Here is a 238174-nt window from a genome sequence, read left to right on the forward strand (position 1 = left end):
GATCTTCCAAATAAAAGGGGCTTCTTACCAGAACTAGTGCAAGATCTTCTATATGTCCCTTTACACTACTGTGCATTAGAATCAATATGGTTAATTAACCAGTCTTAAAATACAGCTAAAAATTCAAGCGTTGCCTTACCCTAAATAAGTCTTTGGTTTGTACCTTAACAAATTTTAAACCAATATGTTGCCCCGCGTGAGAACAATTACAGACACAGACATGCCAAAGATACAACATGTGCCTCAAATAGAGTATTAGGGCCATGTTATAAGAAGAATCTAAAGCTTCAGTGCCTGGTGTTAGAAGATATACCATCATATTCTAGCGAGAGAGATTAACTTTGACTATCCAAAAATAGCTTCTGTGGCTGTGTAAAGTGAGTTTTGGCTTTGGAGAATCTGGATTAGTGTTTCACAGGAAGGAGACATAGTCTAACAAAGACTCTCCCCTTAATCACTTCCCAGGGAACAGTGGTCTGAAGACCAGCCAAATGAACTGCTGACCAGGCTGCGCAACACAGGTTGGACAGTTTTGACTTTACACAGCTTTGCCCCCCATTTCTGCTGTATATGGTCCATAACACATGAGCTGCAAATCAATAAATGACCCTCATATGAGGTAGCAAGCTTTGGACACCGTAACAAATGAGCATCCAGAGGTACTTCCCTGACAGCCCTATATAGTGATTAATATTCAAAACATTTACCATAGTTCTTTAAACTTGTCCATTATGTAATTGCTATCTTTCTTACCTTTATCTTGTTTCCCTCAATCCCAGCTGTAGAATGTCAGTGATAGCCTGACAAGCATAAAACTACCCTGTCTAGAACTATTCAAGTACAAATAGTTTTTAAATTAGAGGTTTCTGAGTAGAAGCCGTATTAAAAAAGAAAAGGAGTACTTGTGGCACCTTAGAGACTAACCAATTTATTTGAGCATAAGCTTTTGTGAGCTACAGCTCACTTCATCGGATGCATCCGATGAAGTGAGCTCTAGCTCACGAAAGCATGCATCCGATGAAGTGAGGTCTAGCTCACGAAAGCTTATGCTCAAATGAATTGGTTAGTCTCTAAGGTGCCACTAGTACTCCTTTTCTTTTTTTAAATTAGAGTTTTTCTCTGTCACTTGAAAGCTTGGTTAACAAAAGTACTATTGCCCACTTTGTAACTGGAGCAGCTAGTCGAAGTTCAGGGTCCTGGGGATATTCCAGCTGGGAGTAGAAATGGATGACTTTGTCTTTTTTTGGTGGTTGTTTGATGCAATCTTGTTTATGTACAAGGATTTTGTACAACATTCAGGCACTGTAAAGAGACAAAGTTTACACTAAAATCCCTGATCAGAATAGCAGGAAAATGGGGCACCTATTGAAAAAGCAATGTTACAATTAAAAAAAAAAAAAAACACCTGGGAAAAGAGAGACTGTAACTATATATCATGAAATCCTGCCCCGATGATTATAGACTTAGAATGTGAGTCTGCTACACCATACAATACAAGATTAATAAGATGAAGATGTGGATAGAGAGCTGTAAGAAGCAGGAGGTCCCTGGGTGGGAAAAAATGGAAGGGAGAAGAGAAAGGTACAGGAAGCACGTTGGTGTCTCTGGCAGGTTCTGGAAAAGGGTGACATAAACACACGACTGTTCTAATCTGGGTTGAAAAGTCCGTGATGTTGTGCATAGGTTTGCCCAAATGAAAATTGCATTAGTAAAACATGATAGATGGCGAGCAGGTTTGGGCCCTTAAGTAGGTCTGTGGTGGGTTGTGCTGAGAGCAATAATATTTGTGGCTTTAGAAATCTAAAATGTATATCCTGCTTTGAGACAAATATCTCCAAAGATCTGTATGAAAAATGTGTATTGTTATGAACTGGGTTCAATCTTGTTAGGGGTTGAGTTAAAACCTCATTAAAACTGATCTGTGAACATGCCTTTTACTTAAATGATTGTAAAAGACAGTGAAGGGGCCATACCTAAAAGAAGGCCTAATGGAGTCTGCCCAGAAACTAGCACCATAGAATATCAGGGTTGGAAGGGACCCCAGGAGGCCATCTAGTCCAACCCCCTGCTCAAAGCAGGACCAAATCCCCAATATTTGCCCCAGATCCCTAAATGGCCCCCTCAAGGATTCAACTCACAACCCTAGATTTAGTAGGCCAATGCTCAAACCACTGAGCTATCTATCTCATCCTCCATGTACAGAGAGGATTTCACTGGGTATTCTGACGGGGGCAGGGGGGTGGTGTGTGTGTCTCAGATAAGCAAGCGTGAAGACTTAGAAACAGACAGAACACATAAAGACTCAGAGACAAAAAGCAAGAAAGCCAAGCAGCAGCCTGGCTGTGAGCACAGTATAGGACTCTGAAAAAAGCTAGAGAGGTGTGTTTGGGGTTTTTTGGGGGGGGGCTCTGGTGTTGGCTAATGAGACTTGGGGCTGCAAGCTAAGAAACTATTCTTTTGTTTTTGGTTCCTCCCATGTTTGGAGAATCAGGACTTTGTACATTCCTTGTACATAAACAAGATTGCATCAAACAACCACCAAAAAAAGACAAAGTCATCCATTTCTACTCCCAGCTGGAATATCCCCAGGACTCTGAACTTCGAATCCAGTTACAAAGTGGGCAATAGTACTTTTGTTAACCAAGCTTTCAAGTGACAGAGAAAAACTCTAATTTAAAAAAAGAAAAGGAGTACTAGTGGCACCTTAGAGACTAACCAATTCATTTGAGCATAAGCTTTCGTGAGCTAGACCTCACTTCGTCGGATGCAAGCTTTCGTGAGCTAGACCTCACTTCGTCGGATGCATCCGACGAAGTGAGCTGTAGCTCACGAAAGCTTATGCTCAAATAAATTTGTTAGTCTCTAAGGTGCCACAAGTACTCCTTTTCTTTTTGCGAATACAGACTCACATTCTAAGTCTATAATCAACAGGGGTGGGATTTCATGATATATAGTTACAGTCTCTCTTTTCCCAGGTGTTGTTTTTTTTAATTGTAACATTGCTTTCTCAATAGGTGCCCCATTTTCCTGCTATTCTGACCAGGGATTTTAGTGTAAACTTTGTCTCTTTACAGTGCCTGAATGTTACACACTACAAACTCCCAAAGGATGTGATCAACTGTTTCTTTGATTTTACATGTTTCACACAGCCCATCTTGGTGTTTATTAATTAAGGTCAAATTATTCTTTAATCCACAGTGTCCAGTGAGTATTTGGAATAGAGCTATCTCACTTTTTTCCTCAGGTTCTTGCAGCATGTCAGCATTTTCAATTCAAGAGCATACTTCATATACTCTTCTCCCCTTGTTTCTTCTGTCCATATTTCCTGCCACTCCTCTCCTGGTTCATTTTAAACTCCTGTTTACTTATAGGGATTGTTGTTGTTGTTTTTTTTGGTTTTTTTTCATTTTTTTTGCAGCATATTTTGCTGCTTTGTCTTGTCTTCATTTCTTGCTATCCCAACATGACTGGGATTTATGCTATTTCAATGTTTGTTCTCATCTGTGCCAATTCTGTTAAGAAATTTTAATTAATTATATAATTCTGCCATCTGAATTCTCAGTTTGGATTTCCGGTAGTGCCGATAGTGAATTTGACAAGAGGACAATGGAGGTACGTCACACATTCCATGTAATGCCAACATTAGCCCTGCTAGTTCGGCCATCATAAGGCTATAAAATTTGATAGTCGAATGGATTTCTTTATTCCGCAGAATGCTGTCCCCACAATCTCGGTTTTTTAATCTTTAGACTCCTCCATAAAGATTTAGCAATGTTTTCTCCATTTATCACATATATATTGATTTAATACATTTAGCTCTCCTTTTCCTCTTTTAACTATGTTGTAAAGTTCCACATTTATATAGGGGGGAGTATTTTTTTTTTCACCCATAATGCTTTTTTTCCATGACTATATATGCTAATTTCTTTTAGGTCTCTCTTTTCTCTTAATTCCTTTGTCCATATTTTAATCCTATTCACATGAGGCATTCCGGGGTTTTCCTACCCACTAAATCCCCAGCATTCTTCATATATTTTAGCGTTTCCATCTTCTCTATTTCCTCTGACTCTTGCCAAAAGGTTAAGTCCAATAATTTCTTTCTTGACACTACAGCATTTCAGCAGCAGCAATCTGTGTTAAACACAAAGGGGTTGCAATAAAGGCACCATATATAATGCCTGAACTTGGATTGAGTCCTACACCCATCTGACCCATGTCCTGGCTTTTATGATCAGCTAAGGTCACGTGATTAGGCACAGGTGAGGCAGGGCTCAATTTCCCTTATAAGAAAAACCCCTCAGTGACAGAGGTTGGTAGAGGGTTGTGAATAAGAGAGGTGTTTCAGTTGTCACTTATGATGGAAAAGCTTTCTCAAAGAGAGAGGCTTTGCAACATTTTCTAAAGATGGTCAGACTCTGAATTTACCTAATCTTCTCTGGAAGTGCATTCCATAGTATCCGAGAATGGCTTTGTCCTTAGCTCTCACATGCTTTGTGTATGATCTGCATTGTCCTAGAAGAGCATAGTTGTCTTCAATGTAGCTGGGGTTTGATCCATTAATTGCTTTGAAAGTCAATGGAATAATGACAATTTATGCCAGCTGAGGATCCTCCCCTAAATACCTGGGGCTCTCAGCCTCATAAAAATGGTTGTTCCATATCAAATTTCCATCCTGGTTTTGTCCAAGTTTCAAATAAGGCAGAAGAGTGGATACGCTTTCCAGTCATTCCCTGGCATGGTAGAGTTCTTGTGACAAAAATGACTTGGATGACCACAATTACTTTTTATATGTTTGATAGTGCCTTCAAGTTGTATCTGCCAACTAATTAGCAAGTAACTATGGGAGGAAGGGGGTTAGTCATTTTCACATGCATTAGTACATGCAGAAGGAGAGTGTAGATGCTTAGCTCTATCTATTGAGAAAAGCCTCCTCACTTCCCTTGGGTATCCAAGGGCAGACCTAGCTGAAGACTTAAAGGCACTATTGTCTTATTTAGTTCATGGAGGCAATAGTTACCCTTGAGGACCCAGCCAACCCCTTGCTCCCATGGCTCATGAAGCCATACACAGGCAGCCTGGACAGTAGTAAGGAGCAGTTCAACTATAGGCTGGGCAAGTGCAGAATGGTGGTAGAATGTGCCTTTGAACGTTTAAAAGCTCGCTGGTGCTGTTTGACTAGGTCAGACCTCAGCACAACCAACATTCCCATTGTTGCTGCTGCTGCTGTGTGCTCCATAATATCTGTGAGAGTAAGGGGGAGATGTTTGATGGGGTGGGAGGTTGAGGCAAATCGCCTGGTATCCAAATCTGAGCAGCCAGACATCAGGGTGATTAGAAGAGCACAGCAAGGTGCACTGTGCATCAGAGAGGCTTTGAAAACCAGTTTCGTGACTGGCCAGGCTTCGGTGTGACAGTTGTGTGTGTTTCTCCTTGATGCAAACTCGCCCCCTTTGTTGATTTTAATTCCCTCTAAGCCAACCACCCTCTCCCCTTCTAAATAAAGTAACTATTGTTTTGAAACCATGCATTCTTTCTCTCAATTAAAAAAAAAATAAAAAGAGATAGCGGACAAGGTAGCCCGGGTGGGGTGGGGGAGAAGGGAAGGACAAGACCCCATTGTTTATTGTAGCCACACTAAAAATCAAACTGTTTGAATGACAGCCTTCTGTTGCTTAGGACATCCTCTGGAGTGGTTGGGTGCCCGGAGCATCCCCCACCCCCGCGTTCTTGGGCGTCTGGGCGAGTAGGCGGTTATACAGTGGATGCAGCGGGGGGGAGGGGTCTGTGCTCTTGTTGGCTTTCCTGCAGCTCCAACAGCTGCTTCATCATGTCTGTTTGCTCCCCCATTAGCCTCAGCATCATGTCCTGCCTCCACTCTTCGTGCTCACTTAATTCTTTCCTGGCATCTGCCACTGAATGCCTCCATGCATTAAGCTGTGCCCTATTAGTGCAGGAGGACTGCATGAGCTCAGAAAACATGTTAGTGTGAGTGCATTTTTTTTTTTGCCTTCTAATCTGCGATAACCTCAGGGACGGAGATGATAGGGGTAGCATAGAAACATTTGCACCTGTTTGCACCCGAGGTGGGGGGGGGAGATAAAAAGGGAGAGTAAAACTGGGTTGGCTTCTTCTGCCTTCATAACATGTGGGAATGTTTTCAAACTGCAGCACCCCCCTTTCCCCGAACAAGCAATGGGCTGGGTTTCACATTTAAAAGGAGGGGCTACAGTATTGGGGTAGATGTGCAGCACACACCTACCCCCAGGGCTGGCTCCAGGCACCAGCTTTCCAAGCAGGTGCTTGGGGCAGCAATCAGAACGGGGCGGCCTTCCGTGTCCCCCCGCAGCAGCAATTCGGTGGCAGCTCCGCCACTCTTCCCGCTGCAGCGGCTTCTGTGTGGCAGCTCCGCTGCTCTTCCGGGGGCGGCGGCAATTTGGCGGCGACTGCTTGGGGTGGCAAAATTGGTAGAGCTGCCCCTACCTACCCCCCCCCCGCCACATGGCTATTCTCTGGGATGATCCCTGTTAGACAAGCACAAACATGAACGAGGTCCTTTTCAAACATGAAATGAGGTCATGACCAGCATGAACGGGGTCCTTTTACTGTTCCCTTACAAAAATTCCCCTCTTTCAACCAGGTGACCATGAACACTACTGGTTTTAAACCCTGTACTGTAGTTACAAATGTGCACTCAACAGAGGTGCCTTCTCTGGCTTCAGAGTCGGGGATCCCGCCTTGGGAGGGTATTGGCTCCAGGGCGATGAAAAGGTTCTGGCTGCCAGGGAGAACGGATTCATCCCTTGCCTGCTGCGCATTCTCCTCCTCCTCCTCCTCCGCAAAATCCTCCTCCCTGTTGCATGAGACTCCCCCCTTACAGGTGTCCACAGACAATGGTGGGATGGTGGTAGGGTTCCCCCCCCCCCCCGAATGCCATGCAGCTGATCATAGAAGCGACACGTATGGGGCTTTGACCCGGAGCAACCATTTGCCTCCTTTGTCTTTTGGTAGGCTTGCCTGAGCTCCTTCACTTTCACGCAGCACTGCTGTGTATCCCTGTTGTAGCCTCTCTCCACCATGCCCTGTGAGATTTTGGCAAATATATTAGCATTTCTTCCTTTGGATCAGAGTTCTGCCTGCACGGATTCTTCTCCCCATACAGCAATCAGATCCAGTGTCTCCCTTCTCGTCCATGCTGGAGCTCGTTTGCGATTCTGGGACTGCATGGTCACCTGTGCTGCTGAGCTTATCACGCTGACCAAACAGGAAATGAAATTCAAAAGTTCCTGAGGCTTTTCCTGTGTACCTGGCTAGTGCATCGGAGTGGAAAGTGCTGTCCAGAGCGGTCACAATGGAGCACTCTGGGATAGCTCCCGGAGGCCAATTCCGTCGATTTGCGTCCACCCTACCCCAAATTTGACCCAGCAAGGTCGATTTTAGCGCTACTCTCCTCGTTAGGGAGAAGTACAGAAAATGATTTTAAGAGCCGTTTTGGTTGACAAAACGGGGTTGGTTGTGTGGACGCGGTCATTTTGAATTTGACCTAACTCTGTAGTGTAGACCAGGCCTTGGAGGCAATTAAGGCAACTTCATAGATGATCTCATTCAATAATGAGATGTTGACTCCCACCTCCAATCAGCCAATGATGGTCGCCTCCATCGACCACTTGTCTGAAAATTTAACAAGTATCTTTGTGCTTTTTCCCGTGCTTGAGAAGAGCTCCATAAACAAAACTAATGTATTTTCTTCCTTCAAATCGCTCATTAAAAAAACTCCTTCTCTATTATGCCTACAAAAAATTTGATAATAGTTATTCTGCTGGTGTGCAGAGATCTCAGACTACCATGCTGACCAAGATTGTCTCATTGCTCCTTCCTTCATCTGCCTGTGTCCATCTGTTTTCTTTTGTCTTATACTTGGATTGTAAGCTCTTTATTGTCTTTTTGACCAGTGTTTTGTACAGGGGCTAGCACAATGAGGATCTGGTCCATGACTGGGCACTGTAGTAATACAAGCATAACTAATAATAATAATAATCAGTTTCTTCCAGGTGTCCTAACTCACCCATTGTCTGCCAGTCCTGCTCACTTTGTGGACTCTGCCTGCAGGCTCTAGGCCTCCTAGAGAAACAAGGTTTGTGGAAGATTTGTGTGGCTACAGCTTGGGTCTCCCCAAGAAGAACTCAAAGAGTGAATGATGACAAATAGACCTGAAAAGAGAATGGTCAGTTCAGACCTCAAATGGATGTCTCTTCTGTCTTCAACAGACTGTGCCTTGACCCTGGAGATAATGAGGGGATAAATCCTTTATCCCCTTCTTTCTTTCCTTTTTTTTTTTTTTTTTGGTCATCCTTTCCCACTTCACAGTTTAATGACTAGTTAGTTAAAGAAGGGGAGGGAGAGAGAGAGAGAGAGAGAGAGAGAGGCCTCTTTTCACTAGACTGCTAGCAGTGTTTAAAAAAAGAAAAGGAGTACTTGTGGCACCTTGGAGACTAACAAATTTATTTGAGCATAAGCATCCGATGAAGTGAGCTGTAGCTCACGAAAGCTTATGCTCAAATAAATTTGCTAGTCTCTAAGGTGCCACAAGTACTCCTTTTCTTTTTGCGAATACAGACAACACGGCTGCTACTCTGAAACCTAGCAGTGTTTAAGTATATTATTTAGATGTTCCCAGCTCTCACATAGTACAAGAGGATGGCTCTGCAGAATTCTATGAGACTTGCCTCCTCTTATTAAGATCCAGTTCATGGTTGAATGGCAAAGGGATTTAAGTCAAATTAGATATAAGGTACTGGAAAGGATTATGATGAAGGGTAGGAAGTGTCTATTTATCTAATAAGGATTTATGCAAAGCTCATCACTGTGGTATCTCACTATCTCGTTTCCATTTCATTGTCCTTTGAGAAACCTCACTACAAAACAGTTAATGGGAACGTATGACATGCACTCAGGCTGAAGCATGCAAATCCCAATATTTCTCATTTAGAGTGGAGAAAGTGCACGCAGAGGGTGGACTCTCCTCCATTCCTTCTGGACCTGTCCCCAAATTGTTGACTTTATTGTTTGTTTATTGGAATTTTACTGGGTGCTGAGATGCTAATGAACTTTGCAAAGGGTTCCTTTTTCTAAGCTCTTGTCAGATGAGCATACCTTCATTCTGAGGAGATAAGGTGGCAGGGCCCACTGCCTAGGGGTGTTCCCTTCTTCTGCAACCCAGCTTTTCTTCCTAGCCTTCTAGTCCGGCTAGGATCCCAGAGTTTATTCTCCCCCGCCCCCACCCCCAGGCTTACTTCTCACTTCCTTTCTATTCCCAAAGAGTCACTATAGATGCTCTTTCTGCTACAAACTTCTTCTCCCCATACTAATCAGCCTGCTCCTGCCAGAGCTGGGCTTTATGGTCAGTTAAGCCTGACTCCCTTTCCAGGTGCAGCATGGTATCTTTAAATGGCCTCTCAGGTCCACATTAGCACATTGGGTACACACGCCATCATGGGTGATAAGTGAAAAGTAGCATTAGCAATTGGTTAGTGTGTAGCTAGGGGACTGCATCTCTCTTCTGGCTGGCACTTTGTAACAACAATCAACATAACAAATAGAAGAGCTTTAGAGGTGGTCAGAAAGAAAATAGTCATCCTTGCCCTTTTGAACATGTATACCTCCACCCCAGGCTGTAGCGTGGGGCCAGAGCATCTCCAGTCTTGGGGCCACAGTGGAGGGCGGGGCAGAAAGGAGCAAAAGGGGTTGCAGTGCTGCAGTGTGGGGAATGGGGGCAGGCCCCAGGGAAGGGGCAGAAAGGGGTGGGTCTGTGAGTGGGGCTGCAGGTGGAAGGGGTGGAGCTTCAGGCAAAAGGGCCCCCCCTGCCCCTACTTGTTCTGGTCTAAGACACGAGGAAACCTTAATCTCCTCTGGCAGAGAACTAGAGACCGGTTCTAAATTGAGGAATTGAGATGGTTTCATTTGCTCAATTTTTAACTAAAGATTTAATTTACTTTTGCTACCCCATAATAAACATGCACCACAAAGGAGTGCTAGTAAGAAAATATTATTTAGACTTTATTTCTGTCCCAGTAACATGACATGACACAGGATAAAAAAAGGCTAGCATCCCTGTGCATCAAAGGGAACCCCGAGGCAGACTCATGACTTGTCACAATCTTGTTCAAATAGCAAGGCATTCTGAGACTGTGTTTTAGAAGGACTCATGAGATGTATAGGCTGGAGAGTAATGCTTGCTGGGAAAGTGGACAGCTATAAAAGAGCTCCTCCATTTTTTCAGTATAAGAGAGAAGCTAGACCTGGTGTGGGTTTCTACACAGAAAAAGAAAGATGTGAGTACAGCAGTGGTAGTTGAGGCATCTCTCCAGGATGGGCCCTAGAAGGAGTCTGAGCTGTGACTAAAAAGTGTTGAAGCACAGAAGAAAGAGAAATCCCAAGCAGGGGAGTTCGTTCATTTTTGGTGTGTTTAAGGGGTTTTGTTTGAAGATTTATTCCCCCCCCCCCGTTGAAGAAGTGGCCCTATGCATTGAAACAGAGATTACATATCCTAGAGTGAAGAACTGCTACCTTCCAGGGCCCCAGCAGGGTTAGCACTTCTGGTAGACCAATGGAGGAAGTTCCCGCTGTAGCCAGCAGGGGAGCTTGTCATAAACTGGCAGAGAGCCTAGGACCAGGTAGCTGAGGATCTAGACCAGTATTATTTGGTGGGAACCCTATACGTTTGTCACTTACTTTCTGTACAGCAGCTACAGAGTTGAATTGAATCCTCAGAAGAAATTCAAGGTAAAGAAGGAACATGACCAAGAAGTGGCTTGTTTCCCTGGGCTCTGTGCCAGGGAGGCTGTTTGTTTTGGACCTTTGTTACTCTGAAATGGGTATAATTCAGTTTGGCTAGAGGTCTAAACTACCATTACCAGAAAGGCAAACTGAGGGGCAGCACCACCATCACAGGAGGAGGCAGAAGATCTGAGACACTTGGCAAGGGTCAGCATCCATTACCCAAGAGGTTATTGTTCCAACTGAGAGCCTTTGAATTTTCCACAGCAACCTAGTAGTACTTCTAATTGCTGAGATGGGAGAAGCTGGCGCGGGGCAATGTAGTTACTCCTAGGCTCAAGTCCACTATTCACCAAGGGGTTTGAAATCTTTCTATCAACTATTATGAAAAATCTAGTCCAGAAAGGTAGTTATGTCAAATTCTTATCCTGCCTGCTTACATGAGATCCCTATATGAAATAATGACAGGTTTCAGAGTAGCAACCGTGTTAGTCTGTATCCACAAAAAGAACAGGAGTACCTTTGGCACCTTGGAGACTAACAAATTTATTACAGCATAGCCCATTAAAGCTTATACTCTAATAAATTTGTTAGTCTCTAAGGTGCCACAAGTACTCCTGTTCTTTTTTTATATGAAATAAGTTAGTGATCTCTACCTTGTTCCTAATGGGCACACATCAAGAGATGACACACATCCCTGTCACAACTGGTACTAATTTGGCAATATCTGTAGACAGGACAAATATGGAAACCTCTTACACACCACCATTATTATTTGTATTACAGTAGTGCCTACATTGTACTAGGCACTGTAAACACAGTGCAAGAGTCCCAGTCAGGAAGAGCTTACAATCTAAATTGACAAGATGGACAAAAAGAGGGAGAGAAACAAAGGCACAGAGGTGTAGACTTGCCCAAGGTCACACCGCTGGTCAGTGGTAGAGCTGGAAATAGAACCACAGTCTCTTGAGTCCCAGTACAATGCCCTAGACCTGTGCTTCTCAAGCTATCTGATGTGGGGGACTGGCAATTTTTTTTCCCCAATGTGCATGCAGACTGGCAGCCAATGGCTCGCGGACTGGCACCAGTCCGCGGACCACCACTTTGAGTAGCTCTGTTCTAGACCACACTTTCTCTCATACTACACTCTGATGCCTAGATGGTTTCTTCAGGTCAAAACTGATGCATATTGTCTCAGTAAGGGTGTCAAGGTTCCTTCCCCACTCTGAACTCTAGGTCTAGATGTGGGGACCTGCATGAAAACCTCCTACGCTTACTTTTACTAGCTTAGGTTAAAACTTCCCCAAGGTACAAATTATTTTACCCTTTGCCCTTGGATTTCCACTGCCACCACCAAACTTTATCTGGGTTCCTGAAAAAATGGAGTTTGGACACGTCTTTCCCCCCAAAATCCTCCCAACCCTTGCACCCCACTTCCTGGGGAAGGTTTGGTAAAAATCCTCACCAATTTGCATAGGTGAGCACAGACCCAAACCCTTGGATCTTAGAACAATGAAAAAGCATTCAGTTTCCTTACAAGAAGACTTTTAATAGAAGTAAAAAAAAAAAAATCACCTCTGTAAAATCAGGATGGTGAATACCTTACAGGGTAATTAGATTCAAAACATAGAGAATCCCTCTAGGCAAAACCTTAAGTTACAAAAAAGACACACAGACAGGAATATTCATTCTATTCAGCACAGCTATTTTCTCAGCCATTTAAAGAAATCAGAATCTAACACATACCTAGCTAGATTACTTACTAAATTCTAAGACTCCATTCCTGTTCTGTCTCCAGCAAAAGCATCACACAGACAGACACAGACCCTTTTGTTTTTCTCCCTCCTCCCAGCTTTTGAAAGTATCTTGTCTCCTCATTGGTCATTTTGGTCAGGTGCCAGCGAGGTTACCTTTAGCTTCTTAACCCTTTACAGGTGAGAGGATTTTTCCTCTGGCCAGGAGGGATTTTAAAGGGGTTTACCTTTCCCTTTATATTTATGACAAAGGGGAACCTGGCACAGCTATGATCCATGTTGCAATTGTTCTGATCTACAGTAGATTCTGTTTTAAGTGGCTGTCAGTCTGGGTCCTTTCAACACCACCACATTCACTTACTAAAAAAAGAAAAGCAAATACAAACTATATATATATTAGTGTATATCTTTCACTTCGTAGTATATTGTTTCTTGTTCTAACCATTATTTGCTTAATAACTCTCTTTTCTTTAGCATCTCAGGTTGTATGTTGGCTAATTTTAGTCTCCTTTTTTCACTGTTACATATCTTTACTTCTTTCCAGGATTTTTTTGGTTTAATGATTCTCCATCCCATGTAGTAATTCTATTTCTTCATAAGTAGAAAGCAGGCTAGATGGGCTTCAAATTATCCTCTTCTAAACTAACTGCAATGCACCTATAATTTACAATAGAAACAAAAGGTTTAGTATACCAAAGGTCATGGTAATTGAAGCTGATTCCATTAGACAGTGTGGGTATGTAATTGTTCCCAGTGTAAAAATCCATGTGTAAATCATAGGGCTAGAAAAGACCACAAGGGTCATCTAGCCTAACCTGACGATAATGCATTTATAAAACTGGGCCACAGGAAATAATCACTTTTCCATTAATTGTGGGTCACCTGCTAATATTAGCTTAATTGGGGTCATAAACTGACACTGCCAATAAATAAATGTCATGTGCTTTTATTAAACCAACTCATTAAGGGCCAGACTCAGTGCCCCTTACTCACTTAGTAGAAACTTTATACCATGGGTGTCCTGCAAGGAAGGGTGGAGAAATCTGGTTCCATTTGGCTTGCATCTTTTTTCCCCCTAAGAGTAAAATACTTTGGAATTAAGAAATGTAGGGTCATGTGCTCATTGAAGATTCAGATGAATGAAAATAAAGCTACTGTTATGATGACATATCATAGTTATATGAATTCAAATGGGTATGCTTGTTTTATCTTTGGGGGAGCTGGGGGTGGCAAATGCACCTCCATATTGACACCCTGCACACTAATGTAATTATCTTTGTACAAAATATGCCTTGTGAGGTATCATTTGAAAACTAAACTCACTGGTCAATAATATGGTGAAATCTGTGTAGCATGAACGTAAGCTGAAATGACTGAAGTACGTTTACCAAAGAAGTCTGGGGAGAGGGTAAACCTGTTTCTCAAAGACAAAGGAAAAGCTAACACCTCTAGCCAGGTGTCAAAGTTGATTGGCAATTGACTGGTCAAGTGGCTGAACTTTGAAATGTACCTGCTCCCTTCCATTGCCAATCTCCATTTTAGCAAACAACAACACGGAACCTCTTTCACCATGGGACTCCATGTCTCCATCCTCACAGCTGGAAGGAACTTTATCTAAGGGGAACCCTCAGGAAAATGCATTTCAAAGGATGACTGGACCTTAAAAGTGATGGGCAAAACACACCCCAGATATTCTCTCTCTCACCTAAGACAATGGAAGCAGCCATTTTACTTTGGGAGAGAGCCTGACATGAGAAGCTGTCAACCATGTTGCTGAGAACATATGGTAAGGATTTTACCTTGAACCAAGTCTAGTTTAAGTCAAGTCTTAAAACACTTTTTTAATACTTATCTTCATTTCTCTTGTGACCGTTCTGACTTGTACTCACTTAAAATCTTTTAAATTTAATAAACTTGTTTTTATCCTTTAATCAAAACCAATCCAGTGCTGTGTTTAAACTGAATTGTTTGGTAACTCCAATTAAAGAATAAGCCTGGGGAAATTCTGCAGGACTGCGTGCCCATTGAGAAAACACCCCTCCCCTATAGAACACCTGTGGTTCCCTGCAGAAAATGGCAGGGAAGCCATGCAGGGGTGGTGATGGGGGGAGGGGATGACTGTGTGCTGTTTTGGGGGGATTGGCCCCCCAATCAGAGGGAAGGCATCGGGGGGCATAGAGGGTTACCTGCCACTGCCCCTCCTCATTTCTGCAAGTGCAGAGCTGCCCCACTGTAGGAGGCTGCATCTGGGCTCCAGCTGACTCTGCAGCTGAACGCCACCTCCTAGGTCCTAGTGCTAGTCGGGCTCGCCTTCTGTGTGCTGGAATCTGGGGTGAAAGTAATAATAATTTCTTACTGGTACACAGGGGCAGGGCTCTGGCCCCCAGAAAGGGCGGGACTGAGGGATCCGCCTCCCGCAGCCAGCCCATCCACGCTGTCTGGCCCCCACCACCTGAGGCTCTGGCCCCTGCCGTGGTAATGGCAGCGGTAGCCAGGAACCCTGGGCCCTTTTAAATCGCCGGCCCAGGGGGCAGCTTCACTTTTGCCGCCCCCGCCCCCCCCCCCACTCGCTGTCAGCAGCCCAGGGGGACTAAAGGGGCAATGACTTTAAAGCGCCGTGGCAGCACTTTAATGTTGCTGCCCCTTTCCCCCCCCCCCCCCGCCCCGCATCGGTGGCCCTGCCGGTACAGACTCTACCGGCAGGGCCACCAGCAGGGAAGGCAAAAGGGCTGCCGCAGCAATGCTTTAAGGTGGGCTGCTTGCGGGCCACTACCGGCTTCTCAGCGGTATGCCATACCGGCTCACTTTCACCCCTGGCTGGAATCCTCCCTGTTTTCTGTGCAACAGTGAGTGCCCGTGGTGGGGCTGGGTAAGGGGGGGCGGGGAACGAGGGAAGGGGGTGTGAGGTGGTGGGGGAGAAGAGGCAGTGGGAGGGGAACAGGGGATGGAATAGGACAGGGGATGGGGCATGGGGAAGAAAAGGGGATAGGGCAGTCAGGGGGTGGAAACAGGAGCCCAACATGGGGCATCCCCTGGGCAGCAGCTGGGGCTTTCCTCACTCTGTGAAGCCCCTATACCTGGACCCCCTGATGAGCTGCCCACACACACACCCAGACTCCCACCCCACTTAGCTCCAACCAGCTGTACTTTAGTCTCCCCACCCCATCAAGCCCCAATCCCCCAGCACCCAGATTCTCCTCCCCCGCCCCCCCCCCCACACACACCCTGCCAAGCTCCATCACCCTACACCTGGACCTCCCACACCCAATCTCCCCCCCCCCGCTGAGCCCTATTGCCCCACAACTGTATCCCCCACTGAGGCCCCCAGCTCCCTACACCCACACCCACACCAGCTGAGCCCCAACTACCTCAATACTCTGCAGAGTCCCATTGCCCTTGCACCCAGAACCCCTCTGTGCATCCAGATCTCCCACTGAGCCGCCTGTAACCAAATTGCCTAGCACAGAAACCTCTCACCCCACACCAAGCCCCTCCACACTTGGATCCTGCTGGGCTGAGCCTGCCCACCCACACCTCGTGCGCCTGGCCTGGCACAGAGAAGCAGGGCCTCAGGGTGCTTCTGGGGCAGGCCTGGCCCTTGCACTGTATAAGGGCTAGGTGCAGTCTCACTGCCATGTCCCTGTACTAGGGGAGGTGGGTGTTTCAGGGTGTACCTCAGTGCAGCCAGGGGCCTGTGCTCCCTACTGCCATTCTGAAGCCACATTTATTTGAGAAATAAAATTTGCAAAATATTAAAATATTGTGTGAATAATTTTTTTTGGTGTAGAAGTTTTAATTTTTTGGCACAGAATTCCCTTTGGAATAAAAGTAGCAAATTTTTGTACATGGACCCCTTTGAAGGGCAAAGGACCTATAAATGCTGAACTGTCCAGGAGAGCTCTCGACAGAACAGAACACATATTTTGGGGGGAAATCCAGGACTGGGAGTGTGTTGGGGTCACCCTGCAAGTGGTAACCAGGGATAGTGGAAGCCAGAGTGTGACTGGAGAGTTGGTGGCAGGCTGCAGCCATACACAGACACTTAGGGTCTGACCTGCTTGCTGTTTGTGAGCGGCACAGGTTGGGAGCCGCAGCAGCAAAGCATTATGAGGCACACAAGATTTCAGGCCAGGTGATTCTTGAACAAGATTGTTGCCAATGATAAAAGTCAGTCTGAAAGGTCCTTTGTTGCACTGGAGTACTAAAAGCAGCCATGCCTAGGCTGAAGCATAAAGAAAACATTCTAAAGAAAAGACTGTTTAGTTTCTTCATGCATAAAATGAAGTTTTCAATCTGTGTTCCAAAAACTCTGAATCCCCTGTAGCAAAATGAATTTTTCACTGTTTAAAAAATAAGAGATTGTTATAGGAAATCAGACTGGAGAGTGGAGTTGGGGGTGCCAGAAAATGCTAGAATACACATTGTAGTTCCCCCTCCGATGAAAGGCGAACTGTCGAAGTACAAAGTGCTGTATGAAGATGAGCAAGTATTTCTCTCTCCTCGTGGCAGAAGGAGGAGGGTGGCAGAGAGTTTAAGGACAAAAGCTTCAAACTTCAGTGCCTAATATGATATACATTGATATTTAGATGTCTAAGTACTTATATAGCTCCCATCACTGTTGTATCCGAGGGCTGCATTAATCTCTGGGATGGAGTTACAGCAGGGATTAATTTGGCTGTGAGCTTAAATAGCATGATATCAGAGTTGGTGCTCTCACCAAGAAACTGTCAGTTCTCAGCCCCTCAGAAAACCAAGCCACTTATTTAGCTATTTACATTTCAATACCCAGCTTGCCATCTGCCTTCTGAGCCACCTGACCCCAGTGGCTCCATTTTTTCTCTCCCTTTCTCCTGGCTCTGCACTGATTCTCTCACTTGCTGTGTTTGTCACCTTTCACTGGCACTCTCAAATCTCTCCATTTCAGTTTCCCCTTTCTGATTGTCACACTTTCTCCTCTTTCCCTATCACTCATCCCTTCAGTGACTGTCAGTCTTGGAACCCTGGACGACTTTGCTACTCTCTCTACCCTTTTTTTTTCTTCTTTTTTTAAATCTTCAGGCCCTCTACCATCTCTAATAGTTACTACTCTCAGCTCTATCTATTTCTTCTACACTTGCCTACTTTGTTCTCTATCATTCTGCCAGCTGTATATGTTCAGACTTGGTTCTCCCTTTATCTATTTATGTCCACTCCTGCTCTCACTCTGCTATTTGGGGAGGAAGTCCCATGACCTTGCCATTTCCACCAAGTCCTTTTTCTCTTCCTTCAGTTCTGTTCTTATGGCTAACCAGTCTCATTTCTTCTCCCTCCATCCCACACCTTTAATCCTTGGCTACTGTCTGTTGCCTTTGACTTTCTAGGCAAATTCATAAGAGGTGACATTGTCAGGATCAGAGGAGCTCTCTCACCCCCCTTCCCCTCTCCTTGAATTTTTTTTTTTTATTTCCCGTAACACTTATGTTGAACTCTGTTCATCAGGTTTCTATCCGTCTTCAGCTCCTTGACTTGGCCCCATTTTCTACTGCTTCCTTACCTCTGTTCTCCATTAATCCTCTTTTCTCTTAGGAATCACGCTCCTCCAACTGCTTTCCTTCTGCCTTCAGACAATGTTTCCCCTAGCCTAAAGAAGTCCTTCCCTGACCTCTATGCCCTCTCTATCACCACCTCTATCTTCTTCTTCTTGTATACTCTGCCCTTCACTGGAACTGCCCTCGGAATCATCAGTTAGCTCTTCCTTACCACCACATCTAAGGGTCACTTCCTCATACCTCCTTCTTGCCTTTGACATAGTTGAAGAGTCACTATTAATCTTCCATCAGTGTGCCCTTTCATGGCTCATTCTGCCTTGCTAGTTGCTCTCAGGGCTACCTTCCACTGATCCCTTTCTTCCTCTCTGATCCATAGGGCTCTTATCCTTCTGCCAACTCATTGTCTCTCATGACCTTAACCAGCCCCATAATTTCTTACTACCTTTTCATTATTATTTTATTTAATACTTGTTAAAGATACTTGTCTAACTTAGCACCTAAAGGACCAATATTTAAGAGTCAAGCCAACATCTTGAATTCTAAACCTCTTACACTCTATTTCTTCTGTATTCCGCCTGCCATGGTCGTCTTCTATGTGTTGTGTTCTGTCTGATTTACATGATAACCACATTGGAAAAGGGACCCTGTAAGTCTCCATGCACAAACGTGGTGCTATACTAATAACTAACCCTCTAAAACATAACAAGGTAAATGAAAAAGGAAGGTGATCAATTCAGAGTCAGCAGATTCTGAAAAGAGGGCAAAAATCAATATAGTATAGAATCTACAGTAGGACTCATTAAAATGACTTAAATACTTGGAAAAAATTCAGACAAGGCAAGATAAAAGACTATGCTTTAGCTACCATTATTTTGGATTTTTTTTTATGTAATAGTTTATGGAAAAATATTTAGCAAGACCATCCTCTAAGATAACACTCTCCATTACCAGCATTTCAAGTGGCTCAGAGTGGAGTTTGTCCACTGTCTTGTAGCATAGTGTATCTCGGTCTTTAAGAGAGAATTCTAGTTAACTAGAAATGAAGAGGTTCAGGAAGGGCTGGGGGAAAACAGAGTTTGTCCAGGGTCCCAAAGGGGTCATGCTGAGATTTCTCAATTAGGGCAAATTGCAGAGAATGGGGCAGACAATCCCCCAAAACTGGTGGTTATTCTAATACTTAGATCCACCAAGCTAGCAACAAAACAGTTTCTATAATACCTTATTGGTTACCCAGAAGCCAAAAAACACAGTTACCTTAAAGCAACCAAGCCTTTGGCCTTCCACCCAGACAGTCAAGTCAAATATGATGAGGATTACTGAAAATCTTATACATCAGATGAAAAGTTCTACTAATCCCAAAGGATTGGGCACATTACCTCCAGGTCTATGAATATTTCAGATCTTACTCAAATACATACTTACAGCCAGTTCCTATTAACTACACTAAAATTTATTAAATAAGAGTATTGGTTAAAAGATTATGCATACAGGTATAAATAGAGTTCTTAGGTCAGTTTCATAGTAGAGATGGTGAGCTGTAGATTTGCGAAGAGTTCTTTCAGAATCAGGCTATAACTTCAGTCCAATGTTCCACATCCAGGTGATCCAAAAATGGGACTGGAGACCTCAGTCTTTCAACTTACACTTTGCCTGATGAAGTGTAAGGAGTTCTGAAATGAAAGGTTCAGGCCCCAGGAGTGTTTTAGTTTTCTGGCAGGCTATGAGAGTCTCTTGACAGCAGGTGTTCTTTGGGTGAAGTGTAGTTGCTTTGAAATGGAATTACCGATTTCCTATGTATACACAGGTTAGTTGCATTCATCAGCATGAGATAATTATCCATTAAGCAATTCATAGACTATATACTACAAACGTCTAAGAGAAATATAGGCAATGACATTATTACACCCAAGTTTCATCTAAATGTTAATATTCCCTTTTGATCTCTGAATTAATAGACATAGAAACAGACAGGAACCATCTGTTTACATGGTTAATAACAAGATATAAGTAAACACATACAATTAGTATGATCTCTAATTCTCTAACAATACAGGTTTGCATTTCAAAGCTCTAGTCCATTTAACATGGCTATGTTAACTATTGATAAGGAATACTCCTAATTACCACGTATATACTTTTCTAACATGTCTTTAAAGGTTGAATGTGGGTGAATTAGCTTGCTAGTTGTGTAACCCTTTCTGACCCTATGCCACACAGAGTTTTCTTTGAGGGTGTATTTTTGCAGTGCTGTAACGGTCCACTCAGTCGGTTCCTGTTAAACTCATCATTAGCAATAAAAGGTGATACTGCTTTATAATGCTTTAGAAGTGACTACTCTAATTGTGGCACATTTCAGTTCAGCGAGGAGGGCACAGGGAAGCCCTCTAAATATTGTTGGTTTCTGTCATGCTTTTCCATAGACAAGAAATGCTGATCTAGATGACTAATTACTTCTCATGACTGTGCAGGGGACTATAAGGCAGGTCGTCGCTACCAATATTAAAGCGCGGCTCTGCCAGCACTTTAACATGGCTGTGTAGTCGCGGCATCAGTGCTGGGAGAGCTCTCCCAGTGCTGTTAAAAAAAAAAAAAAAAACACACCACCACCCAAAGAGGGGAGTAGCGACCAGCACTGGTGCACCGTCTACATGGTCACTTTACAGCACCGAAACTTGCGTTGTTCGGGGGGGGGGTGTTTTTTCACACCCCTGAGCGAGAAAATTTCAGCGCTGTAAAGTGGCACTGTAGACAAGGCCTTAGATAAAAAACAACGCAAACGTAGAGATCAGCGATGTCATATCAACCCACAGATTCTTAAAGAAGGTACTTCCTTTCCTACTCAACCCACCCTTGCAGCCCCAAGTAATCATTACCCATTTTCCCCACTGTATACTCTGAAACATGTTTTATATGATTTCTCTTGCCTGCCATCCAGACATTTTTGAGCCTGCAGTTCCCCAAAGGAACTAGTTCAAACTCATTTCATCAGGCTTCAGCAAGAATATAAAGAATTTTGTGTTGATGAAGACTGCATACTACATAATGCAATAAAAGTCACAACCAGTCTAAATCATAACCAGATAAAACGTATTCCCAATGCGAGGCTAGCATTTCTTATGGTGACCATAATTAAAGGTAGATTTTAAATGTGTTGGTTTTCAAATGTAACCAAATATGCCAATGAATTTCAAAAAGTATTTGAAGACTACTGGATTTCCAGTTGTACCTTGTGAAATAATTATTTAAGGGTGTGTGACCCAAGAACCTCTTAATGCCAATTGACAAGGAGCCCAGAGGGCCCCTCTAGGGATTACTGGGATATCGTGGGTCTGGTATTTGTTGGTGAACTGAAATGTAGAGTGTCATGTGAGCTAGTAATGGGGTTCACTACTGACTCCTAGGATACCTCCTCATGAGTCATCTGGGATTAGCTGGCCACTGGTTGTCTTTCTGGAGTCACTTATCCTGTTGTTTCAATCTCACCTTCTAGGACTCTGGATAGTCATCTTTTGTGACTTGGCTACTCCCTCTTTTTGATTTGGCCCTCCAGCCAGGTCACTATAGTCCTCCCCTTCTGGGGTCTGTCAGAGTCCCTCTGAACAAGCTGTCCCCCTTCCACTCCAGGCAGTCCTCCAATCTATGTCCAAGGCTGTACCACTGTTCCAGTGGCTGGTAGGGGAATCCGGTCCCACCCTCTACACCGGGTTCCACTGCAGGAACCCTAGGCTCTGCAGCTATGGTCTACTCATTCCCTACTCCTGAGAGAATTCTGTACCCAAAAACAAAAACCTGCATACAATTTTAAAATTCTGCATATTTTATTTGTCAATAAATGTGGAGGCTCCAGCATAACAGTGGGAAGCACAGGTCACTGGGTGCACAGAGGTGGGAGATCACCCTGCAGACCTTCCCCATCCCCAAATACAGTGCAAGGGCCAGGCCTGCCCCAGAAACACCTCAAGCCCTGCCCCTTCACGCCAGGTGCGCCAAGACAAATGAGAGACAGAGAGGGACAGAGTTTCGCATGCACACGCAGACCTGGCCCCCAAGGCCAGGTGTGGGACAAATAGGCTCAGGCCAACAGAATCCAAGTGTGGAGAGAGAGGGTTCTGTGTGGGGTGCCAGGGGAATTGGACTCTGCAGAGGGGGCCATATGAAGGTCATCAGGGCTCAGTGGGGTGGGGGGGTGTCTCAGTGCAGGGGGGATGGGTCTTATCAGGGTAGGGGTTCAAATGCAGGTGGTCTGGATACAGGGATGGGGCTTTGGATTCAGGGGGTGAGGCTTTTTGAGGTGGGGGTTCAGGTGCAGGGGGTGGTCTAGGTATGGGGGCATCCAGTTGCATGGGGGGTGGCCAGATGGAGCAGCAGCTTCACGTACAGTGACTTCACACAGCTAGGGAGTGATGAAGGCTGGAAGCAGGGGAGATGCACAGTCATAGGGGTGGGTCTGACATGGCCCCAACCGCTCTTTGCGGGGGAAGAGGAAGTCCTGTTCTCCCGCATTCCCAGCCCAGCCAGGACTAGCAGCTGAGCCCCACACAGCATAGGAACCACTGCCTGGGGCATCTCCAGTTCCACCCCGCCACGATTTACCCCTTTGTCAGCTGCTCTGGGTGCCCAAAAGGACACACCCACACCGCTGGGGAGGGAGCACACAACTGCTGTTGCAGCTTCCCTTTGATTACCCATCAGAAGTCATTTTTCTTCAGGGAAACAAAGAAATCTGTAGGGGATATGAGTTCTGCACACCCCCAGTGGCGCAGAATTCCCCCAAGAGTAATTTCCAGACTGTTTGCTGCTTCCCTGGAGTCATACTACTCCCTCTTTCTAGTCTCTGGCACCTCTGAGATTAACACCCATCTGAGTTTCCTCCACTCCTTGTGGCTTCTTCTTCTACTAGCTTCTCTCCAGACCTTGTAACCTCCAGCACACCTTCCTCTGGTCAGGAAGTAACTGCAGATAACTTCCTCTTTCAGCCTTCTTTTGTTCTCAGCTTCTTAGTCTTATCGAAGCCCTTCCTGTTCCTGTCCAGGTGAACCTCATCCTTAATTAAGCATTATTGATCCCCGGCTCCCCTCCAGGTGCAGCCTGTGCAGTTAATTGGCTCATGTAATCTCCCTTAGCCCATTCAAGACTGATGTGGGGTGAACACCCCATCACAGAGGTCTCTAATAAAAAGCCTGTCACACTGGTCATTAATATCATTGGGAAACACATGTATGGATGTTGTGTAAGGAATTATGGATATACATTGAAAATTATGTTGTTAAGGCCTGCATCTAGGGACTAGTAATCAGGAAAGGTGAAAAAACAGGTTATTTCAGGCAAGAAATCTTTATCTGTTTATTTACATGTAAATTAAGTACTGCATGATTCACATCAGGCCTCAAATCACCAGTATGAACTGAATGCTAAAGAAGAATTGTGAAAATTTCAGAGAGAGGAAAGTACCAGGAAGAATTAAAGGTGGGTGGGAAGGGACATATACAATATCTCGTGTTGCACATCAAAGGTTTGTTTTGGTATATTTGGTGGGCAAAAAGGATATCCTGGCATCCTTCTCCCATGAAGTAAAAGGACAGTGAGTTTGCTTCATGAAAGAGAAGTTTCAGCCAGACATGGCTGAAAACACTGGAGAGAAATTTGGGTGAGATAAGTTTATTTAGACAGGAGGATAACTTGCTAGTTTTATATGTAACTGTGACGATATGAGGCCCTCAGTGCCAACTGACAAAGGGGTCCCTGTCACATAAAAGCAACTCTCATCAGGCCTGACAAACTCACTACACCTAACACTTTGCTGTCATAGTATTTAGCTATAAAGAATGTCGTGTAAGGTATCAGAAAAAAGCTTATATCATACTGGGATCATAAGCATTGCAAGATGCATGTGCAGGTGTCATACATACAACTTCCTGCATGTACTAAAAATATGTTTAAACCATGGACCAGGCAGGGTTGATAAATAAGTTTGTTCTAGACAAAGGAATGTTGATTTACCTGTTTGCATGGGTCTCTGAAGTAAATCGAGCATTGTAAAAGCCAAAACACAATGGAAGCCCCACACTCATATTAAATCAACAGGAAAACAGGTTGATGGGAGATGTGAAATCAGCATGGAAGACCAAAGCCACAGGAGGCTGTCTTGTCTCTGGTGTCAAAACAATGAGTTTTGGAGAAATATAAGGTGAAGCAAAAAAGGCATTTTGTTATCCATGTATTTACTGATGAGACCTCAGTAGAGGGGAGGGATCATGAAAATCTGGATCCTGATTTGACTGAAAATCAGAGGCGGTACAGAAAAACTTTGAGAATGAGAAAAGTGCTTTTGCCAAAGGACTGTAGCTTGCTAAAGTGCTGTTTAGTCTTAGAAACATGTTATACTTTTGTTTTATTTGTAACCACTTTTGTTTCCACTGTCCTTACTCAATACTCACTTGAACATGTGAATCTGTTCTTTAGTAAAACTTACTCTTTACTATAAAGTCATCTCACTGCTGTGATGTTAAGTAAAGTGTGCCTTCTCAGTTGAATCAAGTAAGCCCGTATGTACGCTCTTTTGAGGAAGTAGAATTGATCATTACTGTGAGCTTCCAGTGACAGGGGCTGGATACTCCAAGGAAACAGTTTTCCAGGGGGATTGGGAAATGAAGTGCACCACATGTTACCTGAAAAGCAATGGCTGGTAGAGTCCTGAGAAGTTTGTATGGGGTGACTAATAGCCTGGAGTCACAGGGAGCTGTCACCCATTTAGCATCAGCAAGTCTCTCTGTCACTGAGGCCAGGTGACTTACGTTCTCAGAGTGCCCAGAACTATGTCTTGCTATTCTTACTATCACTTGAATCTCATTTATTTGTTAATATATTTATAGTCAAAACAATAAGTTTATCTCAGTGCTGTGTGTTACGCAAAGTGCTGGTCCTGAGTTGACTATACTGGGCTGGATTAAGGTTATGAGGGGTCTAAGGCTAATGGGAGGGAAGGGCCTAAATATGAATTACATATTGCAAAAGAAAATTATGAAGTTAGCAGACATTTATCTACATACATATTTACATATTTATGTAAATTTAACAAGTTTATTCTACTCTCACTACACTCAATTCTTCAAACAATTTTTCCCCCCTAGCTTTAGCTGTACCAAAGTCATGAATTATATCATCATAATTCAAAGATCTGATGATTTCATTCTCAGTGCTCAAGAGGGACAAAGCACTAAGATGCTCTTGAATCATGGTGGATTGGAAGACATTTTTTACCCTTGTTAGAAGAGAGAAGAAACGTTGTCCACTACAGTTAGTGATCATTAGTGATAAATACAGCCATAATGTAGTTTCAACATTTGGGAAACATTCTATCACATTGGATTCAGTGATAACTTGGTACATCCAAATAGTTTTGCTTTCATCATCTTTTCTCTGTGATGTGAATTCAATAAATTGAAGAAATTCTTTAGTAAAATCTAGTAGGAGACTGTCTGGGTGCTTCTGACCCAGGTGTTTGATACCTTTACTGACTTGGGAACTTGAAATGTTAGGCGAAAAATTTGTCAATACACTAAAGGTTTTGTCAATATTTTTATAAGCCTTGATCTGATGGTCTAATGGACTCTTCAGTTTAATGATTGTGATGAAGGTATTAACTCTGAAGGCCTCCTTGTCACTGAATGAGTGGGCAGTTGCATTGTAACATGTCTTCTGTCTTTTGCGACACATCTGGTGCTGAGTCGACGGACACTGAAAAATATCCCACATCTTTGATCTCATCTACAGTGGCCAATAGCAAAAACTTTGCCAGTAGTGCAATGAATTTGTCACAAATAGTCTTTGATACATATGATTTATGGCCTTTTCTATGATTTGCCTGTTCCTTGATGTGCTGAGCTAAGAAAGGGGCGAACTTAGCGATTAACTCCAGAACACCAACATAATTGCCATTGTGTTTCGATCCAACAGTCTCATCTGAGCCACGGAATGGCAGACCATGCTCAGCAAGAAAAACAATGGTTTCAACTACGCATCTGAGAACGTTCTTCCAATAAGCAGGAGGTTCCAAAAAGTGGTTTTCAATTTGGGTGTCAATTCTGCAACTAACTTTCTTTCGGGCATGGTAGCTGCTAACTGACAATGTAGGCTGCTCACTCATTGCATGATTGGTAATGTACGCAGTATTCTTCCAATCACTGAAGCCTTCGCAGAACATTCCCCACCCACTTTTTGGTATCAGAAAACAGGCGGCAATAAAAACAGTATGCTTTCTTCTTAGAAGGGAATAGATGAGCCATTCTTGCTTGCCAATCTGTGTATTAGGCTTCACATATTCAAACATTGATTTGGTCAGAGAACAATTCTGATTGGTATTCATTTTGTCAATGAAAAGTCAGCATCTATGTCAAGGTTCCTCCCCCACTCTGAACTCTAGGGTACAGATGTGGGGACCTGCATGAAAAACCTCCTACGCTTATCTTTACCAGCTTAGGTCAAAACTTCCCCAAGGTACAAAATATTACACCCGTTGTCCTTGGACTGGCCGCTACCACCACCAAACTAATACTGGTTACTGGGGAAGAGCTGTTTGGACGCGTCCTTCCCCCCAAAATACTTCCCAAAACCTTGCACCCCACTTCCTGGACAAGGTTTGGTAAAAAGCCTCACCAATTTGCCTAGGTGACTACAGACCCAGAACCTTGGATCTTAAGAACAATGAACAATCCTCCCAACACTTGCACCCCCCCTTTCCTGGGAAATGTTGGAATAAAAGCCTCACCAATTTGCATAGGTGACCACAGACCCAAACCCTTGGATCTGAGAACAATGAAAAAGCATTCAGTTTTTTACAAGAAGACTTTTAATAAAAAATAGAAGTAAATAGAAATAAAGAAATCCCCCCTGTAAAATCAGGATGGTAGATATCTTACAGGGTAATTAGATTCAAAAACATAGAGAACCTCCCTAGGCAAAACCTTAAGTTACAAAAAAGATACACAGACAGAAATAGTTATTCTATTCAGCACAATTCTTTTCTCAGCCATTTAAAGAAATCATAATCTAACACATACCTAGCTAGATTACTTACTAAAAGTTCTAAGACTCCATTCCTGTTCTGTCCCTGGCAAGAGCAGCATACAGAGAGACCCAGACCCTTTGTTTCTCTCCCTCCTCCCAGCTTTTGAAAGTCTCTTGTCTCCTCATTGGTCATTTTGGTCAGGTGCCAGCGAGGTTACCTTTAGCTTCTTAACCCTTTACAGGTGAGAGGAGCTTTCCCCTGGCCAGGAGGGATTTCAAAGGGGTTTACCCTTCCCTTTATATTTATGACAATCTAGATTCTGGCATTTCTGTGGGCCTTTCTCAGTCCAGTATACAAGGAGACTTAAGAAGTCATATCCCACTCGCCTGGATCGTTGGAGAAGGATATTTTTGGATTACTGTCATTGGGAAAGTCTTCAGAGGAGTGGGGTGAGACTGCAGCTAGAGAAGTCACAGGAGGCTGCTCCTTTTCATCAGGCGCAGGCGCAGCAGGTTCACTTGGGTTCATATTTGCCCGGACTTCCTCACCACCAGACATAGTAGGAGGAAAAAATGTTAGGAGAGAAGGAGTACCTTTCAGAACTACATCTTATTTTTGCCGTCTTTCTTTGGCCTCCTTCATTTCTGCCATCCTCCTTTCTTCGACACGGTTTCTATTGTCCAGGGTAGGCCTACTATGTACAAAGTTCAATATTGCTTGGGCCCACAAACACTTACTTAGCCCAGAAAGACAAAATCACAACCACCATAAATTGAATTCACAATCCCCTTTCTTCTCCACACTGTCCCCTAGCCCCATTTCCCCCACCCCCGTATCTTCCCCCGTCCTATATCACCCCTCTTCCTTCCCCCTGAAGAGAGCAAGGCTTAAACACAATTGTCAGCGTGCACACAGTGTGGCTGTAGAGCTGTAATCTGCCTCTTGCATGGCTGTTTAGTCCAAGCTATAATTTAGAGACCCTCTGTGTGGGGACTCTGGCTACGACAGGTGGCTTTTGGTTAGTGTGGGAGTTAAAGAGCCTGGGGTCTCTACACTGTCCTGTCTGTAGTCGTCAGCCTCAAAAAATAAATACATTTCCTCTGTATTCATTATAACTAGGTCTTGTCGTTTCTTTTCCAGGATGGGGGATGCTATGTTGTCCTTCTCTTAGGCCTCCTTCCTCCTAGGTAGTGGACTGCTCATCTCTTTGAGGATGAACACTGCAACATTCACCATTCTGCTCACCTCTTTCAGCCTTGTGATTCACCCTCAGCTCTTCACATGGCACGGTGCAAAGCCAAGCCCTGTAGGTGTTTCCCCCAAGCTATGGACTCTACACCGCATACCCTATCTCACTGACTGCAGTCTGGGAGGCAGCCAGCTTTTAATATGCAAAAGAAAACCACTCAGGTGTAAAATCCACTGAAGTGGAGGAAGTAGTAGTGGGAAAATTACATTGGGTGGCATTGTATTTTAGGCTGTCTTGCTCTGACAGCTGCCTCCCAGTGTTGCACCTTCTGAGGACAATGAATTACTGTTTTCACATTGAACCCAAATATTATTTGTGGGATGATACCCAGTTTATGTAGTTAATCTCCAGTGATTCACCATATCAGGCCATTCTGTCACCAAGCTCTTCCACAATTAGAATCATAGAATAGAATCATAGGATTGGAAGGGACCTCGAGAGGCAGGATCTCATGGCAGGACTATGTATTATCTATTCTAGAATGTTCGATCAGCAGCTTTGACATGAGGTTTAAGCATGAGTTCTACGTGCAACAGCCCTCTACGGTTTGTATTTGTTTGTTTTAAGCTTTCTGTAAGAAAAATGTAACTGCTAGAAGTGACGCAGATCTTTAGATGATTGCCCAGTCATAATATTTTGCACTTCTGTACTATGTTAGCTCTTCAAAATCACTGTACAAACTTAATTTAAAGGCCTTTCAGCTTTTAAATGACTAGGAGTTGACAAAACAGAGCTATTCCCTGTTGTGTTCTCTGCCTCCCTGAACAAAAAGACTTCACTGAAAATCAGCATCTTAAAAGAACCATTAAGGATCTTTCAAAAGAACAGTCCAACCAAGACTGCTGTAGTTGCATCAGGTCTGGGGTTTGTTTAAGGCTGGTGTAGAATGAAGGGAAAGCTTCCTGTTTCATTTGCATGTATAAATCAAGCAGACTTGCTTATTTTTTTTCCTTAAAGTGCTCAGAGTTTAGGGGAGGAAAGTGAAAGATTTTGCTTATACCAAGTGTGAAAAAGCAGAAGGGACTAAAATCTATTCTTGTGCAAAAATCTGTTGTCCCTGAAGTCAATAAGGCTACAGAGGTGTAACTGTCTGCAGGAATTGGCCTGTGTTCTCATTCCCTTCCCAAATCACTCACCTTCCATGCTTGCCCAACATTTTTCACTTGGGAAGGAAGTTAGTTTGAGTTGAGGCAGAAAAATGAGGACTAACTTCAGGTTTATTTAGCTTTAAGTTTTTGGAATGAAACTCAAAAGAAACCAAATGTGAGGTACTTTTATGATGGATTGAACAGCTAGAGAACTAGCAAATGGACAGAACCTACCTTTAGCCTATTCAGCCAATCTTTCTATCATAGCCTGCTAAGAAGTGGATTTAAAATCCTGGAGGGAGAGGGGAGGGAAACACCTAAAACATTGTGTGTTGAGCTTCCTCTGAAATGTTCGTAACTCTGAACAAAACATTATGGTGGTTCTTTCAAAAGTTTACAGTTGGACATTGACTTAATACAGCTTTGAGACTTTACTAAAAAAAAATAAAGGGAAAACAGCATTTTTCTTCTGCATAGTAGTTTACATTTAACACAGTACTGGACTGTATTAGCTTTTTTTAGTCTCTGCTGCTGCCTGATTATGTACTTCCGGTTCCAAATGAGGTGTGTGGTTGACTGGTCAGTTTTTAACTCTGGTGTTCATAACTCTGAGGCTCTGCTGTACTTTAAAACAGAATTGTGACACTGTATTAGAAGGTGAGAACTCAAATTGACTTTCCAATTCCAGGTTGGGTTTCGGTGCTTGGTGGGTAAAAAGAACATCTTTGTACTTGTAAACTGAGCCTATTTGGTTGAGAAATCACTGAGTGACAAACATTAAACTCTATCATGCGGTTTATGCTTGACCTTTAAGTGATTGATAAGGCCTTGAATTTCACCCTAGTAATATAACAATTGCCCTATAAAATATTCAAAATAAATCAATTCAAACACCATTTAATTGCATATCTACAGCCAAGTCAATTATATCAAACTATATATCTTTCTCACTTGGGCATCAAACCAGCAAAGTGCTTACAATCCTCAATTGCTACCGAAGTTGAAGGTGCTGAACACCTTATAGGACTGAGCCTTAACATCCCACCGATAGCATAACTGAATTATGGGTAGCATTTCTAATTCTGAAATAACTAAGGGTAGAAAATAGTCTGTTGTGCCAAGTCCAGTCCAAAAGTTGGAGAGAAATGCTGACACATTAGACTAAAACTGAATGAATGCATATTATACATGTTCAGCATGCAACAATAAATCTTACAAGAAAAATTCCATTTTGCTTTTTTCCATTATTTATACACAACCAATGCCTACACACTGTCTCTAGGCACCCTGACAACAATTAAATTTACAATCCATATTAAGATCCATTCAGCAGCATAACACAATAAGTTAATATACTAGCCAGTACCCCACTTCATCTAAACTCCACACTATCAGCCCTACCCAAAAGCCCTATCAAACAGCCTATTGAATGTCCTTACAATCAACAAACTTAAGCTATTTTGGATCTATAAGTCTATGTTTTTAGTAGTACAGTTGGTCATATGAGACTGTTAAAATCCTAAAGATTTTTATAAAATTCAAACCATTTACAGAAAAGTAACTCTGAAATTAAATATACACTTATTTGTGAGTATTGAATCAGATCAAGCCAGACAGTATCTTTTTTCTGGTATAGAACTTGATTATTCATTTGTATTCCATTAGGCCCCAATTAATACTGGGATTCCCACTGTGCTAGGGACTGCATGCGCACACATACATGCATGTGCATGCATAAGATGGTCCTGCCTTGAAGAATTTTCAGTCTTAATAGATAGACAAAGGGTATTGACATTCAATTGTGATGGCTTGAAAATGTCATGTTAGTTCCATGATTTGTTTGTTCTAAACTTTTGGGGGTACACTTTCATTTATTTTACTTTATCTATTATAAGACAGGAATGGGGCAAAGAGGGAAGGCAGGAAAGGATTAGCTAAAAGGGCAGACAAAAGAAAAGGAGAGGGACCATTAAAGAGAGAGCAGTGATGGGAATGGGGAGGGAAGGATGGAAAGGAGCATGGAGGATAGCTAGAGTGAATTTAGGCACCTACAGGGTTAAGCGGCAGCTGAGGTGGGGGTTTTGTGGATTGCGGTGGCACCTAACATGGGTCATGGGTGCCTAAGTACCTTTGTGGATTGCACTCTTAGTCTCTGGTCCTCAATTTCCCATCTGTAAAAAGAAGATAAATATGTTAAAGACTGTGAGGTTCTCAGCTACTATAATAATGAAGGCTATATACGTACCTGAGATAGAACATGCCAATATTTTGAGCACCTAATTATCCACTTTCTCAAATTAGGAACAATACAAGTATAACTTAGAGAAGAATCAGAACCTGATTTTTAAACTTGTAAAGAAGACTACTTGTTCTTCCTTACAATAAATAAGAGTATGTGCATCTGCTCTAGGGTGGGTGTGATTTCTCAGAGGGGGAAAGCACATGCACATATAGGGGAGTGCACGAAGATGAGTTGCAGCAAATTAACCTAAAAAAAGAGTTTCTATACCGATTGGTATAATTTTCTTGTGTAGACAAGGCCAGAAAAGATGGCAGCAGTGTGGAGTGTAGCCTCAGACCTAGATCGAATTGGAAGATCTGAACTCCTACCCCACAGCTATTGGAGCATACCCGTGGAATACCTGCCTCTGCATAAGTTGTTCATCTTTCCCCATCCCCATCAATGTGTCTATGTCTTCACAGCAAACAAAGTGTGTTTCTTACTTTGAGATCCTGATGTCAAAAACACTGATTTTTTGTAGTGAAGACAAAAATTATGAGTGCTCTAGACCCATGCTGCTATTGATCCTTTAGCCTGCAGCAATATACCTTCTCTCCAAGAGAGTAGAATGCATGGTTCAGCTTCATACTACATAGATCACCATTGAATTATGATTGAATTTCCTTCCCAAATTGTGTGGATTTTGTAGAGGAGCTGCTGATCCACAGTTCTATTTCTCTTCTCATCCACCCCTTCAAAGCCAGCCAGACCCTCAAATCCCAGAGACTTCCCTCCAAATACATATTGTTTATTTCCAGGGTGTCACATGACTCAGCAAAAGAAGAGAGAGAGACTGTGGAGAGCAGCGGAAGTCAAGACCTTTACATAAACTATTCCCAATGGACCATTTGGTTAGCCCCTGTGATTCTCCACATGCAGAATCTCTATTGATTTCAGAGGGAATTCAGTTCACACAACAACTACAAAACTGCAACACTGAGTGATTTTCAAAGTTTTCTTGGTTTTTGTTTTGTTTTTAAATGTCAGAGGGCTTTGGTGTACACCCTTTATGAAAAAGATGATGAAAGTTGACTTATGTGAGCTGCTTCTGTATGTAAACACGAATGTAATGATTGATTAATTATCACTGCAAACTCAGAAATCGTATTTGCTTTGGGAAAGATCTCTGCTGTTCCAGATGGCCACAGCAGATGCAGAAGACATGGGCTTAAGTGTGGTGCTGAGTCACATCATAGATCCCTGAATGCCAGCTGGCAAGCACGTTACAGGAATGTCCTGATTCTGATATGTACATTCTGGTTCACCAAAGATTGTCAAGTGAGGTCTTAAATGAAAGCCAGGATCCTACTGGTCATGAATATCATTGTAAAATGTAGTTACAGATATTATACAAGGAGTTTTGTATATTTACTGGAAATATATGTTTTAAAGTCTGTAGAAAGGTAGAATTGACACAGGTTTAGAAATGTTTATTCACCTGTCTGTCAAGATGTAAATCAAGCATTGTAAGCTAACACAATGGATACTATTTACATACAAAGTCAACAGAGATGTGACATCAACAATGAAACAACACACAGGAAAAATAAGCCACAGGTAGTTATCCTGATTGAGTACAGACAATGAGCTCTAGGGATATCAGCAGAAGGCAAAGACAACACCCCTTGATCCTGCATGTAGGAGGCAGTGAATTTACATTCATGAAATTAAGATTGCAAACATCCTTGGTTGGAAACACTGTAGAAGACAGTGGATGTGAGAACCTCCTTAACCTGTTTAGGCTCTAGAAAGCACATTATGGATTTTGTTTTATATGTAACCATTTATTTCTAATATTCTTATTCACTATCACTTGAATCTTAGATATGTTTATAGTGAAAACAATAATATGTTTATTATCAAAGTGTTGTGATATTAACCAAGGTGTTGGTCCTGGAATCATACAAGCTGGTGTGCACATTGCTCCTTTGGGGAGAGCAGACCTGGTATTTCTGTGAGAGTTCCATGAATAAGGAGCTGAACACTACAGGGGAATGTTTCAAAGGAGCTTGTGAACTAGGGTGCACATATTGCTAATCTGCAAGGCAAAGTAAGGGCTAGTGTTGCCCAGAGGAGAGTGCTTGGGTGACTAACAGGCTGGTGGTGTCAGGAAGCTGACACCCAGATAAGCACAAATCTCCCTCATACTGGAGACAGGGGGTAACAAGGTGACTCACAGCCCTGAGTACCCCAAGGACCATCAGAGTAGTGTATAGAAAGGTTTTGACTTATGTTGCCCTCCACTATCTTTCTCTCTTCTTTTTTTGCTACAGTATGCAGAAGACATGGTTTTCAGCGTGATACTGAGCCACAGCATAGTCAGTTCACTGCACCTCTCATTGTGGTCATAAATTGATTGTAGGTACCTTAGCAAAAATATGCCTTGCAGACATTTCTCCTACATCCTTGGAAGTTGAAAGACTAGTTAGGAATCTGTCTCTTGTTAAAGTTGATAACGCATCAGTATATTGAGGAAGTTCTCATATGAAGAGTTTGGGTTCCAGAAAGGACTATGCCTTGTTGGTCAACCCATAGAATAGCACAGGTTTTGGCCTCAGAGGAAGCTACTTGCATGGTTCTGTCCCCTGACAAGAGGAAGAGCAATTTACTGTGAAGAGAAGTATTGACTTAAAAACGGGGCTGGAGGGGATAAAAAGAGGACTTGCTAACTTTCTTATGAGAGGTAAAAAATGTGAGACTAGTGAGAGGATTATTTAAAAAACTTCCACATTTGTTAGAGTCCTTTTAAAACCTTATTTTAAAATGTACAGATTAGTGTATGCATATTGAAACCAATCCCCTCTAACTGTACAATAAAAACCGTATAAACTACTTTTCTGTAGCAGATCTCCTTCAACTGAGAGGACAGGAAAGGTCCTATCTGAAAGGCTGTGCTTATCCTGCAGCATCTCCCCAGCTCTCCAAAACTTCTTCATGGAAAAGAAGAAGACTGTTGTCTTCCCTCTGCCAAAGGAGAACAACCAAAGGCAGCCTTCTCTGCTCTCTAAGCAGCATCTTCACAGCAGAAACCTTTGATTATTTCAATAAATTTCCTAGAGACAAGAGCCCAGAGCCCCTAACCAGATTAAAAGGAAGGAAAACTCTTTATGACACCTTTGACCTCTCTAGGTCTTAGTGTGTATCAAATTTACAACTGAATAACACCTACACCACACAGGAGTCATGGGAGGCTAATAAGCCCTTTGAGTTCTTTGAAAAACAAGTGCTACTCAAATGCAAAGTATCATACTGTTTCGATGTGACCTTACACTCAAACCATTGGTGAGCAACCACAAGTCTGTTAAACCAAACGTATTGCCGGCAGAGTATGCAGTCAGTTTACCACATGCTGTTGTTAAAGTCATAATTTCCCTTCAAGGCCCAGTCTACGCTCACTTAGATTGACTCAGCTATGTTGCTCAGGGCTGTGAAAAATTTTGTGCAATGTAGTTAAATAGACCTAATCTCTGATGTAGACACAGCTAGGTCAGTGGAATAATTCTGCTCTCCACCAAACTACCACGTCTCAAAGAAGCGGATTAACTACGTCGACAGAAACCCCCTTCCCTCACTATAGGAAGGGTCTGTGCTACAGCGTCACAGCTGCAGCGCCGGAGCTGTGCTGCTATAGCAACTGTAATGTAGACATACTTTGAGAGTCTGGAAAACCAGAAACATCCCTTAATTTCCTGAGCCAAGAGTTCACTCCCTTTGGTGACAGGGAGCGTGTGCACGTGTTGTGTGTGCATGCCAAGAAACCCTGGCCCAGCCCAGTAATTCTGTTACAATGTTATACAGAGTTATTAGTAATATGCTACTTATGAAAAATCAAATCCAAAATTATATATTCAACAATGAAAGCAAAAGACACTCACAAATTAAAGACATTTATACTTCCCTCATAGATTTCCACTGCAATTTCAACAGCCACCCCCCATCCAATAAACTCTCTAGAAGAGGGATTGGCAACCTTTGGCACGCGGCCCATCAGGGAAAGCCGCTGACAGGCCGGGCCAGTTTGTTTACCTGCAGCGTCCGCAGGTTCGGCTGATTGCAGCTCCCGTTGGCTGTGGTTCGCCGTTCCTGGCCAATGGGGGCTGCGGGAAGCGCGGACGCTGCAGGTAAACAAACCGGCCCGGCCCGCCAGCGGCTTTCCCTGACGGGCCGCATGCCAAAGGTTGCCGATCCCTGCTTTAGAACATTCCCATATTAGTGTCAGCTTCCTGGACACCATGATCGGCTTCAACAATGGAACCCTACCCAACAACTGAAAAACAAGAAACCCATGGCTAATCACATCTACCATCACAGATCCAAAAACCACTCCAACAGATTTCTTGACGTGTTTATCTATAGCCAGGCACACAGAATATGCTCAGAGAAGAAAGTCTGGGACATACACCTTAAAACACTTAAAACCGCCTTCAACAAACAAGGACGCTCCAGAGAAGTAGATCCCAGCATGGAATGGGTCACCCATATACACCGAGAACCTGCTTCAAAACAGAAATAAAGCCCCATCCCACGCCCATCACTAGCTGTCACATATCACCCCACACTGGAACCCCTATGGAGTATCAAACAACTTCAACCCATATTCGATGGGACCACATCCTGAAAAAAATCTTTCCTGAACCCCCTCATCTGGCATTCAAACAACCATCCAATCTCTCCAAGCTCATCATCAGAAGCAAGTTCCCCACAGACCAGGACACACCAACTCAAAGCAGCACCAGATCCTGCCAGAACAGATGCAAAACCTGTACATATATCTCTGCTAAAATGATCAATACCCTGTCACAACACAACTATCGAGATTCATTGGTGTACACATGTGGTGTACGTCATCCAGAGCACTAAATATCCCAATAACCACCATGAGGGTGCAACAAGACAATCACTACGTTCTCAAAAGAACTCTTACAGTACAATGATAAAGGACAAAAACACCATTTCACCTATGGGTGAACACTTTCACAAAACTATCATGTTATATCTGACTTCACAGTCCTTATCATCAAAGGAAACCTGCATACCACTGTCAAAAGACAAGTCTGGGAGTTTAAATTCATAACTTAGCCTGAGTTTTTAGTGTCTAGCAAACAGACACACACTGGATTTATGGCTTATTGCAACAATCTGTAACTCACTTAACTCCTTCCTCCACCCTTTTTTCCTACCCTCTTTTCCCCCTATGAATGGAGTGTTAATAAACCACTTCACCTTGAATGGTCCTTTGCTTAGCGTAAGAAATTAACACATTTTTCAATGTTCCATCTTGTATTTAGCTATGACACTCTGAGAACATTTCTTAGACCTGAAAAAGAGCTCTGTAAGCTTGAATGTTTGTCTCTTGACAACAGAAGCTGGTCCAAATAAAAAAAAATTTTACCTCACCCACTTTGTCTCTCTAATATCCTGGGACTGTCTACAGGATACATGGCTACAACACTGCATGCAGGTATTTACTTGTCATTTGCTAACAATATACGACTTAGACACAATTATAGGGTAGGCTTTTTCTTCCCGTAAAAGATAACTTTCTGACAAGATGATTTATAATGCACAGCTGTATTTTGCATCTACAGTAATTGTATCTAACTGCAAACAAAATCATCTTTTTAATGTGTTTCAAGGTAGATAGCCAAAAAACTTGCATTCCCAATCCTGATTCCACTGATTTCAACAGGGTTTGGACTGGGCTCATTATGTTGATATCAATCAGTAGTGACCATTTCATTCAGAGCAGATCTTCTGAACATAAACCTTTGACATTATAAAAGCTTTATCCTGTAAAGTGCTGAAAACTGCCTAGGAAGTTCTGGATATGTTCAACTCCCATTGAAATTAATGGGCACTGAGAGGGCTTGGCAACTTACAGAATCAGCCTCCAAGACTCAAGATAATGTCCAGAAAGATAAATCTTTAAAACAGGTAATATGCAACATAGAGCAATACTCAGTTAATTGTATGCAGTATACCCACTTAACAAAAACCACTAGTAGCATGAGTATATAATTCTATTGGATATAGTTAAGGATACGATTTAGTCATGGATTCCATTACTCTACCGGACCTCCGGGACTCCAGCTTCAGCTATGTGCCCCCTCTGTCCCCTGCAACTTCAGCCTATGGCTTGGGCTGGGGCCAGGGCTGGAGCCAGGGCTGTACCCCCCCCCCCCATTCTGTCTCCTGTGGCTGCTGCCAGAGCCTGGGCTATGCACCCCCCAGCCCCCATGGCTTCGGCCAGTGCCGGAGCTGGGGCTGTGCCTACCTCTGTGGCTTTGGCGGTAGCCGCTGCTGTGTGCCCCCACCCCATGGCTTTGGACAGGGCTGAAACCGGGGATGTGCACCTCCCCCATGGCAGTGGGCTTGGGGCTATCAATCCTTCCCCCCCATGGGGCCCCAGCCCTCTCTCCCCACATTTATTTTTCGTAAAATTCATGGACAAGTCCCGGCTCCCATGATTTTTGTATATTGCCTGTGACCTGCTTGTGACTTTTACTAAAAAAAAATGACAAAATCTTAACCTTACATATAGTCAATGATCACAGGTCTGTGCCAAAGATCCTAGAAGTTCTCAATACTCACTTGAGACCACAGCCCAAAGGAGGGGCTTGTCTACAGCTAGAGCTGCAATGATTTAATTAAGGGCTTCTCAATGTAAGAATGTCACACTGGATGACTTAAACCAATTTAGTTAAACAGGTGCTGTCTGGTTTAATTTAAATTGATTATGAATAGATTTAAGCTAAATTCCAATAAGCCAAACTTAAATAGATGCAGGGTTTGGAAAGTATCATGTAGACAGTCTCAAAAGTGTTATATTTCCTTCCACTCTGAGCAATGTAATCATGGCTACAGAAAGACTTTAAATACTGAAATAGTCCCCTACCATCCTATTTACTCAAATTCAGACTGCAACAGTTGTGAGGAAAACAACTCTGTTAGTAAGTGCAAGTACAAAAGCATTAAGCCTTGCAGTTCTTTTGATTTCTTATGAAGCTGCCTGCATAAAGGAGTCTGGCATGTACTGTGAAATCAGGCCCTTTCTATAAATGACCACTTGTGGCTAAATTTGTTTGTGACCCAACCAAGTTAAAACAGTTTGGCCAGATGGAGGGGGCTAGAGCCAAGGCACATTACGGCTAAAAACCTGCGTTGGTTCATTTTTCATAACTCTAATCAGGTCTGCTAAGAGTCATGCATCCAGCAGTCCTGACACACACTGCTACAGCTCAGCTGAGATGTCACATCCAGCTGTGATACAGGAGGGTTGCAGGTGTTTGGCTGCTACTGGCCACGGAAGCACCTGCTGAGCAAGCAGCCAAGCACCTCCCCTCTCTGCTCAACTTCCTAGATCAGAACCCAAAAACAGCCGCTGGAAGGAGGTGGCAGCCAGAGGAGAAGGTGGCAAAGGCAGGGACAGCAGCACAAGGGGAATAGTGACGAGTATCATACTTGCCCTAAACTCCCTCCACCCTGCAACCAGCTAAAGCAAGCTGCTCCTAGGTACCCAACCAGCACCTTTTACTCCCAGGAGTCCACCCCCAAGGAGCCCTAGCATCTCCTCCTGCTTCCTCCCTTCCCACCCCTTGAGGAGACTCTGACCCCCCAGAATCCTCTACTCTGAGGAGCCTCCTGGCCTCCAGCAGCTCCTGCACTCACTGCCTCCCCCACAGCACCCACCCACTCCCCAGGAGTTCCCTGCATCCCAGGACTCCGTACCTCCCATTAGCCCTCGAATCCCAGGCAGCAGCAACAGCCACAGTGGAGACCCACCCAATACCTACACAGACACTGAAGCACCTACCCCAGCCACAGACGCCTAGTTTTGTGCAGCTTCGTGTCCTACCCTGGCCACTGCTTGGGGCGAGGTGTGTGGACGATAACTCATTTATGGTTATACGCAAATTACCTCATTGTGTATTTTGTGGAAAATGTTCCACTTGAAGCGGAACACAACTTGACAGCTATGCCCAACGCTATTTTCAACACCAAATTGACATCCAAGACCACAATCCTGCAATGAACTCTGCACATCTGGACTCTTGTGCAGAGTCCCGCTGACTTAAACATGGCTCTGCACAGACACAGGGATCACCCTGCTCAGAGTTCTCTGCAGGACTGTGGCCCAAGAGGGCTGTGATCTCTCTGCAAGAGCAAAGCTCTAGGAGACAAGTGCAAGTCTTTCCAATAACAAAATGAGGGGCACTGAGGCTGAGCAGCCCTGCTCTTATTAGTTTCCTGGCAGAAACAGCCACCATGAAAGACAAATGTCCACAGTTGTTCGCACTAGCCTGGCCAGCCATAGCAGGGCCGGTGTCTCCTTTCCTAGGCATAAAAACCAGCAAATGTGCTGAAATAATTCTTTCAGTCTGTGGTGCACTGTACCCAAAGTAACACCCTGGAACCCCCTTATTCATCACTTGTATATGGTTGTGATATTTCATACGAGGCATGTCTTGTAAGGTACCATATGGAAGGTCATGATCTGTTGAAACTCATTGTTCTGTCAAAATATGTACATCATTAAAGTGTATGAAGTTATAAGATTTTGCTATATGGTTGTTATTGAAATATGTTGAGAGTCTCTGGGAGGTGCCCACTGCTGGCTCTCCAGTGGCAACAGAGGAGGTGACCCACACCCAGGTAGGTGTTAAATGACCATTGACCAGTAAGGGAATTGTAAACAAGAAATTTACAATTCAATAAGAGACAGTTGTGCAAGCAACACAGTGGAGATTGCTCAACTCTGTTACTCAGCAAGGACTACCAAGCCATGTCTGGGCCAGTATCTTTCCTGGGACATGAACTGAGAGTATAAAATAAGGGACAGTGGCATCTTGAGACCACCTCTCTCCACCTATGCTGAAGGCAACAAGGATGTTGGGAAGACAAAGACTTTGAACTGAGGAGACTGGTCCCAGCCTGAGACAGAAATTCAGCCTCTGTATTAAGAACTGCAACCTTCCTGCAACATCCAGTAGGGTGAGCAAAGATTGCTTGATACCAATCTTGCTTAGTCTGATGAAGTTCAGGATTTAGACTGTGATTTTACTTTTTATTTATTATGTAACTATCTCTGACCTTTACCCCTACCACTTAGTCTTTCTATAGCCAATTCCCCAGTGGCAAGTGGTGGGGGAGCTAGGGCCACCCACAACTCCAAGTCCCCGGTCAGGGACCCTGTGGATCACAGTCTCCTGCTCCACCTCAAATTCCTCTCACTGCTGCTATGTCTCCCTGGGACATCTCCCCATGGCCCTAGCACCTTCTTCACTGTTCCTCAGGGCATGCAACTACCCAGTCCCAGCAGTCAGCCAGGAGCTCCTCGTGTTCTTCAGTTTCTGCCAGCAGTTGCTCTCTCCAAGGTGCTACAGGTCCCTCAGCCTGCTAGAGAGACAGTCTTTGCTCCTTGAGCTGCAAGCAGTGACTGACTGCTACTGGCCCTGCAGCTCCTTTTATATGGGCTTGCTTGGCCCTGATTGGCTGTTCCTCACAGCCCCTCTCTATTGGCTGCACAACCTCCCTAGGCTGCTTTTAACCCCGTCTCTGCCAATGTGGGGCAGATACCCCATCACACTCTCATTCCAGCCTCAGCTGCTTATGCAGCATGTCTGTTCTGCCACTGATCATTGTTTTTAGGAAGATATCACAACTTAAAGCTGACATTTGGAGTAATTGTTTCACTCCCATTGGCAGAAAACACCCAAATGTAGTCCCCAGACCCTGTCAGGTTTAAACAGACATACACACACACGTTAATTAGATGCACACACCAAGGAAATCATAGAATCATAGAATATCAGGGTTGGAAGGGACCCCAGAAGGTCATCTAGTCCAACCCCCTGCTCGAAGCAGGACCAATTCCCAGTTAAATCATCCCAGCCAGGGCTTTGTCAAGCCTGACCTTAAAAACCTCTAAGGAAGGAGATTCTACCACCTCCCTAGGTAACGCATTCCAGTGTTTCACCACCCTCTTAGTGAAAAAGCTTTTCCTAATATCCAATCTAAACCTCCTCCACTGCAACTTGAGACCATTACTCCTCATTCTGTCATCTGCTACCATTGAGAACAGTCTAGAGCCATCCTCTTTGGAACCCCCTTTCAGGTAGTTCAAAGCAGCTATCAAATCCCCCCTCATTCTTCTCTTCTGCAGGCTAAACAATCCCAGCTCCCTCAGCCTCTCCTCATAAGTCATGTGTTCCAGTCCCCTAATCATTTTTGTTGCCCTTCGCTGGACTCTCTCCAATTTATCCACATCCTTCTTGAAGTGTGGGGCCCAAAACTGGACACAGTACTCCAGATGAGGCCTCACCAATGTCGAATAGAGGGGAACGATCACGTCCCTCGATCTGCTCGCTATGCCCCTACTTATACATCCCAAAATGCCATTGGCCTTCTTGGCAACAAGGGCACACTGCTGACTCATATCCAGCTTCTCGTCCACTGTCACCCCTAGGTCCTTTTCCGCAGAACTGCTGCCTAGCCATTCGGTCCCCAGTCTGTAGCTGTGCATTGGGTTCTTCTGTCCTAAGTGCAGGACCCTGCACTTATCCTTATTGAACCTTATTTAAAAATGTATGTCATTAAATTCTACAAATAGCCACAGCATAAAAAAATAGATGGGCTAGGCTGCATACCAAAACTGTCCATGCTTGTGGGTAGAATCTTCACAGATTTAATGGAGATAAGAATTCCTTTTTAATTTGTTTTTTCTCTGATCATCAACTGCCATGGCAAATCTCTCTGACACCCGCTCACACAGTTTCTGCACCAGTTTAAACAGCAGGCATCTCCTCAGATTTCACTGAAATTAGCCTATCTGTGCCACTGGCCAATCAGAGAAATGATCACCAATTTAAAAGCAGGCACCAGTAGCCATAGGCTTGGAAATAAATGTAATCTTGCAAAGTGGGTAAATACTGACTAGTGAATGGTTGGAGCAGTGGACCATTCTGGTGCTGGCATCGTGTTTTCAGTCTTCCTGTAATAAAAGAGTTGCATCATAGCACATGTTTCAATCAATAAAATGAACATGTACAAATATAGGCTCTGTAATTTTTTTTTTTTTTTTGCTTTGATTGCCGTACTGGATGCTCATTTACCTGCATAGCTGCCTGACATTTGGAGGCAGAATGGAAAATGGTCTTGAAAATGTTATATTAAAGGTTTATTTTATAATTTCAAGGCCACAGAATACAGTAATGCATATTTTTGAGAGAACTGTTCCACACTAACTTTTTTAAAAAACCTCTTCCTTTTCCTAACACTTCCCGCCCCCACCCCCCCGCAACAAGAAAATAAAATAAAAAGGAAGATGTAGCGTGACATTGTGCTCAGGACACCCAGAATTGTGAGCCACTTACCCCTCTGCCTCAGTAAGAGTAAGTGTTGCTTCTGCTAAGCTGTGTCAGCTCCTTGTCACACCAGCCTGTCTGTCTTGCCACTAAACTCTTCAGGGCTCTGCCAGTGCATTATGTTTGCTGCCTCCAAAGAGGCTGAACACACACCAGCCTGTTAGGTTAGCTGAGGATTCACCCTCCACGATCAATACACAGTGCCGGGATGGTTTTGTAATAAAACCAGAATGAATTTATTAATAAAGAGCAGAGATTTACGTGATATGAAACAAGAATCAATGAGACAGGTCTGGTTGCAAACAAAACAAAACCCATTTTTTAATGACTAAAACTTAATTTTAGGAAGTTACAGTCTTTGTCTCAGCAGGTTTCTTACTTTCATCAAGTTTTTAGCAGCTCTTTCCTTTCTGGCCAAGAGGATCCAGCATTCCTAGGCTCAGAGGGTTCCTGAAGCAGGCCCCAGAGCAGGCTTTGGGACAGGAGCAGCATCAGCACATCCTGGGGCCATACTCAGAGGAGCTGTTTGATGTCCCCCGGAGGAACAGCCCACTGCAGAGCCTGCAGCAGTCACAGATCGGGCAGAAGCTGCCCCTGAGTCCAGTACTTTCGAGCTCCATAAGTTTATTATACAGCAATGAGGGATTTCTGCTCTATGAACCAATGCAAAAGTTACTAGCTGCCCCAGCTAGCAACCTGTATCAGCTAATGGTGGATTGTATGCCAGCAACGTGGCTCACCCCTTCTCATCCCCCACCACATGTAGTTCAAAATGGCAACTGGGAAATGTAAACAGTAAAACTGCCTTGAAAGTTTTTTTTTTTTTAATTTGAGAAGACAGATTTTTGCTGGGGCCATTCCTGTTTCTTTAAAATAACAACCTTACACTGCCATACCTGTGAGTACACTTCTCTGCAACCACTCAGCTGTGTAATGAGCCACCTGGAACTGTGGTGGGAGGAGCTAGAAATGTTCTCCATCTATAGCTCAGGCCATTTCAGTTACAAGTAGTCTATGCAGTTTGAGATTTTGTCCAGAAATGTGGCAGTGAAGGATGGGGATTAGGAGAAGGCTGTGGAGTTGTGTGTGTTTGCATGCAGCCATGACAGGGTGAGCCATGTGGAAATGAACACAGCATCCTGTTGATTCCCCTCATGGATTATGACCCAATCTTAGGTCCTGAAAGCTGCAACTCTAGATCAATAGTCACGTTGCGGGGAAGGGCGTATTTTCCAGAGCCACCTCGATAGCTGACCAGCCAGATGTGCTTTTTTGGTCACTTTGATTTGAATACTTTGATTGCATAAACTGGAAGATTTCCCACTAGCAGCTTGGAACAACATCTCCTTTGCCAGTCGGGCACCACAAAGACTGATATGTCCTTTGAAACATGGAGGGTCTGAAATGATAGAAAAAGCTTTTATAGCATGACCACTGATGGCACACACACACCCAAACCCAAATAGTTCTGCAATTTTTAGGGGGAAAAAACAACTTTGAATTTTTAACTTACCATTGTCTCTGCACTTCCTTTGCTGTGTTTAACAAGGCTGTATCTGTGATCTGAAGCCTCCTTCTCACACTATATTGAAGTTCAGGTAGGAAAAGAAACATTTTATGTCCTTGAATTGCCTCAAGAATTTTTTCTGTGTTCCTCCACTGAGCTCTTTGAGGCAATAACCCTCTGTGTCTTGTCCTGTTCCAGGCTGCACAACCTCTATGGGCTGCAGTACCTTCACAACTCGCCCACACTGCAGCACAAGCCTGGCTCACCATACCTTCACAGGCAGTTCCAAGAGCAAGTGTTTCCATGATGAACACTTCAACATGATGGTTGAAGTTCTGGACAGGGCCAACGAGCAGGTCCAGTAGCAAAGACAGAGGGACTTGTGGCTAGAGGAAAGGTATGACAAGAGGCAAGATTCAGGCTGCACAGCTCGAGGATAGGGTTTCAGTGCAGGTGTAGGCACTTGCTTTGCAGTTCCTGGAACAGGAATGGAGGCTAAGGGAGGAGGACAGAGCTCAGCAGAGAGAACTGTTTGAGTGTCTGATATCAATAATGGCTCCTGCTTCATCACTCACATCACGGCCTGAGTCCCTTGTTGTGATGCAGTCCAGAGACAGCTTGGAAAACTCAGTGGCTGGGTAGCCCATGCAATTGACCCCCCTGAGCAACAAGGCAGAGCAACTTTGCCCAAGGGAAACTTCCATATTGACCCACTCCCCTGTGGATGCCTCAATCCCCTTCACTGGTAACAAGTGCACAGTAAATAGGGAAAGGAGAACAGGGGGTCAGGGACATACAACAGGAGGGGGGTTCTGTCTTGTAAATGGTTTCACTGTTTGCACTTGTTCACGCACTTTGTTTTGTGTATGTTTGTTTTGTTAAGATTCTGCTGCTATGGTGTGTTGGTGTGGCAATGGCTGGTCTGCCTGGCAATGGGTTGAATGTTGTATTTTTCTAATACATGTTTGTAAATAAAACTTTTTATTTTATCAAGAAAGTTTATTGTTATCACTGTATCACATCATACAATATGCATTTAAAATAATTAAAGGTAAATACATGATCAGGGACAATTAGGAATTAGTATGCAAACACTATTCCTCAATACAGTTGTGTACATCAATCCATACTTCAATCACTTCTTACAATCAATCACCCCCACCCCCATTGATAAATGGTCACATTATTCATAAGTACATTGTATGGCAATCAATCCCCAAGCGCAGAAACCATACACTATGAGCCCAATCCCCCCCGAGCACATTCATAATGGTACTATTCCTTTCTTCTCTGGGGTCATGCAAGTCCATAATTTGGCAGACAGAGCAACCCTGACTTCTGCTGCCCAGGTGCATCCAGGTCCAGCAGTGGTAGGTCCACAGAATGGCTGAGCGTACCTCTTCAGTGGGCCCACCCTGTCATAGGTCCATTCAGGGGGAAATGGCTCACCGCTGGCTTCACAAAGGTTGTGAAGAGCACAGCAAGCCACAGTACTGCAATCAGCACTGATGACACTGGCATGCAAACGAGTCTGTAAACATCTCCAGTGGGATTTCAATCTGCCAAAAGCACATATAGCAACCATTCTACACCTGCTGAGAGTGTAATTGAACCGGTATGGTTCCATAAGCTAAGGCAAAAGTGGGTATACAGGGTACCCCCGAATAATGGTGGGGACAGTAACTCTATTTATTATGTCATTTGACAGGAACAGTGTCCAGCCTCTCCATGATTACAGACTCCCAACTGGTGAAAAACACTGGCACCATTTACTTTCCCAGTGTAACCCACATTAGCATTTATAAATCAATCTCTGTGGTCCATTAGGGCCTGCACTACAATAGAGTAGTACCCTTTGGTTTATGTACTCATGTGCTCCTTGAGGAGGACAAACTATGGGCATGAGTCCCATCAATGGCCCCAGGAAAGTTTGGAAACCCCATTCTTTCAAAGACAGCAGTTACTTCAGGGAAGTCTTTTATGCCTGCCACCTTGGGATAAATCACACACCTGATTGCCTCACAAACCTCTACCTCCACTTTATCCACAGTCAACTTTTCAACACAGAACTGGTTTGCAACAGGCCTGCAGCAGTCTGGGGTAGCCAGTTTCCAGACAGTTATAGCAACCTGCTTCTGGATCAGGATGGCTGCCCTCATGTGTGTATCTTCATGATAAAGGGTCCAAGCAGGTTGCTCACAAAGCTCCAGAAATTTAGCCTTCTTCATGCAAAAGTTCTGGACTCATTGCTCATCCCAGGTCTGCAGGACAACGTGATCCCACCAGTCTATGCTTGTGACCCTGTTCCGGAACTGCCAGTCTATGTAGGGGATATCAGCGGCTATATTGAGTGTCATGAGCAGCATCAGCTAGTCAGTCTGCCATGGCTATGTCCTCCTCCTCCTCCTGTTCCTTCATAAGCTCTGTCAGGGACGTTTGGTGGTTCAGAAAACACCACCAAAATGTCCACTAATGCCTCATGGAAGCTCTGCCCATTTCCTGACACAGAAGTGAAAGTACAAGCAGGATAACTTCTTCAAAAGACTCCTCCATGTTGGTGACTCAAGTACCTGGGAGCACACAGACCAAAATGACTGCTTGGCCAGGATGGGCAGGGATAGTGTCCCTAGCCTCTGTTTGCCAGAAGGTAGGAATGGGCAACAGGGAATGGATCACTTGATTACTTGCCTCTGTTCATTCCCTCTGGGGAACCTGGCATTGGCCACTTTTGGAAGACAGGATTCTGGGCTAGATGGACCTTTGGTCTGATCCACTATGGTTGTTCTTATGTTCCTGGCAGGATGTGTTGGTGGACTGTTCAAACTTCCTGTAATATGCAGGATGGACAGTCAAGTTTTCCCACAGTGCACCATGGTTAAAGGGCTAGAGCAGCCACATCTCAGGACGCCATGAGGGAGTCTGGGATATGGTCGGTTTGCTTCAGGTCTGTGTGCTGCAGTGTGGATACCAAAGCCCCAGGTTCAAGCCTGGGTTAGAAAATTCTTAACATATGATTAACAATCAGAGTAGATGCTCAAACCTTTGGGTTCTCTAGCTGACTTGAGTTCCACTAACCTTGGGCTTATATTGGAGTGTAGACATGGGTGCCAAAATGGCTTTTTGCTTCTACTTATATTTCCCAAAACTCATTGTTTTGTCCCCAGAGTCAGGATGACCTCCTGCTGTTCTTCCCTTCCTGTTGATTTCTCATCCCCCTGCTGTGGAAGTATAACATTGTAGAAGTATAACATTGTATAAGTATAACATTGTATAAGGGGATATGCTGGATACATTGTATATGAGAGGACATGCCAAAACATGTTACAAAGTATCTGAGGGAGCACACGTAGGGACAGTTAGCTTTTGAATGGAGAAGCAATTAAGATAGAGCCAGCACGTCTAAGAAGCAGGCATCAGAATGGAAGGTGTGAAGGGCAATTAGTTAAGTTAACTGGAAGCTGTTAAAGGAGATTGTTAAGGGTGGCAGGTAATTGAAGATACGTGACTGGTCTCAGGGATCTCGAAGGGTGGTGACTAAAATCTTTTTCTTCTTTTGTCTGTAACTTCTCTGTAACTTGTTCTCCAAAAAACTGTATAAATTAAAAGACACAAGCCCCACTCGGGGGGCTCACTTCTAAATGTATTAGCAGAGCAGCTTTGCTAATAAAACAGAGTGGTCTGATAAATTGTGAGTCTGAGTCAAACTTTGACACTGCTGTTTCGTAAATAAATGAGGTTGCCATTGTTTTGATTCCATAATGCTTAGTTTACATTGGAGAGAGGTAGGTAGCTACCTTCCCTGCTCTCTGGGAGAAAACCTGTTTCTCCCTTTGTTTGGTCACAGACTTTAAAGCATAATATCAGTGAGTGTCCATAATTCCTCATGTAGTGTTAATACATACATTTCAAAGTTATATTAATCACCATAGTACCATTAGCTTTCATAAAAGACCTGACTCAATACTTTTTTATAATATAGTAATATTGTTTATAGTCAGTTGATTCAATTGATTTTTTTCTTTGGGATTCAGACTCCCTGTTCTCCCCCAGACAGTGCTGTTCCACACTAGCTTTTTAAAAATCTCTTCCTTTTTCCAGCCTTAACAAAACAATAAAATACAAAGGAAGATGCCTGGAAAATGAAAGAATGCTCTGATTTCCATTGTAGGAGCAACATCAATCTTTCACTGGATCATAAAAACACAACCTCACAACTGCACTCTGAAGAGGCAGTCACCAGCAGAAAGGCTCTACAACTGTGTAAAGCCAATGCTGGCCAATAAATAGAAGAGAGAGGTGGCATTCATGACCCATGGTGAGGGAGAGGGAGTGCAAACTGGAAATGGAGAACAAGGACCTCACTGGGCTCATTCAGCACTGCATTTTACTTTAGCTTTGCTGCCAGCATGAAGACAGCTACAGCATCAGGCCTTTGCCACCCACCTCTCGAGCAGAACTCTACCTATCACACATTTACAGGGTTAGTTCAATCTGAGGTCCCCTATGAGCACACTTGATTGGGGCATCTTCCCAAGTAGTCATTCATTTGGTCACCACACACCCAATGTTGTTAAATCTGCATGATGTATGTATAAAATTGCACACAAAACTACATTAAAAGAACACTATTAAGGTTGCAAAGTTAAGCACTCACAAGGTAGGAAATGCCAAAATTAAAGCTGCCTGTGCAACCTTAATTTGGCTCACTGGGGATACGGATTATGATACCATCTTTAATTACGTGATCATATTCTATTTTTTATTTAAAAAAAAAAAAGCCTGCCTCATTCAGTGCACAGGATATACGGTGCTCATTTAATGACCAACTATGAAACATTTTGTTTTCCTCTCAGTGATCAATGTATGGCACCATGCCTCATTTACTATACACTATTCAAACATTGCTATGAATTATTTCATTTCCTCATGGGCTTTTCTATGGTGCTTATCATCACTATAGTATTTGAGTGTTTCAGAAACATTAATTTATCTTCACAAGACACCTGTGAAGTGAGGGGGATGGTATTATTCTCCATTTTATGGATGAAGAAGTGAGGCACAGAGCGATTAAGGTAAAAAACATCCACTAGTTTTGGGTACCAAATTCAGATGTCTAGGGGATCTGATTTTTCAGAACACTTAACATTATAGATCACTTTACATGTATTCAAGCACAGCTCCCAATGACTTCAGTTGCAGCTGTGAGTGCTCAGCATTTCTGCAAATCAGGCCCCACAGTCTCAAGTTGGGCACCCAAAAAATGAGAAACACACAATTAATGGTCACCTTTGAAAAGCTTGGTTTAAGTAACTTGCTTATCTTCCTACAAGAACTCAGTGTCAGAGACAAGGACAGAATCCAGTTCTCCAGGATAGCATTCATCTACCTTACCCATGTCCTTTCTTTTCCTGCAATCACCACCTCATTCACAATAAACCTTCCAATTTCTGTAATAAATGAGATACAGGTCCTAAAGACAACAGTCTCCTTCACTACATTTCCTAACTTGTGAATGCTTGACCTTACATATTGTAAAATATTTTAATATAGTTTTGTGTGTAATTTCCTGTTTTTTCTTAAAAGAAAGCAACCTGAGCACCCCCCCTCGCACGAAATTCCATCCTGTGGCACCATATTGGTACCCACATGGGTCATTAGCACTGGTGGAACTTTTAGATCCATTGCACAGTCCCCTGACACTTGAGATACCAGAATAACTGGCACAAGAGTATTTTATCATCCTTTATGTTATTGTGGACCAGTACTAGAAGAGGATCAAACACATACTTTAGAAAAACAGTTTTATTTATTTATTTAGGAAGTTTTAACAAGTTTACAAATCCTTATCATGTAAACATCAGAAACAAAAGAACCATTACAACAGCTGACTTTTGTTTAAAGAGACTTATACTGTAATATTGTCATCAGATCTTTCTATTTAGCAGGCTGTTACTATATTACAGAATGAACATCATTACAGCGCCTATAGTATGTAATTTCTAGTGATTTTATTAAGTTGAGTGAAATCTCAATATACACATATTTAACAGACCAGGTATGTCTATTAAATGTTAATATTGGGAAAAAATGGACAGGTATGCTGGGTTATTTTGCAAGTGAATGTACTTTGAGTACTTTATAAAAGGTAACATAATATCTAAACATCTATCTATCCTCTGTCTGTTTTGCTGGGTACATAATTGGTGTATTATTTTTCTATTAACCACAACCTTCCATATTTTTTGAACCATTCCTCAATGGTTGGGCTGTTTTTCTTTTTCCAGTGAGAGGCTACCATTAGCTGAGCAGGTACAGGCAGATAAGAGACTAATTCTTAATTTCCTTTTGTGTGATCATTTCTGCAAGGAAGCCCCGGGTGGATTACCAGGGGTAATAAATATCCAATTAAATATTTGTGATATTTGGTTACAGATTGCATCCCAATACTCTTTAATGAGTGTACACATCCACTCTATATGCATAAAAATCCCCTCTTTCACCATCATTTCTCCAATATTTATCCCTATTCAGTCTATCTATATATTTTTAACCTCACTGGAGTGAGGTGCCATTGAAACAGTATCTTAAAGAAATTTTCCTTTTTTGTGCTAAAGGCTGAGATTGCTGGTACTCTGTTCCAGATCAAACAACATTTCTCTGGGGTAATTTGTCTATCCACATCCCTTTTCCAGCATGCAATATATGGACACTTTTTCATTAGGAAAGCTGTCTCCAAAAATTGATATAAATTTGTTAAAATTGTTATTTGTTTATTTTCTAATTGACCAGACACCATTGCTTCTGTTAAATTTAGCTTTCTGTATAAAACAGTGTGAACCCGAGTGCCTGGAGGGGCCACGCTGAGAATGCTTACTCAGGGCAAACTGCAAGGAATAAGGCAGACAATCCCCCAAACTGGTGGTTTGTTCTATAATTAGATTCACCAAGCCAGGAGCCAAACAGATTCTGTAATATCGCACTGGTTATCAAGAAGCCACAATACAGACCCCTTTAAGCAATCCAGCCTTTGGCTCCCACCCAGACAGCCAAGTCTAAAATAGTGAAAGATTACTGAAAACTTTATTTGCCATACTTAAAGTTCTACCCATTCCAAAGGACCAGACACATTGCCCACCAGGTCAATGAATATTTCAGATCTCACCCAAATACATGCTTACAGCTAATCCTTATTAACTAAATCTAAGATTTATTAATAAAAAAGAAAGTTATATATAGTTAAGAGATCAATATACATAAAAATGTGTGTAAAGTCCTTTGGTCAGTTTCATTGCAGAGATGGTGAGGCTGCTGATTTGTAAAAGTCTTTCTGGAACCAATTTAAAAGGTTATAGTACAGTATCCAGGTACAGAGTTGGTTCAAATCCTTCCATGAAAATACCAGGGTGAATCCAGAGTAAACCTGGAGACCTAAGTCTTAGGGCTTAGAATTTCCCTGTCAAAATTTAAGCAGATCTGAGATAAAAAAAGATCAGGCCTGAAGCTTTCTTTATAGTTCTCTAGCAGGCTGATAGCCTCTTGACAGCAATTGTCACAGCAGGGCCTTCCTCGAATGAAGAATAGGTAATGTATATTGCTGCTTTGAATAATATTCTGTCTCCTATGCAAACACAGATAACTAGTTGTATTAATTAACATAGGGCAATTAACAATTCAAACTATCAAGGCAGTTTATTATGACTTAGACAATTAAATTGAAGATGTAAATAACATGATTAATTCCTACAGTATCTTTGAGTCAATAGAATACAGTAATGAATCATTAAAAGACAGGAATAGGATTTTAGCATCTACAAGTGAATTAGATCACACTGTTAAACTTCTAACAAGATATAGGCAAACACAGTTGAATACTGACCAGTCTGTCAGTGTCACAAATTCCCAAATTTTGAAGCTCTCTAGTTTCTGGATTATTTGCAAGGGAGAAACCCACACTTTTGCCAGTGGGTTTCACAAATATTTCACAGAGGAATAGTGAGACTCAGAAATCTTGGGTTCCTGCCCAGGTTCCATAGGAGAATGTTCTTTAGCAAGCACCGACTCTTCTGCTTCTTTCCCTGTCCCTTGACACCCTTCTGTGTCATCCACTGGTCTCTCACTGGCCAGTGCCTGTCTCTTCCCCTCCAGCACCTCAGGTCTTTTTCCTAGTCCTATTTTCCTTGCCTATCCAGTCTCAGTTGCCACTTCTTGGGCTTCTCATACCAGTCCCAGTCTTCTTGCCTAGCCGGTCTTAGTCTCCTTCTCTGGGCTCACTATCTGAGTCCCAATCTCCCTCAGATCACTGTGTGTCTCCCCCTCTTCTAACCACTCCCCATCTCCTTGCCCACCAAGCCCCAGTTTCTCCCCCTCCCAGTTCCTCATCTGATCTGTCTGTCCCCTCCCATCAAACTTTCCCAGTCATTCTCACAAGGTTCCTCATCCAATCTCAGTCACTCCCACACACCTTCCATGCCTCTTTGTTCCAGTCTCTTTTCCTAGCCAGTGCCAGTTCTTCCTCTGCAACCCAGCTCCTTGTCAGAACTTTCTTTCCTCCCCTTTCCCTTCGTTTCTCCCCAGGACCTAGTCAGATTCCTTCTTCAGTCAGTCCCAGTGTCCACAAACTCCTCCTCTGATCTCAGTGAGCTCAGCATTCCCCACCCTCAGCCAACTGGCTTCCAGTCCCCCACCCCATTTCCCTTATGGGCTTCCAGTCCCCTCACCCAACCAGTCCCCAAACTTCCCTTCTCCCCCAACCAGTTCCAGCCTCCCTTCCCATTGGCTCCCAGTCAGTCTCCCACTCCACTTCCCAGTCACAGTTTATCTTCCTCCAGTCCCAAGTCTCACCAGAATCCTTATCCCAATCTACTCCTTTCCCTCCCCACAGCCTGGCTTTTGTCCCCTCTGCATTCAAATCAGATAGCTTCCTCTTTCCAGTGTCCTGGCTGCCAGCAATGGGGTGACTGAGAGCACAAGAGAGACAAGATCTTTGCTCTTAGTTCTGGTGCCTAGCACCACCGCATTCTGGAGCGGCTATTATAGGGAAAGTCGTTCTGAGGCCCTGTAGAAGGCTCTGTCGCTCTACAGGGATGGTGCATGTGCAGTCTGGTCAGCACTAGGAGCTGTGAGAGGCTCAGACATGTTCAGCGAGGATGGTATATTTGGAAATAGAAAAGGAGGACTTGTGGCACCTTAGAGACTAACAAGTACTCCTGTTCTTTTTGAGGATACAGACTAACATGGCTGCTACTCTGAAACCTGTCATATTTGGAAATGTTAGCTGTTAATCTGTAACAAGTCTCTACTAAGCATGTGAAAACTGAGCTTAGAAAGGCTTATAACGTGTCCAAATTTAGGTGGATTTTCAGCAGGATAGCAAAATGCACATCCCCGACACAACGGTTACCCACTGCCAAATTTCAAGAACCTGTTCCAAAGCACAAGGGTTCTAGAACTTTTCAAAGAAAAAGTCTCAAGTATTCTTAACATGGGCAAAACAACATATTTTTTCCTAGTCTCATTTTCAGAAATGGCTGAAATTTTCAACAACAAAAAGAAAAAGAAAGAAAGAAAGAAAAAGAAAAAATCAGCCTGAGGCAGACATCTACCATGGAAAATTTAAGCCCAAACAATTAAATGTTGGTGCTGCCAGCCCCTCCCATAATAAATAACATATATTACTATTGCTAATAAAAATATACAAAATCCCAAGAATTGTACCAAACCAGAATATTTTTAGGCTGGGGGGCTGTGGGGAATGACACTGAGGTTTCCTGTCAAAGGATCTCCCGTTCTTTGCAAACAACTCTCACCTCAGACCTGACAAACTCACTACACCAAACACAAGCCTTGCAGGAGATTTATAAAGAGTAGCATGTGAGGTATCCACAAAAAGTTTGTAACTTATCAAGATTCATAATCATGGTGAGATGTATGTACAGGTAATATTTAAGGAATAATGTAACTATATTGAAAGTATGCTTTAGAGTCTTGGACTAAAAGTTAGTCACCAGTGGACAATATGTCTTGGTGATGGACCATTCACAGAGGAGGGAATTGTAACCCCTATCTGTTTAGCAAGTGATGTAATGCAAGGCTCAATTGTCTAGCCTTGCTGCTTCCCAAGACTATCAACAGAAAACCACCATAGACAACTATAAACAATCAAAACCACTTGGAGGTAAACAAAGAAACACTACAACAGACAGAGGTTTGCCCTGTCTGTGAATAAAGACAAAACATGGTTTCAGTATAACAGATTCTTTAGATTCTTTGACTGAAGAGAGAGACATTCTCATGAAAAACTGGATCCTTGTTCCTGTGAAGCCAGCCAGCTCAGCAATAGACTGCACTTTAGATAGAAAAGGTAACCATCAATAACTGTAGACATAAGTTTGCATTTTGTTATTTATTTTGTATAGTAACCATTTGTTTCTGTCACTACCTCTTGTTTCTAGTTAACTCTCCAATCTTTCTTAAATAAATCTACTTTTGTTTAATTATAAGTGCTCACAAGTGATGTGTGATATACAAGAGCAGTGGTTTAAGGTAAAACTAGTAAACTTGGGCACACTGCTCCTTTGGGACAGAGGATCTGAGATTTCTGTGAGTAGTCAGTGTCAGGGGCTGGATATCACAGAGGAACGATTCAAAGGGACTTGGGGACTGTGATGTCCCTATTGTTAACCTGCAAGGCAAAGACAAGGCTGGCATAGACCAGAGAAGAGTGCTTGGGAGGTTGCTGGTGTTAGGGAACTGACACCCAACTAGGCACAGGCAAGACTCCTGCACACTAGAGGCAAGATGTAGCAAGGAGAATTCACAGCCCTGGATGCCCTGAGAACCATCACAGGAGGCAGTAAGAGACAGGCAAATTGGGGATTGGGGAGGATGCTGAAAGAGAAGAAATCTGGTATAATGAGGATGGGAAGGCTGAGAGGAGACGTGTATGAACATGAAATATCAGATAGCATGAAGCTATGGGGACAAAGGAAGTACCTGGATGGTTGCAGCACTGGGGAAATGGAGGAAATTCTGATAAAAGCTTGAGTAGCCAGTGGGAGAGGGACATGAAGGTAGCCATGATTGGTGGCAGAAACAGCCCCCAGAAGATGGATGGTGTCCTGAAAGAAACTTTACTTAGGCCAGGAGTCTGGGAAATTCAGTCCACAGGAGTCTCTAGAAAACCTGGCAGTTTCTTATTCACAGTTTCAAGGGCAAGTGGCATGTGTAACAATATGTAATACTCCATAGTTAGAGGTACCATTAGAAGATAGAAAATGAAATTATTTATCAGATGTTCCACTTTTATTTTACCAAAGTGACAAAGGCTCCCATAAACTTCACTAGAAAAATGTCATATTTAAATGGGTTGAAGCAGTCTCATTAACTCTGCAGCATTTGGTGTTGAAAGGAGCAGAACAGAGAGGAACTATATGTTATGTTTTAAGCAGAACATGCAACTTCACAAGCTAAAAGTGCTTCTGTATTTATTTTTCCAAAATGTCAAACCTGCCAATTCTTTTTCACAAGCCGTAACAACTCATTGATTTTAGTGAAAATATTATGTTCTGGGAAAATGCATAAACTGAGTAATCCACACAGAAACTGGTAGAATTCACAAAGGCTCTCAGGAATGAAACCCTGTGAATGAGCATTGTGGATCAAAGCTGGGGAATGGAACTTGCAAGTGGAAGGAATGCTCAGCGACATCAGGGAGAATGACTGTGCAACATGTTGTCACCCCTCTGCCATGTGGTTGTAATGTCGAGACCTTAGAGCGTTCAGTTTGTTGTCGGAAGAGAAATCAGTGATACAGAGTCTGGGTATTTTCTTAGTATAACTTGTTTTACTAACACTGTATACACCAGTCCTTCAACAGAGGTGGTCACAAGTGCCACACAGGCAAATCCCTCTTTCAAAAATCTCAGCCCAAATCCCAGTGCCCAATTCCCAGGAAGCAAGTCTACTCCTGGTGTTGACTCTAGATAGAGAGAATAAGGTGCAGAGCAAACTCTCTTGCTGTTTACTGCAGCTTCTAGAAAGAACCTGCACCCCACAACTAACAAAATATGGCATTTCTTCAAAGACTATATGTTGCTCACACCCTAAGGGTATGTCTACACTACGAAATTAGGTCGAATTTATAGAACTCAGTTTTGTAGAAAGTGGTTTTATACAGTTGATTGTGTGTGTGTCCCCCACACAAGTGCTCTAAGTGCATGTAGTCAGCGGAGTGTGTCCTCAGTACCGAGGCAACCGTCGACTTCCGGAGCGTTGCACCGTGGGTGACTATCCCACAGTTCCTGCAGTCTCCGCCGCCCATCTGAATTCTGGGTAGAAATCCCAGTACCTGATGGGGCTAAAACATTGTCGCGGGTGGTTCTGGGTACATGTCGTCAGGCCTCCGTTTCCTCCCTCCCTCCGTGAAAGGGGCAGACAATCGTTTTGCGCCTTTTTTCTTGAGTTATCTGTGCAGACGCCATACCACGGCAAGCATGGAGCCCGCTCAGCAAACCGTCACCATATGTCTCCTGGGTGCTGGCAGACGTGGTACTGCATTGCTACACAGCAGCAGTTTATTGCCTTTTGGCAGCAGACAGTGCAGTATGACTGGTAGCCATCATCGACGTAGTCCTGGGTGCTCTTTTAATCGGGCGCCTGGGCAACCATGGGAGTGACTCAGCCAGGTCATTTCCCTTTTAAGTTTCATCTCGTGGCGATTCAGTCCTACCGGCAGTGCACTGTCTTTTAACCTCCAGCCAGCAGAAGATGATGGCTAGTCGTCATACTGCACCGTCTTCTGCCGAGCCCCAGGAAATGATGACGACTAGCGGTCGTACTGCACAGTCTGCTGCCAGCAAGATGTATAAAGATAGATGAAGTGGCTCAAAACAAGAAATAGACCAGATTTGTTTTGTATTCATTTTCTCCTCCTTCCCTCTGTGAAATCAATGGCCTTCCAAACCCAGTTTTGAGTTCTATCCTTGAGGTTCTGAGTTCTATCCTTGAGGGAGCCATTCAGTTTCTCGCAAAGCCACCCCCTTTGTTGATTTTAATTCCCTGTAAGCCAACCCTGTAAGCCATGTCGTCAGTTGCCCCTCCCTCCATCAGGGCAACGGCAGACAATCGTTCCGCGCCTTTTTTCTGTGCAGATGCCATACTACGGCAAGCATGGAGACCGCTCAGATCACTTTGGCAATTAGGAGCACATTAAACACCACGCACATTATCCAGCTGTATATGCAGCACTAGAACCTGGCAAAGCAAAACCGGGCGAGTAGGCGATGTCAGCGCGGTGACAAGAGTGATGAGGACATGGACAGAGACTTCTCTCCAAGCAGGGGCCCTGGCAATGTGGGCATCATGGTGCTAATGGGCCAGGTTCATGCGGTGGAACGCCGATTGTGGGCTCGGGAAACAAGCACAGACTGGTGGGACCGCATAGTGTTGCAGGTCTGGGACGATTCCCAGTGGTTGCGAAAGTTTCGCATGTGTAAGGGCACTTTTATGGAACTTTGTGACTTGCTTTCCCCTGCCCTGAGGCGCAAGAATACCAAGATGAGAGCAGCCCTCACAGTTGAGAAGTGAATGGTGATAGCCCTATGGAAGCTTGCAACGCCAGACAGCTACCGGTCAGTCAGGAATCAATTTGGAGTGGGCATATCTACTGTGGGGGCTGCTGTGATGCAAGTAGCCCACGCAATCAAAGATCTGCTGATATCAAGGGTAGTGACCCTGGGAAATGTGCAGGTCATAGTGGATGGCTTTGCTGCAATGGGATTCCCTAACTGTGGTGGGGCCATAGATGGAACCCATATCCCTATCTTGGCACCGGAGCACCAAGCTGGCGAGTACATAAACCGCAAGGGGTACTTTTCAATAGTGCTCCAAGCACTGGTGGATCACAAGGGACGTTTCACCAACATCAACGTGGGATGGCTGGGAAAGGTACATGACGCTCGCATCTTCAGGAACTCTGGTCTGTTTCAAAAGCTGCAGGAAGGGACTTCATTCCCAGACCAGAAAATAACCGATGGGGATGTTGAAATGCCTATAGTTATCCTTGGGGATCCAGCCTACCCCTTAATGCCATGGCTCATGAAGCCATACACAGGCAGCCTGGACAGTAGGTCAGGAGCTGTTCAACTACAGGCTGAGCAAGTGCAGAATGGTGGTAGAATGTGCATTTGGATGTTTAAAAGTGTGCTGGTGCAGTTCACTGACTCGGTTAGACCTCAGCGAAACCAATATTCTCCCTGTTATTACTGCTTGCTGTGCGCTCCATAATATCTGAGAGTAAGGGGGAGACGTTTATGGCGGGGTGGGAGGTTGAGGCAAATCGCCTGGCTGCTGGTTGCGCAGAGCAGACACCAGGGCGGTTAGAAGAGCACAGGAGGGCGCAGTGCACATCAGAGAAGCTTTGAAAACCAGTTTCATGACTGGACAGGCTACGGTGTGAAAGTTCTGCTTGTTTCTCCATGATGAAACCCACCGCCCCTTGGTTCACTCTGCTTCCCTGTAAGCTAACCACCCTCCCCTCCTCCCTTCGATCACCTCTGTCAGAGGCAATAAAGTCATTGTTGCTTCACATTCATGCATTCTTTATTCATTCATCACACAAATAGGGGGATAACTACCAAGGTAGCCCCGGGAGGGGTGGTGGAGGAGAGAAGCACCAGGAGGGGTGGTGGAGGAGGGAAGGACAAGGCCACACAGCACTTTAAAAGTTTAAAACTTTAAAACTTATTGAATGCCAGTCTTCTGTTGCTTGGGCAATCCTCTGGGGTGGAGTGGCCGGAGGCCGCCCCACCGCGTTCTTGGGCGTCTGGGTGAGGAGGCTATGGAACTTGGGGAGGAGGGCGGTTGGTTACACAGGGGCTGTAGCGGCGGTCTGTGCTCCTGCTGCCTTTCCTGCAGCTCAACCATACGCTGGAGCATATTGGTTTGATCCTCCAGCAGCCTCAGCATTGAATCCTGCCTCCTCTCATCACGCTGCCACCACACTTGAGCTTCAGCCCTCTCTTCAGCCCGCCACTTACTCTCTTCAGCCCGCCACCTCTGCTCCCGGTCATATTGTGCTTTCCTGCACTCTGACATTGTCTGCCTCCACGCAGTCGTCTGTGCTATGTCAGTGTGGGAGGACACCATGAGCTCAGAGACTATTTCATCACGAGTGCGTTTTTTTCGCCTTCTAATCTTCACTAGCCTCTGGGAAGGAGAAGATCCTGTGATCATTGAAACACATGCAGCTGGTGGAGAAAAAAAAGAGGGAGGGGTATTTAAAAAGACACATTTTCTAGAACAATGGCTACACTCTTTCACGGTAAATCTTGCTGTTAACATTACATAAATAGCACATGTGCTTTCATTCCAAGGTCGCATTTTGCCTTCCCCCACCATGTGACTAGCCCCTCACCCCCCCATCCATCTCCATTGAAGGAGTCAAACAACACAGCTGGGGTCGTGGTGGCTGAAGCCCCTAAAATGGCATGCAGCTCACCATAGAAGCGGCATGTCTGGGGCTCTGACCCGGAGCAACCATTCGCCTCTCTGGTTTTCTGGTAGGCTTGCCTCAGCTCCTTAAGTTTCATGTGGCATTGCTTTGGGTCCCTGTTATGGCCTCTGTCCTTCATGCCCTGGGAGATTTTGACAAAGGTTTTGGCATTTCGAAAACTGGAATGGAGTTGGACTAGATAACCTCCTGAGGTCCCTTCCAACTCTGATATTCTATGATTCTGACAGCACGGATTCCTCTCCCCATACAGCAATCAGATCCCGTACCTCCCGTTCGGTCCATGCTGGAGCTCTTTTGTGATTCTGGGACTCCATCATGGTCACCTCTGCTGATGAGCTCTGCATGGTCACCTCTGCTGATAAGCTCTGGCCGGCGTGGCAAGCTGCAGGTGACCATGCAAACAGGAAATTGAAATTCAAAAGTTCGCGGGCCTTTTCCTGTCTACCTGGCCAGTGCATTTAAGTTGAGAGTGCTGTCCAGAGCGGTCAGAATAGAGCACTCTTGGATAGCTCCCAGAGGCCAATACCATCTAATTGCGTCTACAGTACCCCAAATTTGACCCAGCAAGGCCAATTTAAGCGCTAATCCACTTGTCAGAGGTGGATTAAGGAAATCGATTTTAAGAGCCCTTTAAGTCGAAAAAAAGGGCTTCATCGTGTGGACGGGTGCAGGTTTACATCGATTTAACGCTGCTAAATTCGATCTAAACTCCTAGTGTAGACCAAGGCTAAGAAAAGCAACTTGTAAGACTAAGTGTAATAGCACTATTTGATTACTTTTATGTTGAGCTCTAAGAATGGAACCCCAGCCACAAGAAAAGCAGGAATCCATGATGGCAGCTGAGTGAGCAAAATGTTTGAAGGTCTGAGAATGGTACAGTATGTTGTGTAACTATACAGCACAGGCTGAGATTATGTAACAGAACTTTGTGATCAGCATGTAGTACATAGACAAAAGGAATTAAAAGCTATACATTGTAAGTACAGCAACCCCTTACTGGAACCTCATGACTGCAATGTATGTATAGAGACCTGGGAATAGAATTCTGACTAGACGGCATGTTCAGAGACTCAAGAATTAAATCCCATACATGGGTGGGCCACTGGAGATTCAGTAAAGGAACTCCACATGTGAGATCTGAGACTAGAACCTTATGAGCAGGGCAAGTATGCCAAAACTACCAATGGAACCCTATACACACCATGCACATGGGCCCAGGAATGGGACTCTGCAAAAAAGCAACCTGTTCTGAGACCCACTTTTTCACTCTAATTTGAACTGTGGTAGTGGCACATAATAAGAGCTATGAATGGTATGCTGTGAGCAGGTCAGTTAGGTCAAGACTGAGAAAAAGAACTTGGAAGTAGGTGATGCATTCAGAGACCTCGGCATGCAACACTGTCACCATGCAACATGTGATGAGAGTTGAGAGCAGCTCATGCACAGAACAGACCAGGTATTGGAATTAGAACACTGGAATGTGTGGGCTGGGTCAAGACCTGGAAATCTGGAAGTGAATAATATGCTGAGACCCAGAAATGACAACCTGGTCAAGACCTGGGAATAGAACCTTGTGTGTAGCACAAGCCAAGACACAAGATTGGAGCCTTGCAAGTGATTGGCACACTTAGAGACCCAGGAGTGCAAGTGGGTTGAACATACTGAGTGGTGAAGTCAGATCAAACCAAAAAATGGAAGCCTGAGTGTGCAGAAAATACTGAGATCTGGAAATGGAGCCCTGACAGAAACCTGGACATGAACTGTTGAGACAAGGAGGTACCTGCAAACTCTTGGAGAACAGGTTGTTGTGATGTCAGGCACATTCAGAGAGAGGAGTGGATCTCTATGCAAGACATGTTTTGGCCCTGTGGGATAGGACTTTCTGCGACCTGATCAGACAGAACCCTGTGCCCCTAGAACACCTTCTTACCCTGGGGGACAGAACATGGGATTGCCTTGCTTAGTTTCTGATGGCCGCTCACTGCTGGGGGCACCAGCAGAGACCTTGGGCTGGGTGACAAAACCGTGTGATGTAATTACTGGTGTTGTGTAGAGTAGACTATGGGATGGAGGGAGGCACAGCCCGGAGAGAGGGAGGAACTGCCTGGGGGAAGCCTGTAACATGGGGGGTTGGGTGGTCTCTGTCGGAAGGCAAGGGCTGGGAAATGGAAGAAGGTTTCAGCCCCTAGGGAAGGCGGGAAAGCGAACCCAGCGCCGGCCACCCCTTCTGGAGGCAGGGGGAGGAGCCCTGCGTGCGGCACAGCCCGAGCAGGGGCGGAGCATAGCTGAACCCGTCTGGGTGGGCTGGGAGCGCCTCAGCCCCTGGATGGCTCGGCCTCGGTCCCGGTTTCAGGCTGGGAGCCTGCCAAGGAGGGGAGGTGTCAGACCTGGCCGGGGGCCGGGGCCGGGCCGGGGCCGGGGCCAGGGCCAGGCTGAGGCGGGGCGGGGCGGGCGGGAAGCGCCCTGTGCGGACCGGTTCCAGCCCCGAGGCTGGGGGGCGGGTCGCCCCCCGGACAAGCCGAGTCCCCCCGGACAAGCCGAGTCCCCCCGGGCTCGCGTGGGAGCCCGCCTGGGGAAGTGACTCGCGCTTGGGCTTCAACCTGCCGCGCCCCCTGGTGCAGCCAGGGCGGGCCGGGCCGGGCAGGTGCACGCCTGCCGCGGCGTGACCCAGCGTTGGAGCGGTAACGGGCTGCTGCGTCCCTGCCCAGCCATCCAGCCACCGCCGCTCCGCCACCGGCTGGGAGCGTGAGCGCCGCTTCCCTCCCCCGCCGCCAGCCCCGCTCCGCCGCCGCCCCACAGCGCCTTAGGAAGCCAAGCACCACCCGCTGCCCCCCCCAGCTCCGCCCGCCCGCCCGCGTAGCCCAGCGACCATGGCGCCCGGGAGGTAAGCGAGCTCCAGGCACTGCTCCTTCGCCGTCCGTGCCGCGCCGGGTCCCGGCCGCTGCCAGCGCCGCAGCTGGCACCTGCCCGGCACCTTGCCCGCGGAGTCCGCGCGCCCTGCGCAGATGCGGGGAGGGGGAGGGGGGGTTTGTGGGGCGCCTTCGCTTCCCCTCCAGGGAAAGTTGCTTCCCGCCGCCCGAGCGCCCCTTTATTTCTCCCCAGTGTTGCCATTGAGATGCTGCTGCCGTGCCGAGTGTACTTCCGGGTTCACACCTTCCTCCCCCCCACCCCCCCTCTGCCGCCCTTCTCCGAGGGCTGCGGTTACCCTGGAGAAGATCAGACGCCTCGGAGCCCAGCGGCCAAGTTGCTGCTTCCCCTGGGGGGGAGGGAGGGGGGAGAGTGCCTTGCATGTGATTATTACAAATAAAACAATAATTAAAAAAGGGATCGAGGGACAAGAGCCGAGCGTCCCTGGCATGTCACCCCGGGGTGCGCGAGGAGAGCGCCAGCGCTCGCATGGTGCATCTGCAAAGCGATGGGCAGCTCCAGGTGCGAGCACAAAGGGATTGTATTAACTTGCGCCGGTCAAGGTACAGGTTGGGATGCCCGCAGGTGAAACTGCGCCCGTTCGACGCCAGGGGGCGTCCCGTGCTCTTGGGATCCCTCCACTCCCTGCCCTTGCCCTCTGGTAGCAAAGAGATCTTTGTATTTGTAACCTACCAAGGAAACAATCTTGTACTGTCAGTGTGTGTGTGTGTGCGCGTGTGTGTGTGCGCGCGGGGGGGGGGGAAGTTTGTGGGGGGAGGGAAAGATGCAGAGGCACAAACACAAATTAGGACTCTGGAGGAGCGAAGGAGAACGATCCTGGAGCTTGAGCTGTTGCAAAAAGGAAAGAGAAGGAGGAAAGTAGATGGACAACTACATTGTGTTTGCCAATCGGTGCGTCAGCTTTAAAGTGACTAGAGAGCAGAGGATGCAGCTGTCTTGTACGGATTTGTGCCCCAAAGGACTGTTTTTTAATTGCACCTTGGTAACTATTCCTGCCCTTTAGTGCTTTTTTTGGTGGGGGCGTGGCGGGCGGGGATGTTACTATTTGATCTCATACATAATTCCGTGTCCTCTCTACGGGGGTTTTAAATGTAAGTAATGGTAAGGCCGCCATTTTGAATTGTTTCATGCAACAGAACGAAATCTTAGGTCGATCTCTGTGTTTCCTTGCATTTTCCCCTCAGTGTTTTTTATAAATTGCTCCTAGTGGTACTGTGTATAGTTGGGGTCATTTTATAGTAAACTTAAAAAAAAAGTAGCACTGTGCTATTCTCCTGTGAAGTTGTCCTGTTGATGGCATGTAATGTAAGGGAAAACAAATAAATGTCTTTAAACTTTGTAGTTTCTGTTTTCTGGTTTCAAACACTGATAGAAATCTGGCTGTGTCAATTTGATTTATGAGTATAGACTAGAATGGCTGGCTTCAGAACTAGTTTCAGAAGTATATATTTCTCTTTTAGCAATGTAAAATTGAATTCAATCCTGGTCCAGGAAATATTTTGTATTTAATTTCTTGTTTTGAGTTATATTTTTATTAACATTTTAATTAAGCACATGTTATTTTAGTCATCTGATTTAACAGGAAATCAGTCAATTCAAACCCTGTGTGTATATGCATAAAAGATCAGAAAATATAACTTACACACTTAATGTTGCTATTTAGCCAAGCTCTTTTAAAAGCGTAACACCAGTATATTTTAAATAGTGTAAATTCTAAAGTAAGTTTTAGAGGCAGAGAGGTTTAACACTTGTTTGAGTTACCTATTTTAATTTGTTAACATCACCTAGAAAAGATGCTAGGCATTTAATTGTTCATCACTTTTCCCTGAGTGTACTTACTTGATATCTACTTAGTCTCATATTGTAGTACAAATGAATGAAATAGTAATACAGGTTATCAACTTTTGCTAAAGGATTTAGGCATGTTACTTATGTAACCAGCATTACATTTAAAAAGCCATTAACTAATATTCTAGTTATAGTCTGTTTTGGAACTTCACATTTTATGTGCATACGCTGTCTAACTACATCTACAGCAAAGTATGTGTTGTCATCAGTATTAGCTACTGTTAAGAAAATAAGAATTGTAGCTATAGTTTTATAATGGTCTAAATTGTTTTCAACATTTTAATTTAATGAAGCATCCATCAAATTTATATTAAATTACAGTAACAACCATTTAGAGTTAGATTGATACTGGATTGTACAGTAAACCATATAGGAAACAGACATTTCATTTTTAAAGGTGTAAAGATGGTACCTTATTTGTTGGAGGGGAAATATTCTGCCATTTACTTTTTTGAAAATTATTCACAGGATATGCAGTTAAACTGTAGTCTTCTGAAAGAATGATACTGTACAGCAAGAAAGATCACTAAAATATGGAATAAATATATAACCTCAAATTTATTAATAAGTATACCAAGAAGTCAAGTTTTCTTTGTTCTCATGAAACAATGAGACACAAAATAGCAAAGTAATGGTTACTTATAAGCAGACTGTTTAGTACATATTTAAAAACACCTGAGGTAGAAAATACAAGATTGCGTGAAGAAATGAGCTATCACACTTATATGTATATAAAATGAATGCTGCAAGGGATACAATTTGAAAAAAAAATCTTACCAGAAATCAATAGTAAAGTCAATGTAGGAGACACATTAGCTGATATGTATTAGAAACTTGAGGAGACAGGAGAGGAAAAATGAAAATTTCATATGTCTAGGCCCAAATCTTCATTGCTAGGATGCAGTGATAAGTCACAAGCAGTGTTTCAGATCACATTCTCCAAGCAGAAGGATGACTTAATAAGTCTTAGGCAGTTAAAGGTTTTGTTCTTCCTTTTTTCATTTTGAAGTAGCTTTTTGTTTGCATCATAGTTAAACAATGTGATAATGTGATCTTGGGGAGGGGGAGAGAAAGACCTACCAGATGATTCTCCTATTACAATATGTCTGGACAGAAGGTAGGTTCTAAAGGAACCATTTTTCCTCCAGAATGAGCCTAAAAACAATACATTGTGAGGCATAACTGCTAACTTGTTAATCAGAATAATAAGATTCCAGTTATCAAGTATAACTAAAATTCACATTATTTATAGCTGGCAGATGTACTTTATAAAGCCAGCTGTATTTTGAAAATATGAGGGTACATGCCTTTATGGAGTAGCTCCTCCTATGACATGATACTGTATGATGTCGCTGACCGGAGTGCTGAATCAAGACAGCCATGTTGATCACTACTAAATCCAACTGAAAAACACATCCTGAAGTTCTGTGGAGGTTCAAATACAAGAATAACTATAGTAAGTTTTGTCTTTATTATCTTATTTTTGCATCATTCATTCACTAAATGTAGTAGGCAGATAGATGCTGTCTCAAGGAAGCTTTTTCCAGTGAATTGTATTAGTTTGGTATTGAATGAGTATAGGAAAATCAATTAGATCAATACTATGGCACTCTCTTGTTTTGAAAATGGTCCTTTACCACCATAAAGACATTTTAAACCTTCTTACATAAAAATGAAGCCTAATTTTTAAAAAATACAAATTTTTGAGTCAAACAAATTTTAGACCTAAGTTTGCTATTAGCCATTTTTAAACACAGTTTCAGATTGTGAAAGGGTATTTTGAGAGCTAATATCAAAGCATGTGATCAGTGACTAAAAAAAATCAATGATGATATGGACAAAGTTCATGTAATTGCGTATACGCATTAACAACAAAAGATATGAGCATGAGGCTTTTGTTAAAGAGTTAAAATTTGGAGGAGCCAAGCAGACTATAGGAGAATCTTCTCTAAATTTGTTTTGTGTTCCAATATCTCTGGTAGGAAAAGCTCTTTCTTACATAAAGCATTTTGTGGACTAGTTCATGGTGTGTGTTATTTCAAAAACAGTTGTATAATAAAAAAGCAAAATAATTTTAATTTGCTACTCTTTTTGATACATAAGTGGTAAAAATTTTAACACAGGACTTTGACATACTGCTTCTAAAAATAGAATGACTTGATATGCAGGATCCTCAAATTAAAGGTCAAAGGTGACAAACCAGGACAAAGGTCATGCAGCTCATTTTCAAGCAATCAGTTTCTAGTTTTTTCATGGCTGAACAAAAGCTTAATTATACAGAGGGAAAAAAAGAGGCCTGTAATGTTAACTGATCAGTTTTCACAAAGAAATGGAGATTTACACAATTTCCCAAATAATGTACATTCTCAACTATGATTCTTAATACTGAATTTATGCTGACTTTTATAGAAATATGTATATACATGTTTAGGTTTAAACACTAAAATGTCTTCCTTAATTTAGTATTTTACCATCTCTAAATGGTCTAGATGCTAGTACTATGTACAACTGGGAATTTGTAGGATGGAATGCAGTCATTTTTCTAATACTATATGGTAAAGTTCTTAGATATATATCTAATGTTTGCTTTAAACAAAATTCTAAAATTGAAGACCATGTATTCTGACAGTGGTGTATGTGTAGATGCACACTAGGTTAAAAATAATCCCCCTCCCCTCCAAAAATGTATCCAGAATAAATAGCTCTCTATCTCAATAGCTAGTTGCTAGCAAAGAAACAGCTTCTAAAACTGTCAATTTTATTTTGTTGGAATAAACCTTGTTATTTTATTACATATAGTGTTGTGTTCTGCTACCCCACTACCTTTCAGAAAGGTGTGAGGGTTTTATTTTTAACTACAAACACATTTTAAAATGCCCTTATTTCTCTGTGTAGGTATGCATGCTATTTAGGCCAGTTATTTTTAATAATTTAACCCTGTTCAATGTATCTTACATCTATCTATCATCACTACCTATGTTACTGACAGTACTTCAATGCATAAAAGGTTTTTCAGTCTGGCCACAACATACACATGTAGATTGTTAAACTAGTGTAGAAAATATTCGCACACTGAGCATTATTTTGTAACTCAATACTGAGACTGATTTGTTTAGTAATATTTTAGATGTTCTACCACTATTGTACATACTTCATAATAAATTCTTGCATGTGCAATCATTTTGTAAGAAAAAATAAAATTCAAGATAAATGACAATTTCTAATCTCCAAGAATTTAGTATCAGTGATACTGTTCTGTAGTCTCATTTTAAATTAATAAACAATTTCAACTAAAACAAACAAGATCTACCATTGCATTATTTTGTTCAATAACTTATTTTAAACAATGACTCAGCAGGAATGTTTATTATATGGAACTATTTTCTTTTACAATTAGGAAAATTTCACATACCCTGAACTGTTTATGCTGCATTACTCAAACTTATGTGAAAAGAAAATTTCAATATTAGATTGACATTAGTGTTGTAAGCACTGTCTTTTGACAAACACACATTTTACTTTTAATATGTTTTCTTTAGCTTGGTTGCTTTATTCCTGGTAAATTCCTAATATTCACACCAAAAAGAAGACCTATAAAGGAGCTGAATTTAAGCTTGTGAATCTGTTAGACTCCGAAATGATAATTCACTAATTATAATTACAGAAAAAAATTGTTGTTTTACAGGTAAATGGCCTGTATAAAGGTATAACAAAAGTAGTGTGGGGCACAAAGGATGTAACAGAGATGAAATGTTAACTCCATGAAGAGTAAATATTAATTTGAAGTACAACAAATGACCTTAGAAATGCTTCGGTAGCATCTACAACCAGTCATGCTGAAGCTTTTACAGAAGTATATGAATTTTTTTAAACATATAGAATATTTTTTAAGTAAAATTTTAAAAAGTAGTGCAATACATAAAGTAGTTTTAACATGGTTAAGTTCTAATTGGCAAAAAATGCTTTTATTACCTGACTGCAAATTATGCATTATGCAGTTTACAGTTTCATTTTATTTATAAATCCAAATTCTGATTTTGGCTTAATTAATTCCACTTAAATTGAGGCTCTGTTGAGTTTAGGGAAAGGTTACAAACACAGATTTAGAATTATTTTCTGTGTGATGTTCATACCTCATTTGTACTGTAGAGGACATATCAAATGTAATGTCATTATGCGGAATGGAAGAATTGTACATATATTTTTATAAGTTAAAGCTGAATAATTTTAATTTACAATATTGCCATAACAGCTCTTATTTGATACACATCTTTCCAACATTTATTAAACATTATTTCATTCGTGAGCAAATATTATTCTTAAAAATGGCTTCAAAATGAATATGAACCACAAGTTTAAGATACATTTACATTTGTTTAACTTTTTAATAACTTGAATACAAATTAAACCAATGATCATAAGTAGGCTTTTCAGAATTAGATTTTTTTTTATAACTGACGGATAATATTTATTTTTAACCTTTTTTTTCCCCAGTTGTTATCTATTTAAGTTGTCATAGTTGCAGGAAACTATAGGGGTGTCAGAGAATTAATAATAGTAGATGGTGAGATTTAAAAAGTAAAAGCTGTATAACTGATTAAATCAAATTCTGATAAGTTCTCAAGAAGCATTTTTCTTTCTCTGCCTATCTTTAAATTTTGATTGTCAGTAGAAATATTTTTTCATTGGTTTGTGTGTGTGTATGGTGAAATCACTGTTGACATTTGACAATAAAAATCTAATCCTTCAAAGCCTATAAACTATGCAAAATATCTAATAAATTTGGATTTGTTTTTATTTGTCTCAGTCACGTGGGTACTCAAGTTATTGTGAACAAAAGAACAATACTAGCAACTTCTGGAGATAATCACTTTGAAAGCTAAATGAAGTAAATTGGTAGTAAATGAAGCCCAGTAAATGAAGGCTATTTAACTTCATTTGCTTAAGAAAATGCAAATTGCTCCAAATTTGGACAAATTAGCTTTAAATTACTATTTTACATGCTAGCTGTAAATTTGAATAAAATGCTGAAAATATGACAAGTAAAAAGAGACTAAATAGTTGCTTTTCAAAATATTTTATGTTTAGACATATTTTTGTACCCTTGAAAAGTAAAATTGGTTACAATCATATGAAAATATAGTCACTATTCTATATTATGGAATTTTTTTAGATATACAGAACATTTTCTATTTAAGGTATTTTTTCAAATTCTTCTAAATACAGAACATATAAAATAGATAATATGGATTAAGAACAATTAATCTCACTAAAAGGGAATGAGAAATGACTTTATCCAATTGTATTTCTTGATTATACAATTATTGTCATTTTACTACTAAATAAAAATGTAACTTTAGTGCATATGATTAAAGTTTTAGCCTTGTTGATCTTGGGGTCAAAGCACATCATTTAAAAGAAACTAAAAATTAAATTGAATGGTGGTATTTCACTTTTAAGAGTCAAATGTTGGTTCTGTTGGAGTCAGTGGCAGACTCCACACCATCGAGGTCAATGGAGCTAGTTATTCCCAATTTACATTGCTTTACTAGAACAGTCCAGAGTCTTGACATCAATGGGTGCAGATTTTGTTCTTATGTGCTCCTGTTCCAACTGAACTCAAATGGGAGTCTAGTAACTGATTGAGTGGGAGCAGAACTGGGCCCTCTGGTTATCAGAAATGCCTACATTATTGTGTACCAAATAGTCCACCTTACTCCTTTCATATGTCAGCAAAACATAGCTAGAGAATATCACCAAGTTATTTATATTGTTAACCACAAAGGGTAATCAATTTAACACATAACAAAAGATTCAAAGGTTCAGATCAGCAAAGAAAGATTAAACCTCTATTTGCTGATCATTAAAAAACAAAACAGAACCAAGTCAGTTTGAAGGATTTTTACTAAAAAAGTGTGTCAAGGTGAATTCTTGAATTTAGAAGATAATTGAAAGGAGTTACTTTTCCCATACCTGCTTTATCACTTCACTTCCTAAAAATGTTTATTGCAATGCTCACAGTATTGGGATGGGAAGAAAATTGTGAACAAAATTACACAATGTATGTAATTACACAAGAAAATGAAATCTAGTTATATAATTTCAGAAGAGAATAATTCACAGGAATTATGTTGTATCTTTAGCAAATTATACAATATTGAATAGGTAAGCCACTGGTTTGAGGATGTGGATCAGTTCCAGTGTTTTTCTATGTGTTTTATTTCCAAACTTTGAGGTGTTTTGAATTTTACAGAATGCAATTCAATTTCTTTGGGATATTATAAATTGATTTCTGTACCTTACTTAATGAAATATTAAAAGAAAGTAAGGGATACAATACCAGATACCTTTTAAAAAAAAACACATTTTAATTAAGTGTAGACCCATCACTTAGGATTTTGTTTTAAAACTATTGATATTTCTAAAAATTCAAAAACATTTTAGCATTGTTAAGTGTCAGGTAATTTGTTTGATTTAGCACTCCTCCGCAGCATTTGCAACTAAGATAGTGCAGCATGGTGCTAGTGCATTCAATCAGAAGTTGAAGTGACTATAAACAGAAATAAACTGATTAGTCTGTGTTACTGTCCAGCAGCTGAATCAAGTGCAAAAGGTAAAGCATACACTATATAATATATAAATATATTTTTTTTAATTCACAGTTTTTAAACAAATTCGTTAATGTTACCATAAGGTCTTTATTTTTTTTTTAAGAGTACCTGGCATTTTCTCTTAAAAATAAACAGCCTGTAGTATTTAGGTGTTCACAATTTATCTAATTCAGTTTCTGACAGGTACACCTGAAATCCTTAAAAAAAAATCCATCCTAGATAAGAGTTGCAAATAGAAAATAAAGGAATGTTGTATCTTTTTCTGCCCCATATGAAATTTGCTCACTAGTTAGTAGTAACTTTTTATTATTGTATATTTTACTTTTGTGTTCTGATGCATTTTGTAACTGTTTTAAACAATATTAATAAAATATTGAGTCCACTCTTGCTCACAGTAAAATCAATGTCCAAATTTTGATGGATTTCAGTGGAGCAGGAGCAGGATCATTGTTTTAAAATTTTTGTTCTAGCTAATCTCTGAAATAGAGCAAACAATTTTCTAGGTAAACAGGCAAACTATAAATACCTGATTTTCTAACCCTATTACTATACATTCAATTTTCATATGGCAGTAAAATTGTTTAAATTAACACTCTGCATTATGTGAAATCCAAAACACTGTATAATTTTGCTGGTCACTAAGAATTTGGGGGAAAAATGAATGATTGGAGGCATACTATTGCCTTTCACTGTCCAATATGAATGAACTGCCAAAGATAAACAGTAAGTGGCAGAAAAAAAACCCTCAAATTATTTTATGTGTTATCTGTAACAAAGGTAAAGATTATTTCATAGGTATAATTTATAACTTTAACTTTCACTCTCCTTGAGTAGGTTTTATTTCCTGTTCTGTGATGATTGCATGGTATCTTCAAATATCACTTTATTCCTACAACTAGTTTCCACTCAGACATGTTAGGATTAAATGCCTATAGACATTTAATCAGGCTTTTAAAGCAAAGAACAATTTCTCTCCAAAACCCTCTTACTAGGCTTGATTATTATATAATCCTTGATTAGCATTTATTAAATATTAGCAATTATGAAGCCTATTTAAATATGAATTTCAATTTCAGCACTAGCAGATCCCAATTTGCTTGAAATATTTATACCGAAGTAGTGTAGGAAAATACTAACCTATCACTGTTACTATTAGTTGCTTTAGGGACCAAGCCTGCTCCCATTTAAATCAGTGACTAAATTCCTATTGGCTTCAGTATGATGCAGTAGAATATATGACGACTAGTTTTTTGTTTATACAGTTTTAAGAATTAATTTAATAGAATTAAGATGTTCAGACTTTTGAAGTTATTTTTATAAGCTAGCATTTCTTACAATTATATGTCAAGACTTCTATAGCCTATTAAGAAACAATTAACACCAAGTCTTTTAGAACAGTTACATCCCATTTACTTTCTGTATAATAATCTATTCTGATGCTTATGATATCCACATATTTATATACATGTTTACAAATACATTGAAGTGACAAAAACAAGGTTTTTTTTTAACCCTATCCAATTTTCAGAGTACCAAACTCGGTAGTTACTGCAATTCTTAATATATTTCTTTTCCAAAGTATTTTGAATTCTCCCATAAACTAAAGCACATCACTTGTCAAAGCCAGGAAAGGATCTCTTACTCTATGTTTGCATATTTCATTATGCTGCATAAATAATGTAGCTAAATCCGAGAGACAAAAGCCACACAGCTGCAGGTTGGCAGAAGAGACAAGTAAAAACAGGGATTGGGCTGTAATAGTTGAAGGTGTAAAAGGAAGGATAGGTTTAATATTAAATTTATAAACTGCTCTACTGGAAAACAAAACTTGATATAGATGATCACAAAAAAACAACAACAACAAAAAACGGAGACCAGTGGCTGGTGTTATTTCACTGCAAGGGAAACCAAGCTGGCTATCACCTTTTCTAGTTGCTGATGCTGTATAGAAGTGGGGTTAACTAGAGGATAAGAAGTTAATATACAGAAATTTGATTCTCACTTGTCTTTGGCTGTTCACACAGTGAGAGAAGGAAGGTGGAGATTCCACATTTGTAGGAAAAGGCTAGAACCAACAGTCAGGACATGATCTCCAATTGCAAAAAATCTCAATTTTCTTTAAAGGAAGAAGAGATTTAGATTCACATCCAAATAGAACATGAAGTGGTTTATTTGCTTTGGATGGGTCTTACTTAAGGTAGAGTGTATAAAAATCAGGTAGAGGGAGACAAAAAGGACATAGGCTGGTAGCAGGTGAGTTTGTGTATGTTCAAATCTATTAATCTTCCTTGCTCTAAATAATCTGCACAGCCTGAGCAACAAGATTACTCTAAACAGAGTCAGTGGCTTTCCTTGAGTGTCTCTCACTATCTACTGTACTATGTTACTGCATGGCATTTTTGCTGTCATTATTATGCTATGAAATCAGATAGATCCTGCTTAATTGGAAGTGGACCAGAAATACATCTAGCACCAACAAAGCCATATTGTGTGTTGGTCTCTGATCAAATATTTTTGTTAATTTATTGAGACTTTGTAAGTATTGGTTTAAAATGCAAATGATTGTCTGGGATTTTACTAGTATTAAAGGGAAGGCATTTTCCTACTGATTCTCTTAGGTTGTTACTATGACCTATAATGTTTAGTACAATTTGACCAAAAATTTATTCCAAGATACTTCCTTTGAAATATATGTAAAGACACAAATTGATTGAATTTTTTTAAATGATTTAAGGTGTACAATTTAAGCATGGCAAAGCCAACAACCACTAGTACTTGAGTTACCTATTGCGATGAAATATTGATAAGTGAAAACAACACCTTGCAGTATCCAGCAAATCTGTGTATTTGTCTACTTCCTCATTAACTTGTATAAAAAGATTATTAATGGGGCAATGCCTTTAAAGAATGGAGAAGCCCCCCCCCCCTTTTTTTTTTGTAACAGGCTGATTGTTACCTCTTGGTTATCTAATTGTGGTTCTGATGAGCTAGGTAAGTCGCAAACAGTTAAAAAGTTTACAGGTCACTTCACAGAGTCAAAGCCCTGGCATTTTATGGCCTTCTAATGAGCCGTTAAACTGGAGAAGGGGTAATTAAATACTGTGCTCTAGTACAATTTGCCGGCTAGTACTGACTTCAGCTCTCTGATTTTAGGTTCCTTAGAAGACGATGAGGTCATTCAAGAAGGTCTCCTCGGGACCAGGTCAGTCTTTTTTTTTTTTATAAAGTCTTACATGGCTGACTTTTCATATATGATTGGGGAATTGGTATTTGATAACTACTTTATGCCTCCCACTGTCACAACAGAATATACTGTAATGAAGCTAATATCTGTCTGGAAAAGTGCGATTGGACTCGAAGAAAGAATTTCATTCAGTTTTCTCCAAGGTTTAACTTTGGAATTCTTGATTGGTCTAACGGTTTGTAAATGGATTTTTTTTTTTTCTGGGCTGGGGGCAAAAAGACAGTATAGAATGTTTATTCCCAGGTGTCATCTTGTGAGCCTAAATAATGGATTTAAAGACATCTTGAAATACATTACAGAATTACTCTTAGAAGAAATATGGTGTGTCACAGCCATCTCTAACAGGTCGAGTTATTAATGATAAAAACGCAATAGTTTTTAAGTACTGCATAACAAACATATCAACAAGTAAAAGGTCAGTGCCCATCTTTTAGCGATATTAAATTGATTTTTAATGCAGCAGCAATGTAAACATGTTATCCCGCACAGTCCTCACATTTATAGACAATTCCTACCTACATCTATTTTTGAGGCAGTACTATACGTTGCCAAACCCTGCTTTTGGCATATGAAACTGGAGAAGAACAAAAAAAAGCCTCAGAGTTCACTGATCTTGGTCAGGTTTCATTAGGCAGTATCCATTGATTTTATTCCCTGGAAGCTGCGCTAACAAATCCTGTATTTCACTTTGCAAATGGTCACCTGGGAAAACTCATTGCCCAACTACTCTCCCTACAGCAACACCCGCTGTTCCCATTTTGTTTCCCCATTTGTCCACTGCCTGGCTCCTTAGAACATGTACTACAATAGCCGCGTCAGGAGAAGGGGTGACCATATTCTGTTGCTTACCTTGGTTTCAAGAGTTTGCATAGTTGTACGTAGCCTGCGTCCAGCCCTGCTTAGGCTCTGTAGCGTTGTTGGGTGCTCTCCTGTTGCCCACTGAAGTTTAGTGTTTTTGGCTCTGTTCCGAAGTTGCTACTTTTTTGTTAGGCGCATGCCTGTTAGGGATCGGTAAGGTGCTCCTGACGTCACTCAGACTAGCAAATAAAAGGGGCCGGGGGTCCTCTGGTGCGAGCCTTTATCCTCCTCCCTGGGGCACTGAACACATACCGCTGAGTGAGGCTTATGCAGCGCCGCGGCACAATGGTCTGGGAATTCCGTGCATGCTTAATCACGAGCTACATCTTGTGCTTAAGGCAATGGCTTTGGTCAGCTATAGCCGTTCAGAATAGTCAGTGGGCAACAAGCGTCCATAGCATCCAGCTTTTCTGTACAATAGAGAGCTGCATATGTATTTATATGCACCACATAATACAAACCCACCTTCAGATTATACCTCCATCTAGGGCCCGATCCTGCTGCCTTTGGGAGTGTTGCTGTTGACTGCAGATGGGAGCTGGGTTTGTCCCCTAATCTCTGTAGCAATATATTGTAGTATGCGCACGTGCTGTTACTAAAATGGGTAACGGAGACTGGTGTGTCTACCTGCCAGTGGGCGGGACAGCCTTAAACACACACAGTCCCGCGCTCTCGCTCCCTCCCTCTCAACCCAATGTTTACTGCCATTGCTATGAAACTTGAAAAAGCAATAGGAGCTTTGAGAAGCAGCTGCAATCTTTAATTTCTAGGCTTCTCTTCCTTTCCTTCTTTCCCGAAATGAAATGTAGGGAAGCATATACAATGTCTCCTTATGTGCCATCTATTTTGAGTATTTTTGACAGTGAAATGCAAGTGGTCTTACAAAAGCGGGACTCTTACAAAAGCGGGGCTTGTTTTCCAAATATAACCACGTTTTCCGCAAGTTACTGATGTGGCGCCTCCTTAAATCTAACCATGGAAGCAGTCCTTATGAGTCCTTGCAAATCCACAGCTGAAAAACTGCTAATGTACATGAGGCCACAGCCTGCAGTGAGCTCTGGAAGGGCTCTCAGTGTTCTAATGCCCTTGGATTACATCTAGGATTAGAGCAGTTTCTGGTATTTTAATAATGCCTCTCCAAACCATCAGAATTACAGGCAAAAATGCAGAGTGCATTGTTAGCTATTTCAGAATGTTTACAGTATCACTTTTGATATCAACATTCATTTTATTTTTTTACTATCAAATATTTCAAATCACCAATTTTAAACCTTCCTCCCCCAAACTCTGGTTATTAATTAAAATAACACCACCTATGGACGAAAAAAATAAAACACAGGCTTTAAGATATGGAATATTTTAGTCAGGAATGAGGAGAAAATCGTGGTTCATAAATATTTGTTAACATATTAAAAGTTCAGATTTAAAATAAACTTTAGGTATATTCCAATCATTCAGCTACCTTCTTGAGATGTGACACATCCTTTAAAAACATTAATTCATCATCAAGTTTTTATATACGTCACTATTTTCCACTGCAGTGTGACGTCAACTTTCTATAACAACTTGTACAAAATACAAATGGCAGAAAAAACTATCAATTTTTATGATTAAGTATTTAATAACTTTTGGAAAACAATGGAAATATTTAACGGTCCGTTAAACTAATCGATAATTAACAATAAAATAATTAAAAACGTGTAAATAGCGACGGTATTGGCATAAAATGTTAGTCACTTACACTTGTATACATCTATGAATATTATGTTTGAATTTTTCGTAGTTTATAATTATGGAGAGAACGATTCAATCGTAACGAGGTTTATTTATTTTAAAATTTAAATTAAGTCTAAGAAGCATCTTCGGTTAAGAAGTATAAACTTACACACACACAAAAAGAAAAGGAGGACTTGTGGCACCTTAGAGACTAACAAATTTATTTGAGCATAACCTCACGAAAGTTTATGCTCAAATACATTTGTTAGTCTCTGAGGTGCCACAAGTCCTCCTTTTCTTTTTGCGAATACAGACTAACAGGGCTGTTACTCGGAAACTTTACACACACACATACACACACCCCTGAAGTTATCTACAGGTGTTAACTTTTATAGTCGGGATATCGGAATCTTCGAAAGGGGTAAGGAAATCACCGTAAACAACAGTGAAATGGGGAAAGGAAGAAAGATTCCCCCCTTTTTAAAAAAAGTGTTTTATTCATTGGAACCGCTATAGCTGATTTAGGGCGTTGTTAAATTTCCTCTCGCTGTTTTTCTACACACAGCCCACGTTTCCTGACATGAGGGCAGCTAAGGAGGAGTCTTCAAAGCTAAAGGAACAAGTAAAATTGACAGAGCTACCTAGATCCAACAGGACAGGCAGTCTTTGCAACAAAGACAGCTAGCCAGCTCGAAGTGGTCGTTGTATTGCAGGTCAATAATGGAAAGTGGTTGCGGTGGAGGGATTATATAGGTAATAATTGGGATCTTCACACAATGAAGATTTGAATATGAAAAGCAGCCATACCAACCTCTCTTGTATTTCAAATTAATGCATGGAATGCATTAATGATCCCAGAAAACTCTCCCGGAAAAACTAACGCTGAGGGTTAAAAAAAAAAAAAAGAAATGCGTGTGAGAAAGGAGATCATTGCCCTGGCCCTGTTTCTAATGAACGCTGGGGTGCCGAGGAAACCCCTGCCCAGGCTGCAGCGGAGAAGGAACCAGAGGACAATTTTGGCGCCTGCGCTGCAGGTGAGACCATGGGCTCGAAGAGCCTTTGCACCCGCTGATATTTTCTCTCACGCCGTGATCTTACCCCCTTGCAACTCCTCTGGCGAAACCGTTCGACATGACACGACACCCGGTATACTACAGCCCCGACCGGGCAGTCTGACTGTGAAGAGAAACGCGGGGCGGGGCGGGGCGGGGCGGGGAGGGAGGGAGGGAGAAGGCGTTATTTCCCCGACACACAGACTCTGGGTTCCTAACGCGAGGGCTCAGGAGGAATCTCCAAAACTAAAGAACCAGGAGGACTTGTGGCACCTTAGAGACTAACCCATTTGTTTCAGCGTAAGCTTTCGTGGGTTACAGCTCACTTCATCGGATGCATCAAAGCTCACGCTCAAATAAATGGGTTAGTCTCTGAGGTGCCACAAGTCCTCCTGTTCTTTTTGCGGATACAGACTAACACGGCTGCTACTCTGAAACCATCTCTAAGGTTGGCAGCGTTACCTAGAGCCACTGGGACAGACCCGATCTTCCTAGCAGGGAGCAGGTTCTGTGAGTGGGGAATTCGCCATCCCAGGAGAGCTTTTTCCTCAAACATGCAACTTCCCGGGGGCATCCCTGCCGGTAACAACCTGGAGAGGACGGGCTCTCCCTGAAGCCGAAGGGGCTGGACTGGGCGGCCCCCCAGCGCCAATGAGAAAGCCACCGTGAACCACCCCATGACAGGTCCACTCCGCTTAGCGCGGCTCGGGCGGGACCTTGCGGATCCCCCTCACGTGGGGAGGGGCCGAAAGTTGGCTGGCTGGGTGGAAGCAGACCCGGGTTGGCTAGAACCAGGAGGTGCCCGAAAGGCGGGAGTCCACCGGCTCTCACGTGGGGCCAGGCTTGGAGGGCGCCGTCGCGTCTGGTCCCTGCCAAGCGGGTGAGTTCCGAGGCAAAGCCAGGAGCGCCCCTCAGCCAGGTCCTGGAACCGGGCTCCACGTGGGGGAGGAGAGATGGGTGGGTGACTTGACCTGACCAGCCCCAGTGGCGCTGCCCCTCCCCCTCGTTTTCGGAAGAACCGCAGCAGCGGCGGATCTGGTTTTAATAGAGACCATCGCACCAAGCACCAGGCACTTCTGATCTGCACGAAAAGAAAGGGACACCAAGCGCGGCGCGCGCGGGCTCCCTCTTCCCCCGCAGCCACACCGGCACGGTTGAGTGAAATGGGCCGTCGGGGGAGGGGAACCTGGGGCTTCCAGCTCTGAGTGATGATAATAGTTCAAACAGAGAAGCCCCCACCCCCTTTTCGATGCGGTTATCACAGGGCAATGGCAGAGGCGCGCGCTCCTGCTTTTCTTGATTAGCGACCTGAGCAAAACTACAAAGTGTTTTCAAAACATGGTAAATCGAAGTTATCCTAAGAGCTCAGTTTTCACAGTGTTAAACATGAGTTTTGATCCAAATACATGGAGGTGGGAGGAGTGGGAAAGGGTATTAAAAGAAATCGGAAATGAGAAAAAAATTAAAACCAGAGAAGTTTTAGAAACATGACAAATTAGAAAACAGGCACCCAGAGCTCTGGCCGTTTTGATGCCAAAGGAGTCCTGGGACAGCTTCATGAATACGTTTCTTTCTCCGCGTAATTATCTCAACGAAAAAGCACGTTTTCTGTGGGGAGAGCAAGTCGATGTTAAAGACAGCGGCATCTTTCTAACGCCTGAAATATGACCATGATCCTGGAATTCCCCCGACCTGGGTCTGCTTAAAAAAAGTGGGTGTTTGTGGCCGATTGTTTGTGAATGAATTTTGGAAGGTTTTTGAGAGTTCCCAGCTGGCAACAGCTCTCTACCTTCCACAAAACTTGAAAGGCTGATGTCCTTTGCAGGAAATGAATGAGTCGATAACATCTGACACCAGTGACCAGTCCGGTGACCCCAACCTTAATTCCAGTAATACTGGAGGCCTGGAAATCTCAGTAAAGACCACTTGCAAATCTCCCCCCTCCCCAACACGAGTAATTTACACAATCAGCATTTATTTTGTAATGTAGGAAATCCTTTCAACTAGCTCTTATACTTGCATTCAGCTTTCTTTTGCTGTTTTCACACTCCTCCCTTTACTCTGATAAAAAGCATAATACTGTATTGCTTTAAAAATATCAAACTATCTGGAAACAAAGGACAGTTTCTCCATAAAAAAACAACGACCTGGGTCAACTTATTTGCGTCCAGTATCGGTAAACCCAAGAGCCTAGTCTCCATTGCATTTTTCAGCCAAATGCAGATAGAGGAGACCAATCTGAGAAAAATACAGACTCTTATAACAGATACTATTTTAAAAAATCATATATATATAGATGCCTCCTGGTTTTGGTAGACATATCAAATAGTTGATAGATATTTTCATATATACACTACATTCATTTTCAATCTTTTTGCAGAAAAACGCTTTAAATATTTGTTCTCTCCAGCTGCCCTGCTTTTATATTTCCATTGATTATATCAGAATTGAAATTATATATAGTAGTTCATATATATATAGATATAGATATAGGAAATATTTAGTTTTTAATCTTTCATGTAGATAAAGTGAGTTGAATACTGATTTAACTTAGTAAAATAATTGCATTTATTAGGAAGTGGAAACGAAAAAAGGAATGGTTTATTGCACAAATGTGTAAAGGCAGGTCAGTGTAGGAAGTCGACCTCCACTGTTGAAATAACCTATAGGAAATTTACGGTTGAAGACTGCAAAGGAATTTCAGGATTTAGAGCTTCTGCTCCACTTGCCAGATTGCTTGTATTTTTACACTCTTGCCCACCCCCTTCTCTTTTTACCAAACGTTCAACTGGGCACCTTGTTATTTCAAACAGAAATTAAAGACAAAGGAAAGCGATTTATACACTTTCCTGAAAAGCAACAAAAAGAGTAAACAGGCCTATCAGAGCAAAGGGGGTTTGCTTAATTGGGCAGACTAAAACAGCAAGTGCTTTGAAATTTTATAAAATACAGTTGTACAAGATCTGGGCGGATCACAGTTTGTTGTTTTGGCTTTTTATTTATTTATGTTTGTGTGGATGGGACAGGAGGGGTAATGCCAGAAAATAATCAAAAAATAATTTAACCCAGTGTCCTCAGATTTTAACAAGGTATAAACTACCTTTTAAATGTTACAGGGGCAGAAGTGTCACCAAATTTTAGTTTATGATTGTGTAGTGCCTGTGAATAGGATGTTTACTGACAAGAAAAAATGGGCAATGTGATTTTATATTTTTTATGCCTACCCAAACATATACTGTATATTTAGCCATGTTCTTCCCCAGGAAGAAAAGGAAGGAAATAGGCATTTTTGATAAGTATTTTTTCTTAACATATTAAAACCTATTATTTGAAATACGTGGGTCGCGAACTACAGTAGTAGAAATAACACATTGTTCTTTCCTACTTGTATACCTGAGAGAGGTCCAATGCCAAGGGAATTCGTGAAGGAACACGTGAAAGCTGTATCAAGCCAGTTAGATTTTTTTTTTCTTTTATGTGCTTGATTCTCCCACCCACTAGTAGTGGAGATTTAAAAGTGCAGTCTCCAGGCCAGCATTATTCCTCTTCTCTTTGTCTTCTTCCCTCTGTTTTTTTTTTTTTTGTCTTCCTCCTGCCTAGCAAATTCTCCTGTTCTCTTTCAGCCTTTCCTCCTCCTCCATCATGCTCCTGGAGAACAATCGCTGCTGATTGAGGTTCACTCTAATGCTAGGCTTGAAAACTGGGCTCTTATTTAGGAAGTCATTAATCACATCTCCTCCCCCGGAAAGAGATGGCGGAGAAACCTGTGAAGTGCAATCCCTCGCCCCGTCCCCCTCCAAAAATGTTTTGAAACGCTAAACCTCAACACATTCTGAACCATATTAAGGTGATATCGCGTTTCCGGTACGCGTTTCTTTTGAATATGAAATAGTCATGTGAAACAAAGGGAGGAACACTAGCGATTCTCTGTGTATATGTTGAGCCCAAGTGTGCATATGTTTCTGCGTACAGTACATATAAAGTTTTCCTGGCAACCTAAGTAGGTTAAAATAAGGTGATCAGCGAGTTAAATTCCCTGAAGCAGTCGAATTTTGGCTCACGTGTCTACAAGAAAATAAATACAAGGTTAAAAGGCAAAAATACAGTTATAATTCAAAGGTGTTTAAATGCCACTTTTATTAAGGAAGTAGCAACACTTGCAAATATGTACATTTTTTTGTACACACGGCAATGTGTGTAATACATAGTATATGTGATTCTGTATACATATTTGTGTGTCTATTCACATAATATATCTCCTCCCTATGACAGAGTATATATATATATATATATATATATATATATATATAAAATCTCAGTTGTATGTCTAGGGGTTGGATGTAACTCCATATGTAGCTATACGTGTATCTCTACACATATGTGTAAATACACACGCGCACAGAAACCCCCAAAATACGTCATCTCGATTTCCCGTGGAGTGTGCAAAGTAGCTGTAAGACAAGTTCGTATTTGAATTTTCTTGTTCATTCATAAATTATTTTGGTGTGTCAGCCTAAATTGAAATGGCGATTGGCTACTTCAGACTCTTGCCAACCCCTTAAGGATCTGATGTGAAATTAGTCGCAAGAAAGCATGTAATTGACAAAGTCACGTGTGCGTAGGGGGCCAGAAACTGAGGGAGAGACAAGGGGAAAAATCAAAAGAGGGAAAGCACATTAGACCATGCGAGCTAAATTTGTGATCGTTCAAAATCAGGATGTTAGATTGATGCAGAAGACCACTTCGATCCAAAGGGAAAGTTTTCATCTCACGAGTTTGGAGCAGAGGGCCCGTGGGGCAACATGGCCGAAGGTTAATTTTCTTATTCTATTGTTTTTCTATTATTTTTTTCTCTCTCTCTCTTCCCCTCCCCCTCCTCCTCTTTATTAACCCCACTAGGCACCATTCTTTTTTTTTTTTTTTTAATCGGATCGCGCAGAGGGGCTTTCTACAAACCTATTGTTACGGATTTCCAAAAATGTTCCGTACCGCCCACACCGATTCACACAACTTGAAAAGCTTTCATGGGGCTATTGTTTGAATTGTTCCTGTACGATTAAACACAGTTTCAGTGGAGGGATGCGAAAACGTTTGTACACCTGTCCCCCCAACTTTAACTGAAAGTGATTTCAAGGGGGGGGAGGTGGATGCACGTTGGAAAATAGTACTGGATCCGCCGCTGTATGTGCAATAACACGTTGTTGTGCAATCTGCCCCTTTTTTGCTCATTCCCTCTCCACCCCCACCCGCGCTTTGCAAGAAGAGAATAATTTAGCTGAGCATTTCTGTTGGAAAATGGGATCGGTCCTAAACCAGCAATATTCAAGTAAAGTATCGCGTTCTGCGGTGTAGTATGGCTGAAAGTCGGCGTAAAATGGAAAAATACACGTATATACAGAAACGTGGGCTGTTCCGGGCGACAGAGAGCGAGCATATGTTGGGTTTCCTCTCTGTTACCCTGGCTGCTTTTTGGGTTGTGTGCTTTTTTTAAATGGTTTTCTGTGCAGGGAAAGAAAACGGGTTGATTTTGTAATGTGCGGGTGTGTGGGGGTGGTTGTTTTTCTCCCCTCTGAGCAATCCCTTTGTACAAGGCAAAGGACGTTTACCAGAATTTAACTCTTTGCTTTGCATCGTGTGTGTGTGTGTGTGTGTTTTTTTCCCCCTCCTCAGCAGGGGCGAGTAAAGGTGGAGACGAGCCCGGGAAGTTGCCAGAGCAGGAAGAGGAGGAATCTCAGGTTTTGCATGGAACAGGCCATTGCAAGTGGTTCAATGTGCGAATGGGATTCGGGTTCATCTCCATGATCAACCGGGAAGGAAACCCTTTGGAGTCTCCAGTTGATGTTTTTGTACACCAAGTAAGACCAACTTTTGTCTCCCATCTTCTCCCCCCACCCCACCCCCCATCCCCTTTTTTTTTGGGTTGAGTTCAATGGTGATCGAGTTACACTGGAAGGGAAACAATCAATCTATCGTTCTAGATATTTAAATGCATCTGTATATATGTAATAAAAACTGCTCTAAGAAGGGGTTCTATCTACATCAGCCCATTAAAACTCAAATAAGATCAGCATCCATAGTTGGTGGATTGTGCAAAAGGATATTTTATCTCTTCACAATGCAGGGCTGGGGTACAAACTTTTCTTTTTGAATTCTTTTTTTTTAAATAATCTCATATCCTGTTTTTGATAAGGTTTAAACTTTTCAGCTATGTCATCTGCTCAGGAGCAGATAGGTCCTTCCGTGCAAAGGTGATTAAAAAATATACACAGAAAAGGAGAAATAAATATATTCATCAATTAGGTCTGTTGTGAACAAATATTTTTTGTAACACTCTTCTTGTAGAATTAGACATTTTTTAAAAGTAGTTCATCCCAGATTAGTTGGTGAGAAGTAAATGTAATTAATAGGTTTATTTTGCAATGATACAGACATGAAAACATCCCTCTGATAATACATGACTCATCAAACTCTGTGTGTATGTGTGTGTGTGTGTGTTTGTGTTTGTTTGTTTGTTTGTTTTAAAAATCTCTTTTGGAAAACATATCTAGTAGTAAATAAGACTAAGGACATTGTCTCTTTAAAGACACTGAACATAAAGATGTGTCCATTGTTTATATTTTTAACATGTCTAACTGGTATCTAGAGCCTTATTTTGTACATGGAAACTCTAAGACAAATGTCTTCATTTGAAAAAGTTTCAGCTGCAAGAAACGTTAATCAGGAAGTTTAGAAAACTTCTTCCAAGGTTATTGATGTGATTTGTGAGAAACCAGTGTACCTAGATCTCCCACATGCTTGTATTAGTCCCAAATTGCAAGAATGACATTTTGAATTTCATCACCCTTCTGAGTTGATCAGAGAAAAAGAGAACAATATCTGCAAAGTAAAGAGACTGTTTCAGGCTGGGTTATGGCCATGTCAGGAAAGCTAAAGGCATCTTAACTTTTCACGTTGTTGTCCATTTCCTATGACGTTTACAATGATTTGGGGGAGGTTTTGTTACGTGATATTCTATCTTGATGGTCTAGTTTTATTCCATATATTATTGTACGTTTGGGCTCATTTTCACCATTCACGTTTAAGGAATATATACTTAGGATGAAGCTGATAGGAGATAACTGAAACAAGAAACAATGCTTGCTGGTGTGTTGCTTTGCTTTGTGGTGGTGTTTGGGTAGATTTTTGACCTTTTTGTGATATGTCCACCCCTGCCTCCAGGGTCTACTCATCCATATTGTCTGTTTGTATGTGGAATTAAGTATAACTGTGAAATGAAATAGAGCTTTTATTTTTAATGTAAAAGGAATACTTTGTTTTTACATTCTTACACTTCCTGCTTCGCACTGTCAGGCATGGATGAAGCAGCTCCTTTCCTGCTGCTTTTCATGAGACTGAATTACTGAAATCATTGTCAAATCTGATTGCTATCAGTTTCCTTGCCTTTTTTCCCCTCTGAACTGTCTTTAGGTCATTAATTGCTCTTTGTGATTACATAAATGTATTTTAAAGATGAAAGAAAGAAAAAAAGTTCTCTTTGTCTAATACCCTGGCATATTTTGTTCTCCTTGCTCCTCTAATATTAAAAAAACAAGTGTTTAAAGGATAGCAAATTGATTAATAAAATAAAATATTTGAAAACAATATTCTTAGAACTGTGTAACTGCAGAAAATGTTAAGTGATCATATTATGTGTAGGACTTTGCTATTGATACACACTTTAAAGTAAGTCATGTGTAATTTACTTACACAATAGAAAATATTCATAGAAAGTCAAAAGATAATCAAATAAAATTGTAGGAAATGTTGAAGCCAGTTTGTATTTTGTGTCACATAGAAGATGGGGACATTTAATAAGCCAATAAGTGAGTTATGCAGGAGGAAATCATTTCAAGCATAAATGTTTGGAGATACTGAACTAATCTACATGTCATAAATATTTGTATGGATTTACAGATTTCTGCTAGTACACAATACCATAAAAGATAGTATAGCTAATTGGTTTAAACTGTGAACCTCATTAATAATTTTGGATTTTTCTCAAATGTATGTCTTAATGCACTAATTTATCAGTGGTTCATAATTAATTGCTCTCATTACACCAAAGAAAGTATTTTAATATATCCCACTTTGTTTTTTCTTGGTGAAATATTCATTAAATGCAGGGCTTATGGTGACATTAGTCTCTTCTCTTTCCCAAAGCTTTAATATAATGGGGGGGATTATAAGAGGAGCAACGCCTAACTCGGGTTGAGTTTGAATTTCACATACTTCATTATTACAGAATAATTGTGCTACTTGGCTAGCTGATTTGAAGGTGACAGTAGCCACTGGTGGATAGATAGCCACAACAACATAAGGCCCTTTTAAAATCTGAAATGTTATACAAAGAAGAGATTGCATGCTGTTAAAATAGAGTCTGGTATCTGTACGTTCAATGGGCCCCATCCTCCAAAGCTGTACTCGTGCAATTAGGTCTTAATCATTTGACTATTGAAGTCAGAAATATTGTTCATGTGAGAAAGGGTTTGCAGTCATATTATGAATTTGTCAGGATAAATATTGCTGTATACTATTTTAGAACTATTGTGTCTTCTACTACAGCACATACTTATGTACAGGGCTTGTCATACATACAACTAGACTTTTTAGATACTATGTATCAGAGAATCCTACAAATTAAGAATAGGAAAAACCCACATAATTTAGTACCTATACAGGATTGCTTATGCAGGATTGTTCCCTACAAATACACTTCTAGTGTTTTGTCTAGCCGAGCTTTAAATATTCCCAATGATAGGATTTTCCATCCCCTTCACTTGAGAAATTTTTCAAAGCCTAAGAGATTTTGCTGTCAGGAAGACTTTCCTGATATTCAGTCCAAATTCCCTTTAATGATTTCATCCTATTATACCCACTTCTATTTACTTGTAGCACTGTAAATAATTTATCTCCCTCTGTGGTGTTTACACCCCTCAATTATGTGTGCACTATAATCATGTTTTCCCTTTGTCATTGGTTAACTAAGCTGTGCATATTTAGGTCTTTTTTAGAGCCCATACTTCTTTAAGTCAATGGAAGTTCTGTGCATGGAACAGCTGCAGTATTGAGCCTTTAACTCTTCTTTTTAAGTTATTCCCTTCAGCACTCTGATTTTGATTGATCTTCTCTGAACTACCTTCGGCTTGTCATTATCTTTCTGGTAATGAGGTACTCAGAGCCAAACACATTATTTCAGATGGAAACATACCAGAGGTCTCTCTATATTTATATATTATAATTAAAGTAGAGTACATTTGTAAACATTTACACTCAAGTCCTTTTCAGATTTGGTTTGCATATGCCTGTCCATGTATTCAGCATCTTCATGTTGATCTTTTGTTTGAGCTATTCATTATTTCCAGAAGGAAGTTATAGAATAGTTAACCTGTTTGTTTCTGAATCACTCTTTACTCAAATTGCATTAATGGGACTATCATTTATTTTTATAAGAGTAAATATAATGGGCCAAATTCTGCATAGTGTAACTATGTTGACTTCAACAGAGTTGTACCATACTGGATTTGGCTCAGTATTGTTGTTCTTCACACCTTAAATTCCACATTAGCTGCTTTATAATAGATCCTGTCTTTAGTGGGAGATGCGTGTATTTATCAGAGGGCAGAGCTGGGCCTAATGAGTGTGCAATGATAGAAACTTCTTGTGATTCTGCATAAGTTTAAGTACAGCAGTTTAAAAGGTCTACAGTTCTGTAAACTAAAACGGATTATATGTGAGGTTTTAGCCCCAAGATCACAGTAAAAGGGTTGATGCTTGAAGTTAGTTTAACTGCTGAGATGTTTGTATATAACGTTTTTTTAACCAAGGGGGAGGGGTGAACTCTGACCCACTGTAGGTCCCTTCCAGCTCTAATTATTCTATGGTTTACCTTGGGAAGAAGGTTTAACTTTGAAAGTGCTTAACAAGACTGTTTATGTGATCACACACACAAAAAAGAGCAGTTTTTGTTGGTTTTAAATGTAAATAGATGCAATTTATAAGTGTTTATTACACATGAAAACTTCATAACCTTGTGTTCTGTTTCTGAATTTTAAGATCCTTGCCTAGGTGGATTTGTTTAGAAGATGCAGATAGTGGGGATGTCCTATATTAGGGTCTGGTCCTGCAGCCCAAAATTATTGCCATAATGGGATTGATTTTTGCATAAAGATTTTGGGACTTAAAACAGGATGCTTTCTATATCTGTATTTAAATGACCAGCATTAGCTAAAAGCACACATTTCCATCTGAAACTTGTTTTAACTACTATTGTTACACTTAAGTCTACTGAAACTGGAAGAAATCTGAGGATTTTTTGTTTTGTTTTGTTTTTCAGTTACTTCATGCATTTGACCTCATGTTGTATATAGTAAATTGCATTCTTTCCCTTGTTTTAGTGGGTCTTTCACGCAACACTGGAAAGTGATAGAGAGAAAAAAAGCATCTACAATAATATACAATGTAATTTTAAAACACAAGAAACAAAAATATTGATTGGGGAATTTAGGGGTAGATATAATACCCCAAATAGAATCTGTTTTCAACTATTGTTTTTAATCACTAGATTTTAAGTTGATTGTCTCTTTAAGATTAGGCACCTGATCATGAATTTCTTTTGTATCCAAAGCTGCTACTGATGTCAACTAGGGCAAGCAAAGTTTTATTGGTACAAGAAATGCAGGACTTGGCATAGAGTATTACATTTAATATCTAATGTCCCTGATGCCAGGGTCTAGATCTTCTCCGTGTGTGTGTGGGGGGGGGGGGGGAGGGAGGGAAGGTACATCTAGTGATCTAGTACATCTCTTTCTTATGATGATCCGGGCTTGAAAAAGCTTGTATACAGTGACTTGAAGTTTTGATGAGCAAGAGGGGTGAATGGCAGGCTGTTTTCCCCTGCTGCGTGCAACATAGCAGTTCCACTTCGGAGTACAGCAGTCTCTGTGTGAGGCCTGCTGCTCCTAACCTGGCTCCCTGAACTGTTGTTTGGGGGCAGACAAACCCAAACCCCAATCTAAATAAAAATGGATGGAAGACACTTGAGGAGCCAGGAGAGAGAAGCCTGTAGGTGAGCAAGTGAGGAGCAAACTGCGTGTCTGTTGGCAACAAGGAGATCAGAGGGAATCAGGCTTGAACTCAGATCTGCAATAAAAAGTCTGGGCCCAGCTATTGGTACTGAGACTTGCTCAGGGGCCTGAGCCCATTCATTGGGAATCTAGGCAGTGGCTTGCAGGGCCATCATGGAATGGTCATGTGGGAGGATTCCAGGAGAAGTGACAGAGTGGGATACCTGATGAGGGATTCCTGGGGAGGAGAGCTGCTTCCTTCAAACCAGTGTGCGGAGTGTACAGGTTGGATGTTTGGAAACAGCTTTAAATTGCTGGGTGGAGGGATTTGTGGTGGTGGTTTAGTTCTGGTAAACCACAAAAAAATCTTAATGAGTGTTTACAACAGCGGCGTATTAATGCCTAGGCCGACAAGGCCTAGGCCTAGGGCAGCAAATTTGCTGGGGCAGCAAATTTATAACAGCAGCCAGAGGCTGCTTCCTGCAGCACTGGTTTGCGCCTTCCGCACCCGGCCCCGCCCCAACTCCATACCTTCCCCACCCCCTCCCTGCCCCTATTGGTCCCCTTCCTCAAATCCCCGCCCCAGCCCTACCTCCTCTCCTGAGGGCGCTGCATTCCCCCCTCTTCCGCCCTCCTTCATGAAGCTGTTTCGCGAACAAGCAATGGCAGGGAGCAGGGAGAAACAGGACCTGGCTGCATGCTCAGGGGAGGAGGTGGAGCGGACGTGAACTGGAGTGGGGGGTGGGGGTGGCAATTATTTCAGGGCCTAGGGGCGGCAAAATCTTTAATCCACCACTGGTTTACAATATGATTCACAGTTAACTGAATCAGCCTCTCCTTTGAGAATCCTAGTAAGGGAGCCTTCATCTGTGATAAATGCCTCTGAACAGAATCTATTTACATTTAAAGCTAACATCTTTGTGCGTTTTTAATCTGAAGACACATGCAGTATGGAATTCCATTGAAGTCAGTGGAAAGACTCCCATTGACGTGAATGGAGTTGGATCAGCTCCTGTCATGCTAAGCAATTGTAAATATTATTTTTTTCTAGACATAAATCACAAATTGTTACACCTTCAGGGGACCTACAGTTGGTCACTATTGGTCCAATTATTTGGGACCAAATGCTCCCTTGCACGAGCAAAGGGAAACACAAGTCTACAGATGCTTCTCCAGAACTTACTTCTCCCTTCCTCCAACTCTGAGGAAGTCTTGCATGAGCTTGGGAGCATGGAAGGAGGAGGACATTCTGTTTGGAACACTTTTTACCCTTCATACAGAGAGGGTATCCAAGCAGATATATGTGCCTACATTAAAAGAAAATCAACTTGGAAATTTTTGTTATTATTTGTCCTGAGGTAGCACGAGGAAGCCCCAGTTAGGGATCAGGGCTCCATTATGTACACTCTACATTCACCTAGTGAAAAGACAACCTTGCCTCAGAGAGCTTACAATCCTAAGTAAATCATATTGGTGTGAAAATTTTGTTCCTAATACAATTACTGTAACTGAAAAAATATTTCTCTTTCTTTTTTAAGTTTATTTACTTTGTGTTTTGACAGCACATTGTTTAGAATCTGTTTCCCCTGTATAGCCAGTTAGGATGACACCAGTGAAGGCAAGGTCAGACCTTTAGATAGGCTGAGATTCTCAAAGGTGTTTAGACACCTAACTCCCATAGACTCCAATGAAAGTTGGGAGCTTAAATACCTTTGAGGCTCTTGACCTTACTAGTTTGGTGAAAAGCCCATTATAAATATCAACAAGAGAGCAGAAGAACATTTTTATAACATTTCTTAAGGGAATCTAAACAAAATGGATCTGCAGTTTAAAGGATGATTTTCCAGAAACTGGAATTTCTAAAAATGAGTCAATTGAATTATCAATTATGTAATTCAATTGACAGTAATCCTTTCAAGTTTTTCAAGGGTTATTCACTCAGGTCAGGTCTACGCAAGAAACTTTTACTGGTATCATAATATCAGTGAAGGCTGTGTTTCTTTAAGACATTTTCCTACTGCCAAGAAGCCCCACAGTAGACACGATTATACCCATAAAATAGTTAATTTTGCTGGTATAGTTTAATTCATTTGTGAAACGGGTATAAGCAATTCTGGCAACATTTTTTGCCAGTATAAGCTGCATCTCCACTAGGGGAAGGCCAGTATAGCTATTGTGGCAGTCTAGTATAGGGAAGACCTAATCAGGTTCCAGGGTGACACCACTGCCCACCTGCCTTTCCTCTTCCCTATAGACAGAGTAGGGTTTTTTTTTCCTTCCATAGATGCAAAATGCTAGGACTGTGGGAGCATAGCTCCAGTAGGGGATGGAGAGCCAGAGTTAGTAGAGCTAACTTTTAAAAGGGTTCCTCTGGATCCTGGAGATCAGTACAGTAGGAGAGGCTGCATCCCTGTCTCCTACAAGATCCTCTCACCACAGAGGAAGACTTTGAGGAAATTCCGCTAAAGAGTTTCTTAGCCCTTCATATTCCATCCTTTGGGTAGATACGCAGGATGGTAGAGTCCAGCCCAACTCTGACATATCTCTGAGAGTCTGTAGTATCAGCCCTAAACTGTGGCATTTTAATGGATAAATTAAACATATTTTGCTGTTGCTTTAAAACATTTTAAATATGGATTATTGTAATAATGGGAGTTTCTAGATTACCCAGTATTAAAAAATAATAGTTATGTGTACTCTGATTCAATTTAGCTGGTAATACAAGAAAGCTGTCACTAAATCTGTGAAATATTTATTAATTAGTATGGAGAACATAACTCTTGAGTTATTGATCACATTTAGTTCTATGATCATCTCATTTCACAAAAAGATTTATTTTAAAACATCTCATTCTAATGAATAACTTAAATTATTTCTCCTATAGCTGTATGAATATTAGTGAAGAACAGAATGTAGCAATATTATATTTTCATATTTTAAATATTTTTACCAAAATTATAGCAATATATTAATAGTTTAGAGCTTGGCCTGTATTTTTTGTATATTTTCCAATTAAATGTTAGTGTTTAAGTTGTTGTTATAATTTCAAAAATATGACTTTATGAAATGACAAGTTTATAATTTGTAGTGTAGTCATTTCCTTTGAGTTGCTTTAAAAAATTCTCTTTTGAAAATATCCTTGTTTCAGTTGCTTTTTATCTATTATTTATTAATTAGGATATTTGTCTTGTAAGAATCACTGAGAAAAGACATAATCAACATTAATTTGGAGTATATAGAGTTGGCTCAAAAAAACCCCAGAATTCCTTCATTGTTTTTATGGAATGTATACAGCTTTATTAGAAAATATTGGATATTATTATAAAATAATTATACTAATGAGTGTGTATTTTTAATCAGTGAAGCCGACATCAAAGAAATATTTTCCCAATTGAGGTCCTCTATTAATGAGTCATAGTAATTTATAGATACACAGCTTTATTTTTCTACTATAATATTATTATAGTACCACTTGAGGCTCCTTTACCATTTCTGTTATAACTTCCTATTGTTCATGGTTATATCAATTCATATAACAAAGTTATCCCTCAGATGATTTAGCATAAAAGTGCTTTCCCGTGTGTAGTTTTGAACAGACTAAAATAAATACAAACATGGTTGTTTTTGAAGTACAGAAGTCCTTAAAATCTATAAACTAACCCTGTGCACTAACTTTAAAACTGCTCTATGTTTTTTACAACAGCATTTTGTAAGGCGTTACTGAAAAGTCTTGGTCGACTTTATAGGCTAGTTTCAAAAATACAATATTGGCTGAAATATGGGCTTTAAAAACATTTCCTGTGCCTGTGCAGTAATGTCTCAAGAATGCTTACTAGACTTTTGATATTTGGAATGTACAAATGCATATAAGGCCTAATCGAAAACCCACTGAAGTCACCTGAAAGACCCATTGGCTTCTGTAGATTTTGGATCAGGCCCATATAGATTTAATATTTTGACATGTATTGATATCATATATTGTTAAGTTGTGTGGTCTACTCTAAGACATACAATTTTGACATTTGAACAGTTAGCCATTATTGATGTGAAACTAGAAAATAATGAATTGAATGAATCATTAACACATCTCTTCTTATTTCTACATGTCGATCTTTTTTTTAAACTGCCATAAACAATGAGGTCAAGAAATCACATAGATCTATGTCAAAGGGACTGAGCTGAATCGCTGAGAGAAATTCAGGCCTATTATACATAAATCATTCCACATTGTTTTTCTTAGATATTGCAGCACAGAAGGGCTAAATTCTGCCCACTTTTCTAACATGGGCAGTCCCCTTGACTTTTGAAACCCATTCAATACCTACCCCCAACATGGTGGATTAGGAATGGATTTTAAGCCTACCCTCTGAATTTTCTTGCTGTTATTGATTTAATTCAAATCCTTTGGCTTGGTCATCACTAAAAAGTTAGGTGGACCCAGCAACGTCACTCAGGGGTGTGAAAAATCAACGCCCCTGAGTGGTGTATTTAAGCCAATGTAACTCCTGGTGTAGACAGGGCTGAGTCCATGGAAGAATTCATCCATCAACCTAGTTACCGCCTCTCAGAGAGGTGGATTATTTATGCCAGTGGAAAAGCCTCTCCTGGCAGCATAGGTAGTGTCTACACTGAAGCGCTACCACTGTGCTGCTGTTGTGTTTCCAGTGTAGTTTCCTTAATGTTATTTAATCATAGCTTTCTTGTGGTTTAAAGATAGTGAACTGTAGTCTGTCCTGATATAGTCCCTGTGAGGTACATAATGTGTAAATCAGCATCGAGTTTGGTTCAGTGTCTTTAATTCAAATTTGTTTACTTGTCCTTAAAATTATATAATATAAGATGTTGTAGATCACAAGTTCATGAACCAGACTGATCATGTAACTTTTTATATCATGTTTACTACATACTATTTTCTAGTACAATATATGTGTGCTATGTGTCGTCTCATATGACTAACCTGTCAATAGACCACTAATCTGCCAATCTGCTTTGATACATTAAGATATGCAAAGCTCCCATGCTGATAAGGCATTTTTAGTTTTTTCTGTTGAAAAATTACTTAAGCTCAGAGCATCCTTTCCCACAGGAAGGAAGGATGTCGGAAGAAATTTGTGCGATGATCCCCAAATGGAATGACACCCTCCACCCCACACATATACATCCTGTTGATGGGAGGAATTTGCCCCTCCAGTGGGAAATGCTCAGACAATTGCCACAAACTTGCAGGTCGAACCATGGTGGAGGCCCTGTGCCTCCACACCAGATTTGAGTATTGTGCTCAATATAATATGTTACTGTATGAATGGATATGTATTTTTATGAAAACGTATGTACATACATCTCTGCATGGTTTTCTGTGTGTTAGTAAGTATATTTTAAACTGCCATTTAAAAAATATTTCTGCAAATTGAACTTTAATATGCTAATGGAAAAGTCAACGGATGTTATTTTGTAATTCTGCAAAAAAATTCGAGCACAAAAACTTTTTTTTTTTTAATAAATTAATTGGTACATTATTTTTCACTGAGTGTAAAACTCTTTAGGAAAAATCAGTCCTCCTGGACACGTTTTCCTCAAAGAAATCAATACCTTTAGAAATAGCATATCATTTTATAGGGAAGGATTTTTTTTTTTGTATTACAGCAGTTTAATTTTTAGTTGTATGTTTTAAAAAGTATGTAGAAAGGAGTGTTTAAATATTACCGTTGTTTATTTTTAAGGAAAACAGGCCATACCATTCAGTGCTTGTCATGCTTGTGTCTACCGGCTTAATATTGCAGACTTAGTCACATGGGTAGCCCAGCTCATTTGGGATGACCCATTAAATTGAGGACTATTTCTTTGCATAAAGATTTCTAGGACCAGGTTCTAATACCGCAGCATTTTAAACACTAGCCCTTTGGAAAAGCAATATTAATTCTTATGAGAATTTTTAACCTTCTGACTTTTCAATAGTTTGTCTAATGTTTTAAATTGTAGACTGATCAGTCTGTTTCTCTTTTTTAATAAGACTATGATTAGAATACTTCTATATAGGTATCAGTACTGAAAACAGTTCGTTTTTGTGTACAAAATGATGTAGTGCTTATATAGTCATCTCCGTTTTTTACAGTGCCTGTTTCACTTAGTATTGTTTGTTTAGTTCACTGTATAACTGGTATATGCACATTATTCAGTAGGGAAAAAGTGAGAGCTAAGCACTATTGAGCTCATTAGATCCTCTGTGAAATATAGCTATAATATGTTATATTCTCTTGAGAAATATTGAGATAATCAACATGAAATGATTGCCTTCTGGTGTATCATGATATCATTATTTTCTAGAGAGATTAATATAGTCCACTTGTTAAATGATTATAAAATTTGAAATAATTTTCTAAAACAAAAATGACTAATGCATCTTAATTTGACTTTTTTCCATAATTAAAACTATCTATTGAAGGTCCAAGACATTTTAGTTAGACTTTAAGGGCCCCATTTTGTTGAAATCAAAAAAGGTAAAATCCTGGCTTCTTTAAAATAGTGGCACAAATGCATTTCCTTCAGTGGGGCCAGGATTTCACCCAAGGATTTTTTGCAGTGACTTCAGTGAGGAAAATGAAGCCTTAAAACACAAGTTTCCTATCAAGTAAGCATTTAGGTTTCTTTATATATGGGGGGTGATTACTCAGTATAGCTCTGTCTATTTCCAGTGGGAGTTTAGTATACCAAGCCCCTCACTTCCTTTAAGTAGCAGAATGAAAAGAAAATTAATTGTGTAGCCATTTCATTTGCATGAACGTAAGATTATAATGTAGCACATTTAGCTGTGCATGTGCATTGAAGGTAGCGTATGACCCCCTCATGTTTACATCTTATGTGAGAGACATTGCTCCTTTGGCTTCCTTTGTTTTGTTCCACCAGGTTCTTAATGGTTAATTTGAATGCAGCTTCACCTTTGTGGGTATGTTCGTTTGAAATTCTTAGGGTTTCAAACAGACAATAAATATTCTCAAATCATCCTTCTTTGAAATAATCTAGAGCAAAATATAGATTTATAAAAACCTACATTTTCAGAGAAAGAATCCTGTTAATATTTTGTTGTGAGACTAATATATTTACTATCTGTTGTTTGTATAACTTTTTTCTCCTACACTGTGTATTTAATTTGGAGTATACAACTCATTATTAGGCACTTCTATGAGGCACAGTTGCATCACTGCCAAATTGTAGAAATGATAGAAAGATAGCTAGTTCTCTTAATCTCTGTGGAAGAAGATTATCAAGTAACATATAGTTTATTCAGAACTATGGCTGAATTTGCTTGTTAGAAGATACTAAATATTACATTACTGTAGTAAAAAAAGAGTTTTGACACATTTATTAAAGAAAATATTTTCTTTATCAGTAACACTTGTTCATTTGTTGAACTGTCTAGTTTCCATGAAGCAAATGGTGAGAAACAGTAGTAAGAGATCTATACAAAGGTTTCCAGCCATATTTATAATATCAATTTTTACCCTAAAAATCACAGTAGAATTGTATTTGTCAAAAAGCTAGTAAAATAAATCCAAGTGATAGCCAAAATGCTAAAATAAACATCTTAAACATTACTGATTTGAATTGCTTAATATAAAAATGTGTGTATTAAATGTTTATTTTTTAAAAGAATAGGAGCAGCATCTTTGCATCTTTCAAAGCCTCACTGAAGGAATATGTCTAACCATCTTTGTTATTTGTAGTTTTTGATCATGCAGCATGCTGTGTAAAGTAATTGAAGAGACCATACTTATTTTCAGATGGGTTTTATATTGGTCGGTGCCATTTCATGACCATTGCATTCTCACAGCAATATAACTACTTTTGGTCCATTACTGATTGTAGATACTCAGGGCCTGAATCTCCACTTACACTTTTTTTATGCCAGTCATAGCTCTGTTGATTGCAATGGAGTACTACACAGATAAGTGTGGAGCATCAGACCCTCTATTTTCACCCTCTGGCTTCTTACACAGATCTCTCTATGACTTCCTTGATCTAAATGTTTTATTTATTCCTCATTCATTGTGTGATATTCATATTCAAGTAGTACATGTTTCTTCAGCCTATATAAAACTGGCTTTGTTTCCTGCTGCCTTTATAATGAGGGTGCTGCAATCTAAGCAGGTTAAATGCTGTAGTAACTCCATTGGTTCAAAAGGATATTTGAATTGAATTCCTTTAAGAATAGTTTCCACTTAAGCATATTTTTCTCCAAAGATGGCATTTTGAACTGTATGAATAATAGCTGATTATTACCAAAACTAACTTAATGAACAGAACACCTGGAATCCTTTTTTCAGCTCTTCAATGTTTCTTTTTAAAATATTGATTAAATGACATGATTGATTCAAAGACACAATCAGTCCAATCCCACTCCTGTTCAAGTTAGTGGCAAAACCATTGACTGCAGAGGAAGCAGGATTGGGTCCTTAATTTGACTTTTTTAAATGAATGAATTAAAAATGAATAGTTTTGCATGAACCATGAGTCAGTTTAAGGTTTTAACTAGAAGAAACAGACACTCATTTTAAAAGGAGGCATATAATATATTGCAGTTTTCTAACAGATATAATACACCTGGGCGTTCAATGAACTTAAATAAATTCAGTATGATTTTTTGTGTGTAAGAACAGAGTAATTCAGAGGTTAAGTTGTAAACAGAGTCTGCATGCAGATGCATTTGGATGTGTGCCTCCTTAACAGTTTCCTCCCCCACTCCATTGAAGAATTCTGAATGGTGAGGAATTTGCACCCTTTTGGCTCAGGTTGCAGACTCTCTTGATCAAACCAGGGAAACCAGGGTCAGGGGCGGGCTATTCATTGCCTATCCCTTCCTTGGGCCATTTATAACCCAGTCCTCTGCCTCTAGTTAATAGTGCTAGTGATTGATGTAGAAGATTCAAAGATTCTCTTTTTATTAGTCTCTTAATATGGTTTAAAGTGTTTTAAAAGGCAGCTAATTTAGCACATGATACAGTACTGAAAATACTTAATGTCTGTGAGAATCCAAATAATGATATCTCACATATGGGGTTGTTCAGAGGATCTGACTCATTCTAGGTTTCCGAGTAGCAGCCGTGTTAGTCTGTATTCACAAAAAGAAAAGGAGTACTTGTGGCACCTTAGAGACTAACAAATTAGTACTTTTTTAAGTTAAAATGCATAGGGTTAAATTTGGTTATTTCACAAAGTGAAATGGCTATATATTTTTCAACTTAATTTAGATGGGAACATTATCAAAATACTAGTGCAGTGAGAATATAGGCTATCTTGTTTTTCCATTGTAAAGACCCAGTGTGAACAACTGCAGAATAATTAAAGATAGATTGCTGTAAATAAGGCTTAGAGATTTAATACGTAAAAATAAAAAAAAAAATCAGGATTTATACGAGTATAGTCATTTTTTTCTTCAAAAGTTTAGTTATATTTATGCTGACACTTAGAACAATACTAGCATATGTTTACATGAAGCACTATTAATGATGTAACCACTTTTAAACTGAACCTAGGTTTAAACAAACACCCAACACTTTGTTCTTATCTTTGCATCCCAAATAAAGTATACAGCCTTTAGTTCAAGACTTTAGGACCACCCAACAGCCTGGTCATCGGATACTCCTATTTATTCAAGAAGCTCCTGAAGTGTATATAGTGCTGAGTGGGGGGATGGTATTTTTAAAAAATAAAGATGGCAGCACCGTAGAGGTGATTCTAAAAAACAAAGAGGCTCCATTGTTTCTAAATTGTGAATGATGCCCCAGTAGAACTGTTCCCGTTGTAGTTCTGCCCTGTGTAGAATGCCTGTTGTTTTCATGTGAGTGCTGTTGCAAGTAGACCTGGGTGGTGAAAGCTGTTTTCATGTTTTTTTGGTGCATTCAGAGGGTTAAAGTGGGCCCCCATTAAGATTAACCCCAGCCTATTACAGCTTTTTGGCATGCAGGCCCCACCCATGAATGGCCCTGGACAGCTAATACCAAGCTTTTGTTTCTCCTTCAGAAAGGTTTTGGGTGTTCCCCACCCCCACCCCCCTCCTTCTCCAGAAAGGAAAGAAAACGGTTGTTCCGTTCACTGCTTTAGTCATGTGACTTCCCTTTTAGTGAGTCAGAGATAAGGTTGAAGGTGAATCAGAATGAATCAGACATTAGAAATCCAATTTTAGCATTTATAACAATTTTGGTTGAAATGGATCATATGGAATTCATAACACAGGATGCATGCTAACAATAATTGATGTTTATCTTGAAATGCTGCTCCTTGTTTAAAACCATGCTTTTATTTTAGTAATGCTTAGGATGTGTAACTCAAGATAGTAATGTTTAAAAAAAAAACAATACTAATCCTTTGCATCTTTCTAAAGTTTGCATTGTAGAGTTGTGCTGAGCTTGGGAGGAAAATGTTTCCTATCCCGTCTTCTAGCTACCTTTGAGGTTTCTGAATGTTACCATATTTTCTCAGAACGCACATGGTAACTGAGATGGGGGAGGGGTACCCACCCACCTAGCTTTTGTGTGGGGGTTGGGTTTGCTTTTTATGTCAAAGAGAAATCTGATGATAAACACATTTTAACAGCAGTAGTGTGGTGCCTTATTTCTGTTTGTTTATACTACAAACATAAATCCTATTAAAAAAGAAACATGTTATAACTTTATAATGATAAGATACGATTCATTAATTTGCTTGCTTATTTTTTGTTCAAAATAAACACAAGTATACTTTTCTGGAGGCATGTGTGCAGTTATGGTGAAAAGTTAGAAATTCTCTGGCTTCTTCAGTCCTCAAATCAGTAACTAGATTTCTTCTTATTTATTAAGCAAAATGTGTGCTGCTAAAGAAGGATATTTTAATTTAGTATTTTAGAACCTTGAGTATTTTTTCTGTAAATTTTACTTTGTAAACATAAATGCATAACTTTTCATCAGCAACAAAATGCCCACTTTTTCTATCTGGATCAAATGTTTTAATTCTAAATGTTTTTATAAAATGTTCTTGAGCTTCCTTTTGATCTTGTACCTTACACTTTTCTGCTAAACGATTTCTTAGTTTCTTTTAATGCTGTAACACAAACAGCAAGAAAGCCGTCATATACTCCCTAACATTTTTTGCTCTTGTTTGATTTGAAGGAAAAAATGGTCTTCTCACATGAGAGAGATTCAAATAGATTAATTATTGTAGATCTTAATCCTGCAAACATTTACCCTTTTGAGTAAGGACTACACATGTAAACAAAGGGGTTTCTAGATTAAGTCCATAAAGATATGACAGTTTTAGATCTAAATAATTATTGGACGCAGAGTCCATTGCTGCAGGCTCTCCAGGCAAAATGCCTGTTGGGATTAATGGGAATTTTCTCTGTGTAAGGACTGTAATATCAGGCCCTAAATGCTTGTGACTTAAATAAATAAGGGAGAGGAGAGGACATCATTATTTTCTCTTTTAAAAATGCTTCATCCACACTGAGAATTCTGTTATAAGGGAAGTCTCTTTAAGATACATTTTGTAAAATAGACCTTGATCCGTTGATTTTCATTGTGTGCAGGGGGTTGCGTTAGCAGATCCTGATGCAGGACTGAGGTTGTAACTATTTTAATATTAAAGTATGAGCAAATCTTTCTGAATTTCTTAGTAGAACAGACAAATCTTAGTAGAACAGACAAATTTGTGTGTATAAGTGTATTCAAATGTGCTGTTAGATCTCAAAAGGCAGTAATGATGATGTAATCATTCTGGGACAGATTCTCAGTTGGCGTAAATTAGTGTAGTTCCACAGACTTCAATGGGATTGTGTCAGTTTACACCAAGTGAGGATCTAGCTCTCTGTCCTCTCATCACAACTCTGATAATACATTTAACTGTAATAGTTGTTCTAAAAATATATGTATGTATGTTCTGGAGGGTTTTTTGAAATAATGAAATGTAAGTTTATGTTAAAACAACATAACTATGATTTTGTATCAAAAGAACATAGTGTTGTGATGAAAGATTATTGTATTTAACTCTTATGTTGTCGATATCTTCAATGATATTTTATTGTTAGTTTGTTAGGTGGCAAACCTGTTTTGTAAAATTATTTATAAACCAGAATTATTTAACAATGCAAATACAATTTGCATTACCTCTGTGATTTTCCTCCAGTTTCGATCAAGCATTTCATATGTACTATTGATGGCAATAGCTAAAGATATAAATTAGACATAGGGAATGTGTTACAAGATATTTTGGTTATTTTTCATTGTACATATTAAGTTACTGGAATGCTTAGCTGATGTTTTCCTTAGGGTTGGTAACTTTACTTAAAGTTCCAGTGTAAACTTTTATCTCTGTTCTTTTTTACATTTATATTTGATTGTTTTTAAAATCCCCAAGTACTAATAATGCTTTTCAAAACATGTAATTATGTTGGAGCCTTTTAATTGTTCCATTCCTGTGAACCCTGTCTAATGACATTTTTGTTGACATTCTCCAATTGGTACTGTATTTGAGTAGGGTGGTGGTGGGGTTTTGTTTGTTTTTTTTAGTCCAAGGGCCATAAGGTACTATCAGTTTTACAAAAGAATGCCCCATTAGAGAGGAATTCTGCAGGAATGGTGTGATCAGGCCCCAAGCTTTTAAACTCTGGATATGGCATTATGTGCTTTGAATATGAGAATTTAGGGGCCCGATCCTTCAACCTTGGAGTCATTGTGTCTCTTACAAACACAGTGAAATCAGTAGGACAGTCCACCTGAGCAAGGATTACATACCTGAGTAAAAGTTTGTAGGATCAAGAGCATCAGTTGTATTATAGGCCACTTTTTGTTTACCAAAGGATAAGTTAAAATGAGAGGTTAACAAGTTGCTTTCATGTTTGTAATTTTTCAAAGGTTGTTAGGACACTGTCAAATTCAATTTTTTGAAATAGGTTACTTTTAAAAAATAAATCCAGTTTCTGATAGAGCATCTTTAAATATTATCTCCTGACATATATTTAAAAAAAAATTACAGAAATGTTTGCAAAGGTTTTTTAGTTGAGCAGTAGCAAAACTCCATCTGGGCACTCCCTACTGATATATAGTTGGCAGAGATAACAGAGCTGGCCCCTTAACCTGTCCTGTTCCTTACTTTGCCAATGGGGGAATGACAAAGCAGAACCTCTTATGAAGATTCTCCACCAGTGCAACATTTCTTAGAGGACCTTACTCCAGTGCTATAGCTTAAAGCAGCTCGTCAGCTGCTGGAACTAATGGCAGGGTTGAACTGATGCTGCATCAGTAAGTCATAAGTCGCCCCAAAGCAGAGCCTGGACATGGGGGAGAATTGATCTCCGCAACTATAATTTACCATTTATGTAGTTCCACCAGTGGTAGCAGCAGCGGAACCAAAGGCTTTGGTACGCCACTGGTTTCACCATTGCTATACTACCTGTGGAATTGTGCGGATGGTGAATTTTGTAGCTATGAAATTTGCTAGTCTGCATGCAGATAGCAAGAGAGCAGAAAAACCCTTACTTTTTCCAAGGATTTTTTGTTTTAAATATCAGGCGATAGTCTGTTGACAAGGTGATGTAACAGAAATTGGACTTGTAATAAAAGCAGACAGTTAAAAAAATTAAAGTTGATCATGTTAAAACAAATTGAAAAATTGCAGCAGTAGAGAAATGTATCCTTAATTACACACACAACACACACAATTATGTTCATGATACATATACTCTCGATCCAGCAAATACTTACTTGTATGTGTAATACATACTCATCTGAGTAGTCCTATTGACTTCAATGGACTTGTATGAGTGAGGCCCTGATCCTGCAATGAGTTCTCCACAAGAGTCCTTATGTGTGGAGCAAGGTCCTTGATTTGTCTACCAAAGTGAACACGGGGCCAAATTCTAGCCTACCATGCAATGTTATTGCAAGTAATGGGGATGTACAAGCAAAACCCAGGACAGAATTTGTCCCATAGTGTTTAAAATCTTGGGGCCCGATCTTGCTATGACTTTTAAGCAGACATCTATACGCTTTTTTAAAAAGTGATAGTACAATGTGATGGTTGGACTCTCTACGCTACAGTATGGCACTGAGGCTTGTCTGCACTACAGCTTCCACCATTGCTATCCTAGTTTGAGCTGCACCAGTGGTGAATAACAACTATAACATTTTGTTAGTGTAAACAAAGCCGTTGTTATTTTTAAGGGCTTTTCAACAAGAGAGGAAGCTGATTGATTATATAGGGGAAACATGAAACTGACTACATGGAAAGTGCTATAAAACATACATTAGACAAATTGAAAAGAATAGAGTTGCTTAATTAACTTACTCAGTTATAGTAGTCATAGGTGTTAACTGTAACTGTAGAAAGTACATTTACAGATAGGAAAGGTGTTTGTTTATACATATCTTGTCTATGCCCTGATCTTGCAAGCTGTTTTGTATAGGCAGACTACCACACTTACATGGTGTCCCATTTGGGATCTCAGGGCTCATTAAGCTCAGTAGCTCTTTCTTTCATGGTGCAGGATCAGGGTCTTACTGATGAAGTACTTTTTTTTTACAAAATTGTTTATGGTTTGATGTTCCAGTGCCATTTTTTCCCAGTAGCATCTAGCTATTATTTTAGAAAATAAACCAAATCTAAGTGAATTATTAAAACTCTTTGTTGTTTGGCCCTTTGTTTACTGCAGTAATTTGGAATTTATTCTTGCAAAGAGCAAGGTGTATGCTTAGCTTTATGCACTTACAGTAAGGTTGAACAAGATGGGCACAACCCTTTGTTTCTGATACAATAATTTTTCAGACTAGGAATAGCCATGATTGCAATGTTTGGTGTATTAGCAAAATTTGAATGTATTTGGGATGTTGTTCTTATGTAGACTGTATTGTGTGAATGATTCTACAAGGTGTTTTTATCAGTATGTTGCTTTTGCAGAGTGATACTGATCCCCAGATTCCGGTAAATAAGCATGGTGCTATTAATGGTGATATATATATAGTTTTAATCCGGTTCAGTTGTGCCCATCAATTTATTATGCAAAACCCCCCCACATTTTCTTCTTCTTTCCTCACTCTTTTGTAAACCCAATAGCTTAATTCAAGCAAATATTTCCAAAGAGAATGCTATCTCTGAAATTAATATGAAATAGTTACAGATACATTTTTCCACTGAAAGACCACATTTTGTATTACACTATAGAACAGTGTTTCCCAAACTTGGGATGCCGTTTGTTCAGGGAAAGCCCGTGGCGGGCCCAGCCGGTTTGTTTACTGCAGGTTTGGCCAATCGCGGCTCCCACTGGTTGCGGTTCACTGTGCCCAGCCAATGGGGGCTGCGGCCAGTGGGAGCCGCGATTGGCCAAACCTGCAGACGCAGCAGGTAAACAAACCATCCGGGTCCGTCAGGGGCTTTCCCTGAACAAGCGGTGTCCCAAGTTTGGGAAACACTGCGATAGAAGATTGTATTTTTTTTCTTGCAGAATGAAACTGTTTAGGATGTTCCCTATGTTCTTTCTTAGGATAAAAGGTAGGAACATGCATTTCAAAACAATCTTCCTCCCATCAACTCAAATTATAGACCTCTGCATATTATGGATTATTATGTTTACATAGATCCTTAGGTTATTTACTAATAGCATATCATTTATGATAGATAATGCTTTCAAGATAGCCCTTTAGAAAGTTTTTTGGGTTGACCTAGGAAGATGTTTCATGAAATCCTTTTTTGTTCTTCAGTCGTGATAAGGAAATGCTACTTCACTGGAGCTGAACAAAATATGCTGTAGGCATTTCTGCTGGCTTCCCTTCATCTTCTCAGGGTGCCCCCTCCTCCTAGCCCCTCCTCCATTTTGTTTTCCTTTTTCACAAGTCTTCTGGTCATGCTTTCTCTTGACCCCACTCTGTGAACCTTTAACCATACAAGACACTGGCAAGGTCAGAGAATGCCACTGTTGGATTAAAACATGAGTGCAGAAGTCAGAAAAAGGAGGGCAAGGCCTAAGGGAGCAGGAAAATGAAGATCTGAGTTTGTTTGTTTTTTAACAGAGCTGCCTAATGCTTGGATTTGAAAGGTTTTGTACATATACTGTATATAGTACTCAGGTTATTTTAAAAAGGACTCCAGAGTGGATCCAAGATTTCGTAATCTTTGTTATCCTAAATTTTTTACAGCAAAACACTCAACATTAGTACCCCACAAGGCAAGCAGACTCTGGTACAGTGATTAAACATGTAGTATTCAACAGTCTGTAATTCAAATAAGCTTTGCTACTACAAACCCTTGAAAAATACAGACCATGTTTTAGTTTTTAACCTGTCCTTAAGACTGTATTAATTCCCAACAAATGGCCTCTCTTATCCATATCCAAATTCCTTTTTTTAGCTCATTCAAAAAGTTTGCTTTTGATAAAAAGATCCAGGTTAAAACATGTAGGCATGTGTGCATACTTCAGATGTTTTCACCCTCCACTCCTCTCCCCCCCCCTTAGCCGCAATTTGTAATACAGGCTTACATTTTCTGCGGGGGGTGGTCTATATTTCTAATATTAAGATGAAAATTGATCATGTTAACGCATATAATCTTACTGGTCAGTATTAGAATTCAGTGTACTGTAAAATGGTGAGTCTATTTCAGATATGTATACAGAAATGTCTTACTTGACTAGGAAAGAACTTGTGTAGCAAAACATCCTTCCTCCTCACCATCTGAGTAAAGGAGCAGCTTCACAAAGGTGCTGCATACAGTGCACATTATGCTGAACAGCACAAGCTCATACTCTTTCTTATTAACACAGCTAAAATCACATTTAGTTCTCATTTCATCCGTTTTAATGCTTTTTCACCTGTGTTAAGCATGTGAGCCTACATCTAAACTTAAAAGAACATATTCTACTGACAATTTAAAATTCCCTTGGGATTTCTGCAGATGGAATGAGGATAGAATATAGCTTCATTTTACCATCTTTGTGAATCTGGTGCTGTATCTATGTTTTTGCAATTCCCAGAAGTCCAGTTCAGTGTGTAATTGCCACAGAAATAAACCCTATAAATAGAAGAAGTGAACTCTGCATTACCTTTTGACTGTATACACACAAAAGACTGAAATTATTTTTTAAACATGTTTGACAGTGGATTCAATTTCACAATTATTGCATTAAGAAATGCTGTTATGAGTTATTGTTTGTTTATTTTCCAGTAGTGGCTAGAGGCCCCTACTAAGAGCAGGGCCCCATTGTGCTAGGCAGTGTACAAACACATAGTAAGAGACAATCCTTGTAAACTCCAATAAGTTTCAGATCTAAATCATGGGTGGAGGGAAGGAGCCTTTGGGGAGGCTAGCCCCTGGTTCCGCCTGTGTCCCCACCCTAACTGGAGCCCCGAGACACACAAATCCCTGCAGCTGGAGCACTGAGATCCCCTGCCCTCCCGCGGCTGGAACAACCAGTCCTCCCCTACCGGAGGAGCCCGGAGCGCACCCCCCACACTGCTGCCTCCCAGAAGAGCCCTGAATTGGCCAAAGCCCTGGTTGCCAAGTTTTCTCTCCCCTCCCCACCAAAACTGCCTGGAGGAGCCCCGAGGGGGCCCCCTGCCACTTGCCAGGAGGAGCCCTGGGACAGCTGCATCACACCTCCCCTCCCCAGACCCCAAGGCACTCAGGAAAAGCTGCAGCATGAGAACGTCTCTTCCCAAAGAACCTGAGCTTTTGATATGCCCCATGCGAGTTCCAGGGCAGCTGAGGAGGCAGTATGTGCTACTCAGCTTCCTAGGTTCATCAGTAATCTCCCTGGATACCGCCTCCTCAGCCACCCTGGAACCTGCATGGGGCATAATAAAGCAAAAACTTCCCCCGCCAAACCCACAACCAGGCGTCCGGCAGCAAGTGACAACAGAGGCAGAGCCTCCCCTGGCCTATTAGACTTGCCACCACCCATGATCTAAATAGGCATTTAAAAAGACAGATAAAGATTGCTGGTCGGGGGTGGGGTGGCGGAGGCACAGAGAAGTGAAGTTTTTGCCCATAGTGGCAGGGGAAATCTGACTTCCAATCCAGTGCCCTGTGCACTTAACCATAATGCCTACATCTGTTTACCAAATTTTCAGTGCTTCATAACTGTATTTTCATTAGGAGTAAATATAGTGTACACAGGATTTGGTCAATCAAGTTTTACGTGTAATATTCTAGTACAAGTAGCTCTGATTTATGTAGAGAAAACTATACTGAAACAGTTGTATTTGATAAAAATTGAGTACATTTTAGATTTCATAGAATCTACAAGGAAGGAACTAGGTTTCCTAGTAATAACTTTTCAGATCTTCAAAAAGAATAAAAATCTTTTGTCAACACTTATCGAACACAAATGATTAATATTTTGGAGAATGGAACCCTTTGCTAAAGATTTCACTCCCTTACCCCTTCCATGATGGCATTAGAACTCACAATATACAGTCTCTGAGATATCTAAGGCCTTGGCTACACTGGTGGTGACGGTATATAGGGTACATTTAGCTACATGCTGCAGCGAAGAGCAGGCTGTGTCCCGACTGAGGTGTGTGTAGCTACACATGGCAGTGAAAGTCTCTGACTGTGCGGAGATAGTGGGTAAAGGCTCTGCTTGGGCATGGGGAGTGCTGGGTAGGGTGCATACCTTAAGGTTCTGGCATGTCTGTACTGTACTCGCCTAAGCAGCGTCTCATTTGCGTTGTAGCAGCGGGGAGGGAGCAGGACACTACTCTGCTATTTTTAGCAGTGTAGGTGGAGGAAGTGCTGCTTGGGCATGCAGAGAGCTGGGTAGGCTAAATACCCTGAAGTTCTAGCATGTGTGTACTCTATTCACCTAAGCAGTGCCTCATTGTGTACACTACTGTTTATACCTGTGCTAAGGGGATGTGCAGTGTGTACACGCTACAGGCTGCTGTAAGTGTAGACACGGCTTTCAGCAAAACCAGAAGAGACCAGAATTATCATTCCTGATATTTCTAAGGTAAAAATCAAGCTAGGGGGCAGGTGGGGGGAATCAGGCCTGCTTCGTACATATTATAAAGATATTATTAAAAGCTTCTGGCCTCTACTGGATCCATGGGAGATTATGGAGTAACACCAAAGAATCTTGAGATTTTTGCCAGGGGGGATTGTGGGAGTTATCCTTCTTCAATTCTCTTAGGTGCTCTACATCCTACAGCAGGCCGTTCAGAAACCATCCACAGTGCACCACTGTTTGGAGTGAAGCACTAGAGTGGAAGTGGGAGGTAAAAGCAAATCCACTTAGCACTTGTGCAAATGGCTGCACTGACTCATGTGAACTACAATTGTGATAATTTCATTGAGTTACATATGACTGGTTTAATTCTCTAGTGAAGAGGTGCCTTCTGACAGAACAGCAAACTAACTAAAATATGTATTTAGCAAATGTACAGTTTATATTTGACTGTCAAGATACCAACTCTTACAGGAAGATCATTCCACTGAAGGTCTTTGTCACAATACAGTGAATTAAAAACATACTTGACACAAACCACAACCTCACTCTGGTCTGAACAAGATAAGCACTTGGCATTAGATCTGTGCAGGGTGGCTTTTTGGACTTCCCTGCATGTGTTTTCCAAGTACTGCCTGAGGAATAGATGCACATTTTCTGGCTAATGCTCACCTTAAGGTGCACCAGTTCTTAATGCCCTTGCCCTTGTACACAGGACTGGTTATCCAACGCTTTTATTTGACAAACCATTTTGTAAAAGAGATCTTGACATCGTCTACTTCCCTGTTTAACAGCCCAGTCACCTCATGGTTAGTTCCAAATACTTTGTGTTGTGAACCACTCGGAAGGCTTTATTAGACTGCTAGTGATCCACAAATCAGTCTGAAAACAAACCCGATCTGGAGCTGGTGTTCAGGGTATACATGAAGGTAATTTTTTTTATATGGGCTAGATAATCAAATTTTCTGAATAGCAAATTACTGTATCAAGGATGTAGAATCAGCAATTCTTGTCCCTTACTTGGTTTTCGGTACCTCAGCACAATAATTTGTGAAGACCCTCAAAACAATGCTTGGCTGTCTAGTCTGATCTTTTTTCAGGGTTACTTTTCATTCCCAGTTAATATTAGTTCCCAGTTAGTGTAAATAGCTGACCCTCTTAGTACTCATTCCAATAGTAATCAGCTCTGTAATTCAGTATGTTAATGTTTACTAATCAGTGATTCTCTAGTTGGTTCTCTAAGGCTGTGGAAATATCAGATGGGGTCAGAAGGTCACATAAGAAAGAGTGGAAAGACTGAAGAAAATTCTGTATCTTAATTGGCTCTGCTGCCTGTCACTTATGGAACAGGAGGATCAATGTATCAGTTACAAATTAGTGTGAAAATATGCAGAAAACCTGTTCACAGGAAAAATATTTATTTGTTTACACAAAAAATATCACTGGAATTTTGACTTTATATGCAGGAAAATTCTCTCTTGGTCTTTAGTTTTGTAAAAGCTTGGATATGTGTCCCTTTAACTTGTTTGTTAAAACACAATAATACCAGGTTGATTTTATTCTACCTGAAGTTCCTGTGAACAAATATCTATTTTTATGTTACTGCCTCACTTAATCGTCATGATCTTACGATAGCCTGTAATGGCTCATCTGGCTGGTACTCTAGATCTAATCTTTAATTATAGAAATTTTACAGAGAGTATATAGTCTGCACAGCAAACTCGTAATGGGCCCAATTCTGCAAACCTTCACTTTCATAGCTACTCCTTATTCATGTGAGTAGTTCCATTAACTTGTAAGCAACCAACAACAGTCTTGTTTACTAAAAAATCATTTGTCTGATCAGTTCACTGAAATTGATTAGATATATTTACTTTCCTGAAAAGGTCATTACAGTATTTAAACAAGAGATATTGAGTTTACTCAGATGAATTCAGTAGCTCCATAGCTTATTTGGTTTTGTGGTGCTTCAATAAAAGTTCAATTCTTGAAGCAAGATTAGTTTGCCTATATTTTACTCTGTGAATTTGGGCAATCTTAAGAGTGTAAAATATTTGAATAGGATATTATGTATGAAGAAGTGCTATATAAAAAAAAAGTTATTTTTTCACAAGCAGTTAGTCTATAATATAACCTTAATTTATTTTGTTAATTATTTTTTAGAGAATCAAAATGTTTACATTTGAAGAATAACCTAATGGGTTCGTTTAATAATTTTCTCATTTTGTATCAAGAGTAAAAGACTTGAAGGCAGAAAAGATGAGAATAATATAATTGACCAGAACAACTAGGAGTGCTACAGTACAAAACACAGATTAGCATATTTTAGGCATTTAGTATGTGGTTAATTTATAGTACATATTTTTTCCCCAACAATTCCCATTAAATACTAAAGTTAAATATGATGAAAAGCTAAAACATAACTAATTTTCATGTGATAGATCGAGAATCATGGAAGGATTGCTCATTTTTTACTAACACAATGAAGCCGTGCTCTAGGTATACTTAATCCTGCCTCAGTATGTGGGGGGAGGACTAAATGACCTCTTGAGGACCCTTCCAGTGCTACATTTATGTGATTCTATCTCTATATTTAGAACAATAGATGCTTCACATCAAATAGCATTAATGCCCATGCAGTGTCACACATTTGTGCGGAAAAAGGTATTATGGGATGCAAAATAGCTGCAACACATGCATGTATAAAAGATTGTTTGTTTAAAAATGTAAATCCTTATGTTCTTTGTAATTTGTCAAATTTCACTACTCTGTCAAATTGAATGAATTCCACACGTTGCAGATCGCTTGTATAGACAGGCAGAGCCCCTGTTTGCATCAGTGGAGGTTACTATGGTTTCAAGCCGGGGGCACACCACCAATGCAAAGAGTAGCCATGCCAGTGTATTCAAGAGACTTGCACTACGTTGGTGGCTTAACTATCATTGACTGTCACTGGAGCAAATCTCCATTGGAGAAGAAGCCATGGAGGAAGAAGACACGGGTCCTGTGCTGAAGAGCTAACAATCTAAAAATAAGGAGGGGGAGAGGGAAACACTAAGGACAGGGGGAAGGAATATACATAGAAGTAAGACAGTGTACTGGTAGACACATGTCATGTCATTTTTTAAACATATGTTTTAATTTTATTACAAATACTTTGCTTTTGTGCTTTTTGGAGGGTGGAAGGGACTCAGGTTTGAAGCAGAGGAGAGGAAGGGTTTGTTGGACTTAGGCAAGACTGAAGTGATGCTGATTTGAAAGGAAAAACACTTAGAAGAACTAGCTGAGATGCTGTTTCCACCTTCTATTAAAGGCATTAGCCCCCATTCATCAAGGTGGCTTGAACCCCCATGGCCCTCTTCGACTCCTCGATAAATTTGGATGACCAGGTAGTGTCAGTGTCTAAAAATGCTTTCCTTCCCCTTCAGATCACTAGGAAGCTTTGTTCCTTCCTCCTGGATGAGGACCTGGCCACAATGATCCAAGCATGTATCATCTCCAGACTGGATTACTATAACTCATTGTATCTAAAGCTGAGTGGATACAGTGCACAGGCTGAGCTAGTACAGTATGTGTCTGCCTGCTTTCTCCATGGCTCAGACTGTTGTGAGCACATCAGGCCTGTGCTCAAGTCCCTCCACTGGCTCTGGCTCCCTGTCAACTTCCTATACCAGTTTAAGGCCTTGGTCCTAATTATCAAAGCACTTAATGGATCAAGCCCCAGTTACATCAAGGATGGAATTTTGATCTGTGAACCACAGCAACAGTTGTGCTCCTCTGGGACCATGCAGAGCACAAAGCCCAGGATGAAACATGTGAGAGTTAGGGACAAAGCATTCTCTGTTGAGGGGATTCAGCTATGGAGCAATCTTCCAAAGGACATCAGGGGAATCGAGGATCTTTAGGGAACATTATAAAACCTTCCTCCAGGGGAGAGGGGGAAAGAGAGAGAGAGACAGAAAAAGCCTTTCCACAATAAGAATGACAATCAAAATACAAACAACCCATTCTGTCCCTAAACCTCTATAACAAAACAAAAAACAACAGAAATGAATAAAATTTAAAAGATCAAAACCCCAAGCAGAATTTTACTGACAACAGGGAGAAATGCCTGATGTTAGTTACTGGATGAACTGTACCTCTGACCCCTCATAGTCTGTCTGCCCACACCACCTCACAGGTTTCAGGCCACTAGCCAACACCTGTGTCTTGGTATGGAATTGTGCAATTCTCTGCTCTCCGACAAGTGCCCTGGCTGCAGACCCCTGTATATCAACTGTGACTGCCTCAGCAGGTTTGACTTAGGCTCAGATTTTGCATTTCTCTACTTTCTGGGGTAATGACAGTGGTTAATATAGTAACCACACAGCCTCCTTAAAGCAATGTTTCATTTAGAACAAAAGCATTTCAGAGAAAACATCTTAAAACATTTTCTGTTTAAAAATTTCTGTGCATTCTGTTTCAAGGGCATCCAACGATCTAACCAAAGTCAGGACCTTGTTTATTTCTAGTATTAAAAAAGCAAACAAAAATCAACAGTCAGACAGCTATTTAGGAGCTATCTTTATATAAACCAAAAAGGAGTAGTACAGATCACAAACAACCTTTTGGGATTTTTTTGCTTGGCAGTCAAGCTTTGGTAGTTGTAGCTTTCATTAGTGTTAAGTAGATCCAGTGTCCCAGGCCAGATAATCATATTAATACAGGCACTAAGTAAAAAATAAGAGTCAAAATCAAAAGATGACATAATAAAATGACTTCAGTTTTGATAAAGATAGCAAGCAATTTTACAGGGGAAAGAAATCTCCTATTGGAAAAAAAGTATCATCAGAACAGAGGGAAATAGAGCCATTAAACAGAGAAAATTTGTGTTGATGTCACAGATATGCTGAACATGAGTAAACTTCTTTGAGTTGTGGCTTAATTTAAAAAAGCACAGTTAAACAGTATTTTACTGAATGGGTCTGATTGCTGTAGAGCCAGTGTCCCCAGTCTTTCAATACCCTGAGCTAGAAAGGACTTTTCAAAGAGAAAACATGTTCACTCTTCGCCTTTGGTATTCTCCCCGACCTGGTAGAATAACCTATAGTGAAAATTCTGTCAATAAAAATGTGTCTGATCTAGCATGACCATACGTGAGACTCTCCATGATGATATTTGAAATCTGGGTGTTTTGCATATCCAATAAAACAATGTCCTACACTGGTATGTAACAAAATGTATTTAAATGTATTTTAGTATTTAAAATGAAGAATATTAGAGTGAGTAGACACAGCTCAAGCCATGTAAAAAATTCAAAGGATGCTGCTTGATGACACACATGAAATTGTGGGAAGTGTAAAAGGGGGGAAAATATTTGTGGGTGAAAGGGTTTCAGTTGTGGGGAATCTGCCTTTTAACACTGTATACTTTTGTTTAATCAACACTGGAATTACTTGTATGTGTCTTTTATGAGACATATACATTTTATTAAGAGTTTTACTTAAACCTACAAAAGCATGGAAATTCAGGCTGACACTTCTGAGTATATGTTCTCCTCTCATCAATGTTAATGGGAGTTATGTGCATTCATTGGAAGAAGAATATCTCTTTGTCCTTAAGTAACCCCCTTGTGCCTTTGTATTGCAGATGATGTGGTCCTCTTTCAGGGGGCCTCAAAGCAATTGCAGTACTTAGGCTTAGTGTGGTAAAATGAGGACAGAAAAATGGCAGACTCAACTCTGAAGTCTCTCAATATTAAAGCCAACAATAGTATTTTGATTAATGCATTGTAATAGAACATATTCCAGTTCTACAATATTTCCTCAAGGAATATAATCATGGCTTCATGGTATTGTGTTGTTATTTAGAAAATAACATTTTGCAAACATTTCTGAATGCCCTTTATATTACATTACAGTAATAGATCTCAGGGGTTTCTTTTATTTTTTTAATTTAATTTAATTTAATTTTTTAATAAGTCTTTTCCTCTGCAACAAAAAATCTCTTTATTTTCTTCCTGATCCTCAGCTCTCCTGCTGTCATTTTATATTTATTTTTCATACTTCTGATAAAAGAAAATTTGGGATCAAATTCTGCTCTCATCTACACCAATTTAAATTCAGAATAGCTTAATTCAAGTCAGTGGAGATACTTGGGACTTGCCCTTTGTAACAGAACAGAATTTGTCCCATCCCCCAAACAGCCATTGCCTCCAACTGTTTTAGATGTACTGTTTAAATAGTGCATTTCATATCAGTTACAAATGAAATAAACATATTTCTTAAAAAAACTAAGTACAATATTTTTAGGGTATTTTTCTCAGAGTTCAAGTTAAATAGAATCGAGCATTCAGAACTAAACTCACAAACTCTTTTCAAATCATCAGCATTGACTCTTACTACGATTATGCATTTCAATTATATAAGAAAAACATTAATTCCTATTCACCCACTCATTTCCTGTTATGTCCAGACAGTGTTAGTCATTTATTACCAGCTTTGCTGTACTCCACTACCTGTAGACTGTTACATATTTAGATGATCTGTCATTTCCATAAAACAGTGACACAGGTTTAAAGTATAAAATTACTTTGTTCTCATTAACATTTCAAGATACAGTATTTTTTTTATTAAATTATTAGAATTTCTGAATGAACCAATCAGTATTTTTAGTTCCTATAAAATTATTTTATCGTAAGTAAAATATAATGTGAAATAAATCAGTTTGGTTTTCAATCATCTGTAATTTTTAGGAAGATGAAACTGATGATGCTAATGAACAAAAATATGTCCTGGATTATGTATTTGTTGTTTTGTAATGTTTTTCTGAAACAGCTATGAATGGGAGGCTAGTCATATTTGTTAATCTTAATAAAAGAAACTGGTTATGCTATAGATCTCAAATTCTAAATCTGGAATTGTTAATGCAGTATAAATGTTGTGTATATTTTTCTTGCATAGAAACCATTAGAGTATTTGGTTGTTACAGTGTAGATAATGACATGAAAATAACTGCACTTTGTTTCCCTTTTTTTAAAGAAAAGATAGCTATTAAGTAATTGTTTCATGGGCGATTGTATTCTAACCCCCTAATAATTTCCCAAGATAATCTTGTCCTATCCCTTAGTGCCTTTATTCCCTGATATTATTTTAAGGTAATTAAATACATTAACAGGTATTTCAAAATTGTGTTTTAGTTTTTAGGTGGTGTATTCGCTTTATGCAAACCTGGGATAACTAGGCTTTTGTAATATACTGAATCCTTATGTCAGTGGAACTTTCAAAGGGGAATAGAAATCCAGCTATTAATATGTGCACTCAGAGATGTGTCCATGAGTCTTGGAGTTATCTGTGGGGGGAGAGAGGGGAGAAGGAAGAGGGCATATGAAAGAGCATGATAGAGAATATGTGACATAGATGTGGGAAAGCACAGCCTGCAACATCCATGAGCCTTCTCAGCATTTGCAGGATTTAGGTGTCCAGGTGGGGACCATAAATTAAGGAGCAGGGATTTGGTTTTAAAATATGCAGTATTTAATAAACATCCTCATTAATAAACCTTCTTGAATTATACATGTTAAATTGGACAATCTTTTCTTGATTAGGGGCTTGATCTTGCAATCCTTACTCAAGTGAATTGTCCTGTTAATGCAGTGGTTCTCAGCCTGAGACCCACAGGCTGCTTGCGGCCCAATCAGTACAGACCTGCGGCCCATGTGGCATCCTCAGGGCCATACAGGTAATAACACATTGTGGGCCTCGTGTGTCATAAATATAAAGGGATGGGTAAATGCCTTTAAATCCCTCCTGGCCAGAGGAATAACCCTTTTACCTGTAAAGGGTTAAGAAGCTAAGACAACCTCGCTGGCACCTGTCCAAAATGACCAATGAGGAGACAAAATACTTTCAAAGCTGGGGTGGGGGGAAACAAAGGGTTCTCTCTATCTGTGTGTTGCTTTTGCTGGGACCAGAGCAAGAATGCAGGTCAGAACTCCTGTAAAAAGTCAGTAAGCAATCTAGTTAGATATGCATTAGATTCTGTTTTGTTTAAATGGCTGATAAAATAAGTTGCGCTGAATGGAATGTATATAATGCATGTTTTTGTGTCTTTTTGTAACTTAAGGTTTTGCCTAGAGGGATTCTCTATGTTTTGAATCTGATTACCCTGTAAGGTATTTACCATCCTGATTTTACAGAGGTGATTCTTTTTCTTCAATTAAAATTCTTCTTTTAAGACCCTGATTGCTTTTTCATTGTTCTTAAGATCCAAGGGTTTGGGTCTGTGTTCACCTATGCAAATTGGTGAGGATTTTTATCAAGCCTTCCCCAAGAAAGAGGGTGTAGGGTTTGGGAGGATTTTGGGGGGAAAGACGTTTCCAAGCGGGCTCTTTCCCTGTTATATTTGTTAGACGCTTGGTGGTGGCAGCAATAAAGTGTAAGGGCAAAAGGTAAAATAGTTTGTACCTTGGGGAAGTTTTAACCTAAGCTGGTAAAAATAAGCTTAGGAAATTTTCATGCAGGTCCCCACTTCTGTACCCTAGAGTTCAGAGTGGGGAAGGAACCTTGACAGAGGTAATAACACATTGTGGGCCGCATAAGTTCTCCAGAATCTAAGCTTTCATTTTAAGAAAAAGTAACTTTCCTAGCACACATGGCTACAGAGCTAACCTTCCAAATGGGGACTGAGTGTATCCAGTGCAGTGAGGTCTGCTTGAGTCTGCAGAAAGCCTGAATCAGTGACTCAGAGGTGCAAGTCCTCTATTCTCAATTAGGCCAGGTCTACAGTACCACATACTTCAGTGTAACTTACGTCAGTAACGGGCATGAATAAGCATCCTGCGCCAAGTGACATAAATTACACCAACCTAAGTGCCAGTGTGGACAGCGTTATGTCTGTGGGATAGCTTTTCCCGCCGACATAGCTAACACCTCTCACGGAGGTGGATTTGTTATGCCTATGGGAGAGCTCTCTCCCATTGATATAGAGCATCTTCACCAGACGCGCTGCAGCAGTGCAGCTGCATCGATCCATCTGTGCCGATGTAGCACTTCTAGTATAGTCTAGCCCTAAATCTGGAGTGTCAGTGTTAAAACTCAGTGATGATGCTTCAGTGTGAACATTAACTGTTTAACTGCTGATCGTTTCAGTGGATGGAATGGAGGCAGAGAGCGGGTGTGAAGCCTGCTGGGTTGGGAATTTAGAGTTGCTATCAGGAAGGAAAAATAGAAAAAAAGAACAGAGGAGATTCACAAAGACAAGGAAGCACGAGAGAAACAGAGAAAGGCTGATGGAGAAGAAAGAGAAACAAAAGGCAGAAATACTGGAGGCCTAGAAAGGAAGAATGTTTTCTCACTGAGTGAGAATGTGACAATAAGGCACTGAACAAATAATAAATAACTAAATCATTAGTTACTACATAGGGGCCATAATCTCCCCTTGATCTCTGTGCAACCCTCCAGCTCATATCAGTGGGCATTCTCTGGCCTGTGGATTCAATCCTCTGCAAAGGATTTGACACCACCGATGTACGCAATAAATTATGTTGTCAGTTTTTGGAGGTAGGAGCCGTGAGTTCCAGAGTGTTTGTACCACACCTAGCACAATGGGGCCACTGGACATACTGCATTACAGATAAGAAATAATGACTGCAGTAGCACAAAATACTTAATGATCTCTGAGGTAGCTTCCTGTTTACGAGGCAATAATTTTATCCTTGGCTAACTGAACTCTGAGACCAAAGGCTGAGGAGCTTAATAGTTCAGGGTATGATTACTACCAAGTTGGCAAGAAATATGATCAAGTTGTTGTTACACTGACTGAAATGCTCACTTACTTCCTTGCTGACCTGCTAGGGCTGTTTTCAAAAAGTCTCTTCTTCCCTCTCATGGGTGGAGGGGGTTCCACAGGATGGAGCATGCAGCTTAAAGTTGTATTAACTTCAGAGAGCATTTCCCACAGGGTAGTGCAAATGTCTCTGGCCCCATTTCCCTCTCTACTCACAGATCCTTGACCTCTTAGGAGCTGTCTCCTGGGTCCATAGTAGGGGAACAGCTGATCTCCTTTCCCCCCCATTCCCCCAAATGGGCTTGATTTCTTTTTGCATTTTTATGTAGTTTATTGGAATGAAAGGGGATGATAAGACAGTGGGGGGGAGGAGAGGCTAAGCTTTACAGCTAAACAAATAAAACTTTTATTGAGAAGGAGGGCTAGTCTTTCCTAAGCAAGTGGATGTGTGTGCATTGGAGAAACTGAGAGGAACGGTACTGATGGAGCTGAGAAGTGGTGAAAAGCTGAGGTGGCTAGACTGGTTTCAGCACATGGAAGGAGATTTCTGAAAGGTGCACTAAAGCCAACTGCAGGGATCTGCGTTTAATGCATGTATTTATAAATAAGTGTACCACTGCGGGTCAGTGACTATACATTATTCCTGTGATCTCACTGACTGACATAATTCTATTTTAATACTTGAAATATGCAGCAAAGATAATAAATTGAGCCTTTTATAGCATTCCTGTGCTTCAGCACCTCCAATGGAAAATATTTGTCTATAGTATGATCCGCGTTTACAGGACTATACAAGTTAACATTATTAATTATTGAAATCAGCTGTTCTCAGATTTATGACTGGGGAAGAGTAATCTGAGACAGCTCAGTGTATTATTGAAAACCCCACAAATTAAATGCGTAAATCATGGCCATATTGCAGTCCTCACCATCCTTAAATTCATGGAAAAGATCCCAAAGGGAGGAAAAGCTCAGTGAGATTCATATCACAGAATTTGCTCCAAATGTATCCTTTGTGAAAGAAGTAGGAGGCCCAGTCTCCACTCCTGCAGATCTCAGGGAATTTGCTGGAGGTCCTGGCCATATATACTGAAGCCCTGTGCCTTTCCATTAGCTCTGGGAGCCTGTGCAAACTTTCCCCTATTCCCTGATAATGGAGCTATGCTACAAGAACTACGTCTGTGATTCAGGTACATTACAAAATGGAAGGTTTTACTGAATTAAATAGCAAACATAGTACAGTCACTACAGAACTCCTTGTATTGTTTAATTTAAGATTCTGCACTGAGAACCACATGGGCATGCCCAATTGTGGTCCCAATATTTATTTTACTACACCCTCAATTTTCAATGTGCTTTGGAATTCAGTATCGAAAATGCATAATTTCACTACAGAAATTGCCAGGAGGAGTTGGGGAGAGCGGGGGGCGGAAGAGTTTCAACTTTTGGCAACTAAGTAGAGGACAAGTGGGGCTTTTGGTTCTTGGAAAGGTGGTGGAGGTAGTTTGAGATAGTGGAATAATCACATTGGGCTGGATTCTCCAATCTGATCATTTGGCACAAAGTGGTCTTAAAACTTGAAGATGGCCAGCTGAGATTTCCCCTATGTAGAGAACTGCCTCTGCTGCAAGCCACAACCATTCTTCACCTCCTCCTCCAATGTAAGTAGGTGGGGTGGGGTGGGGAGTGCGTATGAGGAACCAGAGCTTCACTACGCATGATCCTCCAAAGTGGGGTAAGGTCCTTGAGTGGTGTAAGTTAGAGCTGCTCCTTTGCAGCTTTAGCTTGTACCAGAGTTGGGCAGCTGATCATCAGGGAGCTACAACCTGCTTCCCCCAGCATTCCTCTCCACTGCACTCAAGCAGTGCTCCAACAAGGTGGAAAATCCACCCCATTAGGTGGATGCTTCTGCTAAAATAATCAGTAGTGAAATTTAATGTTTACGTTTAGGTCCTAATTCAGCAAACTATTTACATATATGCCTAACTTTAAGCAAAAATAGTCCTATTGAAGATACCCCATGCTTGGAGTAGGACACATGCTGTTGGACTTTGCTGAATAAGGGCCTGATATAGTCATCGTTAGTTTTCAGAATTAACACACAATTGACGAGAGAGCAAGAGACAGCAAAATCATATCTCTAAGAGCTACTGTTTTAGGTTCCCTGCATACTCAGGAAGACACAATACATCACTTCACACTTAGGTCATGTTCAGAAGGTTATGTCTGCAACTGTAAGGGCTAGAAAATTGTTTAAATAGTCTTCATAATTCTGTAGTAAGGGATACATTCAGTGCCAAATCCCATGACATCCTACAATACATGGGGTCCTAGTAATAGTGTGAATACAGCTCAAAGGCCCCAATCCTGCAAACACTTAAGCACATGCACAACTTTACTACCATGAATAATTCCATTGATTTCAGTGGGACTACTCTCTGTAGTAAAATTAAACGTGTGTTAGTATTTGCAGTGTTAGCACCTTAGTGTATTTCTTTTTCCTTCCGTTTCCTATTCATTTAGTTTACTTTGCTATCAATACTAAGAAGATCGAGGACAAATTAACGGCTGATATAATTGAGTGCAACTATTTTGACACTGGCGGTGGTAGGGCCATTTACTCATGTGGTAAACATGAGCCTTCGTTGTCTAGTAGGAAGTAGAAACAGTTTAACAACCAATGATAATGATAATGAATAATAATAATACTAAAAATGTTACCTTAAACCTTTTTTTTTTTAAAGCCTTAATTTACAGTGCTTTCCTACATGATATTTCTAAAACTGTAGAGACTGGTATTTCTGTTGCTTCTATTTCTTTGAATTGAAATATTGAAGAAAGCATATCTTAGAGTAGGCAGACATACTATATATTCTATCTATAAGGTATAGTAACTGCAGCTCTTATAAAATATTAACTATTGCTTTTTGTGCTTGTAATTTGAAAATACAAAATAAGAAAAAAAAATCTACTTCAGATACCATCTCAAACCAGATTAAAAACTACAGTACACTGGATACATAGACCTGATTTAATGTACTTCATGTTTAAACAGCTGTTCTAATCTGCAATAGATTGAAGTTTGTGTGGAGCAGCCAGTCAAAGTCACGTGGCAAAGATGCCCTTTCCAAAAGGATGCTAGCTAGCTGTAGTCAGTGGGAGTTCTGTGCTAGATTCCGGGGGGTGGAGAGGGTGGAAGGAGTGTAAAACTCCAAGGTGTTCTCTTTGCTCTTGACATTATTGTCATATGAAGTGAGTTTAAGTGAGGGATTTAAAAAATAAAGTTGCCTCTTCAAAACAAATTTTTTCCACAAACCTTTCAACAACAGCCACAGGGGAGGGATAGCTCAGTAGTTTGAGCATTGGCCTGCTAAACCCAGGGTTGTGAGCTCAATGCTTGAGGGGGCCATTTAGGGATCTGGGCCAAAAATTGGGGATTGGTCCTGCTTTCAGCAAGGGGTTGAACTAGATGACCTCCTGAGGTCCCTTCCAACCCTGATATTCTATGAACCAGTGTTGGAATCTTGCACCACCACTGACAATTATAGGGAATTTTTTCATTTTGGGCCTCGCTCAGGTAGGAGAGCTAATATAGATCTGTTACTACTCTATCCTCTAACACTGCATGACGCAATGGTCTAGACTAGAGCTCACACTATTACTAGCACTGGTGGAGCTGCACTGGTGCTAGATCAGTGGAGGGAGAATGCCTTAAAATTTCAGTGTAGACAAGCTTCAGAATTTGATCTGCTTTGTGCTTTGCCTGGATTATTAACAAATCAGGGCAGAGACTCTGACTTTTTCTTTGTAAAGTGCCAAGTGTACTCTGATAGCACTTTGCAAAAAGAAAAGGAGTACTTGTGGCACCTTAGAGACTAAGCACTTGATCGTTATGCTGAACAGTTTTTTAAAAAAAACATTAAAAATACAGGTTTCAGAGTAACAGCCGTGTTAGTCTGTATTCGCAAAAAGAAAAGGAGTACTTGTGGCACCTTAGAGAGTAACCAATTTATTTGAGCATGAGCTTTCGTGAGCTACAGCTCACTTCATCGGATGCATACCGTGGAAACTGCAGCAGACTTTATATACACACAGAGAATATGAAACAATACCTCCTCCCACCCCACTGTCCTGCTGGTAATAGCTTATCTAAAGTGATCATCAGGTTGGGCTTATCATGCACATTGTGTAAAGAGTTGTCACTTTGGATGGGCTATCACCAGCAGGAGAGTGAATTTGTGTGGGGGGGTGGAGGGTGAGAAAACCTGGATTTGTGCTGGAAATGGCCCAACCTGATGATCACTTTAGATAAGCTATTACCAGCAGGACAGTGGGGTGGGAGGAGGTATTGTTTCATATTCTCTGTGTGTATATAAAGTCTGCTGCAGTTTCCACGGTATGCATCCGATGAAGTGAGCTGTAGCTCACGAAAGCTCATGCTCAAATAAATTGGTTAGTCTCTAAGGTGCCACAAGTACTCCTTTTCTTTTTATTAAAAATACAGAAAACTATAAACCATCTGAGCAAAATTGCCCCTCCACAGAATGGTTTTCAAAGAATTTTATGGCTGCGTCAGCAGGTGTTTAAGACGCTGACTAGAAACCCACAAAAGAAAGGAAATTCTGAATTAAGGCTCGTTATGGGGGCCTATTCTCTCCTCCATACGTACATGTTAATAGGAGTTATGCACGCATATCAAGAGGATAATAGACCCCCATAATGAGCCTTAACTCAGAACTTCCTTCCTTTTGTGGGTTTAAGTGAAAGTCTTAAGCACCCACAGGCAGTGCTGGGAAAGCATTCTTTTAAGGCACACTCCTACTTAGATGGTTTATGTTTGTTATATTTTTCTTCTCCGTTTTCATATTGAGGGACACTTTTCATGAAAACAGGATTGTTTTTAACTCTTCCTCCTGTTTGTTACTCACTTGAACTCGTAAGCTTTTTGCAACACACTACTGCTTGTGTTGGAGATGTGTGCGGCCTTACAGCATAGGCTGCAATACCAAGGAATAATAGCACATCCTAGAGGAACACTGTCAGGTTAAAAAAGTCTGAAATTGCTTTACCCACTGTGGCTACAAGTAACTCCCAAGGTTGTTTCTAATGGAAAGAGAGTAGAGAAACAGTGTCTATTTTTTCATTTGTTTACTTTGTGTGTAGTCGGTTTGTGTTTCCCCTTTTCTAAGGCCTGTTCCGGCAACTGGATATAAATGGGTCAGTCCTTCTTGGACCCGTGTAGAGTCTCACTGAGGTCAATGGGTTGGGATGGTCCGTGTTCAGAGCTCTGTCATGTGATTGCAAGATATATATAAATTAATGGCAGAGTGGGCGTAATTGAGCTAGTCAGGAAACCCCTGACGTTTTTAAAAACAAAAGTGGGAATTTTAAAAAATTACCAATATTGATTCACATATTTCAACCAACTCTATAAAAACTGTTTAAGAGGGCCAGCATTTGATCTTTCCTATTTGTTTCCAGGCCACTTTCTTTCATTATGCTTCAAAATAGTGGTGCATCCTCAAAGAATCTTTTTATTTGGAGGCTGACAGTTTAATAAATATTTACACAGTAAATCAGAGGAGTGCCATGTCTCTCTGTAATACTGTGAAGCTGCAAAGATATATTGTAGCAGGGTGCAATGTGAAACCATTTGGGTTTTTCTCTCCATATAATAAGCAATGCATAGTGTAAAAGAAATCATACCGTGCTTAATAGTTGATTATCAAGGTTTGGTAGCTGTCTTTTAAATGTCTTTTAAATTGCATTTTAATGTTTTTTAAATGTCATAGGTGTCCATAGTAAATTTTGAGTGTTGTTTACAAATGAAAGCTTTGTTAAAGTAGAACAATACAAAAACATTTTAAGCCATCATTACTGCTCTAAATAAAAGAGGATTTAAAAGTTTAACCAAAATTAGTTAAAAAAATACCTAACAAGCAAAAACAAAATAGGTAACACTTTTTACCACATATCAGCTTCCAGCTGTTTGCTTTCCCAATTAAAAGTCCTGAAAAAAGGGTTTATAACCTAAACACTGGCACAGCTTTATTTACAACAGCATAAATTTTATATATATATATATATATATATATATATATATATATATATATATATATAATAAAAAGTAGCCCATATCATTGCTGATGTCTCTGGGATACCATTGTCTCTGTCTTCTTGGTACTTCCAGCTTGACCGATGCCCTTTGTGAGCAGCATACTTCTCTGATCCATGTTGACTATCCCATTTGGAACACTTGTCTTTATGGTTATGACAAGGACAAAATGTTGTTGTTGTAGTACAACATGCTGTCTCCTAATGTTTTTCCATGTGGCTGCTGGAGCACCAATGAGGTACTGCTGTATCTGTGAATGAATTCAGGGCCAGGTAAAATGGGATTATGATTATTTAATATTTTCATTATCATAGCACCAAGAAGCCCTCGTCATGGACCAGGACCCCATTGTGCTAGGCAGTCCCTGTCCCAAAGAGCTTACAATCAAAGTATAAGACAAGAGACAACAGATGGATACAGACAGACGGGGGGAGCACAAGGAAACAATGTGACAGTATTGGTCAGCATGATAGGCAGTGGTCTCAGCACCACCAGCAGCCACTGTCCAGTTTTTTGTAGGCATCACAGCAAAGGAGAGTTTTAAGGAGGATGTTTACAGGAAGTTCCTAACAACTCTGAGGGACAGCATGAGAGAAAGCACAAAGGTGCTTGTTATATTTTAAAACAGTAAGGACAAAGGCAAAGTACTCCACTTAGGAAGGAATAATCAGTTGCACATATACAAAATGGGAAATGACTGCCTTGGAATGAGTACTGCAGAAAGGAATCTGGGGGTCATAATGGATCACAAGCTAAATATGAGTCAACAGCTAAGTTCCCTCTAAGCTGCGCAGCCACCCAGCAGTCTATCAAGGGCCACACACTTCAGTTGCCCCTCCTCCACCCCGCCACACTGCTCCTGCCCTCTGTCTTGGAGCCTCTGGCCAGCTGCTCCTGGGAGCCTCCTGCTTCCTGTGCAGAGTGTGGGGAGGAGGGCGGGGAGCTGGGGATGCTGATGTCAGAGTGTCCCCCTCCCCAATACCCCATCTCCGTGGGGGTGGGGAGACACGACAGGGCTCAGGAGTGGGGTGTGGGATGGAGCTTGCTGGCAGCTGCTGCTGTGTCTGAACAAGCAGTCTTCAGACTGGTGAGTGCCAATCTACTTAAAGGGGCAGCATACTTAATGGGGAAGCACATCTCTCTCTCTCTCTCACACACACACACACACACACACACACGTCTCTCTCTCTCTCATTCAGACACACACACACTGTGTGTCTCTGTCTCACACACACTCTGTCTTTCACACTGACCTCCCAACACATACTTGTATTATTATTGTTGTTGTTGTTGTTGTTACTTCTTGGTACAGTACTCGCTGCAATGCACATATATTCTCTGTAATTTTATTCTTTCAAAGTGCTGTTATTTCAGTTTTTTGACTGGTCTATGCATTTCATAATTTTTATTTCTCTCTTACACTCAAATTTAATTCTTTGAGTAGTGAGTTCTAAAATGCCTAACATGTCCTGGCTGGAGTAATTATCCCTATGGTAACTTTTAAAATATATATATTATATCTAGTTTTTTTGTTTCTACGGGTGGTGCACATCTGTACATTACCTCTATATTGGTGCACGTAACAAAATTCGTTTCACACATGGATGGAAAAAATTAGAGGGAACAATTGCAGTGTAATACTGTTGCAAAGAAAGTAAACATCTTTTTGGGATGTATTAGCAGGAGTGTTGTAAGCAAGACATGAGAAGTAATTCTTCTGCTCTACTCCTCATTGATTAGGCCTCAACAGGAGAATTGTGTCTAGTTCTGGGCACCACATTTCAGGAGCAATGTGGATAAATTGGAGAAAGTCCAGAGAAGAGCAACAAAAACGATTAAAGATCTAGAAAACATGACCTATGAGGGAAGACTGAAAAAATTGGGTTTGTTTAGTCTAGAGAAGAGAACACTGAGAAGGGACGTAACAGTTTTCATGTACCTAAAAGGTTATTACAAGGAGGAAGGAGAAAAATTGTTCTCCTTAACCTCTGAGGATAGGACAAGAAGCAATGGGCTTAAATTGCAACAAGGGAGGTTTAGATTGGACAGTAGGAAAAACTTCCTACCTGTCAGGATGAGTAAGCACTGGAATAAATTGCCTAGGGAGGTTGTAGAATCTCCATCATTGTAGATTTTTAAGAGCAGGTTGGACAAACACCTGTCAGGGATGGTCTAAATAATCCTTAGTTCTGCCATGCGTGCAGGGGACTGGGGACTGAATGACCTCTCGGGGTTCCTTCCAGTCCTGTGATTCTATGAAGTGGGCAGTGAAGGCCTATATCATGGGCCAGTTGGAGGCAGGAGTCCATTTCAATCAGTGGCTGAACGTGTCCTCCCCTGCTCATACTGTGAATTTATAATGACGCCTGGAAATCACACACATGTGGCATGAGTCCCTCTAATTCTATCCAGATATTTTAAAGCGGAGTGCTTCTTCCTAGATCTTTTTTGCAGATCACACAAGCTAATATAATAAATACTGCATTCCAATTATATTTTTCGATAATCTTAGATCACTTTGGATCGTCCTTATCAGCACCTTTACCTTCATTCCCAGCAACTGCCAAAAGCACAAAGTGGAGTACTGATAGCTGCAAACTCCTCCCTTTCTTGTCTTTTCCTTTTAAACGGTGGGCACTAAGGCCATCTACACTGCAGCTGGAAGTGAGCCTCCCAGTGTGGGTTAACAGACTTGCAGGAGCTTTGCTCAAGCTAGCATGCCAAAACGAGCAGACAGGCTGTTATGGCTAGCCCCAGGCTCAGAGCCAGGGGTCAGGCGGGCTTGGACTTGAGTTGCTAGCCTGAGCTGCCACTTGTGCCACATCATCTGTGCTGCTATTGTTAGCGCCCTAGCTCCAGCTGAGTTACCCCATCTACCTGCCTACTCTGGGACACTCGCTCCCAGCTACACTGCAGACATCACCCCTCTGACCTGAAGAGGCCTGTGTTTGCTCCTCGCTTCACACGTGTTCATCTTGGTGCAACAACTACTTCTACCCGAGCTGCAGGATTGGTCGTGCCCGAGCCCTCCTCATCCTAACCAGTGGATCCATGAATCTTCTGTGCTTGTAGCTCCTGAAAAACCTGCAATTCCTTCCCTAAAGGCAGCCAGATCCCTTTGTCAGCCTGAACTGATATTGTGACTCATAGTGCATTGGAATCCAATAGTACATTTCCCGTACCACCACGAATGACCACTGCTCAGTAGACTGTGGGAGCCCAGTAGATAGGAGTTCTTTTACTGTGTGCATGCCTGTGTGTGTACTCACTTAGTTTCTTCCAAATGAATATTTCAAACAGGTTTACAATCATTAATTTAATCTCTCGGTACCTTGTTAGATAGGTAAGTATTTGATAGTGGCTACTTTACAGATAGAGAAACTGAGGCATGGAAAAATTAAGTGATTTCATTTGCCCAAGCCCACACAGGAAGTCTGCAGAGATAGGAACAGGAGCCAAATCTTCCTGTCTCAGTATGGCTTCCATGCCTTAACCACAAGACCAGGCCTCCTCGTTGTACTTCCCACAGAAAATATTACAAAGGGGATGCCAGGCTCAGCTGACACAAATGGGGGTCCTAGCAGGCTAGTATAGACTCACTGTCCCCACAATTTCCCTTGCGATGTTGGACTATTTGCTGCCTATGTGTGGTCAAGAGCATCCCTTGATGTTCTCCAGCTCTACCCTATATGTGGTTGAATGGAGAAATGTTGACCATTGACAGCTTTAGTGTCCAGCTACCTTCCAGACCACTACAGTGCATCCTACCTCCACAGTTAAGATTGCTTCCCTTTGTTGACTCTATGGTTTAGCCAAGAGAGTACTGGCTGGGTAGCTTGTATGAGTCAATCCAGATGTGTTGTCTATTCTGAAGTATTCACAAGCCAATAACAACAACAAAAAAGTGTTCCCCTCTTTGTTTCCCTTCCCTTTAGTTTTTATAAGAAACATAAAAGCCCAGTTTAAGTATTGGGTATTGCCAGTGATTCTGTAATACTCACTTTATAATCCCACTAATCTTGTCTGTGTTAAATATAACATTTTGAATAAACATTTAATAAGACCAGAGTCTATTATTGTCTTCCTTTTTACATTCTATTCTGTTTCACTTAACTTGCTAACCATTTCATCCAAGTTTTTTATTCAGCAGATTTATCCTTGGATATAGATTTAGTATTATACAGCATTCAGAGGATTTGAGGTGAGGAGTGAAATCCTGGCCCCATTCAAGTCAATTGCAAAACTCCCATTGACTTAATTGGGGCAGGATTTCACACTAGAAGTATATACCAAAAGAGTATCAGTGTTGCTGTTTTGTTTCTCTGACCCTGGTGATGATGATTTGCTTTTCTTGGATTAAAGAATAAATCCATACCCAGATCATACCAACAAGATAGGTTTTACCGGCAATGAATGCTAACTTAGCAGTTCACCTGGAGTAACTGAGTTAACTTTTGCAATTCATTTTGTTGGTAGCTCCTTTTTCATTCTTTTTGCTCATTATTGTTTACTTCTGCTAGTTTGAAAATTGATCTTTCCTTTCCCCCCTTTTCTTTTATAGGTTGCATTTTGATTATCAACTAGAACTCAATATCTAGGTTCACTTAGAGAGGGAGCATTTGCTCTCTTTTCTTCCTATTTTTAAAAAAAAACCTATTTGCTTTGTCTTCTCTGTTTCTATTAAAATGCCTTAAACTGCAGAAAGTTTCTATAGAGCACTGTATGAGCATACAGCACGTTTAGATTTGTACAGCCCAAAAGCCCACATCAATTCAGCAGAGAATAAGGACATTATTATTTCAATTTTGTTCATATCCAAAAAGAGAATCTCATTATTTCTTAAGCTTGAAGAATGTTTTCACCATGACCATAAGTATAGACTCTTTAGTGGATCTTATTAAGGGAACCCCAATTCAACCTGTGTCTTGTAGGATAAACATAACAGGAAAGTTAAGGTTGTCCTGTTATTTTAATTGTCAACTTTGTTTTTAAGGCAATAGTAACCAAGAATATTTTTCCTATTTACAGAGCAAGCTTTACATGGAAGGATTTAGAAGCCTAAAAGAAGGAGAACCAGTGGAATTTACTTTTAAGAAATCTTCCAAAGGCCTTGAATCAATACGGGTAACAGGCCCTGGTGGGAGCCCCTGTTTAGGAAGTGAGAGACGACCCAAAGGGAAGACAGTACAGAAAAGAAAACCAAAGGGAGATAGGTAATTACTTTACTTTGTTACTCTCCTCCCCTCCATCCCACCTTCTTTGCGAGTTTTTCTGAATGTTGTATTTTCAATACTCATTCATATGTGACAGGAAACCCTTTTGTGCAAGTTTGGTTTGTACAGGTTGCCTACTACTTTGATTAGATATCCTGATCTGTATATGTAGAAATACATTTTGCTCATTTGATCGCTTTCATTTTTAAAATCCTTGCATACTGAGTTGGGGAGAGCTTGCAAAGGAATGTTAAGGTTATATTGAAATTATTGTGATTAGGCTAAAAAGAGAGGTCACACTGAAGACAGGTGAAGCGATGTAACACTCAGTTGAGATAAGAGCATGCAGAAATGAATGCATGCATGCATTTGTTACATGGATATCTTTAGTACTGTACATCTGAAGAAGACATTTTGTGCAATTTAGGTTGAAAAGCTAATGTTAACTTGGTATATAAATTGGTTAGTTATATTTTCACTTAATGAACAAAGTTCTGGGTGCTTCCAAATGCCTTAATTTTTGATGGTCTGCAGAACAGCTCATGGTTTTTTAAAGTAATTTTACAGATTATGGGCCAAATCCCAGAGCTGCACTCATTCACATCAGCTCAGGATCTCACCCTTTATCTATCCACTCCCAGTTCAACTCTACATCTAATGGTCTGAAGAAGTTTCATGATGTTTTTGACTATGCCGCTATAAAGACTGTACTTTAGTCCAGGGGGTATTTTCCACTCAAAAGCTGCTGTATGATGTGAATTTCAATGGCACCTAAGTCTCCATATGTCACAAATATAAAGGGAAGGGTAAACACCTTTAAATCCCTCCTGGCCAGAGGAAATACCCTTTCACCTGTAAAGGGTTAAGAAGCTAGGATAATCTCGCTGGCACCTGACCAAAATGACCAATGAGGAGACAAGATATTTTCAAAGCGGTGGGGGTGGGGGGGGAGAAACAAAGGTTCTCTCTGTCTGTGTGATGCTTTTGCTGGGACCAGAGCAGGAATGCAGGTCAGAACTCCTGTAAAAAGTCAGTAAGCAATCTAGTTAGATATGCATTAGATTCTGTTTTGTTTAAATGGCTGATAAAATAAGCTGTGCTGAATGGAATGTATATTCCTGTTTTTGTGTCTTTTTGTAACTTAAGGTTTTGCCTAGAGGGATTCTCTAAGTTTTGAATCTGATTACCCTGTAAGGTATTTACCATCCTGATTTTACAGAGGTGATTCTTTTACTTCAATTAAAACTCTTCTTTTAAGACCCTGATTGCTTTTTCATTGTTCTTAAGATCCAAGGGTTTGGGTCTGTGTTCACCTATGCAAATTGGTGAGGATTTTTATCAAGCCTTCCCCAAGAAAGAGGGTGTAGGGTTTGGGAGGATTTTGGGGGGAAAGACGTTTCCAAGCGGGCTCTTTCCCTGTTATATATTTGTTAGACGCTTGGTGGTGGCAGCAATAAAGTGTAAGGGCAAAAGGTAAAATAGTTTGTACCTTGGGGAAGTTTTAACCTAAGCTGGTAAAAATAAGCTTAGGGGGTTTTCATGCAGGTCCCCACTTATGTACCCTAGAGTTCAGAGTGGGGAAGGAACCCTGACACCATACTTTCCGCAGCTTTGCCCAGGATGTATAGCCATGGCAATGTGGATCAAGAAAAGGACACCTTGTGAAGCACTGATCATGCTTAGTGCCTCCCCGAATGTCCAGACTTGAGCATTCCAACAGCCAGCCTTTACCCTGAGGTATTCAACCAAGGAAGAAAACTTACAGGGATAGCATGGCTCACAGATGATGTGAGTTCTGGAACAAAGTACAGTTTTGCAAAGAAAAGGGTACCAAAGCATCCCCCCAGGAGGAGGAAAGATCTCCCTTACCCATCCTCTATCTCTTCAGCCTACTGTGGTAGTGTCTCGAGGCCAAAATCAAGATGAGGATGCTGCTCTGCTATGTGCTGTACATACATGTAGCGAGAGACACTGCCTGCCTCAAAAGAGCTTAACTTCTAAATGCGCAAGACACACGAAGGCTGGGAGAAAGGAAATATTACATCCCCATTTTACAGGTCAGAAACTGGGGCAGAGATACAAAATCAATGACTTGCCCATGGTAACACAAAAAGTGTGTGGCAGAGTTGGGAATTGAGCCCCAATGTCCTGAGTACCAGTGCAGTGCCTTAGCCACAAGACTGCACCACTGCCTCTTTGTGCTTAGTGTCTACTTGAAGTTGATTATTTTTGAGAAGGTTGAAGACAAAACCTTTACACTGATTGTGAATTAGGGAGGGTGAAAAAAATAAACACTTTTCTGTTCTTAGAATTCTAACTACACTAAAATGTCTGAAGTTTAAAATTTGGAACTAGGCATCAGTAATGAGAAGGGTCTGTCAATAATTCCAGCTCTTAGCTGTAACCAAAATTTAAAAAGAGAGCAAAATACTTAGTACACTCCTAATGAAATCCAGGAATCTCAGCGCAGTCACCTCTGGGTGGGAGCAGGAGGAGAGCACTGTCTTTATTAAATATAAAAGACTGCCCCTTAAACAAGTTTAATGCAAGTTTAATTCTTGGTGGTATGGTTAAATAACAAAATACTAATCTCATCAACTGTCATTTGGGACTGCTTTTTATCTGAGGCCTGGTCTACACCTACAAATTAGATCAAACTAACTACATAGCTCAGAGGTGTGAAAAATTTTGCACCCTGTGCATCATAGTTAGGTTCACCTAATACCCACTGTAGACACAGCTAGGTCAACAGAAGAATTCTTCCAAACTACCACCTCTTGGAGAGGTGGATTAACTACACTGACTGAAACCCCCTTTTTGTCAATGTAGGAAGTATCTGCATGAAAGTGCTACACTGGCACAGTTGCAGTGTTAGACATACCCCGAGTCAGAGATCAGTTTAAAAAGTCTCTGGAGATTTAATATTGGAATCTGAGGAACAATCTGCAGCTGAGGATCCTACGGTGATGGTCACTAACAGCCCACAGTCTGGTCAGTCAGCTGAGGTAAAATTGAGGTATCTGGTGTGAGGTACGCAAAGATGAGGGTAGAATGGTATTGCTGACGGGACTTGTGTCAAACTGCTGCTTGTGCAAGGTCATATAACTAGCTGCACTGGGCAGGTAATTAAAAAAAAATGTTCCATGATACAGGGTCTGGTAATTTCAAATTCCACCCCGTGAATAAATCATTCTCAAGGGGGTTAATCTAATGTTCTATTTGTTAGGAAAGCTGTCTCAAATTTAGAGGGATTTGGGGGGAATAGGGGTGGCAGATGGAGGGGCCGAGAGAGATGAGCCAGGATAGAGATGTTGGAACGAGAACTTGAAAGGGAGGGCGTGTGATGGGGCAGGAGGGGCAGATGGAACCACATTTGGAAAGTTGACGGGTGGAAGGCTGGTAGAGAAAGGAGGGTAGGGTGGTCATTTGATCAATGGAGGAAAGAACTGGCAGAGAGAGCTTAAAGAAGGCACCCAGTGGTTGGGCCATGTGGGTGACATGGGAGGGAACAAACGTCGAGAAACGTCTTGGAGAAAAGGATGGGAGACCTGTATCCTTTTGTTGTGACAATGCACAGTCAACCTGTGGAACTCGGTGCCAGGATGTCGTGAAAGCCAAAAATATAACTGGATTCGAAAGAGAATGAGATAAGTTCATGGAGGATAGGTCCATCAATAGCTATTAGCTAGCCTGGTCAGGGACACAACCCCATGCTCTGAATATCCCTAAGCCTCTCACTGCCAGAAGCTGGGACTGGACGACAGGGGATGGATCACTTGATAATTGCCCTGTTCTGTTCATTCCCTCTGGGGCACCTGGCATTAGCCATTGTTGGAAGACAGGATACTGGACTAGATGAACCATTGGTCTGACCCAGTATGGCCATTCTTATGTTCTTATGGCATGGTACCAGCACCTCACTGACAAGAGGTTAATGTTTCCTACAGCCCTATAAGGTTGATAGCATTTACAGTTCTGCCATTTTGCAGAAAAGGAAAGTCAGAGAAGTTTAGTAACGTAGTTATTGCAGGCTCCATGTCGTTTGCTCAATCCACTTGAACACACTGTCTCTCAAAAGAAACTCATAAATCTGTATCCTAAAAATAAAAAATTTGATCTTTTCTTTTCCCTAGGTCTCTTTTCCATGCTTGCTTTTAGATTTTGTGCATTTTTTCCTGCCCTCTTATTTCTACTAATCTCTCTTTCCCCATTCTTTCTTTTCCTGTCCATTTCTCGCCAACTTTTCAATAGCCTTTTCTTTGTTTCCAGTCATCACCTTCTGTCTGAGGCCCCTCTCCAGTTGGGAAAGTCTCCTAAGACTTTCATATTGCCATTTTTTCCCCCTCAACGTCTAACTCCCAAAAGGCAACTATGACATATTATGGCAACTGTCCTTTCAGCCAGAAAGAATTGGGTGCAACTCTCTCCAGGGTTCTTTAATAGTGTTCCTTCTGAATGATTATTCACACTCTGTACAAAATGCTGTACAAGGAAACAATTATCAGGATGGTAGGCCAGAAGGATTGTTTAACTGTGATGTGAGCTCTATTGGTTCCTGACTGCACCGAGTCTCTGCTGACCATCCCATAATAAAGGACTCAACTAATAATGAGAGTTGTGCATTACAGGCAGAATTGGTAGCAATGCCTCCAGTTAAGGTTGCCTAACACTTTCCATTAATCCACTATTTTCAGTTCCTTATATCTTTGCTACACTTTAACCGTTTGAAATTAACTTTCAGAGGGGTAGCCGTGTTAGTCTGGATCTGTAAAAGCGGCAAAGAGTCCTGTGGCACCTTATAGACTAAAAGACGTATTGGAGCATAAGGCTTTCGTGGGTCAAAACCCACTTCGTCAGATGAACGTAGTGGAAATTTCCAGAGGCAGGTATAAATATGCAAGCAAGAATCAGGCTAGGGTTAAAGAGGTTAGTTCAATCAGGGAGGATGAGGCCCTCTTCTAGCAGTTGAGGTGTGAACACCTAGGGAGCAGAGGGGCATTGCTGACACATGACGGTGTATATTACATTGATGGATGTGCAGGTGAATGAACTGGTGATGGCGTGGCTGATCTGGTTAGGTCCTGTGATGGTGTCGCTGGTGTAGATATATGGGCAGAGTTGGCATCGAGATTTGTTGCATGGATTGGTTCCTGGGTTAGAGTTACTATGGTCAGAGTTACTATGGTGCGGTGTCCACTAATGTAATATACACCATCACACAATAGCAGATTTAAAAGTAGCCATCCTACAGCAAAAAAACTTCAGGACCAGACTTCAAAGAGAAATTTTGCAACAGAAAACTTCCAAAACAGACTCCAACGAGAAACTGCTGAGCTTGAATTAATATGCAAACTAGATACCATTAACTTGGGTTTGAACAGAGACTGGGAGTGGCTGGGTCATTACACATATTGAATCTATTTCTTTAAATTAAGTATCCTCACACCTTCTTGTCAACTGTCTAAACGGGCCATCTTAATTATCACTACAAAAGTACAAATTTGACACCATCGGTTTAGGATTAAACAAAGACTGTGAATGGCTCGCCAACTACAAAAGCAGTTTCTCCTCCATTGGTGTTCACACCTCAACTGCTAGAAGAGGGCCTCCTCCTCCCTGATTGAACTAACCTCGTTATCCCTAGCCTGATTCTTGGTTGCATATTTATACCTGCCTCCGGAAATTTGAGAGGTTGCATAAAATCACTTCGTTCAGAGCTGGGCTCACAACCCTGTAGCTCATAGGGAAGATTCAAATCTCATCCACTTAGCCATACTGCCTTTCAGCAACCCCCTGTGTCCAAGCTCAGATGGCAAGCCTGGATCTCAGCCTGGAGCCGCAGTGTCCATACTGCTAATTTTAGTGCGCTACCTGGAGCTGAACTAGCATGAGTCTGTCAGCCTGAGCTGGGATGCATGCTCCTGGCTGCAGCGTAGACATGCCCTCTGCTCCAACAGGGTGCTTTCAGCCAATAGACTTCCTGCTGAATGCTTCCACCAGTAGGGGGACTGGGTGCTCAAGGCCCCCTGCAGGAGCAGAGGGCACAGAGAAGTTCTCAGCTCCAGCAACAGCAACATAAGACACATTTTCCATTCTCTTTCTCATTACTCAGGAAAAAAGTTGGCAGCCTGCCACAATACCAGCTGACTGTGAACATTCTAAAGAGCCATAGTCACATCACTGCTCAAGTGGTGGCAGCAGATTCTGCACTGGGAACTGCCAGATGTGGTAGCTGTGGGAGAGGGGAGAAGAACCAGGCTAGACTGAGCTCCCCACATAATTCCCCCAGACCCAGCATGTGGACCCAGTAGTCTATCCCCTCTGTTACATGGGGCAGGGTAGGAGACTCCCACGTCCTGTGGGGAGGAAGAGAGTGATGCCAAGCTGGGCTTCACCCCTCAACCCAGCACATGGCACCAGCAGCTCCCCTCTGGGATAACAGCCCGTCTCCTGCTGCCAGCTAATGTATGAAGCTCTGTAGGTCAAATGGTAGAAGGTCTATACTACAGTGTTGAAGGTTCAGCATTGAAATATTGTTACAATTATACATAATAGAATTGGTGTTTTACTTTTTTCCCTTCTAAAAAAAAAAAAGCTAGCGTATTGCATACAAAAAACCCCTAAATTAACAGAACATTTTGGCTGCAAAGTCAAGCACTCGTAGCTAGGAAATGCCAGATATAAAGTTTCCTGTGCAACCTTAATTCAGCCCTTTGTGCACGTGCATTGTGATACATTCTTTCCCATACTATTTTTCAACAAGATCCCTGCCTTATTCAGTGCATTGGATGGATGCGTAAGAGAACAGAGTTAAGGCTGCAAAGGCAACTGTAAATCTGGCATTTCTAACTTTTGAGGGCTTTGCAACCTAAATAACTTGCTTTTAATATATTTTTTTTTAATGTAATATATAGACACATTTTTAACTGCCAGCCCAGCAAACTCACTTGAATATGGTCTAAAAGTCAAGTGGGATTCTTTCTAGCTGATATACCATCACAGTATTTTCCACTGCATGCATCCGATGAAGCGGGTTTTAGCCCACAAAAGCTTATGCTCAAATAAATGTGTTAGTCTCTAAGGTGCCACAAGGACTCCTCGTTCTTTTTGCTGATACAGACTAACACGGCTACCACTCTGAATACTGTTTTCAGTATCATTGCACATATAAAGAGGAGGGCAGCACTTGGCCCTTATCCAGCAAAGCACTTAAACCATACTTAACTTTAAGCATGTGTGCTGGCTCACTGACTTCAATGAGATGGCTCACATGCTTCAATGTAAACTTTAGTGCTTTGCTGAATCAGGGCCTTAAAACTCAATGGCAAGCCCTGAAGTTTACCTGGTTTGTTATTCAGTGCTTATCCAAAAAAATTCCTGTTGATATATATGAAAGGTGGGATAAAGACAGAATGGGATCTGCTAGTTATCAGTTCTGTTGATGATGTATGCATAAAAAGTATCAGACCTCAAATTTCTCATGGCTACATTATAATGAGCAATCCAAACTTTTCTCTAAAGTAGATACAATACCACATACACACAAGCAACACATCTGTTCAGTAGGAATGTATCGTTTTTACACAGCATTATGTAGAGTAGAAAAATCAGAAGCAGAATCTTTGTACAGCAGATGTGTCTCTTAGCTACATAAGTTGTTTTCAGAACATTGCCTTTTTTTTTTTTAGTAATAAGTATCTTCTACTCAGTTCTTCTGTGTATTCTGACTAGTTTAGGATCCTAGTGTGATTTGCTTGAGCATACGACAATATTTTCAAACTGTCCAGTCAGATTTTTTTATACTTTTACAATACTTCAACCATTTTATATTTTTACTTTGTATTGTCTGTGTTTATGATTATCAGCACTATTTGGGGTTTCTTTTTGACTTTATATCCAGACTCGTCATTTTATTTATTTATTTTGTACTTTCCTTTCCTTTTCTCCATATGGAAGTCTGTTTTCTGTCTGTCACTTTTGTGCAGAGAAGTTGAGGCGGTTTTTTAGAAGGGCTACGTCAACTTGAAAAACTCCTGAAAATGTTATTACAATTTTTTTATTATTTGTATTTCAGTAGCACCTATGAGCTCCAGTTGTGGACCAGGGCCCCATTGTGCTAGGCACTGAAGAAATACATAACAAAAAATGGTCTTTGCGCCAAAGAGCTTACCATCTAAGTCATAGGCACTGACTTCCCCTCTGCCCGGTGGGTGCTCGACACCCCCATCCCTGCCCCCATTCCACCCTCTTCCCCCTAGTCCCCACCCCTGCCACGCTTCTTCTTCGCCACCTCCTTTGGGCATGCTGTGTCCCTGCTCCTCCCCTTCTCTCCTGGAAAGTCCTAAGTGCCGCCAAACAGCTGTTAGGCGGGGGGGGAGGAGCAGGGATGCGGCATGCTGGGGGGGAGAAGGAGGCAAGGACGAGGGAGCTTGGCTGCCAGTGGGTGCAGAGCACCCACTAATTTTTCCCTGTGGGTGCTCCAGTCATGGAGCACCCACAGAGTTGGCGCCTATGATCTAAGTATAAGAAAGAGATAGCAGATGGATACAGAGAGAGTGAGCACAAAGAAACAATGAGACAATATTGGTCGGCATGGTAGTTAGGGGTCTCAGCACACCATTTGTACCTAGTGTTCTTACCAGGAAAGCTTAGGAGCACTATAACTTACAAGTGATTTAAAAAGAAAAAGTGTTTTCCTGAATATTTTAATGTGTTTGATTTGTGCATTTGACAGCACTGTGCGTAGTCAGCTCAGCTCAGAGATGGGCAAACTGCAGCCCGTGGGCCACATCCATCCCACAGGACCATCCTGCCCAGCCCTTGAGTTCCCGGCCAGGGAGGCTAGCCCCCAGCCCTTCCCTCGCTGTCCCCCCTCCCCCACAGCCTCAGCTTGCCATGCCACCAGTGCTCTGGGCGGTGGGGCTGTGAGTTCCTGCCAGGCAGCATGGCTGCGAGAGCCACCAGCCTGTCCCGGTGCTCTAGATTGTGCGGTGGCGGGGCTGGCTCTGGCAGGGCGGCACAGGTGCCACACCTGGTGTTCTGAGCGTCATGGTAAGGGGGCAGGGAGCCGGGGGAGGGGGTTGGATAAAGGGCAGGGGGTCCTGGAAGGCAGTCAGGGAACAGGGGGCAGTTGTATAGGCGTGGGAGTCCCAGGGGGCCTGACAGGGGGTGGGGGGGTGGATAGGCGTCGGGACAGTCAGGGGACAGGGAGTAGGGGGGATTGGATAGGGGGTGGGGTCCCGGGGGGCAGTTTAGGGTGGGAGGTTTCAGGGGGGCGGTCAGGGGACAAGGAATGGGGGACTTGGATGGGTTGGGAGTTCTGAGGGGGGCAGTAAGGCAGCGGGAAGTGGGAGGGGGCGGATAGGGGGCCGGGGCCAGGCTGTTTGGGGAGGCACAGCCTTCCCTACCCGGCCCTCCATACAGTTTCGGAACCCCTATGTGGCCCTTAGGCCAAAAAGTTTGCCCACCCCTGGCTTAGCTGTTTTGATGAATGTGCACACCCTTCCCGAGGCTCTGCAAGATGGGGATTTTACCAGGAACAGCAGCAAAACAGCTGAAACTGAGGGGTAGCCGGCAGGAGTTTGCAGAGGGAGAATGGTGATGGAGGAAAGGTGGACCTCAGCATGTTTGACATTGGTGCTCTTGTGCCCACCCAGAAGACTCCAAGTAGCATCACTAGGGCCTCAAATCAAGAAAGCATTTAAGCTTGCCTTGGAGACCATCCCTGTTCAGGACCACACATCAGAACATGCTTTGTTTTAAACATATGCGTAAGTTTTGTTGACTTCAGTGGGACTTAAGCATGTGGTTGCAGGTTTGGCCTGAATAGGGATACTTTCTTAAATCAGGAATTGGGGAGAGGAAAAAGCCTTATATTTTGTAAAGAATTGTTTGGTTTATTTTTAAATTCAGGATATCCGCTTGAAAGGGAGCTCTGTTGGAACATTTTTTTAAGCAGTCCATTAAAAAATGATGTTGACAGTATCCATTTAATGAAAAACAAAACAAAACAAAAAGAGAGCATTTTGATTTCAAGCTGTCTCCCATACCAGTGACACACTCACATGCTTGTCATTTCATGTCAGTTGTAAACTGACAGCTCTCTCTGCATACACGTACTACCAGGCCTAGTACTTACTCCCAGCTGTTCTAAAAGAAAGCACTATAAATGGAGTGAAACAGATAATATACTGTTTCTTATATTCCTGAGGTAACGTTTCCTAATCTCTTTGAGGAATTGGATAAAGTGAAAGGATTTAAGAGTGAGAGTGTGTTGGCATTTATGCACGGTCCAGCAGAACCAATGCAGGGCCTCAGTAGAGGTATTATTTAATTTAATAAATATTTTAGTAAATAATTTGAAAACATTATTCATGTTCCTAAAAATAACAGTAAATAAGAGTGCATTTAAATGGCAAAATACTTTGTTAATGCAGATCTAAGGTTTCCCAGTGACAGATAACTAATATCCTTCCAGAACATCCCGTGCAGCAATATTCAGACTTCAGAAAACTAGAAAACAGAGGGTATAAAAACAATTAAACACCTGAGGCTGGCCCAGGTCAGCTGACTCAGGCTCGCAGGGCTCGGGCTGTGGTGTTCTAAAACTGCAGTGTTAGATGTTCAGGCTTGAGCTTAGGCTCTGGGACCCTCCCCCTTGGCAAGGGCCAGCCAGAGGTGTTTAATTGCTGTGTAGACATACCCACAGAGTTAAGATTAACACTCACACAAGCTTAACTCTGCCCCTATGGAGCTAGCAGTAGCTTCTGGGAATTATCCACATGTACTGCAGCTGCATTCAGTGTATGAGCTGTACAAAATGGTTTGACTGGTGGAGACAGGAGGTGGGGCAGAGGTGTGTTTGTGAGCTGAGGAGTTGGGGATTAGTTTGAGGAGGCTCACAGAGCTGTAATTGTGATATGAGGAGATCAGGGTTTGGCCCCACACCCCCACATTTGCAAGTAAAGAAAGGACGTGTACCTTGAGGAGCTAGTCTGCATCATTTTATTGCAAAATTGTGTCGGTTGTCTCAGTAGTAAGGCACTGGGGGTGTGCATCTTGCCTCAGGAATTGTCAGAAGTGAACTGGGAAATGGGAGCAGCCTGTGGGTTTAATGATGGTTAAGGGGAAATATAGGTTTAGATGGTATCCTGTGAATAAGTATGAAGGGCTTGTTAAATTTCACAAGTGTGGTATTCTGCCAGGACGGTAGGCTCAGTGTTTGAGTGTAGGGCAAGTTCTTTTCCTTTACAGTGAAAAGGCAGCATGCAAGTATGGGTGTTTTGAGTTATCGTGCAAAGAGGGCAGAGTTAAGGTTACATGGGCATTTACCTTAACTCTGTATTTCCTGGTTTTCTGAAGTTTGAATTTTGCTGAATTCTGTATTCTGGAAGGGCATCAGCTGTCACCGGGAAACCTTAACTCTGCATCTCCTGCTGACATAGCGCTGTCCACACCGGCTCTTCTGTCAGTGTAACTTATGTTGGTCAGGGGTGTGTTTTTTTCACACCCCGATGGACAAAAGTTTTACAGACGAAAGTCCTAGGTTAGACATAGCTACTGTGTACTCTAGGTAGGTGTGGCACACAGCTCTACACATCAGCTGCAGCTGAGGAGGCTCAGAAGGTGTGAAGTGGCTCCTACATCTCAGGGTGATGGTCTCACCAGAATGGGAAGACCTCATGGAGATGAATACAGCCTGAAACAATAAACAACTTCATTCACATCAATGGGTGTTCTCATTCTCTCTCCACAGTGCTGAAAAGCCTGTGGTATGCAACAAGCGTGCCTGCTCTCAACTCCTTACCCAGAATCAGCAGCATGTTCTTCGTCCATGCTCTCGGCATGCCTGTTCTGAGCTGCACACCCAGTGGGGTGGGACTTTCCCAGATCCTGTGCACGTGGCAGGGGAGGGTTGAAAGGGAGGCTCAGACCCCCAAAAAGGACAAGTTCTCCCAGTTCTCATGTAGGTGGGCCAGTGGCCCCCAGATTGTGACACACACAGGGGAGGGGAATGTGAGGCTGACAGGTGCTTCTGCCCTTATTTCCCCCCAGTCCTCCTGTCACTCACTCACATGTATCCTTTCCTAGTGTCCCACCCCTTCTCCTACCCACCAACTTTATTTATCCCCCAAGATCCCCTTGCTATACCCCAAACTCCTCTGCCCCTATTTCCACCTCCTCTTCCACCCCCAATCACCTTCCCTTCCCAGTGAGTATTTGCATTAATAGTGTATTTTCTTTCACAAATAGTTTCACTATCTTCTAAATATTCTTGCAGCATTCAAATTACATTGCCCCAAAATAAAAAAAAGCTCTTGTGATGAAGGTAGATTACCTCCTTTTTTGTTTCCAACTTCAGTCCTGGGATGGCTTTGAACTCAAAGGTCCTGTTTGGGCTCAGATTCAATGGCCAGCACAGTCCTTCAGAATCACACAGGTGCTGTGGATCTTTGGTACCTTTCAGCACTCCTGGGCTCTCTCTCTCTCTCTCTCTCTCTCTGCGCAGGCACAGTATAATCCATGAGGGATGAGAGCCGTGGCAATGCTTGCCAGAACACCCGCCTGGAGAAGCAAACTCTTATTCTAATAACATAATTTGATTTGCCCCAAAGAGCTTGTGGATGTCATGCACTCTATTGGGGTAACGCTTGAGCATCTGAGACCTTGCTGCAATGGTCTGAGCCCTGGTTTGATCTCTGTCTGTACACAATTTTTTAAAAAGCTGTTTTTTTCTGGGGGCTGTATCTTGGGCTCCTTGGCCAAATGGCCCTAAATTTGGGGCACTGACAGTACTGACGTGCACCCCCATGTGGCACGGCAAATTTCAAGGCAATCCAAATAACCGTATGGATTTTAGAATAGTCAAGCTTCAAACAGAAAGCTGGTCTTCACCTTAACTGTAGCAGAGCTGGGGTGGCGAGGTGGCAAGCTCTGGCCATGGGACTTTGGGTTCCAGTCCCAGCCTCCAGCAGCAGGGCTTCAGGCTGTAGCTCCCCGCTGCCTACCCTGGCCCCATATCCAGGGATTAATTTGTCCCCCGGCTTGCTAGAGTTAAGTAAGTCTGCTGTGAAAAGTGACACTTGTATGTTTGTTAATATCACTTTTCACAACGGTCTTACTAGCTGGCAATAAATAAATTACAATGATTTGGACATGTATATGTGCATATTTATTTGTTTTTCCTGAAGCTAATTAAGTATTTTAGGAAAAAGCGTGAAAGTGGCCACCAGCAAGAGTTGGTGGTCACACTCTGAGGCCACCAAAAAATTTGCCCTGAGAACCCATTCTAAATACATAGGAAGAGACAGCCTCTGCCTCAAATAGCTCCAATCTAGGGTGCATCTACACTAGGAAATTTTGTAGATTTTTCTCAGGACATGGAGCTGGCAACAGCATAAACTCTAGTGTAGACATGATTTAAGGGGTTTCACCATCTAATCATCAATTGCAGCAGGGCTGAAAATGGCAAGCAGTTTTCCTAGTGTAGATGAAGAAGGCAATACACAGACAAATAGAATCATAGAAATGTAGAGCTGGAAGGAACCACCTCAAGAGGTCAACTTGTCCATCCCCTCTGCGCTGAGGCAGGACCAACTATACCTAGACCATCCCTGATAGGTGTTTGTCCAACCTGTTTTTAAAAATTCCCAGTGACTGGGATTCCATAACCTCCCTTGGAAGCCTATTCCAGGGTTTAACTACCCTTAGAGTCCCAAATAAGAGCTGCTGTGTCTCTGTGAGCCCAGTTCTTATCACAACCTCCTGTCACATCTCTGTCCCCCTCGTGGGTTATTGGCAGAATTGGAATCTTTAGATCCATAGCATAGTTCTCTGTCACTTGTGCTAACAGACTAATGTTAGCAGTAGAAAGTTATTTTCTGTGTGGACCTACCACTTGAGGAGGATGAGACACACATTTGATCAGTTGGTTTCACAGCTATTTGCTAAGCAATAAAAGAATATTAAGACTCTTGGGTTCAGAATTCCAGGTTCTGCAAGGAAGTGTGCTCCTCCTGCCCCCCCTCCTGCCCCCCCAGCCCTTCTTGCTCCTGCAGCTCTCTGTCACATCTCTGCCCACCGGGCTGCTGCAAAGTCATACTGAGTTCAGGTGTTTCACCTGCCAGAGCCTCCCATTGTTAAGTATCAAGTGTTCAGATGTTGGGTGTTCCTGTTCTCTTTCCAGATGCTCCATTGATATGGGTTGGTTCCAGCCAGTCCTTAAATGACCCATTCATATCATATCACCCCAGACAGTTATGTGATACAAACATGTCATGTCTCCTGGTTTGCCCCAGAAGCTGCATATTAAGCCATTTGCACCCATTGGATAGGAATACCCAAGTGATAGGTACAGAGTCATATAAACAGGTCATAAAATATTACCCACATGCATCACAGCATTATGGCAGTCTTTAATTACATCATGACAAACTATTTTTTCCCACGGGACCCCTGTCAGTGCACAGGACAGAGTATATGTGCTGGGGATGAATCAGGGTTATGTAGTGTATGACTCTATCGTCTGTAGGATTCCTGCCTCATTTGTTGCAGATGTTGGAAGGTGTGCAATGAGTGAGGCAGGGGACAGCAGGAAAAGACCTGATTGCTTCATAGTTAGGGCAGTTGAACTATATCCTAGAGAAGTGAATTCTATTCCTGCTTCTGCTACAGAGTTCCTATGTGATGCTGGGTAAGTTACTTAAACCAAAATTCTCACAGGTGGCCACTAATTGTGGGTTCCTCATTTATTTTGGGTGTCCAATGTGAGATACCTGGGGTTCGATTTGCAAAAGTGCTGAGCTCTGACAGCTGTAACTGCTGTCAAACTGGAGCTCTGCTCTGAACTTGTAAAGTGCTATAATATAGTGAGTACTCTGAAAAATTAGGCCCTAGGTTCTTCTTTGAGTGCTTGCTCATGTCGATTCCATTGTAGGGGTGTGCACGCCAATGTGTGCAGTCATCAGAGATTTTTACCTTAGCGGTATCCATAGGGTCGACTGTGGTGCCCCCTGGAGTGCTGCGTTCATGCCGCGGTATATCAGGCTCTGCCAGCCCTACACTTGTTCAGTTCCTTCTTACCGCCCATGGTGGTCAGTCGGAGCGCCTCCATCCCTTGCTTTGCAAGCGGCCAGCAGTTCCTTTTCCTGTCTCAGCCTTGTGCTTCCAGTTGTAAATAGTTCTATTGTCTGCTGGTTAGCTGTTAAGTGTTCAGTTAGTTAGGGTCCCAGCGGGGACTTTGCCTCAGGCGGGACATGCTCCACGTGTAATAGGCCTATGCCTGTTAGTGACCCGCACGATAGTTGTCTGCAGTGCCTAGGGAATCCCATGTGAAGAAGCATTGTCATATCTGTAAGAACTTTTGTCTTCAGACACAGAGGGCACGCGACATATGACTAAGGGCCCTCCTGATGCAGGCTGCCCTGCGCCCAGCCTCAGAGCTGGCTCGGTCCAAAATGGCACCCAGTGCTTTGCCTTGGTGCGTAGCGCACCTCCAGTACCAGGCTACTCCTAGCACCGTTCACCATCCCCAGTGCTGAAACAGAAGCTAAAAAAGACGGCACTGAGCAAGCCCAATAAAGGTGCTATAGGCAAAGACCCTCTTCAGGCCTTATGCCCACTCTGGACCCGCACAAGGGCTCTGCTCTGGGGAGTTCCTCTCCCCGAAAAGACCCACCACCAACTCCGGGGAGCGGTACAGGGTCCAAGCCGATGGTACAGTCAACTCCCTTTCAGCTCTCTGCACCTGCAGAGCCAAGAGAGCTCCCATCGCAGCTGGCACCGGGTTCAGCAATGGAACTGGCTAAGGCTCCCTGCAAAGGCAAGCCTGCCAGTTAGGCCTCACACAAGATGAGAGAGTGTCATCGGTCTCTGGAGCCAAGACAGAGCCCTAGGTTGCCATGCTCTTGGTCTCTGCATCGGCCCAGGTCTCCATCCCATCGTTACCAGTCATTGGTACCGCAGTCCCGGTCCCCATTTTTGGACCGAAGCTTTCCCAGGCGTAGACAATCTCTCCGGCACCAGTCCTCGTCACATCGTCAGTCGCTGACGCTGAGACCTCGAGGCCCCTCCCCGACATGGTGCTGCTCTCCCTACTCCCAACACCAGTCACGGTGGCGACCGTTAGCCGCCAGACACAGGCCTCAACGGCCGTGCTGTGGTCACTGGAGGGCAACGACTTCTCCGGATCGAAGGCGCAGTTCAGCCCCTCACCCAGGCAGCAATGGGACTGTGCTCCAGAGGGCATGTCTGCGGCATTGGGGCTGGCCTGGCAGCAGGGCCAGTGGCCAAGCCAATGGCCTTATTGGAACACCTTGTCAAGGTCCTACAAAGAAACAGGACACTGGGTTTAGCTGCTGCCGCCCATTTTCATACTGCTCTCCTGCACAGCCTGCCCAGCGAAGCACCAAGGGGGCCAGAAGCGCTCATTTTGAGGGTGCGCCTGGGAGCGATGCAGCAACCATCTGTCCGGATCCTTCCCACCGTTTCCTCGACTGCCTTTTCCCTTACCATTTGGCCTGCTCCAGGGTTACATCGAACTGCTGCATCCTGGACGTAGTCGCTCAGGGCTATACCCTGCAATTTTTGGCCACCCCTCCCTCACGCCCTCCCCCCACCTCCTTCCCTGTTCCTCTTCAGGGACACTTGTCATGAGCAACTCCTCATTCAGGCGGTCGAGAAACTCCTGTGCCTGGGAGCTGTGGAGGAGGTTCCTCGGGATATGGAAGGAAGAAGATTCTATTCCTGCTACTTCCTAATCCCAAAGGCAAAAGGGGGCCACAGACCTATTCTGGACCTGCGTGGCCTCAACAAGTCTCTCAGGAAGTTGAAGTTCCACATGGTCTCCCTGGCCTCCACCATCCCTTCCCTGGATCCGGGGGATTGGTACGCCACTCTCGAATTAAAGGACACATACTTCCATGTCTCCATATTCCCAGGACACAGACGGTTTCTGTGCGTCATAGTGGCCGGGCATCACTATCAGTTCATGGCACTACCTTTTGGCCTGTCCTTGATCCCCAGGGTGTTCACGAAATGTGTGGCACCAGTGGGGGGCTTACCTCAGACATTGGGAGATCCAGATCTTTCCGTATCTCAATGACTGGCTCATCAAGGGCAGGTCTCTGGAGCAGGTGCAAAGGAGCCTCAATCGGGTGCGTTCCACCTGCAGCAACCCAGGCCTGTTGATAAACATGGAAGAGTCCACATTAATGCCAGTCCAACACATAGAGTTTATCGTAGCAGTTCTCAACTCCGCGCAGGCCAGGGCCTTCCTTCCAGAAGCATGTTTTCAGGCCATGGCAGGTTTAATCTCCCACATAAAAGCCCACCCGCTCACCACGGCCCACACGTGTCTGCGACTGTTGGGCCACATGGCCACGTGCACATACATGGTCAGCCATGCCCGACTTCATCTGAGGCCTCTGTAAATGTTGCTGGCCTTGGTTTAGATTCCCAGCAGGCACCAGAGGTGAGCAAAATATGGCCCACGGGTCAGATCCGGCCATTCTAACATTTTTGTCCGGCCCACCAGGCTTTTTGATTGCCCGTTTGTGATCTCCAGACCACTAAAAGTCCCGCCATGAATGGTCGCTCCATGTGGAGGTGGTCAGCCTAATCTTCCGCAAGTGTGAGAATCCCCAGGTGGACCTGTTCACATCCAGGCAGAACAGGAAGTGCCATGTGTTCTGCTCTCTGCAGGGCAGGGACAAGGGCTCCCTGTTGGACACCTTCCTGATTTCATGGTCGGGAGTGCTGATGTACGCCTTCCCGCCAGTGCCCTCGATCCACAGGGTCCTCCTAAAGGTGAAGCAAGACAAGGCCATGGTCATCCTTGTGACCCCAGCGTGGCCTCATGAACACTGGTTCGGCATGCTCCTGTGTCTATCGGCAGCCACCCCCTGCAGCTGCCTCTTTGGCCAGACCTGCTGTCCCAGAACCACAGCAATCTGCTGCACCCAAACCTGGTGGTACTGCACTTGACAACCTGGCTGCTGTGTGGCTGAGTGGAGAGAAACGAAAGTGTTCCACTGGTGTCCAGCAAGTCCTGCTGGGCAGCATGAAGCCTTCTGCCTGAGCTACCTACATGGTGAAGTGGCAGCGATTTACGTGTTGGGCCTCAGATCGTCGCATCGATGTGGAAGAGGCCCCTCTGCAAAACGTCCTGGACTATTTGCTGCACCTTAAGCTGCATGGCCTGTCGCTGTCTTTGGTCAAGGTGCACCTGGTGGCCATTTCGGCATTCCATCCTCCATTTCAAGGTGGGTCGGTCTTCGCCCACTCTATGATGGCATGCTTTCTGAAGGGCCTGGAGCACCTTTACCCACATGTCTGGGAACCGGTACCCCCTTGGGACCTAAATCTTGTCCTGTCAAGGCTCATGGGTCCCTCCTTCAAGCCCCTAGCTTCCTGCTGTCTCCTGCTTCTCTCCTGGAAAGTCTCCTTCCTAGTCACCCTAACTTCAGCCCATCGGGTGTCCAAAATCAGAGTGCTAACATCTGAACCACCTTACACAGTCTTCTGTAAGGACAAGGTTCAGCTGCGTCCGCACCTAGCCTTTCTGCCCAAGGTCATCTCCCAGTTACATACTGTTCAAGACATATACTTGCCAGTCCTTTGTCCTGATCCCCACACGATGGTTGAGGAACACAGGTTGAATACCCTGGATGTCAGACAGGCTCTGGTCTTCAACATAGACAGAACGAAGCCGTTCTGTAAGTCGACACACTTGTTCTTTGCGATCGAAGACAGGATGAAAGGTTACCCGTGTCTGCCCAAAGAATATCATCATGGATCACGGCCTGTATCTGCTACTGTTACAAGCCAGCGAAGGTGCCCCTGCCGGTGATAGTGACAGCTCATTTGACGAGGGTGCAGGCATCCTTGGCAGCCTTCCTCATTCAGGTGCCGATCCAAGAAATCTGTCAGGCCACGACCTGGTCGTCCATTCACACATTCACGGCACACTATGCGCTGACCCAGTGTCGAGATGACGCTGGTTTCAGTAGAGAGGTGCTCTAATCTGCAAGTCTGTGAACTCCGATCCCACCTTTGAGGATTCTGCTTATGAGTCACCTACAATGGAATCAACATGAGCAACCACTCGAAGAAGAAAAAATGGTTACCTACCTTTCGTAACTGTTGTTCTTTGAGATGTGTTGTTCATGTCCATTCCATTACCCGCCCTCCTGCCTCTCTGTCGGAGTTGTCGGTAAGAAGGAACTGAGAGGGTACAGGGCCGGCAGTGCCTGATATATCGCAGCATGAGCGCAGCACTCCAGGGGGCGCCACAGCCTGCCCTACGGATACCGCTAAGGCAAAAATCTCTGATGACTGCGCACATGGGTGTGCACACACCTACAGTGGAATGGACATGAGCAACACATCTCGAAGGCGAAAGGTAGGTAAAAGGGTTTTGGTTTTTTTTTCAAATTGGGCACTAAAATCATAGACATTTCTGATCATTTTGGCCTGAAACTTTGTACTTCAGTTCCCCATGTGTAAAATGAGAATAATAATACCACCTAGACTCACAGGTGCATTGTAAAGATAAAACTAGTGTTTGTACAGCATTAGGATATCATGGTGAGAGCACCATAGAAAAAGCCCAGGAGGAAATGCATAATTTTGTATTCAGTGCAGGGTTTGGATCATTTAAAATAAATAATGCATGGGGGGGAACACACTGAATGAGGAGAAAAAGAAATATTGAATAACTACCTATTCAGTGAGTATCATCCATCCTGAGCACTCAGCAGGGCAGAAATAACATATTGGAGGAAATAACATGTGGTCATGTAATTTAAGACTATCATAATGCGTACACATAAGGGCACCAAATTAGAGTTGCACAGGCAGCCTTACTTCTGGCATATCCTAACTTGTAAGTGCTTGACTTTACAACCTTAATATTCTTTTAATATAGTTTTGTGTGTGTGATATATCGATTACCCCAAACTCCCTCTCTGCATAACTGTGATTAGTTGCGTAATTTCTTGTAGACATCTCAGTAGAAGAAGGTCTTGAAGAGGGATGGGAGGGGATAGTTTTATGAGCTAGGCCAAGGAGGAGGTTGCATGTATATAGACAGTGTGGAAAAAAGTGCAAAGATGACTGTGATAAAAGCAGAGAAATGCAGAATTGAAGCTGGCACCGTGGCTGGAGTGGAGAGGGCTGGGTGAACTCAATAAGAGAGCAGTGGATAAGTAGGAAGGCGAGAATTGTGAAGGGTCACTATAAAATATGGGAATGAACCTAAATTTTTTTTTTATCTCCATTATTTATAATTTTATTTGTATTGGGTCTCATGGCACTAGATCTTTTCAACTATTCAGTATACAGTGCGAAAGGCGATTTTAAATTATACCAGTTTTACAGTGAATGGCTTTCCTTGGCTTAGAAGTGACTAGAATTGGTTTTAACTCTTTAGCTTTTGGACAGTTTAAATGCTGGCCATTTACTTTAGTTCCGACAGCATTGAAACAATAGCTAACCACAGACTGCTCTGATTTCATTGTTTGCAATTTATGTTGCACCAGCCTTTGCCTCAAAGTTTAACCAGACTGCTTTGATTTCCTGTGATATATGGCTATATTTGGACTAATATATGATTGTTAAATTGTTGAATGTTTCAAGTTCAATTTCATTCAGAGTTACTGCATTAATTTAATTAATACACTTTCTTTTTAGTTGCCTTTACTCTTAATCGTAAAAAATGAGTCTGGAGTAACGTGTGAGTAGAATTCATTAAACACTGAATTGTTTAGGAATCTTTTTGTTTTCTTGCCTGTTATTTACATTGTGAGATAGCAGTTGTCCTTTTTTCTGATGATTAACTCAGAAACGCATGTAGCTGGAATGTAAAGAAATCCTATTTATAGACTTTTAAATGTTTATAATTCTGTGTAAATTAACATTGCCTACTATATTAAAACACTTCTTGGCTGTTAAGCATACAATAATGAGAAGTACGGTTATTTGAGCGATATTTTCTGAGTCAGTCGTATCTATTCAGTTTTTTAACTTGGGATACTTATTAGGAATAATGCTTAACTCCTTGTGTGAGCAATATTAGGAAAATATACCTAATGTTTGTATCTATTCATTACTTTTAATATATTCCTCACTTTTTATATTAGAAAAACTAAAGTAATTAGTTTGTATATCACTTTATTTGCCTTTAGATAGCCTAGTAAAGAATTGTGTCTTCTCACTTTTGGTCTTTGCATGTTTATGAGTCACTCAGAGATAGAAATTATATAAATCACAAGGCTTTTGATCCCTGCATTTCTAACTCCTTGGGGTTTCATGAGGTTGTCCTTTCTACTTATGGGCTGTGTGCAATATTTTGAAGAAAGAGCCATTTACCCTCTGCTGAGAGAGAGAGAAAGAGAGAGAGAGAGAGAGAGAAAAGCTGCTGCGTAGCTAATTATGGCAAGAAAACTAAAATAAGAGAGAAAACTCTCCCAATTATCACTAAAATTAGCATAAACTGACATATATATTATTTCCACTTCCAACTTTACAGGGAAACAAACCATGTTTAAGAAGTGCCCTTAATAAAAAATGCTAATGTACTTACTTTCTACAATATAGATTACCAGCATTTAGAAATTATTCTTTTGCATGGTTAAGGTAGCTAGTTCCAAATTCTCTGCCCTAGGGGAAGAGCTTTCCATTTCTATTTTTGAAGTTTAGTCATTATTTTGGGCTGACTGCACTGATTTTGTCTCTGTCCAATAGCAAAAAAATAAAAGAATTTATAATTTTAGGTAATGTCCTCATAAACTGCTTGACTGTAACATATCACTAAGTTTCAGTAAATACAACAGGTTTGTGCTTTATAAGACTTGGTAGTCAGAATTTGGAGTTTGCTTTTTAGTCATTTCTTTTGTGAAAGAGAAATCTTTCAGGCATGAATTGATAGTCCAGATCGTTTGAGGTCTGTCTGTTCTAACCTATGACCTCTGTTCTTACAAGGTCAACATCTGAGGGCAGGAGATTAAGGCAGTTTAAAGACTGGAATGGGAACTGGAATGGAAAAATTAGCCAGCACATTTTGGGTGCAAAACATCAAAGTCATCAAACAATTTGCTTATTTTAAACCCAGGTTAAGGGTAACAAGCTAATTGTACTGTGCTTGTTGAAGTAAGCAATCTTCTTAGGTATTACAGATTGACATGGAAGCAATTTCTTATTGGAGAATAATACCATGGATATAATATAACAATTTTATATATTCAACATACTAAATACTTTGTCCAATATTTTGTAATATGATACTTGGGATCTGATTATACAATCTTTATTTGTTCAATTATCCCCTACTCTCTTGAGAAATATCATTGGCATCAACAGGACTAATTGCATAAATAAGAAGTACTTGCCTTGAGTAAGGGTTGTAGGATCTGGCCCCATCCTGCTAGCTGCCAAGTATCCTCAACTCCCATTGATTTCACGGGATCAGGTCCTCTTATCGTGTTGAAATTGTTGTTCTTATGTTAGAATTTCCCAGTGCTAATGATTAAACCAATATGTGAGGATCTTTTTTTTGTTACAGCTATTCAAAGTTGAACTCATTCGACACATTCTTGTCATCAGGGAGTGTCCTTTCGTAAATTACAAACTGGAGTATTCATTTTCATGAAAAGAGACCCATATATGTGATAGTTCAAGATCTATCGCAGAATATATTTAAAGGAGAATGATGATTGATCCTCTACCTGCACAGTCATTTTTAAAGTCATTATATATATATTATTCCATTCCTAAAACCAAGCAATACAATGGTGGGGATTTTAACATGTAACCTATTTGTTTGTTTTTTAAAATCCACAAATGGAAGAACAGTGATTTCAGTATCAACACATGAAAGAAAGATTTAGTGTCTAATCTACAGGCTCTTTTAGCAAAAACGTGCCATGTCTCCCTCAGTTCAGAATCTGACTCACATCTTTATAGATTCCAGTGCTTCTTGGGTGTCTGTGTCACACCGAATGGATTAGAGACCTGTAAATCATAGTTAGAAAATAAAGCACCAGGGCTTCCATCTGGTTGCCTGTTTGAGTGTATATAGCACATTCTTAGGTCTCTCCTGACAGTAAATGATACACAGACACTTTCATTCTAACTCCTCTGCCACAAGCTCAAAACCTTCCAAAATATTCTCTCCTTAGAGCTGCAACATTTCGTTTGTAGCTTCAGCTCAAAGGTGAATTTTTGGGGAAACCCAGTGGAGTGGCTTCCACCCTCCTACCCTCCCACCCCAATGGAGGGGAAAGGAGAAAATGCAGTAGGACCTAGTGTAGACTCCAGAGGCTGGACTGCCCAGGAAGGCCCCTGCCTTCCTCTTCCAGGAGCACCAGCTTCCACCCCTTCACCCCATTTGGGGGTTGATGGCAGGAGAAGCTGGCAGAGACTCAAAGGATTGGGATATCCATGCAGACTTAAGAGTCAAAATCCCATTGACAATTGATGGGATTTAGATTCAAGTGCCTAAATCCCTTTTGAGAATGAGACTTAGGATCCAAAATCAGGTAGGTGTTGCAACACTGAGCAGAGCAGTCCCTAAATTCCTTTAAAAATTTGGGCCCTAGACTAGAGTGAATGTTTTCTGTGGTAGGCCGTATATGATTCTTCCTTGCTACTCTCAGTCCTGGCGCTGATGTGGGACAGGCAGGGTGGAAGGAGGGCTCACTCTATTTAATCAGGTGATTGGGGGTAGCAGAGGTGGGGAAATGTGTAGTCTCGGGCACCAGGACTCATTGGAAGAGGGAGGGGAAGAGGCAAGTGGTTTATATAAAAGAAAAAATTAACAGAACTAATGAGAGATGTGCCTAACATCAGTTTAGGTAGTTTGTGCACTTCACAAATCCTTTGCCTGTTTAGACTATAAGCTCTCCAGGACAGAAACTCTGCCTTCCAGTATGTCGGTCCAGCACTTTGCACAGTTTTAATAGTATCATCTCAATTTCGGTAATTAGCTTGAAGATCTTGGCCTGTTGAATTATTAAAAAATGAAATTTTATGCATTTTAAGTCATTCTTTTACTCACTGGAAATGCAAAAACTGCTGAGAAATGCCTCCAAGTTTTTCATATAATCGATTGTAGTGAGAGGCAGGTGTTTTGCTGAGCTTGCAGGGTTGGTCTCAAACCTGAGTCTGAGCCCGAGCTTACACTGCAGTGTAGACATAGACCTCTGACTGCAATCCCGCAACACTTCTAGAATTACTGTCCCTCGCCAGACTCTTTGATTTGCCTGTACTGAATCATTTAATACTAGTAAGCTATCACAATGATATATAGCACATACTGAGTATATTTAAAATGCCCTCCTTTTTCTAAAATAAGAATTCATCAGAAAGGGTATTTGTAATAATGTAATCTAGATCAGAGGCTCTCCAACTGTGGACTATTGGTGGTCTTTGGAGAGCTGTGTGATCACATGGTTCTTGCTCTCCTCCTCTGTTTCTAGTTGCTTAATTGCATGAAAAGTCAACTACAAATACATGAGATACTTTACTTTTCCATGTAAGCAGTTGCTGTAGGCTGCCACAACACTATGTGATCTGGAAAGGGATGGGAAGGGGTCTATGAAGTATTCTCTGTCAAGTCGTGGTTCACACTGAAAAAGTTTGAGAATACCCTGGTCTAGATTATTATTTCATTCTTCCGAGTGACTAGCATCAGTTGCTTAGTTTATTTGTAAAATATAAACCAGCAGTGCAGAGTTAGTGAGAGAAACTTGGATGCTTTTAAGACAGTAATTTCCTTATATTGACTTATATGTAACTTTAGGTAAATACATGTTTTGATACATTGTATAGAAGCTTGACTTTTCTGATTGGAAACAAAATGTCAAAGCTATTATACACAGAAGGTATCTATTAGAAGGTTGTCTCTAGACTGCATTTGGAGAAAGGGGTCAAAGGGGAGATGATTTAATCAGGGGTCAGGTTGAGCCCGTACGGGCTGATACATTGTACCAGTGTATCTCTGGCAACCTCATCAGTTTCTGCAAAATGTAAGCCTTTGTTAAAAAAAAAAAAAGTCTACTGCTTACATTTGCAAAGTAAACCTGAAATGAGCTGATTTGGTGCAGTCTTCTTCAGAATATTGAAAGGTAGATGTCCTGTGTATACTGGAACTTTTAACCAAGTTTTTAACCATTTGTTACAATACTCAGTTAGTAATCATGACAGCTAGCATTATTTTGTGATTTCACATGATTGGCTTCTTGGAACTGATTCTGCACCTGTTTTTTGCAGTGTATACAGGGCACGCCTCTCCCCCAAAGCCATGTCTATATAACTAGTTTGGCCAGTCCGCCTCCTTCCACATTCTCTCTGTGTTAGGGCATCCCAGAGTGCATTGCCCTAGATGCTGTTTGGCATCTCTCATTGTGCATGTTTTTCTGGCACTCTGTGGCCTGCTGAGGCACTATGGCATAGTGGCCAAGATTTTCCCAGAATATACACAGTCAAACATGGTTAGGCAGTGTTGATAGATGTGGACATACAAACACAGTTGATATGTGGCTGGATGGACACAATTCAGCATTTGCTGTAACCAGTTCTGCTGAGTGTCACAGACTTCCTACAAAACAGTTGCACTTGGAACAGAGACAGGATCTAAAACAATAGCTTTGAGAGGTGTAAAATGCACCTTTCCCTCTCAATGTGGGATTAATGCTGGAGCTTAAATATGGCAGCATACGCAATGTTAACTACACAGATCACTGTCTCAGAAACATCCAGCTGCTATGGGATTCCGTGTGGTGTTCGAGTAGAATACCGCCACATTTCCACCTCATGTTGATGGGTGGTAAATTTGCTTAATCCTGATATTCTGTTTTACTTTTACTGTAGAGGGACTGCTGTTTCTGTATGGTATATAAATCTATTTTGATTTGACTTCAAACTGTTTCTTTGAAGGGCAGATTCCCATTTATAAAAGAGAATATTCCACTGGGACTGTTCCATGTCAGTTCTCCGCGAGTGTAGATTTAAAACAAATCTGTTTCAAAAATTTCATGTTCAGTTTAATAAATACTAAGCGTAAGAGAAGGATAGTTCAAACTTGTCGGTTTAAAAATCCTTCCTTCCTAAATGCATCCAGCTGTGAGCGCTAAAGTGACATTGATATATGTCAGTATTTAAAAGCTGCATGTGATAAGGGTACATGGTGTGGGGAGCAGTTACGGGATGGAGGGAGTATGTTGAGCAGTAGGGCTGTGGAGGCGACAATGGTAAAGGAGTTTCTGGGCATGGGCTGCATGAACTAACTGGGTACACAGAACAGTAGGGGAGCAGCAGGGGACATTTAAGGATGGGAGGTGCGGGAGTATGTGATAATTGTGAGGGAGAGGCAGAGGTGTTTCTGCTGAGTTTCTTAAGAGCTTGCTGATTTCAGTGTCCCTGATACTCTTGTCTTTAACTCATTTCTGCTAGGAGAGTCAATGGGAGGTCGTAGTCCTTCCCTTTCAATTCCTTTTTCTCGGGCTATGTCTACACTAGCACTTGTGTTGGAATAACTTATGTCGCTCAGAGGTGTGGAAAAAACACCCCCCTGAGTGACGTAAGTTACACCGACAGAAGTGCTGGTGTGGACAATGCTAAGTCAGTGGATTAATTTGTCAACCAATGAGACACAGTGTTGACAAATTATCTGTTTAAGATTTTTTTTGCCTTTTGAAGGAACATGATAAAGCTGGAAATATCAGTTTCAAAAAGGGATATTACAGTAGTTTCAGATACTAAACATACACATTTTTGTGGTTTTATGGTCACAAGTCCCTATTTTAAAATATTTTGCTCTCCCCTGATGCTCTTTCAAAGACCCACATAAACAAGGGAAATGGACTAACTGAGTAGGCAGATGAAACAGTAAACCTGAATATAAGAAAAATGCTGTAAAATGCATAAAGCAAGCAAACAATAAAGAGAACACTATTTTTTCTAAGTTGATGGTATCCCTTCAAAATTTATGGTACCTTTAATTCCGCAAGTTTATTCTCTCTACATTTGATCAAAGGTGGTTTGGGAAGGGACTGTGTGTGACTGTTTGGCAAATGGTGATAAAATCACCTTCTGCACCACACTCTGTAATAATGGCAGAGGACTTCTGAGCATAGTGTCCGTCTGGCATCTTTACTAGTAGCCAGATATCTTCTGTTGTCATCGTAGGAAGACAGATGCTAAGAACCCATGCAACATAGGGAAAAAGAGAGCAGAAAAACAGAGTCCGGTAGGCAGATAATTTTCTTTTCCAAATCAAGTATAGGTCCCCCAAATAATTACAGGTGAAAGTAAACAATTTCAGGGCCTTATGAGGGGTGCATAGCTGGGCCCAAGTGAGACCTGCTCTGTTCAAGCTGTGTACATTTTATCACCAAGAAAATCTGAAATAAATGATACATTGTGTCTGTACCCTGCAAGAAAAATTGTTGACACTTAGTATGAATAGAGCCTTGCTATGGCTTATGGTCTCCCCTGTCAAAGGAGAGAGAAGGCATGAGAGAAGCAGATCCTATCTACTTAAGGTACTTTTATGGCTTCCATCACTATAGTATCTGAGCACTTAATGGTCTTTAACCTTGCACCATCCTTGTGAGCTGGGGAAGTCCTCCTATCCCTACTATTTACAGATGAGGAACTGAGACACAGAGAGGCTAAATGACTTGAACCCAGGTCTCCCAAGTCCTGGGCTGAAGTCCTAGCCACTGGACCTATGGGTATTTTTGTGCTGTGCTAGTCCCTCTAGTCTTTAACCTGGCTCTCCTCTCCTGTGAATTGATGGGGGATTTAATGTTGCAAGATGCAGAATGAAACTGCCTGTGGAGTTCTGATTGAGAATCTAGATCTGAGGAGACAGTATGCAATACAGAGTGGATGCTTCACAGTTCTACCACGTCCCATTCCAGCATTCCCTCCCCAAAACTTGCAAAGCCCCAACCACAGTATTCATGCAAAGAGGTTTCAGCAGGGTCTGAGGAAGGGGATACACCTCATAGTCATTGCTGTTCTCCCTCTCCCCCAAACTCCATTCACACATACTGTACTGAGGGTCTTTCCATCCTTTTTTGTATTCATTTGAACCCCTCCACACAATGGAGTGAAGAGGAACATTTGGGGCTTTATACAAAAAGGCAGATTTAAAATGTGCATTAGATACTCCTGCATTTCCTGCTGGGTCTTGGGGCTTCTGCCCAGTGGGGCACACCTGCCAGGTGTTGGGGCTTCAGCAGGAGTGGGGCTGAACTTCCGAGCCCTGGGAGGCACCTCCGGTGGGGCTGAAGTCCCAAGCCCTGGCAGGTGTGTGCCAGCTCTCAAACTTCTGAAGATTGTCATATGCGGCTCGGAGGGTCAGTAAGTTTGGCCGCTCCTACTGTAGTGTCAAAAGCCTGAATTCAGCAATGCATTTAAACATGTGTTTTAATGTTCAAATTGTGCTCGAGTGTATCCCTATTTAGCAGAGTGCTTTGCTCTGCTGACTTGGCACCCAAGCACAGGGATATTTCCATTGTCAAGTTTCACCTTTCAAACCCCAGCCATTCAGTTAAAGGTTACAAGGTTTATTTGTTTATATTTTAAATAATGGTAAAACAATGTATTTTCCCCTCACATTACGCGCGATGAGAAAATGGCGGTGTTACATTGTTGCTCAAATCCCATTTCTCTCCCTTTCCCCCTAAAATAATAATTTAATAATAAATAAAAATGTTCAACTTAGCAGGAACAGAAGTGACCACTATATAATTGTTACAATAAAATATTCTATTTTGTGAGAAAACAAGTTTGTGCCCAATCCTGCAACTTTTTCTCAATATACTAATTCATGCTGGTGTGTGTAAGAGAGCAGGATCAGATCCTGAGTGTGTGAAGAGTAGAGCTGAGTGAATAACTGGCTTTTTCGGTTCACTGGTAATTCCAAAAATTCAGAAAAAAATTGGGTTGAATTGAAAATGTTTTTTTTTAATTTTTGGCAAATTGAAAAGTAAAAAACTCACCAGTTTCAGGCTGAACAAAATGTTTCATTCAAAATGAAATATTTTGTTTCATTCAATTTTAAGCATTTTTAAATGTTTATTTAAAAATAAAACTAAAGAACATTTTGACACGAAAAGCCATTTTGAATAAAAAAATTGGAACATTTCATTTCAAAAATTCCAAAATGAAATGGTTTGATTTTTTTCTGATTTTTTTGACTGAAAGAATTAAGTGAAATCAGCATGAATTAGCAAAATGTTTGCCTCACCAACCCTGCATTTTTCACCCAACCAGATTCAGTCAAATACTTTTGCTGAATACTTTAACAAGGAGTGAGGGAAAGAAATACAATCCAACAAGCATGAGAAAAAAAGACAATGGTACAAAGAAATGAAGGTAGTGCATGATGTGATTGACAGGACATAGTTAAAGCTTCTTTTGACCTGAGGCCTGATAGATCAGTATTCGCCAGGGTGGAAAAAAAAAAAACCCTGCTGCTTACACCATTAAAAAAAATAAAAAGCCAGCTGCTCTTTGAGCAGAGCTTGATCCTTTCAGTGCCTTTAACAGCACAGCATATATTCAGAGGAGGGGAATTCATGAGGCCCTATGGACCTACACCATGGCATTACACAAAAATGCAAAACAGAACAATGGGTGGCCCCGGAGGTTCCATCTGGCTCCCCATTAACAAGGTTAAAGTAAAGTGGGTTTCCTTGGTTGTGACATATACCATTTGTACTTCAGATATTTTACATTTAAAGCAGGGCTGGGGATAGCACAATTGTAAATGTGCATGACAATAATGTTTGGCTTTAGGTAAACACATTCAGTGTTGATACACTTGAAAAGATATTTACTAGAACTTCAAGATAAGTTATAAGCATGTTTAGTGGCTTTGTGACTTTTTGCTGCTTTACAAAACTGCAAAAAACCTGTCAATCAATTAAAAGTAGGGTAAAACCTTGTTTATCCAAAATGTTCTGGGGACATAAGAATTTTAGTGGTTCAGCTAACTTGCAGAATTATTAGGTAAGGGTCTGAGAAGTGCTAAACACCCTGCAATAGTCATAGGTTGAGAACTTAGATTTGGATAGTAGTTTCAGGCTATTGGGGTTAAGGTAAATGGGGTTTTACTATACATGCCAAAGCGCTGATTATCCAGACCCTCCCTCCCAAAAAATACATAGCCGTTTAGATTGTTAGCTATCATAAATATTGATTATTCAAAGAACTGTACCAACATTAACTAATTAAGCCCCTGTGAGCTTAATATATTACCCCCATTTCACGGAGAGGGTCACTGAGGTAGAGAAATTAAGTAACTAGAATTATGCCATGCTGGTTGTGTTTCTTAAACATAAATATGTATTATCTTGTGAAATACAAGGAAGTAATTTTTTCTCAATATTGAAAGGGGAAAGTTAGCCTTCCTCTCACACTCAATTTTTCATTTGACTCATCAAAAATTGTTTTCAATTGCCCTTTCATGTAATGCTGAATCTTTGGACTCTATAGTTATGTGTTTTCTCTACTTGGTTAGATGGTGTCTTACAGCTTGGTTTGTGACTGTATTTTCAAAGTTCAGCATGTGTTATTCAAGATGTTTAGCATCTTGAAATGATTTCTAGCAGTTCTATATTGATCCCTAAAATACCATTGTGATGTGGTATTAGTTGATTTCAGAGTTGAGGTCATAACTTTTCTAACTTTTGCGCTGGGTTAATTCAGTTAATAAAGCCTGGAACACCCTTCCCTACAGCTCCAACTGGACATCTATCCATAGTCTGGCAGAATACACTCAGCTTGCTGTCTTGCTAATTTTCATGCAGTTTAGCACAACAAGCCAGGTGAATTACTGGCATCTTCTAGGGATTATGCTCTTTGCCTCTCAGGTTTAAAATTTTTACCAGGATCCTACCTATTAGTATTGTGCATCCTTTGATAGTACGTTGAATTCTATGAGATAAAAATGTATATGCCATTAACACAATGGTAAAAGCATGTAGGTTGGATTCAGAGTAGCAGCCATGTTAGTCTGTATCCGCAAAAAGAACAGGAGGACTTGTGGCACCTCAGAGACTAACAAATTTATTAGAGCATAAGCTTTTGTGAGCTACAGCTCACTTCATCAGATGCATAGAATACAAAAGCTTATGCTCTAATAAATTTGTTAATCTCTAAGGTGCCACAAGTACTCCTGTTCTTTTTAGGTTGGTTGTAAGTTCAGTCAAGTTTTCCCTAATACTCCCATCATATTTATTGTTTGCTATGTTCTCTACTTTGGAAGGAATATGTTCTGTTATGATACCTCCATTGCATGGAAGGAAGGCAGAGAGAGAATTAGTGTTATGGAGGTGATGATCGTGACTCTATAATTAAACTTGAGTTGAGTTTTACACTTAAAACTGGAATTCAACCTTTTTATTTAATCCATGAAAAATAGCACCCTCATCAAAATTACAGCACCTACTTTTCGAGTATACGATGAATTTTCCTGTAATGTACAAGTGTATCTGGAGTATGAATTTAAGATTAATTTAAGCGTCCTTTAAGAAATGTAGCACTCCTTGTCAGACCGTCTTAGTCCCAAATGATCTTAATAATGTAATAACGCATATACTTCACACTTGCACGCTAGTTAAAACTCACTGAAATTGCATACCTTTGAAGAATTAGGTTGTAATTAAGCTAAATTGTAAAAAAAAAAAAATAAAAAAAAAATTAATAACTAAGTGTTACAATCATAGACCATAGCCAGGTCAATAGCTCAGGTCATTCTTAAGTGACATCAGAGGTAACAACCAATCATGATCCTTCCCCCCACCCCCTACTAATTTGTAAGCTGTAGTTCTGTGAAAGAAGTCAGAGTGAGAGTGGCTGTACACATGTCAAGAGTTCTCGTTGCTAGATTACTTGGTCCTATGTGTCATTGTTTCTTAGTGATTCTCTGGTTGCCTGCTGGCTCCCGTACTTTGCTTAGCACAGATCAGATCCACTGAAGCAAATCTTCTGCTGGACAAAGTGAACACCTCTCCACACTGCCTCAATTATTACGTATCAAGCAGGAGTCATGAATTAAGTTCCCTATTAGCGCTGTGCAGGCACTCAGGGCTGCATCAGCCCCCAGCCCCGAACCTGCTGTGGCGGGGGGAGGGGAGCCCCGGCCCCAACCCAACCCCGGCCTGAAGCTGCTGTGATGGGGAAAGGCACCTCTCCCCTGCCCCTCAAGCCCAGGTGCTGCTGTGGGGAGAGAGAGCTGGGGGGAGTTCTCTCTTCCCGCTGTAGCCCGAGAGCAGCCTGCACTCCAAACCCCGCGTCACCGGCCCCACCCCAGAGCCCTCTGCCCCAGCCCTGAGACCCCTCCTGCACTCCAAACCCCTCAGCCCCACTTCTGCCACATGAATTTTGTTATGTGCACGAATATGGAGGTGATGTGTCTTCTGTTCCAGGCTCTTCACTGGTTCATGCTTTATTAGCAAGTACAGGGAGTCAGTCTAGGCATAAATATTCTCTTTTCCCCTTATCCTGTCTCCAAGACAAACAAAAAACCACCATGCCACCTTTCCTGAAATAAAGAAAAGTATCATCCCACTCCTGCTAGGTCAGACGAACGTCTGAACTGTCAGGGGACAGGTGCACCACATCAGGGAGGTACAACTCTGCTGCCACAGTACCCCTTGTGGGGCAGGAAGTGAGTCTGGCCCCACAAAACGCCTGTTCCCAGTGGAGTTTCACAATACTGCTCATGCCTACCGCAGGATAACAACTGGAGAGTGCTTCCATCAAGCCCCATCCACTAGATGCTCAAAGGATCCTGAAGGTACAGTTACACTCAGTGATGAGCTGCCAAAATCTTAACAACGGGTTCCCTCCTCACCCCATGAGGGGGTTGTTGCCCACCCCCGCCCCTTCGGACTCCTGTCCCATCCTACCACCCCCCTCCCTCTCCGTTCTTTGACGACCCGCCAAGGACCTCTGCCCCATCCACCCCCCTCCGCTGTCCCCTGACTGCCCCCAGAACTGGGCAGGAGGGTCTTGTGGGCCACCGTAGTGGGTGACCACCCCACCCCTAAGAGCCAGAGGCACCTGCCAGGGGGCGAGGTGCGGAGTCCCAGTGGTGCTTACCTAGGGCAGCTCCCAGGAAGCATCCGGCAGGTTCCTCTGGCTCCTAGGGTCGGGATAATGAAGCTAGGGGGGAGCAGGGGGAGCGGTCGCTCCCCCACTGATCACATCAAAAGTGACGCCTTAGGCACCGACTCCCTGGGTGCTCCGGGGCTGGAGCACCCACATGAAAAAATTGGTGGGTGCAGAGCCCCCACTGGCAGCTCCCCGTCCCACGCCCAGCACCAGCTCACCTCCGCTCCGCCTCCTCCCCTGAACGTACCGCCCCGCTCTGCTTCTGCCACCCCACCCCCCCCACCGCCTCCCCACTTCCCGCAAATCAGCTGTTCGGCGGAAAGCCGGGGAGGACTGAGAAGCAGGCTGCGGCTTCACACTCAGGCCGAGAGTGGCGGAGGTGAGCTGGGGCGGGGAGCGGTTCCCCTGCCCCCCCACTCCCCTCCCGGGGTTACCTGCTGCGGCGCGGGCGGCCCTCCTCATGCCACCCCCACCTCCCCGCCCCAGCTCGCCTCCACTCCGCCTCCCTGGGCCTGAGGGGGAAGCTGTGGCCTGCTTCTCAGCCTGCCCCAGCTTCCTGCGTGAACAGCTGATTCGTGGGAAGCCTGGGGGGGTGGAGAAGCAGAGCGGGGCGGCGCGTTCAGGGGAGGAGGTGGAGCGGAGGTGAGGTGAGCTGGGGCCAGGGGTGGGACGGGGAGCTGCCGGTGGGTGCTCTGCACCCAGGGAGTCAGCGCCTAAGGCGCCACTTTTGGCCGGTTAAATTTAGAAGCCCTTTTAGAACCGGTTGTCCCTCATGGAACAACCGGTTCTAAAAGGGCTTCTAAATTTAACAACTGGTTCTAGCGAACCTGTGCGAACTGACTCCAGCTCATCACTGGTTACACTGCAATAAAACACCCATGAATGGCCTGTGTCAGCTGACTTGGGCTCTGGCTGTGGGCTTATAAAATTGCAGGATACACCTTTGGGCTCAGGCTGGAGCCTGGGCTCTAGAGCCCTGTGAGGGGGAAGGGTCTGAGAGCCCAAGCCCAGACACCTACACTGCATTTTATAGCCCCTCAGCCCATGCCCTGTGAGCCCAAGTCAGCTGACACAGGGAAGCCTCTGGTGTTTTATCGCGGTAAACATATACTGTGAGAGAGTAAGAATTAAAGCTCCATTCAGTCCCCTGCTAGTAATGGGTTCATTCTTTCCTTTGCTGGTACCTCCATGTGTATTTCTGTCTCTCTCTTTTTAAAGAGAATTTTTGATCCCCCTCTTTTCATTATATGGCATCAAAGACGTAGGGAGCGAGGGGAGAAGGAGGCAGGTGTGGTGAACAACATTTGCTGGGTAAAATTTTCAGAAAAGTGATTGAAGAGACAAAGTTCCAATGACTTCCAGTGGGGCTTTGGCTTCTAAGAGACTGTCACTTTTGGAAATGGGATTTACACTCCTACATCATTGAGACACTCAAAAAAAGTTTACCCATTATCACTCCAAGAAGGTCTAATAAGGGAGTGAGTGCCTACGTTCTTGTCCTTAGGCCCCTTCACAGTGGCCTTTAGTTGTAACTACTTTAAAAGCTATTAAATTAGTGAAACGGAAATAAGATTCCGGTTCACCACATTCCATTTCTAATGTCTCATTGGAAATTATTTTCTCTGGAATAAAAACCCTTAAAATCGGATGCAAATAAAACTTTAAGTTTAGAACAACACACAGCAGATGTGTGGGGGGAGGGGGGTGGGGGGGATCTGGAGAATGATGGCAAAAATAAGATTTTTTTTTTCTGTACAGAACACTGTGTGACAGGGTCAGGCCAGATGGCTACAGGAGAGTGGGTTTTGTTTTGTTTTGTTTTGTTTTGTTTTGTTGTTATTTTTTTCAGAGGCACAGCTTTACTTGCCGGATCGAGCAATCCAAGCTCTGGGGAGAAGGCAGATATATTAGTCCCAGATTAAGCAGGTCCATTTTCCCTGGGTAAGGTAACAGGGGCAGTTTTTTGAATCAGAAGGAACTTGCTGGAACAAATTCAGGCAGGCAGGCTAATTAGGACACTTGGAGCCAATTAAGAAGGTGCTAGAATCAATTAGGGCAGGCTGATTAATCAGGGCACCTGAGTTTAAAAAGGACCTCACTTCAGTTTGTGGCATGCATTTGGGGAGCTGGGAGCAAGAGGCACTAGGAGCTGAGAGTGAGAAGGTGTACTGCTGGAGGACTGAGGAGTACAAGCATTATCAGACACCAGGAGAAAGGTCCTATGGTGAGGAGACAGAAGGTGTTGGGAGGAGGCCATGGGGAAGTAGCCCAGGGAGTTGTAGCTGTCACACAGCTGTTCCAGGAGGCACTCTAGACAGCTGCATTCCACAGGGCCCTGGGCTGGAACCCGGAGTAGAGGGCGAGGATTCCCCCGAAACCTCCCAACTCCTGATCAGACACAGGAGGAGTTGACCTGGACTGTGGGTTCCACCAGAGGGGAAGGTCTCTGGGCTGTTCCCTGACCCACATGGTAGATCAGCAGAGACTGTGGGAATTGTTCCCCTTCCTTTTTCCCATGCTGGCCAGTGATGAGGTTAGCTGAGTGAATGGCAGGTTTGAGCCACTAGCAAAAGTGGCCAAGCTCAGGGCTGCCGTGAATTTCTGAGGCAGGCAAATCTGCCAATAAGCGCAGGACCCACCAAGGCAGAGGAGGAACTTTGTCACAACTGGTATTAGAGCCTGTATCAAAAGATCATGTGCTTGAAAACCATTATTAAATCTACAAACAGTCAGATTGCAGTTATTTCTGAATATTTTGCTTTTGAGGATTGAATCAAAGTTTTCATTTTGTTCAGCTTTGTTTATTTTCCTTAAAAAATATACAAAGTGTATCCTCCTATGCCCTAAAAAATCCTCTGTTTTGAAAAATATTCCTACTGGGACTAGAACATTTTTTTCATTATTACACTGTATGACAAAGATGGAGGAATAAGCAAAGGCTGGAAACAAAAGATAATCTGCAGTTTACTAAACAATAAAATTGCTGTTTTTTTTCTGATATCTCTAAAACAACTCATAATTGATACCAAAAATTATTAACTATCATCTGAATTCTCTTTATTAGGTTTCTAGACCTCAGTTCTAAACTTCTCACTAAACTTTGTTTAATTAAAAATGATATCTAACAGATTTTAAACTCTGATAACACAGACCTTTTTTGTACCGTCTCTGTTTAATTATTTAAAGAAAAACTAATTTATTGTAGGACAAGAACTGAATTCAGATTTGAAATCCAAATCCCTAATATATCCTTGCTTTCTGAATATCAATATCATCTTGTGATTCTTTATTCTCCTGTAAAAATTGCTTTCTGGGTTTATTCTGGATTTCTGTTATGCCGAGAATTTGTAAACAGGCTTGATAAATGGAAGCTAAAAGAGGCTCATTATTTCTTTCTATATTTAGTGGTGTTGTCTCTATGGTGTTGATTTCTTCAGATTTTTGGTAGGACTTGAATTTATTTTAAAAGGTGTATCTTACATGTGATTGACTTTGTTCAGCTCCTGCTTTTTTTCATTTGAAATAATATTTTTAATTATATTAAAGCCTCAAAAATAAATGTGGGGAAGAAACTCCTTGTGTCAATCCTCTTGCTGCAAAGTTAGTGGCTCACTGCTTCTGGGGCTGTCCTAGATCACCACCGTTTATGCCCTATGAAGTCACAGAACCTATTCAGTATTCATGCATCAGCCATCTGTGCCATGCCCAGTGTTGTGGGGGTCAAAGTCACACTCTCAGTGGCTTGCCTCTAAAAAGAGTGGAGTCCACCCCAGGAGACCCTACCACCACTATCCAGCCCAAGTAGCATTCTCAAGGGACTAGATTCACAAGGGGGACTTAGATGCTCAGCTGCCATTTTGGGGGCATACGTCCAACATTGAGGCACAACTGGCATTCACAAAACCCCTACTTAGGTCCTGCCTAACCCTGTAGGTGCCTACATTTCCACCAGTAAAGTTCCCGTGGCACTTGCATGCTTAGAGGCTGCCTAAGAACATGCCTACAGGATCAGACCTCACACAAAACACAGCTGATTGGGCCAGTGCCTGTCCCCTTTATCCAACAACCCAGTGGTTAGCGCACTTGCCCAACATGAGGGAGACTTGTGTTCAAATCTTCACCCTGCCTGAGGGGGAGTAGGTATTTAACCCCAGGTCTCAAGCTCCCATGTAGGTGCGCTAACTCTGTCCTGTTGAAGCTGTCCTACTTTCTATGAAATTCTTAAATATTCCTTGGAACAGGGACTGAACCTGGGTCTCCCAAGTCATTCTCTTTGGCCCAATGAATATTTAATTATTCAACAGGATAGAAGAGAGGCCAACCTAAAAATACCCTACAGACCAGCGGTTAGGGCACTCACCACGACTGTTTTTCTTGGAAAAGGGCAGACCTTGTTTAGACATATTCCTGTAGGCTGTGAATCCCAGGTGGAGATAGATGCCTACCTACGTCTATTAGAAGGGTGGGGCTTGGCCCCATACACCCGTCCTTGGCATTTCCTACGGCTAGTTCAGGCAGCTCTCCATTCAGCTTGCTGGCTTTTGTGAATTTAATTCTTAGTCACCTAACTCTTCCCAGTCGTTGTATTGGAGCCTGGGGACCTAACTCTTGAGTGTGGATTCCACAAGGCACTAGGATGCCTAAAAGTTAGGTGGTGCAGTGTCTTGTGAAGCTTGCCCAAAGTGTTCAACGTATGAGAGGAAACTAGCACTGAAAACTAACCAAAGCAATCTGCTGCTGGCCTTAAGGCTATTCTGGCTTAGGCTGTTGCAAGATAAAGGAAGCTAGAGACTGTGCTTTGGTCTTCCAGTTTTCATTTTTCATGTTTCCCTTCCATTCCTTGTTGAAGGGAAGAGGGAAGGAAAAGAAAAGAGGTTTTTTATCTTTGTTTTTTAAAGGGAAAATAAAAAAATCCACCTATAAGGAGAAAAATTGCCAAACATTTTTTAAGAACTGGCTCTGAGACACTCCCCCTTTTGTTAGGCCTATACATGCTACAGCAGCAGCTATGCCACTGTAGTGCAGACACTTGCTGCTTGATGGGAGGGGTTTTCCTGTCACTGTAGTAAATCCACCTCCTTGAGAAGTGGTATTTAAATTGACAGAAGAATTATTCTGTCAGCCTAACAGTGTCTGCACCAGGCTTAGGTCAGCTTAACTACGTCTCTCAAGGGTGTGTGAATTTTTCATACCCCTGAGTGAGATAGCTAGGTTGACCTAAGTGCTAGGTGTAGACCAGCACTTCTGAGCCATGTAAAGGGAGTGCATCTGCTGTTTTTTGCCATCTGTCTGTGACTCACAACCTGGTGTTCAGCCAGCTGCTAGGTGGTCATAACAAGGAGAAAGCACCTCTGCTATTCTGAAGCAATCCTTTCCCCAGCTCAGCATGTGCTCCACGCCAGTTCCACATCCATCTCTCCTCTGTCTTAAGTACTTACTACAGAAATGGGGGCTGTATATCTGAGCTCCTCATGATCTTAAATGTATTTATTTAATGTATTTATCCTCAGATCATCCCTGGGAGGTAGGGAAGTCTATTATTCCCCTTTCACAGACAGGAAATAAAAGTACACAGAGGCTAAGGGTTAGATTCACAAAGGAACTTAGGCCCCTCAGCCCAACAGTTAGGTGCCACTGACATTCATAAAACCAGTGCTTAGCTGCCACCTAACCTCACGGGTGCCTAAATCCCCTTAGGTGCATAAGGTAGGATTTCAGTGGGAGTTAGGTACCTAAATACCTGTGTGAATCCTGCCCCTTAAGTATCTGCCAGTTGGTATGTGCAAAACCATCTGAGTCCCAATGCTGCTCGGATCTACCTCATCCCTAAGTCTCAATGCTATTCTCAAACTAGGCAAATCTTGCCTGTGGTGGCTGATCTGGTAGGTGTGCTCAGAGCACCCCTAAGCCAAGCAAAAGAAAGCCAAGGACAGGTCAGGAATTTTGGGGCTGGTTGGCAGGCACATGCCTAGGAATACTCAATAGCCCAGTGGTTAGGCACTCACCTAAGATGTGGGAGACCCAGGTTTGAATCGCAGCAACGCTGCCTGATTTGGAGCAGGAGCTTCAACCCAGGTCTTCCAATATCTCATATGAATGCGCTAACCACTGGGTTCTTGGCTTTAATGGGGGACCTGGTTTAGGCACATAACTTCAGGAGAGAATCCACAGCTGAGCATCCCAAGCTTAGGCACCAGAGGCCTAGATCAGTGGGAGGTCAGTGCCTAAGTACCTTTGTGAATCTGGGCCCTAAGCCTTGCCCCTTTTCTCTGTATTTTACTCCTGGCTAGCTTAGGCAGCTCCCTGCTCAGCTTTTTGGCTTCTGAGAATCCCTTTCTTAGGTGCCTAGCTCTCCACATACAATGCAGGGGGGTCTGCGGGCCTAACTTTGGACTGTGAATTCCTGTGAGTGACAGGGTGCCTAGGAGTTGGGCATGGCAAAGCCTAAGTCCCCTTTGTGAATCTAGCCCTAAGTGACTTGGCCAAGGTCACACAGCAAGTCTGACAGGGCAGAGACTTAAACCAGGCTTCTCAAGTCCTAGGTTAGTGTCCTAACTACTTGGACCATGTTTCTCCATCCTGCGTCATATGGCTGGACTACTGTAAAGACGGCATTCCCTTTCATAGCACAACCTCTGTAATATTCCGTGAGCCTGCAAGCTGCATTGTCACTACAGGGGAACCTCCGACAATGGTTTCCAGCTGCTTCCACTTAAAATACTCTGAAACTAATCCTCTAGAATTAGTTTGAGCAGACTAGCATCTGTTTTTCAGGTCCAGTTCTCTGAAGGTTCCCCACATTCTCTCCCCACCCTAATTAGCACCTCCGTTGCCACCTTTGAACCATAAGCCAGTTCCCTGAAGTTAAGTTCCTGTTTTTTCACCCCGTCCTCCACTTGCCCCAGGACCATAGGGTGGGAAAAATCAGACTTCTCCTAAGGGAAATTCTTGGATTCTCTGGCCCTCACACAGGAGTCTGAGCCTGAGGGCAACCTTCCTCCATTCTCTGGCTATCTGGAATCAATTATTTTCAGGTGTCTCATTTGTTTAGGGGTAGAATTACCTAAGGAGGAGGATCAAAGGCACATACTTTGACAAGCCTCGGATCAAGGCTTTCAGCCTTGCCCATGTACAAAGCCTTCCTGGATATCAAGAATGAGGCCAGTTTATTACACATTCAGCATGTCAGACTCTCACTTAGTGTCCAGCAAAGTATCCAGCATCTTCCAGTGAGGCAAACGCATATGTTGTTCCAGTCACTGGTGAATGCCTGATAGCATAGCTCTTAAATCAAAGACCACCTTCCTGACAGATTTAAATGGAGGCCCCTTTTAAACAGTACAGCAATGCTTGCTTAAATTCCCCTCCTAAGAGCATATCATAGAATCATAGAATATCAGGGTTGGAAGGGATCTCAGGAAGTCATCTAGTCCAACCCCCTGCTCAAAGCAGGACCAATCCCCAATTTTTTTTTTTTTTGACCATGGATAAAATATTCAGAAGCACCTAAGTGATCTATGAGCCCAAGTCCCTTTTCAGAAGTGACTTAGGGACAGGTTTTTAAAGGTCTTTAGGCACCCCCTCCCCACCACATGCATGAGGAGAGTTAGACGCTTAAGGAAGGGATTTTCAGAAGCCAGCCAGTAAAGCAGGAGGCCACTTAAGCTATCCAGGAGTGAACGACTTAGGAAAAGAAAAGGAGTACTTGTGGCACCTTAGAGACTAACCAATTTATTTGAGCATAAGCTTTCGTGAGCTACAGCTCACTTCATTGGATGCAGCTCATGAAAGCTTATGCTCAAATAAATTGGTTAGTCTCTAAGGTGCCATAAGTACTCCTTTTCTTTTTGCGAATACAGACTAACACGGCTGTTACTCTGAAACCTGACTTAGGAGAAGGGTGAGGAGAAGAGAGGAGAGTGGCTTAGGTGTCTAAGGAGCTGACCTGTTGCTCCTGGCTGACAGGCCAGAGATAGGCGCCTCCTTCCACTCAGGATCCTCAACCACAAACCATCTCCTGGAATTAGGCAACTAAGCCAGGTCCACCGCTTTGGTAGTCCATATCCTAGCAGCCAAATCTCTCTCTCTCCTGCTCACACTTCTAGTATCTCTCACACGCCCCCTACATTTCCCTGTGCCTCTGGCTGCCTTTTGTGCAGGGGCTCTGCTGTCCCTCCACCAGTCAGTGGCTTGCACCCAACCCTCTTGCTGCAGGGCCTGGCAGGTAAGAGGAGTTAGGCATGCACAGATCCTGCCTATGGGATCAGGCCCTGCTGGTGAGGTAGGAGTTCCCTTACCTAATTTGAGAATCCCTCTCAGGGCCTCCAGCGCTTCAGCTTTAGCTAAGGCTCCGAGCAGTTCGGGGCAGCATCAGCGCTTAGGTGACTTTGCAAATACCCACCAGCAGTAGCTTACATGCCATGGGAACTTAGGCGCCTGCGGAGTTAGGCAGCGGCTTAGTGGTGGTTTTGAAAATGCCAGTGGTGCTTAAATGATGGAGGTAGATGCCTAACAAGGCAGATAGGTGCTTTTGAGGATCTGGGTCTTAGGACCCTAAATCCTATTAACTTTCAATGGGAATTAGGCTCATAAAATTTTACCCCATGCCTCTTAAGATTGAACTGGACACTAGCTTCATGGTCAAATTGGTGAAGATAGACTTGAACCAGTTCTTTGTTCTCACCTCCTCAAACCTAGACTGGAGGCACAAAGTATGAATAAGCAGGACAGATTGTCAACCATTGACAGGCGTGTCACTTCTGAAAGTTCTGTGATTAGCAATGCTAATCTCATTCACAGCATCAGCAGGATGGCGATTCTGTGAAGCAGCAGAGGTAGCTGTGATCTAATGCTGAATTCACCAATGTGTACCTATGTCCATAGGTACTTTTCTCCAGCGGTGCTCCACCACTGTTCTCCCCCAAGGCTCCACCCCCCACTCCACCCCCTCCCTGAGGTCCCACCCTCATTCCGCCCCTCCCCCAAGGGCACGCCCTCGCTCTGCCTCTTCCTGCCCTGCTCCACCCCCTCTCCGAGGCCCCCGCCCACTCACTGTTCTCCACCCTCCCCCAAACTCCTCCCCCAGCTGCCAAACAGCTGTTTGATGGCGCCTCTAGTCAGTTAATTATGAGCACTGCCAAACAGCTGATTGGGGGTGTCGCCAAGCAGCTCTAGCAGGTGGGTGCTAAGCACCCACTATTTTTGGAACACCCATGGAGTCGGCACCTATGCCTATATCAGTTTCATTTTGTTATCTAGCTGGAAGTGAAAATCAGAGTATATAACTGTTGATTCCCAGAGTTTGTACACATGGTGGGTTAGAGATCCAGGAAACCATAACCTATTCCACTCCCTCAAAGATTTAAAAAAAAAAAAATCAGAAATATTAAATTAAGCAGAAATTGAGTCTAACAGATTCTTCCATCTTTCCTGAGTGGATGCACAAAAGCCAGGCCTCTTTCCCTTATGAGTACATCCTACTGTGGTGCTTCATTGCAGAATAAAAAGTCATCAAGCACGGGAGTCATTCACACAGTGATCATTTCTATCTGTCTGGCTGCTTATATGGCCCTCATCATCAGAAAATCTGAGCATCTTGCATATTAATGAACTTTTCCTGACATCATCCTTGGCAGGCAGGGAAATATTGTTATCCCAGTTTTGCAGATAGGGAACTGAAACAGAGAGCAATGAAGTAACTTGCTCATAGTGACATCGGAAATCAGTGGCAGAGCCAGGAGTTGAACCTACATCTTCGAAATCCCAGTACAGCAATGCTTCAACCACAAAACCATCATCTCAATCTTTAGTATTTATTTTGTGGATGAGATTTTTTTTGGATTTGTGCTCCTAAACCACCTAAGTGCTCTTGGAAATCTCACCCTATAACGTCAGTAGCTTCTTCACATGTACATGCTTAACATAACCACATTGCATATGCATGCACACACACAAAAACTCACAGGCTGGGTCAAATTCATCGCCAGCAGCTTCAGGGTTTACACCAAGGATACATTTGTCCCATAGTGCCTTAAAATTCCACCTATCCTGCAGAGGGCAGCCTGCCCTGCAGAATGAATGCCATTGAACAACCGTGTTCCAGTTATAGGTAGGAGTTTCAGCAAGGGGAGGTTGGTTGGTTGGCTGTCATTTAGAGACTCTCCCTTCCCTGTAGCCCAGGTGAGATGTTAAGGCTCCAGGAGTTCAGTCATTAACCACTTTATTGTGCTTTGAGCCCGCTTTCAAAATATTTGGCTTAGGACTTGTAACTCAGACATAGTTGGAGCTTGAAAAGTTGATCAAAACATACTGATGGCTTGTTTTGTTCTGTGCACTACACATAGACATATAGATGCTACTTATTATAGTTTGCAGGCCAAACACTTTGTTAGCATCCAAGACTTCATCCAGTGGACATTCACTTTGATCACAAAGGGATCCCCTTATCTGGATCTTTCCTGGCTTTCAAACATCTATGGCTGATATCTTATCTAAATCTTCTGATGCACAGTTCATCAGTCATGCCAGGAAAATTGATCCTTGGCCTATAAACACTCTTACTTTCTGAATCTCTGGTGCTTTTTGCTTCTTTCTTTCTTCCTTGCCGAATCCTAAAGGCTGAACCCATGCTGGCAACACACTTCAGTCCTGTTCTCTGGCACTTTATCTTCCTAACTTGGGATTCATGCTACATTTTTCACTTGTGTTACATCAATTAAACTAAACAATTAGTTTTACAATTAGTGTAATATGTTTTAAAAGCGTTTATATAGGAGGGACCACATTCTACTCTGTTACATTAATAATGTAAATGCAGATTAGCCCCACTGCAGTGCAACCAGTGAGGTTACTCTGGATTTACACCCATGTAACTAAGCACAGAATTTGGACCTGTAAGCAGCGTGTTTCCTGGATCATATAATAGTTTTCAAAAACATTTTCTTTTATTTACATTTTTGCTGCCATTTTACTGGTGTGAGAACAAGAAGATATTACGTATAGCTGCACAAGCGTAGTCACAATTAACATGTGCTAGAATGTTTTCTTTCACAGCATCTGACACATTTGTTTTAGTAACTGTTGGTAATTAAGATTAATTTTAACCCACACACAGTATCAACAGAATTCAGAGAAAGATATATGAAACCCAGACCTGTGTGTATAAGCTTCTCTTTCTCAAGAGATTAGTAATCCTATGGCCAAGCTAAGAAAAAATAAATATAACAAAAACCCAAAAAACCCTTGCTTCAGTAATTGTAAGGGGCTATATTGTTGCAATCCTCTTGAGCACTTAAAAACCAGACCTTAGGTACACAGTTTGATTTCCAACTTCCCATGTAAGTTAGACATGCAGGTCAAATGTAAAAGTGGTGTCTCTAAAGCTCTAAGAAAGTTGCAGGGGTTTTTGGCTACAAAATTGTGCTCACGGTTGTTAAAGTTGCAGTTTTGGTGTGGTCAGTTTAAGTACCATACTCTGCCTTCAGGGCAGGGTGGGGCGGGGGTGGTGGTGCAGGACCTAAGCTGTTTTTTGTAACTGCCTAGATGTCAAGCTGGCAGCAGGCTCCTTTACCTTGCAACTGGGGTTGGATATGCCCCCTCCACCCCGCCAATTCCCAAGGCGAGGTGCGAGGGTCTGCGCCTTAGAGCAGCCCCAGCTCAGAGATCCCTGGTGGTCCTGTCTGGGCCTGGCACCAGCAGGGCTCCCTTGTCCCAGCCTTGTGCCCTGTGGGAGGCACAAACCCAAGCCCCCCTCCCCCGATCCCCAGCCCCACTCATCAGCAGTCATGGAAGACAAAGTCCTTGAGGTCATGCAGGAGATGTTGCTGGTCGGTGAGCCTGGCCTGTGCCACCTGGTGGAGGTGAAATTGCACCTAGGCAAAATGCAAAGCCAGTGCCAGTAGGGTCAAGTCCAGGCAGTGGCACTTGGCATGGAGCCAGGGTAGCGAGCAGGGCAAGCCCCCTCAGGAGCCTGGCCTCGACCCACATGCGGAACTGGCCCCATCTGCCACCCTCACCCTGCATGCACTGAATTGCTATGCCGCTTCACTGAAATATGACTTGGCCTTACCTCTGTCATGACAGAGAGGCAGGAGGCCAAAGTTCTGTGAGTGGTATTGCAAAAGAGTTGCCGTGAGCATGGGAAGTTTGGTAAGCATTGGAAATTGAGGTTTCTGAAATTAAATATTAGCCTGCAATTTTCTTACAGCCTTCCATATCTCCCTATATATGGAGCATCCACATGACTACATCAACTCTCTCATACAAATTGAGGGTGGATAGCCAGAACTTTGATCTAGGCACATGTAGGCCAACATCTTCGCATATTGGTGTGCCTCAGACTTTGAATGCCCAGTGAGATTTCCATAGCCAGCTAGGATTTGAAAATTAATAGGAGATGTGTGTCTAACTTGCCTAGTTGGTTTTAAAAATCTCACCTTGTGGGCCTGATTTTCAGAGATGCTGAGTACCCACAGTTCCTACTGAAGTAGGCCTTTCATGTACACAAGAACCCATCTTGTCAGAACTCAGGACAAAGAAAAAACTAGCTGATACAAAACCCTATAAGATATACAGCTGAAATTACTTACTTCACCCTGTCACCCACTGGAGGGCCCCTAGCGAGTTTGGATTAGCAGGAAAGCCTCCAGAAAGGAGGAATTGATACTCAATCATTTAGGGCCCAGTTGTGCTCCCTCCCCCACATGCCCCCAAGTTACCATATAACATACCCTCATCATGCCCTAAATGTTGGAATTTCTGTGTTTTGACATAAAATTCTGGAAATTTTCAAGGTTCAAATTTTTCCTAGAAATGTTGAAAACTTCAGAAAAAATGTCACTAAATATTTATTTTCGTCATTTTTTCAATGCCACACTGACTTTATGGAACAGCTAGTCCATTGTGGACTTTTAAGGAGTACAAGTCTGGAGAACTGCATTAAAAGTAGACTACTTTGCTTCTTAGTAAACAGGTATGCAGATTTTCATTACTGGTAAAGTGTGGCTACTGCATGCCTGATCACTCCTAACTCTTTAGGCAACAGGATCATTGAATACATGATCTTACAGATATTATTTCAAGGAAAACCAACCACCATATTCATTGTCTTTTTGATATACTGTAGCAAAAAGAAGTGCAACATGTACGTCATATGACATAATTTATTCTATCAATTCCAGGAGCTATGGAATGAACCCCTCTATAGATAACTGACTCAACCTCACCATGCTGAATGTGCCAGGCTATACCTGTTCTTACATTTCTTAAGAATGAAATGAAGCTATGAATTATTGGCCAATCCTGCAACCCTTAATCACACGAGTGGCCTTTACTTACACAAATCCCATTCACTGAATGCAATAAGACAGCTTATATGAGAAAATGTTGCAGGAGCACGCACTATTTATGCAATAGTCCCATTACCAAACATTCATAATAATTTTGGTTTTGGGTGTCAAATTCATATGAGATATATGAAGGCAGATGAGTTTAAAGCAGGTGTTCAAACATGCCAAATAAGTGTGAGGGTTTCCCTACAACTTTATTTTACACCATCATACAGTACATTTCATATATGTGTGTGTATGTGTGTGTACATGTTGATTCCAGAACAGTACTTAGGGCAAGTGCAGCCCAGCCCTCTTCCCACCCACTATCACTACCATTGCTCTAGCAGCTCCCAAGTATTCCCAGTGCATTGTGGGCTGGGCCGTAGATTAGAATGTCCATGTCCATTTCCGATTGTGGCATGCTGCCAAAATTTTGATGACAACAAAAGTAGCAGAAGGGAAATGGCAATTTTTAACAGTTTATAGCTCAGCTAAATCTGAAAGGAATTTCATGGGATAAGCAAAAGGCATGTGTCTAGCTTTGGGGGGGCTTTCAGCTTGCTGAATTTCAAAAGTCTGCTGCAAACAAAGTAGGTGTTAGAGCTACGAGCTCCCCCTACAACAAATGAAAGAGCGAGTGTTTCACAGTATGGTGTACCTTACAATGTACCTCAGTACACTGGGTACTCACTATAAAACATATTTTAGATATATGCTAAGGCCTTCTAAGGAGAATAGGTGAAATCCTGACATGGTATGAGAGGTTCAATTCTCTTGCAATTCTGTAGGACAATTTCTGTGTAAAGTCTGGTAATTAGTATTGTAAATGACATGCTGCATGTAAATTTGTCAGAAAATAGATGTAATTGCTAAGCTAACATCTGTGACATATGCACATTACTGGCACTGAATTGGTATTCAGTGGGTGTACAAAATGAGTGCAATTACATGTCAAGGGAACAAAAAGAGGTGTTATATTTTACTTATGCCCTCATGTTGTTTTCTTGCTATTCCTTCCTTCCTTTGGCTTTGCACCTCACCTGAATGCCAAATCAATGTGAGTTACACTTCCTTCCATTCACACCTATTTACTGATCAGCTTACATGAGGTATGTGTGTTCCACCATCCTGTAGGCCACTGCAGAATTTGGTCCTATGTAACTAAAGTCTGGTCTACAATACAAAGTTAGGTCAACATAAGTCACCTTGCGTCAACCTAATTGTGTGTGTGTCTACACTCAAAATTGTCTTCTGCTGAAGTAAATATCACCAAAGCCTCCCAGAAAGGCACTGAGCCATGGCTGACCTACTGTGGTCAATACTGTGCAGCATAGATACCATGTGACCTATGTCGATCCTAACAGTCCTCCAGAAGCTGTCCCACAATGCCTGACTCTGACCTCTCTGGTCAAAACTGTGAACTTCACTGCCCAAAGGTTATGGAGACCAGAAGCAACCCACCATTTAAAAAAAAACCCATGTATTTTTGAAATGCGTTTTCCTGATTGCCCAGCCTGGTGAGCACCCTTGGCAGCTCACCTTTGTTGTGTGCAGATGACCTTTCTGGCTACATGCTCCAGACGTGCTCCTACTCTGAGGTGCTGGGCCTGTGGAGAAAAGAGGCTGTGCTGGCACGAGCAGTCATAGAAATGTGGACATCTACAGTCAGATTGCACAGGAGATGCAGGTGAAGGGGTACGACAGGGATCAGCAACCTCGCTGCATAGAAGCTAAAGAACTGCTTCAGGCATACCGGGAGGCCACCAGTTGATCTGGTGCTGAGCCTCAGCCTCACCAATTTTACAATGAGCTGCATGCCATGCTTGGCAGAGCCCCACCAATCCCACAGAGCACCATGGTACCTCTCAGAACCTGAAACACAGCCCCCTGCCATGAACAGTCGAGAGGAAAAGGAAGATGGCGGTCATGTGATCCTGGGGTCCAGCTATGCCGCAAGCCAGGATCTGTTCAAGACTCCACCACTATCAATTAGTCAATTCTGTCAGCTGAACACAGGTGACCCAGATGCAGGGGAAGGAACCTCGGGTAACTGTGTGAATGCATTTCCCATTGCATTACAATGTTTATATGTACAGATGGCACCTGTCCCCAACGTAGCTGGACACAAGTATAGACTTTTAATTAAGTTCCTTGTACTAGAAAAGGTGGCAGTACAAGACGGGGAGTGTTATCTACTTTTCATTCCCCTGTACAGTTAGGCAGGGGGGCATGTGGCAAGGATGTCCCCTGAATCCTCCTGAGAGATCTCAATGAAACTTCCATGGAGGTGCTCTGCAGTCCTCTCCCAAAGGTTTCTAGGGATGACAGCCTTATAGCTTCCTCCACAGTAGGATACATTCTCAGGCTAGTCCACCATGACTTCAGCAGGAACCATTGCAGGAAAAAGGCTGGCAGCATACGGGCCCAGGCGGCTTGGGGATGCCAGTGGCAGTTGTGCTCTCTGTCTTTTCATTACCCTCAGGAGCAAGATATCAGCTAAAATCAGCACCACGTGTGGAAAATAGTGCCAATGCTCCAAGCCATTACCCTGCACTCATCCATGGAAATAGGGGATGAAATGGTATTGTTTCATGCAAGGAAAAAGTGTTCTGAAATTTAACTTTTGCTTTCCCTTGTGACTGTACAGACAATCGTACCGCAGTGTTTTTTTGTCTGTAGCTGCTGCCATGGAATGCCTGACCATGATAAGGAAGAGAAAGAAGAGGAGACAGCCAGGAGGATATGTTCAGTGAGATCCCTGCAAGCCAGTGCTGCATTGGACCATGAACAGAAGGGCTTGGAGGGTGAACATTGCAGAAGAAGGAAAGAGCAGACAGGAGAAAGGCCCAGAAGTCCCAGCAGGAGAGGGAGATGCACTAGGACATAATGGAGCTTCTCTGGCACCAAACATAGATGCTGGAGACTCTTGTGGATCTACAGGTTCAACAGTCCCAGTGTTGCCTCCCTTTGCAGTCAGTGAATAACTCCCCTTTAGCACCACCCTACACTCCCCAACAGTCCATGTGGCATCAGGGGCCACATCCCTACCATTTCAGGCTGAGGGCCAGTAAGAGGAACCACCATTTCACATATGCTGAGCTGTGAGAGCCCCTCTTGTTGTATGTAGAGCCAGTATGGACATGAATGTTCTTTCCCCTTGTTAAGTTCTGTTCCAGTAATTTATTTCAGAAGTTTTTATTATATTTGTTTGGGGTTTTGCACTGGTTTTGATATGCAATAAAAATCTATTTGGGGGGGGTAAATAATTCATCTTTATTACTTCACAACATATGCAGCAGAGTGCCTAGCACTCGTGAAAGCGCCCACAACTTGTTTTTCTACAGCAAGCACTGCACAATTCCTAACACCCCCAAAACTTAAGGGCCAGATAGAGCGCAGTCCACCACACCACACTACTGACTGTTAAAGTGCTCTTTCAAGGCCTCCCTCAGTCACATAGCTCTGTGTTGAGCTCTTCTAATAGCCCTTGTGTCTGGCTATTTGAACTCAGGAGACAGCCGCTCCTCCTCCATTCCATAGCAAGTTTTCTCTCTTTGCCTCACAGATATTATGCAGGACACAAAAGGCAGCTATAACCCTTGGGATGTTTTTTTTCACCAAGATCCAATCTTGAGTAAACTACGTCAGTGTCCCTTCAATCTACCAAAAATGCATTCACTGGTCATTCTGCACCTGCTGAGCTTGTAGTTGAATCTTTCCTTCCTGTCGAGGAAGCTGGTGTACAGCTTAGCAAGGGGTAGGCTGGGTCCTCCAGGATCACTATTGGCATTTCAACATTGCCAATGATAATCTACAGTGGGCAAGAATGTCCTGCTTGCAGCTTTCTGTATCGTCCTGTGTTCTTAAAGATGCAAATGTCATGCACCTTCCCCAACCAGCCAACACTGACATCAGTGAAGCATGCCTGGTGACCACCAGCATGTGCAAAACCATAGAAAAGTAGCATTTTCTATTGATATATGCTACGGCAGGTGCCAAAATAGGGATATGTATGCCATCTATTGCCCCAATGCAGTTCGGAAACCTCATTGCTGCAACTCCATTCACTGTGTCTGAGAGTCACAGTCCTGCCTAGCATGGCCCTTTCACACCTGCATGACAACAGCCACACACACACGGCACGCAGATTTCCCAATTCCAAAATGGGTTCCCACTGAGCCGTAACAAAACGATGTCACAAACTTCCACAGAGTGATCGCAACTCGCTTCTCCACTGTCAGTGTAGTTCTCACTTTGGTGTCCATGTGCTGGAGGACTGGGGTGAACTCAGCACACAGATCCAAAAATGTGGCCGTTCACAACCAAAAATTTTGTAGACACTGCTCATCAGTCCCAAACCTTCATTATGCTGTGATCCCACCAGTAAGCGCTCATTCTTTGGGCCCAGAAGTGGCACTCCACCATCTGCAGCTGCTCCGTGAATGCCTCCAACCACCCTGAATTGTTTTTTGCTGTGTCCCATAGCAGTCTGTCCTCCACAAAATCGTCATGTTCCCCCATTGTTGCAGCTCTTCCTGCGGCTCTGCAAATACTGGAGGATTGCACATTCTGTGTTTGCAATGTTCATGACAATAGTGCAGAGCTTTACACACTCCATGCTTCTGTCAGAGATGGCAGGCAGTGAGAAGTGCTGCTTGGTTTTGTGGGATTTTTAAAAATTGTGCCGAAATTACGGGATATGGATAGCATTGAGAAAGTTGCATGATGATAACTTGATCCCCTTGCTCTCAGTCACCCCTGTGTGACTTTCTGCCCCAGCATGCATTGCCAAAGCTTCCCAAAAGACAGCGTGCCAGATGATGTGCATTGCACACTGATCCCTACCCATAGTGCACAGCACTGTGCCTCAACATAAGACTCCTGGTGAGTACGTGTAGCCCTGACACAAGAAGCCAAGTATGCATGAGCATAAGCACTATACTAACTGTGGCAGCTTTATGTTGACATAACTTTCATCAACCAAAGTTTGTAATGTAGACATGGCCTTAAACAGCCTAACATCCTGCCTACAGTTCTGCTAAGATTCCCAGAAAAACCTAGTCCAGCATGTGCCGCACATGTCGTGTTAGAACCATGACCTAACACATCAATTAGCATGACTACAGAGATGCATTTACAGCACTGGGCCTGATTCAAACTCACCGAGGTTTTTCACTGATCTAATGCCCATGACTTGGAGTGGAGTTACTTCTGATTGACAATGGTGTAAGCAAGAACAAAAACAGACCCTCTGTGTTTTCTACCCATTAGAAACATGGTTTAGTTTTTGTTCCCCAGTCACAATGTTGTACATCTGAAATACATACTGGTGGGACACACACAAAATCCCCCAAAACAACAAGAGCAGCTACAAAACCACAAAAGACTCCCACCACAACAGTCTGTGGATTTTTAAAGTGCTTAGAGCTTGTCTACACTTGAAAGTTAATTTGGATTAAGGTAGGGTGTGTTTTTAAAGCACGAGGCAATTCCTGGATAACTCCATGTGTAGAGAAGCCATTAGTCTTAGTTTTCAAATACATACATGCCTAAAGTCAGGCATCTCATTAAAACTTGCCTGATTTTTAGATGTGCTGCATACCTGCAACTCCCACTTACTTAAAAGACAGTTATAGCTATTGTAGGCACCTCTGAAAAATCACTGTGTCTAGATGCCTAAATATGGATTGAGATGCCTAACTTTAGGCACCTCTTTTTGAAAAATTCCATCTTAGGGCTTGTCTTCACTACCGGGGTAAGTCGACCTAAGTTACACTACTCCAGCTATGTGGATAACATAGCTGGAGTCAACGTAGCTTAGGTCGATTTACCCTGGTGTCTTCACTTTGCTACATCGACAGGAGATGCTTTCCAGTCCACTTCTTTTACTCTTCTCGGGGAGCTGGAGTACCAGGGTCGAACGGCGAGCGCTCTGTTGTTGATTTAGCATGTCTTCATTAGACCCGCTAAATCGACCCTTGCTACATCAGTTGTAATCAGGTAGTTTTTAAGTGATGTGAAACTTGGGTCTGCAAGACGAATCAGACTCCTGAAGACGGTACAGTGGTCTAGAAAGGTTGAGAGGCACTGACTTAGAGTAGTGTTTAGGCTACTCTCATTCATGGCAGCTTCCACAGGCGTGCCCCACAGTCCAGCATCCCCTGTGGTGATGAGTGCTATGGGCACGTCAGGGGCTGCAGGTGCGGACTCTGTGGCTTATGTCAGGTCCATGTGGTTCTTTGTGGCTCTTTAAGATCTCTCTTTGCCATCAGAAGGGCATGTAAGGGGCTGGGGCAGGAAACAGTTTTGCTTCCCTACCCAGTTACGTTGTATAAATAGTTGGGTGAGTGGGTGCAGTTAATTACTTTAAATGGAAGTTGATAACTTCTTAACCATAGGCTCTTAAGAGCTCCTTGTGGAAATGAGCTACTTTCTCCTCAGGTCCAGTTAAGATTTAGTTGCAGGAGGATGTAAGATTCAAACACAGGAGGAATTGTTCATAAGGCACTTGGAAATCCTGCCGCACTTTCTAATGAAAAAAGTCATTTATTTTTCTGTAGCAGAACAATGTCCCAGTTTAGAACCTATAATGTTGAATGCTAGGGAAGGATTAGGTTTAGATTAATGTGTGTGACATAGGCATTATTCTGTGTTCCCTGCGCGATGTCAGTAGCTGTGTCTGTCTACTGGCAATGTGTATGCACAAAATATTTTAAAATTTCTCTTTTTAAAAATAGTAAATAAGTCAATGTGTACTTTCTACCCAGTTAAATTAATTCATTGTTAGGTAACAGATATTTTTGTATGTTTAATTTTCATATTTTGGTGCACACTACTTACCTCTTAGATCAGAGAATGTTTGTTTTTATAAAACAAACAAACAATATATATTATGGTACACTGGTTCATTCTGATAGAGTATTTTCTGTACAAAATGGGTTAGTAAAATATTTCTGTGCTGAGGTCTTGCATGCTAAATTTAAGAAAGTTTTTTAGAAACTGGTTACCAAAATCCTTTCTGAAAAACTATTGTTAATTCTGCAATTCCACTTACAGCTTTATGTTAGATATTTTAAATGGAGCCACTTTAATTTAAGGTCATAATTGCTTGCCAGTGTCAAATATCAAAGCTCACAGGGAACATCATTCTGTTTTTTGTATATATTTTTCAAAATGTAAGTGGGTTGGCTCCTAACTTTAGGATTTATCTGAATTCATAGTTCAATGTTTCACACCTGAAACGTATAATTTATGTGACTCTTTTCAATATGGTGTATTTAAATGGTTACTGAATTTGAAATGGCTCTATCATCTAGTAAGAACTGAGTCTATTTTTAAAATATGCATTTTCATTTTGTGCTGTGTTAGTGCTGTGGACAGATACACATTTTACTTTTTAAAATCTGACATGTAAATATTGTATTCTTGTATCGAGATTGAACATCGTAAAATTGTTTCTCAGAAGTTCTTAACTCCCGCTAGAGAGAAAACAACTGTGTTCATGCACTGTTTAATTTTTACAAATTGAAGTAAAGCCAAAGCATTTTTCCTTCAGGAGACATATTCCTTACCTATTTTTTATGTGATTGCTTGAAAATAATTTCCCTTCCTGTCTGCAAACTAGACTGAGTGAACAGTGTAGATAAGATTCCATGGAAAGGAAAGAAATTGTCAGAGAAATTTTTTTCAAGAGCTAATGTCTGTGTGGTCCTCTCCATTTTTAGAAGAATAATAAAATGGCTGAATTCTATATGGGTCTGTGCGGTTTAACCACCATCTTACGTTTATTGTTCTGGTTGCTTCTTATCAGGAAAACAAAATCTTTTAGTAAACCATAGTAGCTCATTCTAAACCAATTATTTTCCCACCAAACTTAAGTTCATCGTATCACCAAATGCCTAATTTATCAGACAAATGTTCTGCCTGGTTTGTTAGCTCCTTTGTTGGAAAAAAAAATCATCAGCAAAAGAATATAACCTATTGATATTACTTCTAAAATACACTAGGGAGAATAGATTGAGTTAGAACTAACCACATGAAACTATTCAGTCGGATGAGTTTACAATTAGGCATTTCATTTTTTGTAATGAGCACATACATCAACAATAATCCATGCTATGTTACTGGAAACCATGCAGAAAGTGTCTTCATGACAGCATGTTGGGGTTATCTAAATGTGGGGAAAAGGCAGTCTTAGGAGAAGAGAGAGGCTTTTAAACAGCCTCTACAAAAATTTAACCTCTTAGATCTTACTTGTTATCCTTGTGATATAGGATTTTTTATTTTGGAGGGGGAGGGGATATATAGGTGAGCAGATTAGCTTTTCATTCATCTCAAAAACAGTGAAGCTGTGAATTTTCAAACAGAATTTCACTTTAAAAGCCCCACTGCTGCAATTAACTTCCCCAGCATGGACCCCTGTAGGCCCCCACTGCAGCTAACAGGGTCCCTCCTGCATGGGTGGGTACAAGGGGCCAAATTAGCAGATACAGTTGCAGGGTCAGGCCCCTCTGTTTGTAAACATTGGAATTTGATCCTAAGGTACCATCGTCTAAAATTCCAGCTGGGTTAATTTACATAGTTTTTTGATATGTTTTATTAAAACAATAAGAGCATAATTAAAAAATATAAATAAACATTTTAATGGGTAAGTAAATAATATTGGTTTTGTGAGATTCTATCTGCTTTAATCGAAAGGTAAGAAAGCAAAATGACGTATTAAATAAAATCAGTGTGTGAAACAGGCAGAGTAGTTTCTGGAAAAATCTTAAACCTCAGCTGGTCTTTTTCTTTGCTTAGAATGAGCAAGTATTTTTGTGGGTATGTCTCGTGTTTGTTACAGGTCTCACATTAGTTTTTCCCTTCAAGAAAGCTGGTCATGATGCCCTCCTAATTTACAAACCAATACAATGGGATTGCAAAGAATGCACACCAGTGTAAAGTGTGTCCTGATGAGTTGTGAAGCAGCACTGTGAAATTCTGGACAACTGCATGAATACAATTCCTGTGCCATGAGCAGTACTCATGCCAGTTTTGAACACAAGTGAGCAACACCATTGCTTTGTTTCCTCTGGGATTTCCTGAATTTTAAAATGATGAAGAAAATACCCTCCCTTTAAAAAACAAATAAACCTCCATTTATAAGAATCAGGGTGAAGATATTAAATGGAATGGGTAGCAGGCTGCATAGAATCTACAGCTAACCTGAATTCCTGCCTGCCCTTCCCCCTTCTTTTGCTCTAATTTAAGGTTCCACATGTATGACTCTATGTAGTTTTCTTGACTGTTCACGTAGAACTTGTTTCGTTTGTTTCTGTAGCAGCTGACAAAAAATAACCCCACCCCCCTTCCCATGACAGTTGCTGTCTGTTTTCAAGTTGTGATGATTTTGACCTCATATTCAGCGTCTCTGTCTCTTACTGTTCACAGTATCTGTAAAGACATCAGATATATGCCTGCCTGCCATTTATATTCTTAAGTAATATGAGGAAGAAGTCCTGCTTAAAACAAAAGTAGGTTAAAGTGACTTCCTAGCACTCAGTCAGGTTGACGTTTTTACTGTTGATTTCTTTACAAAAAAATTAACAAATAAAAGTTCTTTGGCATTATAGCCTACAGCGACAGTGGTTAGCCTTTGCATAACGCGAACATCTTAAAGGCTTGTGTTTAGCTGCAGGAAATAAAATGTGATGCTCTCAGCTTTTAGAATGCTTATTGGGAAAGGTTTAATATCCAGTCTTGGGTTATTAGAACCTTTAAATCATCCATAAAAATTATTCTAGATTCCTATGAAAAATGAACTCATAGATTAGCTGACTTTAGACAGACTGAAGCATCTTGTAATGCTGGAGAAGCATTTCTGACTTCAGCTGCTGTATTGCCCTGACTGAAGAGAATGATAAAACAGCATCAGGGGCAGGCAATTTTGTTACAGTTACTCTCATCATATATGTTCTGCGGTTAATTGTTTACATCTGAACCAGGCTCAGCAAGGGAAGGTGTGGGTGTTCCCTTCTTCTCCTGCCCCCTCCCCCCAACCATCTTGTTCTTCAGACTAATATCACTGAAGCCTTTAAATACTGAAACAATTATGTTCAGTGTTAATCTTTTTGCTATATCTTGGATAGTTTAACTCCCCTAGCATCAGAATAGGATAATTAGAGAAAACTTCCCTGTGTTTTGCTTGCAAAACTCTCATTTCCTCAAGAATGTTGTGGAGCTAATGACTAAAGAAAACTTTATTTATAAACTTAGGTCTCTTTTAGTCTATGTGTCATGTGTTGTAAAACCTCTAATTTGCACTTGCTGTAAAATAACATGCCATCTTTCAAAGCATTTAAACCACTAGCCCCCGCACTGTATTAGAAACCATTCACTGTTCACAGCGCACCAAAATGCAGTTTTTATTACTGGTTAGTATTTAAAGGAAAGGAATTGGCTAGGGAACATTTAAAAGATGTTAAACACCGCTGCCCGCAGCCCTTCCCTTTCCCCTGCCCTTTAAGTAGATGTAAAAAATCATGTAGTCACCAGTAAGTAATTTAAAGTTTTTTCTGTCAACAGATAACACCATACAGCTACACAATTATTCTCTACTCATCATATATATTGGATTATTGTCCAAATCATATTATAGGTCAGCGTGAAGACGCACACAATTGTGCTGGCCTTCCTTGTTGCTTAGATCACCCAAGCTGTGGCAAACTGTTTGCAAGACAGTGCTGGTGTCACTATAAAACTGTTTCTAAGTATGAACATGAAAACATGAGTTTAAATTAAGCAAAGCTAAATGCTAGAAGTGTTTTTTACTTTGCATTTAAGCTTCTGAAGGCATAGGTAATTTTAAAATGAATTCCAGTCATCAGTTTGGTTACAGTTAATATTGCACCTATTACATTCATATCATTTTCATTCCTATTCATTTAAGGTTTTTCTTCAACTTTGTAAAATTCTCAATTTAACTATGAATTGATGGTGAACTGGTGTTTGGAAGGAGAAGTGTTTCTTAAATTCCTAGGGTGGTGGGTTTTTTATATTTCCTTTCTCAGCTGTAGATTTTAATAGACTTGTTTTCTTGCTGTTGATTTTAAAGTATGTTGAGGATGTTATTAAATGATGCTAGACAGATTTCCTAAGGCTTTCATTTCATGACATTTTTCATTCCGTGTCTCAGAAGCAGTCTTAATCTACCTCCCTTACTCAGCTAACTGTACTGAGGCAGTGTTCCCATTTAGGATAATTGTCATCTCTTTATCTGTATTTCATGTTGCGTTAGGTTTTGAGCATGCAGTCACCTAATAAATTATCAGAGCCTATTAAGACTATGAAGGGCTGTTCCTTTTATAGCAGATCGTTTCCAAGAAACAGAATCAGGAGTTGCTCATACATGGTTTTTGCTGTGCTTTAGACTTTATGTTGACCTAAACATCATGTGATGTATAGTAGTTTGTTTTATTTTAACTTTATTTTAAGATGCTGAGATAAATCACCATGTTTCAGTGGTATTTTTATTTTAGATAATCATTTATTCCAGTGTTATTGGTTTGGATTATGTGTGCATGTTCAAATGTGCACTTGCTTAATTTTCCTTTGTATACGCTTGCCTGTCTATTGTTTTGTATATTTATGTGTACAGTGTGTACACAAGAATATACAAATCCATACATAGATCAGCCTGTGCCTGTGTATCATAATGTATTAGGTTTCATTTCATTGTGGAGTAAGGTAAGAAGATACAGCTGACACATTAGCAATTACAAACAGTTTGGATTTTGAATTCTCAGCTAGAACAAAAGGGTTAATACCACATTTCAATGTGCATGAATGATACCATGTGGTATCATTTGTGTGCTCCGAGGTGGCTGACCATTTCCATTTTGGTGTCAATCCCATGAGAACGAAAGCATTTCAGAATGGGGTGTGAGCTGTCTTGCTGGTAAGAGTGATTGACAAGGAACGAAGAAATAGTCAGAAGAACTGAATAAATACCACCCTCCTGTTTAAGTCCAGGCACACATGAACAGGCACATACACAATTTAATGCAACACTTCAACCAGTAGACTGACTTGCTTGGTGACAAAAACATGGCTGAGAAGCCAAATTACAGTTTAATTATAATAGCTTTTATTAAAACAAGGGCAACAAAAAACGCTACTAGAAATTTAAGTAAACTGGGGGGGATTAAACTATTTTGAAAGCAGGATGTAATGATAAATATAGATGCAAAAGCTGATTGAGGCCCCTGGAGTGGAAGTGGGGGCCCTGACAGCAGGTTTTTGGTCAATTGGTGAGGCGAAATGGTTCACTGAATTGGATAACACAGTGCATACCATAGTGACTGATTAAATTGATTTGTCCGTGGCTGCAGCCTACTCTATTACTGAGGCCCTTTAACCTATTTTCGAACTCTTTTAAAAGAGAGAGAGAGAAAGGAAGCTTCTGGATGAATGTGATCCTAAAGGAAGGAAGTGAAAATAAGTTAAATTTACAGCTATAAAATTCTCTTCAGAATTAAGGTCAGATATATCATTCCCAAAGTGGATTACAATCCTTACTAACACATAGATAAGAAGTCACAGAATAAATACATATCTTATACTATATAGAAAGAAAGCAAGAAAATGCCATTCTTTAATATCAAATTCAAATCATAACACCCCCCCTTATTTTTTAGTATCTTTCTAGAACTTTGGGGGAGGAAGGATAAGGGAAGGGATCATTGCCATTATTTTTCAGTTGTCACTCTTACTGTTTTATCTAGTGGTTCTGGAGAGATCTTATCTGACAAACATAGCTATATACCAGTAAGAGACGTTAATTTGGTCATTTGTTTTGCAATAGCTTCAGTGACTGAGGGAAAGGAAACCAATGTACAATGTTACAATGTACAATGAAAACATTTTTACTAAACATAAGAAATATCTGTCATTTTGGTCTTAGAGAATAGGATGGGTGTGAAGTATCTAACATTTTATTTAACCTTGCTGAAATATTGGGGAAATAAATGCTAGATGACTGTGGTTTGTAAAACCCTGCCTATTTTCTTTTTTTCCTTTCAACTGCAGAGGGTAATTAAGATTGCTGGGTCAGTTTACAATACATGCAAACAGACTCAGTTTGAGAAACAGTTCTTCCATCCTACTGGCCGATTACACAAAAAACAGATGTATACTGAATATTTAAAAATGTTAGCAGTTCATCTGAAGCCACTTAAAGACTCATTTTAGCGGGTTTTTTTTTTTTTTTTTTGGTTTCACTTTTAAAAATTGGGCACAGCTGATGTCATTACAACATTCTATGCAAGGATTTGTAAAAAATCATTGGAATTCTATGTATCATTTTACTTATTCAAATTATAAATTGCCCTTGCAAAATTCAGCTTGGCCAAGGCAAGCAATTTTTTGGATCATGCTAATGGGTAGGCAAGAGTTGTTAGAGGGAAAGGGTTCCCCCTCCTTGCCTGGAAATATTAATGGCAATTTTTCAAGGCTGGTATAAACTTTATACTATTTTTAGCAATTTTTCTTCCAAAACTGAAATCTATTTCACAAGCTAAGGCAAACATGCACACATCCATGCTTCAGTTTGGGCATGCAAGTAGACGAACACAGCAGTCACAAAGTTAAATATGTTCACAAGTGATTGCAGAGTTCTGGCTACAACTGCAATTTTCCAGTGATCTGCAGTTTTAAATATCTAACCAAGAGTTAGATCGAAAGCCCACTGAAATCCATGGAAAAGTTCGTAGTGACTCCAGTGGGCTTTGAAGCAGGTCTATGTAAGCAGAATTTCCCTTGTTTAACAGGTTTGTAAGTTAAGCATGGAAATCACATCATGTGATTTGGTGTCACTTTCCTCAGCAAAATGGTAAACAATGAATTAAATTTATGCATGTATAAGATGTATAATGCTAATTATAGAAACACAGCAAATATCTATACAAAGGTCAAGATGAATGTAACATGATGGTCCTATTACGTCAAAGAAATTATCTTCACAGACCTGCATTCTGTGCATGATTTAACAGTTCATGCAATTATTTTCTTTTTAGCAAATAGTACAAAAATGTATACTGTGCTCATTTAAAGAAATCATAAATGGAGCCTGTCATATAAATAAGGATCATTCAGTGAGGTATTGCTTGAGGACTGCAGGATTGAGCCCTTAGTTAACAAGATTACCAGTAAAGTATTTACATTCTGGCTGTGTGTTTAATCATTGGCATGACTGTTTTAAAGGTTAAAGCCATGTAATAGTTGAACATTCTGGAGTTTGTCTACTTGTTTTTGGAAGACTTAAATTTAGTTGTGTTGAATTCTGGGTTTCCAAGGAAGAAAACAATAAACCCATTTTACGATGCTCACTGTTATATTTTCAGAACCATGCTGCAACCTCTTAGCAATAGGTATTGCCAATAGCTTCCTCCTGGCCACCATCTCCCTCTTACTATGTCCCAATGATCCAGGCATGGAGAGGACCTTCCACTCAGGCTGCTGGGTCCATGACGCCATTCCCACTCATCCCCTTGCAGCACTGTTGGGATCTGGTGGGTGAGCTGGGGCTGGGGACACATCATTCCCCCTACCTACTAATCCATGCAGATATTACTGAGAAAGGTAACACAGCACAGGATTGTATAACTTTTCCTACAGAACCTCCTCTATGGTGAGAGAACATCCCTTTAAGGGTGGTACAGGGGGCAGCCTGGGGCAGGAGAGTTCACTGAAGTCATGCAACAGTGGGCAGTGGGGAGAACCCCCGGGCTCCAGAACTGCCTCCTATAAACCTCCTGGATCATGGGAGGTTGAATTCCTCTTCTCTGCCCCACAGAGGAAAGAATCAGGGAGGAACTCTTCTTCAAAGGGACCCTTGCAGAGATTTCCTTCCCATTACTTGGTGGGGGAAATGATCTAGCTATTATCATCATAACTTCTCCTTTGCTCTGTTGGATTTGACTAATTTGGATGCCATACAGTTTTTAAGGTGGTGTATACCTTTGGAAGGGTTGGGTAAACTGTGAGACTGTTTATCAAAGAACATGAACGTCTTTCTTATCAAATTTCACCATATTATTCAACTTTTAATGGAGGACTCTTTTCTACCTTGTAGCTAATATGGCACAAACAGCACTAATTAGTGAGGATGCACTTGTAGGCAATCATAGCCTGATTTTTTTGCAACCACACCTTCAGTCATTAACCCAAATTAAACACACTAGCACTCAAACAGTTTATTGCTGCAAATATTCAAGTAAAGATATTTAATCTACATTACATGAGCTACAGACTTTATTGTGGGCACATGTTTGAATATTTGGTGCCCTCTAGTGGACCATTCTAATGTTATCAGCCCAAGCACATTCTCTGAGATTATTTATTGCAGAGAAATACAACTGGTACATTTTGGCAGAGTCCAAACATACATTTTTACAGTTTAATAAACTATAAAGCTTATTTTTGATTCTGGATTTTAACTTTTGTTACCACTGAGGGGTACATAAAGCCATTATTATTCCCTTCATATATTTTTCTAATGTATTTGCACACAGCGTCGGTGACTGTTGGGTCTCACACTAAAAAGCCCTCACAGTTTCACCTCTGGTGTCCCTAGGCCATGTTTTTAAAGCTATTAAATGCATCTTTAGGCACCTAAATACCTTTGAAAATCTGGCCTTAGGACTTGATCTATTACAGTCAGTAGATAGACTCCCATTGACTTCAGTGGGCTTTGAATCAGACTCTAAGTAAGGGCCAGATTCTGTGTGAGTGATACCAAAGTGTTTGTGGTGGAAGATACTCATCAGTATGAATGAAGGTGGTGGAATCTGGCCTAAATGAGGATGAGATTTTCATAGTACCTAAGTGATTGAGGAACACAAGTCCTATTCCCTTTCAGTGGAACTTGTGCTGCTAAATCACTGAGAAACTTCTGAAAAAAATCTCACCTTAAATCCTTACAACCAGAAAATAAATACTATAAAATATTGAGTGGAAACTCCCACTGTTTTACAAATGTGCTGTGTGTCTTCACATGAAATTAAAAATTGTTTACATATCTTAAGATTTGGTTCTTCCTCGTTCTTTCTTTAATGTTTTGAAGAATATTTTTATTGACGTATTTTATAACGGACTTTCTTTTTCGTTTGTAGATGCTACAACTGTGGTGGCCTTGATCATCATGCTAAGGAATGTAGTCTACCTCCACAGCCAAAGAAGTGCCATTACTGTCAGAGCATCATGCACATGGTGGCTAACTGCCCTCATAAAACTGTTTCACAACAGCCCACTAGTTCTCAGGGAAGATATGAAGCAGAACCACAGCCTTCCACTTCTGCTTTCCTGAGAGAAGGGGGAGGGGCTTACGGCCATTCATCTCCATCATATTCTCAGGAGGGAAGGTCAGAGATCTTAGAACGTTCAGGCAGGTCACCACAAGAAGCTTCCTCCAGTAAGTTATCTGCATCACCTGAAGAACAAAGCAGAAAGGGGCCTTCTGTTCAAAAAAGGAAAAAAACTTAGAGCTTTGTCGTAACCTTTCATTTTCTTTACCCTCTTGGAATGTCTACCTCATGCAAGAACAGGGGAAGTAATTTCACTATCAGTAGCTGACCTGAAATTTTAACTACTGTTGAGGAACTGTGAATTTATTTTTTTTAATAGACAGATCACTCCAAGCAAATTACATTTGAGCAGGGTGTCTTGTGTTTTACTGCCTGTGTGGGTGGGTGTGCACGAGTGCATGTGTCTCTATCATGTCTTTCTGTCTGTATGTATACATATCTATAATCACTATCTCTATCTCTGTATATGTATACATACACACACCAGCAGAACATTCTCCATTTCCCAGGATACATCATCCATTGTGAAGCAATAGTCATGGTTCAGAATGTTTTTGGATACTCATTCCTGGCAGCAATCTTGAAACATGCTTTAAAAAACCAGTTAAGATCATGACTGTTACTTTTGTGTGAACCAAAGGATACTTCACCTCTCCAAGCTACCAATGATATGGTACTAAGAATACTAAGACATTCCCCTAACTCTCTATTTTGGGTAGATATTTTGTTCTTGATGCCCAAAGTGTAGCAATGCTGTTTTTTTCTCCACACACCTGTCAAGGGCATGCCTTGATTAAGTATGGCTCTGTTGCCACAATCTTTGTTCAGGAGTAGACTCCAGAAAAGACAATGAATGTGTAGTTTCTGTGCTGAGATCTCAAATGTTATGTTAAATGAATATGGTTTAATTTTAAGTTAGGTGACCATTGTGTGGGGGAGAACGTGTCAGTTGTTCTGAACTGATTGGTTTGAGTGGTATCAAGCTACCACCCTGTCTGCCCCCTTTGAGTTTTGTGAAAATCTTGACGAGGGTGGGGACGGGGGTGGTGGCAGCAGCTGCTTCCCTTGGTCCCAATTTGACCCCCTGAGTCAGTGTATAGATCAAGGGGATTTCCGCCTTGTTTACTACTGAAAGTCTTGGAGAGAACTCCCTAGGGTTTTTTAAGATAAAGGAAGAAGAAATACAAAGTTAGTGACATATTGGGGTACAGCCTTGGTGGAGAATAAAACTATATGGGCACTTACAGTTCGTCAGCATCCCCTGCTATTCATATAGTAAAAGTACAGCACTGAGTGAAGAACATACACAGTTGACGCAGAGAGGCCTTAGAGCAGGGACATGCAAACAGTGCGAGACTTGCCAGAAGCCCTAGGACTCCATCTGCTTTCCATGAAATGGAGAAGACTGCAGACCAGCCTCGGCTCAGTGCATGCTGGGACTGCTCCTCTGCACTGAAGAACGTGTTTGCAAGCCCCATTCTAAAATTCACTGGGCTGCACTTTAACCAACCCATGGCTACACTTTGGCCATCCTTAACCTGGTCCATTTGCAATTGGTAAATTAACAAATTATACCTAAGAAAATGTCCTAATCATCCCATTGCAGATGTAATTTCTTTGGAGAAACCTGTATAATCCTTAACACTGGCAATAAACATAGGCTGTTACAAAAATTGAGACAGGAAGGTAGGTTTAAGCTCAGATAATCAAAAAAGAACTATAGCATGTCTGAAAAGGCCAAATTCATATCTGTTGTAATGCCATTGGCTGCAGTGGCCTTACACCAGCAGTGCATCGGGCCCATTATATGGCAAGGCCTCCCTCCCCAAATTGTCTTGCGACATGAAACTTTTACTGTAGCTGCTGCTGCTGCAGTAAATAGATACCGATCAGCTGCCTCCATGAAGGGCAGGAGTCCTGCAGATGAACTTTGCTTGAATTCCATGACAGTGTTTGTGAGAATCTCAATGGTTTCTACTGACGTTCTCAGTATGCTGTAATACAAAGCTTACCTTTGACGATATTGAATGTGATGTACCTATAGAGAAGTACTTCCTTGCCTTACGTGAGGATTGTAAACTTATTTAAATTATGTAGACAAATCAAAGTGGCATTGCTTAACCTTCTAGCAGGTGTAATAACCAGATTAAAGAGCAAAGATGCAAAACTTAGGTCACTTTGAAAATTTAAACCAAAGTTCCTTATAGAAATAGGCCATTGTGGATTTGAAAGTTGGTCATTCCCTGTTTACATATAAAAAGTTCAGAGCTGAGATCATTAGGAAATAAGTAATCCTGACATACAGACCTTCCTGGTGCAGTTTGAAAGAGTTTTGTGCACCAAAACCAGACTGAACTGCTAAGAGCACATACCAAACCTATCTTATTATTGAAAGCTTAGGTTTTATTTTTGTATATTAGAATGTGATCACTATTACATAGCATACTCAGGATAAAGAACTTTGCTCAGGGAATATACCATGTAATGTTGTTTTTTTCTTTACAGAATAGTCTACAGGCCTGCTTACTCAGAACAAAACCAAATAGACTTAGACCTTTATATCTCTATATAAGTGTTGTATACTGACAATAATAACTACCTCTGAGTTGACATACACCTACGTTTCTTATAATCAGATATCAACTTTTTGTATTATGATTTCCTGTGAAAATAAGCGATAAAGCAGTATTCCTGTACTGGTTGCTTATGTGAATATGTGTGACTTTACATTCACAGGGTCTGATTTTCAGATACGGTGAGCAGCTGCAGCTCCCATTGATTTCCAATGGCAGTCCTAGGTGCTCAGACCTTCTGAAAAAAAAGTATCAAGCCCACTTCGTTTACATAGGTAACAATAAAATTATTATTCTGTTTACAGCAAAAGGCTACCTCATACTTACCGCATAAACACACCTTTGTGCTGCTCTGGCCTTAAAGGTGGCTGTTGATCCTATGGTACAAACCTATTTATCTGTACTATATATGTAAATTGGTAATTCACCACTGCGTACTTTAGAGCAAATACTTGTTTAAAATGAAGCATCCATTTGAAATTGTGAAAAGTCTCCAAACAGTTCTTTACAGTTTATATATTGTTTTTTCATCAAAAGGATTGTGGGCACTGTTCACAAAAAACAAAACACAGACACTAAAGCTAACTACAGAACTGCAGAGCTGTGATAAGTAACTAATTAGCACTGGATTGCAATAGGAAGTCTGGTTTTCATCCTCAATTACTCAGATTAAATAAGCTGCTTCAAATGAATAAGAGAAGGAGATTTATGGGTCCTTGGGAATCCTATACAGATCCATGTTTTGGGGTCCTCCCACTGTTCCTTCACTTTTGATGATGAAGTGTAGAGTATTCTCCATTTAAGAGCCCATTAGAGGAGCAGCCTTGATTCCCATTTCCCTGACTACATGTGCCAGAACACCTCACAATGGAACCAGTCCACATAATTGTATTAAAATAGTTTCTGAAAGGGCTGTACTCCTAGCTTCCCCACACTACCGGAGATGAAATTTAAAACATGGGGAATTTCTCTCCTTCTGCATCTCCTCCTCCATCCAAAATAAGATACTGGATTTGATCTCCTCTCAGAAGACATTGTGGGATGATTTTTTTGTCCTCCAATAAAAGCTAAAACAAGGTGCACACTTGCATACTGAAAAGATTAAACTATTTGTTTTATTTTTTAAAAAATAGAGCCTATTTTGGCCGGGGAAAATCAAGTGGGCATTTTTGTTGTAGTTGTTGTCGAATTTGGCATCTTTAGCCTCCAAAATGTTCTGCTTTTAATCAGCTTTTGGGGACTGCCAATTGTAGTATGTTTTAATCCTCATGCCTTCCCCTTTTTTGGCTCAATTTTATTTTGCACCAGTGCTATCCGAGAGTTACTGCTTAGTTATATACTTAGTTTTGTGAATAGAGCCCCATAAAAGTGTTTATAGATCCTGTAACATTCTTTGTAAGAAGAATTATAAAAGGGCATGGGAAATCTCATTAAGTCTTAAAATTAATTTAAATTAATTTATCTGTAAGAAAATGTTTATCATAAAAATATATATGTGTATTCCCCTGTGCTGGATTTAAAAGTAATTGGGAAAGCTTTGTACATGTGCAGATGCACTAATTTTAATTTTCTAGGTATCTTAATGAGATTTGATTATTTGTTTTAGAGACAAGTAAAGCCTTGTTAAATGCATCAGACCTTATTTTGGTTACTATCAACAGCCTCTTTAAGATATGTTGGTTGTGTTACCTCTGTCATAATTGTTGACTGGTGAGGTTGATCTATGAACACACATTTCTGTTTTATACTTAAACAGGGCTGCAATTAAATGACTCTGGTAGAATTTTTATGAGAATATTGGAAAGTCCCAGGATATTTACTACCACTGTCAGTAAACCAAATGTCAGAGTAACTAGCTTTTAAAAGGATGATGGTATTGACTACCTCTTGGATTACTATTTAAGCAACAACTGGTTGACAAACATCGCCAGACTGGGTTTAACTAGTATGCGTTGCTCATGGTAATAACAACAATAACCATACTAGAGACCAAAGTGAACACTGATTTCTATGTCTTTAATACTGTGTCTTATCTAGTGGTTTTAAATTATCCTCTGTAGTATAGATTACCTCATTGTCCATTTTGACTTGGATGTTGTTTACAAGGTGAAATAAAAATCACTTGAATTGTATTTTTTTTTTAAAGACAGTGAGTTGAAGTTTTGAAGGTCATTTCACCTGTTTACTGTCTTCTTAATGGACTAAAGCACTGATTGCCTTTCTACATATCATGTATTTTATATTCTCATTTCATTGTCTAATGTCTTTTTATTTCTGTCAATCATGGATATTGTGAGGTTTAAATAAATTACTTGATTAAAAAATAAAACATATAACGTTGACATTTACAGTGGACTCTGGAGATTTTCTTTGGGTCAAATGGTTGAAGGATAAAGGATGCTGTCCCTACACCAACTATTCATATACTTAAGCACAGTTCGTTCTTTTCAGCATATCATCATCAGAAAAGGTCTTTTTAGTTATATATATTTTTGCTTATTCAGAACAAAGTCCCATAAATGGATAATTGTACTTCTGTGTCATATCAGCAAGGCTGCATAAATTACCCCAAAAGCTGTGTCCCCCTGTCAAAATGAAGCTTTCAAAGATCATCACTTTTGAAACTGGTTCACAATATCCACCATAAATTTTAAGTTATTCATCTACTTAGGGACAAAAAAATGTCTGTTTTGGTAATTAATTCCCATGCCATCACTTATTCAATAACTTCTGAATCTCTGCTCCCATCTGTTTCATAGGGATTTAAAATTTGAAATGCACAATTTTTTAAAATTAAATAGTATCACTTATAAATCATCCAGCACTAACTGAAAACTTCACATTCCAAATCTAAGGTTAGCATAATGTGAAATCCTGATGCCACTGAATTTAGTTTCCCCCTATATACATGCAAGTATACTGGAATTTGCATTTTTTAAATCTTTCTATATATTAAATTCCAACTGTGTCCCTTTATATTTAGATATTTTTACAATGGGTTTAATTTTGAGTACATCATATAGAAAGCAGAATGGTTTTATGCATTTGGATGTTTCCACAACAGTAAGAGTTCCCACCCAACCCCTGTAGTAGCATCCATGAAGGATTGCTTTTTTCAAATAGCTTTACATTGACACATTATGTTCATTTTCAACTATCAAGAGTAATTTTGATCTAGTTTCTGGTTTCTTGCAGGAAATTTTATCTGAGATCGAAAGGCAAACATGACAAGTCCCCTTGACCGCTTAACTGTAATACTTATCACCCAATTACAAATATAGCATTTGTTTCAGTCTAGGAATATTTAGTGTCTCTGCTGTAGCTAGTAATGATCAGTTTAAGAGGGTCTCTATCAAAGTATCTAATCACATATTTTGTTTTTAATACTATGTTAAAATAGATTAAATATAACATCACATAGTATGTGTTCTGTAATATTGGTAACATCCACAAGAACAGCAATAGATCTGTAGCCCAATCACTACAGCAGCTCTTAATGATTATCGGAATGGAAGCCCATGAAACTAAAGCAACTTTTTCAGAATGGAAGGATTCTTGGGGCTTCCCACAACTCAATGAAAATGAAGATTGATGCTATTGTTTCAGGACCAATAAGAATATCAAAACTCCTGGTATTGAACCAGCTTGATTAGTCAATGGATAGCAATGTGAGCTAACATTTTATTTATCACTGGTCAACCTAAGGTGAGTCACAGAAGTGATGCCCGCAAAAGCAGGTGAGGTGAAAGCTAAACTCTACATTTCAGGAGCATTCCTAAGCAGCTAGAAAAACTGAAGGCATTTAGCCGGAGCAGTAGAGCTTAGCTGTGACTTGATGACTTGAGCTGAAGCTAGATAAGAGACCCACTGTCCTTGCTTGGACAAGCCCCCGCGTTGAGCATTACTACACTGAGATAGTGAGGATTCACACACACACCATTAATACATGCAATATTGTGGAGGGATGGAACTGTCCAATTAGGGCAAAAAAACTGGTACACAGATAACTGAGACAACTTAAATTGTGAATTGTACTGCCTACCTTGAAGTGTTCAAATATCATGAGTCAGGCCTTAAAAAAACCTCAGCAGATTTTAAAGTAATAAGTTTTGCATTCTTTTCATTTGCCTTTGGGTTTTTGTGTCTTTAAGCTTCACACTTTCAAGCTTTTCGTTGTAACTTTGAGGATTAGAAACTTTTTCATTTTAAAAGTAAAAGTTTAATGTCTCATAGAGTCACATGACTCCAGGAACTGGAGCGTTAAGGAAAACACCAAATAATGTGAGAGTTATCAATGCTGTAAATAATTCTACCACCAGTCCTTATGGTTAAGGTTTTGTAACCTCCACCCAACATAATAATAAAAAAAACCCACCGAAAAGACAACTTATCTCACACATATTAGGTCATGATCTCTAATGCTCTTTAGCTTTTCTCTGCCTTTCACTCATCCTATAAACACTTAAGTAGTAAACTGAAGGGAGAGTGGCAAGGATTTATTATTCCAGTTTTATATCATTCAGAGGTTACTTTTATTTACATCCGATAGCAGATCAAGTGAGAAGACCATAAGGATAAGGGGCAGGGATAAACATCCCTGGGACAATTACAAGCCTATGTCCTTTTTATTTCAGCTGGACACTTCCGAATTTTAAAAAATTTTAAAATCTCAATATGCAACCAAACCCTAAAGGCAGAATTCTGACACGCTTCTTTTGCTTGAATGTGCAGAATGTCCAGGGTCCCTACTGAGGTGAGAGTGGGATGCTATGCAGCCCCCCCACACACTTTGCATGTATGCATTATGATACAGTCTTTAACTACATGAGTTCCTACTGTTGTTTCTACAAGACACCCACCTCAATCAGTGCACAGGCTGGAGGGTGCTCATTTAATAAGCAGCTATTCACTAGTCTGTTTAGTTTCCTCACACTATTCAAATCCTGCTATGAAGACAGAATTATCAATTTCCTCATGAGCTTAGCTAGGTTGCTTAAGAACATAAGAACGGCCATACTGGGTCAGACCAAAGGTCCATCCAGCCCAGTATCCTGTCAGAGATGTTATTACTATGCCTTCGTCGACTAGATTAAAGAGCACTGTAGTACCTGGTATTTTCTCCCTGGGAAGTACTCATACACTATAATCAAGTCACCCCTCAATCTACTTTTTGATAAACTAAACAGATTGAGCTCTTCAGGTTTCTCACTGTAAGGAATTTTCTCCAGCCCACCAATCATTTTTGTGGCTCCTTTCTGCACACGCCAGTACTTCAATATCCATTTTAAAATGTGGCCACCAGAACCGTCTGCATGCAGTATTTCAGTATCGGTCTCATTACTGCTGTATACAGAGGTGCAATCACCTCCCAACTCCTACTTGCTACTCCCCTGTTTAGATATCAAAGGTCACTGATTAGACAACAGCATCACACCTGCATCAACAGCATCACACCTGACGCTCATGTCGAGTTGTTTGTCCACTGTGAGCCCCAAAGTCTTTTGAGAATCACTGCTTTCCAGGATATAGTCCCGCATTCCATAGGTGTGGCCTGCACTCTTTGCCCCTTATAATGCTTAGCACTATATAGCACGTTCTATATTCAAGTACAGCGCCAACTGACTTCAGTTGCAGATAAGAGTGCTCAACACTTCAGCAAATCAGGCCCTGCAGTGTCACAAGCTGGGCACCCAGAAAAAGAGGAACACACAATTAGTGACCACTTATGAAAAGTTTCAGAGTAACAGCCGTGTTAGTCTGTATTCGCAAAAAGAAAAGGAGTACTTGTGGCACCTTAGAGACTAACCAATTTATTTGAGCATGAGCTTTCGTGAGCTACAGCTCACTTCATCGGATGCATGCCATGGAAACTGCAGCAGACTTTATTTATACACAGAGAATATGAAAAAATACCTCCTCCCACCCCACTGTCCTGCTGGTAATAGCTTATCTAAAGTGATCATCAGGTGGGCCATTCACTCTCACAAATTCACTCTCCTGCTGGTGATAGCCCATCCAAAGTGACAACTCTTTACACTATGTGCATGATAATAAAGTTGGGCCATTTCCTGCACAAATCCAGGTTCTCTCACCCCCTCACCCCCCTCCCAAAAACCACACACACAAACTCACTATCCTGCTGGTAATAGCTCATCCAAAGTGACCATTCTCCCTACAATGTGCATAATTAAGGTGGGCCATTTCCAGCACAAATCCAGGTTTTCTCACATCCCCCCCCACCCCCATACACACACAAACTCACTCTCCTGCTGGTAATAGCTCATCCAAACTGACCACTCTCCAAGTTTAAATCCAACTTTATTATCATGCACATTGTGTAAACAGTTGTCACTTTGGATGGGCTATCACCAGCAGGAGAGTGAATTTGTGTGGTGGGGTGGAGGGTGAGAAAACCTGGATTTGTGCTGGAAATGGCCCACCTGATGATCACTTTAGATAAGCTATTACCAGCAGGACAGTGGGGTGGGAGGAGGTATTTTTTCATATTCTCTGTGTATAAATAAAGTCTGCTGCAGTTTCCACGGCATGCATCCGATGAAGTGAGCTGTAGCTCACGAAAGCTCATGCTCAAATAAATTGATTAGTCTCTAAGGTGCCACAAGTACTCCTTTTCTTTTCACTTATGAAAAGTGTGGATTAAGTGACTTGCCCAGCATCACATAGAAATTCTGTGGCAGAGCCAGGGATAGAATCCAGTTCTCCAGGACAGCATTCATCTGCCTTAACCAAGAGACCCTCCTTTCTCTTCCTGCAATCCCCTGCTGCATTCACTACACACTTTTGAATTTACGCAACAGATGAAGTGAGGGACCTACAGACAACAGCCTTTTATGCTACGTAACCCTGATTCATGCCCAGATCACCAGTCGGCCCTGTGCACTGAACGAGGCAGGGGGTACTGTGGAAAAATTAGTATGTGATCGTGTAATTGAAGATTATCATAATGCATACACACAAGGGGACCAAACTGAGGTTGCACAGGCAACATAATTTCTGGCATTTCCTAACATCTAAGTGCTTGATTTTACAACCTTAAATGATGGTCTTTTAACATTAGTTGTATGTGCGTGCATGAGAGAGAGAGCGCGCGAGAGAGAGCTTTCCTAGACTTTTTCTCTGGGCATTTTACAAAACAGAAACTTCATTACGTGGCACCACACTGACACCCACCTGGTTTGGCAGCAGGATTGGCATCTGTAGATCCACTGCACAGATCTCTGCCACTTGAGATACCAGAATAAACTGATAGCATAGAGTGCTGTCCCCCTTTATGTGGAGCAACACTAGAGGAGGATGAGACACAATTTTGCCAGTGGGTTTCACAGTTGTCTGCTGACGGCAGAGAAATGGTAAGGTTTTGGAATCTTGGGTTTTGTTCCAGGTAGCGTGACCACCTTTTCAAAAGGCAAAAGTGGGACACATATAGGAGCCCCTCTCCCTCCGTGGCCCTTCCCCCTGCTTCTCCTCTTCCCCCAAGGCCGCACCCCAGACCCTCCTCTACCCCTGAGGCCCCACCCCCTGCTCCTCTTCTTCCCCCCAAAGCCCTCTCCCCCGGCCAAGCTGGAAGCTAGAGCCAAACTTGGTAAGAGTAGTGCGGGGAGCCCAGACCACTGTGGGTAGCCCCGCACCCTCCACTTGCCCTGGGCAGGGGCCTGGACGGCCCAAAAGCAGCCCCCAGCCCATGTCCCCAAACCCTGGGGCACACTGCCTAGGGCAGGTGGAAGGTCTGGGGCTCTCCAGGCAGTTCTTACTACTGCTCAAGACTTGAAGTTCCAGGCTCTATAGGGAAGTGTGCTTTAATGGGTACAGACTCTTATGCCTGTTCCCCTGAAGCTTGATCCCTTCTGTCCTGTCTCCAGTCTGACTCTCGTCTCTTCCCCACCTCTGGCTCCTTGTCCCAATCCCAACTCATCGGGCTTCTCATCCCAATCTCAGTCTCTGTGCCCAGCCAGTTCCAGTTCCCCCTCTCCTCAGACTCCTCGTCCAATCTCAGTCTCCCCAGCATATCTCCCTGGCTCCTTGTTCTAGTCTCTGTGCCCAGCCAGTCCCATTTCTCCACCAGCAACCCAGCTCCTTGTCCAATCTCAGTGCCCTGTGCCACATCCCCCTGCCCCACCTTCCTAGTACCTGTCTACCTCCCACTCCGGTAGCTCCTTGTCCAATCTGAGTGCCAGGATGTGCCCCCAGCCAACTGGCTTTCAGTCATCCCCCACCCATAACCCCCTTTCACTCACCATAGCCTTGTCCCTGTCTCCCTGACTATGGCGCTCCGTTCCATCGTCCCCAGTCAGCGAGTCCCACAGTCTGTTCCCAGGTTCTCTTTTCCAAACCACGCAGAGCAAGAGTGTTGCTCTTTTAGTTGTCCCGCTTCCCCCAGCACGCTACTTGACAGTATCCTCTGGTGGTGGACTTATGACCTCAAGTGTGACCATAAACATTGGAGTACTGTGCCCGGTTCTGGTGCCCACACGTCAACAAAGGAAGTTGCCAAATTGGAAAGGGTTCAAAAGAGCTACAAGAATTATTTTAGGTCTGGAAAACCTGTTTTACAGTGAGAAACTCAAGAACCTCAATCTATTCAGCTTATCCAAGAGAAGGTTAGAAGGTGACGTGATAATGCTATACAAGTATCTATACCTGGAAAAGATCTCTGACAGTAGACAGTTCTCTAATTTAGCAGAAAAAGACATTACATGTGTGAAACTCCACCCCATATTTTTCACAGTGCTATTATTAGGATATGATTATGGCATAATGATGACGCATTTTGTACAAGACAGGTCACGTGAGGTGTCATTGGAAGGTTATGATTTGCTGAATATGATTATCCTATTTATATGCATGTATCATTTTTTTAATATGACGTTATAAATAGTGATTGTGTATTGCATATGTAGTCACACCTGGGTGACACCCAGTAGGCAAGATGCTTCCAATCTAAATAGTTAGTTGGGAAGGGCTCATTCCGGGTGATGGCCCATTAGAGAAAACAATAGGTCTCAAGAGAAGTTTATCCCCCACCTGGTGAGCCATTCTGAGAATGGTACAGACAGCCTATAAGTAATAGCTGCTATGACTCTGCAAGGATATGTAACCAGCCCACATGACTCTGGACTCCATTTTGGGTACCTTTCACAAACTGATCTGGGAAATGAGTTTGGAACAAAGGGTTGTTCTTCACTCCCCACACAGGAGGACTTTTGGAAACTCCTGAGGCACAAAGACTGAACTGTGAGAAGTGCCAGACCCAGGCTAAAGGGATTTCTAGCCTGTGTACAGAAACCTGAGGAGCCCAAGCTGCAAAGCAAGTGCAGCTTGTGCCTTGAGAATCTCCAAGCCTTCTTGTTTCATCAGTCAGGGTGAGAAACAGCTAATTCATATCCAATGTATCTAGTATGTTAAATTTAATTTTTTATTTTTGTTTATTTGCTAGATAATCTGCTTTGATCTGTTTGCTATCCCTTATAATCACTTACAATCTATCTTTTTGTAGTTAATAAACTTGTTTATATTTTAACCTAAACCAGTGTGCCTTTAAGTGATGTATCGGGTGGGGGGGGAGAAATCTCAGCTTGGTTACCACAAATGTGCATATTCCTCTCCACATTGAGGAAGGGGTGGACATATTAATGAGCTTACACTGTACAAATCCCTGTGCAGTGCAAGATGATATAATTTTGATTTTATACTCCAGAGGCGGGGTGGGGACCTGGGTAGCTGGCAAACTGGCTGGGATCTGCTGTTTGTACTTGAATGGCTTAGGTAAAGTACTCTCAGGGAGCTCAGTTTGGGTTTGTGGCACTACCTGCTGTCATGTTGGATGATAACAGGGCCTGGGTAAGCCTGGCTATGTCTCCAACCAAGGAAGCAGTGTGAGCAGAGTCAGTCCAACTGAATGCTTAGAGGGATGCAGCGGTTTCTCACAGCTCCCAGACTCTGCACCAGGAGCAGCAACCCATCAAAACATGATCCAATAGTTGGAAGCTGCAGCTAGACAAATTCAGGCTAGAAATAAGGGTCAAATTTTTAATGAGTGTTATTCGCCATTGGGACAACTTACCTGGGGACGTGATGGATTCTCTATCACTTGGAGGCTTTAAATCCAGATAAATGTCTAAGACAGTGGTTCCCAAACTTGTTCCGCTGCTTGTGCAGGGAAAGCCCCTGGTGGGCCGGGCTGGTTTGTTTACCTGCCGCGTCCGCAGGTTCAGCCAATCGCAGCTCCCAGTGGCCACGGTTCGCTGCTCCAGGCCAATGGGAGCTGCTGGAAGCGGCGCGGGCCGAGGGACGTACTGGCTGCCACTTTCAGCAGCTCCCATTGGCCTGGAGCAGCGAACTGCGGCTACTGGGAGCCGCGATCGGCCGAACCTGTGGATGCGGCAGGTAAACAAACTGGCCCGGCCCACCAGCGGCTTTCCCTGCACAAGTGGCGGAACAAGTTTGGGAACCAATGCTCTAAGAGATTCTGCTGTAGATGAACCAGAAGTTATTGTCTTGATGCAGAAATTACTGAAGGAAATTTGATTGCCTGTGTTATGCAGGAAGTCAAACTAGATTATCAGGATTCCTTTGGCCTTAAAGGCTCTGAACTGCTGATATATTTGTCAAGTCACACTGCCAAGGCTAGAAGGTCAAAGACCAAGCCTTCAAGAATCATGGGTGATTTGGGGTGTCTCCAATTTGGGTGCCTGCTTGAAACATTGCAAAAGGGGCCCAGTGATCAGAGTGGGGACATACTTAGCACTTTCTGAAAACCTGTCCCCTTTACGGTGTTTTAACTTGGGCACCCACCAAGTTGACATACCTAAATTAACGAGTCAGTTTGAAACTGTTGGCCAAAGTTACCAGAGCAGAAAAGCAGATTAAACCATGGAGCACCAGGCTGGATCACACTTTCAAAAGGCATCTATTAAGCAACATGCATTTGCAATTCTCTCTCTCCCCTTAGCCAGCCGCAGGAAGATGACTCCCCATAGCACACACACCACTTCTCTCTGCCCCCCGCCTGCACCTGGCCTCCCGTGCTGGCTGCTGTGGTGCAACAACAAAAGCTCAAATCAAACTGTCAAACTCCGGCTTCCTGGAAAGTTTCAAGCAATGTTTTCCCCAGGGATTTAATTGAGGCGGAATGGGGGGGGGGTCAACTATACAGAGGGGTACTCAAATACACAGGGCCGATGAGGCTGAAGGTGGGTTGTATGGCACTATAGCAACAACTGAAAAATGTTTCATGATCATCTTATTAGATTTAACTCATGCTTTAAAATCATCACACAAATTAAAGCTGGCTACTCAAGCCTACTATGAAGTGTTACATCTACATCTTTCTTGCTGTAATTTTGCACAAGTCCGTGAATTAACTTCTCAAATGCAGTTAATTCATCTTTGCTGGCTTCTCATGTGTCCGGTTTTTCCAGTCCTTCATGACATGCTCATGATCCAGGAGAAGGCAACTTCTTTCAGAGCACAACATTTTATTCAACGAAGAAAAAAGAATGCTCAGCTGTAGCTGTTGTGACTGGGAGTAGCAAGAGATGAATTCCTACTTCTTTCATCCCAGGAAACATAGCGCAAAGATTGGGTCAAACCACTAGTGATGATAAAGAAGAAGTTGAAGTCAAATCTTAATTTGTTCATTGTATGATATTCTACCCTGTCTTCAAATTCTCTATTCTGATCATATGGCAGCCCCATTACAGGTAGTGCCTGCCTCACTCCACTCAACTGTCGGTGTTTTATAAGACAGGCACCTGTAAAACTTATTTCAGAGTAGCAGCCGTGTTAGTCTGTATTCGCAAAAAGAACAGGAGGACTTGTGGCACCTTAGAGACTAACCAATTTATCTGAGCATAAGCTTTTGTGAGCTACAGCTCACTTCATCGGATGCATTCAGTGGAAAATACTTATGTAGAGGTTGTGCAGAATCCAGAAGTTGCTGTTGTAGATTTGTAAGAATCAAGTCTGTGTACTTTTTCAGCTGGCTTAACAAACATTTCTTGTCCTTTTCACTTAAGGAGTCAATATAAGTGCTTAATTAGTCAACTTCTGAACTGAAGTCTTTGCTTCTTCCAATATGTTTTCAATGGCTAGATCTCTGATTGATCCAAGTGTAACTTTTATTGCTGGACAAAAATCTACTGTTGTTGTAGCAGATGCCTGGATGGCATTAATGACCCAAGAGGTTTCAACAGTAGACTTACAAGAAAAAGAATGGCGATAGTCTTCTCTGAACTCAGTAGCAAAAACAGTCCACCAGCCTCACTACTTAGATCCATTCCATCTCCGTAGATACTTTCCAAAGCCAATAATAATGGTTGCAGTAATTTTAAGACAACAGCCAAGGATCGTTCATGAGAAAGTCAGGGTTAGACTAATTTGAACTTCAGTCCCAGTGTATCTTCTATTTTTTCCAAGATGTTTAGTCACTTTGGATTCTTGCTGAAAAAAAGAGTATAACAAAGACATTAAATTTATGGATTTTTAACTGTCTTTTGTAGATCCTGCAGCTCATACAAATGTTAGTTGGAGTAGATGGTCTCTGCAGTGTATATAGGAGAGATTAGGGTGACACTTTTCTCTGAGCAAAGCTTGTACTCCACTATGTCTTCCAGAGAAGTTTGCAGCTCCATTAAATGCACAAACAGCCATCTCTTTGGGGTTCAATTTACAAGCATTTAACTTTTCTAAGATGTGGGTTGTCACAGATGAAGCCGATGTGTCTTCTATAACCTGAACATCTAGAAATGCATCTAGAAAGACATCAAGCTAATGTATGCAGTGACTTAATACTTAATGCCCATTTGCACTGGTTCATTCATCAGCCATGTTTGCACGTTTCCTGAATGTGGTGAGAGAGTTCTTCACTTTTTAAACTGCTGAGTCTTTCACTGTTGCACTGCATGCTTCTAACCAGTCAGCTGAGTTCTTGCAGAAAGATAGTGAGCATTTGCTGGTCTTGGTTGGAACCAGTGTCCAACTTTAGGATGAACAAGTGACAATGCACTTAACACTGGCCTCCAGTTTGCAGTGTGTGGTATCTCTTGCTTAAATATAAAGTATGATGCGACAGCCATATTTGTTTGCATAAACTGTGTTGTGTCTCCAGCATTCTTAAAAGCCTCATTAAATACTTCTTTGTAAGTGTCTGGCTGATAAAGTTTTCTGCATGTCGATGCAGTCCAGAGGCTTGGTGTTTTACAGCCTTTTCATGTAAGTTGCCAGCATTGGCTTTGCTGATCGGTCTGGCAAACCAAACTCCTCCACTTTTACTATATAAATCCATGGTAAGCCCATATCTTGAATAATGCATGCAGTTTGTTATGCAGACAAAGCTACACAGGATCGTTTCAGGGGACAAGACAAGATGTCACGTTTATTATAACAAAATTTGATTTATGACCAATAACTAATATCTAATCCCTATGTATATACACACACACACACATCAAATGTTCTGCAGCTGCTGTATAGTTACCAGTCCTGAATGTAGCTTGAGTACATGGCTTGGGTTTGTAGCTTGTGGCGGCTAACTGGCCAGGAAAGCCGGGCACAAGGAAGAACTGGGTCTCTGCTGGGCATGCACTGATGCCCTTTCATGTTGGCAGCAGAATGTTACCCTCCAAAGTCTTCCATCTCACCCATCCTTTTTGTAGGCTTTAGTTTGAATCCAGAGTCTATAGGTCTTGCTGTGTCATGCAGCCTCTGGGTTTGGTGTGATTGATCACCCGTCAATTGCAGACATGACTTTCAGCCTAGGACCTGGCTTTGATGTTTCTTCAATTGTACTTTTGTTCTTTTCTTTTGAGGGTGGACTCCTCTTACTTTGTCAAGGCTGTTGTCTGCACCTTCAGCCATTGGGTGTTTACACTTTATTTCATCAGGACAGGCTGGGGCTGGAGGTTGATTCCATCATCCATACATACCTCATTCACACATCTAAACTAAACTAGTAAGATTACAGCAGGGTTTTGCAAAATGGAGTGAGCATTTTAAAAATGGAGTTTGGGTTACAACATGGACAAGTGTAAGGAATGGCAAACAGTGAACAGAAGTTCACAGTGAGTGCAGGCTGGGCCAGCAGTGTCTTCCACGGAAATACTGTCCCACAGCAGGTCTAAGCACTTAGACCTGATTATCAGTGATTTCAGCTTTAGCGGTCACTTAACAAAACAAAAGACTCTCTATGGAGCCAAATCAGCTCTGTCTTTAAACAGAGAAGAGGGAGGGGCAGGTCAGCTAGTGCCTGTGGCTCTGTTTTGTTTGCCAGAAGATGCCTTTTGGCAAAAAAACTCAGCAGTGTGGACAAGCCCTTCGGAGGAGCCCACACTACCAAGCAAAACCCATCTCCATCCTTTCTCTCTCTGCACGGGGATCTGCCATCCAAACCTCTTGCTTAGTGAGTGCAGTTCAGTTGAGGGTGACTAGTGCTTAATTTGTAATGAAAGAGGTGTCAGGGTCAAGCAAGTTTTTTACTTTCATAACGGATGTGGCCCAGAAGTCCTGAGGCAATGAACTTCCAAGCATGGCTGGCAAAAATTAAGCACTAACAGTGACCCCCTCAATCAGGATAGGCTAAGTACAGTTCTGCTGCCCTTTACTCATACAGTAAGGATAACAACATTTAATTACCCCAACATTCAATACAATTTGTAACCAAAACCGGCCAAAATTGATTACTTGGGCAACACAGTTCTGTCTGCTGGATACCTAGTCAGAGGAGGTGGGTTCATGTAAATACAGTCTGGTCCTGAAGTCTTCCCCCCACACCATCTGGCTCATCACTAGCTGGCAGGAAGAGCTCATTTAGACCTTGCTTACAGATCATAATTTGAAATTATTAGGTTGGCCAACATTGCTGAAATGAATGCACTGACATTGTCATAAAAAACAACAGCTGTGTAAGGAAGCTCGTCTTTGTTCATACTTTTCAAACCCATTATGATTTCTCGGGTACAAGTATTTTAGCCTATACTGTATATGCTTTTAAAGCGTGTATTAATGTTTCAATTTCAATTCAAATTTCTAGTCAATGACTACACTGGCAACACTGAAGTAGCTGACAACTGGGGGGGATGTTTGGGGAAACTCAGGAGGAGCGTACACCTCCCCGGGTGGGTATAGGGAAATCGCTGTTTTCAAGACAAATTGGTGTCAGAAAAGCAGCCCTTCCTCTGGAGCTGTGGGGCAAGGTGGAAGCTACCAGCGTGGAGAGCTGATGAGAGCCTAGAGGAGCCCTTGTCTCAGAGCCTAGAAGCAGAAGCCTAGGAAGAAGTGTGAAGGTGGGGGGGGCGGGGGGGGACACAGCAGTTTTCCAGGCCTGACAGAGCTGTGGATTCCCATAATTCTGAGGAAAGCATGGCCAGATTAAGGCACTATGGGACCACGCCTCAGGCTCCAGCTCCTGGAATCATGTGATTACAACAGAATCTCAGCTTTAATTTAAAAAAGGGTTTCTAGCCCTGGCAAAGAAAGCTTGAAAACATGAGCTGAGCATAACTCATTCAGTGACATCTGCCTGAGCCGTGTAGTAAGTGCTCCATGCATCTCAATGGCATATTAACCCCAAGACCAATGTTCTGTATCTCCCACTTCCCATCCCAGCAGAGGATTGGGTGTGTGATGGGAGGAAACAGCAGCAGTCCAGTCCTGCCCCTGTCACCGTCCCCAAGCACATACACCCGGCTGCTGAAGCAATAATGGGGAAAGGGGGGGGGGGGTCTTCCTTTTGCCACTCCTGCCTCTGTGTCATGGTGTGCTTAGGGTCCTGGATTGCTTTAATCTGACCCTGCATGAAAAAGAAATGAATACACGTAACTTAATTATTAGAGGCCTCATTCTGATCTCATTTAAAGTGACTTCAGTGGAGTTACTCCTGGCCTACACCAGTGTGAGTGAGATCAAAATCAAACCCCTAGATCATGAGAGTCAATAATGTAATGCAGTGGCAAAAAAGGCTAATACTGTCAGGTATTTTCACAGGAGGGTTGTATGTAAGACATGGGAGGTAATTGTCCCTCTCTACTCAGCACTGGTGAGGGCTCAGCTGGTATACTGTGCCCTGTTTTAAGCACCACACTTTGGGAAAGACATGGACAAATTGGAGAGAGTCCAGGAGAGCAACAAAAATGACAGACACTTTAGAAAACCTGATTATGAGGAAAGGTTTAAAAAACAACAACCTGGGCATGTTAAATCTTGAGAAACAATGACTCAGGGCGAATCTGATTACAGTCTTCAAATATGTTAAGGGCTGTTATAAAGAAGATAATGATCAGTTGGTTTCCATGTCCACTGAAGGTAGGACAAGAAGTAATGGGTTTAATCTGCCACAAGGGAGATTTAAGTTAGCTATTACGGAAAACCTTTCTAACTCTGTTAAACTCTGGAATAGGCTTCCAAGGCAGGTAGTGGAATCCCCATCATTGGAAGTTTTTAAGAGCAGGTTGGACAAACAGCTGTCGGGGATGGTCTAGGTATAGTTGGTCCTGCCACAGCATAGGGGGCTGGACTTGATGATCTCTCAAAGTCCCTTGCAGCCCTACATTTATATGATTAATATGATCTTTCAAATTATTTGTATTTGAGTTTATCTATGGTATAGCCAGCTCTCATTTAGACACCGTGAGGATTATTTTGATAAATGCTTGTTTTGGGGGGAGACAATTATGGGCATTGTCAGCCCTGTAGTTGAGCATCCCTTTTGGTTTGCTCACTTTTAAGTTCTCCGCTCAGCAGAATTCTGATTTAGTTTACTTTGAAAGAAAGAGACATGAGGCCACTCATATATGGGCATTCAAAAAAAGCAAGCAAGGACAGAACATAAGGACCCTTAGTGTTGATGTTCTGTGATGAAGTAATAGGATTTATGCACGAACCTTAAAGCATGGATGTCTGAGTTATCCTTGGTTTTATCTACCATGCATTTTCAAAAGGGCCCTCCTCTCCCTGCTTAAATTCATTACTGACATAGCCCTTTGTCATCAGAGTTATACAATTCTTATTTCCAGCATTGGTGTTGGTCCCCTGAGTGACCTATCCAGAATATAGTGGATAATCTTTAATATTTAACTGAATTGAGCAAACCAACCAATCATGCAATGGCAATATGAAAGCATGATATCTAAAAGTGGGGGAAGAGGAGGGAAAGAAAGGCTGTATTTATTTCATGTGGTTTATGCAGACCCTATATAAACTTTTGTAGGATACTAGACAGCTCTGCTGAATCAGTCCCCAAATAAATATATTCAAAGTCTAGCTTCTCCAGAATCGGTCCCAGATTCAGCCTCTCCATCTCTTCCCCGTTTGCTTTTTACCTCTTTTGATCTTTCCACTCATGGGAGGCTGTCTTCTTTCTGCCTCTTAAAAATCTGAAAATTAATATAGTGACAGTAAATGAGGAAGGGAAATTAGCATTGATGTGATCCAAGCAGAGCTTTGCCAGGCACTGTTCAGTCTCTAGCTCTGGCATTGCTCCTTAAACCTGGCCTGCTACTCAAGTCCTGGGCCTTTATTGGTGCCAATCGTGCTACATCGTGTGGTACTTTGTCAGGTGTCTGACACAGCGATAGGATAGAATAGGATCACAAAACCACATATCTATTCAGGGGACACCATCACAGGGCCTAATCACATCAGCCACACTATCAGAGGCTCGTTCACCTGCACATCCACCAATGTGATATATGCCATCATGGGCCAGCAATGCCCCTCTGCCATGTACATTGGTCAAACTGGACAGTCTCTACGTAAAAGAATAAATGGACACAAATCAGACGTCAAGAATTATAACATTCATAAACCAGTCGGAGAACACTTCAATCTCTCTGGTCACGCAATCACAGACATGAAGGTCGCTATCTTACAACAAAAAAACTTCAAATCCAGACTCCAGCAAGAAACTGCTGAATTGGAATTCATTTGCAAATTGGATACTATTAATTTAGGCTTAAATAGAGACTGGGAGTGGCTAAGTCATTATGCAAGGTAGCCTATTTCCCCTTGTTTTTTCTTACACCCTCCCCCCCCAAAGACGTTCTGGTTAAACTTGGATTTATGCTGGAAATGGCCCACCTTTATTATCATACACATTGTAAGGAGAGTGGTCAGTTTGGATGAGCTATTACCAGCAGGAGAGTGAGTTTGTGGGAGGGGGGTGAGAAGACCTGGATTTGTGCTGGAAATGGCCCACCTTGATTATCATGCATATTGTGGGGAGAGTGGTCGCTTTGGATGGGCTGTTACCAGCAGGAGAGTGAGTTTGTGTGTGTATGGGGGTGGGGGGGTGAGAAAACCTGGATTTGTGCTGGAAATGGCCCACCTTGATTATCATACACATTGTAAAGAGAGTGGTCACTTTGGATGGGCTATTACCAGCAGGAGAGTGAGTTTGTAGGGCGGGGGGGGGGGGTGGAGGGTGAGAAAACCTGGATTTGTGCTGGAAATGGCCCAACTTGATTATCATACACATTGTAAGGAGAGTGATCACTTTAGATAAGCTATTACCAGCAGGAGAGTGGGGTGGGAGGAGGTATTGTTTCATGGTCTCTGTGTATATAATGTCTTCTGCAGTTTCCACAGTATGCATCCGATGAAGTGAGCTGTAGCTCAAGAAAGCTTATGCTCAAATAAATTGGTTAGTCTCTAAGGTGCCACAAGTACTCCTTTTCTTTTGGCCCTGTAAGTTTTGGTGATGTAGCATATTGGCTAGTGTGTATGTGTACAATGCACACGAGTGCTCAGGAGAGCACGACTGGATCAAATGTTCCTCGTAGCAGGCCTATGAAGTGGATATAAACCTGAATTCTAACCAGAACAATGGGGGATGCTCCTTTAAACCCAGCTTATGGGAGACTTTGATTTTAACGCTGAGCGCAAAGTTCTGTGAATGCACAAGCTGGCTTCCTGACAGAGAGGAATTAAAGCGAGTAACTACACAGCAAGAGCTGGGTACAGGTTCTGAGCTAGCTTGAACCCAGCTAGTACAGGTAACATAGCAATGAAAACAGCTCAATGTGGGCAGAATATGCCCAGCATGGACCCTGGATATGTACTTGGCTTGCTAGCCTGCACAGCGCAGCCTTCACTGCTATGGTTACCTGTGCTAGCTGGATTCAAGCCAGCTCAGGTCGGCTAGCCCATGCACAGCTCTTGCTATGTGGACATACGCATAATCTTGTGGTTCGAGTACAGCACTGGGGATTCCTTGCCCTGCCACTGACTCCATCTGGGCTCTCAAGTTATTCAAACTCTCTGGTTTTCAGTTTCCCCATGTGTGCAATGGGACTGATGATATTTACCTCCCACAGAAGTGATGAGGCTTAATTCATATTTATAAAGCACTTAAAAAATCTGCAGATGAAATCTGCTCTACAAAGGGCAGAGTGGTGTTGGCCTGTGTTATTACTGTTGTCTCCAAATGTAAAAGGCTAGGGCACTTAGCTGCCCCTTCCACCACCTATTCCCTAATGAGACCATTATGTCATAAGTAGTTTATAAGCTAGCTTTCGTATTTGTGCCCTTTTTAGCATAACTGGAGATTCATGCATCATAAGGAGGCTTGCCACTGGTGAAGGGGATGACGAGGTGTTTAGAAGAGCTACTTAAATGAAGAAGCTTCCTGTCTGTTTCTGAGACTACATCTGGGCTATCAGTCTCAGTGGAGGAGTTCTACATTTCACCCCCACCCCTCCACACATACACAGCCTCTCCCCCTTTTTATTCATATCCCGAGAATAAGGAAAAGAGTCATCAAGACAAGGGCTGTCTCAGTCTGTAATGCTATTATGCGGAAGTGTGTGATCATCACAAAATGCTTCATTTCCCCACTCCCACCATCTTCAGAACGGAAAGGGGAGGGAAGGCACTAACTAGTACAGGCCTTGAAGTATGAGCCCTTAAGTAAAGTCGGATATTTCTGTGTTATTACTCTGCAGTTCAACAGTCATGAGCAATTACCGGAGCAACTTCCTCAGCCCCATGAGTCACACAGACCCTCACTACATTCATTAAAACAAGATAATAAATGAACTGGACCATTTCCTCAACTATTACCACCCAAAGAGATTAAAATAGAAAGCTGAGTGGCAGGGTAGAGGAAGAGAGGGCTTGGCGGGGGGATGACTGAGGAAGACTGTAAACAGGATTTCTTTCAGTAGATACCTTAATGGTGCAAAGAAGCCAAATTAAAGTTTGTGGGCAGATTCTGCTCTCACTCACCCTGGTGTAAACCTAAGTAGCTCCAGCAAAGTTTCGCAGGCTTACACCAGTGAGAGTGGGATCTGAGTCTTGCCCTTTTCTCCACCCATAATTTTCACTGCAGCCACCACTCAAAATATGGCTTGCTTATTCCCAACACTCATGCCTGCTGTGGTCTCTATTTGGGCACACTTCTGGTATCCCTCAGGTCAGTGGGGGAGGACTGTGCCCTTGGGGAATAAGATCCAAAGAAGGGCTTTTAAAAGCGGCACAAACTTAGGAAAAATTATTGTTTATTTTAAAAAAGAAATTGGCCTGTCATTAATTTTCTCTGTTCACACACAGGTCCTGCACTTGTCTAGTCACACTGCCCTCCACCCTTTCCCACAGCTTAGCCTGCAGTCAAGTCACAGTCCTGCATTTAGGATATTGTTGTATTGCCATCGATATTATTGTGATTTTACTAATTCATTCTGATGGCTTTAATCAGGAAGCAAACTGCACCTTCCAAAAGGAAAAAAAGAAAACGTGGGTAAACCAAACTGTCTGACAACAGCCCCACATCTAGTGTGGGTGCTCATGTAATGTCACAGCCAGAGCAGAGGCCTGGGACACAGCACTCCTAGGTAGAGCTGGTTGGGAGTTTTCTGATGAAATGGCATTTCATTGGAAAAATACCAATTTGTCAAACCCAAAATGTTTTGTGGAAATATATTGGGTGCAGTAAACTTTCAAAAACTACAGGCAGAGTTCCACCAACAGAACTGTACCTGCTTTCCTGCCAGAGAGCTGGCACTTCCATGTCCCAGGGCAGCCCCACCCTGCAGATTGCCCCAGCCTATGGAATCCAGACTTCCCCTTGCCACAGAGCCAGAAAATCCCAGGAACCTGAGCTGGGAGTCTGGAAACCCTGAGAGACTCAATTTGAGCTGGAGCTCTCAGGTTTTCTAGGCTTCCTGCCACAGAGCCAAGAAGTCCTGGAATGGGCTTCCAGAGCCTGCAGCTCTGGCACAGCCTTGCCAGGCAGACTGCCCAGAGTCCAAAGACCCCAGGGTTTCTAGACTCCTGGGGCAGCTGGCTCCCCTGGCTGTGGGAGTCAGGCAGTCCAGGGAGCCATGGGCCCAGGAGTCTGGAAGGCCTGGGGTTCCCAATCCTGGAGTAGACCCCATGGTGCTGAAGATCCTGTCAGCTGCTGACTGAAACTGAGATGGTTCTTGTCAGTTTCACTGCTGCCCACCACTTAATAGCATCATCTCAGTTTCTGGTCCTGGGGAGCACATTTCATTTAGGAAACACCAGAATGAATCCAAACTGGAAATTCCAAGTTTTGGCCAGCTCTGTTCCTAGGTTCTGTCTCCTGCTCTATCCTTGGCCAAGTCATGTACTCTCTGTATCAAATAGAACAAAGCCAGCGAATTCACAAGGGTGCTGTGAGGCTGTACGTTTGTAAAGTGCTTTGTGCGTCTTGGAAGAAAGGTGCTACTGTAAAAGCCAAGGACAACTTGTGCTAGGGAAGAAGGTTATACATATGGGGTGTGGTGTCTTTAACCCATGGTGGGGGGAAGCGAGTGATATTAGGCCCTCTCTCTTTGTCCTCCCCTTCCCTCAAAAAAACTTGATGGTATGCTCTAGTTCAGAGGTGGGCAAAGGACCCTCCTGGCCGGGGAGGCTAGCCCCCGGCTCCTCCCCCGCAGCCTCACCTCGCTACCAGCGCAATGCACTGGGTGGCGGGGCTGTGACTCCTGGGGCAGCCCAGTTGCAGAGCCCAGCCTGACCCGGTGCTCTGTGCTGCGTGGTGGCGGCAGGGGTGCGGCTGTAGCATCGCCAGCCACCGGTGCTTCAGGCAGCGCGGTAAGGGGGCAGGGAGCGGGGGGGGGGGTTGGATAGAGGACAGGGGAGTTTGGGGGTGGTGGTCAGGGGTCAGAGAGTGGGGAACGGGGTTGTTGGATGGCGCAGGGGTCCTGGGGGGCAGGAGGGGAAGGAGGGGGGGTTGGATGGGGTGGCAGGGGGCAGTCAGGGGATAGGGAGAAGGGGTTGGCTGGGGCGATGGGGGGCACTTAGGGGTGGGGGTCCGGGGGTGGTTGGGGACAGGTAGCAGGGGTGTGTGGATGGGACAGGGGTCCCGGGGGGGTGGGGGGTGGGGAGACACAGCAGGGAACCGTGGGGGTTGGATGGGACAGGAGTCCCAGAGGGGGAGGGGTGCAGATAGGAGGTGGGAGCTGGGCCTCGACCCCCTCCCCTAACCAGCCCACCATACAATTTCCGAGACCTGATGCAGCCCTCAGGCCAAAAAGTTTGCCCACCCCTGCTCTGGTTGTTCCAAGCAACTGATTTGCAGATATATTTTCAAATCCCTATTTTAACCAGTTCTGTTGCTGGTTTCTGTTGCAAGGAACTGCCACAACATTCTTCAGTAGGGACTGGAGGAAAATTTCCCCCTGTATTGATACTAGAGTTAGGCAAATATTGTGCACACACAAAAATCTTCCGTTCATATTTATATCAGTTTTTATACAAGTTTGTTTCTGTGATATTTGTGCCCTTTGGTGCTTGATTTCTACAAACATTCTAGTGAGCGAGTTTTACTGGCTGGAATGTGCATAAAACAGTTAATTTTAGCAAATATTGGAAAATATTCCAGGAAAGCAGTTTTTTTATTCGTAAAGATTAGCATTTGCATCAGAAACCGTATCCCAAGAGTTCCACCCATTCTAACGCAACAGAAACATATTTCACGACTTAGGTTTTCAGTCAAAAACTAAACACAACAGCACCAGTTTTGAACGTTTGTAATGAACGCCTGGCAAACAAAATTATCCACAGAAACTATCTGGCAAACATTTTCCAATAGCCAATAATTCTGAGTGAGTCACAATTTGCTTGTGAATAATTTACCAACAGAACGAAGTGACATTTGAGTACCTTATTTGTCCAGCTGTTCTTGGTACTTTATGTAGTACTAAAGAGTCTAAATTCAGATCTCCATCTGGTCCCTTTTCAGTACTATCTGAGCCTCCTCATTATTAGTGTATTTTCCCTCGCAACACTCTAAGGGAAGGTTAACATCACTATTCCCAGATGGGGAAGGGAGGACGAGAGAGACTAAGTCACTCAGCCAAGCTCACACATAATGTCTGTGGTGGAATTGAGCCTGGGTCTAACCGCTGGATAATACTTATCTCAGCTTTCTTTTAATCAGTGTAACATTTCCATTTGCACAGTCACAAATAAATGCTTTACGGAAGCATCCTTTTTAAACTACTTGTTCTATTCACACACATAGTGCAATACTTTTCAAAGACCTATCTCACCATCTCTTCAGCACAAGCAGTTTTTCCTGTCCATATTTTAGTTTCATCATTCTCTCTGGGCACAACACGCTGGCTCTTTTTCTGCCAACATTAAGTACGTTGATTCAGACGTACAACGACAGCTGTCCACTAGACTCTCACAGCAGAGGACTTCATGGCACAACCCGGCATGAAGGGCGTACACCTTCCTCGGTATTTTTGTTCCCCTTAAGGTGCAGGTGTCGCACTCTCCTGCTTCCTCTGTGGAAATACTGGGCTGGATTTTCAAAGGTGCTGAGCAGTCAGAGTGCCAGCTGAAGCCAGCCTTGCTATTCCCAGGTGCCTCTCCTAAGCACTGGTGTCAGCATGATTGGTATTGCACAGCTTTGTCATGTAGACAAATGTCTAAGAGCGGAGAAGGTTAAAGGGATACAGTCAAAATTGAGGGGTCTATAATTTAACCTACCATTAAATATATTAAAAAAAGAGTGAAGTATCTTGTTCTTGAAAAATAGCATGTCCCCAAAAAGAAAGTGCTGACAGAAATCACACGAGGTGATCTGACAATAAACGTGGTGAGCCAGGTTTAGGATTACATGCACTGTCCCTTGTCTGCCCTCTTCAGATTGATCTAAATCCCACTCAAGTGAAAGGAAAGACTCCCAATGCCTTGAATGGGCAGTTCATCAGTTCACATATGAGCAGCATAGTTTTGCAATATACAAGAATGTTGTGGTCTGAAGTGCTTGGAGATACTTGGGTGGTTTAATACCCTGTCTCGTCACGAGAAAAGATCAGAGTGGCAGAGCAAAAGAACGGCATGATGCACACACTTGCTCAAACTAGAACAGCTGGTAGTCCTAATATTAGGTCAATCAACTTTGAGGATATTATTTTCACTTACGATTTAAGCACATACAGTAGAGAGGTGAAAGGAGAATTCAACAACCTGGGGCATTAGTTAACTCCATGAATATATATATTTTTCATTCAAGATTTTACATGTCTAGTGTTCATTTTGGGTCCACTTAGAAGCTATTTAGTGCCCAATCCCAATATGCAAAGTTTGTAAGGAATGCCATGCAAATAAGAAATTGCCTGCATAATTTATGTGGTCAAGGCAAAAGGAATTTTAGCACTGACTGATTGTGTGTGTAATTTTCATGGGCCTTATTTGCTGCCCAATACATGTTCATATAAATTGTTTATTTCCATGGCTTAGACCTGAAGTTGTACCTAAAAAAATAAACATGAAATACTTGCTGACTGCTCACTATTTCCCGTCTATACCTCTTGTGTTTTCTTTGTTTTTTTAGTTCCAGCTAAAAAGGTGTCAGATTTATATCAAAATAAGACCCCCACATTTATTATTTTGAATTCGTGATTTCTTGGGGGCTGATTTCTGAATACTCAATGCTGGCAATACCACGACGTATTGACTCCCTATTGCACTTCCCTCCATGTTCTTCTTCTTGAAGATTAAAACAAAAGAAATCAAGGAAGGTGCCTCTTCATTCCTTGATTTCCCTGCAACCTAATACTGCTACCACATTTTCCTTCCCTCCTTTCTCTCTTCCATCAAAGCCACTAGCCCATCATCAACCTCATCTCTGCTGAAAATAAGTAGCTTCTATCTGGCCCCCTTCCCAACTTCATGGCTAGCTTCCCACCTCTGTACCCTTGCTACTTATTTACTACCGGCATTAAACATTCCCTCTGTCGGGATTCCCTTCCGGTGAAATTCAAAATAGGGCTTTGGTGGGTGTTTAGTGGTGCTGATACCTTGTGCTGTCCCTCCAAAGAAGGCTGGATTTATTTTTCATCCTTGCTTACTACATCACTAGCCTGCTTCCTCAGCCAAGCTCTGAAGAAAATGGCCGACATACCTCCACCCACTCCATTGCCTGCTTTGCTTTCAGTTTAGGTTTTTGAGCCTTTCATGTGCTGAATCTGCTTTTCTCAGGGTGGTTAATTCCCTACTTCTTGCCTCTAGTCCCAGAGCTTGTTCACTCTTCTCATACTGCTTGATTACTGTGCAGTTTTTCAATATTATTGATTGTGCTGTCCTGCTTCAGCACCTCAAGCATGTCCATCAAATCTTCAAAGGGTGGTGGTGGACTCCTTGTCAAGTAGCAAACAAGTTCACATTACTCAATCTTTAGTTTACTCTGATCATTTTCAAATGCATCAGACAAAAGAAGTCACCATTTCCGCTCTTTTTTGGGTGGTGGAAGCCTGTCCATAGCTGTGGTAGTATCCGAGAGAGAGAGAAAAGAGTCTGAGGAGCCTCATCTCAATTCACAAGCAGCAGGGCAGGATCTCTCTCCAGTGCTAAAGGAGAGCTGAGGAAAATGGCAGCTAACATACTAGGTCAGACGCTGTACTCCTAAGGAGGCATGGTTTAGAGGGAAATACCCAGCTAATTCAGCTACACTGGCAGCATCCCCTCCAGAGTGTGAATCCACAGCCCACTCTGAAAGCACTCTCCATGACTATAGGATTTCTGTAGGAGAGGACACACCAGACAGCCTCTCTGCTCCACTTCACCGCATGGACCAGAGCAAGATTTGGCCATTAGTTGGTTAAGATAGTAATGAGAGCAAGTCATTAGAGTCAGGAGGAAAATAGGAAATATTTTCTGCAAGTTTGGGGTTTATTATTTTTTTTAAGTATTTTTGAAAATTGGGATTTTTTTGGTCAAAAAGCTGGAAAGTTTCAAAAGAAACAGAAATTTTCACTAAAACAATTGTCTAACAGTACAATTTCTGCTGTTACAAATGAGAGTTTACTGTTGCTATTTATTTGTATGTTGTCCTACTTGCAAACAAGATTCTGTTCTTGGGGGGAACGCTGCTTTCAATGGCTCTTCAATGCTTCTAAAAATACATTGGATACTCGGGTTAATGTGGTGCTGGATAGGAATAGAACCTCCCCAAACAGACTGCTGCAGGGCAGGAATAGCTCAATAGGGCTCTTAAGAGTTCTCGCAGTGATATCTCATAGTAATAAACTGTCTGTGTTTCACACTCTGTGATATCTACAGTACTGCTGGATAATCTCAATGTGTCCTATTGTGCCTAGTTAGTGAAGGCTATAGGCTGGCATCTGAAAAGGGGGATCAGGAACTGTAAAGAAGAGGAAAGGTTGGGGGGGGACTAGAGCTTTTAAGTTGCTTGGCTTGCTAATGGTGCACTATATTAAATGGTACTGGTGATCTTTTAGGGTGTTAGTTTTTATGTATTATTCAGTTGTGTTAGGGGTATATAGAGTACCTCTTACCCATAGGCACTTTTTTTTAGCATTGTACAAATATGCGTAGAGGGACAATTCCCCTCTTCTTGTCTTGATCTAAACATTGTCTAGCTTTATTCAATGTGTATCATAATGTTTTAAGTTGATTATGTGAGAACTGCCTTTTTAGGTCCTGATCCTGCAAAGATTTACACATGCATAAATCTTTGTAGAATAAAGGTCTTATTTAACCATTTAATTTTTATATAGTCCAAGAAATATTAATGGCATCTCAGTCTTAATATTTTCAGAAGAGGGTATGTATGTGGATTTTATCCCCAGTAGAGGTTGCTGTTTACCTGTCTTACTGCTGCCTTGTAACTATAGACAATTCTTAGTATTTATGCAGTTATACTCCTAAAACTTCCATACACCACAGGCTCATCTACTCTGTAGCTATATAACCAGCTTCTGCCATCCCCATCTGACAGCCAAACAGCACTGACGCAACCTACTGCTATTTTTCTATAAGCATTTAGGCATAGATTTCAACGTGACACTCTTCAGGATTTAAATGCTAGCTTACCGCATTCGTTTAGTTGGTAAGCTATATCAGACCCCGAGTAATTTTCCATCTTCCTCATGTCAGACACAATGCACATGCAGTATATGCTTGCAGCCACTGAAGAATTAGCTGTCCGGTGAGCTTGTTATTTGGAGAGTGCAAGCAACTAACACAAACTGATCTACAAAGTAATCATTCTTCCGAGATCAGTGTGATGAGCTGACAGAAAGTTTAAAATCTAGCACAGTCCTTCTCACCCATTAAGACTAAAAGCCAAAATAAAATGTAAAAACATATCAGCTTTGCACTGTACATAATGTAAGAAGTTTTATAGGCAACTTATAACTAACTCCACTTAAGTGCAGTAGATGTGAACCAAAGAAAATCACAGAGCCATCAATCCATTTAAAACAAATGGAAATTAACATATTTAATAAAATCACTGAGGTTTACATATTTTCTGTGATATAAATTTAACTAATTTGCTCACCCTCCCGTTTAAGCCACTATAGACATGAAATCTGGGACTGACAACCCAAAGCATGAAATCCTGAGTCAAGTCCCAAAAGTCATGAGGTTGGCTTAAAAATCATGAGATTTTTAAAAGATTAACTTTGGGGTCTTTTTATTTGCCTGCTTCATTTTGAGCCTCTGGGCTTCATATAATCCTGCTGTTCTGTGCAAATACGAAGGTTACAAACGCCCTTTCTTTTTAGATGGAAGTTGAGACACAGGATTGCCCGAGCTGAGGCTTTAAGAAAAATACCAAGTAATTTTGGGAGGGTATCATGAGAGTTTGCAACTCTGAAAATCCAATTTTTCAAGATCAGCTCAGACATTTGACTGCTACATCTGATCGAATGAAGAGAGAGTTTCTTAACTGTCATATAAATATAGAAGTGAGGCAAGCAGAGGTCCCGACTGGGCAAGTGGGTCTGCGTAGAGACCTCTCAGCCAGTTGCAAGACTGGGGCCTGAACCTGCAACTAGATTCTCCCGAATGCCATATCCATTGTCATTTCTTTGAACATGAGGAAAAAGTGCACAATCTCCAGTCATATATGCCACAAGCCTATGAAATACCCTCATTGGCTTGTTGGGAACACTGGGCACTACACTAGGTAACTCGGGAGGGTGGAAGACCACGAGTGTCGATGAAGCCCTCCTCATCTAGGCCCGGATAAACCAAGGTCCCTTTGCTTCTTGAACCCTCTGTGATCCTGCATAACACTGAGAAAGCTAGCACACAAACAGACAGGTTTGCACACGGCTCGCCAGCCAAGCTTCGGCCTGGGAAACAGATAAATAAGGCAGAAATGTTTAGCAAAAACTAGTAACAAATAGGACCAAATAAGGCAAGGCTTGGGCAATGCTACTGAGGAAAAACACAACTGGCTGCTTTAGCTGATTGGCTACGGTATTTTACGGGGCAACAGGTAATTGGTTGCATAAGCTTGTGTAGTGAAGTAGGAAAAGGTATAAACTGTATACTGGAATCTGCTGCACTGGGGCAGGATTTGAGACAGCTCAGTCTCCCTGCGCCCTATTTGGAGCTCCAAATAAACTTTTCTGCTTCTCCACCCCGTTGTGTTTATTGGGTGACGCACACTGGGCAACGAACCCCTGCTGTTGCTTGCCTCTGGCACTGGGTGCCGGCAACAGGCTCATTCAAATATTCCAAATTTTGATGTTTTGAGAAAATATGATCAAAAATCAAAATTTTGACACCCCCCCCATCCCCCAGGGACATGCTTTTTTGAAAAAATAAAATACATGAAAAAATTCTGTGTTTTTTAATCAGCTCTTCCCTTTGATTCTATATTTCCCCAGGATCCAATGAGATATGTACAGAAATCCTCTAAATTTAAAGTTCAGCACAGTTTGTTGCACTGTTTATCATAACAGGCCAATCAGCTTTCAGCTGAACACATTTTAAACAACATCACACACTCCGTCTCCCTTGCTCTGGCTATAACTCCTGATTCAGTGCTCATTGGTGTCAATGAGACACCGTCCCATGATTTCAAAAAGGATTGGAGCAGGTCCTTATGCAGTCTGGAGGCAAAAATATTAAATTCCACAACCAAATGTATAGAATAAACACATCTCAGAGTTAAATATCAGGTTAGCAAAGATGCAGAGATACAAAAGCAGTGAGGCTTGCCATCTATAGGAAAGATGTGTGGCAAGGCTTTTTGCTCTTCCAAATTAAATAAGCGTGTCTGACAGAATGGGGAACCAACTGAACAGCTCCAGAGCTAGCTCTGGTTTGTAGGGGAGATTATTATGGGTTGAAGAGAAAGCCACAGGTGCTGGAGATGGGAAAGGGCATGCCCCCCTAAACAGGGGGCTTGCCCTCCACTTTTGAGAGCCTGCCCCCGGCAGGGAATATAATGGGGGAAGGAAAATCAACCTGGCCCCTCCCCCACTGGAGCCCTGACTGGAGCTGGGTCATGGAAGGGCTGAACCCCTTCCCTGCTGACATGACTGAGGGGTGGCCAGGCCAGATTTGGTTGGCATTGTGATTTTATGCACCAGATGACATCACCCCTCACTCAGATTTGGCCCGGCCATCCCCCTCCTTCATGACTAAGCACTATCCGGGCCAAATCTGAGTGCATGGTGTTGTGAATGGAAGTACCTGGGTTTAGAGAGGCCAAGAGCTTCAGAAAAGCCGAGGGGGGGGGGGTGGGCATTTGCATTTCGTTTTTAAACATCTTTACAAATATCGTGATTTAATTTTAAATGATGAAAAAAAGTTTAAAGTTGATTATCTTGTTATAAAAGACCACTTTTCACTCCTTGCCTGTGCAGCATACAGTGCTTACACCACCACAGTCAATACCATCAGATTGAAGCACCTTCTCTCCTAGACGTTACAACATGCTTTAGATTCTTGTCACATCCTAAAGCCTGTGGGGTACTTACAGTCAGTAAAATGAGTTGAGGAAAAATAAGTACCATGCTTCCCCCAAAGGTGCAGGATATACAACTTCCACATCCATGCTGGAAGGTGGATTTGCCAACCTTCCCAAAGATTTCTGCATGAGAAGGTAGCTTTAATAGCCACTTGATCGTGCTGGTTGAAAAATGCGAATGCGGTTTGGTGGGAAATTTGGGGAAAACGTCTTTTCCTCCCATAGTCTCTGTGACATTCTTCCCCCAGATTCATCATAAAGGCATGATTATGATATGATTATGACATAATTATGATGCACCTTGTATAAAATGTGTCATGTAAAGTGTCTATGGAAAAGTTATGATTTGATTAATATGATTATCCTATTTATAGGCATGTATCATTTTTGTATATAAAGTTATGAATATTGACTATGTATCTGTATTTCAAATGTGCTTGCGCTGTGTAACACCCACAACTAGCCTTTCAGGTACAACAAAGAAGAAGCTAGATGATGCTAATGGCCCATCAGCAGAAACAAAGGGCCATGGAAAAGGCTTGTCCTCACCCGGGGATGCTTCAGACAGCCTATAGATAATGATTGCTATGACTCAGCAAGGCATACAAGGACATGTGACCAGACATGATACTGAACTCCATTTTGGTACTTTTTTCAGAGTAGCAGCCGTGTTAGTCTGTATGCGCAAAAGGAAAAGGAGTACTTGTGGCACTTTAGAGATTAACAAATTTATTTGAGCATAAGCTTTCATGAGCTATAGCTCATTTCATCGGATGCACGCAGTGGAAAATACAGTGGGGAGATTTTATATACACAAAAACTTCAAAAACAGACTCCAACGAGAGACTGCTGAATTGGAATTAATTTGCAAACTGGATACAATTAACTTAGGCTTGAATAAAGACTGGGAGTGAATGTGTCATTACACAAAGTAAAACTATTTCCCCATGTTTATTTCCCCCCTCCCCCCACTGTTTCTCACACGTTCTTGTCAACTGCTGGAAATGGCCCACCTTGATTATCACTAGAAAAAGTTCTTCCCCCCACTTGCCTGCTTGTAATAGCTCACCTTACCTGATCACTCTTGTTACAGTGTGTATGGTAACAACCATTGTTTCATGTTCTCTGTGTATCTAAAATCTCCCCACTGTATTTTCCATTGCATGCATCCGATGAAGTGAGCTGTAGCTCACGAAAACTTATGCTCAAATAAATTTGTTAGTCTCTAAGGTGCCACAAGTACTCCTTTTCATTTTGGTACTTGTATTGTTCCACAAACTGGCTTGGAACAAAGGGGTTCCTGACATATGGAAGAAACTATAAAAGGGGGAAGTGACATCACCAAGGGGTCTCACTCCCTCTACAGCTCAACACCTGAAAACATCTTAGGAACAAAGACTGACCTGGGAGAAGTTCTGGTCTCAGGCTGGAAGAGAAAATTCCTGCCTTTTGTGTATAGAATATTTACAAACTGCTTGTACTAGCTAACATGGTGAGACATTGTTTGATTCAAATCCTATCTAGTATATTAGGCTTAAAGTGTGTTTTCTGTTAGATAATTTGATTTGTTTGCTATCCCTTAAAATCGATCTGTAGTTAATAAACCTGTTTTATGTTTTCTCTTAACCAGTGTGTTTTTGAGGGAAGTGTTAGGGAATCTTAGCTCTGTTAACAAAGGCGGGTGAATATCTTCCCCACACTAAGGGGGAAGTGGACTAATAAATGAGCTTGCACCATACAGATCCCTGTCCAGTGCAAGATGGTATAATTCTGGGTTAATACTCCAGTAAGGCAAGGCTGGGGAGTATTTTGGCTGAAGCCTCTCTATTGTTGGTTCATGCAGTGGCTGGCAGAGCATTCATGAATACAGCTGGGAAGGGCCTCTGCCTGGGGATGTTACTGTGAGTGCAAGCTTGGAGGGCTTTGCAGATTGTCAGAATGTCACAGTGTGAGAAGGAACCCAGATTAGTAAAACAGAGGGCTCAGCTGTTCTCCAGTTCCAGGTGGCACCCTGGGGGGGACCCATCACAGTCTCATCCCCCACAACATGTTGGATAGAAAACAAAGACAACAAACAATTTTTCGTTTTCAAACAGCACTTTTGGGGAACATTTTGGCGGAGTTGGTAAAAATGTTTTTCCCCAAAAACTGAACGTATCCCACCCCCCAAAATTGGTACCACAAACCTGAAGTGTTTCTTTTTAATTTTTAAACCAAAATATTAGAATATTTACAGGAAAAAAATGTTTTCTGGTTTTGCCATTGGAACCCTCTCCCCCTGCACCCCTGGAAAATTGATTATATTTAAAGTTTTTCATAACATTTCTAATTTTGGTCAAAAGGCCAATTTTTATCTCAAAAAATAGTAGTTTTGACAAAAACACTTTGACCAGCCCCACCAGGGGAGGTTCTGTAGCTGGAGGAGGCTGCCTGAGAAAAGCACTGAGTCAGTACATCTCCTGGTCCTACTACTCATGGGCTAACTTGCATTGGGGCTTGCTCCAGTCAGCTACCAGGGCTCTGAAGTGGGGTTTGCAAGTAGCTTGTACCATCAGATGTGCTGAGCAGGTTAATAAGGATCCCTGTCTTCCTGCTCACTGCCCAGCTACTGGTTCCCTCATTATGGTGGGGCAAAAATTGGGAGGACATGCCCAGAACCATCGACTTGTACTCATTCATCCTCCTCCTAGCTCTGTGTAGGAGCCCATCCTAATGCAGGGGATCATGTGCACATGGGAGAGGCAGAGCCTGATTGGAGGAATCAGGGGTCTGGGTTTGATAAACCGGGGAGAGGAACACAAACTGGTGTAGGAAAGGGTAATGCTGTTGTGCAGACTGGCTGACCTAATGAAGGTAAAGTTAAGGGAAAAGAAGATATGAAAGAAACTGGGACCAAGGGAGATGGGGGTCATGAGAGAAGAGAAACAGTGAAGGTAAAAATAGGACTAGGATAGTCATGAAGCTAATACACTGGACTGAGCGTAAAGAAACCTGAGTGAAATTCTGAATTCCCCCTTGAAGCCAATGGACAAGCTCCCAGTGACTTGAGAAGTGTCAGGATGTCACCTCAGATGTCGATTCCTGACTCAGTTAGTACAGAAGCATTATTTTCATGAAATTTTATTATTATTTATTATTAAACATGGGGAGGCAGGTTGAGCTGGAAAAAGTTCTGTCATTTGTGACAGTTGTCACCTGAAAACTGACATAGAATTTGGCAGCTGTATTCTGGGGGCAAGGTCAGCCTGCCCTTCCCTTCTCATTTGTTTAAAAAAAACAAACAAACCCCACCAGTAAACTCTTGTTAACATAATTAACAGAGAGAGAGATTTTCCTCTGTGAGATGATGAGGTCCCACTGCTGCAGTTGGCGGATAGCCATGACATTAGGAAGATTCAAGGCGTCAGTGGGTAATCAATCAGTATCTGACTTTGGCCAATCAGGGTACCAGATCTGGTTAAAAATGTGGGTATTGTTCCCGTTTAGCAAAACCAAAAGCAGTATTGATTCTGACACCAGTCCCATTTTATCTGAGTCCCATGTTTGGGGAAGTGAGAAAGCTGGAGAACTGTCCAGGTTTTGTCCCATCTGTAGTTAGACAACCTCATCTTAAAAATTCTTCTGACTGAAAGTGTTTTGCCTCCCATTGTGACAAGTTCCAGAATTTTTTTTTAATTTTTTCGCTTTGTGCCTTTGCAAACAGATTGTCTGTAGTCAAGTCTGTTTGTTTCCTTGTGTAAGAAATCATTTCCCTAATATTTATATAAACCTTTTACACAACAACTAGGAAGAAGGAATTAAAAAACAAAACAAGAAAATTGTATTGTAAAACTGCTGGGGGTTTAAAAAATAAAAAGAGGGCAAAAAGACTTTAAAAAATTCAATTAGCCTTGAAGATTTTTTTATCCTATCATAGTACCTGTGCAGACAATTTACTATTGCATTATGAGATTCCTTAGTTTTCTGAACTAAAACACAGCACACGGGAATGAAGGAAGGTGACACAATAGTTTGTAAGTGGACACATTTCAAGAAGCTTCACTTTTGATCACTCCTTTTACTATAAAGGATGATGGGGAATTCTTCTCCCAAAGGCACTTTGCACAGGAAGTCAGGATGTGGCCCTAACAGATATTATTCTCTAAGGAGGAAGTTAAGGAGCAGCCTGAGAAATTCAAGTGCTGTAAATTACAGTAACCGGATGGTATTAATCTGAGAGATCTGATAGCAAAGCTATCTGGGGATATGCAATACAGGTAAAATTTACCCAAGTGCAGAGGGCCTACTTAAGGTCCTACGTATCACTTAAGCCTTTAATAGGGGGCTCAAAATGTGGGAAGGGTCTTGTGCTGGCTTGTACTGGGATGATTTTCAACCTTAAGCCTTAAAATCAGCTGTCTTGAATATTGAGAAGTCACTACTGTTATTTGGCTTAAAAAAAGAGCCCAGGGCAATCCTGAGATTTGAAGACAGGCAAGCTTCACCTCAATTCTAGGCAAACTGACTGAATGTCTCAGGATAGAATAGTCAATGTGTGCTGATCAAATCTTCCCATGGGCCTTCTGTAAAAGAAAGTGATCACTTTATAAGCTCTTAAAGCTAAATCCACAATGAGATGTCAGTCCAAAATTTAGGTCTTCTATACCCCCATTCAGCTGCTGGCTAGCCCTGCAGGCACCTAAATTCCCTAAGTGCCCAAATTGTCACTGGCAAATCTTCCAGGAACCTACACTGCTGCTGCTGAGCATGCACAGAGCAACCTCAGGCCTCGCTCCCAGGTGCATAGCTCATGCCTAAGTCCAGCTCAACTCTCAACACAGGATCAGGCCCCGGCAGTGTCACCTGCAGGGCCTGATCCAGTAAGCATGCTCCAGATCAGACTTTGTACAGAACACAACTGCTGTTACCTCCCTACTAACCCAGCGGTTAACAGATTCACCCAGGCCACCTGGGTTCACATCTTCCCCCTCTACTTACGTGGTGAAGGGATCTGAACGTGAGTCTCCCGTCTTGCCCATGAGTGGAATCACCACTGGGCTATATAGTCACATGCGCTCCTGCTTGCCCCCCCCCCCCCCGTTTGTGGCCCAACGAATATTTAATTAGTAATACACAGCGGAGCCGCTTACACAGGAGAGAGTAAGAGACCCACCCCAGAGCACAGGGGTTGTGGCATTCAGCTCTGAAATCCCCTCGCCTGGGTAAGTGCTCTCATGCTTGGACTCTAACAGTTACCCTGGGAAAGGAGGGAGGGTGGTATGCAGTGGCACCACCCCACTTTAAAAAAAAAATGTTGAGAAAAAGTTTAAGCACCTAACTTCAAGAAAGGGCTTGTGGCTGTGAATCCCACGCAGAGGGAGGTGCTGCCCCCTAGCCCAGGCATAGGTCCCTAAGTCCCTCGTTAGCACTTCTTACTGGCTACCCTCAGGTAGCTCCCCTGCTCAGCTTACTCACTTTTGGGGATCCCATTCTTAGGTGCCAAACTCCATCCAGGTATTGTCTAGGGAAGCGGGTGCCTAACTCACCGGTGTGGACCTAGATACAAGCATTGCAACACCTAACGTCTACACTCCTTCTGCGGATCTAGCGCTTAGAGTTCTTTAGCCAATCTGTGTGTGTGCATACAGGTGCTTATATTAAAGGAACATAATTTACTTGGATTTTCCAAAAGATTGTGTGTCTGTGATCAAAGACAAAATCTTGTGCTTTAAAATATGGTTACCGTGTAGGCCCCCCCTTTCCCCTCTATAAGTTTTAAAATTGTGTTACTAAGCATACAGGTATTATAATCATACCAATTGAAAAGCCATTGGTTTAAAGTAATGACAAAACAGCTAGCAGCCAATAGAACAGTGCCATTTTTTCCAAACCAATGTACAATTGCAGACTTTTGTTGGTGGTGAGAAGCATATAGACTTTACCCCGTTACTGCTGAATACTTGGAACTTTTTGTTTTAGCATTGCCTCTGTGAAATCTCTAAATGACTCTCATATTATCATGCTTACAGGAAGTTTAAATGTCAGGACTAATTAATGAAGACAGTTTGTCTTCCCTTATTCATCCATTAAGTACTCGGAACCTGCTCTTTCCTAATCAGAAACAGCTGGGACTAGCCTTGCGTGAGGGAGGAAAGACATTTTACTCAGTCCAACCACCATTTCCTATGACTACCACATTTCTGAACCCATAATTGGAATAACTGTCACTGTTCTTCCTAGTAACAACATAAAAGCATGTCACCAAAATTTCATTTTCTGAGATTCTTGGACAATGATTTATGAATGTGTAGTGTGAAGATCTCTCCATAAACATTGCTTGTGAAATTGCCATCTCTCATGCCTAGAAAGAGAGACTTCCTGAGGCCTCAGTTCTACGACAGGCTCTCCGCGGAAGCAAGGATGGGCCTGCAAAGTATGTCGTAAAGGATCCATCCCTTAATGTTTTATTGTATCAGGGTTTTACTACTGAATTTCCTCTTTAATTTGGTAACTGCTAAGCTGCCAGTGTCTTGGTCACTTTAAGCAGAGTACTGACTTTTCTCTAGCGCATTAGCATTTTGTTATCGTTCCCTCTCACTGTATAGCTTATGATAATCCTGTCTTATGGAAAAACAGACTACAGTTTTCATCTATATTTCACCATGATCTTACTTAGTTTTTGGTATTTAAATACAACAGATCTGTTTATATGAACACCAATTTTAATAAAAATAGACTTATCTGAACGACATTCATTCGGCTGAAATAGTTTTGATTGCCGACTTTCCCCATTCTGAACGTATTTAATTAACTTTCATCATCACTGAATCGAATACACACATGGCCAAACTTTAGGCACCTGAATAAGTGGCCTGCTGAGCAGCCGCAACTCGTTGACTTCGGTGAAAGTTGTGAATATTTAACAGCTCCAAAAAAATTAGACCACTTATTTGAATGCTTAAGTATTGATTTTGGTGCCTAACTTTGAAAACATTGGCCTAGGATCCTGTAGAACAGTACTACCTAGCATGTCCTGTATGGTATGTCCATATGAAAGACTTGTTCCACTTTTATTTTAGACAACATATTTAATACATATTTGCATATTAAGGGCCAAATCCTGTAAACTTTTATGAGTTACGTTAGAATTGCAGAAAATATGAATAGACTTCATCTTTGCCGAGATACATCTAAGCATGGCATGCTGGTGCCTGATTTAGACAACACAACAAACAACAAGACAGACTATTAGAAGGCTAGGAAAAATGCAAAGGAGAAAAGACTTAGTGAACAATGGAGACAGTTTATTTTGTAATACAGTTGTCATAAATATAAAGGGAAGGGTAAATACCTTTAAATCCCTCCTGGCCACAGGAAAAACCCATTCACCTGTAAAGGGTTAAGAAGCTAAGACAACCTCACTGGCACCTGACCAAAAGGACCAATGAGGAGACAAGATACTTTCAAAGCTGGAGGGGGGAAAACAAAAAGTTCTCTCTTTCTGTGTGATGCTTTTGCAGGGACCAGAGCAGGAATGCAGGTCAGAACTCCTGTAAAGGGTTAATAAACAATCTAGTTAGATATGCGTTAGATTCTGTTTTGTTTAAATGGCTGATAAAATAAGTTGTGCTGAATGGAATGTATATTCCTGTTTTTGTGTCTTTTTGTAACTTAAGGGTTTGCCTAGAGGAATTCTCTGTGTTTTGAATCTGATAACCCTGTATGGTATTTACCATCCTGATTTTACAGAGGTGATTCTTTTACTTTTCTTTAATTAAAATTCTTCTTTTAAGAACCTGATTGCTTTTTCCTTGTTCTTAAGATCCAAGGGTTTGGGTCTGTGTTCACCTATGCAAATTGGTGAGGATTTTTATCAAGCCGTCCCCAGGAAAGGGGGTGTAGGGCTTGGGGGGAAAAGACATTTCCAAGTGGGCTCTTTCCCGGTTATATTTGTTAGACGCTTGGTGGTGGCAGCAATAAAGTCCAGGGATAAAAGGTAAAATAGTTCGTACCTTGGGGAAGTTTTAACCTAAGCTGGTAAAAATAAACTTAGGGGGGTTTTTCCATGCAGGTCCCCACTTCTGTACCCTAGAGAGTTCAGAGTGGGGAAGGAACCTTGACAACAGTATACAGAAATGTTGCTCTTATTTCCTCAGTTGTTCCTCGTTCTGCACTTATTTCCTTCCTGGACCGAAAGATACCCCTCCCCCACCTACTCAGCCCTGTTGTTTAAGGAAGCATTTGCGAACTAGCAGGAGTGAGAATTACACCAGGTGCATGGGATGGGGAAAGCAGGGCAGGCATAGTCACCCCAAGAGTCTCAACCATCCTGCCTCCAAGCAGGCAAAATAAAAAATGGTTACCTACCTTTTGTAACTGTTGTTCTTTGAGATGCATTGCTCATGTTGATCCCATTCTAGGTATGTGTGTGCCCACAAGCAATATCCATAGGGTCAGCTGTGGTGCCCTCTGGACTGCTCCACTCATGCATCGGTGTATCAGGTGCCACCCTCCCTACGCCCTCTCAGTCCCTTCTTGCTGGCAGCTCCAACAGATGGGCAGGAGAGTGGGTAATGGAATGGACATGAGCAACACATCATGAAGAACAACAGTTACGAAAGGTAGGTAACCGTTGTTTCTTTGACTGCTTGCTCATGTTTCCATTCTAGATGACTCACAAGCAGTATCCCTGGAGGTGAGCAGCTTACAATACTACTCTGCTGAAGCCAGCATCGTCTCAGGCTTGCCGGATAAGTGTGTAGTGAATGTGTGAATGGATGACAGGGTGGCAGCCCTGCAGATATCTGGAATTGGCACATGGGCCAGGAAGGCTGCCAAAGAGGCCTGCGCCGTAGTCAAGTACAATCGCCAGTGGAGGCACTTTCATTTGATTATAGCAAAACTGGATGCAGGCAGTGATCCATGATGAAATTCTTTGGGTAGATACCAGACAACTTTTCCATCCTATCCGCCACGGCGACTAACAGCTGGGTCAACTTACGGAACATTTTGGTCCTTTCAATGTAGAAGGCTAGCGCTCTCCTGACGTCCAGGGAATGCAACCTCTGCTCCTCCTCAGACTTATGAGGCTTTGGGAAGAAGACTGGCAAGAATATGTCCTGGCTCATGTGAAATTGTTAAACCACCTTGGGCAGGAAAGCTTGTCCTTGAAAAACATTGTACAGGGCAGAACTGTGGTAAGTGCCCTAATCTCAGAGACCTTTGGGCAGGCGTTCTTGCCACGAGGAATGACACTTTCCAGGAGAGCAGAAAGCCAAGGGCTCGAATGGACCTCTGATGAGCCATGTGAGCACTGGTGGGGAACGTTCCTGTGGTCTAGATGACTGCAATTGACATCGTAGAGTGGGTCGGGGGGAGGATGACCAGTGCCTCCCTTTAGGTGACTCATCGAGAGGGTGGAGACTGGGAGCATGGTGCCGGCGAACTGAAGGGGTGAACCAGTGACCGGGGCAGATGTGGAAACCAGGGGCATGGCGACAAAGAGCTCTGCCTTGGCTCCGGAGACCGGCAGCATTCACTCACCTTCTGGGGGCTTTCACGGCTGGCTTGCCCTCATAGGGAGCCTTTGCCGGGTCCATCACAGCACATGGTGGGAGGGATAGCTCAGTGTTTTGAGCATTGGCCTGCTAAACCCAGGGTTGTGAGTTCAATTCTTGAGGGGACCATTTAGGGATCTGGGGCAAAAATTGGGGATTGGTCTTTGTCAAGGTTCCTCCCCCACTCTGAACTCTAGGGTACAGATGTGGGGACCTGCATGAAAACCTCCTAAGCCTATCTTTACCAGATTAGGTCAAAAACTTCCCCAAGGTACAAAATATTCCACCCGTTGTCCTTGGATTGGCCGCTACCACCACCAAACTAATACTGGTTACTGGGGAAGAGCTGTTTGGAATAGTCTTTCCCCCCAAATACTTCCCAAAACCTTGCACCCCACTTCCTGGACAAGGTTTGGTAAAAAGCCTCACCAATTTGCCTAGGTGACTACAGACCCAGACCTTTGGATCTTAAGAACAATGAACAATCCTCCCAACACTTGCACCCCCCCTTTCCTGGGAAATGTTGGATAAAAAGCCTCACCAATTTGCATAGGTGATCACAGACCCAAACCCTTGGATCTGAGAACAATGAAAAAGCATTCCGTTTTCTTACAAGAAGACTTTTAATAAAAATAGAAGTAAATAGAAATAAAGAAATCCCCCCTGTAAAATCAGGATGGTAGATACCTTACAGGATAATTAGATTCAAAAACAGAGAACCCCTCTAGGCAAAACCTTAAGTTACAAAAAAGATACACAAACAGAAATAGTCATTCTATTCAGCACAGTTCTTTTCTCAGCCATTTAAAGAAATCATAATCTAACACGTACCTAGCTAGATTACTTACTAAAAGTTCTAAGACTCCATTCCTGGTCTATCCCCGGCCAAGGCAGAATATAGACAGACACACAGACCCCTTTGTTTCTCTCCCTCCTCCCAGCTTTTGAAAGTATCTTGTCTCCTCATTGGTCATTTTGGTCAGGTGCCAGCGAGGTTACCTTTAGCTTCTTAACCCTTTACAGGTGAGAGGAGCTTTCCCCTGGCCAGGAGGGATTTCAAAGGGGTTTACCCTTCCCTTTATGACAGTCTTGCTTTGAGCAGGGGCTTGGACTAGATGACCTCCTGAGGTCCCTTCAAACCCTGATATTCTATGAAAGTCCTTTGCTTTCTGGGTGCTGGGAGGGCATAGACTCCGCCATGAGTTTGGGTCCCCTACTGCTCCCTGGAGTTGGTGGCAGATCCATTGGGGAGGGTAGGAGGTCCCCTAGGGAATGTATCCCCATGTGGCTCCGGAGTAGGCGGGCAGCTCAAACAGGGTCCTTTACTCAATGCCCCTTGCTCAATGCCAGGTCCTGCTTTTTGGACTTTTTCTTGCGCACCAGCTAAGGGGGTCAGTGCCGGGTAGAGCCCAGTGCTGGGGATGCGCTATGCACCAAGGCCAAAGTACGGGGAGTAGGGTCGAGGCAGGATGGCTCTGATGCTGGGTGGAGAGCAGCCTCCATGAGGAGGGCTCTCAAAATGGATGTCAGGCTCTTTTTGTGTCCTGAGATGAAAGTTCTTACAGATGTGACACTTTTCTTTTACATGAGATTCCCCCAAGCACTTCAGACAGCTGCCATGGGGGTCACTAACAGGCATAGGCCTGTTACAGTCAGCCGGAGACCGGGGCATGCCCTGCCTGGGCCAAAGTCCCTGCCGGGACCCTAACTTACTAGCTACAGTAAACAAAACTATTTACAGAGCTAATACATGAAACGAAGAAGAAAACTGCTGGCCATTTGCTAGGCAAGGAAGAGAGGCACTCCAACCAAACAACAATGGGCGATAAGGAGGAACTGAGAGGGTATAGGGCTAGTGGTGCCTGATATACCGCAGCATGAATGCAGCACTCCAGGGGGCGCCACAGCCGGCCCTACGGATACCGCCAAGGCAAAAATCTCCAACTGCGCACATGGACATGCACACACCTAGAATGGAATAGACACGAGCAACACATCTCGAAGAAGAACCTCCTTCCTCCCTGGCAAAGTACCCATCTTTCCAGTGACCCCAAACAAACCCAAGGAAGTTAGCCAGTCCCCATGTGATGTTCATATGAGGATTTGACAGTTTTCTACTGGTTAAAGCAATTTTTGCGACGGATGGGAAAGGGCTCTTCTCTTTTAGCCCTGCTTCTCAAAGCTCATGTGGCCTGGGGATCTTCCTCTGGCTGAAGAGAGCTGGAGGCATTTTTATCCAGAGGAGTCACTTAAAACATGAAAGACATGACTTCCCACTAAGGAGGCTGAGCCTGCTGCTGACCAGTGTTCCCAGTGCACAAGCAAGCTTGGCATGTGGACCACAATCCCGGGCTCCCTCACCAGTTGGCTGCATGGCTGCTTGACAATCAAACTGACTGAAACAAATTCTCAAGAACAAAACATAAAAAGGGTGAATTTGTGTTTGAGACTGGCTGTATTTTAAGCTAAGAACTTCAAAGTTCTGGATTTATGATCTTCACAGTACACTGTAATATTTCTGGGATCATCCATATTCATTTTTGGTGCACCATCCCTGCTATAATTAAAGAGTCTCTAGCAGCATTTCCACTCAAACTCTTCTCTGAAAACTTCCTATAAAAGTTCATGCTAGACAAACTTTCTTAGTAAATTCTACACACCAAAATAACCCAATCCCACACCCAATCCTCCGCATTTAGTATAAGTGCAAAAGTTTAGGAGTTACAAATTTCAAATGCTCCTTTAATTCAAACATTTTTATTGTTTAGAAAATAAATGTTGTGGACTTGTCCCTAACATATCAAGTCCTCTGGCTATCTACAGTATTTTCTTTTAAAAAGGTCATGCTGTACAGTTATTTGACAATCAGCTACTATAAATGTTGCATAACCTTTTTCATGTCTTTAAGTTTGTCTTAAAGGCTGATAATGCTAGTACCACACAACACTCATTGAACTTATACCTAGCCGTGGTGATTTTATCAGATCTGTATCTTTATAACCGGTTTAAGTACTTATACAAGAGATGGCAATGGATCCAAAAGGAGCTCTTATTGTCTACAAAGTAAATAAAGGTTTTTACAAAACTCAGTGAATTTATACGGTAAATTACCTCCGCTCCAAAAGGGGCCAGCGTGATCTACTGCATACATGTGAGATGTAAAATGTATTTAACATATATTTACATAAACTGGTAACTATGGCTCACCTCAATGAGAATTTTTAATATGCAAAAAACAAGCCACAAGACACACTGAAGTAACATTAAAAATTAAATTTAAAGCCACAAAAACAAGTGTCGTTTTTTGGCATTGCAAGAGCTTCAGAACAGTGTAAAAACAGATTATATACCATAGGCACAGGCTGATTCAAGGACACTCTTAGGCTTAGCTTCACTGGCAATACTAGGACGATGATCACAGTAAAAAGATCAGAGTGAGTTTAAGCCCGACTCCCACTGTTATCCACAATCTGATTATTTGTCATATTCTAGTCTCCACATTCTGTCATCTTAAATTGTTACATAGACTGTTGTATCTGCCATTACGTTCTTTGACAATGAATAGTTTATTATTGTGATA

General features: G+C 42.1%; 2 protein-coding genes across 10 annotated transcripts; one reads left to right on the top strand and one right to left on the bottom strand.

Moving 5' to 3' along the window:
• Nucleotides 1-59147: 59147 nt before the first annotated feature.
• LOC311517358 (uncharacterized protein) lies at nucleotides 59148-78428 on the bottom strand. 3 transcript variants are annotated; one of them, XR_014710676.1, is made up of 4 exons: nucleotides 78365-78428; nucleotides 75542-75960; nucleotides 66145-66262; nucleotides 59148-59795 (listed from the first exon to the last, which is right to left on the bottom strand). XR_014710676.1 is itself a non-coding variant. In XM_084622104.1 (3 exons), the coding sequence occupies exons 1-3, from the start codon at nucleotides 60517-60519 to the stop codon at nucleotides 59290-59292; spliced, it is 834 nt and encodes a 277-aa protein (XP_084478230.1). In that variant the 5' UTR covers nucleotides 60520-61812; the 3' UTR covers nucleotides 59148-59289. The 3 variants fall into 3 exon arrangements, 1 of the variants encoding a protein (XP_084478230.1); XR_014710675.1 differs by lacking the exon at nucleotides 66145-66262; XM_084622104.1 differs by lacking the exons at nucleotides 66145-66262; nucleotides 75542-75960; nucleotides 78365-78428 and adding exons at nucleotides 60047-60182; nucleotides 60328-61812.
• On the top strand, nucleotides 74617-197132 carry LIN28B (lin-28 homolog B; the record flags this gene model as incomplete). 7 transcript variants are annotated; one of them, XM_084622105.1, is made up of 4 exons in its annotated part: nucleotides 74617-74650; nucleotides 83989-84173; nucleotides 129290-129474; nucleotides 192077-197132. In XM_084622105.1, the coding sequence occupies 4 exons, from the start codon at nucleotides 74617-74619 to the stop codon at nucleotides 192444-192446; spliced, it is 774 nt and encodes a 257-aa protein (XP_084478231.1). In that variant the 3' UTR covers nucleotides 192447-197132. The 7 variants fall into 7 exon arrangements, with proteins under 7 accessions (XP_084478231.1, XP_084478235.1, XP_084478234.1 ...); XM_084622109.1 differs by lacking the exon at nucleotides 74617-74650 and adding an exon at nucleotides 82878-83130 and having other exon boundaries at nucleotides 83992-84173; XM_084622108.1 differs by lacking the exon at nucleotides 74617-74650 and adding an exon at nucleotides 82881-83130.
• Between the last annotated feature and the right edge of the window lie 41042 nt (nucleotides 197133-238174).

The sequence above is a fragment of the Lepidochelys olivacea genome (assembly GCF_965140295.1).
Source record: "Lepidochelys olivacea isolate rLepOli2 genome assembly, chromosome: 3".
Classification (NCBI taxonomy): Eukaryota; Metazoa; Chordata; order Testudines; family Cheloniidae; genus Lepidochelys; species Lepidochelys olivacea.

Bases quoted from the DNA above. Each gene is read 5' to 3' on its own strand.
- LOC311517358 (XM_084622104.1), bottom strand. From the start codon at position 60,519: ATGCACTGGCCAGGTAGACAGGAAAAGGCCCGCGAACTTTTGAATTTC. The intron at 60,183-60,327 runs GTACGGGATCTG...AAAATCTCCCAG, and splicing joins CAGCATGGACCGAACGGGAG to GGCATGAAGGACAGAGGCCA. The intron at 59,796-60,046 runs GTGAGCTGCATG...TTTCTCCACCAG, and splicing joins CCAGACATGCCGCTTCTATG to CTGCATGTGTTTCAATGATC.